The sequence below is a fragment of the Dryobates pubescens genome, chromosome 13 (genome assembly GCF_014839835.1).
Source record: "Dryobates pubescens isolate bDryPub1 chromosome 13, bDryPub1.pri, whole genome shotgun sequence".
NCBI classification, from domain to species: Eukaryota; Metazoa; Chordata; class Aves; order Piciformes; family Picidae; genus Dryobates; species Dryobates pubescens.
The window spans coordinates 26236666-26477237 of record NC_071624.1 but is presented as its reverse complement, the minus strand read 5'-3'; the positions used below and the strand labels follow the sequence as shown (position 1 = coordinate 26477237).

The 240572-nt window shown below is 47.5% G+C and overlaps 3 protein-coding genes and 2 non-coding genes across 8 annotated transcripts; 3 read left to right on the top strand and 2 right to left on the bottom strand.

Annotated features, from left to right (window-relative positions):
* Window positions 1–8002: 8002 nt before the first annotated feature.
* Window positions 8003–9299, top strand: LOC104302790 (C-C motif chemokine 3-like). The gene is made up of 3 exons (XM_009903339.2): window positions 8003–8075; window positions 8693–8804; window positions 9160–9299. The coding sequence occupies exons 1-3, from the start codon at window positions 8003–8005 to the stop codon at window positions 9245–9247; spliced, it is 273 nt and encodes a 90-aa protein (XP_009901641.1). The 3' UTR covers window positions 9248–9299.
* A 5655-nt stretch (window positions 9300–14954) lies between these two features.
* Window positions 14955–16740, bottom strand: LOC104302791 (C-C motif chemokine 5). Its single transcript, XM_009903340.2, has 3 exons — window positions 16668–16740; window positions 15740–15851; window positions 14955–15112 (listed from the first exon to the last, which is right to left on the bottom strand). The coding sequence occupies exons 1-3, from the start codon at window positions 16738–16740 to the stop codon at window positions 15025–15027; spliced, it is 273 nt and encodes a 90-aa protein (XP_009901642.2). The 3' UTR covers window positions 14955–15024.
* A 3639-nt stretch (window positions 16741–20379) lies between these two features.
* Window positions 20380–20451, top strand: TRNAE-CUC (transfer RNA glutamic acid (anticodon CUC)). Its single transcript has one exon. It is a non-coding gene; the product is annotated as a tRNA-Glu (tRNA).
* A 621-nt stretch (window positions 20452–21072) lies between these two features.
* TRNAS-UGA (transfer RNA serine (anticodon UGA)) lies at window positions 21073–21154 on the bottom strand. The gene has a single exon. It is a non-coding gene; the product is annotated as a tRNA-Ser (tRNA).
* A 47804-nt stretch (window positions 21155–68958) lies between these two features.
* On the top strand, window positions 68959–232341 carry SPNS2 (SPNS lysolipid transporter 2, sphingosine-1-phosphate). Of its 4 annotated transcripts, XM_054166680.1 has the most exons (13): window positions 68959–69381; window positions 111703–111768; window positions 144348–144484; window positions 171241–171392; window positions 175200–175266; window positions 178641–178783; window positions 179878–180030; window positions 182316–182505; window positions 188984–189049; window positions 200047–200145; window positions 213032–213192; window positions 213726–213808; window positions 232202–232246. In XM_054166680.1, exons 1-12 carry the CDS (start codon window positions 69087–69089, stop codon window positions 213790–213792), a joined length of 1596 nt encoding a protein of 531 aa, XP_054022655.1. In that variant the 5' UTR covers window positions 68959–69086; the 3' UTR covers window positions 213793–213808; window positions 232202–232246. The 4 variants fall into 4 exon arrangements, with proteins under 4 accessions (XP_054022655.1, XP_054022656.1, XP_054022658.1 ...); XM_054166681.1 differs by lacking the exon at window positions 213726–213808 and having other exon boundaries at window positions 232202–232341; XM_054166683.1 differs by lacking the exon at window positions 188984–189049.
* The last annotated feature ends 8231 nt before the right edge of the window (window positions 232342–240572 follow it).

Genomic DNA, 240572 nt, shown 5'->3' with positions numbered 1-240572 from the left:
ACTCTAATGACCAGAGACAAGAAGGAATGACCATATTGCATGGGGGAGAGCTCATAGCTCTTCAAGGGCTGGGCAAGGGCTGCCACCAGGGATGGTTCACTGGGAAGAATCCACCACAGGCCTACACACAGGGTGCCATGGAGGTCTACCAGACTGTTCTCTGTCCCTGAGGAGAAGGGGGAAGGCCTGGGAAGGAGAGGATGGATGTTCTGGGAAGAGCTGTGTGCAGTTCAGCTGCAACAGGATGTTCCTAGAAGGATTAACTCTTCTTACCAGGGAAGCAGACTCATTTCTGGTAAATGTCCCCATTTTATTATTTTCAGGACAGTGCTGAGTGCTGATGTTGTGGCAGATGATGCCTGAAGGTCAGTGGGAGGATTAGAAGCTAGAGTGGAGCAACCCAACCGCACCAGCAGCACCTCTGCACCCTCACCGCAGCGTGAGGCACTGACTCACTCTGTTTCTATTACAGGCTTCCAGCTGGGGACCCAACACCTTCTGTAGATACCCTGGTGTTTTCCACACAGGGCTCCAAGGCTGCCTGCTGTGCACAGCCCTCCACCAGCCACGGCTGATAGAATCAGCCCCTTGCGAGTTAACTTCCCTGCTCCATGCAGGACGAGAGGAAGACAACATGGCCAGGAGACTCACACAGGATCACCAAGGTTGGAAGAGACCTCAAAGATCATCAAGTCCAACCTGTCACCACAGACCTCATGACTAAACCATGGCACCAAGTGCCATGTCCAATCCCCTCTTGAACACCTCCAGGGAAGTCCCAGAGATGGGAGCCATGGTGATGTGCCTGCCCTTTGCCCTGTGTGGGGAGGACAGATTTACCCCATGGAACAAACCTGACTCTCGCCAAGATGAGCATCATCTCTTCCTGGCTACACCATGACCAGTGTGGTCCCTTCTCCATCCTTCCATTTGCTGTTCTGGAGAACAGGTCTTACAAGGAATGGGTGAAGGAGCTAGGGTTGTTTAGCCTGGAGAAAAGGAGCCTAAGGGGAGACCTTTTGGCTCCCTACAGCTCCCTGAAAGGAGGTGTGAGTGAGCAACAAGTGACAGGACAGGAGGAAATGGCCTCAAGTTGCACCAGGAGAGGTGTAGGTTGGACATTAGAAGAAAATTCTTCTCTGAAAGGATTTTCAAACCCTGGAACAATCTGCTCAGGGAGACAGTTGAGTCTCCATCACTGGAGGTGCTTGAAAGAGCCAGTGGTGGGCTGAGGGACCTGGTTTAGCACCAGACTTGGTAGAATTCGAGAATGGTTGGACTCTGTGATCCGAAGGTCAGTTCCAACTGAAATGATTCTATGGTGTTTTTAGAGAGAGGCACTTCACAGACTCAGACATCAGTTCAGCCCTCGCTTTCCACCCCAATTCCCAGCTAGCTTGTCCCCCAGATATCCCAGGAAGATGAGGAGGGAGCCTGCCTCCACAGAGAGGGTATGCAGCCAGGCGGGAGGTGGGAGCCCGGTGCGCAGCCGGACGCCAGCTGGAGCAGAGCTCGTCTCTGAGCAAGCACTGCTGGCTTGGCTCCTCTGCCTGCTGCTTCAGGGAATACAACTTGGAGATGTACGTAAGAGCGTGGTTTGCCTCTGAGCTGTTCCCTCTGATTGCACCTTCAAGCATTCATAGGGTCATGTCTTGGGTTCTGCCACCTACGGCCGTCTGGTCCTGCCTTGCTCCCAAGGCAGAGGGTGGGGGTAGGGCAGGCAGGAGCAATGCCATTTATGGTGCAGAAATGTTCTGATCAAATCCCAGTTCCCTGAGAACAGGAGAATGGCTTGGAAACCTGCACTGATTAGCCAAACCTTTTCAGGGAGGCTGCTTCAGGCAGCTGAAAACCTCCATCCCTTCATCCTTTCACCAGCCAGCAGGTGCCAAGTTCTGTTGGGCTGCCAGAGACCAGCTTTTAGTTAATCATTAGGGGGGAAAAAAAATGCCTTAATTTTGCTGAGTCAGCTTAGCCCAGCTAATGAGTTGCAGGGGCTGGGGAAGGGCTGAACCTTTTCTGCTTCTCGTGCTGCTGAAAGCCAGCACGACCTCAGGACCAGTGTGCTGGCTTCCTAAGGGACTGTTTGTTTTTTTCCTTAGAAATGTGACAAATCCAGCTCCTTGCAGGCTGAGCAGAGCTTGGGGGCTATGCTCACATCAGTGGTGAGCTGGGGTGTGTTGCAACACGTTCCTAAGAAAGTTTTGTTTACTCACCCCGCTGTGTCCCACTCATGATGAGACAAGAGAGCTCTTCCCCCTTGCAGAAAGAGGAGAAGCTCTGTGCCATCCAAGGTCCATCTCATCCAACAGGTGCTCTGAGATGGACAGATGGCCATGGGAGGGTGGCCAAAGTAGGCTGCAGCTTCTCAGGAGAGAATGAGGTAACTTCCTGAAAGGAGGTTGGAGTGAGGTGGGTGTTGGTGTCTTTTCCCTAGTAACAAGTGATAGGATGAGAGGAAATGGCCTCAAGTTGCCCCAGGGGAGAGTTAGAATCATAGAATAAGAGAATTGTTAGGGTTGGAAGGGACCTCAAGGATCAGCCAGTTCCAACCCCCCCTGCCATGGGCAGGGACACCTCAGACTAGAGCAGGTTGAGACATTAGAAGAAACTTGGGTTGGACATTAGAAGGAACTTCTTCACTGAGAGGGTTCTCAAACGCTGGAACAGGCCCCCCGAGGAGGTGGTTGAATCTCCATCCATGGGGGTGTTAAAAAGAGGCAGAGATGTGGTTCTGAGGGCCATGATTTAGCACCAGCCTTGCTAGAGTTAGAGAATGGCTGGATTTGATCACTTCAAGGTCTTTTCCAACCAAAAGGATTCTGTGATTCTAGCAGGGGATGGTGTGAGCTGGAAGGGCTCCCACTGTGGCCCCATGTGGTTTCAGGATTCATGACCCAGCCTGCTGTCTACCCTTGTCCTCACCACCATGTTTGCAGTCAGCAGGGCCATCTGCAGCAGTCTGGCTGATGTTGCACCCATTTGCATGGAGGGATATGACAGAGGTCTCCTGCAAGCCCCCAGAAAATCCCGGGAGAAAGTGCCAAGTAAGGCAAACACCCAAAATAAACTTCGTGCCAGCAGAAATGGGGAACTTCTTGGTGCTGAATGAAAGGGGAACCCTGACTTAATGGAGAGTCTGGCTGATGTCAGTTGCTATTTCTGGCAGCTTTTCAGCAAGTCAGGACTTGCTCAGAAAAGGAAGCACTCACAAATGTCCTGGGTTCAGAAACCGCCTCTAGGTCAAGCTCCGCTTCCGCCCGCGGCGCTCTCCATCCTGTCCTGCTCAGAGGTCAGGCACTGCTGACTTTCCCTCAGTGGCCAGAAGTGTCACCCCCCACCAAGCTTTCCATTTCTGGAGAAATGTTGGAATCTTGGAAATGATGTCACACTCCAGAACTGGCTCTGGAGGGAATCTGTGCCTTTGGGAATGGCTGGTCCAGAGAAGGGCAACAAAGCTGGGGAGGGGTTTGGAGCACAGCCCTGTGAGGAGAGGCTGAGGGAGCTGGGGTTGCTTAGCCTGGAGAAGAGGAGGCTCAGGGGAGACCTCATTGCCCTCTACAACTACCTGAAGGGAGGTTGTAGACAGGTGGGGGTTGGTCTCTTCTTCCAGGCAACCAGCACCAGAACAAGAGGACACAGTCTCAAGCTGTGCCAGGGGAGGTTTAGGGTGGATGTTAGGAAGAAGTTCTTTACAGAAAGAGAGATTGGCCATTGGAATGTGCTGCCCAGGGAGGTGGTAGAGTCACCATCCCTGGAGGTGTTTAGGAAGAGACTGGATGGGGTGCTTGGTTGCATGATTTAGTTGATTAGATGGTGTTGGGTGATAGGTTGGACTTGATGATCTCAAAGGCCTCTTCCAACCTGGTTAATTCTGTTCTATTCTATTCTATTCTATCCTATTCCATTCCATTCCATTCTATCCTATCCTATCCTATCCTATCCTATCCTATCCTATCCTATCCTATCCTATCCTATCCTATCCTATCCTATCCGATCCCATCCTATCCTGTCCTATCCTATCGTATTCCATTCTTATTGGGTGACTCCTCTGCCCATGGAGAGGGCTGAAGGTTAACCTTTAAACTTGGGTCAGAGCTGTTGCCACAACTGGGGGTCTTGGACCTGCTTGAAGTCTCTGTGTCCACTGGCACCAGCTGGGTCCCTGTCTTTGCAGCGTGCTGGTGGTGCCTGCACTAACAGGGGGTAGGAAACCCCCCGGGGTGTTGTGAACCCCACTCCCACAGCGAGGTGAGACCTTTCCAGTTGCAGTGGTGATGGGTGGATGTTTACCAGCCTCACCATTTGTTTTGTTCTCACTTCAGGGCTGCAAACCACTTCCCATGTGTGGGGCCTGCTGATAGGTTAGGATGCTCTGTGGTGTCTCTCTGAGGCACAGGTCCCATCCTGCTCCCTCTGATGCTCGGTCTTTTGCCACCCCAGATGGGTTTTGCCCTTCAAAGGGGCCATTGTCTGGCTGCCCCTGCCAGCACGGGTTGTGCCTGGCACCAGTATCTGCTGGGGTGAGGGGAGGCTCGGGCAGCTCTGGCACCATTCGCAGGCGTGCCGTGGCTCTGCAGCCTCCCCATGTGGCCTCCTGCATCCCTCAGGGATGATGCAGAGAGGTGCAGCTTCAGGAGGCACTTGCTGGGAACAGTTTGTGAGTGGAGTGGAGAGTGTGGAGGGGAGCTGGACTTGCTCAGGGATCACCTTTGCCGCAATTAGAGGGACAAGGCTGTGACCCCCTGAAGCACTACTTGTCTGCCCCAGGTGAAACCACCAGCAGCTCCCAAATGGAGCACCCCATACCCTAGAGCTTGCAGGACCAAATGGCTGGCAGGAGTGACAAGGACAGGATAGTATCCTCATGTGCTCCAATGTCTTCCTGATGGTGCTAAGGTGGCAGGGCTGGGATGGTGCAGCCCCCATGGATGAGTTGTACCCCTTAGATAATGCTTCCCCATCAGCTTGAGGACAGCCCTCACCATCACTCCTGGGCAAAGTTCCCTGCATCCCTCTGCCCTGGGGGTGTGTGTGCTCTGTCACCTGAGGATCTTGACAAGGGCAGGATTTCAGGAGGGTTTCAAGGAGTCCCAAAGCCTCTGGGCTAATCATTGTCACTATCTATCCCAGGGGACGAAGACTCAGCACCCACTAGCTCATCCTTCCCTGCAGCCTTCCTCTCTGATTAATTTTAGCTTTTTTCTTACCCTGCCTGCACCCAAATAAAACTCATGCCCCAGTCTGGGTGAGGATTAAATGGTAAAGATGTCTCATTTCCAGCAATAATAAAGGAAGTTGAAGAGAGGCCAGCTTAGAGCTGCAGGAACTGTGACCGCAGAGGGCTCTGGGGGTTGACAGAGATGAAAAAGCAGTGGAGAGCAACAGAAAACCAAATCCAGAAGCTGGGCTCAGGGGCCAGCAAGAGTGAGCTGCTGTGGGATCAGCCTGGCTGGAGCCTGTGGTGGGGCTGAGCTGCAGCCAGGGACTTGGAGCTGGAGCCTTGTAGGGAGGGAGAGGTTCCCCCCTTCCAGGAGGCTGCTCAGCGCTGCGGGAGACACAAGCTCCCAGCTGACAAAAGGCAGTTTTGTAGATGCTGGTGGCTTCATGGTGATGACACAACCAAGCAACTGCAGCTGCAGCAGCTCTTTGCAGACTCTCCTCCTCCAGCTCTGTCCAATTCATTAGCAGTAAGTGATAGCTGCTTTCCTCCCACTGACCATCTTGGGACTTCCAGCTGGAGGGGATGGAGCTGCCTGATGCAGATGACATCACAGCCCATCATAACTCCCCATCATAACTCCCTATCACAACTCCCCATGGTAACTCCACCTCTGGGTGCTCTGTGCAGCAAGGGAGATGGCACTGGCTGCACCACCAGCCCTGTGGCTTGCTCCTTGCGGGCAGCAGGCTGGGGAGCAGAAGCTGTGAAGTTTCCATGAGCAAAGGTCTCCCTGGCTGGTGGCAGCCACAGAGCTGCCTTTCTGCAGCCACAGGCTTCCTCTGCCCGGTGCTGGAGGGCTGGCAGCTGTCATTTCCCTGTGCACATGCCAGGGTGTGAGCTGCAAGCACAGAGGAAGGTGAAAACTCCCACTGCTGCTTTCAGCATGAGTGATTTCCATGGCAAAAAGCCAGAGCTTGGGTTTCACTCCACAGCAATTCAACCCAAAGCTGGAGCCACTTCTCCCTCTGCCAGGCACCTCTGGCTGCAGCTTCTCAGACTTAAAGAAAGCAGAGCTGGTACTGCCAGGGATGGATGTGAATCCAGCAAACCCCAATTCCCTCCCTGATACCCACATCAGGACTTACAGAACCTTTGGTCCCAGTCAAACCACATCCTGGGCCACTCTTGGGGTTGGACCTAGATGATCTTTAAGGTCCCTTCCAACCCAAACCATTCTATGATTCTGTGAGTCTCTGGTCACATCAGTGTCCTGGGCTGTAAGGCAGGGTAAGATGACACAGAGAAGCTGGAGTGCAAAAGAGGTCCTCCCCAGGTGGGTCAGTGTGTGTGGATGAGGAGATCATCACCTATCTCAGGAGCTTTGCACCTTCTTTCTGTCAGACTGTAGTTTTGGAGTCTCTGATTGTGGAGCTGGCACTCCTGGAGATAGCCCAAGCCCATCTGGACATGGTCCTGGGCAGCCTTCCTAGGTGACTTTGCACCTTAGAACACTGAGGTGCTCCAAGTGGGTTCAAAGAAGAGGAACTAAGCTGGTGAAGGACCTTATGAGGAGCAGCTGAGGGAACTGGGGTTGTTTAGTCTTCAGAAGAGGAGGCTGAGGGAAAACCTCATTGCCTTCTACAACTACAAAGGAGATTGGAGCCAGGTAAGGGTCCAAGAGCAAAGAGCCTCAAGCTGTGCCAGGTGAGCTCAGCTTGGATATTAGAAAGAAATTCTTCACATAAAGGGTTGCCAAGCATTGGAAGAGGCTGCCCAGGGAGGTGGTGGAGCCACCATTCCTGGAGGTATTTGAAAGACACCTGGGTGTGGTGCTTAGGGGCATGGGTTAGAGGCAGCAGCTCAGCAGTGATTGTGGGATTATGAGCTCTGGGTGAGCAGTTGGACTTGATGAGCTCAAAGGTCCTGTCCAACCTCAACAGTTCAATGATTCTGTGTTCCTGCTTTAAGCAGGAGCTCGGATGGAGGATCTCCAGGGGATTCCTCCAGCCTCACCAACTTGTTGGTCATAGAATCAATAAGGTTGGAAAAGACCTCAAAGATCATCAAGTCCAACCTGTCACCCAACACCTCATGACTACTAAACTGTGGCACCAAGTGCCACATCCATTCCCCTCTTGAACACCTCCAGGGATGGTGACTCCACCACCTCCCTGGGCAGCACATTCCAACGGCCAACAACTCTCTCTGGGAAGAACTCTCCCCTCATTAAACCAAGCACTGTGGGCTGGGTATGGGCAGCACAGAGCCCACAGTTTGGCCACCTCTCAGCTCCACGTGCTGCAGCTTAGTGTCCATTGTTACACACCCAGCACTCAGTGCCAGGAGCTGCTTTGGAGCCTGCCAGGGTTCTCTAGTTTCTCTCTTTTTTCTGTCCAGACTTGTGCAATCTCAGGCAAATCTTGTGCCTTCTTCTAGACAGCCAGAGAGGGAAAACCCCTCCTGTAGCTCGGATAAACTGTTCTCCTCTTTGTGGTCATGCCACTTGGCACATTTTGCTTTCCATTTGCTTTGCTGAACTGGAAAGTGGGTGCTGAGTCAGAGCTCCACACGCCTGGCTCCAGCACGAGCCTTGTCCCATTCTTTCTGACTGCTTTCTTTTTTTCTCTCTTCTTCTGAATTCCTTTTGGTTATTTCATTTTCATGTCATCCTCTGTCATCATTCTGGAATTTCCACTTCCAGGATTCTCCCAGCTGCCTCCAGGACTCTTTATTAAGAGGGAGCTGAGTCCAGCTGCTGCAGTCTGAGCCGCCTCTGCCAGAGCTTCTGACTCTCTCCGATTGCCCTCATCCAAGGGGAAGATCACAGAATCAGAGAACATGAAGGTCTCTGCAGCCCTTTTTGCTCTTCTCCTCATTGCAGTCTCCTGCTCCCAGACTTTCGCTGCTCCAGGTGAGTCCTACTTTTTCCTTTGTGCAAGAAGAGCTGAGCCTTCATTGCCTTTTCTCCATCGAGCTCTGGGAATTTGTTAGCCTCTGTACCACTCTCCACTCTGCACTGAGATCAGCTACATGTAGGAACCCCAGAATTAGAATATGATCCCTTCATTATCCATCCACCCATCCACCCACCCATCCACCCATCCATCCACCCATCCACCCATCCATCCACCCATCCACCCATCCATCCATCCATCCACCCATCCATCCATCCACCCATCCATCCACCCATCCATCCACCCATCCATCCACCCATCCATCCATCCATCCATCCATCCATCCATCCATCCATCCAGTCAGCCATCCTGGGCTCAGAGGTTAAGGTTTAGGGACTTCACTCTTTGTCAGGATCTGAAGGAGGTGGGGAAACAAATCTCTGATCTTCATTCCTGGCTGGGAATTTCCTCCAGATCCTGACAACAGTGTTCCTGGCATTGGACCAGCAGATCCCCAAGGTCCATTTTAACCTTCATTATTCTCTACTTCCACACGAGCACAGCTCCCTGAACTGATGGCCTGGCTGCTCCCTACTCAGCAGATGCTCACACTGTCTCTCCTTGCCTCTTCCAGCTGGACCTGACTCCTCAGCCTGCTGCTTCTCTTACACACACCAGAAGCTCCCCAAGAAGCTCATTGAGCTTTACTACCGCACCAGCGACAGCTGCGCGCTGCCGGCCGTCGTGTGAGTACCAGCACTGCCTGGGACGGCTGCTGGGGAGCGTGCTGGGAGCGGGGCAGGGGGACTGACCGGCTCTGCAGGGTGGCTGTGGGCACAGGGGTTTGTAGGAACAGAGCAGGGCAAGGAGAACTCCAAGGGAAAAGGTCTTGCACAGGGATGCTCTTGTGGGGATGTTCCGGCAGGAGTCGAGGGGACAGGGTGGGAAAAGGGATGAGAGTGGAGGTAAACCAAAGCTGGCTGCTGGCTTCAGCATCAGCTTAGGGCACAGGGGAGAACTTATTGCAGTGCCCCAGAGCTGGGATCCAGGCTCTGCTGGGATGTGAGCAGGGAGCTAATAGGTCTCATCCCCGTGCCACAGGTTCATCACAAAGAAAGGTCGCCAGGTCTGTGCCAACCCCAAGGACAGCTGGGTTCAGAACTACCTGCAGAACCTGAAGCAGGACTGAGCAAAGCGAGATGACAAGTGTGGCTGCTGCCAGACACGAGTCCTGTCATCCTGAGCTCCTGCAGGGAGCAGGACACTGGGGCAAGAGGAGCTGCATGAGCCCACAGCCATCTGCAGGCAGCGCCGTGGGGCCGCTGGAAGGGCACCATGAGGCACCTCGTGTTGAGGGGGCTGCCGCTCGCCCTCGGCTTGCACGGACCAGGCTGCAGCCTCATCCCTCTGCCCTGACACCTCCACCTGTGGCCTGGGAAGGTCCATGGCTCTGCACCTCTGTGGTTCTTATGGCAATTTAAATTATTTTTAATATTATTGCATAAACTAGGCAGTGCTGCCTGCTGTGGGTGCTATTTATGGGAGGGTGGCTCAGAGCCCCAGCTCTGGGTGGCCCTGAGCCCCAGCTCTGGGTGGCCCTGGCTTCCTTGTGTGAAATCATCATTCTGGAGAATAAAGAATGTGGTGAAAACCTCTGCTTTTTCCCCCTGTTTTTTTGGTGTGTGTGGCTCTGTCTGGTGTTCACCAGCACTGAGGCAGAACCTCACCCTGAGCCTGTCTGCACCCTCTGGTTGGCACCTGCTGATGGGCATACGGTTGAGGCAAACCCATCAAGTTTCCACACTGCAGACACAGGAACATCCTCCACCACCTCATTCCTCCCACCACACACCCCCTCAGCTCCCACATCCTCTACAGAATTAGCCATGTCTGTGGCTATTATGGGCTGCACATAAGGGCCTTTTGCATGCATGAACATACTCTTCATGTGTGGAATCTATTTGGTTGGAAAAGACCTCCGAGTTCACACCCCCCAGGCACATCCCATGTGCTTGCTTCTCCCAGCCCCACCTGCTGCACTCCAAGCTGCTCCCTGGCCGTGCAGTGGGGTGGTAAAAGGACACCTTGCTGTCTGGGGTAAAGTCCTGTAGGGGTTGGAATAGGGACTGGATGGGAGGAAGCACAGGGCATGGAGTTGCCGTGGCGCTGGGGCTGCTCTGTGAGCTGGCAGGTAACCAGGGCTTATGAGCTGCTCCTCCACCCTTGTGCTGAGGTTGCTGAGGAGCAGGACCAGCTCCCTGCCCACACCCAGCCCTGCAAGCCATTTCTGCCAGCTAAGCAGCAGCATTTCCCAGCACAGAGCCCACAGGCACCCACATGCACGTTGGCAGCAGCCCCACAGCATCTCTCTTCACCATATCTGCCCCTTCAAGACATCACCACACCTCTGCCATCAGCCCCCACATGCAGCTGGGTCCTGCCAAGCCTGGCAGCCCTACCCAGGGAGGGGCAGGGACCTCAGCTTGCTTTCTGACCACCCCAGTGGGGGTTGTTCCTCATTTTCCCGCCTGTAGAACGAAGGGGAGGGTTCAGCTGTGCTGCAAGGGCAGAACAGCCTCCAGTAGCCCTGCTGCAGGGTGCATGAGGGGAAGGGACGAGGTCCCAAGGGCAGAAGCACAGTGGTGGGCATTGCAGTGTGGCCACTGCACTTCTGCTCAGAACTCTGCTTCTGCATGCTCAGAAGAAGCATCCCCAACAGCATGGCCACCCAGAGCTGGCCTGGCTTTGTGGCTCTCCTGTTCCAGCTGGGATTCATTCTTCCTGCAAAACCCCCTTGCTGTGATTGTTTGGGTTATTTTTTTGTTTCATTTCCCTCCCCCTGCAGCTATAGATCAGAGTTGGCAAGCCCAGGGCTGGGAAAGCACCTTCTCATGGTCTTGTGATTTCCTTCTAGTCCTGTGTTTTCTAGGCTGGGATGCTGGCTGCAGGCAGGAGTGCTCGTGGGGCACCTAAGGAGCAGCATCCCAGTGAAGGGCAGACCCAGCCCAAGCACCATGTTGAGTCCTAGGAGATGGTGCTGATGCTGGTGGACCATGTGGAGGACTCCCCTCCAGCTTCATGGGGATGGCTCCTGACTGCTCTGCTAGGAGAATGATTTGGCACAGGCTCTCACTCAACCCCAGCAGGGTCCCCATGCTCCCCTGGCACAGCAGGGTCCTAGATGAGAGGGCCAGGGCTAAGCAGAGAAAAGGGGGGTCAAAAATCTTGTCCCACTCTAAGGTTTATCATCATCAGGGAGAGATAAAAGCCTGCAGAGGTGCAGGGCTTCCACACAGTGCTGTGAAACATTGGAAACAGAGAGAGGCCAACAGGAGCACAGGAAGGGAATGCTAGAGGTCTACCCTGAGGCCATCCCAACTCCCCCACATCTGCTGCACACTTTTGTGTTGAGAAGGTGAGTTTGGTGCATCAGAGGAACTTCAGAAACTGAAAGTAGTCCTGGTCTGGGGCTTTGCACACTGTGAGGGCATGGATGAAGGATGCAGTGAGAGAGGGGAGACTGTGGGATTTGCCCCAGGGCCAGGGTACAGAGGACAAGCAGGAGGACCCAGCACTGCAGCTGGCTGTTCTCTGGACAGTCCCTGGCCAGGAGCCCAGGCACTTGTGGGAATTTCCCTCTCCAGCCTTTTCTGTTCTCAGTTTCCTTAGTGAAGCTCCAGCAGCAGCAGCAGCAGCCAAGCCATTTCTGCTCCAGGAGCCTTGCTCCCCCCTACCCCTGACCCATCTTCCCTGGCATGAGCCAGGCACTGTAGGGGCAGGGGGGCAGTGGCAGCATAGCCTGGCTGTCAAGGTGGGCTCGTGGGGCTGGCAGAATGCACCCAGAAGGTCAGAAGACCCTCAGGGGGCCATGGGCAAAGCACCTGGTACAGCCCAGTTCTCTCTGGTGTTTTAGGGCTCATGAACCATGTGGCTGCCCCCTTTGGTTGGTTTGGACTTGGCCTCATGGCTCAGCCTCTTTCAGCTCTGTCTGACTTATGCTGGCCATGGTCTGGCAGCTTCACAGCACTCAAGAAGCCTTTCTGCTAAACACACCCCTGTCTACATCCCATCACTGGTGCTTCCCTGTGGGAAGTGGGGGCTGGATGGAGCAGTGCTAAGCACAGACATGGTCTGTGTGTCTGCTTAGCTCCTGATGGGAGCATGAAGGTCTCTCTGGTTCAGCCTTGTTGCTACTCTCTGCTCCCAGTCCTGCCCTGCTCCAGGTGAATCTGCCTCTGGGTTGTGTTTTTCATTGCCTTGAGGAGGAAAAGCTCCTGATGGTGACTTGTAATGCCTGAGGAACAGGCATGACCTGCTCTGACTCCTTGGTCTGCAGTGGGACCTACTAGGAGTGCTTATTCTCCACTTGTACACATCCATATTGTGTCCTCTCCTGGTCATATGGATTCAGTCCTGCCCCTTAAATGTCTTCCAGATGTCCCTGGCACAGCTGTGGGCTGCTCTTGGGAGAAGCTTTCCAAGAAGCACGTGAAGGACTGCTTCTACACCACCAGCAGCTGCCAGCAGCCAGACATTGTGTGGACACAGGCTCTGGCCCACACAGGAAGCCTTTGGTTCAAGCCCACAAATCTCTCTCCCTCTTGGAACCAAGACTTGGACTTGTTGGGGCATTATCTGGGATTGGCCATCATCCAGTCCTGGCAAAGAGAGATGCTTTCCAGTTGCAAGGGTGGCTGAGAAGGACCTGCCCATGCTGACACTGGGATCAGTCCAGCAGAGACAGGATGAGAGGTTGCTCCTGGTGTGCTGTGGGGTGCAACATGCAGTTTCCCCACCTGTGAGGGACAGCAACACTCCAAAGCTTCCTGTGAGATGCTCAAGGAGCCCTGTGTGAAAGCAAGAGCACTTCAGTCTGAGGCACCAGGCATCTTGAAGCTCCCTCCACTGCCTGCTCTCACTGGGAGGATGCTCAGCGTGGCAGAGTGGGAGCCCTCAAAGCTGCCTCATTCTGGTTGCTGAGAGCCTCCCTTGTGCCCTTGGGCCCTGGGAGGTTTCTGCACCCATTCCCTGCTCTGCTGCAGGCAAACTCACACTCAGGCCATGAAGAGCCCCAGGACTGGTGAGTGAGAGCTGTGGCCTTGACCTCTACCAGAAACAGAGATTTTGATGCAGTTCATAAGGAACTGCAATAGGAAATGCTGGTTAATAAACAGGGAGACCTGTGGAGAGATGATGATGAGCAAGGGGAGGCCAGGAGGCAACCTGAGCATTTGCAGAGCACTGTGGCACCCAAGGGCTTGGAGTGCTTTATGGACACTGCAGAAATGTGGGTTTCACAATCACACTGGCTTGCTTGCTCCTAATTATGAGGGATCATTTGTTGCCAGCAATGAAGGGGGCTTAGAAATTACTCCCAAGGGTAATGAGTAGCTCATTTAGTGAGGCAAAAGGTCCTGGGAGGTGAAGCTTTGACATGTACAAGCTGTCAGGTGGGGCTAATCTTGTCCAAGGGGTGATACAGGAGCTTCTGAGCCTTTGCTTCAGCCAGCTCTGGTGGTGGCAGCCAGGAGAGCAAAGGTCCTGTCCTGCTCTGCAGAGCTTCAGGAACAGGGAGGTCAGACCCAGCAGTTTCATTCTCTACCCACGGAATCAGCAGCTGCTCTGAAGTGCAGACCACAGGCTGCTGAAGTGCTTCTGCTGGGTTTTCTTGCTGCAAAGATCTCTTGGGCTTTGTTTATAGCAAATTCAGGCTTCCTTCTCACAGCAGCTGCAGAACAGCAGAGAACTGCTGCTGGTCTTTAGCAGCAAAGCACTAACAGAGGGTCCCCAGAGCCAAGCACAGCTCAGGCTGATGCCCCACAGGAGCCTTTGCTGGGGATGTGGTCCTGGCTGGCCAGCCCCTGAGCCACTCTCCTTTGAGCTCCCTGCTGGGACACTGCTGCACCCCCAGCCTGTGACTTCCAGGCACAGAATCACAGCATGGTTTGGGTTGGAAGGGACCTTTAAAGGTCATTTAGCCCAACCCCCTGCAGTATACAGGATCATCCCCAACTGGAGCAGGGTGCTCAGAGCCCCATCAATCCTGACCTCCACTGTCTCCAGGGATGGCATCTCTCTGTCAAATCTGCTGTGACAAATCCAGTGGGACCAGCTCCACCAACTCCTGGCCTTGGCTACTGATATGATGGGAGGAAAGGGCTAGGGAGGGGTCTGGCTTCCAGGGAAGAGGTCTGGCTTCCAGGGAAGAGGTCAGGGATTTGCTGGATTTGTGGTGGGGCTGCAGCTGCAGTGCTGGAAGCTTGGAGACATTGCAGAAGGGAAGGGTTTAAGGGCTAAGGAGGCTGAGGCATTTCCAGCTGGGGAGTTTGAGCTCTTCCCCTGGTTGCAGTGGGGTTCTATCAGCCCTGTTTCTCCAGGTAGGAGGACAACAACCTTTTCCAGAGCTGGCACACAGAGAGAGAGAAAAAAAAAACCCACAATCTTTATTCTTTGGCATCAGCAAGAGATAGCATTTTGAGAACAAGGTGAAGAATGTGGTTCCACAATGAGCAGCCTGTAAGTAACCAGCAAACCACTTCCTCTGCTGCGGAGACAGATCTTACACCATTACTGTCCCGTGGCAGAGCTCAGCAGCTGACTTAGAAGTCAGCCTGGGTTTACATAAAAGCTCTCATACCTCATTTGCAAAGACCACTGGGGATAAAATTCCCCTCCCATTCCAGCAGTGAAGGCACAAGGAGATGGCAGTCTAGCCACAGGGCACACAGCAGGCTACGCTGAGACACAGCTATGAGACCAGGAGGTGCCCAGCACCACAGCTGCCCGTAAGGGTGGCTCAAAGATCACGGAGAAATGGCACCATTGCAACACAAAAGGAGCTTCAGGGGTCCTGAGGCGACTCAGCAGGTCCTGGGGCTCAGCAGCAGGGTTCCTAGGTCTGTGCCCAGACTCTGTTTTGTGACCTTGCAGGACTCTCCAGCGCAGAGCCCTCTGAGCTCCCAGCGCTCACTGGAGCTCCAGGGCATTCACATATTCCTTCACCCACCTGGCAGTGGGGTTGGCACACACCTCTCGGTGCTTCCTGGTGATGAACCTGGCAAGTCAAGCAGGGAAAGGTTGCAGCCTCAGAGGAGGAAAGGGGCAGGAGGGCTGCAGGAGGGCTTCTGGGCACATGCTGACCTGCCCTGAGATCAAGGCTGGCTTCCAAGGGGGTAACCTACCCTCCATGCTCCCCTTCCACAAACCCCCAAGCATCAGGGTGCTGCAGAGCCTGCTGAAACCCCAAGGGAAGGGAGAGATTAAGGTCCCCTGGGAGAACCACCCTATGCTGAGATGTTCCTGGCCAAGTTCAGCGTGGTGAGGAGCCTGGAAGCAGCATGTGGGCAGCTGGCATATCAGGGGCAAGTCTTGGGACATCATGTGCATTGGGCTCATCCTCACTAGGAGGTCCTGCTGGCTACATGGGCATCTCCTTTCCCACACCTTATTCCCAGCACCAGGATGGTCCAAGGAGACCAAGGAGGCCACTTATTTCTCAGCTGAGGAGGATGAGTGTTCACATGCTGTGCAGGGCAGCTGCTCCCATGGTGGCTGCTCTCATCCCTTACTCCAGGTGTGGTTCCTCACACCATCATGCAATTTGTCCAGCTGGACATGAAACAAAGATTCCAAAGGCTGGCAGAGCCTTTCCCCAGAACCCTGAGCAGGAGCTGGTACTTACACAACTGCTGGCTCTGAGCACTTGCTGCTGGTGTAGAAATAATCCTTCACATGACTCTGGGGCAGCTTCTGTGTGATGTAGCCAAAGCAGCACACACTCATGTCAGGCCCAGCTGGAAGAGATTAGGAAAGCCAGCAGCATGAGTGTCACTCAATAACCTGCACATCCCCCAGCCAAGAGCATGGGCAACCATCCCCTTAATCCCCTGTGGAGCCCTCTGTTCTTCATGGCTCTCCAGAACCTCTCTACAACTACCTGAAGGGAGGTTGTAGCCAGGAGGAGCTTGGGCTCTTCTCCCAGGCAAAAAGCACCAGAACAAGAGGACACAGTCTCAAGCTGTGCCAGGGGAGGTTTAGGCTGGAGGTGAGGAGAAAGTTCTTCCCAGAGAAAGTTGTTAGCCTTTGGAATGTGCTGCCCAGGGAGGTGGTGGAATCCCCATCCCTGGAGGTGTTCAAGAGGGAATTGGACGTGGCACTTGGTGCCATGGGTTAGTAGTCATGAGGGGCTGGGTGACAGGTTGGACTTGATGATCTCTGGGGTCTTTTCCAACCTTATTGATTCTGTGATTCTATGAAAGTCAGCAAGAACTTGCTGTGAACACCCAGGATCAGTTACTTTGGGCTGCTTTGTGCAACGTTTTGTGGTCACTTCCAATGATGAAAATTCCCTCTGGTCACCCTGGGACCACTCCTAAAGCCCAGCAATAAAATCAGGGGAGCTGAAACCTGAAAACTTTGATACTGATCAGTAAAATTCATCCCTAAGATGAAGGGATGCTAGAAAGCAAGATCAGCCCTAAGAAAGCAGGAGAAGCTATTCACAAAAGTTTCCAACCTTTGCAGCTAACTTCTTCCAGTTCTGCTCCAGAATTGCTTCTAGGCAGAGCAAAAGTCCACCCTGAGAGAGCAGAGAGAGATGCTGTACTCACCTGGAGCAGGGGAGGTCAGAGGAAAGAGGGCAGCAATGAAGATGACAGAGAGGCACACTGCAGAGACCTTCATGGTGGGCAGAGATGAGCTGCAAGGGCAGAGGCAGGAGCAGATTCCTCCTGTGTCTGAAGGGAGGTGCTGCCTCAAGCCCTTTTATAGGGTGGGTGGTCAGCCCTGCCAGTCAGATTTCAAAGCAAATGCTTGGAGTTTCCAAAACCTAACAGAGCTGACATCATGGCACCTCTGCCTCAGAGATGCTGAAGCAAAAAAGGAAGCAGCAGGCCTAGGAGAGACCAGAACAGCCTTGGTGTGAGGTGAGGCAAGGCTGAGCAAATCAGCACGGGCAGGAGCACTGTGCTGACCAAGACAGGATATGAAGCCACCCTTGAGCAGCATGTTCACACTTAGATTCACTGCCATGACTGCAGTAGTCATCAAACTCATCTCAGCATCCTCACTGAAGGACCAGGAGGGCCTCAGCTCAGCCTCCTTTTCACAGACCCAAGCCTTGAGGACAAAGGTGCTCAGACCCTCAAAACAGCTTGGAGGCAGCGCAGGTCCAGCCAGGTGGTCCTTGATCCCATGGCAGGGTGCAGGAGGTCAGTGTGGGCAGTGTGGGCAATAGGCACACACTGAGCAAGGATGGTTGGCACCCTGGAGACTAGTTATGGATTTGGGCTGGCAGCCTTGGCACCATAAGCCACAGAACCCTCAATGTTGTGCTGCCAGTATGGAGCTCCAAATCCCTCCTAACACAGCCCAGCATCAGGCAGTGAGGTGCTTGCCTGGGGTGCCCAGCTCAGTGGTCTGACTCTACAGATGCCCTCCTCTCCTAGACACAGAGGGGGCACACAGGTGCCAACGTGGGCTGTGTACAAGATAGGCTGCAGAAGGTGGAGCAGAGGGTTCCCCTGGTGTGGGCAGTGGAGAAGGAGCAGCTCTCATGCAAATCCTCTTGTGCACACTCATTGTCATGGGGCTCATGGTGCAGTCCCACTTAGAGCTCCCTGGCACTGCCCTTGCCTTGAGGTGATGGGCTCTCCAGGGTGCCCCAGGGAGCATTTCCCTTTTCCACCTCCCTCTTCTCAGCAGCAGGCACCAACTTTGCCAGCTCACAGCTTGTGGTTTCTTTGGGTATTTTCATGCCCAGCTCCCACTCACGAGGCAGCATGAGCTCAACTCCCTGGGATTTCCTCTCTGCCCCATGGCTCCAGTAATGCAGTGAGGACCACAGGGCAGTGCTGCTCTGCTCCCACTCTCCTTCCTCACCTCCTCCTTGTGCCTGGGTGTATTTGGGCTGCCTCCCCACAATGTCCTTTCACTGTAATGTCCACATTGACGGGACCAGTGGTGCAGGAGGATCCTCATGGGCTGTGCCAGGGACCCTGCTGGGATAGGTAAGAGTTCATGGCCTCCCCAACTCTTCCTGCCAGGAGCCATGTTCATGGAACTGGGGATTCTGGTGTCCTGGTGTGCTGGGAAGGAGCTGGAGATCACAGAATCACCAAGGTTGGAAGAGACCTCAAAGATCATCAAGTCCAACCTGGCACCACAGACCTCATGACTAAACCATGGCACCATGAACCAAGCGACTGACACCACGAGGTCACAAGCACACAGTGGTGGCATTTTGGAGCAGCACAGCAAGGTGCTAGCTGGTACTCAGGGCTTGCAAGGGACAAAAACCTCATCTGGAATTTGGCAAGGGGTATCCCACTCTCTTGGGGATGGGGAGAGGCATCGTCTATTGCTGGTCCCATGTTGTGTGCATTCCAGCACGGCAGGTAGCCTCCTGCTCTGGCTGATTTCTGTGTCTGTTGCTGGTGCCCCAGATCCACCAAGGTGATGTCTCAGCCCTGTCTCCTTTCTCCAGCACCAACTACATTTTGTACCAAGCCTTGATGAGCCCCTGCTGCCCCAGGGCTGTTCCTGGGACTGGGACTTCTCTTTTGAAGGAGCACTGGCTGTAGAAAGTGAGTTTTTACATCCCCCTCACTTGCTCACCACAAGGATCCTCACACTCCCAGGCTCCAACAGGCTCCAGCACTGTTTCCCTGTGATCTTTGGTGGGGTGGCAGTGACTCAAGTCCCCTTCCTCTGCCATCCCAGATAGAGACTGCACTGCCCTGCGCTGAGACCTGCGCAGCTGAAGCTGTTTTGGGGTGCTCCAGAACTACTGGCAGAGGAAGGAACTGTCTGTGACAAAACATCTGATCGGTGCAGAGATCTAAGAAACCACAGGGAGATGGCACTGCCCCGACCGCAAGGCTGCTGGGGCTCACGCTCTGCTGGAGCTCGTAGAGGCAACCGAAACCATGACATCTGCGTTTCCTTCCGAGAGCAGGGGGTGGCTGTGCCTCAGCCCAGCACGGCTCCCCCTGCCCCCAGCCCAAGGGATGACCATAATCCCCCGTGGCCGTTGCACGGCGCAGCCCTTGCTCCTCGCTCGGTGGGCTTGGCTCGGTGCAGAGGTTCGGAGGTCTGTTCTGCAGCCCTGAGCGTCACAGCAGAGGTGTCAGAGAGTTGGAAAGATGCCAGACCGTTCCTCATGGCCCCATCCTTGCTCCAGGCTGGCTCTGCTCACCTCCTCATCCTACTCTGCACTCCTACAGAGCTACTCACTGCCTGCCTTTGCCTGCTCACTGCAGCTCATCAGGGAAGGGAAGTGGCAAAGGCAGGGAAACCTGGGAAGACATTGATCCATCACAGGGACAGGGACAGGGACAGGGGAGCTGGATGCCAGATGTCCCACTGCGACCCCAGAACATCAGAAGGGCTGCAGGGGGAAGCATGGAGACCATGCTGGAGCTTGGCTTCAGATCACAGAATGGTTTGGGTTGGAAGGGACCTTTAAAGGTCATCTAGTCCTACCCCCTGCAGTCAGCAGGAACACCTTGAACTCAGAGCCCCAAACAACCTGAGCTGGAATGTTTCCAGGGATGGGGCATCTACCACTTCTCTGGGCTATGTGGGCCAGCATCTCACCACCCTCAGTGTCAAACATTTCTTCCTTCTCTCCAGCCTAAACCTCCTCTCCCTTATTTTAAAGCCACCTTGCCCTGTCACAACAGACCTTGCTAAAAAGATTGCCCCCAACTTTCTTATAGCTTACTTTTAAGTACTGGAAGGCTGCAACAAGTTCTGCCCCTGGAGCCTTCTCTTCTCCAGGCTGAACAACCCCGAATGAGCTGCAGTGACCCCTTTAGGGAGCCACTTGAGGCAAGACGAAGAGGTGTCCCCAGCCTCTGACCCTGCAAGTCAGAGAGTTTTTCTCTCTGCCCGTTTAGATCTCCTTCCAACCACACATGAGCATCCAAAGGAGCACTGAGACCTCTGCTGTCTTCTGTGGGAAGTGTTCCTGGAGCCCTTTCATTCATTCATCTCCCTCTCAGTCACAACTCATCCATCTGCTGAGGAGCCCAGCAGCACTTCCTGCTCAGCTGCATGGGTGTCTCTGCTCATGCACTGGTCAGCCCCTGGGTATCATCCTCTGTGTCACTGGTAGGGATGGGATGGGGTCTCTCTTGCTCAGAAGGTCTTCCCAATGGCACAGCTTTCAGAAAGGAGGAGGCATCCCTTGCAAAGTCCCCCAGAAAGGCTGTGGCATCCATCCCATCTGATCCTCTCCTTGGGCTGTGGGTGCCCAGTGCTCCTGTCCCTTCAGGACTTGGTTGATGGCCACCAAACAGGTCCATCACCCCTACCACCTCATCCCTGGTGGTCTAGTGGTTAGGATTTGGCACTCTCACTGCCACGGCCTGGGTTCGATTCCCAGCCAGGGAAGGGGGTTCTGTAGTCACTGCAGGTCTCAGACTTTTACTGGGTGGTTGCAGTGCCCCTGAGCAGCTTGGGTTCAGGAGCTCCCATCCCCAGTGCATGGGCTGGGGCCAGGCGCGGATGAATTTTGTTGCCTGGTAGCAGCCTCTTGTCCCTCCACTACCATCAGCCTGCACCTCTCAGCAGAAAAGTACCCCAGGTGGAGGGCACCCAGGAGGAGCCTGTGGTGGGATGCAGGGAGTAGGGTGAGCCAGTTGTGTGGGGTGGAGATGCTGTGTGGGGTGGCCATGCTGTGTAGAGTGGAGATGATGTGTGGAATGGAGATGCTGTATGGAGTGAAGATGCTGTGTGGAGTGGAGATGCTGTGTGGGGTGTCCGTGCTGTATAGAGTGGAGATGCTGCATGGAGTGGAGATGCTGTGGCAGGATTTCTTCTGGTGGTAAGAGAGGTGCAGGGTTGCAATGGAGAGGTGCAGGGCTGCAATGGAGAGGTGCAGGGTTGCTGCCCTGGACATTGCCTTGTCCCTCTCCTAAAGGTAAGGAGGCCATGGGTGGGAATGCAGGGTGCCCTGCTGAGGCACGAGAGGGCTCTGGGGACAGCAGGACAGGGGCTGCCAACAAAAGCTCCCGCTGTGAGCAGGACTTGAACCTGCGCGGGGAAACCCCATTGGATTTCAAGTCCAACGCCTTCACCGCTCGGCCATCACAGCAGCTGCTGCAGAGCCTCTGCACATCAGGCATCAGTGACGGCCGCGGGAGAGGTGCACGCGGCGGGAGGCCTATGTCCCACCTCACCTCCTTCTGTCCAATGGGAAACTTGTCCTTGGGTGGCCATCCTCAGCCTCCTTTCCTCGTCTGGAAACATCTCAGGCTCCCCCATCGCCATCTCCTGCAGCATGCACAGCTCTGCCTTGGAAACAGGCCCAGACTCCTCCAGCTGCGGCAGGCTGGACCCACCAGCCTTGTGTCCTTCAGCTGGCAGGCTGAGGCTGCAGACTCGTGTGGTCTTCACCAGGTTGTTGCCTGCCTTTTGGGTTTTGGAAGGGGAGGTTTGGAGAGAAGAAGGAAAGGTGACAGTCTGGAGGAGACCCTTGCAGAGCAAGGTGGTGACTTTGGCCTCTCCTTGGAGCACATTCTTGGCTCTTCCACCTTCGTGTGCTGCCCACCCTTAATGTGAGAAATGAGTTCCTCAGCTTCTAGCACACAGCCTGCCTCCTGACTGGAGCCTGGGACCATATCTTGATTTATTTCCTTGCTGGCTTTGTTTTGGACCAGGAGATGGCAACATTCCCCACCCAATACTCGGAACTCAAAGCTCACCTTCCCTTTCTGCCACCAAGGTGCTGCCTGAAGTGCCAGCTCCAGCCCCCAAGTCTCAGCGGGGCTTGCATCCAACGTGCATCAACCATAAATACCTGGAGTATTGTGCCCAGTTCTGGGCTTCCCATTTCAAGAGAGACAGGGAACTACTGGAGAGTCCAAAGGAGGGTCACCAAGATGCTGAGGGGACTGGAGAATCCCTGAGGAGGAAAGGCTGAGAGTCTGGGGTTGTTTAGCCTGAAGAAGAGCAGGCTGAGAGGGGATCAGCTGCAGATTGCAGTTTGAGAGGTTCTGTGTTGGACATGGGGTGGAACTTCCTGAGGGGGCAGCTTTGGCACAGGTGCCCACAGAGGTGGAGAATCTGCATCCTTGGTAGCTTCCAGCCCTCAGCTGGATAAAGGTATGGCCACCCTGGTCTCTGGTGATGGCCCCTACTGTGAGACTGCTTTGTGTGGAGCAGCAGTGAAGGCAGAGGCTGCTGGAAGCCCTGAGGGCCACGGGAAGGCAGCAGGGACCCTGATAGGCAAGCCTGGAAATCATAGAAGACAGAGCTGCTTGCCTGATGTGTGAAATGAGGGGACACTGCAATCCTGGTTTTAGAAACTGCTATCACTAGGCAGCAGCTGGGAGCACCTCCAACCTATTCACCTGCTCCCACTGTGGGGTCTGATCCTCCTCTAGCAGCAGGTGATTTAAAGTGATTGATCACCAGCATCACCTGTGCTAAGCACAGGCACGTGGGGGACGGTTGGTAGCAAAGCAGGTGCAGGCAGTTTGATATCAGCTGCTCCCTCCTGTGAGCCTCATTTGTGTCCTTAAACGCTGTGGTGGTGGTTTGGGGGTGTCTGTGTCTCTTCATGTGGGGTGATGATCGATGTTCTTCACTGCATTCTACCTGAGGATCATCAAAGTGCTGCTGGAGAAGGTGAGACTGGCAGAAACCACGGGCTCACAGCATGGGTAGGAAAGCTGGGGACAGAGTGCTTAGCAGGACCTGCTGTGGCAGGACAAGGGGTGATGGCTGGGAATGAAAAGGGGCAGATTCAGATCAGAGAGAAGGAAGAGCTTTTTCACACTGAGGGTGGTGAGACCCTGGCTCAGGCTGCCCAGAGAGGTGGTAGATGCCCCATCCCTGGAAACTTTCCAGCTCAGGTTGTCTGGGGCTTTGAGCAACCTGCTCAAGTTGAAGGTGCTCACTTGCAGGGGCCTGGATTGCATGTCCTTGAAGAGTCCTTTCCAACCCAAACTGTTCTGTTGTTCTGGGATGCTGCAACATCAGCAGCTCCAAAGAAGTCAGATATCCGTGTAGAACATTTTCATGCTCACTGGGGTTTGTCTGGACTTGTCAGCTTCATTAAGGAAACTCTGTCTTTCCTCTCTCCTAAAGGACAAGGTGTGGGAGGAAAGGGAAAATATTTATGGCTGCTGATGTTCCAGAAATAGAAAATATTTAACCAGAAAATAGTTTAAGTGAAGAAGGAGATCTAGTGGGGAGCTTGTGAGCGCCTTGATGTCCAGGTTTCAGCTGAATCAGCTAGGAGAAGTGGGCAGAGGATGGGTCTGCCACAAGTGATTGGCTTTTTTTTCTGGTGATCCCAGCAGTTCCAAAGCAAACTTCTGAGCTACAAGTAAGTACCTCTGGCTTCTGGAGTATTGCAAACTTGCCTTAAACCCAAGCCAACTTCCCCCTCTAAGGTGCCTGTTGTACACCCTGATGTGAGAAATGTCTGCCCTCTGGTGATGCTGCACTGATGCCTCCTCCTCCCAGCCTTCAGACTTCATTTCTCATGGCTCTGGAAAGCCAATGTTAAAGCTCATTTGTCTGAGGCAGCTTGCAACAGAGGGGCTGTAATAGCTGATTTCCAACGAGTTCCTGCATGTGTCAAACATGTCGTACATGCTGAAGGCAATGGAGATTGCCAGAGCTGGTTGTGTTTTCTTCCCAGTAAGGCTTTGCTCCTTCTTATCCCTCGCTAGCCAAAGGCCATAGCAAGGCTTAAGGAGGGAGAGGATGAGGGCTAATGGATTTAAACTGAAAGAGGGTAGATTTAGATTAGCTTTTAAGAAGAAATTCTTTACTGTGAGGGTGGTGAGACACTGGAGCAGGCTGCCTAGAAGTCAGCTGTGTCCTGGGCTGATCCCCAGCAGCGTAGGCAGCAGGTGCAGAGAGGGATTCTGCCCCTCTGCTCTGCTGAGACCCCACCTGCTGTGCTCTGGCCAGCTCTAGAGTTCTCAGCACAGCAGAGACAGGGACCTGTTGAAGCAGGGGCAGAGGAGGACACAGCAGTGATAGGAGGTCTGGAAGCCCCCTGCTGAGAGCATTGGGGTTTTTCAGCCTGGAGAAGAGAAGGCTCCAGGGGGACCTTATGGCAGCTTTCCAGTACTTAAAGAAGAGCTACAGCAAAGAAGGAGAGGTTCTTTATCAGGGGAGTACAGTGATAGGATGAGGGGTAAAGGTTTTAAGCTGAAAGAGCAGTGTGGGAAGAAGTGAGCAGTAATGGGAACAAACATGAGGAGCAGTAGGGAATGAGACATGTCCTCGGTGGTGCTCTGATCCCCAGCATCCCATTCAGCAAGTGTGACATTAGGATTTCAGAGAAATTTTGTCCCTTCAAGAGATTAATTTTAATTCTTTATTAAAGCAGCAGATATATGTACATTTCCCCTTCTAGCCCACTGTTTTAATAGGATTACCTTTGGCATCACCCCACGGGCTCTTTAATTCTTCATTCCAAATCCTCTGTGTGAAGTCGCTTCAGCAGATCCAATCAGGTCTAGTTCATTGCCCAACAGTAGAGAGGAAATGAATTTTTCTGGTTAGGGAAAAGCAGAGTGAATAGCTTGATCCTCCTCCCCAACACCATCTGCAATCAGTTGTGTGCTGTGAAAGAAGTCGATGTTTCCCTGGGTCAGAGGTGGCTAATTATTCAGAGCGCTTTCATTTCCAGCACCAGAGGCAGCATATCTCTGCCAATCATCATGCTGCTCGGGGTTTGGTTTGCTTTTCCGTTTGCAAGTCCAGCTGCTATCCAAACTTGGACTGTTCTTCTCCTGGGTTAGTGCCAGTAGCTCTCCCAGCTTCTGAAGAGACTGAGAAGAGGACTTTGGCACCAGTGTTGTAGCTTGCTTCCATCTTAAGAGATCATATCTGTTAATAATAGAACCAAACAGGAAGGAGGGAAGAACTTAACGCTCAGTTCACTTGGAACTAGCCAAAATCCCCACAACTGAGTAGTATTTTACTAAGATGGATCAGTGTCATTTGGTGTTGTTGTTGTTATTGCTTTGGGTTGTTTAAATGGCAATAAAAGGCCCAGAGAAGTTTATTAGCCAAGGTACAGCTGTGGTTTGAACTTGACTGTCTTAATCCTAAGGCTGGTATAGACACAACCTGACATTTTTCTGCTGTCATGGCTCTGGTCCCTATTCTGGAGTCATACCAGAATCATAGAATCAATAAGGTTGGAAAAAGACCTCAAAGATCATCAAGTCCAACCTGTCACCCAACACCTCATGACTACCAAACCATGGCTCCAAGTGCCACGTCCAATCCCCTCTTGAACACCCCCAGGGATGATGACTCCACCACCTCCCTGGGCAGCCCATTCCAATGGCTAACAACTCTCTCTGTGAAGGGCTTTCTCCTCACCTCGAGCCTAAACTTGCCCTGGCACAGTTTGTGTCCTCTTGTTCTGGTGCTGGTTGCCTGGGAGAAGAGACCAACCCCCTCCTGGCTACAACCTCCCTTCAGGTAGTTGTAGAGAGCAATAAGGTCTGCCCTGAGCCTCCTCTTCTCCAGGCTAAGCAACCCCAGCTCCCTCAGCCTCTCCTCGTGGGGTTTGTGCTCCAAACCTCTCCCCAGCCTTGTGTTCCTTCATGTACTTAGTGCTTCCTTCTGATGAGTGTCCAGAGCTCAGGCTGTTACAGCAACCACAGATGGGTTCACAGTGTCCTTTAGGCTTGTCCCTTGCAGTTTTGCCTGTGGATTTACAGAACCATTCCCATATTGTATTAGAAGAGTGGCTGAGCCTTACTGCCCATTCACTGCAGCAAACGAGCTGATGCCCTGGTAGGGATGGAAACCCAAAGAAACTCTGCCCAAGCCTTGCATTTTCATGTAGTAGCGAGGTGCTCTGTGCACAGATCTGTTCAGAAAGATTTGAAGGGGACTCCAATGTAGATGCTGATAATTAAAATGCTAATGAGAAATGTTCCCAGTGGTATTCAATGATAGTGTTGCCAGTGCAGGTGAGATTTCAATAGGCTGGCTGTTCTTTTTAGAACTGGAAAAATGTCCTGCAATAAGTTGGACTTCCCAAGCCATGGCTATTTCATAGCATTTAAGTGCTGACTTTCATAGAATTGTATTGGCTGGAAAAGTCACAGAATCACCAAGGTTGGAAGAGACCTCAAAGATCATCAAGTCCAACCTGTCACCACAGACCTCGTGACTAAACCATGGCACCAAGTGCCACATCCAGTCCCCTCTTGAACACCTCCAGGGATGGTGACTCTACCACCACTTTTCTCTGGATTTCTTCAGTTTCTCTTTTTCATTATTACTATTTTTTCCCCTTTCTGGAGGAAAGGAGGCTGGAGGGAGACCATAGTGCTCTTTATAACTCCCTGACAGGAGATTGTAGTGAGGCGAGGGTTGGTCTCTTCTTGCACGTAACAAGCAACAGGACATGAGGAAATGGCCTCAAGGTGTGCCAGGGGAGGTTTGGATTGCACATTAGGACAAACTTCATTACTGAAAGAGTGGTCAGGCATTGGAACAGGCTGCCCAGGCCACTATTCCTGGAGGTGTTAAAATCTGTAGGCATGGTACTTGGGGACGTGGTTTAGTGGCCATGGTGGGGTAAGGTCTGTGGCTGGACTTGATCTTGGAGGGTTTTTCCAACCCTGATGTTTCTAGCCTATAATTAATTATGCAAATTGCAATCTTTGCTGCTGCCAGATTGGTGCCTATAATCTTTTTTCCCTTCAGTGTCATGTCTGCTTGTAGCTTTTAATTATCTTAGCTAAGTGTATCTGCAGCTTTAGTAAACAGCCTTGTGGATTTCACCATAAGTTTATTCTCTTCCCAATACTCATCCCTCTCGTGTTTCAATGTTGTCACACAACTCCTATGTGTCAGCCTAAATATTTCCACATATACCTTTCAAACCCTTTGAGCTCTCCCTTGATAACCAATCCCTCCAGTCCTTTTAATTACACTTACAGTTTGTGTGTTTAATTTGTCTGTGCTGCTGCAGAGCTGTCAAGAGTTTCCCGTGGCAATCGTCCTTGGACTGCAGCGAGCAGTACAACGTGCCAGCTTCCCATCTGCTGGGGAGCTTTCCTGTCATATGGAGATCACTTTCAATAGGCTGTGTTCAAGAATAAGGCTGCTGCCCCAAATCCTTCTTTGGCTGGCAAGCCCCCTTTCTGTGGCGTCGTGATGGGTTAATGCCCATCCTGGAAGCAGGGGGGAAGGGCTTGTGAGAGCACTGCCCTCCCTGCAGGGGGTTTTCCCCCTGGGAAACAGAGTTTAGTCTGTTTCACTCCCCCTCCCTGTCCAGCAAGCCTGTAAAAAGGAAGACATTAGAGCCATTAGGTCTCATGGGCCCTGCCTTTGCTTGGGTGAGGACTGCTGGTGGCTCCCTGCCTCTCTGCAATGTGGTCAGGCCTGATCCTTGTCCCTGCTACCTCCACACCTCTTCAAAGACACTGGCTTTGTATTCTTATTTTTTCTCCCATCCATCCTTGTTCCTTACCCTTGTGAACCCTACCTGTTATTGTTACCTTTATATATATAGTTCACAGAAAATTCTTTACCTCTCTACTTCCAAGCTGACTCCAAATTATTTCTGGGTGGATTTGCTCTTTCCCTTTCTTTTTCCTCTCTATTGGGAAAGAGAAGGGGGAAGCAGGGGAGAGATTCTCAGCCTTGCCCCCATCTGAGCTCTTTGGTCCCAGTTAAGGCTCAAACCACCACAAGCATCTTGTTTAACTCTGTGCTGTAAGTGACTTAAGCTAAGTGAGAGTGCATGGTGCAGCCGAGAGCTTTGCACACAGCATCTGCTGCAGCCTTTGTTTAACTCTGCCCAAAGTGCTTTTCTGATAACTGATTTGGGAATCTATTCTCATGGAGAAAACTCTCTATTTCCCTACCAAATGACTTACCAGAGCTTTGCTCTGAGCATCATTTTCTGTAGCAAAGCCTCTGAGTCACCATGTGGTGTTGAGGGACGTGGTTTAGCGCTGCACTGGGTGGAGCTAGGTAATGGTTGGACTCAATGGCCTTGAAGGTCTCTTCCAAACACAAACAGTTCTGTGGCAGCAAGGGTCCTTGGAGGTCAGGTAATGAACCAGGTGACAGAAGAAGAATTTTAGAATTGTAGATTTAAAGGAAAAAAGCCAAATCCAAGGCAGGACTGAACCCCACTGCTGTTGCCAGGTGCTGTTCCACTGCAGGCAGGTGATGCAAAGCCTACAGGCTCCATTGCCAACTTTGTCACCACACCAGTGATCATCTTGCTTGTTTCTAGCAATGATCCCTGCAATGAATGCCCATCAGGATGATCTGGAAGATCCCCTTCAGCACTCCTGTAGCTTTTACAACTCCCAAGCCTCTAATCATGCCTTGCTGAGATAGGTTGTTAGTGCTCTGAATCCTGCCAGGAGAGCACTGAGGTGTTTCCGTAGCAGATAAAGGTGCCTGAGGCAGATGTAGGTAGGACCATTCCCCAGTCATGTTTTTAATTGTTTTGCCCTGGATCCAGCTTAATTTTGATTCGTCTCAAAGTGTCATAAATTTGGCATTGGAGAGCTAAATGCTTCCAGGGGAAGTTTAGACTCGAGGTGAGGAGAAAGTTCTTCACAGAGAGTTGTTAGCCATTGGAATGTGCTGCCCAGGGAGGTGGTAGAGTCGCTGTCTGGGGAGGTGTTCAAGAGGGGACTGGACATGGCACTTGGTGCCATGGTCTAGTAGTCATGAGGTGTTGGGTGACAGGTTGGACTTGATGATCTTTGAGGTTATTTCCAACCTTTTTGATTCGATGATTCTGTGCAGCAGCTCCCTGCTGGTCACATTTGCACTGGTTGCAACACCAGGACAAAGCAAGCACAGCTCTCTGTGAGGCTCTTGAGATGAGTTGGGCAGCCTCTCCTGACTGAAGGCTGTGATTTTGGGTTGGGGTGAAGGCTGCTGCTCCCTATCTTGCTAAGTTTGTGCCATGCAAAGCATGTTCTGATGGAACTGTCAGTGTGTAGGCTGCTTCTTATTCATCAGACTTTTCATTGAAGTCCCTGAACCATTTGAAACAAGCTGTGAGAGCAGCAGTGAGCAATCTTGGATGAGTCTGGATGTGCTCTACCTGTTGTATCTGCAAAGAGGTAAGGCCACAGTGAAAGTGCTCCCTGGGGTGTGTTGTTTACTCATCTTTCTCTATTATTTGCTAAAAATTCACTGCTGCTGTCAGACCCCTGGCTGGCAAAGGAATAGAATAGCATAAACCAGGTTGGAAGAGACCTTCGAGATCATCGCGTCCAACCTATCATCCAACACCACCTAATCAACTAAACCATGGCACCAAGCACCCTCTCAAGTCTCCTCCTAAACACCTCCAGTGATGGTGACTCCACCACCTCCCTGGGCAGCACATTCCAATGGGCAATCACTCTCTCTGTGTAGAATTTCCTCCTAACTTCCAGCCTAAACCTCCTCTGGTGCAGCTTGAGACTGTGTCCTCTTGTTCTGGTGCTGGTTGCCTGGGAGAAGAGACCAGCCCCCACCTGGCTACAACCTCCCTTCAGGAAGCTGTAGAGAGCAAGAAGGTCTCCCCTGAGCCTCCTCTTGTCCAGGCTAAGCAACCCCAGCTCCCTCAGCCTTTCCTCATAGGGCTTGTGTTTCAAACCCCTCACTAACTTTGTTGCCCTTCTCTGGACACGTTTCTTGTTGTGATCCCCAGCACACAGGAAGGTAACTGAAGGCCTGTCTCATGGTGAAGCAGGGGTTATTTGGAGAAGCAGAGGACTAGCAGCCTTCTGTATAGGAGTGTACCCAGTACCTGGCACTGAAGAACAGCTAACCCAAGTCGGTGCCTCAGGATATGACTGGTGAAAGGGAGTTCCAAACTGGAACAGTTAATTTTGCAGTCTTCCTCTAATCTTGGACTGATCTCTGAAAAGAGAAAATAAGAATTGCATTTGCATTCCAGATGTTGGTTAAAAAGGGAAGAGACTGCTCCATGTCATGCACAAGCTTTTGTTGGCACACAGTGCAAATGAGAATTGGATTCATCTCTCCATTTAACTTTGTGGTAATCGTATCATCTCTTCAAGTTCACTGTGCAGCTTCCTTTTTCTTATTTTAATTGACTTGTTCTCTCTGCAGCAGCCTCTCTTGACTCACTCAGTTGTGCTGCTGCAGGATGGGACCAACTGCAGTGCTTACAAAGGTTTTGTTGATCAGAGAAATGAGCTCACATCAAAGAGATCACTGATTACTGGCCTCGGCTCTCCTCTCGTGCCTCTTGCTGCTCCATGAGGCTGCTGCCTTGGGGGCAATGGTTTGGAGCAGAATAGATTTAGATTGGACATCAGGAAGAAGTTCCTTACTATGAGGGTGGTGAGACAGTGGAACATGTTGCCCAGAGAGGTGGTGGAGGCCCCATTTCTGGAGACATTCAAGGTCAGACTTGATGGGGTCCTGAGCAGCCTGATCTGGTTAAAGATGTCTCTGCTCACTGGAGGGGGGTTGAACAAGGTGACCTTTGAGGATCCCTTCCAACCTGATGCAATCTGTGAACCTGTGATAATATTTTTCTGTGATTCTATGCCTATCTAATAATTGCCTTCTGCAGGTTTTCATCTGTTCAGCATGAGGACTTCATTAGCTTATAGATCTGACCTATTTTGCTATTTACAAGCCTTCTGGTACCTGCTCCCTGTATTCTCACAGGAAGGTGTAGTTATGTTATCAAGAGTGCAGCAGATGCATTTGGCATCAGTGTTATGAAGATGTTCTTTCCATTACCCTAAATATGTGCCAGGTATTTTCAGCAGTGTGGCATATGGAATACTGAGCTCTCTGGAAAATGACCTTTAAAGCAGCTCTAGCTGCAAGCCCTCGGTGATGGGTTTGGAGGATGGGATATTTTTCCTTAGCACCCTTGGAAAATGTGAGACTTGTGGAAGTATTAGCCTAGAGGTGCTGTTGATTTGTCATGCTAACAGAGAGCATTGACTTTAGTATCAAAGAAAAGGGACATGAGGTGAGGCAGTCTCCATCCTGGAGGTGTTTAAAAAACCCCATGGAACTCTGGGACATGGTTTAGTGGGCATGGTGGCACTGGGTTGACGGTTGGACTTGGTGATATCAGAGGTCTTTTCTAACCTTAATGATTGAATGATCCTCTCACACATAGCATTGAGGGTCTCTTCCAACCTGGTTTGGTCTATTCTATTCTGTTTCCTCTGATCTGTATGAGTCCCAGTGTTCTGGAGCATCAAGATACTCCTGAGTTTTCCCCCTGCTACTGTTAAATTTCTGCCTTCCTCTGATTCTGTGGTTGTGAGCCTTGGGGATTTGCATGAGACTTTGTTATTGAACGCCAGGACGCTTCTCCAGCCAAGTTCCTCTCTTTGGATGCTTCTTGCTCCCCAGCAGATGGTACTTGTTGGCTTGCACTGTTGGATTTAAGCCTCTACCCAGCACTTGTGCAGGTTGCTTTTGGGGGAGTGAGACAGAGTGCTGTCCTGAAGGGGACAGGATCAAACAGAACTGAAGCAGATAGCACAGCAGGAAGCAGGCTGAAAGCTCAAGATGTTCCAGGGTGCTCTGGAGGGCTGCCTGCTGACTACTGAACAGCCAGTCTAGTCATAGGAGGGAGGGATGCTCTCCCCTTCTTGGAGCACTGGCTATTTACATCTGCTTCAAACACATTTAAAGAACAAAGTGAGATGGAAACACCTCCTGTTCCTTTCTGACAGTGCTTCTCTGAGCCTGCCTCTGCTCTCCTCTCCATGGGGAAGGCTGCACTGTCAGCGCTGCGCCACGGATGTGAACTCACTTTACATCACACTGTCAGCCAGGAAACACAACCAGTCTGTGCTGTGTGCCTCTGTCACACACCTTGCCTTGCAAAGAGTGGAAAGATGTGGCTTGGTGCAAGTTAAATGCACTCTCATAGAATTGTTAGGCTTGGAAGGGACCTCAAGGATCATTTAGTTCCAACCCCCTGCCATGATAGAAATGCGTAGAGTCAGATTGGATGTTAGGAAGAAGTTCTTCCCCATGAGGGTGGTGAGACACTGGGACAGGTTGCCCAGGGAGGTGGTAGAAGCCCCATCCCTGGGGATTTCTAAGGCCAGGCTGGATGTGGCTCTGAGCAACCTGATCTAGTGTGAGATGTCCCTGCCCATGGCAGGGGGGTTGGAACTGGCTGATCCTTGAGGTCCCTTCCAACCCTAACAATTCTATAATTCTTGCCCTGGATTGTTGCCATTAGCTTGGATGGATTTTTCTCCTCTAATTTCCTCACTTATTTGGAGGAAGAAGTGTTGCCAAAGGAGTCAGGCTATGATTTAAACCCTGCAACGTTGATTTCACAGGCTGCTGTGTTTGGAAGGTGCTATCATGCTGAATTCAAATAAAGCTATTGCCGTTCTGGGAAACTGAGGTCAAGTGCTCAGCCCAGGTTGCAAAGAATCCCTGTGTCCTTGTCTAGACTGCCTCAAAGAGGCCATGTCTGTGCTGGATTGCTGAAGTGCATCAGCAGAGGCAGACCATGCCTTTAAATGGCTTTAATGCATGTCTTAAAATGCCCTTTTCTTTCCCTATGCTAACGTCAGTAGCCCAGCTGCCACTCTGTGCAGCCCCAGTCTAGACAAGCTAATGTCCATAGATTCATGTGCCAGAGGCAAGGGGTGAACCTTGAAAGGCTGCCATCCATGGCTGCTCCTTCACCTCAAAAAGGAGAGGTTTTTTTCATGTTCTAAGTGTGGGAGTCCTAAGCAGAGGCAGAGCCTTGGTAAGCTGGCCTGCAGCTAGCATCAGTGGGGGGCTTGTGTTTGGCTTTATCTGGTTCTGCTGAGCGCTGATCAGCCTGTGCTCTTTTCTCTGATACAAACTGGCCCAGAAATAGCAAAGGTATCTCCTTGCTCTGAAGATAATGCTAAAACATAGTCTCCACTGCTTGTCTAGACTACCCTGAAAGATGTAGTTAAAGCCCATTAGCTCAAATGACTTAATTAGAATATTATAAAGGTGAAGCAGGCAGGATGATTTGTATTCTGTGGCTGCAGCCTGAGAAGGCTGGAGTGCTTTCCGGGGATCTCAAGGCTCTGCTTCTGTGCTGGAATGGTTCTTTGTGGAGACTAAAGGACTCTAGCATCTGGACTTCACCCAAATCTCAGAGAAATCAAAGGCTACAGAATCAGCATGTGCATGTAGCCCTGACTTATGAGCACCAGTTAATGAAGTAAATAGCTTTATTCATTCCCTACCACCGCAGGTTGTTAGGTCAGCTGGCTTTTTATGGCTTTAATGGCTTGTCAGCTTGCTTGGTATGTCAGAATTGGTGGAACAGACTGTGTTTAAAATTCAAATAATCCATTTTCATGTGAAATCTGTGTGGGATTTGAGCAGTGTCCAAATTAATGCATGGCACATTTGAATCCTGACTAATTAGACTTAACAAATCAGTAAGAATTGGGCGCTGGTGAGAAAGAAACCTTTTAAAGAAGCAGGACAGCAGTTCATTAAAAATGATAGATATACATATGAAATAACATCCCTGACACTTTATGCAGTGTTTTCCACTCTCAGAGATTTGGCAATGTTGATTAACAAATGCAGTGACCTCTGGGCTCAAGCTTGGCTTTGATATGCGGAGCAGAGAGGTAAAGCCTGAGCGAGACAACAGCAGAAGTCAAGTCCTGACTGATAAAGCACAAAGCCTCCTGAGGTCCATCATTGCTGAAAGATTTGCTTTCCAGACAGTAGCAAGAGAAATTATTTCATTACTCAAATGACAGAGAGACTGTATTAATGCTGGGTTAGGCCACACCTTGAGTCCTGTGTCCAGTTCTGGGCCCCTCAGTTTAGGAAAGATGTTGACTTGCTGGAATGTGTCCAGAGAAGGGCAGCAAAGTTGGTGAGGGGTTTGGAACACAAGCCCTGTGAGGAGCGGCTGAGGGAGCTGGGGTTGCTTAGCCTGGAGAAGAGGAGGCTCAGGGGAGACCTTATTGCTGTCTACAACTACCTGAAGGGAGGTTGTAGCCAGGTGGGGGCTGGTCTCTTCTCCCAGGCAACTAGCACCAGAACAAGAGGACACAGTCTCAAGCTGTGCCAGGGAAGTTTTAGGCTGGAGGTTAGGAAGAAATTCTACACAGACAGAGTGATTGCCCATTGGAATGGGCTGCCTGGGGAGGTGGTGAAGTCACCATCACTGGAGGTGTTTAGGAGGAGACTTGATAGGGAGCTTGGTTGCATGGTTTAGTTGATTAGGTGGTGTTGGACTTGATGATCTCAAAGGTCTCTTCCCACCTGGTTTATTCTATCCCTGTATGCATGAGTCAAGACTGATTTCTTTTGCACCATTGGATTATGGTGCAAATGGACATTAAATGTACAATTCTGAATATTAGATAGATATTGAATGTGTAGGAGAATGAGAAACACCTTCCAGGAGACATTCCTGCTCAGGTTTTTTCCCCTTAGTCTTGCTTCCTGTTGCAAGGAGCTTGCTCAGGCTACACCTGGGGCTACTTAATTTCCCAGTTTGTTCAGTGGCACTGTAAATCTCAGCTATTTTCATGTGAGTTGCTCCATGGTAATGTGCTGCCTGCTGCTACAATGGCTAATAGACCCTGGATAAAACCCCCTCAGTGGCTTCAGAAATTAGCCTCATAGCTCATGCTTGTGTTTGGTAAGAGGACTCAACTGGGCAGCAGACATTTCAGCTGATGGTGAGCTTTCATCTACATCTCCACTAAAAGCCAACTTGAGTCAGCAGTGCTGAACACCAGGCCCCTTTTTTATTTATGTAATGTGGATTGTGGCTCTCAGCTCAGATGTTCAGGGACAGCAGTGCAAAGAAATAAAATACCCTTCCAAGGGGTCTAATTGGAGGTGGAGGAGTGTGACATGCCCAGGAAGGTGGTTGAGTCCTAAACCATGTCCCTTAGCCCCACATATTTGCATCCTTTAAATGCCTCCAGGGAAGGGCATCCAACCACCTCCCTGGGAGTGGTTCCAGTCTTTGAGAAGCCTTTTGGTGAAGAAGTTTCTTCTACTATCCATCTTAAACCTCCCCTGCTGCAACTTAAGGCTGTTTCCTCTCACTGTCACTTTTTACTGGGGAAAAAAGACCAACTCCTACTTTTCTTCAGCTGCCTTTTGGATAGCTGCAGTGAGATCTCCCCTCAGCCTGTGTGGGATGCAGGAGCACAACACTGTGTAGCCAAAGGGTTTGGATGGGTGGCCAGCAAACCCTTATTAAACAGGTAGAGCTGTGTTCATAGACTCAATAAGGTTGGAAAATACCTCAAAGATCAAGTCCAACCTGTCACCCAACACCTCATGACTACTAAACCATGGCTCCAAGTGCCACGTCCAATCCCCTCTTGAACATCTCCAGGGATGGTGACTCCACCACCTCCCTGGGCAGCACATTCCAGTGGCCAATTACTTGTTCTGTGAAGAACCTCCTCATCACCTCAAGCCTCAACTTCCCCTGGTGCAGTTTGAGACTGTGTCAGCACCTCAGCATAGAGGGCAATGCCCTGTGTGTGGTTTCTTCAGCCATCTCTGTGTCTAGGCACTCCTGTTGTTATCTATCAGGCTTGGCAGTCGTGCTGACAGCACCGTGAGAGGCTCTGCAATGGAGCATTGAAGAGGAGGCTCAGGGGAGACCTCATTGCTGTCTACAACTACTTGAAGGGAGGTTGTAGCCAGGAGGGGGTTGGGCTCTTCTCCCAGGCAACCAGCACCAGAACAAGAGGACACAGTCTCAAGCTGTGCCAGGGGAAGTTTAGGCTGGAGGTGAGGAGAAAGCTCTTCCCAGAGAGAGTTGTTAGCCGTTGGAATGTGCTGCCCAGGGAGGTGGTGGAGTCCCCATCCCTGGAGGTGTTCAAGAGGGGATTGGATGTGGCACTTGGTGCCATGGTTTAGTAGTCCTGAGGTGTTGGGTGACAGGTTGGACTTGATGATCCTTGAGGTCTTTTCCAACCTTATTGATTCTATGATTGCTTCCCTTCGACCCTGATTCATTCGCAGGTTTTCCTCCCCGATGACTGCAGGTTTGCAGTCTCCAGCCTGCTCCAGGGGCAGGGGTGACTCAGCACTTCCTCCAGCAAGCTGAAAGTTTGCCAGCTCAGGCAAAGTCTTTCTACAGACCTCAGCTTATTTTTCACTTTTTTGGAAATGAATCCCTTAGATTGCTGGGGACAACTAGAAGTGCACACTTCCATGTGGTGTGTAGGAGTAGTGGAGGATAATTGCAGAGAGATGAAAGATCACCACTTCCCCCTCCACTTCACTGTTTTGTTTTTAATCATTCTCACTGACTTTCATTATTTTGGTAGGCTTCTGTCTACATTTAAAATAAAAGATCAGGAAGATACTAATCCCTCTCATTCATCTGACCTTTCCCCACCCCCACCCCCCCTTCCATTTTGCTTCTTCTCTGAAGGCTTATATATTCTTACTCACCAAATTGCTTCCCTCTTGAGCACTGAGGAGCCAAGTGACTAAATCCTGCTGCATTTTCCTATCTAAGCACCACTGAAAAGTAATAAATGTGAACAGCTTTGTTCTTCCATTGCATCATGGAGGTTTCATAAACTGAACTTGAATCTGAAAGATTTGGAGACACCTTGAGAATACCTGGAATAGTGTATCCTGTTTTGGGCTCCCCAATTCAAAAGAGACAGGGATATGACAGAGAGAGAGTCCAACAGAGAGCTATCAGGATGATTAAAGGTCTTGAACATCTCTCCTATGAAGAAAGATTGAGAGAACTGAGGCTTGAAGCCATGGTTTAGTAGTCATGAGGTGTTGGGTGACAGGTTGGACTTGATGATCTTTGAGGTATCTTCCAACCTTATTGAGTCTATGATGAAGGTGCCAGGCTCTTTTTTTGTGGTGCCCAGTAACAGGACAAGGAACCAGGGGTATATGCTGGAACAGAGGAAGATCCACCTCAACATGAGGAGAAACTTCTTTACTGTGAGGGTGACAGAGCACTGGAACAGGCTGCCCAGAGAGATTGTGGAGTCTCCTTCTCTGGAGACTTTCACAACCCACCTGGATATGTTCCTGATTAGCCTGCCTTGACTGATTCTGTTCTGGCCAGGGGGGTTGGACTAGAAGATCTCTAGAGGTCCTTTCCAACTCCTAACATTGTAAGCTTCTATCCCAGTTCTGACACAGAAAAGCTGTATCTGAATCCCTCTGCTTCTGAGCTTTCTGGTGTAGTGGGCACTCCTCTGGTTCCAGCAGGAAGCTCACTTTCATGTTGGGCAGCATCAAATAACTTAGATTTCATTAGTGTCTCAAAAGCCAGAGTTGAAAAGGATGACAGTTGGCAGCAGACACTGGGTGAAATGCTGCAAGATTGGAAGGGATGGAAAAACAAACTGCAGTGTCATAAAGCTGTAGCTGTCAGTCAGAGCAGGAGGTCAAAAGATGCTGACTAAAAATGCCAAGTTATTGTCCTTGGGACTGGGCATGAGAGGAAGGACAGAGAATCTGCTCTTAGATACAGAGGGCTAACTTGGCAATCAGTGAAGCTGTGCTTGAGGCCAGCTGGATTCCTGAGGAGAAGAGGCCTGCTGAGGAGCAGCTGAGGGACCTGGGGTGGTTTATTTTGGAGAAGGCTGAGGGGAGACCTTTCTGGCTCTCTGCAACTCCCTGAGAAGATGTTGGAGCAAGGTGGGTGCTGCTCTCTTCTCCCTAGTAACAAGTGATGTAAAGGGAGGAAATGGCATCAAGTTGTGCCAGGGGTGGTTTAGGCTGGATATTAGTCAGATTTCTTTGCTGCAGGAGTGGTCAGGCACTGGAACAAGCTGCCCAGGGAGGTGGTGGAGTCACCATGCCTGGAGGTGTTCACAGAAAGATGTAGGCATGGCTCTCTAGGACATGGTCTGGTGGGCATGGAGATGTTGGGTTGGCAGTTGGACTTGAGGATCTTGGAGGTCTTTTCCAGCTTCTATGATTCTTTAGGTGCCCTATGATGCCAGAAAGGAGGCACCACTCTGGGGGAGGTCACTGAAAGGCTGTGCCCAGGGTGGCTGTGCCAGAGGGGGGAACCTGTAGAGTTGGTTCAGCCTTGCTTTGTTCTGTGCTTCCAAGTGGGGACTTAAAAGGATGCCAGTGTGACATATCATGAGCTTGTGGCTCTCAGCAGCTGCTTGTCAGGTTTGATTTAGGAAGAGCACAGGAGTGGTGAATCCCACTGGTGCTGTGTGGGGACTGAGAAGCCACAAGCCTTGGTACAAAGGCACAGGGAGCAATGGAGCACTTCAAAATTTGTACTGGCTGTCACTTACTGTGCAGTGACCTTCACCTGCTAAGAGACTCAACTGAAAACCTCCATGCAAAACTAAGTTACAGTGGTTTTGTAAGTCCCACTGCAGGGAAACCAGAGCAATGAAGGGAGTTTCAAAGTGAGAGCATGTGTGGCTCACAATGGTCCATTTAAAAGCAAAGAACTGCAAAAGATTAGAGGCTCAGAAGCAAACCTAGGACTTTAATGGGGACAGATGTGTGGAGAAACACCTAATGTGATTGGTACCTGGCAGCAGGGCACTCCTGTATCCTATTAGGATACAGCTGAGGCATGAGTTTCAGTGCTGTGAAAAAAACCCAGCCCTTATGAAGCCATTTAGGCTGCTGCAGTTCCCTGACAGAGCAGGATGAATGGAGGCAGAGATGTATTTATATCACTTGATATTTTATTTAGTGCACATGCATATTTTAGCAAACCCCTGATTAGCTCCCACAGCATCTATTCTCTAACTCTTCCTGTGCCTGTGAGTGGCACTGCTGCCACCCCTATGGCTCTGGCTGCTGCCTTTAGCCTTCAGGGCAAACTGAGTCTTCCCTTTCTTCTTCTCTGCTAACTCTGTTCTCCTCCTCTACTGCTAACCATGGGACCACAGCTAAGCTCATTACAGGGTCTAGACCTGCAGCCTGCCAGACAGCTTCTCTTCACTCTTTTATCCCTGGCAACTCAGTAAACTGAGTGGACAGACAACTGCCCAGTCCTCTTTGCTACTAGAATAACAAAACTGTCCTCATACTGTTCTGCTACTTCCTGTCCCAGAGAGGAATCTGTAGAGTCATAGAACTGTTGAAGTTGGAAGAGATCTTTGAGTTCATCAAGTCCAACTACTCACCTGGGGAATCATAGAATAGAATCACCAAGGTTGGAAAAGACCTCAAAGATCATCAAGTCCAACCTGTCACCCAAGTTTGCAATCCCCACTCCTCTTCTGGTCTCTTCCAGGCTCTTCTGCCTTCCCTCTACCCATCTAATGAAATGCCATTTGTTATACTTGCAGAATTCTCTTTCAAGATGATTAATGTGCTCTCTCTGTAACTTGTGCTACTCTATCTCAAACCTGCATCCATGTCAGTACTTAATGCTAAAGGAATCCCATTGCTGGGCAGTGGTGAGTGATAGCCAGGAGGAGGTTGGTCTCTTCTCCCAGGCAACCAGCACCAGAACAAGAGGACACAGTCTTAAGCTGTGCCAGGGGAAGTTTAGGCTGGAGGTGAGGAGAAAGTTCTCCACAGAGAGAGCTGTTAGCCCTTGGAATGTGCTGCCCAGGGAGGTGGTGGAGTCGCCATCCCTGGAGGTGTTCAAGAGGGGATTGGATGTGGCACTTGGTGCCATGGTTTAGTAGTCCTGAGGTGTTGGGTGACAGGTTGGACTTGATGATCCTTGAGGTCTTTTCCAACCTTATTGATTCTATGATTTGGAAGTCCAGGATGCTTTGGCTGTTGCTGGTAAGGTATCATTGTCACTTATAAACCAGTTGCATTCTCACCATGCTTTCCCACAAACAACTTCAGAGCTCTGCAGTACTGGCTGTGCTTTTTGGAGTCAATTGCAAGCTGTGAGTGTGTGCATTTGGCTTTGATAAGGAGCTTCTCACTGTAAGCAGAGGTGTACAAAGAAAACAACTGCCTCCAAACCCCCTCAAACTAATAATGAACAGTAAACTCTGCTCTTACTTTTCTGGATGAAGTGAAAGCTTAATGTAGTTTGAAGAGCTGTCATCTCTGTCCCTAAGTATATGAAGGTCAGCGAAACAAAATGCCATGGGAAATTGACTGTCGTGCCAGCATCCCTCTGCAGACTTTGTTCTCAGAGCAAAGCTCTCCCCTGACAGTGTTTCTATTCATCTTTAGCAAGGTGAGAACATGTACACAGACTCTTAAGTGAAGGGAAACTAGCCCTGAATTGCCATCTGGGCTGTTTTCAACCCAGGGAGGTGGTGAAGTCACCATCACTGGAGGTGTTTAGGAAGGGACTGGATGGGGTGCTTGGTGCCATGGTTTAGTTGATTAGATGGTGTTGGATGATTATAGAATCAGCAAGGTTGGAAAAGACCTCAAAGATCATCAACTCCAACCTGTCACCCAAGACCTAATGCCTACTAGACCATGGCACCAAGTGTCACGTCCAATCCCCTCTTGAACACCTCCAGGGACAGCAACTCCACCACCTCCCTGGGCAGCACATCCCAATGGCCAACAACTCTCTGTGAAGAACTTTCTCCTCACCTTCAGCCTAAACTTCCCCTGGTGCAGCCTGAGACTGTCTCAAAAGTCTCTTCCAAGCTGGTTAATTCTCTTCTATTCTATATGCAGCTATATTGTTATTTTTTCTCTCTTTTTCTTTTACTAATCAGTGTAACAGCTCCACTGACCTTCTAGCACAGGGGTCTTGTTGCAGGATGAAATTTGCCTGCTGTGGCATGATCAGCAGCTTCTTCAGAACCTAGAGTAGAATAGAATAGACCAGGTTGGAAGAGACCTTCAAGATCATCCTGTCCAACCTATCATCCAGCGCCACCTAATCAACTAAACTATTCAATCAAGCACCCTCTCAAGTCTCCTCCTGAACACCTCCAGTGATGGTGCAGCAGTGCCCCTAAGGCCTTGCTGAGGCTCTATCAGATCTGAATCCGAGGGGCATTGCTTGCTCTGGCTTGAAGTGCTCCTTCACTCTGTGAGCAGATGGAGCAGCTCGGTGCACGGTCTGCCAGCTGAGGAGCAGACACCCAGTGGGCTAGCTGTGCTCTATTAACTCTCTGGCAGTAAGATCACACACAGGAAGAAGCTTTTCCTCTGTTTATTTTTGCATTTTCTTTTGCAAAGCATTCACCCTTGGTACCTCTTCCTGGCCCTGACCTGCTGCTTTGCTGGGGGGGGCTCTTTCTTCCAGCCAGCCCAAAGACACGAGCAGCTCTTGTGGGACTCGAGCCAAAGCTGCCAAACACGCGGTGGCTGTGAGATCACCCTTGGTGACCACTGTTCCATCTGTGACTGGGATATCCCAACCATGTTTTGCTTTGTTGGTGTGGATCCAATAGCCCTGCTTCACCTCACACATTTCTTTTCTATTATACTTTTTTTTTTTTTTCTCTGCTGGGTTAGCTTGAGCTAGAGAAGTGTCTCCTTGTGGGCCCTTGTAGCCCTGCCTTCACAGCACAGAAACTCATGCCATGGAGTTATCTTCTGTCTCAAAGATAGCCTCACTGAGGTACTGCAGAAATGAAAGGCTTCTTTAGGAAAGGTTGCCCAAGCACAAGGCTGAAGGGAGCTGGGGTTGCTTAGCCTGGAGAAGGGGGAGGCTCAGGGGAGACCTTCTTGCTCTCTACAACTACCTGAATGGAGGCTGTAGCCAGGTGGGGATTGGTCTCTTCTCCCAGGCAAACACCAACAGAACGAGAGGACACAGTCTCAAGCTGTGCCAGGGGAGGTTTAGACTGATGTTAGGAAGAAGCTCTTCATAGGAAGAGAGATTGCCCATTGGAATGGACTGCCTGGGGAGGAGGTGGAATCGCTATCACTGGAGGTTGGATCTTGCCTTCCCCACAGAGTGGCAATTTCCTAGGTCTGCTGGGACACTCCTCATTCAGCAGTGTCCTCTCAGGGACCAGAGACACCTGCTGTGACCTGACCACCTCTGTGCTCTTTGATATGTGACAGCTGAAGCCTTCTTGTCATATTTTGGGCTTGCCTTGTGATGTGGGCACTGTGGATCCCTCTGGTCTGCATGTCCAGTGCGTGGGTGTCTGCCCTCATGGCAGGGGACTGGAGCCAGGCTGTCAGGCCATATGTCAGCTGCTAAACTGAGTGGCTTATAGAGTGGTGACATTTCTATCTGTCCCTCACTCAAGCCAGGGATACATAAAAAAAAACCAAACCCATATAGCACTTGCAATTATTTGGGTTAAAATCAAAGCAAAAAGTCAGACAAGAAAATAAAGCACATGAAAATCTTAGCCCTAGATGCAAGTCTTTTGTCCCTTTCAAAAGGCAGATATGGCCACAAATAGCCCTGCAAGGACAAGCCAGGGCAGGAATAAGATGGTTTTAGGAACAGTAAGTGGTTATCAAGGTTTCTACATGTGACTGGAGGGACCTTGCCTGGGGGGGGATGGAGAATGGTGGGTGTTTGGCAATTGTTGTACATCTGATTCTAAGAGTCAGAGAAAGTGAGTTACAGGATGGTCACAACCTAGAGAAGGATCTGAACAATGTCATCTGTAAATGCCTGGAAGGATCTGGCTCTTTCCACTCCTGCAGTCTTGGGCTGGGGATCAAGTTATGTGGAAGGAACTTGAATTTTTGTGAGAATAAGGTTGCTGTTACCCAGGCAGAAAAAAGCTGAACTTGGCAATCTCTTCTGGAAACACTCATGGATGAAGGCAGGCTCACATTAAAGCATCACTGTGGAATTAATAGTTTTAAGGGACCTAAAGGACAAACACACTCATGGAGAGACACACACACAACTTCCCAGAAGAGGGAGTGAGCTCTGGGAAGCCACCCCTATCCCTGCTGAGCAGGAGGGCAGAGCCTCAGACCTGCCTCTCCTGAGGCTGCATGGGTGCTAGAGGGATCTCAGACACACCAAGGGGCAAATGCCATGATGCAGGACCCAAGTGTTGATCCCATCTCTAGTGTTCAGCCATGATGTAGTCCCCTAAGATTTAAAGTTCAGGTGGAGATGAGCCAGGGCTGGTTGCACTTCACCAGCATTCAGCTTTGCTCAGCTTGGCAGGCAGGTTTGGTTGGGATGAACTGAGTAGGTGCATCCTTACTCTGCAAACCCCCCTTCACTTGCACATGCCAAGTTAGTGCTGAAAACACCCTGAGTTTGATATTTGGAGGCATCGTTCCCAGACTCATCAAGCAATGACAGCTGCCTCTCCTCAGCACTCAGCCCCAGAGAGCCAGGACCACGTTTTACCTGGCTTTGCCAGCAGGAGAAAACCCCTTGCAAAATGCTGTAGCAGCAGGCTGCTGACTCAGAGGGAACATCTTTCATCCAGGCACCTATGAAGCCTGAAACTGCTCAGTCTGCAGAGCAACACATGATCTAGATTCTCTTCTTGGAATGGAGATTGTGACAACCTGGCAGCCTCAGCAAGCATATATATCTGAAGTACGGTATGTGTGGTATACTGAGCTACGTACAGAGCTGCTGAGAGGGAGAGAGCTTTCTGGGTGTCTGGGGTGCATTAGGAAGAGAGTGGTCAGCAGGTTGGAGGAGGTTCTCCTCCCCCTCTACTCTGCCTGAGTGAGACAACAGGAACTGTGCCCAATTCTGGGCTCCCTGCTTCAAGAGACATTCCAGTGGAGGCTATAAAGATGCTGAGGAGGGCTGGAGCATCTCTGTGAGGAAGAAAGGCTGAGAGATCAGGGGATATTTAGCCTGGAGAAAAGCAGACAGAGAGGGGATCTGATCAATGCTCAGCGAAAGCTAAAGGGTGGAGGTGAAGAGGATGGGGTTGGACTTTCTTCAGCAGTGCCCAGCAACAGGCACAAAGTAGGACACGGGAGGTTCCATCTCAACATGAGGAAAAGCTTCTTGTCTTTGAGGTTTCAGAGTCCTGGACCTGACTGCCCAGAGAGGTTGTGGATTCTCCTTCTCTGGAGAATTTCCAAACCTGCCTGGACATTGTGATCCTGGAGAAGAGGAGGCTCAGAGGAGACCTCATTGCTCTCTACAACTACCTGAAGGAAGGTTGTAGCCAGGTGGGGGTATGTCTCTTCTCCTAGGCAACCAGAACAAGAGGACACAGTCTCAAGTTGTGCCAGGGGAGGTTTAGGCTGGATGTTAGGAAGAAGTTCTTCATGGAAAGAGAGATTGGTCATTGGAATGTGCTGCCCAGGGAGGTGGTGGAGTCACCATCACTGGAGGTGTTTAGGAAGAGACTGGATGGGGTGCTTGGTGCCATGGTTTAGTTGATTAGATGGTGTTGGGTGATAGGTTGGCCTTGATGATCTCAAAGATCTATTCTATTCTATCTTAATATTTTAGACCTCACCTGTAAAGTCTCTGAAGTTAGTCTTGCATTTGTTTTTTTTTTGGCTAAAACTCCAGGCTTGAAGCTAGGAAGGAGAGCAGGTCCTTGGAGTTAAAAATAACAGAGAAGACCTGCTTGGCCTCTTACTGAGCAATAAAACATCTTTTCAAGGCTCCTTTGCCCGCATTTCTCTTGCTTTTTACTGCATCTCCTGTACAAGGAGATTATGGAAAATCCATTTCCAAGGCAATAGCAAATTATGAAGCATTGACCACCTGCAGCCATTCCTGGTTAGAAAAAGCAGAGTCAATTTCTGCCATAATCTCTCCCATGTCCCAGTTCCTCTTGCAAAGGTTGCTTTAGCTAATGGAGCAGAGAGAGCAACGAGCAGTGGCTGCTGGTATTGGCAGAAGGGGATGGAAAACAGGAGAGGCTGGGCAAAATCACTTCTGTTTTGGGCTAAAGCACTGCTAATGGAGGCTAGGCATGCAAGTGCTTCTGTGAGGAGCAGAAAGTTACTCTCACAAGGCTGGGAACACAGTTAGGGACCTCCTAGTGCTTCAGAACAAGAGGACACAGTCTCAAACTGTGCCAGGGGAGGTTTAGGCTGGAGGTGAGGAGAAAGTTCTTCCCAGAGAGAGTTGTTAGCCATTGGAATGTGCTGCCCAGGGAGGTGGTGGAGTCCCCATCCCTGGAGGTGTTCAAGAGGGGATTGGATGTGGCACTTGGTGCCATGGTCTAGTAGTCATGAGGTCTTGGGTGACAGGTTGGACTTGATGATCCTTGAGGTCTTTTCCAACCTTATTGATCCTATGAAAGATAGCAATCTGCATTTCTCTCATTACTTTAGATTTCTCTTTCCCTGGCTCTAAAGATCTGTATGCCTCTGCTGCAGCTAGAGGGGGGCACTGCTGCTCAGGCAGGTCTCAATAGCTATGAGAAAGCACAGACACAGAACTGCTTGTTGGACTGAGCCTGGCTTCCAGATCTGCTCCTACTGCTGCTTCTAGATGCTTCTGCTTGCTCTGCCTGATCCCTTGAGAGAGTTGGGAACACACTGATGCGAAACAACCGAAGTGTAACTGTTGGTCCTCAGCAGAAGGAGGGCTGGGAGATGCTGCCTTAAATACTCTACCCTTATTATAGCTCAATGTGATATGCTAAGGCAAATTAATTGGTGTGCAGCATGCTGCTCCTTCGTGTGACTCTCGAGTAGAACCACCCTCCTGCTGCGCACACCAAGAATACCCTGCTGCTTCCAAATGCACTTTTGCCTCTTAAAAAAGGCTTTTCTTTTGTTTTACTCATTTGTTTTATTATCTAATTGAATTTTAGTTGCATTATTGCAATTTAGTTTGGTTTGTTTTTACCACTTAGTTTTTATTAATGTCATTTCTTTGGGGTTTCTTTTTACCATTTAGTTTTCATTAATTTCATTTCTTTTGGGTTTCTTTCATTTGTTTAGTTTTTGTTAATTTAACTTTGGTCACTTTGAGCAGTTATTTATTTTTTTTTGTTCTTTTCTTTTAATTTCATTGAATTGATTTATTTAATTTTTTTTTATTCTTTTAATTCATTTTGGTTCTCTTTTTAGTTAATTTGCTTTGTGGTCTTTTCTTTTGGCTTTTTTCAGTTTTCCTTTTTGTGCTTTTGGTTTGGTTTTATTTTACTCTATTGAATTCACTTCTTATTCTTTATTTTGGTTTCTTTTACTATTGAAGTCAGTTTTTATTCTTTTAATTTATTTGAGTTTCTTTTATCCAGTTTAAAATTTTATTCTTTTATTTTGGCTTCTTTTATCGAATTTTTTTTTTTATTCTGTGGTTTTGGTTTGGTTTATTTTATTATTTTATTTAATTTAGTTTTCTAATTTCTTTTGGTTTCTTTTATTATTTAATTTGATTTTTGTTCTATTATTATTTGAATTTCTCTGAGCTTCTTTTATTTAGTTTAAATATTGTTCTTTTATTTTGGCCTCTTTAACCTTTGTTTTTCTTCCATTTTGACTTCTTTAAATTTTTTTTCCCCCTTCTATTTTGGCTTCTTTAATTTTTTTTTCCCCCCCTTCTATTTTGGCTTCTTTAATTTTTTTTTTCCCCCCTTCTATTTTGGCTTCTTTAATTTTTTTTTCCCCCCTTCTATTTGTGTTTATTTTACTTTATTTAATTTAGTTTTATAATTTCTTTTGGTTTCTTTTATTATTTAGCTTTTATTCTGTTATTATTTTAATTTGGTTTCTTCTATTTAGCTTAAAGATTGTTCTTTTATTTTGGTTTGTTTTACTTTATTTTATTATTTTAATATAGTTTTTATAATTTTTTTTGTTTCCTTTTATTTAATTTATCTTCTTTTATTTTCATTTATTTTACTTTATTATTTGTTTTGTCTTATTGTAATTAATTTTGGTTGATTATATTATTTAATGTAGTTTTCTTTCTTATATTTTTTTTACTTTATTATTTATTTTTACTTTTTTCTTTATTTCTTTTTAAATTTTTTTTACTTTATTATTTATTTTTTACTTTTTTTTACTTTATTCTTTTTTACTTTATTATTTATTTTTTTACTTTTTTTTTTTACTTTATTTACTTTATTTTTTTACCTTCTTTTTTAACCATTATTTAACCATTTAGCTTAGTGTAATTTTTCTTCTTCTTCTTTTTTAAATGGTTTTATTTTATTTATTATTTCTTTTGCTTAACTTGTACTTAGTTATTGATTCCTTTTGGGCAAGAAAACACTTTTCATTTCAAAGCTAAGCCCAGTGCAGAAATTTCCTTAGACTTGACAAGCTTTTTTTAATGTGTTGTACTGAACTTTGGGGTGGGTTTCATTTTCTGCTGGCAAGCAGAAAAGCTTCAAAGTCTGGGTTGTCTCTAAAGCAATTTGGTTTGGGTTCTGTTAATTAAAAGAGAAGGAAGCCATTGATAACCCAGCAGCCTTTTCATCTGGCACTAGCCGACAGAGAAGGTGGAGCTCAGGGCTTGGGGTAGGTGAATGGAAGCTTGTCCACGTACAAAGCAGCTCCAAAACAACAGAGTCTGCCTTTGTCCATCTAAATGACCACAGCAGGCATGGAGGAAGCACTCCCAAGGGAAACAGCACTTACCAGTGGGTACAGCAGAAGCTATAAAGCACTCACCCTCCTCCAATTAGAAGAGGATAAGTGTCCTCCTTGTTCTTTACCCTGAAATAAGGCTGCCAAGGAAGACAGATAGGAAATGGGCTATTTGCTCAAAGGCACAGCACTTGTGGTGGGTTGAAGTTTCCCATTCACATTAACTAAGCATAACCTAAAACTGCCACAGCACTTCAGGACCCAAAGCAGGTCTCTGGACCACTAGTCCCCTGTTGTGGCAGGGACCATCTAGCATGAATTCTAAGGCAGCATCACCAAGTGGGAGCAATTCCAATCCAGTATTCCTGTAAAGCCTGCTGTGTGAGATGCTCCCCTGCTCCTCGCAGCACAGGCTGTCAAGGTCAGCTGCTGGGCTGAGGTGCAGCTACTTAACAGCCCCATGAGGTCCTTCATCATCAAGGAGTGAAACACACAGAGACAGCAGAAGGAAAATCCAATTTGTAAACATGTTCAGTGTTAATTATTTATCATATAGGGCTAGGCAGGCATTGGGTCCCTTACAGAGCAGTAGCAGCCACTTCATGGCTGGCTTAGGTTGGAAGGGACCTTAGAGAGAGAATTAACCAGGTTGGAAAAGACCTTTGAGATCATCAAGTCCAACCTATCACCCAGCACCATCTAATCTACTAAACCATGGCACCAAGCACCCCATCCAGTCTCTGGAGGTGTTCAAAAAGGGATTGGATGTGGCACTTGAAGCCATGGTTTAGTAGTCATGAGGTGTTGGGTGATAGGTTGGACTTGATAATCTTTGAGGTCTTTTCCAACTTATTGATTCTATGACCTCAGAGCCTTCACAAGGGGTGGATTAACTCATTAAAGAACCTGCATATAGAGCATGTTCTAGTTCTAGTCTTACTTCTTCAGAGGTTCCAGACTTCATAAAGTATCCTACACACTTTGTGCACCTATGGTAACCTCCACTCAAAGCTCAACCCCAGAGCATGGTGTGTGTGTATCCATTTACCCACGCAAGGATGTTTTCTAGGCAATCACAACTGGGTTATAAGAACCAGGTTGGTTTAACTAAGTTGACTGTCCCCTGTCCTGATGTCCCTGTGTGATCTGGGTTTCTAGGCACCTCCTGAATTCTTCTCCCTCCCATGTTTAGTCTGCAAGAGGAACAGACTAATTCCTTACAAACCTGCACATATTTAAACTTAGGAAGAGCTAAGCCAAGGTTAATATTTCCTCTGAAAACCTTCTTTGCTCTCTGCAGGCTTATAAATAGCAAAAGCAAACCAGGCTCATCTAGTTCAAACTGCAAGTTCCAAATGTCATGTGGAGGCTGCTAGGGTTCAGTTTCTGTTTGCACACTTGATTTCATTGGAGGAAGACCGCATTTCACTGAGCCAAAGCCAGCACAATCACGTTTCACTTCAGCTTAGTCACTCCTCTACTTTGGACAAAGCCTAAATCACTAGAGGTCAGGGGAGGAATGGACAGGGACACCTTGAAAAAGGGAGGGGAGGGTAAAATTAGGCAGGGAAGGTATTTTCTCAGTGTTTGCATCCTCCAGCTGAATTTTGATAGCCTTGATTTTTAGGTAGTCCCCTGGGGGGGGGCGTTACTGCCATTTGACATCTTCATTCATCCCTTTGTTTGCTACAGACCTGCAGAGGGACCTTTAGCAGTCCACCTAATTGCTCCCTGCTACAGACCCCCACCTGTCATATGAGGCTTTCTGCTGCAGGTTGTTTCCTCAGCTCACAAGGAGCACGGTGTGGCAGTGAGAGTTTTTCACTGTATGTGGAAGGGGTGGTATGGGGGAAAGGAATTGGGCCCCATCATCCACTGGGGTTGACTGAAATGCAGACAACTCACCACCTCTCTTATCTCCAAGCATTCCTACTTGCAAACTAACCTGGCCTGAGGTTCAGCTGCAGGGTGAAGGTTCTCTGACCTAGATGAAAGACATCTGCTAGGTGCTCTCTACTGTTTTATTTTCCCACTTTTGCTTTTCATCCGGAGCACGTTGGTCACAGGCACAGAAGTCGGTCTGTGCTTTGTGCTTGCTGAAGGCAGGGATCTGGGAATCCTGGTCCTCATGCGGTCCGCAGGCGAGCTGAAGGTGGCAGGTTGCCATCCACCAGAAGAGGGAGCCGCCTGCCCTCCGAAGGAGCAAGGATCCCGAGGTGCTTACAGGGGAATGCAGGACCTGGGCAATCCCCTGTCCCACCCCTCCCTGCAAGAGGACACTTTGTCACCTGCACCTGCTGCTTCAAAGGCTGGAAGGAGGCCAGGGAGGAAGGGAAGCGGAGAATATAAACAGATCTCGGAGTGGCCTTTTCCAAGGCTGAGATAGGTGTTTATTCCCACCATTGTCCCTCCAGCCTAACAATGAGGCTCGGATGCTAGTGACTGCTGTTCTGCTTGTCTGCCTGGCTGGGATGGCCAGCACAAGACCAATAGGAACAGGACACTGCACAGTACTGCCTTTGGGAACCCTGTCCACACGGGGGAAGGAATGCCAGTGTACCCCAGGACACGTGCTGGAGTGCTGTGACTGCTGGTGGAACTGCAGTCTGCACTACACCAATCTTTTCTAACTGCTTTCAGTATTTCCTCCCCCTTTCAATTTGTTCTGTCCTTATTTCTTTACAAGAAAGCTGGGCTAATCCAGGAATTCCTTATTCCTGCTCCAGGTAGAGCTCAGCCACGCAGGGCAGTGTGTGCTTGACCCAGGGAAACAGTCCCATGAGGGTAGGTTCTGCACCTGCTGCTGACCTCCCAGGGTGAGCAAACTCCAGCTCTGGCTCACTGCCTGCTAGGGGCTGTGAAATGAAATCTGAGGCAGTATCAGGGGGGATTTTAAGGTGAGTTTTGTGCTAGGATTTGCAGTTTGTAATGCATCTGGTTGCTCGTGGCGTGCTGCAAGAGACAGAGTATTTCCTTGTTCCCACAAGGCTGTTTGATTACAATACTCAAAGCCTTCTTCCCCCACTTCCCCCTGCTTCATGCTAATAGGATTGTGACCTGTCCCCTGGGGGTGTGGAGGAAAATACTTCACATATTTTTCCTCATCACTGCTCCTTTACTGCGACTCTCAGCCCTGGTTTCTTACAGCTCGTGGCAGCAACCAGCCCCTTCCTGACCTGTGAATTGTTACCTTCTGGGTTGCTTTGGGAGGGAAGGACTCTGGCTGTTGTAGTACCCATGGTAAGCACACTTTGCCATGCTGACAGAAGTGATTGCCACTCAGAGGAGTATTAGGCATGTGTGAATGATTGCACCCACAGGTTCAGTGTTAGTGCTGCTCATTCTCCATCTGCTTCAAGGAAGAGCTAGGAAAGCTGCCAGGAAAATAAAGTAGTAAATAATGTTTCTGTTGCACCTGCCATCAGAGGCTTGCAAAGTGGTTTTCAAGCTATGCCCAGGTCCTGCTGCCACTAGGAAATGGGAAGATGTTCTTGTGCTTTCTGGTAACTGGCAGGTGTGAGGAGTAGGCTTATTCCTGGGCAGCATGGACCTGGTGGAGTCTGTCTATGTTTCCAGGTGTGTTCATAGAACTCAGTTACAGGAGGAGCATAGAAATGAGATGGATGCCTCAACATGGCAATGCCAAGAAACTGGAGTGCTGCCATTGGAATGCGCTGCCCAGGGAGGTGGTGGAGTCCCCGTCCCTGGAGGTGTTCAAGAGGGGATTGGACATGGCACTTGGAGCCATGGTTTAGTAGTCATGAGGTGTTGGGTGACAGGTTGGACTTGATGATCTTTGAGGTCTTTTCCAACCTTGCTGATTCTGTGATTCTAAGATTGTTTTTTCACCTCAGAGAGGTAAAAGCCCTGCAATGACAGAGATGTCTGCACTCCTGGGCTTGCTGTACCTTTAACACACGGTGGCCTTAGGTTGACAGTTGGATTAGATCTTAGAGGTCTTTTCCAACTGAAACAAGTCTGTGATTCAACACCCAGTGGGCAGGATGCAGCCCTTTCCTCAGCACACCATGGCCATACCCTTATAAGAGCTAGTGTGGTTCATTTCTAAGGTTACTGCTTCATCCCAAACTTTGAGACACTTCAGCATTTCTTTCATCAAACATCTTCTGTTCAAATAGTTTACCTAAAACTTCTGGCCACTTCCCTGCTCCTGTAGGCAATCTGCAGCTGTGAAATGCTTTGTCCTTGCAACAATTACCATGGAAGCAGCCTGCTCTGACTCACTTGTGGTGCCTTCAAACACCAGGCTCCCCACAGAGCAGACTGTGGCATCTTAGTGGGGCAGGAAGTATGCTGCACCCAAAGGGGAAGGATTCAGAACCTCTCCACTGCACAGAGCCTGCTCCTCCCCTCACACAGAAATGATCCTTTTCAGGAGAAACTGAAAATTAAAGATGTGGATGAGAAACTCCTTGATTAAAGAACTGTTGCACCCAAAGGTAGAAAGAGCGTGGGCTAGGGGCTGCAGGAGGCCCAGATGTTGTGTGCTCATGCCACAACAGAAGGAGTAGTCAGACCTTGGAATGGGCTGCCCAGGGAAGTGGTTGATTCACCAACCCTGGATGTGTTTAAAGGTTGTTTAGATGTGGTGCTTGGGGATATGGTTTAGGGGTGAACTTGGTAGGGTAGGGTTAATGGCTGGACTTGATGATCCTAAGGGTCATTTCCAACCAGAATGACTCTGTGCCCAAAGCACACCTCTCTGGTGAGCTGGTTAGGTGGAGCAGGGCACTCTTATGGCCTGGAGTCAGCTCAGCAGCTTGGGTTTTGCCTCCTATAAAACTAGTTTTTCTCCCCCTCTCAGTGATAACCGACAAAAAGCAAATCAGCTCCTACCTGCGTGTTCCAAACAAGCTGTAAATCAACTCTCCCGTGTTTGTGTGGGAGGGAGGATGTTTCCAAGCACTAGGAAGGAAAGCTGCCTTTAAAGAAGTCAGTTACTTAATGGTGTTTTTATGGCCCACTTCTCCGGGGGCTGGATGTGGGGGAGGGCAGGGCAGGGCAGGGCTATTCCCGTGGTGCTCAGACGTGAGGCAGCGCTTGCTGTTTCACCAGCCAGTCCTCAAGGAAAACCCAAAGGCTGAAAACGCTTCCATGGAAAACAAAAGCCACAGTACATTCATGTGGTATCAAGGGCCGGCTACTTCGTGGTGGTGAAAGTGCTGTGGCTTGTGTATTGTGAAGGACTTTGCCGCTCAGTGAGTTGTGGTTAGTTCAGAGAAGATCTGGCAGCTTGCTTTTTAACCAGTCATATTTCCAAGGGTTTGCCCTCTGTAAAGCAAAAAAAAAAAGAGCTGAAGGTTTGGATTCAAGAGTATCACTGGGCCTGGGTTTTTTCCTAGTGTTTTGTGGATGAGAACAGCAGTGATAATCAAATGAGCCTTTCACAGCTATTACCTTCGAGCCGGTGCCTGGCTGCGGCGCGGTCTAACGCTGGTGCAAACACAGCTAATGGCAGGCACCGAGTCGTTTGTCGGTGGGTTGTTTTTTTTTGTTTCCAGCACAAAAGGTTGAGTTTATGGTGCCGTTTCAGACTTCTCCATCTTCCCTGCAACCCGGGTGCTGAGGAAATTACACCTCGGAAATCCACCTGCAGGATCCAGAAAATTCCAAGCATGGCAACTGCTCTGCCCTAATGACAAGACAGGCTGAGAAGGAAGCAGAAGGGGACAGCATGGATAAAAGGCTCTGCCAGGTTGGTGCTAGAAGGCTTCTGTCTTTTATTAGAATCATATCTGCATAAAAATCTCTGTAGTGTTATTATTATAGAGCCTTATATTACTGGCAACTAGCATACAAAGACAAGCCTCCCAGATAATGGACTGGAAAGCAAATACTGTGAAATGCAAGGTCAGATAATCCTGGATAGAATATCTAATAGAGAGATTATTTTTTTTTTCCCCCTCATCAAAATGTGCCTGAATCAACAGGAGATGATAAGACTTCAAATATGATTATTGCCAGTGTTAAGGATATGATAAAGAAGTTGCTGAAAAAAAAAAACCCATCACATCATCTCAGCTTGGGTGATCATAAATTGAGTCCATTTAAATCAAATGGAAGGACAAATAAAAGCAGGCTTGCAATTCAGGTTTGCTGTTTCAGAGGGAAAATTGGTTAGGGAAAACAGCATATGGAAAAGATCTGGAATTTCTCTGCCAGCTGTTGTACAAATATTACCAGGATGCCTCCTGAGTACAGGAGTCACCGCTCCAGCATGCTGAAAGAACTGGAATGTAGCAGCAGGAAGTGTTGGAATGAATCTGCTCTTTGAAGAACAGGATCACACAGGTGGAGAAGAGGGGACAAAAGCAGCCAGCATTGACAAGAGATGAGGGTAGTGAAGGAGGGCTTTCCTGACAATATGTGATCTTATTCCCTGTTTGGATCAGTTTACATCAATGGAGAATTTTAAAATGTAATGGAGTTGACATGGGCAAAATTCAGCTAGACAAAAAGTGTGTTTGTGAACCTACAGACCAACAAGGCTTTCTGCTGCACACAGCCTCTAGGAATAGAAAAGAATTAACCAGGTTGGAAAAGACCTTTGAGATCATTGAGTCCAACCTATCATCCAACACCATCTAATCAACTAAACCATGGCACCAAGTACCCCATCCAGTCTCTTCCTAAACACCTCCAGTGATGGTGATGCCACCACTTCCCTGGGCAGCACATTCCAATGGCCAGCCTCTCTTTCTGTGAAGAACTTCTTCCTAACATCCAGCTTAAACCTGCCCTGGCACAGCTTGAGACTGTGTCCTCTTGTTCTGGTGCTGGTTGCCTGGCAGAAGAGACCAACCCCCACCTGGCTACAATCTCCCTTCAGGTAGCTGTAGACAGCAATAAGGTCTCCTCTGAGCCTCCTCTTCTCTAGACTAAGAAAGCCCAGCTCCCTCAGCCTCTCCTCATAGGGCTGTGCTCCAAACCCCTCCCCAGCTTTGTTGCCCTACTCTGGACACCTTCCAGCAAGTCAACATCTTTCCTAAACTGAGGGGCCCAGAACTGGACACAGTACAATCAGCTGAGGGAGAAAGAGAGATGTGAGGATCAGCCAGAGGCTGGATCTGACTTGAGGGATGGGAAAAATGCACTTGCAGAGCTAGTAATTGGGAAATGGTAAGGAGGTATCAATGCATTGTACAAAGCAGGAATGAAATCTTACCTAGAGTTTTGCATCAGTTTCTTAGCACTGAAACAAGTGCAGAAAAAGGTCACCCATTTCCCAGTCATCCTGGGAACCCATTTTATGAGAGAAGGAAAGAGCTGACCTCGTGGGGGGAAAGATTCCATCTATAAATATGCTACAGGAATGAACAACAGGAAGAGAAACATTTAAAGCAGAGGATAGCATTAGTCAAAGAGCAGAAGGGTGTGACAGGGCCTGGAATGAACCTAGTCTGGAAACAAGGAGAAAAATAATAATATTCAAAACAGGGGAGGCTTTAAAAGAGTCTCCAAATTGGAGCTATGGGGAGAAGAAATGGAAAATGGAGCTCTGGAAGGCTTTTCCAGGCCCATATTTTATGGAGATAGTAATGCAGGTGCAACTGAAGTCGCTGATGTTAAAAGCACCTGCATGTTATCAGGAGATAATTTCTTTTCTAGGTACTTGGAAATTGAACTGTTTGGGGTTTTTTTTAGGAGCTGCATCAAGGTGGAGTCTGGTGGTCTCCATGAGTGGTTACCAAACACCACACACCTCTGAATTTTGGGGGGGGAGGGTGTGCTAAATGGGCAACTTTCTGACCCATACACGTTTTGCTGCAATGCTTTCAGATCTGCCTGTAAATCAATGTTGAATGTGTGCATACTCAAAGTCCATGTGCCACCCTCTCCCTTTACATTCTCTTCCCCTCAGAGCAGAAAACACATTTCCTGATTCTACAACCAGGCTCTAATTCAATTAAAGGAACTGCTGGTGGCAGTTTGGGGAGCTGATGAATGGCAGGAAAATGTGAGTTACAGTTGCATTCCTCCAGGTCTGCACTGCAAGGCATGGAGCTCACTTGCAAAGGTTTTCTTTCTGATGTTCTTTGCAGTGATACTGGTGAAACGTGTGGAATCCATAAAATAAGGCATAGGATACATCTGTGTGGACACTGCTGCTTGAGTCACTTGAGGAAATGACGCAGGTTGGAGACCTTGTAATATTCTTCCTGCTGGAGAGGGTTTTTCCAACGTGCTGCCCAACCCTCTTTACGTTGAAGAGGTCTGCCAAGGAATGCTCAGTGCTGGGGCTGAGCAAACAAATGAAATAAAAAAGCCCCAAAAGAAAACCCAAACCAAACCAAACCCACCCCCCAAGCAAACAGATGAAAAAAAATCAAACCAAACAAAAAAACCCCAAACAGACATGAGCAAAACCTAACCTGAACCAAAACCCAAACAGAAATGAGCAAAACCTAACCTGAACCAAAACCCAAACAGAAATGAGCAAAACCCAACCCAAATAAACCAAAGCAAAACCCAAACACAAAGGAGCAAAACCTAAACCCAAATGAACTGAACCAGAACCCAAACAGAAATGAGCAAACCCAAACCCAACCCAAATAAACTCAACCAAACACAAAGGAGCAAAACCTAACCTGAACCAAAACCCAAACAGAAATGAGCAAACCCAAACAAACTGAACCAAAACCCAAACACAAAGGAGCAAAACCTAAACCCAAATAAACTGAACCAAAACCCAAACAGAAATGAGCAAAACCTAAACCAAACCCACACACAAAGGAGCACAACCAAACCCACACACAAAGGAGCAAAACCTAAGCCAAACCCAAATAAACCAAAGCAAAACCCAAACACAAAGGAGCAAAACCCAACCCAAATAAACCAAAGCAAAACCCAAACAGAAATGAGCAAAACCTAAACCAAACCCAAACACAAAGGAGTACAACCAAACCCAAACCCAAAGGAGCAAAACCTAAGCCAAACCCAAATAAACCAAACCAAAACCCAAACCCAAAGGAGCAAAACCCAACCCAAATAAACCAAACCAAAACCGAACCAAACCCAAAGGAGCAAAACCTAAACCAAACCAAACCCAAAGGAGCAAAACCTAAACCAAACCAAACCCCAAACCCAAAGGAGCAAAACCAAACAGCTCCCAAAACTCAAACAATGCATGCACACAAAAACAAGCCCAGTGAGAGGGGCTCTGTCTACATGCAAAGTTTTCTAGGAGAACATGTAGCAAGAATTGAGCTGTTGGTGGCTTTACCTTCTGGGTGTCAGGATCTGGTGCTCTGAAGGGAAGTAGAAATCTGTTGTAGGTGTCCAGGCAGATATCCCTGAACAGCAGGAGAGTGACAGTTTTCAATGAGGTCTTGGGTGACAGGTTGGGCTTGATGATCTTTGAGGTCTTTTCCCACCTTATTGATTCTATGAACCTTTAGACATAACACCAGCTTGTTCCTTCTGCCTTGGCTCTGTTCTGGTAGGGGGGCTGGACTCAATGAACTTCAGAGGTCCCTTCCAACCCCTGTGGTTGTGGGATTAGAGGTCAGAGCTGCACATTGCTCCTGCTGCAGGTTACATTTCAGATGAGGCTGGAAATCATCAGCTCTGGCAGCTCAAACGAGCTGGAGTTATTCTGCTGGATGTATCTTAGAAGAAGTAGCTGCTAAAAAGAGCTAGGTGGAAACAGCAGTCCCAAGAAGCCTGCTGTATTCTTGAGAATTTAACACTTAAGCAATGCCCTCTAGCTTTGTTCTGACTTGGTAATTCTCTGTAATTTAGCAAAGCTTATAAAACTTGCCCTCTTGCCATATATCAATGGTGGTTCATTACGTGCTACAGCAACGAGCATAGAAACAGACAAGTGATAAGAGCAGCTGTCATTTAGGTGCTTTGCAGCACCAACTGCCACTGTAGTTAAAACTTCTTTTTGCTTTTTCTTTTTGGTTTCTCCCTTTGCACTTGCTCAGAGAAGGAGCTAAAAAAGGGCATTTGAACAAGCAAATGCTTGCCTTAAGTTGTATTCTTCTTTTTATCATAGAAGCAGTCAGGGTTGGAAGGGACCACAAGGATCACCTAATTCCAACCCCCCTGCCATGGGAGGGGACACCTCAGCCTGGCCAGAGCCTCATCCAGCCTGGTCTTAAACACCTCCAGGGATGGGGTCTCAACCACCTCCCTGGACAACCCATTCCAGGGCTTCACCACTCTCATGGGGAAGAACTTCCTCCTCATGTCCAGCCTGAATCTCCCCACCTCCAGCTTCATTCCATTCCCCCTAGTCCTATCACTACCTTATATCCTGAGAAGTCCTTTCCCAGCCTTCTTGTAGCCCCCTTCAGATACTGGAAGGCCACAATAAGGTCACCTCAGAGCCTTCTCTTCTGCATACTGAACAGCCCCAACTCTTTCAGTCTGTCCTCATAGCAGAGCAGCTCCAGCCCTCTGCTCATCCTTGTGGCCCTTCTCTGGATACCTTCCAGCACCTCCATGTTCCTCTTGTAATAGGGGCTCCAGAACTGGAGGTAGTATTCTATGTGGGGTCTCAGCAGAGCTGAGTAGAGGGGGAGAATCACCTCCCTTGAGCTGCTGGCCACACTTCTCTTGCTGCAGCCCAGGATCTGATTGGCCTTCTGGGCTGCAAGTGCACACTGAGAGCTCCTGTTGAGCTTCTCCTCCACCAGCAGCCCCAAGTCTCTCTCCTTAGGGCTGCTTTCCAGCCAGTCACTGCCCAGCCTGGATTTGTGCCTGGGATTGCCTCGACCCAGATGCAGGACCCTGCCCTTGGTCTTGTTGAACCTCATGAGGTTGGCTTGTGCCCACCTCTCCAGCCTGTCCAGGTCCCTTTGGATGGCATCCCTTCCCTCCAGCCTGTCTGCCGCACCACACAGCTTGGTGTCATCAGCAAACTTGCTGAGGGTGCACTCAATGCCACTGTCCATGGCACTGACAAAGTGTGTTTGTACCTGTGTGTGTATATGTACAGGTTTATGCATATGTGTAGATACATTTGAGTGGCTATAAACCAAGATTCTCAGAGCAGATGAGCCCTTTTCTGGCTATTTACTCAGCCTGCATGTTACAGCTGTAGACCTCTGGAAGCTATTTCCTGTTTGAACTACACAGGTTTTATAAAGACCTAACTTGGGCTTTTTGGTGAAGTAGAACTGCTCCAACTGCTGGGGAAGTGGTCCAGCTAATTATCCTCATTATTAATAAACACACATCTTGTTTGTATCTATGCAGCTTCACTCTCTAGCTGGAAAGGCTTTATTTTTATCCTGATTTTTTTTTTTTTTACAGCTTTGTCACACTGAGTCTCTGACAATTGGAATTAGTTTTCCAATGTATGTGCACAAAAGCCTGTGCAAATGAGCCCTTGGCCCAAAAATCTGAACCCGTTTGTGCTTGAATCTGTTGTTATAAAACATCATTCCCAACCCCTTCATCTTTCTTGCAGCTGTTTCCTGAGTGCTCTTCTGTTTATCAATAGCTTTCTGGAGTGCCAGTCAACAAAACAAACTCTCTGCTTGCTGTGTCAGGAGTAGATGTGACACCACAACTGAAAGGTGATAGCTCTTGCTTCCTACTCCAGGTTCCTGTGGTGGTCATAGCTCCTCTGCCTGCAGCACTGCCCTGGGAACTCAGGCTGAATTGAATTTTCACTGTCAGCCTGGTTCCTTTCCAAAGTGACAGCTTTCCAGAGTAAAATCCTTTGTCCTGGAAGACCTGCACTCTGTTCACACACATTACAAGGTCTTACTCCAACTTGATAAGCAACCCAGATCATTCCAGCAGTGAGCTCTGCTGTCTTTATTTACCAAATGCCATAACACTGGAACTTGGCTGTTGGTTGCTTTCTTCCTTGTCACTAACAGTGCATTAAACCAAACAGAGCTAAAGTTCCTGAGGGACTCCTTCAGAAGTATGCTCAGTAAGAAATCCTCCCTTATGATTGTATTTTGTAACTTGTTATATAGCCAGATTTACCTTAATTCATGTGTCAGGGTAAGTCTGAGCTGTCATGGATCCCTAACCATGTAATACCAAGGTGAATGCTGTGCAAAAGTCCACTATGGTGCCACTGCTACCTATTAGCAGGCAAGGAAACTTTTGATCCCACTGAAACAAACAAATTAGTTTGGCCAGACCTACCTTTTAATAAACTTTTGTTCACTGGCACTAATTATACAGTCCCTCTGTTTCTCTACTAATCAGATCCCATGTCTGCCCTGACATTATCTTGCTCAGGACTGATGCCAGGCTGGCAGGCCTGTGTTTATGTTTATTAAACACTGGCACAACACGTGCATCCCTCCAGGCTCCTGGAAGTTCTCTCTGTGAGCAGTTATCAGCAGCCCTCAGCCTGCTCTTTTAACATTCTCTGAAGTTCTGACTTGAAGTGTCCAAGCCTTAGCAGCTTCAGACTGCAGCAGCCTGTTGTTGACAGCCCTGCCCCTTTGTCTAATGATAGGTAGTGCGCTGTCAACACCACTCTTCTGCTGAAATCGACTTGAAAACACTGCTTACAGACTCTTCTGTGTTTTGCTCCTATCAATTTGCTCTGTTTCTTGACTCCACTTTATCAGAATTTGTCCTTTTTTTATGGTAATGGCATCTTTTCCAGAGCCTGTTTCTTGGTAAATGAGCAGCTTCCTCGAGAGTTATCATCCTTTAACGTTTCTCTTGGCTAATTTGTTTGTTTCAGCTTTGTGAAAAGGGCCCTGTTAAAACACCAGGCACTATACTCCGGTCAGGCAACTACTTGCTGGCTGTGACCTGTTTGCACATACAGGAAAGCTGATCCATGTGCCTGCATGAATCACAGCTAACATTTTGGTTATGTGATCAGTTCCTTTTCGTGATGAAAATTAAGCCTCATTTAAAAGTTTCTCTGATTAGGACAGGAGATTGCTTGAACACAGCAGTTGCTAATAATTTGCAGAGCTGCAGTTAACTGGTGGCACATGTCCCTGTACTCTGCAGCTGTCTCATGGGTTATTTTGTTCCTCCCCTTTAGCTCTCCATTCCATGAAAGATCAGCTTAAGTCCAAATCGACCTACTCCCCTCCTCCATACTACTTTACCTAGACAGTGGGTTGAGAACCTCCTTCTTCCTCTTTCTATTTAAGACATGAATGATCTCAGAACAATCTGGATGCTCTTCAAATTGCTGTTAAATTTCCTCATCTTGACTACCTTCAAACTGTCATTGCTTCAAAGAATCTCATTAGCAGCTGTAACCATCCTTACCTTGGGTAGAAACTCAGCTCAGCTTTCTGATTTTGGAGTAGTGCTTTGGCTTGGGAAGAATTACTGTGGCTTGGAAGAATGACTTTGTGGGTTTTTTTAATGCTCATGGTATAGGATATGCTGTGATACACAAAGAGCTCTTTGGCCAGTGTTCTTGTTTTCTTTATGAACTGAGCAGGACAATCCACTAGTGAAGCAAACTCTGCATGTTGTTTTGTTTTATCAAGTGGATCAGTCACCAGTGTGGACTGCAGAGCTTGGAACTGCTTAAAGATTAGAATAGAATTAACAAGGTTGGAAAAGACCTTCAAGATCATCGTGTCCAACCTATCATCCAACACCATCTGATCAACTAAACCATGGCACCAAGCGCCCCACTGTTGAACCATTAAGAGTAACAGCTGGTTTCTTCCACCCTGTATACCCAGGGAGGTGGTGGAGTCACCACCACTGGAAGTGTTTAAGAAGAGACTGGATGAGGCCCTTCCCCTCTCCTTCCTTCCCCTCTCCTTCCTTCCCCTCTCCTTCCTTCCCCTCTCCTTCCTTCCCCTCTCCTTCCTTCCCCTCTCCTTCCTTCCCCTCTCCTTCCTTCCCCTCTCCTTCCTTCCCCTCTCCTTCCTTCCCCTCTCCTTCCTTCCCCTCTCCTTCCTTCCCCTCTCCTTCCTTCCCCTCTCCTTCCTTCCCCTCTCCTTCCTTCCCCTCTCCTTCCTTCCCCTCTCCTTCCTTCCCCTCTCCTTCCTTCCCCTCTCCTTCCTTCCCCTCTCCTTCCTTCCCCTCTCCTTCCTTCCCCTCTCCTTCCTTCCCCTCTCCTTCCTTCCCCTCTCCTTCCTTCCCCTCTCCTTCCTTCCCCTCTCCTTCCTTCCCCTCTCCTTCCTTCCCCTCTCCTTCCTTCCCCTCTCCTTCCTTCCCCTCTCCTTCCTTCCCCTCTCCTTCCTTCCCCTCTCCTTCCTTCCCCTCTCCTTCCTTCCCCTCTCCTTCCTTCCCCTCTCCTTCCTTCCCCTCTCCTTCCTTCCCCTCTCCTTCCTTCCCCTCTCCTTCCTTCCCCTCTCCTTCCTTCCCCTCTCCTTCCTTCCCCTCTCCTTCCTTCCCCTCTCCTTCCTTCCCCTCTCCTTCCTTCCCCTCTCCTTCCTTCCCCTCTCCTTCCTTCCCCTCTCCTTCCTTCCCCTCTCCTTCCTTCCCCTCTCCTTCCTTCCCCTCTCCTTCCTTCCCCTCTCCTTCCTTCCCCTCTCCTTCCTTCCCCTCTCCTTCCTTCCCCTCTCCTTCCTTCCCCTCTCCTTCCTTCCCCTCTCCTTCCTTCCCCTCTCCTTCCTTCCCCTCTCCTTCCTTCCCCTCTCCTTCCTTCCCCTCTCCTTCCTTCCCCTCTCCTTCCTTCCCCTCTCCTTCCTTCCCCTCTCCTTCCTTCCCCTCTCCTTCCTTCCCCTCTCCTTCCTTCCCCTCTCCTTCCTTCCCCTCTCCTTCCTTCCCCTCTCCTTCCTTCCCCTCTCCTTCCTTCCCCTCTCCTTCCTTCCCCTCTCCTTCCTTCCCCTCTCCTTCCCCATATAATTGTAGGCAGTCCTTTGGTCCAAAGATGGCATAGCTGCTGGTCCACAAACATTGTAAACCATATAGTTTCACTGTGAACACTGAAAAGGCATGAAAATGCCTAAATGTGAAATGCACTAACCCCCCTTCTGTGAGCCCAGATTGGCCCTTCAGGAGCCGAGGCTGTAGATGGTGCTTCAGCCCACTTGGAATGCTATAAATTTAGGTGACCCTGATGATGGATTAAAATAAATCACATCAGGCTGGGAATTGTAATTTTGGGGGGGCAATGTCTGGGACAGTGGATGCTGAGCCCTAATTACAGCTGCTAGCATTAAGCTGGAACTTTCAAAGTTGCTCGAGGAAATTTGGTCTTGAAATGAGTTAAGACAACTTGCCCGAGCAAAGCAGGCAGTCAGAGTTGTACCGTTCCAGCCTTTTCCACTTTGTGTGACCTCCTCTTTTATCTGTCCTCATGTGGGCAAAAACAAACAGTGGGTCTGTTTCTGTCAGTGTTGTTTTTGTAAGGATCCCCCTTCTCATGGCCTGAGCCCTTTTGCAAGATGCCAGGAAGCCGTTCATAAATTGGTAACTGCTGGGTCTGTCCTTATTGTTTTGGGATTCCTTTGCTCCCGCACGGAGCTGGCAGTCCCTTCCTAAAATGCTGGGGTAGTGCAGGAATGCTATTTCTGTAACTATCCATGCCACACTGGATCCTTAAGTGCTAGTTAATCAGACCTCAAGTATTTAGCTGTTCTGAGAAGTGGGATGCTAAGGGCAAGCATGCATGTTACCATCTGCAGAATCTGACTCCTCTAGTGGGAGGAGGCAGTAGCTCAGGCTCAATGTCCTTCATTCAAACAGGGGACAAAACTTGCCAAAAATGTGGCATCCTAGTAATTGTAGTCCCTGCTGGGACCTGAGGTGAGACCACAAACTCCATTTCTTTGGAGCACTGAGACTCCTCTGACTATAATGAAGGTCAGGGTTTCTGGAGAGGGATCACTACACTCAACAGCCCTGAAGATCAAAGGTCCCTCATGAAGAAATCACAAAGGACAGCAGTGACATTTGCCTGCTCTATCAACTGGGATTCTGGGCAGCCTGCTCTGCTTGGAGATTCTTGGTTTGGGGTTTTCTTCTTGAGTGTGGGGAAGGTAGGGTGTTTCAGGGATGCTTGGAGGGGTTTCTTTGGTTGGTTTTCTGTTAGTTTTGGTTGGCATGAGATATTACATCAGGCAGGCTGGAGCACTAGAAAAATGTTGCAACTGAGAAAGTCACAAGAAATATTCAGGCTGGAAATGATGGAGATATGTTTCTTCATTCAATCTCATCAAGATGTCTGCAAGCAGCTTTCAGCAGAGCATGGTTTCACGTGGTCTCAACCAGACAGTATATCTGTGTTGGAGGCCACTGGGACAAGACAGCAATGGGGTATGGGCTGAGATGCTTTTAGAGGGTGTGTTACTTCTCTGCACAAAGGCTGCTGATTCTCTCATCCCTGGCTGATACCTGTTAGCTGGAATCTCCAGAAACAGACCAGAGCTGATTCTGGAGCAGATGTGACATGTATAACCAAGAGAAAAAGACAGCAGAAGGATGAACTAGCTAAGCTCAGCCTTGCTTGGAATTGTATCTCCACACCTCCTGGTAGTGTTCCCAGTGTGAGGGAGCTTGTAGACAGAACACAGAATCACCAGTTTTCAGAAAGATGCTGTCCAGCTTCTTCACCAGGGCTAGGAGAATGCAATCAGCCTTTCAAAGTTAGGTTGGTGCAATGTGCTTTCCTAGGGGCTATGCTCAGATCAATCCGGCAACTGAAGTGGGTGCAGAAAATGTGTGCTCAGGACTTGTATCTTCAGGGTTGGGACTTGAAGCCATCTAGCCTGACCTCCTATATCACTAAATTGCCACCAGTTCTCTGCATGGAGTGCAACCACTCATGTTTGAGCTCAGTAATGCACTTTCTAGAAAGGCAATCAACTTGGATCTGAGGACAAAAGGGGATGGAGAATGCATCCCTTCTTCAGCATTTTGTTCCACAGTGTAATTGCTCTGTAACAAATGTGAACCAGATGATTCATTAGGATTTTTCTAACTCCAGCTCTCAGCCACTATTCTGGTTCTTGCTTTGCCTTTTCTCACTTGATTAGAGCTCTCAGAACTGGCATTTTTCTCCCCACGACAGAACTTGCACACTGTAATCAAATTGCCTCTCAACAACCTGTAGCAGCAAACCCCAGCAGTCTCCAAGCTAGAATCTACTCTGTTCCTCTTAAGAGGTAGCAACCACTGATTTTAGCATTCAGTCTCATGAATCACCCTGCCAGTAAAGCCAATTCACATTTTTTCCAGTTCTCTCTGCTTTTCCTTTACATAAATCCCATGACATGGGTGCACTGGCATCTGCTCCCCCTGAGTTTCCATGTACAGCTGAAGGTGTTAGAGTTGGCTGTAAGATCCTGAGCGTTCGTGTAACTAACTGCCTAACCAGTGCCTCTTCCTGCAATATCTGTAGGTGTCTCTGAGCTCAAACTCCTCTGTGGCAGGAACAGAAGGATGCTCTTGGTTTCTCAGCTTGGTCCTGCGATTGCTCTGTGTTCCCTGGCAGTCAGAAGCCTGCCTGAACATTGGAGCATATATATTGACTTTTAATAGTCAGTTGGTATTTGGGCTGGTTTCTCTTTTCTTGGGGATTTGCTGGATCAAGGGGATTTGGAGCAGTCAGCCCCCAGCCTTTTCAGGCAGTTATTTTAACGTGCAGTAAGCCACCTTGGCCTCAGTGTCAGCTGTGTTTGCATGCTTGATATTGGTTACAAATGAAAAGAAAGAAATGAAATTAAACTTTCATTTCTTAAGAAAGCTGCTCGCTCTTAGGTGCTTTCAGGGGAAACATTTGATCTGCAAGACTAAGGTCTTTAATTTTCCATTACCTTTTTAATCTCATTAACATCTTCTGAACATTATTTTCCGTGTGTGAAGCCCAGGGGTAGCCCAAGCAATGAAAATAAAGAGTGGAATAGATATTTTTTTGGAACAGAGCATGCACATTTGAAGACTCCTGGATGCTGTGGCTAGCCTCTGTGGAGCTCCTTGAGCTGTGTTTAATGCCTGATGTGTCTAACTTAAAGAACACAGGAGTTTTGCCTCCACTGCTAGCAGACTGTGTGGTCTTAGTGAAGCCATTTCACTCTTTTCCTTTCCCACCCCCTCTTTTTCCTCTTTCATTTTTCCTTTTGGGCTATATAATGCCCTGGGTAGGAACTGTCACTTGACCACATTATGTACACCCCTCAAACTCTGAAATTAGTGGGAATGTGAAGAAGCAGTTTTGTTAGCACAACCTTTCCCATATGCTCCATCACATCTGAACTGCAGATGCTGCTGGGGGGGGTAAAAAAAATGATCCCCTAAGCTTTTGACAAGTCAGCCAGAACATTATCCTGTGTTAATCCAGCTATGCTGTTTCTGTAGCATTACAAACATCTGGACAGACCTACTCCCAACACACAAATGTCACTGCTGGGGAGGGTGGTGTGTCACCAGCAACGGTGCTTGCTCCTTTGCTCAGCAGTGTTGCTCAAGCAGCACCGACTCCCATGCTGACTCACCAGATCCACCAGCGGCATCCCGAGGGTTCCTTCCAGAGAATCTCAGCAGATTACTGGCATAGCCCGGTGTCATGGGTGCGGGCTCTGTGGAAAGGGTGTGACCAAGACAGGTATGCTGAGCGCAAACACACAGCGCGTTTCTGCTGTGAGCAACACTGCTTTCCTCGGAGGTAGGTGACAGGAGTTTTGTTTCAGTGTGTAACCCGGAGACAAAGGCTTTAATCATGATGCAGTTTCGTAGGCATGATCAGCAACCTGAGAAAAATCTGAAAGCATAACTTTGTTCTTGGACAAGCGCACGTTAGCTCTCTAGCAGGCACTTTATTTCTCTGCTTTCAGCTAGCTTTTGTAGTTTTACTACAGGTACGACAGGCTGGAGCCGCTCTGGTTGGGAAACGCTTTTATCTCTTTGAAGGCTTCTCCTTTTGAAATCAAATTTCTCTTGGCCCTTCTTAGCTCAGAGGTGGAACTTTGTAGGGAATGGGATGAAGCTGTTTGCAGGAGGGAGAACTTTGGAGCAATTTTACTTCCTTTGATGATGCACGGTTGCTCCTGAAGCAACTTTTGTGCAATAGGAAAATCGTCTGGGAGCAAGCAGGAAGCTGGGAGGCCGGTAGCGTATTGCAGCGCGTCCTCAGCTTCCTGACAACATCGCTCCTTCCCTGACAGCAGTCAGAGAGTTGTTTGGCTCAGGAGAGACTTTTAAGATCATCCAGTCCAATCATTACGTAACGTACCAAGGCTGGGGCTAAGCCATGTCCCTGTGGATGGTTCTGAACGCTGGAAGTAGGCAAGATTTTTGTAATGATTTGAGGTGATTGTTAAATTTTATTTTCTTTTATTCTGAAATGTGATTTTATTTTTTTATTTTGCTTTACAAAAGTTATTTTTTTATTTTCTTTTTAGATTTTATTTTATTTTTACAGTTTATTTTATTTTAAAATTTTACCCTTTTATTTTATTTTTTCCATGTTACTTTTTAAATTTTATTTTTTATTTTACTTGTTAAATTTTGGTTTTATTTCACTTTTTAACTTTTACTTTTATTTTACTTTTGAAATTTTATTTTTTTACTTTAAAATTTTTGTTATTTTACTTAATTTTAAAAATTATTTTTATTTTACTTTTACATTTTTTATTTTACTTTTAAAATTTTATTATTTTTAATTTTAATAGTAAAATTTTCTTATTTATTTTTATCTTACTTTTGAAATGTTATTTTTATTTTACTTTTGAAATTTTACTTTTATTTTACTTTTGAAATTTTACTTTTTATTTTACTTTTGAAATTTTGCTTTTTAAATTTTGTGGTTTTTTATTTTGCTTTTTAAATTATATTTTTATTTTACTTTTTCAATGTTGTTATTTTTTATTTTCCTTTGGAAATGTAATTATTTTTATTTTACTTTTAAATTTTTATTGTTTTTATTTTAATTTTTAATTTTTAATTTTACTTTTTAAAATTTAATTTTTATTTTAATTTTTTAATTTTTAATTTTACTTTTTAAAATTTAATTTTTATTTTAAATTTTGTTTCTCTTTTAAAATTTTGTTTTCAATTTTATTTTTAAATGTTATTATTTTTTGTTTACTTCAAATTTTTTAATTTTACTTTTTAAATTTTATTTTTTATTTTACTTTTACATTTTTAAAAAACTTTTTTAGTTTTTATTTTTTACTTTTAAAATTTTATTTGTTTATTTTTACTTTTTACACATTGTATTTTTTATTTTACTTTTTGGAGGTTGTATTTTTTTATTTTACTTTTTCAATGTTATTGTATTTTTAATTTTTTTAACTATTGTATATTATTCTTTTCTTTTGGCTGTTGTATGGCTTCTTAAAACCAAGCCCGAGGATGGTGGGCTTGTGACCCATGGGGAGTTCACTGCTGGATGCAGAACAATATTGCCTTTTTTTTTTCACAGCTAACTCCACAGTTCTGCCAATTGCTGTGTTCTGATCTTTCAGATAATAAAAGACTGATGCAGGAAGGTGAGTCCCCAGTTGCACTGTGCAGGTACCACCCTGCAAGTTGCACCCTGGGAGGTTTAGGTTGGATATTAGAAGAATTATTCTAATAATTAGAATTTATTTCTGATTTCCAGCCTGGGGAGGTGGTGGAGTCGCCATCACTTGACGGGGTGCTTGGTGCCATGGTTTAGTTGATTAGATAGTGTTGGATGATAGGTTGGACATGGTGATCTCGAAGGTCTCTTCCAACCTGGTCTGGTCTATTCTATTCTATTCCTATTCTTGTTCTATTCTTATTCTATTCACATGTAATCATTAACCTTGATTCTCCCTTCCTCAGGCTTTGATCCGTTCCCCTTCAGCCTATCACTACAAGCCCTTGTAAAAAGTCCTTCCTTGGCTTTCTTGTAGGCTGCCTTCAGGAACTGGAATGTCAGATGTCACTACAGAAAAGACATTGAGGTGCTGGAGCATGTCCAGGGAAGGGCAACAAAGTTGGTGCAGGGTCCAGAGAAGTCTTACAAGGAGGGGCTTGAGAGAACTGGGTTTGTTGAGTCAAGAAGAGGAGGTTGAGGGGAGACCTCATGGCCCTCTACAACTCCCTGAAAGGAGAGGTTGGATGAGGTGTGGGTCGGCCTCTTTAGTATCAAGTGATAGAATGAGAGGAAATCATCTGAAATTGTGCCGGGGAGGTTTAGTAGGAAATTTTTCTTTATGGGTAGAGTGGTCAGGCTTTGGAACAGGCTCCCCAGGGAGGTAGTGAAGTCACCATCCCTGGAGGTGTTCAGCAATGTGTGGCCATGGCACTCTGGGATGTGGTTCATTGTGCATGGGGATATTGGGTCGATGGTTGGACTCAATGCTCTTGGAGGTCGTTTGCAACCAAAATAGATCTATGTCTCTGCGGTGGTCGGACAAGATGACCTTTAATGGTCTCTTCCAAGCTACTGCATTCAGTGGCTCTCTGCGAGCCATGGTTTAGCACCATGCTTTGTAGAGTTAGGTCACGGTTGGACTCGAGGATCTTGAAGACCTTTCACAACCTAAAGGATTCTGCCACCAGCCCCTTCCGTTTCAGCACGGGCGGCCTGAGCTAGGCAGAGTACCGCCGCCTACGACAGGGAACGCGCGGCGGCCGTTGGGGCGGGGCCCGCTCAGGGGTGCGCGCATCCGCTGGAGGAGCGCACGGGGGCGCGCACGGGGGGGGGGGTGTGGGGGAGGCGGATCTTGCGTTCGGCTCCGCCCCGCCCGGGGCAGCTGTCAGAGGAGGCGGCGGCGGCGGGTCCCGCAGGCAGCGGCTGGAGCGGGATGCGGCGCTGAACGCTCTTACCGGCGGTCACTCCGCACCCGGTTCTTTGCACACTGCGGTTGCCTCCCCATTAGTACATGATGTGCCTGGAAAGCGACGGTTCCTCCGGCAGTAGCCCGGGTTGTGGCGGGCGGCTCCGTGCCGGTGACGAAGAGGAGGAGGAGGACGGTGAACGGGGTTGCTGCGGACGGGGAACGGAAGGAGAGGTGCAAACCTTGTCGGGCAGAATGAACCCGCCGGCAACCGGCAAACATTCGGAGCGCCCGGGTGCTCGCCCTAAAGCACCGGGTCTCGGCCGCGCCCGGGTGGCAGCCGCCGGTATTCTCAGCGTGGGCAACGTGCTCAACTACCTGGACCGGTACACGGTGGCAGGTGAGGGATTGGGATCAAACCTTTGCCCCGGGCACGGTTCTCCCCGCTGCCTCCCGCCTCCGGGACGGCGGCGGCGGGAGGCAGCGGGAGGAACCGTGCCCGGGTTGGAGTTACAAGCGGTGGAAAAAGGGATGTGGTGTGGTCCATTGTGCAGACCCTCGGGTATTGTTCTGTTTGTCCCATTTTGATTGCAAGTCAGAGATGTCCTTTGTTTGTCACGGCTTTGATGGTGGAGTAAATGTGTGGTGGTGTCTGTTAGAGGGGATTGATGCTGGGGGTTACTCTATGGGGGGTTGTGGGCTGATGGCAGAAGCCTTATTGAGCTGAACAGCCTAGTGTAGGTGACAGGTGTAGGTGCTGCTGTGAACTGGAGTCACCGTCCCTGGAAGTGTTCCAAAAACGTGTGGGCATGGCACTTCAGGACATGGTTTAATGGCCACGGTGGTGTTAGGTTGATGGTTGGACTCGATGATCTTAGAAATCTTTTCCATTTCATAGAATTCTGTGATTCTGTGAATTGAGGGAAACGGAGACACTGCCATCCATCCCTTTGGTAAAAATCACACTGAAGCAAATCACCTTTGCATTGTCTCTGCTGAATCCCTCCAACCTGAAAAGCCAGGTTGTCCTTCCGTCCTTTGCCAAGGAGGGTCCCTTCCCTGCAGAACTCACAAGTAGGTGACAGCAAGCTGCCTGCTAGCTTGTGCGGGCTGGCGGTGGGGCGATGCGCAGAGGAGCAGCCAGGCAGCTGCATTGCACTTTGCCGAGCGTCTGGCTTCTGGAGGTAAAGCTTTTAAAATCATGCACTCCCTGACGGGTGTGTTTTACCAGCTGTACCGGGTGAAAGCCTCTAGCTGCCTCAGTCACTACTACTACGAAGCTCTGCCCCGGAACAAATGTGTTTTTAGGATGTTTACTGTGCAGTCCCTAGAGGGGACTCCTCATTTATTCTTGTCAGGCAATAACAGCAGGCAGGAAGATGATTACTGAACTTTTTTCTAATTAGAAATGAAGCAGGCTTGTTAGTATTCAACTGTCTTATGTAATTAGAATATAATACATATTCGGTGTTTGGCAATACCGATAATTTTATCTTCCGAGCTTATAAAGGGAGGTCTGTGCATGTATAAATCTTGCCCCATGCATATACATGTTTTAATCACTGGAGCTCAATGTGCTGTTAAGCAAATCAGGTATTTGTTTATACTGCATTAAAATAATGTATGTTTGTAGGGCAGTAACAGAGTGCAAGGGACGTAAATCCTGTCACTGCTGTCAGAATAAACCGGGCAGGTTTGCTTTGTTTTGTCTGAGGCAGGGAGATGGGGAGGATTAGAGCTAAAATTTAGCTGATGCTTTGGTGGCTGCTTTATTATTATTATTCTTTTTAGACAGGGTTTACTCCTTCAGGAAATGTAAAGGCCAGTACTGGAAAGTGTTGAGGACTTGGTTGGTAGTCAGTGTGCTGCAGGAAGAAGCTTGGAAGATACGTGGTTGATCTGTTGTTATGGAAGGAAATTGTAGTTTGCTTCCTCACCCTCAAATCGGAATCCCTTTAATAAAAGCACCATTTTCCTTTAATGCATGGAAAGTTTCCTTTGCAGGGAGCTATTACCCCCCACCCCATGCACACATCCAGCCTCCCCCTTCCTCTTTCTCTGTTTAAAATCACTATTTTGTTCCTGCATTTGCTGTAGTACTTTCAGCCAGACCTTTGTCATCTGACTTTTCTGCCTGCAAGAACAGAATGTATGGGGTGCTCTGGCAAAGGAAGCAAGAAGCATCTTTATTTCTGGGGAAGGCTGGGAAGTGCCTGGCCAAAGAGAGGATAAAAATGCCTGCCTCCTGTGATACAGAACTGCCAATCCTGTGATTGCCAGGATTTTTTTAGGATAATCTCTGGTTTTATGGTGCTCGATAACTACCCTGTAGAACTTCTCTGTTAGCATTCAGTTTGCTGTCAGAAGTTTAAGATCTCAGACATCAGACTTTCCTTTGGGGGCAGAAGCGAATTCTGCATGCTGGTTTTGTCCTCTGTCACTTAGTGTTTAGTTTTCAAGCTGATGTTTTGTAAACCACTAATCCATAACAAGGCAGAATTAAAATCCAGTGGAAGAGAAGAGTCATGGCAATCACAATGATGTGTTTTGAGCTCAGAACTGATTTATTATGAAGTCTTGTCTAAAAGCCATCTTATACTTTGTGTCTTAGTGCATACCACATGTTTATGTGACGTGCACTTGCATATGAATCAAGCAAGCACTTTGCATATTCAGCTCATGTCTCAAGACAGGTAATAATTAGTGAACACAACTCTTCAGACCTTCAAAGTGCATTTCAAATAGGAATTGTTGCAGCAACGTAATAAGGGAGTTTTACACTAGCCACATTATGACAGGGGAAGTAGCATCAGAAGTTATGATTTACCTAAGGCCAGTGAACTGTTGTGAGAACTGGAATTAATTCCTGGTTCCAGCTGTGTTTGAAACAAGTGTTAGGAGAGCAGCAATGCCGATGGAAACTGGTTCCTGAGGATTTTTGTCTTTAGGGTGATCCCTCCTGTGGGCTCTCTGACGTCAAATGAGACTTGACCTTTGTCATTAACCTCTCTCTTTTTGTCTTATAAGAGCCTAGCCAACCATTTATTTATTTATTTATTCTCCTAATGAAAGTGTTGGGAGCTTTGGGACTTCTTCCTGCTGTCAAATCTAGCCAAAAGCAGGTCAGTGAACTCGAGAGCGATTAGCAGGCAGCTGACAGAGGGACACAAGCAAACAGAGAATCCTGTTTGTATGGGCATGATACTACTAGTACATCTCCTAGCTGGCTTGAAAGCTTGCTTGCAATCCTTTTGGTCTTGCTGGTCACAAATGGAAGTATATAAAAAAAGCAAGCATATATTTAGTGTGTGTGTGCGCATATATAATAAGTATATATTTAGCTTCTAGGGAAAAAAAATGTAATTCCCTGGGTATCTTCCACTGCTTTCCAACTTAATCACACAGAAGCTAGGTAATATGCATCCAGCCAATGCAAGGGGATCTTATGTAATAGAAAGGACCAGGCTGGCCTCTCCTACAGCACATCTTCAGTCTGGAGAAAAGAAGGCTCTGAGGTGACCTTTATTGTGGCTTTCCAGTATCTGAAGGGGGTCTACAAGAAGGCTGGGGAGGGACTTCTCAGGATCTCAGGTAGTGATAGGACTAGGGGGAATGGAATGGAGCTGGAGGTGGGGAGATTCAGGCTGGATGTGAGGAGGAAGTTCTTCACTGTGAGGGTGGTGAAGCCCTGGAATGGGTTGTCCAGGGAGGTGGTTGAGGCCCCATCTCTGGAGGTGTTTAAGCCCAGGCTGGATGAGGCTCTGGCCAGCCTGATCTAGTGTGAGGCGTCCCTGCCTATGGCAGGGGGTTTGGAACTAGATGATCCTTGTGGTCCCTTCCAACCCTGATTGATTCTATGATCTTGCTCGTAGAAGTAAATTCTTATGCATTGCTAAAAAGTAAACAGCAAATGTGGTGTTTCTTGGTGTTTACACTCAGGATACAAAAGCTGTGCTTAATGTGTTGTCCTAGGGTAATTTTCAGGTGCAACAAACAAGGAAGTAGCTGCCTGTTTGCTTAGTTTTGGTTTAATGACTTACCAGCATGGACTGAATGAATTTAGGATGGGATGTGCCTTTTGGTAGCTGGGACATTCCAGGACACAAGTTGAGTGTAGTTTTGGAGATACAGGACTTGCACAGCTTCACACCTGACACGAAGTTGAAGCTGTTTTGGGAAGACACAATGGGACTGGGCCTCCACTAGGGACTGCTCTGCTTCATACAGTTTAAGAATAGTGTTGGTTTTTCCCCCCCCAACACTTTAAAAATGAAAAGCCTGCACAGTAGTAGTGGACGTGTCAATAAAGTCATTAAGTTTACCCAGAGCAGGAAATTTCCAGTGTGTATGGGGAAAGTTAAATATCCTTTTGTTTGGGAGAAGCTGTCCCAGCCAAAAATAGTGGGAGTGCCTCTCCTGTGGCTCTGCTAAAGAAAAGCTTGAAAACTCTGTGCTGGATGTTACTGACTTGAAGGAAAATGATCCTCTGCAATTTTCTTAATAGGTCTTTGATCATACTGAAAACAGTTGCCTGTGGAAAAAGCATTCTTTCAAGAGCTGTGTGTTTTGCTGCTGTTAGGAAAGCAAGGAGCTGGGAAAAGGGAAAACAAGCAGTAGCGCAACCATTGCAGATTACCTGTGAAACGACAGCCTTTCAGCCATCTGGTGATACTGGGACTTACCTGCTTCCTTTAATGAAGTTTTGGGAAAAGTCTTCTTGCCTTCAGAAGCTTGGAATGTGGTTTCACAATTATGCCATGGATGACCTTCTACTATGCCTGGCTGTTGACGATGAAAATAGTCTTGCTTCATTAGAGTGTCACCTCTACCCTCTAATTCAAACACTGCTTCCTGGCGTTTCTGTAGCGCCTTTAACTTAAAGGTAATGATTTAATTAAGATGGAGAGCTACCCAGCAAAGTAAATGAGTCTTACTGTCCCACTCCAGGAGGGGAAACAGAGCTGTAGAGTGTTGGCAATGTGCCAGCGGTAACGTAGTTACTGGCAGTCTTGGCTGTTGTTAGCTCATCCTTGAGGTTCTCCATCCCTGTGACGCAGTATGCCAAAGGCTTTGGTCTGCTGTTTTTGTCCTGTAACTTGCTAATGACTACATTTGTGTTAATTAGCTTCTCATTACAACACATAGTTGCAAATCAAATCTCATTCTTTGAAGATACGCACATGCAAATGGTTATGGAAAGCTGAAAGTCAAGTTTAAAACTTCATAGTGCAAGCTGCATCTGAAGGGTTAGGAAAGGTTCAACACTAACTCTCAAGTGCAAAGACACTCAAGAGGTTAAGAGCCCAAACTGCTTATTTTCACTTGTGAGCTCACATTTGGGATAGTAATGCTTCCTGGTGAATGATCTTCACGCTGTCTGAGGTCCCATGTGTGCAACGGGGTAAAGGGAGGCCCTGCTCCCCATTGTAACAAGGCTATGCTCAGTAGTTACAAAGAGGAAACCATTAAGTGGCAGTGCAAGCTCTTCATATCTTTTGTCCCTTGTTGGGCTAATCCCAACCTAGGGCTCAGCTGTGGAAGGAGAGTAATGTTAGGAAAATAATAGGCAATCATATTGGCAGAACCTACTTGAGCCAGCAGTGCCACCAGCTCACGCTTGTGAGGGGTGCCAAGAGGATGACAGTGTTTTGCTTGGACAATAGGTGCCTGTTGCTGGCACACAATGCAAGAAGCACTTCACTGTGAGCAGAAGCTAGAAGCACTGAACCTCATTCACTTCCAAAGCAGGTGTTAGAAAGCATTCTGCAGCATGGGGGTGGGGGCTGTGTAGTAGCACCTAGCTCTCCAACGTGGTGTTTTCCTTGAGTGATGGCTTTATTGCATAGTCAGCTGCTTCCTGGTTGCTGCTTCTTAGGCCAGTTGGTGGGATTTGTTCCAGAGTATTTTACATTTCAAGTGAGGACTTATTATGTTTAATCATAGCATTTTTCTTCCTTGTGATGTAGGTTTGCCAGATAGTTACTATCTTTGTTATTATGTGCAGATTTTCCTGTTTGACTCCGAGATCCTCTTTCATGCATGTTGATTAATTTTATCCCCAAAGCATCCAAGTCATCCCAGTCAGTGAATGTGGCCTTTATTACGTGGAGTTAAGATCCTCATAAATATTGAGTGTGTTCTTAGAGAATAATATGATGATCTTACTAGTCCCTTGATCTCTCAGACTGTCAATATCAGACGCTTCTCTGGTCAGAAGTGTGGGAATTCTGTAGTAATTCCTTTAGGACTTTCCTAATACCATAGCAAGCTGTAATAGGGCCAGATTCCATCAGTCAGCTTGGGTTGAGTTGTTCCCATTTATCATTCTTTATTCCCTCTGGTACGCTGTACATCAGAAGCAAACAAGCTGCTGATTAGGTCATGTGGTAGGCTGCTAAGTTCAGCAGCTGCTGCTAAGAGCTGGTGACTTTTCCCCCAAATATGGAATCCCATAGCTCTTGTTTGGGCTTCCAGGTGCTGAAGATCTTGTGGCTGAAAGATGTTCTCATGTGTCACCTGAATCAAACAAAGCTTTTAAAGCTTTGAGGCTCCTGACCATTAAGAAAGCTTCATGGTATCTATTCAGGAGATTCAATGGGAAAGCATAGTTTTGTTTTATAGATAGAAATGAAGACATTCAGAGATGAGAACTCTTGCTGAGTAGCTTGTTTGCACCATCATTGCTTTATGCCTATTCTAGACCAGGACATCATTGTGCAGCTTCTTCTGCTGCACCAGGTGGTGCTTACAGCCCTTGTTTATCAAGACTTATCAGAGATCTATCTGCTGTGGGTGGGAGAGTCTGAAGGAAATAAGAGAAAGTGTTGGTTACTGTAAGGAGCCCTAGGAGCTCAGCACTTAGGACTTGTTTGGGGGCAGCCTAGCCAAAGAGCAGGGAGGGATTCGAGGGAAGGCAATGGTAGCTTGCAGCAAACGTTTGCAGACAACATCTACCAAACCTGATGAGCATTCCAGAAGAAAGCATGAAGTTGTCTTTTGGAAATGGATGATGGAGGATGATGTCCATCTGCTGGTAGAGAGCTTTCTGGAAACTGTCACTAGGAATGTAGGGTGATGAGTGTTCTAGAAAAAATGATGTGTGTTCAAAAGGAGTTCTACAAAGGGCCTGTGAAATGCTTATGGAGCCGTGGAACTCAACGGGAGTTGAGCAAAATGGGCTTAGGCTCAGAGGCCAGAGAGGTATAAGTGAGGTGAACAACTCCTGGTGGCTTCCAGAGAAGTTTGGTTACAGAATTTGGCACGGCCCTTTCTTGAAAACTGCTTTTTTGATTCACCAGCCTGAAAGCCAAGAAGCAAATGTGAAACATGCACAGGCAGAAACCCAAACCAAAACCAAACTGGAAGCTAAAAAAAGCTCAGCCAAAAAAAAAAAACACCCAAGCACAAGCCCACAGTTCTGAGATCCTAACTACTAGAACCTCCTTTTGAGTTTGGCACTATTAAAATAGTCACCACTCTATTCATAGCCTGGATGAGTGCTTTAGTTAGAACTGACATGCACAATGAGCATCTCATACACATTGCTCCCCCCTTTTTATTTGGACACATCTGTTTTCATTGTTGTTTTGTGGGTGTTTCTGCCTTATGTAACCCAGCTATTTCTGTAGGGTTGCAGGGAAAGGAAGTGAAAGGGAGGGAACACTCATTTCCATCCTTCTGGTTCTACAACAGTTTAAGTAATCAGGAAGGAGAGAATGTGAGGGATCCTGCGTGGCTGAGAGGATGCAGAACCCTCCGCTTTTGAGGTCATTTCTGTGGACACGTTGCCAGTTTCTTTTGGAAGGGTCTTGTAGATCCAGGACTCTCTGGTGGTCTCTTTTCAGTCTTAATGTTGCTGTGTGCTTCATGCTGGCCTCCACACAAGACATGGCTGGCAATTACTGCGTTATCTCTCAAAATATAAACTGCCAGAGTAAGCCAGAGAGGTTCTTCTGCCAGGCTGATCCTTCTAGACAGCAATGGGAGCAACGTAGCTGCTCCCACCTATTCTATACTTCTGGTTTTGAGGGGGATAAATACCAATCATCCTTCACCAGAACTGTTGATCTTCTACCACAGCTGAAATCATAGAGCAATTCTAGCTGAAATTAAAAAAGAGAAATCCAGAACAAAAATTCACCTTTATACTTTGCCAGACCTAAATTCAGGCTTTATCAACATGAACACACCAAGGTTGTGTTGCTGGTGAACAACATTGCCTCCCACAAGCTTTTAAGGAACTTTTCCCTCTCTTTCTCTTGGTGGCCAGCAGCTGCAGTGGCTGAGCAGAACAGCAAGAGGGAAAAGATTTGGGTGTATCTGGAGAATAGCTGCAGTAGCAGCTTGGAGCTTGGCTGGCAGAATGAGAGAACCTCATGCTGGAATGAAAATCCTTTCAGACCTTGGCATGTGATGATGGTTTTGTGGGTTGTTGTTTTTTTTGTGTTGGTTTTTGTTTTGTGCTTTATTTATTTATTTATTTTAAGGCTGCATTGAACCAAAAGTGCAGTAATCCATTCTGCTCCTTGTTCAGGCTGCTGCCAATAATTATGTAAATTACAGAACACAGCTAATTGTTTGTTTCATAACTTCCCATTCTCTTCAGTTGTGCTCGAAACATGTCATTATTGCCTCAGAACGTGAGCCCTGTGTTCTTGGCAACACAGAAGACAACAGGAGTGGGTGAACTGACAGAGCTGACAGGACTCCTATCTGTGTGGAGCCTGCAGGGCTTGAATTAAGCCTAGCCCAAGGTTAACTTTGGTTCCATATGGCTGTCCTGTGATCTGCACTCTGCATATTCTCATTGCAGAGAAGTGATCCTTTGGGAGAGCACACCAACAGAGCAGTACAAATCTGATAGGGCTGGGGGGTTGGAGGGGTGGGTCTTGCCTTGTTTTTGGTGTGCAATTTTCCTATCTCACTGTCTGTCACCTCTCTGTTTCATGATTTGTGCCTGGGTGGTAGCAATGACCTTGGACATCTTGCATTTCTGCTGGCATATATAGCTGCTTTAGCACATTCTTCTACCAGGTGTGCAGTGTGGGAGGTGCAGCTTTTCATTTGAATATGTGAGACTGTGACAGGATTGTTTTTTTCCTATAAGGTGGAATGATAGAATGCATTGGGTTGGAAAGGACCTCTAAAGGTCATCTAATCTATTTCCCCTGCAGGAAGCAGGGACATACCTGTGGCCCTGGGCAGCCTGATCTAGTTGGAGGTGTCCCTGCTTACTGCAGGTCGGTTGGACAAGATGACCTTTGAGGCTCTCTTCCAACACCATGCAACCTGTGAATCACCAACAGGTTGCTCAGAGCTGCATCAAGCCTTGCCTTGAAATATCTCCACGGATGGGGGACTCCACCACCTCCCTGGGCAGCCTGTTCCACCGCTCTCATAGTAGAGAATGTCCTGCTAGGGTCCAAGGAATGTTCAAGACACTGGATTCTCATTTAAACTTGGCCTTTAGCGTTGAGCACTTTCCCCAACAGGCTTGTACATGTAACCTTTCTCCCAGCTAGACCCACTGTGGCTTGGCTGTCCCAAGCAGCACAAGTTCAAGTGCATGATGTGACCTCAGCTGGCCAAGTTACATTGCTGCCCAGGCTTTAGTGACTGAGCAGGTTGGTGTGGGAAATGTTTGTTGGTTATGGGACACACTCCGGGCTGCTTAGGCACAAGGACTCATTTTGTACAGTTCTGGACATCCTCTGAGTGCTAAATAATAATTAATATGGAATTGCAACACTATTAATAAATGCTGACTGAGGTAGGAAACAAACTATGCAACGAGGGAACCTGATTTCTAAAGCAGCAGTGTGGTTCATAAAGAGTGGTCATGGCATGTGTGTATGTGTGTGTGTTAAGCTATTAGAACTGAAATCCTGCTGCTGCTCTACTAATGTTAAGGCATTTATAATAGTCTTGTTATTTCCAGCTAGCAGCCAGAGATGCTGACTAACTTTCAGGATAGCAATCTTTTATATATTCAGGAAACAAAATACCCAAGGGCCAGCAGTGACTGACAGCTACAGAGCTGTGATTAAAACTGACAGCTCCTGATCAGCTCTGTCTCTGTTGTGTTAGTTCCTCCTCTGACAGGGAAGAGAAAGGGGAAAGACAAAAAATGATGTGTTAGGAAAGGAGGCTTTTTATTTACTTGGCAGTTGTGGAGGAATTTGTAACTCTGAAGTACCAAACAAGGTACCTGAGTAATAGGGCTTGGGAGGGCAAACATTGATTTCTCCATCATGACTCTCCTGTAACAAGATATGGGAAATACTGAGGTGGTGGTTTTTAGTCATTGATTTTTTTTTTGACTGCAACATCAATGGGCTGAAATTCCTGAGCTTCTGTTGATCAGTTAAGCTGTGATGTTTGGGGCACTAAAAAGTGTGTGTGTGTGTTTTATTCCTGACTAATTTTAAGACAAGGGAGATGATGATGATGATTGTTATTATTATTTTCTCTCTCTAAAGAAGAGGAATCCAGTGGAGTCACTATCACTGGAGGTGTTCGGGAGGAGACTTGATGGGGTGCTTGGTTGCATGGTTTAGTTGATTAGGTGGTGTTGGATGATGGGTTGGACACGATGATCTTGAAGGTCTCTTCCAACCTGGTTATTCTATTCTATTCGATTCTATTCGATTCGATTCGATTCTGTTCTATTCTATTCTATTCTATTCTATTCTATTCTATTCTATTCTTATTCTTATTCTATTCTATTCTAATTCTATTCTATTCTAATTCTATTCTATTCTATTCTAATTCTATTCTATTTTATTCTATTCTAATTCTATTCTATTTTATTCTATTTTATTCTATTTTATTCTATTTTATTCTATTTTATTCTATTTTATTCTATTTTATTCTATCTTATTCTATTCTTATTCTATTCTATTCTATTCTATTCTATTCTATTCTATTCTATTCTATTCTATTCGTCCTGCATAAGCAATTACACAATCCCTAATGAAAAACCCTGAGTCACTGGACAGAAGGTGAGGTGGTTGGGTGCTAGTTCTGCCCAAAGCTTAGCCCCTCACCCACTAGAACTTCAAACACAGAGGATGTATCTTCTGCCCTTTCCTTGCCTCTTCTCCTCAGCAGCATTTATTAGTTGTTGAGGGAATAAGCACAGTTTATTTCATTTACCTCTCTGTTAATTTAATCTGCTTTTTATAGGATGCAGGTGCTGGATGCTCACGAGCACTTTGCAGCTCTTCCCTAGCCGCTGCGTGCTTGCTGGCTCAAGTGGTGCACTGTGAACTGTGCAGAAGTGCTGAAAAGGCAATAAAATTAATGAGTTTCCTCTGCTTGCCTATTTCATTACAGCAGGGCCTTGGTAGAACTGCTAAAATTGAGGGTCACTTGCTGTTTCCTTTGTAAAACATGTATTTTTTAGGTGGTGGCAATTTGTACCGCTTACATGTTGGCAAATTCCAGCTTGGCATAAATGGATATTGCTTCCAATTCTGTTCTAAGCTTGGATCTTTGACCAGTTATGTGTGACCAGGTTTGGAAGCTAGTGCAGCATTTCATTTGTGCTTTAACACCCATGAAATTGGGTAGGACTTTCACTACTGAAATGAGTTTTGGGTCATGCCCTGCAGTCGAGAGGGTTGTAGGCACTGGAGTAGTGACCCAGGATGTCCCAGAAGATACAGATGTGATGCAGGGAGAACTGCTGCACTGCTTGGAGCTTATTTCTAGTGAGAACATGTTTGAGTGGCTGCTCAGTGCCCTTTCCAGAGATTCTTTGCCTCTCATGTCATGCTTCAGTAAAGTTCTTCGCAGCTAAACCATTTTTCCAAGTAGGGTTAAAATTACCTCTGTGCTTAAAGGTGTGCTAAGGTGCATCTGATATTAAGGCACAGTTTTGGCAGCTGCTCAAGGTGCTGTGGGTGTACTTTAGGTTCTTCCAAAGCTACCAAAATTAACAGGTTTTGGGGTTGTGGATCAAGAAGGATTGCATCAGTAACTGAAGGAGAGAGGTAAATCACTTTTACTTCACATTTCATTGTTCTTGTTAAACTTCCTTTCCCTCATCTGGAAGTGTCTCAAAATTAGCAATGCTTCTGTAGTCCTCTTATGTTCAGAAATATAGAATGGTATAAATGTCAAACTCTACATCATTGCAAGCTTACATTTGCCTCACAAGTGTCCATTTAAATCACTTGCATTGCTGAGAGCCACTTAACAAGAATAAATTAGCAGTGGAGATGAAGTTAGAATAAAAACACAAGCGATGTGAGTGGCTGGCTGGAGGTTTCTGGCTGTAAGCACATGCAGTATAACTTGAATCAGGTTTTAACATCTTGATTTAAACATTTAGTCAAGCTCTATTATGCCATCCCCTTACACGTTTTCAGTGGGAATAGGAGCAATGTTCATCACCATTTAGGAATTACTGGGCTTTGTAACCTGAAGACATTTGATTTTATTCACTCCAAGACTTGTGCAACTGAAGCAGGCATGGCTTCAAGTCCTGAGTGGGGGAGGTTGCCTACACTGTTGCTATGTGTAGCCAGAGGCTCAGGGGAGACCTCATTGCTGCCTGAAGGGAGGTTGTAGCCAGGAGGGAGTTGGTCTCTTCTCCCAGGCAACTAGCACCAGAACAAGAGGACACAGTCTCAAGCTGCACCAGGGGAGGTTTGGGCTGGAGGTGAGGAGAAAGTTCTTCACAGAGAGAGTTGTTGGCCATTGGAATGTGCTACCCAGGGAGGTGGTGGAGTCACCATCCCTGGAGGTGTTCACGAGGGGATTGGACGTGGCACTTGATGCCATGGTTTAGTCATGAGGTGTTGGGTGACAGGTTGGACTTGATGATCTTTGAGGTCTCTTCCAACCTTGGTGATTCTGTGAAGAGGTTTGTGTGTATAGAACAAAAGCAGGAGTGGGAGAGTTTGATTTATCTGGGTAGTTATGGACTTTCAGCCTCTGCTCTGTGCAGAGACTGGCAGAAGACAGCAGGCAGGATCAGTCATGGTGCAGACATCACCAGTTAGTAGATTTAAATCACTGCTTAAGATACTGGTAAATATCACCAACCATACTCTGGGCTGGCAAACCCAATACTATCCAGCACTTCAGGGGACATCCAAACAAATACCTAAAACCCTTTGCTTGCACAAGTTTGCCTCTAGTGAAGGAAGCTGTTAAGAAGAAAAATTCAGCAGCACAGTTTTCTCACTGATTTCAGGGGTTCTTTTGTTCTGCAGGAGGATAGTTTGCCTTTTCCCTTTTCTTTCTTAATGCCATTGACATAATATAGAAGATCACTGTCTGCAGCTCCCACTCCAACATGTGGATTCCAGTTGCCTTTGCTAGTAGTGGGGGACTGAAGACAGGAGGCCTACAGTCCTGCAGAAAGCTTCTGCTTTAAAAGCCAGGTTTCTGCAAGCATGATGTTTGTATGATATGTCTGCCCCTTTACAATTACACACTTTAGATATTAATACATGTCATTTTGAAAGTGTGATTTTTGACTCTGGTAGGTAGTGTCATGACAATTTTAAGGTAGGTTCAAAAAAAACCTCCACACCTAAATGCCTCAACAAGAACAATTTTCTTTAGTGATATTCTGGGGCTTAATCTGGACAACCTGATCCTGGCCTCTGGTGTATATTTTGTTTGTTGTTGTGGGTTCCCCGCCCCCCTTTTAACCTAAAATGTAATAGAAACTGAATTGTTTGGTCCTTTAAAGAAGCAGTCTCAGGAAGCTTCTGCAAGATTTCAGGGCTAGAGGGAAGTGAGAGCACACTTTGGGTGCTTTAAGGTTGCAAGGTATGGTTAGAGGAGAGTCTTTGGGCAGCTCCTAGAAAGCAAGGTACTAAAAGCCTTGGTTGGAAGCTGAAGGTGTGCAGCACCTGCACATGTTGTGGACAAAGCATCATTCTGTGTGTGGTGGTGATATGCTGATTCTGGCCTCCTCTGCTCTGTGATGTATTTCTCCTAACAGATTTGTTTCCCTTTAAATCTGGGATAGCATCTTTCCAGTCAAAATTGCTATGCAGCATGTGGTTAGCTGAGGGCAAAGCAAGGCATTTTTTGTCTGCTGAAGGATCATGCCATGTCAGCTGTTTGATTCCCTGTAATTTTGCCATGGACCACTGCTCAGTACCCTGGCTGCTGAGCCTGCAGCTGCATGTGCCCTTTAAGTTCAGCATGGGTGCTTAGAAGGGTCCTCACTCTTCCTTTTTCTTTCCTTCTGTCCCTCCCCCAAGGCTTGTGTGTAACCAAATAAAACAGTGGCACCAGCCCCAGAGGAGAAGAGCTCCTCTGTTCCAAAGCTGTCCCTCTAGAAGCTGCACACTGCTTTCATCACTTGCACCTGCCATTGCTGGCTGCTGAGATGACCTTGTGTGCCAACAGCCTCTGCTGATAAGTGTTCCCTGTTCCTTCTATCTTGCTTTGGAGTTTTCAGGACACTTAATTCCTTTGCCAGTCTTCTGAAGCTTGTCTTTGTCCATAAATTCCCTGCTTTATATTTTCACAGGGTCCAGTTGAGGAGTGCTTTCAGAGTACATAATGGAAGCTAGAAAGGGCAGTGTTACTGAGATTTCTGTTAAATGCATAAAGAAAGGCAGCAACCCAAATCACCCCCAACTGGTGTCGAGCAATAGCTGTGCAAGGCTGCTGAGTCATGCAAGACAGTAGCAGTCACTTGTGGAGCACTGCAGACTTCTCTTTGAAACCCATTGTAGGTTGGCAAAGCCTCTCTTGCCTCTATTTAGATTTTTCTGGGCATTGTGCCTTCTCTGGGGCAGAGGGCTGCTGCCTTTTCCCCATTCAGGACCCGATGTGCCAGACACACCTGCCTCAGCAGCTGCGCTGTGCTGAGCAGGAGGGAAGCGCTGCAGCACACGAGTGTGAAATGGCCATCAGGCTGTGAGACTTGCCAGGTCAGCTGGGGTTGCTTAGCCTGGAGAAGAGGAGGCTCAGGAGAGACCTTATTTCTCTCTACAACTACCTGAGGGAAGGTTGTAGCCAGGTGGGGGTTGGTCTTTTCTACCAGGCAACCAGCACCAGAACAAGAGGACACAGTCTCAAGCTGTGCCAGAGGGGATTTAAGCTGGATGTTAGGAAGAAGTTCTTCACAGAAAGAGAGATTGGCCATTGGGATGTGCTGCCCAGGGAGGTGGTGGAGTCACCATCACTGGAGGTGTTTAGGAAGAGATTGGATGGGGTGTTTGGTGCCACGGTTTAGCTGATTAGATAGTGTTGGGTGGTAGGCTGGACTCGATGATCTCAAAGGTCTTTTCCAGTCTGGTCTATTCTAGTCTAGTCTATTCTAAGTTCTTCCACCATGCTTTTCACTCTCTGATGAACACCTTGGAGTCAAACCAACACTTTTTCAGTGTGGAAAATTGAACCCACTGCCTCCATCACTACCTGTGGGGTGTTTCCTTGTCTCACAAAGCCATCTCACTTAAATGTTTCACAGCTCAAAGCATTCACCTGTTTCAATCCAGAATTCTTTGGTTCCACGCAGGCTTTGTATCCTCTCACTGTCTGTCATTGAAAATCACTGAGACAACACTGTGCAGTGGAGCTTCCTAAAAGCCCTGCCCAGACTAAGCAGCAAACCATGGCATTTGGGTTCTTTTGGGGTTTGTTGCTGCAGCCCCCTCATTGTGGATAGGTTCCATGTGAAGTTTTCATGTGGGCAGTGGCTGTTGCATACCTCACTTGTGGGTGTCAATAGAGGTAACTGTACCCATGGAAGGGTGGATCTCTGTGTCAGAATTAGGGAGCACTGGTGGAACTGAACCAGGGTATCACAGTATCACTAAGGTTGGAAGAGACCTCAAAGATCATGGAGTCCAACCTGTCACCGCAGACCTCATGACTAGACCAACCTTCTCGCTTCTCCTCTTGCAGCCCTATAAGCATTAATCTTTTTAGCTGCTAAAGATCTCCCATTGATGACTGCTAAATGTGGCTACTTCTGTCCAAGCAGGCTCAAACAATAGAAAAATATATGAAATATGAAGCCTTTCTTTGTGCTTGTGTGGGAACATTCATCTTGCTGGGGTGAGGAGTGTTCACCTCACGTTTCCGAACATTGTGTTCAGCAGATGAGCTGTTTCCTCCCTCTCCTTCAGGTTTTGGTTTCTCCTTTGGAGAAGGGGGCTGAGAGGCCATGCTTAGACTGGACTGCTAGAGTAATTATCAAGACAAACAGGCTTGGTTTGAAAGATGCTGTTGTGTGATTTTTATTGTGATTGAGTGGAAGGGGGATGGGGGGTGTGAAAATTAGCTTGGTTGTTTTGGTTTTCCAAGTTTCAGTCTCTTGGCATGTAGATGAGGAAGAGTCACATTGGGAAAGAGCTGCCTTTTCCTCAGCTGGAGAGAGAGAATAGAATAGACTAGACTAGACTAGACTAGAATAGAATTAACCAGGTTGGAAAAGACCTTTGAGATCATCAAGTCCAACCTATCACCCAACACCATCTAATCAACTAAACCATGGCACCAAGCACCCCATCCAGGCTCTTCCTAAACCCCTCCAGTGATGGTGACTCCACCACCTCCCTGGGCAGCCCATTCCAATGGCCAATCTCTCTTTTGATGAAGAACTTCTCCAGCCTAAGCCACCCCTGGCACACAGCTTGAGACTGTGTCCTCTTGTTCTGGTGCTGGCTGCCTGGGAGAGGAGACCAACCCCCACCTGGCTACAAACTCCCTGCATGTAGTTGTAGAGAGCAACAAGGTCTCCCCTGAGCCTTCTCTTCTGCAGGCTAAGCAACCCCAGCTCCCTCACAGGGCTGTGCTCCAAACCCCTCCCCAGCTTTGTTGCTCTTCTCTGGACAGCTTCCAGCATCACAACATCTTTCCTAAACTGAGAGGCCCAGAACTAGATACAGTAGAATGCAAGGGAAACCCTCAAATAAAATCCTACACCTGACAGCCTCCTGTCAAGCAGCATATTTGCAAAGAGTAGGAAAATTTTCCTGTTGCTGCTGAGTTTCATCCTGCTGGGTGTCTCAGTCAAGCTGTTAAAGAGTTGAGAGAAACTTCCTCGTACAGGGGCACGGGCATCATTTCGCACATCCTAAGGTAATAAGAGGAAATGACGGGGGAAACATCATTGCTAAACAGTTCCTCTCAACCTGATTTCATGGAAACTTTAACAACAAAACAAAACCTTAAAAAAAAAAAAGGGGGGGGGGGGGAAAGGAGAGGGGGAGGGAAAGAAAAAGGAGCACCCTTAAAAATAGAGATGAGGTTAAAAGGAGACTGTGTCTAATTTTGTTAGCATTGTGGTCCTAATTTATCGCTTCTGGTGACTTGAATTCCTCACAAATTGCTGGTGTGTCTGCAGATCTGTAATTCCCACATGCTGTAATTTTGCCCTTAGAAATGTTGGCCACTGGCAGCCCTCTCTTTCTGAGCTGGAATTTTGAATGTTTTAAACTCCTTTTTTTTCTGCTTAACCTAGGTTAGGGGACTCTTGCCTCTCAGGGAGGACTGAAATTGCTATGGGAAATCCAAGGACCTCCCAAATAATGTGCTCTGCTTTTTGATTCCTGTCAGCTAGTAGGAGGATCAGAGAATCATAGAATCAATAGGGTTGGAAAAGACCTCAAAGCTCATCAAGTCCAACCTGTCACCCAACACCTCATGACTACTAGACCATGACACCAAGTGCCACGTCCAGTCGCCTCCAGGGATGGGGACTCCACCACCTCCCTGGGCAGCACATTCCAATGGCCAACAACTCTCTCTGGGAAGAACTTTCTCCTCACCTCCAGCCTAAACTTCCCCTGGCACAGCTTGAGACTGTGTCCACTTGTTCTGGTGCTGGTTGCCTGGGAGAAGAGACCAACCCCCTCCTGGCTACAACTTCCCTTCAGGTAGTTGTAGAGAGCAATGAGGTCTCTCCTGAGCCTCCTCTTCTCCAGGCTAAACAACCCCAGCTCCCTCAGTCTCTCCTCATAAGGCTTGTGCTCAAGGCCTCTCCCCAGCCTCATTGACCTTCTCTGGACACATTCAAGAGTCTCAATGTCCTCCTTAAATTGAGGGGCCCAGAACTGGACACAGTATTCAAGGTTCAGATGCTGCTGTGAGCCTTTGGCCTGACTGAAAGCATTACCTGCATGCTTTGAGTTTCAGCTATCACCTTGCCTCTCATTTTAGGCTGTTTAATTGTTATGTCATAAAGTGAAAGATTATACCATTTATTAAGGAGTCTGAACACTTTAAATGCCAGGATGAAAGGAGAGATGGGTCTGAGCTATGCTTTCATCTGGTTTTCATAATTTCAATCATCTTGGTGGTGTTTGGTTGTTGGGTTTGTTAAGGAGCCCTGAGAAATGAAACCTTCGAGTTTGTTGTTTGTTTTTTACGTCAATTTGGTCTTCTGGGCATCCCCTGGTGGTGGTGTTGTAACTGTTGCCACACTCATAGCCTTAGTATGGATTCCTCCAGTAAGAGGGCATGACAACTAAATGCAATTAGCCCAACTATTCAGGTCTTGAAGGGCTCATGATGTAACCTAACCTGTGGATGGAGACCGACACAAAGAACGCTTTAAGCTCCAGATACTGTTTTCTTTTCTGCTTCAGCAGGGTTTTGATGCTTACTAAAGCAGTCATGGATGATACTTAGACAAATCTGAAATGCCTGGGGAAGTGCAGGATGTGCACTAATGATGTATTATTTCCACTTACAGTTAGGAATTGCAATTAAAGCCGGCGTCGTGCTGTGCTCTGCACAGCCGAGTGACAACAGCGGCTGTCGGGAGAACGGAGCTCTGCTTAGCGCAGACATCCCCTGCACCATACCTCTATGCACCAATTCCTTCCCTGGCCCTTCCTGGTCTGTAACGGGCATCTCTCTGCTGTTGGCAGCCTTCAGCAGTTCTCTGCTCCTGAACAAATTAATGGGGGTTCTGTGTTGTTTCATACGAAGCAGGAGGCTGGCTCTAGGCAGCTTGCAGGATGCACGCGTGGTGCATCTTTGCTGCTTCGAAGCAAAGATGCCTCAAAAGAGGGCAAATGTGGGCTAGGTATGAGGAAGAAAGTCTTTACAGTGAGGGTGATGAGACACTGGAACAGGTTGCCCAGGGAAGTCTTGCAGCCCCCTCCCTGGAGGTGCTCAAGGCCAGGTTAGATGAGGTCTTGAGCAACCTGAGCCTAGTGGAAGATGTCCCTGCCCATGGCAGGGGGCTTGGAACTAGATATTCTTTAAGGTCCCTTCAACCCCAAACTATAAATCTATAAATCTCTGCAGGCCTCAGTACAGACCCTGGGACATCAAGGAGGCAAACCACATTCTGTCATTTTATGAAGGAAAACTGTGTAATTTAAGCAAAGTGCTTTGCTTGATAGGCTGCAACCATTTCTCTTTCAAACATGCTGTGAAACCTTAGCAGTGAGTTTGTATGAGAATGTTTGATTGTGAAGGGGGAATGCTTACTTAGGGTTGAAAAGTTTCAGAAGGGGAATGATACCCCTGTCTTGATTGAAGTTGAGTAATGTGAAGTTTACAGGGGAAAGCACTGGGCTGGAGTCTCTTTTAGTGTGAATACAGGGGGTTTGCAAAGTGTTTGTACTGTACAACTGAGATCAAGATTTTAGTGCTCTTATTGTCCTGTGTTAGAAAGGGTAAATGGAAGAAGGAGCAGAAGACTCAAGTTAGGGTTTGGACATTGGTGTTTATATCACTGCACAGTCCAAAGGTCCACAAGAGTGGCTCCTCTTGCAGAAGTCCCTGTGCTCTGTAACCCTGCTGCAGCCTTGTGTGTGGTGCTGGAAACAGGACAGGACAGAGAATGGGGAAGGAGAAGGATGCTCAGTCATGTCAGGGGACTTGAGCAGGAGTGCATGAGAAACGCAGACAGCTCACGTTCCAGAGTGTCCATCCTGCAGAGCTGTGTGCTCTGGGGTGCCTCTGTAGCTCTGCTTTCCCACCTAGCACAGCAAGGCTGTCTGGCACATAAGAACTCCTCACAAATAATCAATACTCACAGTGGTCCTGTGGCTTAGTTATTATTACTATCACAGTGTCGGTGGTGATGCAGATACCTGCCTTGTGTTTGGAGACTGACAACAGCAACTAGAAGAGGTCTATCCTGAAATGACTTCTCAGAGAAACAAAGGTGTCTTTTCATCTACCTGCTCCAGTTGTTTTCCAGCTGCCAGAGAATCATTGGTGCTCCCCTAGCTGCTTCTTGTTTGGGAAGTGCTTTCTGATGTGGCAAAGCACCGTGCTCCTGCAAATGAACAGGCAGTTAATTTGTGAATGAGTTGACTTGCATGCCCAATTTCCTTTCACACCTCTGCTTTGCAGCTGATGTTAGTGTGTATAAAGCCATGAATCTTTCCCCGTGCTGGGAGGAAGAGCACAAAGAGCATGTGTGCTTGAAAGGGAGAAGGAAGGTAATGGCTTTTAAGTAAAAAGTGTAATGATGGGTGGCTTAAAATATCTGCACATTGACAGAAATTGATGACACAATTCAGAGCATAGCAGTTAGCATGAAGGACTTTAACAGGAAATTGGTGCAACTCAAAACGCTTTAGGAGGCTCTGGAGCTAGTCTGTATCTAGCTGGAGCAGTGGAGACAAAGATTCCTTCTCCTGGAATAACTTGCTTGGTCATTTCTGAAGGCTGCCTTGGATATTTGCAGGCGGTAGCATTGTTAAGTTTGTCTTGAAAGGCAAATTAGTCACTGTGCTCTGCAGGGAAGAGCAAGTAAAGCAAAGCTACAGGCTCCCCTTCCCCTCCCCCTTCCTTTCCAGGTGCTTTTGCTCCTCTCTAACTGTGGCCATGGCCACACAAGTAGTTGCTTTGGCAGGTGACTTGGGGAGAAGCAGCAAGCAGGGCAGGGCAGGTAGCTGATAAGCAAAGGTACTGAAACACAGCTGATCAGATAAGAGAGATAAAGCAGTTACATTTTTGTGGGGGTAAAATCCCAGACAAATGATTTGTCCTTTAACAGGTCAGATGGGCCACAGCAGTACTTTAGTAGCAAAGCAAAAGTCAGAGGATTTTATTTCCTTCTAGCTTTACAGGTGCAGGGCTTGTTTCATGGAAAAGAGGGTCCTCAACAGAGTCATGGAACCCTTTAGGCTGGAAAAGACCTTTGAGATCAAGTCCAGCTGTTAACATAGCCAAGTCCACCACATCCCTCAGCGCCACATCTACAAGTCCCTTAAATACCTCCAGGGATGATCACTTACCACTTCCTAGGCAGCCTTTTCCAGGGCTTGACAACCCTGTTGGGGAAGAAACCGTTCCTCATATCCAATCTAAACCTCCCCTGGCACAGCTTGAGGCCATTTGCTCTCATCCTATCAGGATACCTGTCAGAGGGACAGAAACAATGTGGCGTGTCCTTGTGTTCTCTCATTTGTCTCTCTACTCACCTGTGTCCTTACAGTCTTATGCCTGAGAAAGCTTTTTGTGTTGGGAATCATCACTGCTCTGCAATAAAAAGGAGGTGGTGGTGTCTGGGGGAAACTTGCACCTTATGGATGTGAATTGCCACAATCATGAGCAAGCCTTTGGAGTTTGCAAGGAAACTTCATGGGCGTGATGGAGTTGTGTGTTGAATTTGGAGCCTGGTTTCCTCCTGGTTGGGGGGTTTTCTGCATAGACATGTGGTTTAGAAGACTTAAGTCTTAAAAGCATTTGGGAACTGCAGTAGCAGCTGTTTTTCAGGAGAGTGCCAACTATCACAAGGGTAAACAAGCACAGCTCCTACTTCTTAAAGAGTCAAATGGGTTCTGTTTCATTCTAAAGCTACAGCGTGAGGCAGGCTGTGTGCTGCTGTCAGATGGGAAGCTAAAGCAAGAGATTTGTCTACTGGTGACTATAAAAGGATTTGCCTTCTGTGGAGCTTTTCCTTGCCTTGCCAAAGTGGGGAGAATCATAGGAAGGTTTGGGTTGGAAGGGATCTCTGAAGGTCATCTAGCCCAGCCACCTGCAGCAGCAGCATATCTTCACCTAGATCAGGTTGCTCAGAGCCCCAAACAACCTGAGCTGGAATGTTTCCAGGGATAGGGCATCGACCACCTCTTTGGGTTAACTTGTTCCAGTGTCTCACCAACCTCATAAAAATGCCTTCCTTCTATCTAGTCTAAACCTCCTCTCTCTTCATTTAAAAGCATCAGCCTGTCACAACAGGCATTGCTAACAAGCTGTCCCCATCTTTCTGAAGCATCAGCTTTGAAGGAGAAGGCTTTTCAGGACTCCATTTACCTTCATTAACCTCCTTCCTTCAGTCCTGCCCTGCTCGCTGCAGGGGCTGTGGACTAGATGACCTTTGGATGTCCCTTCCAACCCAAACCAGTCTATGATTTCATGATCATAATCTTTACCCTGAAAGGGACCATTTCCCTTTAAGCTTTGAGTAAAAAGATAAGCACTTAAAAACCGTAGAAGCACAAAATTCATTGAAGAGCATGGAATCAAGAAATCTTTTGCCTGAGATGTTTAAGTAGCTCTTCCAGCCTGAGTGCCATTAAGTTCAGACTGTTTTGTTGCTGCTGTTGCCCCACCACAGCAGAAATCTCCCTCCAGCTGCCTATGTGAAGGGTGTAAATACCAGAACTAGCAATTTTCTTCAAGCATTTCCTTTGCATTTGAATGGAGAACAAACCCCAAGCAAAAAGAAGACATCTGATCTGACAAGCAAACCTGATGATGGCAGTAGGAAAACTCTTTTTTAGTTTGTTTGTTTTCAAAGCAATTTTTGCAGCTCTTCTCCACTTCTCTGTTGCACTATTTAGCTGACTGGAGATGCATTATGCCTCCAGCACACAGCAGGATCCCTCTCCCTAGAGGTGTTTTATGCAGTCTTTTCTTTTTTTGCAGTATCCTAAGGCCATGTGCCTGAGGCATTTTCTTTCTTCTCACCCCCCAAAAGTGGTATTAAGGACAACACAAGACTGGGAAATTACATACACACACACAAAATCCCTCCAGAACCCAAAGGTAGGCAGAGGATGGAGTATGCCTGCATTTGACAAACATCTTTGTCATTTCTGACACCTGCATCCCTGAAGTTCTGCATCCCTCCTCTGGGCCCTTACAGAATCACCAAGGTTGGAAGAGACCTCAAAGATCATCAGCCTTAAAAAAACCTCCAGGGATGAGGCTTCCACTACCTCCCTGGGCTTCCTGTTCCAGTCTCTCACCACCCTCATGGTGAAGAATTTCTTCCTAACATCCAATCTGCATCTACCCACTTCTAGTTTTGCTCCTTTCCCCCTAGTCCTATCCCCTGACATCCTAAGGTCCCTCCCTAGCTTTCTTGTAGCCCTCTTCAGATATTGGAAGGCCACAATCATAGTAGTATAGTATAGTATCAGTCAGGGCTGGAAGGGACCACAAGGATCATCTAGTTCCAACCCCCCTGCCATGGGCAGGGACACCCCACACTAGATCAGGCTGGCCAGAGCTTCACCCAGCCTGGTCTTAAGCACCTCCAGGGATGGAGCCTCAACCACCTTCCTGGACAACCCATTCCAGGGCTTCACTACTCTCATGGTGAAGAACTTCCTCCTCAATAAGGTGGTCTCAGAGCCTTTTCCTTTCCAGACTGAAAAGCCCCAACTCTCTCAGTCTGTCCACACAGGAGAGGTGCCCCACTTGTGTTAGGTCCTCCTCACTTCCCTTTGCTCTTCAGTGCCAAAGGAGGCTGAGCACAGCGAGTGCACAGACTGCAGTCGTGCAGGAATCTCTTTCAGCTTTGCCACAGTGAGAGGAAGAAATTGGACAAGATAGATGGAATTCTCTTTTGTTTGATTTCCTTCCTCTCATTGCTGCTGTCATGAGCACGTGAAAATTACCTCTAGCAAAACACTTAAGCTGAGATACAATCTGCCAAGGGAATTTGGGCATACAGTACCTGCTTAAAATAACAATAAATTAGGCAGTTGGATGCCATATTCTCAGTGCAGCTTTGAAACTCGCTGGCTTGAAGCATAATTACAAATAAGATTTAAACAATGCCATTTATTTACACAAGCTTGCTATGAGTCATGGATTGCATCCTCCTAAATTAATGAAAAGATTAATTTTCCTCTTGTTTTCATTTCCACCATTCCTCAGTACCTCGAGGGGAAACAGCTTAAGAGGGTAAACGACTTCTGGGACCCCAGCTGAAAACCATCCCACTGCGGAGGTTGGGGAGGAATGCTGCAGCTCCCTGGGTAAAGTGTGTGCCTCCTGGGAACACCTGGTGTGCCTGTTCAGACCTGCACAGAGCTATCTGCTGGAGTTTGGGTGGCATTCATGTCTGCTTCTTGGACTGACTTGAAAGTGCCCTCGCTAGCTTGGCGTTTGCCTGGTGGAAAACAAAGTTTCTTGCCATGGTAGGTCTCATATCTATCCTGTCAGGCTCTTGTGGATCCACCTACCACCTGTAAGTGCTAAACCACGTTCAGTAGTGAGCTGTATCGGTACTAAGGTGTGCTCTGCACTTCTATCCAGACCAAACTTCTCTTGGCTCAGCCCTGAGGGATTGACATAAGCAGCAGATAGCCCTGCTCTACAGCCTGGCTTTCCAGCAAGGATCTGGCACACCATGTGGGGACTTGGAGGCAGGCAGGATTCCAGCCAGTGCCATGAGCAGAAGGAATAAAAGCTTTGGGCATGGCATGCTTGTGCAAGATCTCAAATCTGCTCTCCACCTACAATGGGTATAGCCTCCCCAGCAGAATGCTTGACAAGGAGTTTCTTAGATTATCTGAGAGTCACTTTATCTGAGAGCAGCAGTTTTGGTGCTCAGAGTTTGCAGTGCTTCCTGAATCCTCCTTTACTTTAAATACACTGACTGCAGGGGCACTTTGCAATACTTCTCTGAGTTACTCTCCATAATCTGAAAGCATTGAGGGTTGGGGTTGTTTTTTTTTTCCCCCCTTTGTCTTAGACCAACACTGTTTTATTTATTTCACCCCTTCTATATTATGCAGCATTCTGATGGGCACACAATTAAGGTGTTTCATTGTCTGTTCAACATCTAAGTCAAGAATAAATGATCAAAAGGATTGGCATGTTCTCAAAGGACTGTGTTTAATACAGGTCCTGAAGTGCAGGGCCAAAGAGTGTGGATTACTGTTCAGGTAGAGAACTGGGTTGCCTTTTGCTTTTGAAATGGATCTTTCCCTTTTCTTCTCTATTCAGTCTGAAAGCATATTCACAGGACTCCAACAGGTTGTTCCTTCCATGGGAGCTTTGCTTTCTTGTTGTTCTGTACAAGTTCAGTGGTTAAGCATTTTCTTCCTGACCCCAGCTCTCTGGCTGTTTAGGTTCTTCTGTGCAAAAGTAGGATGTGGGCAGGGAAGGAAAGATAAATACTGTTTGCTTTCCACAGGGGTAGTCCTTTCTGTGCAGCACCCATGGCCAATCCTGATTATCTCTGAAGATCTAACAGTTTTCTGCTTCACACACAAAACCATCCTAAGCTCAGGAATGGGAGTCAGGGACTGTCCCTTCTAAAAGCCCTGTTTTATTGGCCAGCTATGAAACTTCAGGTTATTAAACATCAGTGCAAGAAATTTTGCTGGGGCTCTTTTCTTTTCCACCACAGCTGTGTGGTGTTTTGTATCTTGCTAAAAGACTGACAGCCTTGATGAACAGGAAGTTGCATCTGATGTGGGATAATGCACATGTTTCTGAGTTTAAAGGGACAGTGGAGTAATCCTGCTGATTTGCTTCTTTACAGGGGGGTCCAGAGCAACTTTCTGAGGAGGAGAGGCTGAGAGACCTTAGGCTTTTTAGCCTTGAGAAGACTGAGAGGGGATCTTATCAATGCTTACAAATATCTAAAGGGTGGGGGCCGAGAGGATGTGGCTGGGCTCTTTTCAGGGCTGCCCAGAGATTAGACAAGGAGCACACTGGAACCCAGGAGGTTCCACTTAAACATAAGGGGGGAAAAAACATCTTCGCTGCTGCAGCTGGAGCAGGCTGCCCAGAGGGGTTGTGGACTCTCCTCCTCCTTAGAGATTCCAAACCCACCTGGACATAGTCCTGTGCAATTTGCTCTTGATGACCCTGCTTTTAGCATGGGGGGCATAGACTAGATGGCCTCCAGAGGTCCCTTCCAACCCCTAGCAGTCTGTGATTCTGTCTAAAGCCACTGGCAGGCTTCAGATCTGTAAGGCACAGCCAGTCTGAAACAGGAAACTCACTCTGGACTGGCCAAACTAAAACCTCCAGCAATTCCAGTAAAGGCAGACATGAAGTGCAGTGGAAGCAGTTTCTTTTCAACAGAGGGTATCTTCTGAGTCAGTCTCTCTCCAGGTTAGACTTCCTTTCCCTCAGCCCTTACTTCTTTGGCTGCACTTGAGGAAGGAAGACTTCTCAAAGATAGTTTTGCTAGAGGTTTCATAGAAACTTGGAGCCAGGGAAATGAGGGAATCCCTGTAACATGAGCTTAATGTTTATTAGATGTGAAACAAACCACAAAGGCAAAAGATTTTGAACATCTGCCACCTCTGAAAAAGCCTGGGGAATGCTGCCTCAAGATGCAAAGCCATAGGGAAAGAGGGATGATTACTTCTGCTCTTAGGAAATGACTTTTTTCTTGCTATCAACTCACTGTGAACTGACTTGTGGGACCTTCCCAAGCCTTTCCTTGAAAAAGATGAGGGCTCCTCTGAGCTCTGCACTGTGGTTAACTCTTGATCTTGTGATTAGCTGTCCTGACTCTGAGGTGCACCTGTCATTAAGGAATTAATGCACATTTCATGAGCAGAAGATTAAGAAATTAGAGCCTTTCACTGTTTATAGTTAAGGGGGGAAACCCAAGCTCCTTAGAATAGAACAGAATAAACCAGGTTGGAAAAGACCTTCAAGATCATTGAGTCCAACCCATCATCCAACACCATCTAATCAACTCAACCATGGCACCAAGCACCCCATCCAGTCTCTTCCCAAACACCTCCAGTGATGGTGACTCCACCACCTCCCTGGACAGCACATTCCAATGGCCAATCTCTCTTTCTGTGAAGAACTTCTTCCTAACATCCAACCTAAACTTCCCCTGGTGCAGCTCGAGACTGTGTCCTCTTGTTCTGGTGCTGTTTGCCTGGGAGAAGAGACCAAACCCCCACCTGGCTACAACCTCCCTTCAGGTAGTTGTAGACAGCAACAAGGTCTCCTCTGAGCCTTCTCTTCTCCAGGCTAAGCAACCCCAGCTCCCTCAGTCTCTCCTCACAGGGCTGTGCTCCAAACCCCAAATGGAGAGCTTGAGTCTCTTTCTAGGCTGTTGTGACCAATTAGGCAGGAGCTCAGATGTATCTACATCTCTCACTCTGTCCCTTCCCCCACGTTTAAACAACTCTGCCCTCAATGATAACTGCCTAAATGATAACTGCTCAGTGCTTCCTGGGTGAAAAGCATGGTAGAAAAGATGCTTTTGCTTTGCTCAAGCCTTGTTAAGTTCCCAAGTGCTCATTGATCTCTTTTCATCGCCACGTTTCTCACTAGTGACCTTACTCCCTCTGGTGTGTTTACCCACAGGAAATGTTTCCTTTTCCTCAATCCCACTCTTACCTTCTGAGTGGCAGCAAATGTTTGATTCCTGGGTTCTGCCTTGTCACAGTTGAAAGCCAGGCAGGCCTGCCAGTTTGTCGCATCCCAGACGCCAGTCACGGTGGGATCAAACCTTTGATCAAAGGCCCTTGATGTTTGCAGTATCAGAGGCTCAGCAGCTTTTATCACCTGCCCACAATCTACAAATAAAGTTTGAACATGGAAGGTGGTTGAAATGGGCCTGCTTTACCAACAGAGAAATAAAAGCTGCCCTAAATCAGAGTCTCTCTCTCACTCTCTCCCTCCCCTAATAACAGCAACAACCAAAATGCTCCTGTCTGTTGTTTTTTATTTGGGAGGCACATGTCATGTAATTAATCTTCCTTCTCCTAATTTCCCTTTCATCTGGGGCTCTTCTAAGCACTTCACAAGAGCATAATAACCAAGCCCTACTGTATCTGTGACACACATGATTATTGTTATTATCTTCATTAGGCTAATGCAGACTCTGAAAGTTTGCATGATCAAATAACGTAGGCAAGGTTAATAGTGATGCAGTGTCAGGACTGGGAACAGAGCAGCCCTGTCTTTCAATCCTGGGTTGAATTCAGGTCTTGCTAACCTGGGTGTGTCATTCAGGGTGTGTGTCACTGTCCTGTACCATAGCCCTTCTCAGGGAGGTCCTGTGGCAGTGCAGCTAGGGAAAAACCCCAAACCACGGCTGGGGAGGGTGTTCCAGCTTCAGGAACTGCCACAAGTGGCTCGGAATAAAACACTCCAGAAATAAGCCAGGACGAACTCTGTTGGTGCCATGAAGATTTCCTGGTATCACTGCAGTCACATGGCTACACCAGTGACCCCTTCCAATTACACAGGAGCCCAAGCTGGCAGGCTTCTTTTAGTGCTCTCTGTTCTTACCTCTCTGCCCACACCCTCATGCAGGTAAAAGGTTTTATCCACAGATTTTACTGCAGTGTCAGCCATGGAGCAATTGTAGAACACAGCAAATGCTTTCACAGGTCTCATTTGAGAAACTAGAGTGATTCATTTAAATATCTCCTGTGATAACTCCAAAGCTGGTTTCTTTTCTCTTTTCCCTAACACTGCTGTGGGTAAGCCCTGGGTTCCTTCACAAGCTTTTTGTGCCCCACACAGATCTTCTCTGACTGCCTCTGTGCCTAACTTATTAGCTGTAGAAAGCCACCTGCCTTGTCAGCTGGAGAAACTTAAAGACACCTTGCTTAGAATGAATAATGCAGTCATTGACAGCTGGGCACCGTGCTTGGATCATTTCCTAGCACAGCTTGACCAGGACCCAAGATGAACTAGAAATGCTTAATGCACTTGTGTGGGTGCGTGTATGCGTGCAGAGGAGGAGCGTCGCGTTGTGTTGGGCTTGGTGAAAGATATTCCAACCAGTGGGAGATGTTGGAGTGGGCAAATGACAGAAGGGAATTCCCACCCATACACAGATTAAAAAATGCCCATGATTAGAGGACTTCAGAGGCTGCTTTAAATAGTCATGGAAGAAAACACCAGAGAGTTGGAGGAGGCTCGGTTGACAGCTTCATCTGCAGGAAAAATGGCTCTCTGGGGTCACATAAGGCTATGAGAAAAGCTCCTCCAAACAGGACCTCTTGATTTATTTACATCATGCATGTAGTAAGATTCAGGGATAGATGAGAGAGTTCCTCAAGTGGCTACAAGAATTGGGGGGGGGGAGGAAGGGAATGTACACTGGGTTCTGAGGTCATAATGCCCTCCAGATCGGGAGACCTAGAAAGTCCTGGTTATGATGCTCCAGCTAGAACAGGGAAAACAGGTGGCAAAAGGGAGCAGCATGCAAGTGTGGCCTTAGAGTTATCCTCTTTTCTTTATGCAGGATGACAGACTCAGAAAGTGACTTGCCATGTTCAGCAGCAGTGCCTCAGAGAAGTTTAAGGTGTATATTTAACAGTGAAGGCCATTCAGGGATTCCTAAAGTTAGAGCAGGTATTTTTATCTGCAGCCAACAGCTCTTTCATCTGGAAGTTAAAACAAGATTTAGGTGGCTACTTGAAATAGTAGAGCCTTTGAGGTTGTTTGTTTTTTTTTTTCTACAGATTTCCTGTAGTCTTAGAAGTGAGCTTGTAGCACCAAGTTTGCATCAGTTTTGGAATAGAATAAACCAGGTTGGAAAAGACCTTCGAGATCATTGAGTCCAACCTAACACCCAACACCATCTAATCAACTCAACCATGGCACCAAGCACCCCATCCAGTCTCTTCCCAAACACCTCCAGTGATGGTGACTCCACCACCTCCCTGGGCAGCACATTCCAATGGCCAATCTCTCTTTCTATGAAGAACTTCTTCCTAACATCCAGCCTAAGCCTCCCCTGGTGCAGTTTGAGACTGTGTCCTCTTGTTCTGGTGCTGCTTGCCTGGGAAAAGAGACCAGTCACCTGGCTACAACCTCCCTTCAGGTAGTTGTAGACAGCAATAAGGTCTCCCTTGAGCCTCCTCTTCTCCAGGCTAAGCAACCCCAGCTCCCTCAGCCTCTCCTCACAGGGCTGTGCTCCAGACCCCTCCCCAGCTTTGTTGCCCTTCTCTGGACACCTTCCAGCATCTCAACATCTTTCCTAAACTGTGGACCCAGAACTGGACACAGGACTCAAGGTGTGACCTGACCAGTGCTGAGTACAGGGCAGAATGATCTCCCTGCTCCTGCTGGCCACACTGCTCCTGATGCAGGCCAGGATGCCATTGGCCTTCTTGGCCACCTGGGCACACTGCTGGCTCTTGGTGCCGTGGGTTAGATGTTTGGATGGTGTTGGATTGGTTGATGGGTTGGACACGATGATCTTGAAGGTCTCTTCCAACCTGGTTTATTCTATGTATTCTCATGTTCAGCCTACTATCAACCAGTACCCCCAGGTGCCTTTCTGCCTGGCCACCCTCTTTTCTCCAAGTTTTAATCTGGAGCATACTCTATAGGCAATTCCATCTTTTCCTGCTTTTGCACTTAAAGCCTGATGATCCTCTCCAGATCTAGGTTGCAGTGGGAGATTTGTGCAGTGGGCATGAACTAACATTGCAGAGTTGCTCTTTCAAATCAGTATGCAGCTTGGCAGGGGCACTGGGGCTGTGCTTGCACAGCCCTTTGCTGCCATGAAGCTGATTACCAGAACCTTTTCTTAGCCCAGGAGCATGAGAAGCTCTTTTGGCTAGACAAAAAGGAAGAAGCTCTTCATAATAAGAGCGATTGCCCATTGGAATGTGCTGCCCAGGGAGGTGGTGGAGTCACCATCACTGGAGGTGTTTAGGAAGAGACTGGATGGGGTGCTTGGTGCCATGGTTTAGTTGGTTAGATGGTGTTGGGTGATAGGTTGGACTAGATGATCTCAAAGGTCTCTTCCAACCTGATTAATTCTAATTCTAAGTGTCATGCTTTGAGAAACTGGGAGGTCTGTGCAGCAGAAGCCTGCCTGGAATGTACTTGATGTTCCCTGCCAGGCTGCTTTATCACCTGGCTGCTGTTCTTCCCCAGTCCACTCAGTACAGGGTGCCTCTGCACCTGGCATCTCCCTTGCATTTTATAAAGCAGCCTTTGTAGTAGGAAAGAATGGAAAGCTCTTTAGAATTACCCAGGAATATGCCAACGTGCCCTGGGCAGCTCCAGAATAGCTTCGAGGCATCGCTAAGGAGAAGCGAAATGCAAATGAGAATTGAGATGCAGTCACTTGGAAGTATGTCCAGCCTACAGATTTGATGGGATTCTTCTTAACTGGAGAAATTAGCTGTCATCTGCTGTAAATCATCAGTCACTAATTACCCCAGTTGTTCACTCACATCTCAAATCTCGTGCGTTGTCACCCGAGTGTGTGTGGCTCAGGGAAGGCGGCGAGGGAGGGAGTGAAAAATCCTCATCCTTAGGGTCTGGTGATATGAAAGAACACAGAGGCTTCCTTCTGCTGGCCTTTACAACCTTGAAAGCTGCATTTTTCTTTTAGTTTGGCTTTCTGAGTCATATTTTATTACAGGGAAATGTGATGTATTTATAGCCCTGGAGACACAGCTGCTTGTGCACAGAAGGTACACCTGAGAGCACCTGAGGGCTTTTTGGTGGGCTTCACGTTCCCATCCTGCCTGAAGGTTGTGAGTCCAAGAGAGGCTATGCCAGAAGATGAGACTGCAAGTTCTCATTGTCTGCATGAATGAGGCAGGCAGCAAAGTGACCAGCTAGAGGTTATGCTTGCACAGAATTAGGCTGAGAGTGGTTAGCCTCATGACATGCATGCCTTTAGCTCTCAGTTGAACTGTTTGCAGAGAGGTGGTGGAGTCACCATCCCTGGAGGTGTTCAAGAGGGGATTGGATGTAGTACTTGATGCCATGGTTTAGTAGTCATGAGGTGTTGGGTGACAGGTTGGACTTGATGATCTTTGAGGTCTCTTCCAACCTTATTGATTCTATGACATTGGCTACTCCCAAGTGAGTAACATGTGCCTGTTCACTAGGTAAGGTGTTATGGAGCATTCCATAGGATCACAGAATTGTCAGGGTTGGAAGGGACCTCAAGGATCATCCAGGTCCAACCCCCGTGCCAGGGACACCTCACACTACATCAGGCTGCTCAGAACCACATCCAGCCTGGCTGCAAAAACATCCAGGGATGAGGCTTCCTCCACCTCCCTGGGCAACCTGCTCCAGTGTCTCACCACCCTCATGGGGAAGAACTTCTTCCTGATGTCTAATCTATTCCCCCAGTCCCATCACTACTCAACACCCTAAAAAGTCCCTCCCCAGCTTTCTTGTAGCCCCCTTCAGATATTGGAAGGCCACAATAAGGTCTCCTCAAAGTCTTCTTTTTCTCCAAGCTGAACAATCCCAACTCTGTCAGCCTGTCCTCATAGGAAAGGTGCTCCAGCCCTCTGATCATCCCCTTGGCCCTTCTCTGGACATGTTCCAGCATATGGCAGTATGCTTTTGGCCATTAGAATGGGCTGCCCAGGGAGGTGGTGGAGTCACCATCACTGGAGGTGTTTAGGAAGAGCCTGGATGGGGTGCTTGGTGCCATGGTTTAGTTGATCAGATGGTGTTGGGTGATAGGTTGGACTCTATGATCTCAAAGGTCTTTTCCAACCTGGTTAATTCTATTCTATTCCATAAAGTTAAATAGATATAAATGGTTAAATTAGAAGCAAGAAGATGTGGAAGTCAAAGTATCAAATTGATTCTGCTGAGCACAAGAACCAAATCACTATGTGTTGTCTCTGGAAGAACTTGCAAGTGACTCTTTCCTTAGTTGATTTTTGTCTAGCCAGAAAACCAGGAGAGCAGAGCTGTGAAGTCCACAGCCACATCCCTACAAAGCCAGCAAAGGTCTCCAAAAAAGAGATCTTGTAGATGCTGATTTTAATTTCCTTGCAGCTTGTGGCTCATGCCAGTTTCCTGACTCATTGTCACTCTGGGTCTGGGGATGTGCCAAGTTTTCCAATAAGGAAAAGCAGGGAGTGGTGAGTCACTGGCTGCATTCATATGCACTTGATTTGCTCTATCATTATCTAAACTGGTTTGATTTATTTTAATGAGTTCATATATGAAGTCTCTGAGATATGTTTCCTTGCATGAATGAGCTAGACTTGTTAGTCTTCTGCAAAGGTGAGAAAGCCAGAAGACAACCAGAGCTTTTGGTGGCAAGCCCATGGTTTTTCTGCCAGCCCATGTGTGAAGAGAGGACAAGGGGGGAGAGGCTCTGAGTTTTCTAAGATCTGAATGAGTATGACAATAATGTCCTTGGTTTTTTGAGGCTCTGCTCTTTGGTCTGAAAATCTTTTGGGGCTGCTGATTAGATCTGACATGTCCCAAGAGGAGCTTTTTGCCTTGGTTGTGTTTCGTTCTGTGTGGGAGCAGAGAATGTGTCCAGAGAAGGGCAACAAAGCTGGAGAGGGGTTTGGAGCACAGCCCTGGGAGGGGAGGCTGAGGGAGCTGGGGTTGTTTAGCCTGGAGAAGAGGAGGCTCAGGGGAGACCTTATTTCTCTGTACAGCTACCTGAAGGGAGGTTGTAGCCAGGTGGGGGTTGGTCTCTTCTCCCAGGCAACCATCAACAGAACAAGAGGACACAGTCTCAAGCTGCACCAGGGAGGTTTAGGATGGATGTTAGGAAGAAGTTCTTCCCAGAAAGAGACACTGGCCATTGGAATGTGCTGCCCAGGGAGGTGGTGGAGTCACCATCACTGGAGGTGTTTAGGAGGAGACTTGATGGGGTGCTTGATGCCATGGTTTAGTTGATTAGATGGTGTTGGGTGATAGGTTGGACTCAATGATCTCGAAGGTCTTTTCCAACCTGGTCTGGTCTGGTTCTGTTCTGTTCTGTTCTGTTCTGTTCTGTTCTGTTCTGTTCTGTTCTGTTCTATTCTATTCTATTCTATTCTATTCTATTCTATTCTATTCTATTCTATTCTATTCTATTCTATTCTATTCTATTCTATTCTATTCTATTCTATTCTATTCTATTCTATTCTATTCCTATGCAAAGCAAAGCCCTGCTGAAATTGGGTCTGAACCAAGTCCTGAGGCCGAGGTGCTGGGTATGGGACAAGGGTCTGTCCATCTTCTTCTGAAAGCTGTTGGTGATTCCTGCCATTTCAGAGAACCTCATATTTTGGTTTGTTGTTTGAAGTTGTCACAGCTTCTGCTATTTACCATTACCAGGGATCTTTCCAAGTCTCAATGAATGAGCTGGGTTTTTAAGTTCAAGTCCATGTGCCAATTCATTTTAGCCTGTCCTTTTAGCCATGTAATTTATCTTTAATTGAAGTCTTTCCTTGGCTTGTGGGAATTGCAAGGCTGATTAAGATAGGCTGAGGCAGGAGTGAAATTAAGGCCATCATTGTAAGGAGCTGCGTGGTGGGGGTGGAAAGCAGAGCAAAGCAGCGTGGTGAGCTTCGTGTCAGACTTGACCTGTTGAGATTCTGCAGCTTTGCTGATGAAAGCTCTTGTTGCATTGGGTAACAAATGGAAAATCTCCCATGTTTTGGAATTTATTTAAGCTCTTGGGCTCCTGTTGGCCAAGTATCCACTGTTCCCCATATGAAAAGGGCTTCCTTCCCAGCCATAGTCCTGGGAACAGGCCTACACTGTAATTAGGGAGATGAAGTATTTGATTAGGGTGTGGTTTTGCTGGTGAGGCACCCAGCATTTGGCAGCCATGGCTGCATTCAAATTCCTATTTGTTTTGATTATCTTTTTTTTTTTTGTAATCCAAGCAGGACTTGTTGTCCAGTGCTCCCTTCCCTAGAGGCCCTGGCCCTCTGTTAATGATGCCTTCTGTTAATTGATTCTACACCTGATGAACTTTTTTTTAATCTCCTCCCACTCTTGTATGCATTTGAATACAACATTACAGTGGAGCTGGAGCAATGTTAGAGGAGCCATCATTTATTGCTACCTAGCCTCTGCCAGAGCCAGAGAGGGAGAAGTTGGGGTTTAAGACATTTTCTTCCCCAAGCCCTTGGTTAATTGCATTCCTTATTATTATTATTTTTTTCCTAATGCTAATTGCTTGTTACATGCCATGCAGGTAAGCCAACAGCCTTTGGGAATGAAGGAATGAATGAATGGCTTAGATACTCCCCCCCTGATGTGATAATAATGATACAAACATGGACTGGAATAAGTGGGTGTGACAGGCAGTGCCAGTCTCTGAGGGTAGGATAGGATAGGGTAGGGTAGGATAGGATAGGATAGGATAGGATAGGATAGGATAGGATAGGGTAGGGTAGGGTAGGGTAGGGTAGGGTAGGGTAGACCAGTTTGGAAGAGACCTTCAAGATCACCATGTCCAACCCATCATCCACTCCATCTGATCAACTAAACCATGGAACCAAGCACTCCATCAAGTGTCCTCCTAAACACCTCCAGTGATGGTGACTCCACCACCTCCCTAGGCAGCCCATTCCAATGGCCAATCTCTCTTTCTGTGAAGAACTTCTTCCTAACATCCAGCCCAAACCTCCCCTGGTGCAGCTTGAGACTGTGTCCTCTTGTTCTGGTGCTGGTTGCCTGGGAGAAGAGACCAACCCCCACCTGGCTGCAACCTCCCTTCAGGTAGTTGTAGGGAGAAGTAAGGTCTGAGGATGACTTTGGTTTTGGATTCAGGATAGGACTGTCCCTAGAAAACAGAAATTGGTCATTTCCCAAGCAGCAGTGGGCTAGGCAGAGTGTACAACTCCTGTCCTAAAAAGAAAGCCCACTGGAAATGCTCCTCAGGGTACAGAGCAGGTCCTCCTCTGTGTCAGAGCTCCAGGGCTACACCCTTAGGGGTTTGCTCTCCATTTCAGATAAGCTGGGATGAGCCTTCACCCTGCCCCCTTTCTGCATGTGCAGGTGGTGGGAGGCTCTAGCATCTGTGAAGGATTTGAACCATCACACTTACCTGCTCTGGGGTTTTGTTAGCAGGTTCTTAAGCAGCTGTTTCATGGCCAGTGAATGATGCAGTGCTGGGCACCGAGACCCTGGCTCGCTCTGACTGCTGTGCTGGATTTTTTTCCCTTCACAGTGCTCTGCTTTATTCCTCAGAGGAACCTCTTTCTCAACATGCCCCTGTGGGTGCTGGCAGCTTCCTTTCAGTGCTTTCTAGGTCACAGGTTTCTTGTATGCCAGCGTGAGCAGGTCTTAGGAAACCCTTGTTTGGATTTGCCTGGTTGCTGGGTTGGATTTGTTTGTTTCTTTTTAATCCTGCCACGCTGGTTCAAAACCAGAGAGTGTTTCACCAATGCATGCTGTCATGTCATACAACAGGGGCAATTAGTTTTGCAGAATAGAGAGCCAGTGTGTGTCTGTGTCCTAAGGAAGCTCCTGACAATGTTCTCAAGCAAGGTGTCAGCACTCATTTGCCAATACTTAAAGAGCAAGCCTGCATCTTTGGGCTTGCAAGGCAGGGAAGGCACTCATGGCAATCCACAGAAGGTGGTACTGTGGCTCAGCTCCACACTTGCTAGCTCTGGTAGCAGCAGGGATTTTATCTCGAGGTACAAATATCAGCAGGGCTACCATGGTGGTTTCTGCAGCTGGGCATTTAAATAGGGTCCAAATTGTGAAGCTGATATCTAATAGCTAGTGGGTGGCTGAGCTGAAGCCAGCTCGTTTGAAGCTTAGGGATCTGTGTGTGTACTGCAGTCACACCTTGGGGTTGCAGTGAAGATACAATCAGGGAGACCTCAGAATAAACTCCTCTCCACCTAATCTTTTCACATGTCTCTGAACAGACAGGTGTGTACACCACTCCTATGCATCCTTAATGCATTGTTTGAAGCAGGTTGAATATGGCTGCAGGCATGAGGAAGAGCCTGGTGGTAGGAAGGTGGCTTGTGCCTTTAATGGCTAGGAGGGCAGGCTTGGCTATCCCTGCTTAGTTACCTTCACCTGTAGGAGGTGGCCCTGGAAGAACCAGGGAGCGCAGCTTGGGAAGGAGAATGTCTTCATAAGGAGAGGTATGTAACAATAAGCAATGGAGGAAGCAAGTTTTCAGTACAGAGTCTGCTCTGGCTCTTTGGCAGCCAAAAGAGTGTGAGTCTGGGTTCTCCTCTACTCTTTTGAGGCTTCCCTAAAGAGTGGTGCAAGCCCAGGGCTGCAGCAGGGCAGGAGAGAGGGTGCTGGGGACCCCCTGGATTGCTGTCAGTGCTTGCCTTGCATTGGGTGGAAAGTTGTGGGTTTCCCCATTAAAAGGTACCTTTAAAAGTGCTTTTTAAAAGCAGTTGGGTTGGCTAAATGGTATTGCAGCACAGCATGTGCAGTGCTTAGAGACTGTGCATTGGCATTACTGATGCAAGGTTTGGTGAGCCCAAAAACCTCTGGCTTGGTTTCTGTGCACAAGCTAACTCTGCATGGTTTGCACCTGCCTTGGGAGCAGTTTGAAATCAAATCATGGTGTTTTGTTTTGGTGAGTGGAAAATGGGAGTCTGGCAGAGAAGCTCTAATGTCTTCATGTATTTATTTTCCCTTTCAAATTGTGATTTGATTGTAGCTTAGCTTTTGAATGCTCTTTCTCAGCATGGCCAGGTTTTATGCAGAGAGCCAGGTAGCAGTGGTTACATGAAGTGCCCACATTCCTTTATATTTCAAAGGATAACCAAAGCACTCTGCACACTAGAGCTCCTGTGTAGTTCTGTAAATGGTGGCTACCATGAAAGACAGCTGTACTGAAACCATAGAATCAACCAGGTTGGAAGAGACCTCCAAGATCATCCAGTCCAACCTATCACCCAGCCCTATCCGATCAACTAGACCATGGGCAGCACATTATGATGGCAAATCATAATGGCAAAATGTGAAGTATTTCTTCCTAACATCCAGCCTAAACCTCCCCTGGCACAGCTTGAGACTGTGTCCTCTTGTTCTGGTGCTGGTTGCCTGGGAGAAGAGACCAACCCCCAAGAGATGACCTTCTCTGCAGAGCATCATTTAACCCCATATCAAATGACCTTCCAGTCTTGCAGCTTTTGGCTGTAGCCCTGGTCAGGAACACAAAGCTTCTTTAGGCAGACAGCTTTGCCTCCTGCATGATCTGACCACCTGCCTCCCTGTTTGAAGCCTGAGCTCTGCGCTTGCAGGGTAATTTGGCTTTCTCAGAGGGTTTCCCCTAAACCAGAGGTAATTTAGGCCATTAAATGTTAGGCCTGCATTCTGAAAGCCTCAGAATCGAGTGTCTTATATTCAGTGTTTGTTAAATGGCCATTAAGGAATAGGAGGGAAGTCTATGCTGGATCCTGGACTAGATCCTGTAAACCCTCTGACACTCTGGGTGGGTGAGGTCAGCCACATTCTTCTTCCCCATTTACTGACATTCTCTCCCTATCTAACACTCCACACCCAAAGACCTTTCATCCTCCAAATTGCTCTTAAAATCCCTTTTCAAGCCCAGTGCCCACAAAAATCCCTTAAGTGCCTTAGTGTCTTCGTTGGGTAGACATCAGTGCCTCTAGGAAAGTAACCTAGATAGGACTGAAGTAACTTGTCCTTCTGCTGTCTGCCTGTCCCCAGTGAGTCTTGTCTCTGTGCCCATCCTGATCAGCATTCCTGGCTAGGTGCTGCCCTGTGTTTCATCTCTTTGAGTTCCAAGCCTTACATCAGCATGAACAATGCCTGGTTCAGGTGGTAAGATACTTTGGAAGGTTGGCATTGTGTTTCCCATTTGTTTGTTCAGTCCTAAAACTGCCAAATGTGCTTAAGAAAGAAAAAGTGATAGCCCTGATGTGTGCCATGTAGTCATAAAAACATCTCAAATGGCCTCCAACCCTGCTGAGAGGCTGTCTTGGGAAGAGTGGTGCCTGTTAGCTGCTCATGGCTGTTTTGAGATCCTCCTGGGACACAGATCTGAGCTTTAATCCAAGAAAGGCCTTGTAAACCACACGTGGCAGCTTCCCTTTCTTGGATTGCATCAGGTGTTTGGAGGCACCTGGGAGCACATCTCTCCAAGCAACATGATCATTGTCTGGAGCCTGGCACCGGCTATCTCTGCTTTCCCACCATTAAAAAACAGAAGGGAAAGTCAAAAGCTCTGTCATTTTCCTCTACTCTCCCCTGGTCTATCATTGCTTAATTGTATCCCAAAATCTTATTAAAGTTTGGGGTGAGTCATTGCCATGGTGAGATGAAAACAGAGCTGAGCAAATGTAAGAGAGGAGTGTCTTTCCATGTCAGCAGGCTGAGCAGGGAAGCTCCCACAGCTCCCTATCACTTCATACATGGATTGCATCATCTTCTTGCTGCTGCCTTTAATTTGATCCTCTAAATCCCATATCAAAACACTTTATGTCCAAAGAGAATGTAAAATAGGCTTGGAGTGGGAAATTCCTGCCAATTAGACATGCAGATCTCTCCTAAGCATCTGAGACCTTCTTCCAGGCTCAGACAGGACTTATAATTATGGTTCTGTACTGTCCTATTGCTTTGACTAGCTACAGAACCCAGTTCCCTCTCCACTACCAGAATGAAATTGTAGGCTTAATCCAAGGTGGCTGCACTTCAGTGTCCTAAATGAATTTCATTTGTGGCTACAGTAGGTAAGGCTTGTAGAGCACATCATGGTCTCTTGTGGGGAAAAAAAGCACTGTGGAACTGTAAAGCCATTGTCACTGGACAGGTAATTTCTTTGTAATGAACTGGAAGACCTCCTCTGCTTTCCAGTGCAGGCACCTTGGTAATTCTGTGCCCTTGCTGTTCTGGTTTCCAAAAAAATAGAACAGAATAGAGTTAACCAGGTTGGAAGAGACCTTTGAGATCATGGAGTCCAACCTATCATCCAACACCACCTAATCAACTAAACCATGGCAGCAAGCACCCCATCCAGGCTCTTCCTAAACACCTCCAGTGATGGTGACTCCACCACCTCCCTGGGCAGCACATCCCAAAGGCCAGTCTCTCTTTCTGTGAAGAACTTCTTCCTAACATCCAGCCTAAACCTTCCCTGGCACAGCTTGAGACTGTGTGCTCTTGTTCTGGTGCTGCTTGCCTGGGAGAAGAGACCAGCCCCCACCTGGCTACAACCTCCTTTCAGGTAGCTGTAGACAGCAATAAGGTCTCCCCTGAGCCTCCTCTTCTCCAGGCTAAACAACCCCAGCTCCCTCAGCCTCTCCTCACAGGGCTGTGCTCCAGACCCCTCCTCAGCTTTGTTGCTCTTCTCCTAGCATGGCTAGGAGTATGTTGCTGTAGGCAGCTCAGGCACCTTTTAGAGCTCTGGATGTGGACATGCATCACGGGATTCGGAGCACAGAATTGGAGGTGTTGAGAGCTGCTTAAGCTAAGTAAGGTTTCTAGGCTGGGTTGCAAGAGAACCACTCTCTGCAAAATATTGGGACATCAAGGGGAGTAAGTCAGTCAGCTAAACCACAGAGGGGTTTGCTAAGGCAAAGGCAAACATTTCTTCAGCTCATCAGATATTGCCTGGATAATGATATCCTAGTTATTAGTGGAGCAAGTGAGGCAAGGACAGGCGAGAAATGCCAGGGCACTTTGAAAAGGGAGGTAAATCTGCCAACCAAGAGGAAATTAAGAAGTGCCTGTTGAAATTAGAGTAGACAGCAATGCTCCAATGGCAAAGACAGGCTGGGGAAAACTGTGTCAGGGTGGATGTAATCAGACACTTAATACTTGAGAAAATTACAGACACAGCATAATGGAGGTTGGAAGCAATCTCTGGAGATCACCTAGTCCAAGCTCTTTGCTAAAAGCAGGGTCAGCTAGAGCAGGCTGCTCAGGTCTGTGTCCCTTTTGGGCATTGAATAGCTCCAGGGATGGGGAATTCACAGCCTTTCCAGGGTTAGGCTGCTTTCACAGCCTAAAAAGATTTTTTTCTTCATGTTTAAAGGGAATCTTTGATGTTTCAGTTTGTGCCCTTTGCCTCTTTTGACTCAACACCAGTGTGAAGAGCCTGGCTCTGTGTTCTTTACCCACTCTCATCATCAGGTATTGATACTCATTGATAAGATTCACACCCTTCTCCACTCCAAGCCTTCTCTGCTGGTGGCTGAAGAGTCTGATAGAGAGTATGGGATGGGGCATTGCTGTAGGAGGTTGCACTGGTGTTATTGGTCAGATGCTGGTGGTCTAAAAGCCAGCCTGTGTGCTGCCCTGAGTAGATGATGATGTACAGGTAAGGAGGAGTAGGACAAACTAGCTTTCTTGCTTTTCCCCTTCCTTCTCTGTATCTTTTTCTTTTCCCATAGTACTTTCAATTTATGTCTGTTTTCTTGGCATTGTTCCACATGTCTTCTGGGAATAGTTAGCTCTGGGTCTTTTATCTCATTGTGCTTGTCATTTAGTGTGATCCTGGCAGTCCCAGAAGCTAAGATGTATGGTGAGTGAGTTCAGGTCAAATGCTTTGTTGATTCCTGAGACCTGCAGTGATGAGCAGAATCACTTTGGACCAAGCCTGGGTTCAAGTTTTGAGCTGGTGGTGAACTTTTATAGCTATTCAGTGTAGTTGGAGAGTGGTGTTTCTCATGTTGGAAAAACTTGCATATCCCCATTTTTGGAGGAGTAAAGAAGTCCCAGATATTAAAAGAGCAACTGTCTCTGTTCCACACCCAAGAAGAGTGCAGTTTTAGACCACAGACAAATGTGGTCTGATGGGTCTGGTGTCTTTATCTGACACAACTGGATCTGTGTCCTCCAAGATGAGCTACAAAAGCTCTCTTGTGGGTTTTCCCTGTTGCCTAGTGGGTTACTGAAGTGTGTCTGTTGAGGTGTACCTGACATTGCATGCATTAATATGTTTCATGCCCAGCTAGCTGAATGTGTAAATGCCACCAAACCCCATTAGTTTTACTTGCATCAATTAATATCTCTGGTCTCAGGAAAGAGAGGAGGTTGGGCTTGGTTCTGCTTTTAGAATCATAGAATCAATAAGGTTGGAAAAGACCTCAGAGATCATCAAGTCCAACCTGTCACCCAACATCTCATGGCTACTAAGCCATGGCTTCCAGTGCCATGTCCATTCCCTTTTTGAACACCTCCAGGGATGGTGACTCCACCACCTCCCTGGGCAGCACATTCCAATGGCCAATCTCTCTTTCTGTGAAGAACCTTCTCCTCACCTCGAGCCTAAACTTCCCCTGGCGCAGTTTGAGACTGTGTCCTCTTGTTCTGGTGTTGGTTGCCTGGGAGAAGATGCTTTAAAACTGAAGGTTTGCGCACTCACTTCTACTAAAATATTGTGATTTTATTTGCTATATTTGTTTTGGAGATGAGAAACCCCTCCCCAGAAGCAGTTTAATGCAGAAACTTCCATCATCACTCCTATGGGGGTGTGACATCTTCTCTCAACAGAGACAGTGTGCTAAAACTCATCCTGGATTCAATTTGTCTCTCTTGTCAAAACATTTGAAACATCTGTGGTGCAGAATCAGTTTCCTTGCACTTCTGTAAAACAACTCAAGGAAGAGATCTGGATTCTGCAGAAAACAAAACAGAAAACCCTGGTCTTATTCAAGTAGAAGGGAAAGACCAGCTCCTCATGCATGAGGATTTCATTCCCATAGTCTTTGCATGATGCTCTATCTGCCTTACCTCTGCTCTTACAGCAGTAGCCCCAAGTTATTGAGTGTGCACCTACAGAAAAGAAGCCCAAGTGCAAACTTTAGAAGTTGGGTGTCTAAACTACTGGAATTTGAAGCTTTGCTGATGCTTCACAGGTTTGAATGGTGTGCTTTTCAGCGACTGAAGGCACTCAGTTTGTTCTCTGTTTTCCTTGCAGGTGTGTTACTAGACATCCAGCAGCACTTTGGAGTCAAAGACAGTGGGGCTGGCTTACTACAGACAGGTAACAGCATTTGTTTGCTCACTGGTTTCTGTCACCTTCCCCTTCTCAGTGCTTTCAGATCTCTTCAGTTACAGCCCTTGGGCACGCTGGCTGTGAAATGTTATTCTTACTAGCAGGATGAATGAATGTGGGGATTTTATTTGAGGTTTGATTTGCTGATGGGCAGATCAGGGCTCAGAATGACTTGAGTGCAGAATGGACTAAAAGCAAACCTAATGATGTTATTTATGACAAGTAAATTCTAAGAGGAGACAGCTACCTTCCCTAAACCAGAAAACTCATGATCCACCAACCAGCAGGATCCTGTTGTTCTCACTTCTCTTAACTCTCTTTCAGCTCCCTTTGACTCCCATCTTCCTGTCATTAGCTTATGGTGACAGCCTATACTGCTCTAGCATGCCTTTATTCACACTGAGACCACTTCCTCTGGCTGCTAAGCTTGAACAGATGTATATTACATGAGCTGCAGGTGCCACATGTTTCATTTGTGCCATCTGCTTCTACCTGAACAGACCCTGTCCTGCTTCTCATCTATGCGACACATATCCGAACCAAATCTTCCTCTTTCACTTCCCGCTGCACCTGCTTGACTGTGCTTGCTAGAACACCAACCAGCAGGATCCTGTTGCTCTCACTTCTCTTAACTCTCTGTATGTTGATATGTGGGGTGTAATGTCCTTCATGTGCCCTACAGAGAACCTGCTGAATGCACAGAATTTGGCAGTACAGTGTGGCATGCAAAACGTAATCCTCACCGGAGCAAGCACCTGGGGGTGAGAACTGCAGGAAAGGCTAACAGCCATTGACTCCTTGATACCTCCTGGATTAACAACATCCCTGTGATTTCAGTGCTGTTAGCTTCAGAAGCTTCTCCTCCTTGTGTTTAAAGAAGGATTGTTGCAATTGTGATGTCCTTTTAATGTGGCAGATGTTTTAATGCTGCAGACGGAGCTGTGCAACCCCAGCACAAGCTCAGCTTTTCTGGCCTCTGGTCTAGAGGTGCTTTACAGGAGTGCCTTTCTCAATGGGCTGGATTGGCACTGAGTAGCAGTCTCATGTAATTATGACATCACTTTTTGATCTTTATGGGGAGTTGCAAGGAGCAGCCAGAGAGCTTGGAGTCATATTTTAAGCAGAGAAACAATCCCGTTTGGAAACTTCCTATGGAATTATTAGTTGGAATCACAGATTTGTGGTGCTGTGGTTGGCTTGTCACTGTCATCTGCCTGAGGGAACCACACTGGAAATGTTATGTTTCTGGAAAAATAAGTAAGGCTTCTATTAGGATTAGAAATAGTGTGCCAGAAAGACATTTTTCTCCATACTTTTATTTGTTTTCTCCTCTATGCTATCCCCAGTTGCTGCCGGGAGCTTGCCTGTGAAACTGTTAGCCACCAATATGTTGTATAAAATCCTTCATCCTGTATGAGCACACTAGAGGTGACTGTTCTGGAGATCTGCCATTTGGCCTTTTATTTAGACTAGACTAGACTAACTAGACTAGACTAGACTAGACTAGAATAGACCAGGTTGGAAGAGACCAAGATCATCGCATCCAACCCATCACCCAACACCATCTAATCAACTAAACCATGGCACCAAGCACCCCATCAAGTCTCCTCCTAAACACCTTCAATGATGGTGACTCCACCACCTCCCTGGGCAGCACATTCCAATGGGCAATCACTCTCTGTGTAGAACTTCTTCCTAACATCCAGTCTGAACTTCCCCTGGAGCAGCTTGAGACTGTGTCCTCTTGTTCTGGTGCTGGTTGCCTGGGAGAAGAGACCAGTCCTTGCCTGTCTACAACCTCCCTTCAGGTAGTTATAGACAGCATTAAGGTCTCCCCTGAGCCTCCTTCTCTCCAGGCTAAGCAACCCCAGCTCCCTCAGCCTCTCTTCATAGAGCTTGTGTTCCAAACCCCTCCACAGCTTTGTTGCCCTTCTCTGGATACCTTCCAGCATCTCAACATCTTTCTCTAATGGAGGGGCCCAGAACTGAACACAGGACTCCAGGTGTGGCCTAACCAGTGCAGTGTACAGGGGCAGAATGACCTCCCTGCTCCTGCTGGCCAGGATGCCATTGGCCTAATTGGCCACCTGGGCACACTGCAGGCTCATGTTCAGCCTACCATCGACCAGTACCCCCATTTCAAACTGTGTGAACCACTGCAACATCTCCTTTTCATTTCCTGCAGCCCATGGCACAGAAGGGTCCTCAAGAAGGCTGGGGAGGGTCTTCTTAGGATATAAGGTAGTGATAGGACTAGGGGCAATGGAATGAAGCTGGAGGTGGGGAGATTCAGACTGGATGTGAGGAAGAAGTTCTTCACCATGAGAGTGGTGAAGCCCTAGAATGGGTTGTCCAGGGAGGTGGTTGAGGCCCCATCCCTGGAGGTGTTTAAGACCAAGCTGGATGAGGCTCTGGCCAGCCTGATCTAGTGTGAGGTGTCCCTGCCCATGGCAGAGGGGTTGGAACTAGATGATCCTTGTGGTCCCTTCCAACCCTGATTCTATGATCTGCAGTTGCAGCTTCTCTGGGCAACATTGCCACATCAAACAGCTGATCCCAGTTTGCATTAAGGCTTTAGAAATGCTCTCCTTGTGGGACAGCAGGGTTCAGCTGAGCTGGTGTGCACAGCACACATCCAGAACAGAAAGCCTGAGGTTTACAAGTGCTGCTGATTGTAAGTAGCATCAATCAGTTCTGCCCAGAGCGGCACTGCTTGTCCGTCAGGCTCTTTTTCCACAGCAATTATTTGTATTTATTTATTGCACTCAGAGGAGCAGGTTTGCAGGGTGTCATTAGGCACAAAGTGCCTTCAAGAAAATATTCTGGTGGGAAATGACACTTGCCAAAGCATGTATTTCATCTTCATCCCCCCTCAGTGGGTGAAATCCTTCTGCAGATGATTTACTGCCAGCGAATAAGAGCTCAGCTCCAGCGGGGCTTTTCATTTGTTAATTGCAAGAACTGTTATTTATTTCTCTAGCATCTGAAAACAGAGTCACTGAGATATTGCAAGATTGCTGCTGTGTCAAGAGTTTTGTAACTGATAGCTCTTTCCCTGAGAAAAGCAATGTTTTCTGTTTTGGTTTTTGGTTGGCTGGCTTTGGGTTTGTTGTTTTTTTCTGATCTGAAAACTAAGGGCTTGACTTTGCCCCTGCACCATCCATAATAATGTATTGCTCACAGTGCCATCACAGGGAGGGAGTGCTCCCAAAATAAACCACTCTTTCACCTCAGGAAAGGGTAGGGGCACGTAACTGAAAACTTGTTAAATGTATTCCTTCAGCTTAGCAAGTTGGTGTGTTGGCAGCTGGCCCACAGCCCACGTCCCCTTAACCCTGGTGAAATAAAGCACACTGCCCTAAACCACCATAAACACTGCTCTTAATCTTTTGTCTGTTCTCTGTCTGACCTCTCTACATGTGCAAATTGGATAAAGTGGATGCAGAGTGCAAAAGCATTTGACCAAGGTCGCAGAGGAAGCCTACAGTAGAGCTGGGACCAGGACTGATCTCTCCCAGGCCTCTGCCTTAACCTTGAGCAGTTCCTTTGCAAGCAGAGGCAGAAACATCATTTGATTCCCAAGAGATGGTCCTGCTCCCTAATTGAGTGATGTGAGACGAAAGGCTGCTCATCCCCAGTATGTCCTCTGCATAAAGAGTGGATTAATCCTCAGGTTGTTAATCCTGCATCTAAATGAGTCCTAAATTAATTTACAATGTTAATGAGGGGGAGTGAAATGTAGCATTCCCTGGCAGTTGATATCACTCATCAAACAGGCTTTTAAAAAAAAAAATGATAATAATCAAGAAAAGCCTTTTAACTGAGGGGGAAAAAGGCTGCAAACAGTTTTAGGAAGGGGGAAAGGAATCCACCAAGGGCAATGTATTGTATTGACCCTGCGTTCACACCATGACCCTTTCTTTGCAGGCACAGCCAATCTCCCAGCGCTCTCACACCAAACATTCAAAAGCCAATTCATACCCTCTCAGCTCCTGCTGCCCTCTGGGAAGCAAAGGTGGCTGATTTCTGAGGAGGTGCAAAGGCAGAATTTGAATTTTGGTCTCCTTTTATGTTCATCCCAAGAGCCAAGCTGCTCTTTGCCTAGGAGATGCTGTGAAAACTGGGCAGAGGGGCACTGTAACTCCTGTACAGAAAAATCACAGGGACACTCCAGCCTCATCCATAATGGAAAGGGACAGAATGTGGCAGTATCTGCAGCAAGGATCTTGTGACAGCAGAGGACACACTGACAGATGGATCACAACTCCTGCTTGCCCAGCAGCACTGTAGAGCAATAGGCATGTAACTGTGTTGATTCCAGAGCCTCAGTTATCTCTTGATGATGCTGTGATTCTGTGCTGATCTTCCTTTATAAAGCCCTAAATACACAGATAGAGTTAATTCCCTTAACTATCCTCCTGGTCTGCATTCAAGCTTTCTTGTGCTTTGCATTCCTTACCTGCTGCTTTTCCCAGCTGGAGAAAGGATAATCCTGGCTGATCTCAAAAGGTGACAGAGCATCCCCTTGTCTACTTGATCTCTCCAGCTGCAGTCAGTCAATACAGTCAATAAGCCAAACCATACAAATGGCTTTCCCATGTGTGGAGTTAAGTAGGAGCAGCAATTTGGATTCACCAAAACTACAGACCTCTAAAAACCAAAGGCTGAGAAGATGGATAGCTGCCTTTGTAGAACTGCTTCCAAACACTATTATCCTTCCATGTATACTTAGAGCACAGAAGCAGTGCTCCAGTGCTGTACTCTGGTTTTCACTAGATTTTCTTTCCCCTTCTTTCTCCAATTGTTGTGCTCTCTTGCTCTCTCTGCTTTCCTTGGATTCACTTTGCTTTTGTGTCTCTTGCCAGTGCCTTTTTAGCACACCTGAGCTCTAATAATAACAGTGCCTGGCTCTCAATGCAGTTAGACCTCAGGATGTTTTATCCAGAGAGGGATAATGAGGCTCTCCTTTTTCCACAGATGGGGAAACCAAGAAAGCCAGGTGGGAGAAATGAGCTGCCCAAAGTCACACAGCAGGGCTGAGGTACAGCCAGAGTGAGAGCTGGGGTCCAGTTCCTGAACACACAGCATTCAGCTGGGTTAAATGGTTAGACCCAGAGATTTGGTGCTTGTTAATGGGCACCTTAATCTTCTAGCCTGGGCTCAGGGGAGGGCACACAAACCAGTGAGGATTTCTTGCAGGTGAAAACTGTGAGGCATCAAATGGAGGGGATGGCAAGGATTCCATTGAAATGCAGAGGGGAAAAGGTTCTGTCATCAGAAAGAGCATAGGGATGTCATTAGAGGAAATCCTGGTAACTAGCAGTTGATAGCATAAGGTCAGAAGCAAGGAAATGAAAAAAGAAGGCAGAGATCTGGAAGGACTCATTAGAGGTGAACAATCACAGATAGCTGGGGCTCTGAAATAACTTGTCTCTGCTCATGTGGAGAGAGATGGGCATTCTCCCAAATGCCTTTCAGCCCCTGCATCCCAGGAAGCTTAGCACTGCCAGGTACTTCCTTAAGTCTTCTCACGGGCTCACTTTTCCCTGGAAGGGTCAATTCTAACTAAAGCCTCTGTTTGAAAAGTGAATCTTGACCTACCTGCCTCTTGAGCCAACCTAGTGCAACCTTGTGTTAGATTGCAACCTTGCAATGTTAGCAGCTCTGGTGTGCTGTGATTGTACCAACCAAGCAGTAAGCATGGGAAGTAAATAGGAGACTTGAGATAATGGAGTGCAGTGATGGGATAAATCAGGCTTGCTAAATTGAAGGGTTTTCTTTCAGCTCCCTTTGACTCCCATCTTCCTGTCATTAGCTTATGGTGACAGCCTATACTGCTCTAACATGTCTTTATTCACACTGAGACCACCTCCTCTGGCTGCTAAGTTTGAATAGATGTATATTACATGAGCTGCAGGTGCCACATGTTTCATTTGTGCCATCTGCTTCTACCTGAATAGACCCTGTCCTGCTTCTCATCTATGCCATGCATATCTGAATCAAATCTTCCTCTTTCACTTCCTGCTGCACCTGCTTAGCTGTGCTTGCTAGAACACAGGTACTCATATTCTGCATGCTTTCCTGTTTTCTATTTAAATTTCATGAGGTTTACTTTTGAGTGAAGGAATTCTTACACCAGAGTACCTCCCAAGTACCTCAGTGCCCAATCCACAAGGCGAGACAGAATGCTTTGTAATTACTCTCATTCACTGTTGACTGCAAAGGGTTTGGACAACCATGTCCTACTCAGAACAGGTCATGCCACTGTCATCCTCTCTCCTAAAAAATGCTAAGCATTCTTAAATCCAGTTTACTCCTCTGGCAATCTGGGCCTCTGGATGCCAGACAAGATGGAGCTCTCTTTCTGCCAGATTCTGTAAGTCCTATCAACGATAAGTAAAACCTTTTTCCTCATTTCCCTCTCCATTCCTGACTTTGGATCATTTTTTTTCTCAACTTCTCCAGCCTTCTGTAGCATGCCACTGATTAAACAGTTTGTAAAGGGCAGCTCCAGTTTAAGCAATGAAGAAGAAAAACCAGGGCTTTGCGTTCAGTGAGCCTCGATTAATGTTGTGCCAAGGGCAGGTCTTGTTGCTTATCAAGGTAAAGTGAGTTCAGATAGTCCAGGGCCTGATTATTTCCCACATAAATCCTTTACATGTTCCAACAGTCCTTTTCTTCCTGTGTGCTGGAATGGTATCTGCTGGGCTAAGAAGTCATGGCAGTCAGAGGGTCTGATTCATGGAAGCAGCTAAGCATATTTGGAAATCTCCCTGCAGTCAAGTATTTTCTCCACTCGGTGAGCAGGTTACAGGAAAATGGTTTTGTGCCCTAGCCCAGCCACTCTACACCCAGAACCAGACCATAGAGGTGCTGGTTACAGTGTGCACCCTCACTGGGCAGCCCTAGATTGCAAAATAAATAATCCTTGATGGGGCAGAAGGGGCAGGGAAGGGAGAGGAAAGTGTCCTTGCCTCCTGCTGATAACAGGTAAATGCTTGAGCCACTGCTGTGCTTGATCTCCTTAATGTACATGTCAGCAAGTGAGTGCAGGCTACTGGAACAGGGGAACTCTCCAGCCTGGCTTGTCTGCATTAATATCTTGATTTTATGATACTGCATGGCCACTAACACAACATAACAATTAATTTTCCCATCCTATCTTCCTACTTCACAGAAGGAAGGTTTGTCCTCACTCTTGCCCTTTCAGACAGGGCAGGTGTTTGGGCTGGTAGTTGCAAGGGAAATACGTGCTTGCGCTGCCTCTGGCATGTCTGTTCTATAAGCAGACACTGGCCTGCTTTTTCCCTCAGGCTCTAGTTCAATCACCTCTTGCCAAGGCTGTGCTGGCTTCTGTAATTTATTATAATAATGAGGGGAAAGATTTCCCACAGATTTGAGAAGAGTTACCATTCCACCCAGTGTCCTAACAGTTCATAACCCAGCCTGTCCATCTCCTCCTACGCATCCTCCTCAAACCTCAGAGTTGCACTCAGGCTCTTTATAGTGGAAGGATGGGGTTGTTGGTGGCATTGTGTAATTCTCCTAAACACCAACTTCCTCCTAACACCAGCTATGCAATCTCATGGAGCAGGCAGCTGCACTCTATGGTGTGTTTCATGCAGACATAGTTCAGGAGGGCTAGTCTTGCAGCCTTTGCCTTTTGTCATTAACACCATATTTGGAATGTTGCCAGGAGCAGATGAATGTTGGAATTACATTAAGAGTTCTTTTAGTGCTGTTCTTGGACATCTAACAGCTACCAGTTACTGGAAGACCAGGGTGTGCTTCATTCAGTGCCTCACGAGGAGCTTACCTTCTCCTTCCCCCCTCTGCTGTAGCGCTAAGAGCTTTTGGTAACACTTGGAGAATCTTCTTAGATTTAGTTCTTGCTTTTCATTCAGCTTGTAAGTTTAGTTTGAAAGTATGGTTTTGCAAGAGGAGTGTTTGTGTCCAGAGAAGGGCAATGAGGCTGGGGAGTGGCCTCGAGCACAAGCCCTATGAGGAGAGGCTGAGGGAGCTGGGATTGTTTAGCCTGGAGAAGAGAAGGCTCAGGGGAGACCTTATTGCTCTCTACAACTACCTGAAGGGAGGTTGTAGCCAGGTGGGGGTTGGTCTCTTGTCCCAGACAACCAGAACAAGAGGACACAGTCTCAAACTGTACTGGAGAGGTTTAGGCTCGAAGTGAGGAGGAAGTTCTTCCCAGAGAGAGTTGTTAGCCATTGGAATGTGCTGCCCAGGGAGGTGGTGGAGTCCCCATCCCTGGAGGTGTTCAAGAAGGGAATTGGATGTGGCACTTGGTGCCATGGTTTAGTAGTCATGAGGTGTTGGGTGACAGGTTGGACTTGATGATCTTTGAGGTCTCTTCCAACCTTATTGATCCTCTGATTGTTTATGGTCTGAATCAGAAGCAGTCCTGTATTTCTTCTCTGTGTCTACAATCGCTACTCACACCTGTTGGACCCATTTTAATGGTGGTAGCTCAGAGGGGAAGCTACTTTTTTTTTTACCTTGATTTTAAAGGAAGTTGGGTCAGGGTCTTCTACAACCTGGGAGTGAGAAAATAGAGCTAATTTTATGTCTTTTGTATATTTAATATGCTTCATCCCAGGGAAGCTGTAAGTGTTCCCTCTTAAAAGAATTGCTTTAAGATTGTTTGGGTTTTGTCTTGCCTCCCACACCTGAAGAGCTCTCATTTTCTTAGAGCACAAATGCACAGCTCTGCAAGGCAGCATACTGTGCTGTGAAAAATGTAAGCAGCTACATTCATACAGGGACGTGAGACAGGTGATAAAGAGGTCAGGCTTGGTCTGTGCCTGCTGGGAGATTTCCACATTAATGCAGTATAGTTGGAGGCACTGCTGTTGGAGGAGGTGTTTAATTTGAGAGAGAGATCATTTTGGATAAACCAAATAGTTGTGACAGAGTGTGGAGCAGCACTGGAAGTACTGTCTTGCAGTAAAGCAGAGAGCACTCTGTTCTAGAGCAGGCATCTAGTGGACTTTGGAAGGATTGGGAAGTTTCATAGTGCTGGAAATGCTGAAGTCCTTGACCAGTCCATGTGATCATTTTCATAGAATCAATAAGTTTGGAAAAGACCTCAGAGATCACTAAGTCCAACCTATCACCCAACACCTCGTGACTAGCAAAATCACGGCTTCAAGTGCCACATCCAATCCCCTCTTGAACACCTCCAGTGATGGTGACTCCACCACCTCCCTGGGCAGCACATTCCAATGGCCAATTACTCTTTCTGGGAAGAACTTTCTCCTCACCCCCAGCCTAAACTTCCCCTGCTGCATCTTGAGACTGTGTCCTCTTGTTCCGGTGCTGGTTGCCTGGGAAAAGAGACCAACCCCCACCTGGCTACAACCTCCCTTCAGGTAGCTGTGGAGAGCAATAAGGTCTCCTCTGAGCCTCCTCTTCTCCAGCCTAAGCAACCCCAGCTCCCTCAGCCTCTCCTCATAGGGCTTGCACCAGAGACCTCTCCCCAGCCTCATTGCCCTTCTCTGAACTCATTCAAGTGTCTCAATATCCTTCTTAAATTGAGGGGCCCAGAAATGGACTTCTCTAATGCCCTGTCTCGAGTTCCAGATAGCTTTTCTTCCAAACCAGTGCTTCTTGAACCTTTTGGGATGTGTACCAGACCACTTTGCATCCTTACAATCAATTTTTTTGTAGTGGGTTATCATCAGACCACCATAAAAGTAAATTTTCTGTATGTCTGGCTGCAAATGCTTACTGTTATGTTGTGGAACACGAGCTGGGAACCAGAGCCTTTAACTGTTCCAAGGGCCATGAGGATGAGCAGAGGGCTGGAGCACCTCTCCTGTGAGGACAGACTGAAAGAGTTGGGGCTGTTCAGTCTGGAGAAGAGAAGGCTCCAAGGTGACCTTATTGTGGCCTTCCAGTATCTGAAGGGGGTCTACAAGAAGACTGGGGAGGGACTTCTCAGGATCTCAGAATATAGGACTAGGGGGAATGAAGCTGTAGGTGGGGACATTCAGACTGGACTTGGGGAAGAAGTTATTCATCATGAGAGTGGTGAAGCTCTGGAGTGAGTTGTCCAGGGAGGTGGTTGGGGCCCCATCCCTGGAGGTGTTTAAGCCCAGGCTGGATGAGGCTGTGGCCAGCCTGATCTAGTGTGAGGTGTCCCTGCCCATGGCAGGGGGGTTGGAACTAGATGATCCTTGTGGTCCCTTCCAACCCTGACTGATACTATGATTCTACTGGAGCAGGTGGTGTGTTGCAAGCAGAAGCAGCTACATTTCGGTGCAGGCTGCGGGGAGTGCTGTGAGTAGACTCAAAGCCACTTGAGGAGGAGTGACTCATTTGTAGGCACATGTACCTGCCTTTGAAAATGAATTCCAGGGCAGCAATTACGTAAAAAGTGAACATTCCTGATGGTATTTGGTAATGTTACCAGCCTGCAGAACTGGATTCCAATTAACACCAGTAAGGCTGAGTTGCATGAATGCTCCATTGTTACACCAATCACAACAAAAATCTCCCAGTGCTGCCCATATCCCAGGATTTTCTTGTATGCTGACCTGAGGTTATAGAGCAGTGACCAATTTTCTGTTTAGATTATGCAGGGATCCTGGTTTTGGAGGGAAAGTAGCAGTGACTGTGGTCCGTTGCTCTGCCCCAATTCAAAGTCAGTTCTCACAAAATAGGTAAATGCACACAAAGATTTGTTTTGCTCAAGCTCTCACCAGTTGTTTTCAAGTGTCAGTCAAATGGCTGAGGATGGATTAGCTTTTTGAATCTTAGATGAAACCAAATTATTTGGCAGGAGGACTGGGGAGGAGGAGGGCTTCACACTCTTGTGTCCTTTGGGAGTGCAGGCTAGGAAGTGCTTTGGTTTTCAGTGGGAAAGATGTTTCAAGGGAAAGTTCAACTCCCTCACTCAATTTTGTGGCAGTTATTCCTAATTAAACATTTGGACAGTTTTAACCATTTCCTCCTTCCAAGCTTTTTGCATCCACTCATATTTAACAGAAGCAAGATTTATTTCACATACTCGGCTGCGTCTTTCCTCTTGCTCTTTGGGAATGGACTGATCTGGAGCACCAGAACGAGAGGACACAGTCTCAAGCTGGGCCAGGGGAAGCTTAGGCTGGAGGTGAGGAGAAAGTTCTTCACAGGGAGAGAGATTGGCCATTGGAATGTGCTGCCCAGGAAGGTGGTGGAGTCCCCATCCCTGGAGGTGTTCAAGAGGGGATTGAACCTGGCACTTGGTGCCCTGGTCTAGTAGTCATGAGGTGTTGGGTGACAGGTTGGACTTGATGATCTTTGAGGTCTTTTCCAACCTTGTTGATTCTATGATTCTATTCTCTTATGGGACAGTGGTATTGAAGTGAGAACATTAATGGTAATAAACCTTACCTGTGAAGAGTTGCCTTAAAGAACTATGAATACAGAATTAACCAGGCTGGAAAAGACCTTTGAGATCATCGAGTCCAACCTATCACCCAGCACCATCTAATCAACTAAACCTCAGCACTAAGTACCTCATCCAGTCTCTTTTTATACAATACAATACAATAGCAATACCTTTAACTTGCCTATTTGGAGCAACACTAATTGTAAATGAACAGCAACAATAAATTAGTATTGGGCTGGACTTGGAAGTGAATTAGGGAGGCAGTACAGGTAAAGCAGGTTGAGCTTTGATTTCTTTTCACAGTTCTGATGGCACTGGTCAAGGTGCTCTCTTCTCTGGGTCTTTTGCCTCTTCCCTTTCTTGTGCAGATCATCAGTTTGGAGAGGCAAGGCAATCATCTACCCTATAAGCCTGTGATGAAGTGCTTGTTAAAACTGACCTTGTTAATAGCTTTGGCTGAGTGCAATTTTCAGGGTAGGCTTTATTATCTCTCTGGTGTTTTGGAGGGGGTGGGGGGTGTTGGATTTGCTTTAGTTTATTTTGTTTCCCTTGAAGGTTGCTCGAAATATGCTCCAGATTCTTTGGTTTAAATTCTCCCTTAGTCACAGTTACTGGGTTTTGTCCTTGCCTTTACCCACCCTGGGATTAAAGTGGTCACCACAGCAGTTGATGGTGTTAGCTGTCAGCTCCATGCTTGTATATTCAGCATCCTGTGGATTTGGCCAGCCTTCCTGGCAATATAAATAACAATAAAATTGCCTGAGTGGCCTTGGCCACACCTTTCAAGCACTAGAAGTCATGGACAGAGTCTGACAAAGAAAGGTACTATTTCATGAGGGCTTTTGTGACTCAGTGAGTCGTGTAGGAAAGGTGGGTGAGTTAAAGAGTAACTTTGTCACCAAAAGGAAAAATAGGCAAGGTTTGGAGGTTTGTTTTTTTTTCACTTACCCTGGAATGTGCAGGATGCTTTAGAGATCCATGTGTCACTGAACTGAGTTGCATTCCATTTAAGGATATGGGCTGCTTCTAAAAGCAGCTTTCCACTTTAGAGGTGTAGCTCGGGATGTATAAATGTTCAGCTTACTAATTGTGCCAGCAATTCAAAGTAGTTAAGTAGAGCTAATTCCACCAGAAAAAATTGCTCCCAGGGTAAATTGCAAGCTCAAAATTAGTGATTGAGTTGAGGATCCTTTAAAAAAAAAAACACCCTAATACTAAAAATAGATATTAGTTCAGAAGGGCTGATGTAAAGAGTTTTCATGGTAAGAGCCATGCAAGTCTGTGACTAGATGAATCCACCAGAACACAAATGAAAATCATAGAATCAATAAGGTTGGAAAAGACCTCAAAGATCATCAAGTCCAACCTGTCACCCAACACCTCATGACTACTGAACGCTGGCACCAAGTGCCACGTCCAATCCCCTCTTGAACACCTCCAGGGATGGTGACTCCACCACCTCCCTGGGCAGCACATTCCAATGGCTAACAACTCTCTCTGGGAAGAACTTTCTCCTCACCTCCAGCCTAAACTTCCCCTGGCACAGCTTGAGACTGTGTCCTCTTGTTCTGGTGCTGATTGCCTGGGAGAAGAGACCAACCCCCTCCTGGCTACAACCAACCTTCAGGTAAACAGCAATGAGGTCTCCCCTGAGCCTCCTCTAAACAACCCCAGCTCCCTTAGCCTTTTTGAACACCTCCAGGGATGGTGGCTCAGTTCTTGCTGTTGTGGTCTCCCCCATTTTCTTTTCAAACTGACATCTCCCACCATCAAACTGCTGCCTATCTGATGCCCCCCAAGCTGAGGTTCACAGGAGCACTACCAGAGTGTGTAAAATTAAGGTACTACTACTACTATGTTACCACAGCTCACAAGGCTGAGAACACCATCAGCTGTGTGGTTGCTTTTGCTTAGTAATGTGAGCTCAGAAAGAGACTCTACCTCTAAGAAGGATTTTGTTGCATTTGTTGGAAAATGTGATGAGATCTTCTTATAAAGAAACTGACTTCCTCAAGCTGCTTAGCTTCCCTAGTATCTGTCACCATCTGTCAAAGCATCAGCCTTGAGAGCTGGCTGTTAAGGTACTTGGAATTTGTTGGCTACAGAGTCACTGTCAAGGGATAGAGGTTTGAGATGTGGATACAATAATAAGTGGGATCTAGCAGGCTACTGCCTTGCTTTGGCTCTTGTGCTGTCCAGTGGCCTGGGCAGTGTGCAAAACCAGGTTTGGGTATGTGAAGTGAAACAGAGTTGAGCATGCTTTGAAAACACAATCTTCAAGCTGCTCACAAGACCACTGAGATTAAATCCACAAACCTGAGGTCTTGGGGCTCCACTGCGGTGTGGGTCTGCGCAGTGCCCCATCTCCCTCAACTGGCATCACCAGCCAAGAGGTGCAGGTGGTTTCATTTGTGGTTTACTCATCCAGAGCCTCCCATTACTGTGGCCAGTTCTGGAGTCCCTATTCCAGGAAGGATCTGGAGGTGCTGGAAGGTGTCCAGAGAAGGGCCATGAGGATGGAGCTCCTCTGCTATGAGGACAGACTGAGGGAGTTGGGGCTATTCAGTCTGGAGAGGAGAAGGCTTCGAGGAGACCTAATTGTGGCCTTCCAGTATCTTAAGGGGGCTACAAGAAAGATGGGGAGGGACTTTCTAGGGTGTTAGGGAGTGATAGGACTGGGGGGGAGGGGCAAAAAACTAGAAAAGGGTAGATGCAGTTTGGATGTCAGGAAGAAGTTCTTCACCGTGAGGGTGGTGAGACACTGGAAGAGGTTGCCCAGGGAGGTGGTGGAAGCCTCATCCCTGGGGGTTTCTGAGGCCAAGCTGGATGTGGCTGTGAGCAACCTGCTGTAGTGTGAGGTGTCCCTGCCCATGGCAGGGGGTTTGGAACTGGATAATCCTTGAGGTCCTTTCCAACCACAACAATTCTATGACTACTTCCAGCTTTTTGGTGAACAGAGCAGTCATAGTAACTAGATGTAGCAATATGGCAAGTTGTCAGCAAGTGTGGTACAAAATGTGCCCTATCTGGGGGAGATGGTGGCAAGACAAAGAGAAAATATTAAAATGGCTCTGGAAAAAAGGCAAAACCAAAACCATGGAGACTTTCCTGAAGAACAAGCTGCCTTCAGTTCTCAGTGAGGATGTTTTGTGGCAGCAGAGGTAATAATATAGAATAGAACAGAACAGAATAGTATTAACCAGGTTGGAAAATACCTTAGATAATAATGCAGGATATTATACAATGGATGTTGAATTTGCACTGAGAGCTCCCCAGTGAGGCATTCCCACCAGCTGCTGATGTTATACCCACCAATGACTTGAGCAATGCAGTGTGTGACATGCTGAGCTGATGTTTGCCTTGTGTATAAGCACACTGAGCACAATGTTTGCCTTGTGCACAAAAGACATGTTAATTTCCCTTCTTTGGACTTATTGAACCTGTTCTTTATGGTTTCAGAGTTCACGAAGTAGGCTTCATTGCCTAATCACCAGACAAACTGCTGGCAATAGTCCCCCCCCACACCAAGGTTCAGGTCTCAGCTGTGTGGGACGGGTCAGCTGGCAGCCTGGGACATTGTGGTGGTTTCAGCCTTAACTGGGATTTAACAGCTCAGATGGGGGCAAGACTAAGAATCCCTCCCCCATTCCCCCCTCCTCTTGCCCAGTAGGGAGAGAGAAAAGGAAGGAGGCAAATCCCCTGAGAAATAATTTGGAGTTGGTTTGGAAGTAGAGAGGACAAAATTTTCTTTAAACAATATATATATGACAATAACAGGAAGGGTTCACAAGGGTAAGGAACAAGGATGGATGGGGGAAAATATGTATACAAAATGAGTTCTTTGAGGAGGTGTGGATGTAGCAGGGAAGAAGGACCAGGCCTGTCCACATGGCAGAGAAGCAGGAGGCCAGCAGCAACTCTCTTTCATCCCTGCCTGGCAGAAGTAAAAGAGAGCAATGGCTGCAGTGCCTTCCTTTTTATTGGCTTGCTGTACAGGGAGGGGAAGTGGAACAGACCAACTCAGTTCCCCAGGGAGAAAACACCCTCCAGGGAGAGCAAGGCTCTCACAAGCCCTACACACACACACCCCTGCTTTCAGGATGGGCATAACCCATCACAGACATGTATGATGGTGTGGTCATTAGGGAGGGGAATGGAAAAGATGCTGAACACCACCTAGCTTCAGAGGGACCCCTGCCCAGTCATCAGTCTCACTTTCTACATATTTAGGCCTGATTGAATTTATTTTCATTCTTTTTTACTATGTTAACAATCCCTGGATTCACCAAATATTGTCTTTCCTTTCTCCCCCTCCCCCCACTAATGTAATTGATGATGCATGAAGGCAAACCTTGTGCATTGCAGGGCTCAGTTCAGTCTGTTGTTTCCCAGTAGGACTCATCCTACCAGAAGGATGCTAGTCAGAAGGCATTTCAAATGAGGGATTATTTAAAGCAGGGGCCAGCCGTGCCCCATGGCTATTGAAACTGCTCTTAACCCTGAGGCTGCTTACAGAAGTCACCTTCTTGTGGCCACAGATGAAAGCTTAGCTGCAAAGCCCACTCCTGGAGCTGCAGTTCAGCTTGGATTAAAGTGTTTTTGCAAGTCAGAGACGTTGCTTTGGAAATTCCTGTGGGTGATAATCTCAGAAATAACAACTGTAAAGCAGACAAGAGACCCAATTCGTTCTCCAGTGTCATGATGATCCTTCTACAAACCCCAGTGGATTAAACACAGCACTATTCCAACAATTCCCTTAAATGAATGTATCCCTTTCTGAAGGCCACCCAGCCACTCTGAAACCCCTGCCCTTTGTCTGAGTTGTCATGTTTAACAGCAAGGGGCAAGAGCATTTCTAAACACTGCCAGGGGAAAAGCTCCCCATTAAGAGAAAAGTTCTCTCAAACAGCACCAGCCACTTAGAAACTGTGGGAGAGGCTTCCTGCCATACCTTCTGGTCCCTGCTTGATGTAGGATGAAGGCTGCTTGTCATTGCAGGTGTTTATTTGGGGCCAGCTGGCTGCTCAGCTCTCTTGTGCCATTGGTCAACATGCAATTGCAAATTGCAGTTGCTGGCAATGTTTCTCTGTATTCACTTAGGGGTACAAAAGCCTGGTGAAATGTTGCTGGCATTTGAAACAGTAAATGGTTGAGCCCGTGGCTCTCTGCGCCCTGGCAGGGAGTTGTTTGAGCATTGATGGGCACCAGGTATAGGAGGTAGGAAGTGTTTATGATCCTTATCCTGTGCTCAGACCACTGCTTCTTAAATGATGAGGAGATTCCCTCTAAAGCATGCTGGACAGAGAGCTGTGGGAGTTGAGGGCATTCTGAAAGTCATAAGATCATGCTCTTGATGCCTCTGGCTCACTTGTGGTACATGTTAGGATGGTTGGGGGTTTGGTGGTTGTCTGGAAACCTGTCCCCTGTAGTTCAGAAGCCAGTTCCTAAGTGAAGCACAGATGGGGTTACCTGATGTATTGAACAGGTAACCTCTATGGTGTGGTAAATATTGAAGGGCTGGAGCCTTGTTTTCTGCCAAAGGTAGACCTTGCTGTCTGGCACATCCAGACCCCTCCCTGACCCACACTGTACTGTTAACAAGCCCAGGTCTGTGCTTAGCATTTTATTTCCTGGCCCTTGCAGCTACTGGTGAAATGTTTTTGTCTAAGAACAGAGTCTGTGACTGTGCAAATGTAGTGACTGGGATGATAAAATAAGAATTAGTTCAGGTTACAGGGTGAGTGAGAGCACAAATGATTCCTTTCTTGCCTTTTAGAGCATTTGTGACTCATAATGAAACCAGACAGCAAGCGCAGTTACACGCACGACACTTCGGGCCAGGGTGTCCAATTCAGGCAGCCAGCCCTGGCCCTGAGCATACCCACATGCTGTCTTCACATGCACATCCCTTCCTTCTCACAGCAGCACTTTTGCAGATAACCTGTAGCACTGTGTCCAGTTCTGGGCTCCTCAATTTAAGAAGGGACATTGAGACACTTGAAGGCGTCCAGAGAAGGGCAATAAAGCTGGGGAGGAGTCTGGAACACAAGCCCCATGAGGTCTGGAACATAAGCCCTATGAGGAGAGGCTGAGGGAGCTGGGGTTGTTTAGCCTGGAGAAGAGGAGGCTCAGGGGAGACCTTGCTGTCTACAACTACCTGAAAGGAGGTTGTAGACAGATGGGGGTTGGTCTCTTCTCTCAGGCAACCAGCACCAGAACAAGAGGACACAGTCTCAAGCTGTGCCAGGGGAGGTTTAGGCAGGATGTTAGGAAGAAGTTCTTCCCAGAAAGAGTTGTTAGCCATTGGAATGTGCTGCCCAGGGAGGTGGTGGAGTCCCCATCCCTGGAGGTGTTCAAGAGGGGATTGGACGTGGCACTTGGAGCCATGGTTTAGTTGTCAGGAGGTGTTAGGTATTAGGTAATAGGTTGGACTTGATGATCTCTGAGGTCTTTTCCAGGCTGGTTGATTCTATGATTCTGTGATTCATTTGCTTGTTCTCCAAAATAAGAGGGGGGTGCTATAAAAACACCTGGAGTCACGAAGCCTCCAAAAGGCAGGGTGTGTTTTCTTTCTTTTCCTCCTAACACAGGAACAATCAGCACAGGTCACTTTGCTGGAAAGCATTCCAGAAGCTTATCAGTGAACAGTTAGCCTTGTGGAAATGAATGTCACAAGGAGCACTGTGAGGGCCAGAGCTTAAAAGACCAAATCTTTATGGGGATAACACATTGCAGCGCTTGGGAGGGCGTAAGCCAAGCTCTGAGCAATTCGGCTGCCTGCGCAGGAATTTTGTGTACTTTCCTCGGAAGGATCTGATCGCTGTCAGTGTCACAGGCAGGATGCAAGGCTACACGGTTTTCTGATCTGTTGCCATTGTTCTTGTCTTCTTCTGAAGTGGTCTCCTGAGGCTACGTGAAAGACCTTTTTATTGGGGGACTTATTATTTACTTAGTGCCGGTGCCTGAGGCAGAAAGATGGACGCCACTCCTAAGGAGAGAGCTGTGAGATTCCACTGAGAGATGCTTTTCTCTCCTTCTGTCTTGGTGCTTTGGATTGAAGCCCAGTCAAGCACTGTGGAGATTTCCTTTGTAAAATTCGTGTGGGTTTGGTCCAGCCCTTAATGGGTCGTAGCTTACAGAGCAAGAGCTGTCACTGCAGGAGACACTGTTGTATTTTACAGGTAACTCAGGAAGAAAGAGGCAACTGAGCAGCTTGCTTTGGAGTAAAAGTTTGTGTGGCCAGTGTTAAGAAATTTATGTGCTTCCTCCACAAACAACCATGAATCACTAAGATCTATGAAGCACTAAGATCCCTGGGAGGATGTGGAGGGGGGAGGTTGGAGAAACAGCTTTGAGGAAAATCAGACAGTCCAAGATCGTTGGATTAGCAAGAAAGAAAAGCAGTTCTCCACAGCTGCTTCTGCACCCATATCTTCTGTGAGTTTTAGCATATTCCCATTCCACAGACATTTCTCTTCCTAAAAATGTGAATTAGCATAAGGCTGCAGATGGCAGGATTTTGAGAGCAATAGCCCTTGTTGGTGCTGCCTGCATCTTAGAGCAAGCAAACACAAATCAGGCTCTGCTCAGCAATGCCCAGTGACAGGACAAGGGACAATGGTGGAAGCTGAGGCATAGGAACTACCTGAAGGGAGGTTGTAGCCAGGTGGGGGTTGGTCTCTTCTCCCAGGCAACCAGCACCAGAACAAGAGGACACAGTCTCAGGCTGTGCCAGGGGAAGTTTAGGCTGGAGGTGAGGAGAAAGTTCTTCCCAGAAAGAGTAATTGGCCATTGGAATGTGCTGCCCAGGGAGGTGGTGGAGTCACCATCCCTGGAGGTGTTTAGGAAGAGCCTGGATGAGGCACTTGGTCAGATGGTGTTGGATGATAGGTTGGACTTGATGACCTCTGAGGTCTTTTCCAACCTTATTGATTCTATGATTCTAAGTCCCATGGAAACAAGAGGAAAAATCTTTTCACTGTGAGGGTGACAGAACACTGGAACAGGCTGCCCAGAGGGATTGTGGAGTCTCCCTCTCTGGAGGTATTCAAAACCTGCCTGGATGCATTCCAGTGTGATCTGGTGTAGGTGATCCTGCTCTGGCAGTGGGGGTGGACTGGATGACTTTTCAAGGTCCCTTCCAACCCCTAACATTCTGTGATTCTGTGAAAAGCTCTAGGATAAGAATATGTCAGGTGAACATTTCTTTTAGCAAGCTTCTGTGAGTACAATGCCATGAGAAGCTCTTGATTCCACTCTAAAGAGAAAGGGAAGCACTCCCTGTTGTGGTGTTTTCCTTAGGAAGCTGCTGCTATTGGTAAATTCCTTGCAGCAAATTATTTATTAGCAATACCCTCTGCTTTCAGAGTTCTCTCTCCTGTTCCCTCTTGCTGCAGGAAGTGGCTTTTGAGATTGATTTCTCTTTGAGACAGTTCATTGTTTGAAGTGAAAACGTTAGCTGAGTTAGGATGCAGGATTAGTGGTGAGGTTGTAAAGAAGGATGATAAACCTCATCTTAGGATGAAAACAGTCTTCCTCCCCTATCTCAAAATGGAAACAAGGAACATTCTTTCACTTTACACCAGATACAAATGCTGCATCATTCTATTAAGAGAATAACAGATTTAAAGTATTTTATAGCTACTTAAATCTAATTCATGGTACTCAATGCAGATTTCAAGGATCAAGGGATTTGGATTACTCTGCATTATCAGCTTTAGGCTGTCATTTCTTGGCCTGTTCAAGTGCACACTATGGTTGAGAAGGGTTTGGGAGCAAAGGTGCACCAAACTGTTCCTGCCTTAAGGCCCTGTGCCTGGCCACCCTTTATACTGCTTTGCCCTGGAGCAGGGATCCTGCCAGAAAAGACTGCAGTCTTCAGCAGTCCCCTGATTTTTGCTCTCCAGATGGCCACTCAAGCTCCAGTACTGACACAAGGGAAAGTCTGACCACTTCTTTCAGAAGATCTCACCTTTGTTTCCAAAGGCTTCTGTGAATGCAGGTGTGGTGTGTGCCTGGTGTTATAATTGCAGTGGAAAAAGAAAGATCTCAAGTAGAGGAATAGAATACAATAGGATGGAATGGAATAAAATAGAATAAAATGAAGGTTCTTTGGGCTTGTGGTTGTTTAAATGCTTTTCTCGAGACACCTTTTTCTAGCCCTGGGTGCTTCATCCTCCTGGGATGTGGGAGCAGCTTTCCTCCCTGCTGGGGATTTGTGATTGAAGCTCTCAGATGGATGGCAAATGCAGAACACCCTGGAAAACTGCTCAGAAAGGGGAAAGCAAAAGTGCTTGCTCAGCTGCAGCCTTCCACGAGTGCTAGGAGTGATGGCTGTCCCTGTACCAGCAGCTAAGATTGGGTTAGGAGTTCTTCAGTCCTGGCTAGGCAAACCCTCTCTTGTAGCAGTGTCACTCATGGAGCTGCAGCACTGCAAAGCTATTGAGCAGTCTCTGCACCTCTGGGATCTCATGTCTAATGCAGGATCGACCAGAATGGATACAAATCCATCCTAATTGGCTAGCCAAGTTAATGAGGTTTCCCTGCAGCTGACTGGGCAGCGGCAAACCGACCCATGTCATGAACTGTGGGTGCACTGAGGCTGCACCCAGGGAGGGTGATGTCCTCTTTCGCTCCACTGTGCTAACCGGCAAAGCTCTCTAACAGCCAGAGCTGGTTACATCAAATGGAGGAGAAACTGCAAAAGGCCAGATCTTCTCTTAACTTGACTCAGTGCTTCATTGTTTAGTGCTTGAGTGCATGTGCAGGGACAAAGTTGCTTTTGAACAGAATTAACCAGGTTGGAAGAGAGGATGCGATACAGTTCTCCCCTTTCCCGTGCTACTCATAGCAATAGATCTCTTCTGCATCCCACATCACTTGTTCCTTTTCCTGTGTGTTTGATGTTTTACTGTAAAAAGGACCTCTTCTATCCTTTTGACAGTTCTTTTTGATGCTCTCTGTCCTTTTTTTCCAGGAATAACCTTTTCTATCACAGGGATGTAGTAAAACTTACAAGTACTACAACTTGTTTACTGGTAAAGAGGTTCTGATCTCTGCTGCTGCTGGGGATTTTTAAGCAGTTCTATCTAAACAGAAAACTCAGCTTCAAGGCCTGCTGAATCAAGTGAGGTTCCTTTCATCAGCTTTGGTCAGGGGTCTAAATCAAACCACACTAAAAGCACTTTGCAGAAAAGCCAGCTCCAAGTGGAAGTGGCTATAAAGCAAAAGTTGCCTTGAATGTTTAATCTTTCCTTTCCCAACAGCAGGAAATGCAAAAGCCAAGTTTAAGCCCTGACAGACAAGTGCCATGAGGGAGCTGGGATTGCTTAGCCTGGAGAAGAGGAGGCTCAGGGGAGACCTTCTTGCTGTCTACAACTACCTGAAGGGTGGTTGAAGCCAGGAGGGAGTTGGTCTCTTCTCTCAAGCAGCCAGCACCAGAACAAGAGGACACAGTCTCAAGCTGCACCAGGGGAAGTTTAGGCTTGAGGTGAGGAGGAAGTTCTTCCCAGAGAGAGTCTTTTGCCATTGGAATGGGCTGCCCAGGGAGGTGGTGGAGTCACCATCCCTGGAGGTGTTCAAGAGGGGATTGGATGTGGCACTTGGTGCCATGGTTTAGTCATGGGCTCTGTGGTGACAGGTTGGACTTGATGATCTTTGAGGTCTCTTCCAACCTTGGTGATTCTGTGATTCTGTGTCAGGAATCTAAAGCTGTCCTAGGCAATAGTTTGCATGCCTGTTGTGTGGCACTGCCACGGAAAGCAGACTCTCCCACAGCCTCCCATTCCTGCCCCTTCTTTTTGGCCACCATGTAATGAACCAGATGGTAGATCTGACCTAGATGTGATGATGTGATTTTTTAATTGGTGGGGAGAGGTGGTGTCTGCTCCTCCTCACATGTGCCCCTGTGTGAATTGTAACCCCCCAGCAAAACCACAGAAGAGATTCTGCTGGCAGATACAGTATTTGTTTCACTGCAAAAGATACTCATCAGGGCTGGGCTATCTGCTGGCCTCCTAGAATCAGCTCACTGCAGGATCAGGCAAGCTCCAGTTTAGGCACAAGGGAAAGCAGTGAACTGTAAGCTGGAACTGCTCCTTTGGATTGCTGCCTGCAGCGTTGCAGTGTGGAGCACACCTCCAGGAACACAGTAACTGCTTTAATTGATGTTCAGGTTGCCCAAATCCCTTTAAAACAATGGTAATGCAATCACTGTAATTCCCAAAGTGAAAAGCAGAAGGTGGGTTTGGGTTTTGCCTCTTTTCTTTCTAAATCATGTTGTCTGCGTACAGCTGCTGGCAATTCAATCTCGTAGCGAGTTAGCTCCTGCTCCAAGTCAATTGGCTGGACAGCCAGGGAGACTGAGGAGCTCAGTAAAATGCTTTTCCTCTGTCCACTGAGGGGAAAAGAATTGAAATGTAGCATGGTAGGATTGCACCTCGGTAGAGGTGGTAAATGCTTGTGCAATAGTAACTCTGACTAACCATCTTCTTAATTGCTTTAGTGATAAGCAAGATAGGAACAGCTGAAGCTTTAGAGGCAGCTTCAGTTGGCTTAATGCTGGGAAGTGATTCTTTTAAGAAGTGACAAATGGTCTTAGAGCTATGGTTTTGCTTCCACTACTGGCCAGGCAGCAGTGCTTGCAGATGGATTTGCTGAGTTGAGTATTTCATGGCTTAATTTGCATTTGAATGATTTTGTCTGTGAGCCTACTCATGCAAGGAGCTGACATGGCCTTTGGACTCTAGTCTTTGCCAGTCTGTGGGCAACAGTACTCATGTGTAAGGGTTGTTTCCCTTCTTAGCCTCCCCTTTTGCTAGAGCTATTTCTGGTAGCTGTTCTCTTGGCAGTTGGGACTGAAAAGGAATATTTCTCCATGTGTATGAAGCAATACATGGAGTGAAATGTCTCTGACATCTGTAACACCACATACCACTGTATGGATCAATGATGTACTGAGATAAATACATAGCTAGATATATGGATGGCATTTTTGACAGCAGTTACTTATAGTTGACCACAGTGGTTGTTCTTCGCCCCACACAGTTGCTCTCAAAGCTCAGGTGGCTCTAATGTGTTATTGAACTGTTTTTTCTGGCTATTCTTACCTGATCTTCTGTGTCCAAGGACTGGATTTCCCAGCAATTCCCACTGAAAACATTGTTCTCGTTGGCTAAGATGAACAAAGCAAAGCTTCAGGATATCCTTTGCTGGGAATGTAAGGGCTGAGTCTTGGAAGCCTCTCAGTTTCTGCAGTGAGGAAAAGGGGTGGAATTATCAGTACTGAACTCTTCCCAGGGCTGCATCTTGTGTATTGTTGAGTCAATCATGACTTTGCCAAGAAAGCTGAGTTCAGGCTTTGCCTGTCTTCAGTACTGTGTTTTTTGTAACCAGGTTCTGACCCTGTCACAGCACATGGAATTGAGTGGTATGGTACAGCAGCTTTCTTCTCAATGCAAATGTGTGTGTGTCAGCTGGCTGTGTATCTACCCATCCTAAACATGTTGCTTATGTTTTCTAGCAGTTTGCTCTAAGGAGGAAACTGGCACCTCCTGGTGCAACATGCTCCCTTAAGGAGAAGACAAGATTGGAGCTTGAATACTGATGAGTGGCATCTGCAGTGAGGGAAACGCAACCTAGGGTGTCCTGCCAGACAGAGAGATGCTAGGGAATGCAAACAGTGTGAGTAATTAGGTCCACACCTTTTAAAGTACTGCTTTTCTCCTCATTAATTTGCTGAGGACACAAGCACACAGGAGGGAAACATTCATGAAATTCTCCAGTTCATCTTGTGCTGTGCTCTGCTCTGGGAAAGCATTGCAGGATACATCCATACCAAATATTTGTATACTTCAGGCCAATAGATTTGGGGTGTCCTCAAGCCTTTGTTTAAATGCTTGATGATCTTGAAGGTCTTTTCCAACCTGGTTAGCTCTGTTCTGTTCTATTCTGTTCTGTTCTATTCTGTTCTGTTCTATTCTGTTCTATTCATTCCTGCTCTATTCTGTTCTATTCATTCCTGTTCTATTCTATCTCAAATCCTGTGTTTGATGCTGTCATTGTATGACAGCTTTGTGTGACACAGGGAACTGGTGGTGTGTTTCAGAGCTCCTTACCCTTGTCAGAAACTTCTGGTCTCCATGATAGCCTGGAACTCATTGATCTTGTGTTTTGCCAAGTGCAAAACACAGCAACACAATCCATCTGTTGGCTGCTGAGTTAGAAGTGAAGCAAAACAAAGTCCACACAGGGAGTGACATTGTAGCCTACCTACAGTAGAGTTTGTGATGAGGATTTAAAGGGTGCCCTTTTGTACAAGACAATTGTGATATAAGAACTCACATCCCAGGGTCTTGGATCATCCTGTGGTCAGATATCACTTTGGCCACAGCACCATGTTGTGCCTGATCTCTCAGGTTCAATAGTTAAGTAGCATGAAAGGATCTTTGCCCTTGCTTGGCTTGTGTGGTGCTGTGAGAAAAACAATATAATGTTAAAATAGCTTTTGATTGTGATTGTAGACCTTAAGAAATACCTTTAGCATAGACATGGTCCTGTAAACAGGACACTAATGAAGCTGGAAGGCCAGCATTGATTCAAGGCTTCTGTAGTTCATCCTGGGCAGGTCACTTTCCTGTGTCTTGATTTCCTTAGCCCTGAAGTAGAAGTGAACAGTGCTTAACTTCCTTTCTAAATTGCTCCAAGCCATACCGTGATTAAGAGTGCTGTGTATCTGTGTGCTGAGTGGTGGCATTGTAGCACAAAGCTCTAAGGAACATTAATAAATAAGTAGAAAGAGAGAAAGAAAGAGAGAGAGAGAGAAAGAGAGAACCTTGCTAAAGCACAAAGAGAGAGGGGTTGGTTGGGCTATGGCAGAGCCACCTCACCATTGTGGGGAGATGGCAACTGGTCCCATAAGCAGCTTGAGAAACTTGTGTGTTCACAACCCAAATGCATGGATCATTAAGGTTGGAAAAGACCTGCAAGTCCAAGTGTCAGTCCACCACCACCATGCCCACTAACGCATGTCCCAAAGTGCCATGTCTGCATGGTTTTTGAAGACCTTCATAGATGGTGACTCCACCACCTCCCTAGGCAGCCTGTTCCATTCTTTCAGGAAAGAAGTTTTTTTCCTAACAACCAACCTAAAGCTTCTCTGGTGCAACTCAAGGCCCTTTCCCCTCATCCTAAAGTAGTCCCTGACACAGGAGAGGCTCAACCAAGTCCCAGCAGGGCAGTGCCTCGTGCAGAAAGAGCAGGACTGGGCTTGTTCACACCCATAAATTACCCCATCCAGAGCAAGCTGCGTGTTTAGGTGTTCTCATTGTTTGGAAATTTGTTGTTGGGAAAATATTAACAACCTCACAGCACATAGTTCTTTGCTGTGCCTAAGTGGATTGCCAGTCCCTTGAGGCAGAGGCTGTCTGGGTTTGCCTTCCACAGAGCCAAACACATTGTCAGCACTCAATTAGAGCTGTATATATGGTTTCAAGCTGACTCAGAGCTCAAAGATAGCCACTGGTTTGGGGTTGGGTTTTTTTGTCCTTCTTGATCATCCCTGCACTGAGAGAGCAAGTTGTTTTTACCTGAACCTTTCCAGCATTATTCCTGACAAGGGAAAAAAACCAACAACCCTCTGTGCTTGAAGTAAAAACTAACAGAAGGGATCTTTTCTTGGAGGTGCCTGTGATCCTCTCAGCCTTCCAGTAACTGGAGGAATGAAGCCTCTGTGTGTGTGCCTTTGTCAGTGCCTCTCTCCCTTCTTGGCTGTGCTGTGTGGATGACCTGCTGGCAGGAGAAGCTCCTCTCTGAGACACAAAGGGTTTGTCAGTCCCCATGAGCAAAGACAAGTGATGCAGAGGCAACAGTGTCTTTGGAATCAAGGGGTCAGAGCTGTTTCAAGGAAGAGTTTCAGAGTCAAGCTGTCAAATTTTTGTTTAGAGGTAAAGAGGAGAAAGAGAAGAGCAATGAACTCTAGTTACAATAGGTAGGAGCTTTTTTGTCTACAGTTTCTCCCTCTCCCCTCATCTCCTTTGCTTCCACTGTCTAGGGGTTTACTTTGCCAGACAGCTCTTGAGAGGGGAAAGTGTGGGCTGGAGAGCAGCTTCCTGGCCATAATCCCTGAAAGATGAGTGAAACCACAGTACCTGAAGTAGGCAACAGAGACTGGGGAGGAGAGACTGCTTTCCTTCCCTGGTGGGTGTTTAGGCAGAGGAGAGGAGAGGGAGGGAAGTGTAAGATTTTTATAACCACCCCTCCTTTTTTTGTCTTTTCTTAGTGCTGCACATTTTTGCACAGGAAAGGCTGGGCAGTGCTGGCTGTGAAAGTGCTTGTGCACCTGTACAGGGTGGGACAGGCATTCAGAGGCAGAAATAGACACCAAGCCATCCTGTTTGGGCAATTATCCTCTTCCTGCCTTCTCACCACAGTCGGCATTTCGGCGGCCAAGCTGCAAAGGGAGCTGTAATGACAACTGGGATCTCCTTTTGGAAATACCTGAACTTAAAAGAACCTCCCTCCTGGGATGGCATTCATCATATGTCTGTTTATTCATCCTTTGCTCACATGATAATTTGCTCCTGCAGAAACGTATCTCAGCTCCACCCAGCGCTGGGGCTCAGCCGCTTCTGGCGCTGCTGGAGATCATGTACCCAGAGATATTCGCTGTACTGGGGGCAGAGCGGCTGGAGAGCGGCCAGGCAGAAAGGGACCTGGGGGTACTGGTTGACAGTAGGCTGAACAAGAGCCAGCAGTGTGCCCAGGTGGCCAAGAGGGCCAGTGGCCTCCTGGCCAGTGTGGCCAGCAGGAGCAGGGAGGTCATTCTGCCCTTGTACACTGCACTGGTCAGGCCACACCTTGAATCCTGTGTCCAGTTCTGGGCTCCTCAGGTTAGGAAAGATGTTGAGATGCTGGAAGGTGTCCAGAGAAGGGCAACAAAGCTGGGGAGGGGTTTGGAGCACAGCCCTGTGAGGAGAGGCTGAGGGAGCTGGGGTTGCTTAGCCTGGAGAAGAGGAGGCTCAGGGGAGACCTTCTTGCTCTCTACAGCTACCTGAAGGGAGGTTGTAGGCAGGCAGGGGCAGGTCTGTTCACCCAGGCAATCAACACCAGAACAAGAGGACACAGTCTCAAGCTGCACCAGGGGAGGTTCAGACTGGATGTTAGGAAGAAATTCTTCACAGAAAGAGAGATTGGCCATTGGAATGTGCTGCCCAGGGAGGTGCTGGAGTCACCATCATTGGAGGTGTTTAGGAGGAGACTTTATGGGGTGCTTGCTGCCATGGTTTAGTTGATTAGATGGTGTTGGGTGATGGGTTGGACTCAATGATCTTGAAGTTCCCTTCCAACCTGGTCTATCCTATCCTATCCTATCCTATCCTATCCTATCCTATCCTATCCTATCCTATACTACCCTATCCTATCCTATTCATAATGGTGAGTGACACAGTGAAACCTGCCCACAGGTGCTCCAGACCACATCACTGCCTTTGCAGTAGCTCATCCCAAGTCCCAACTGATTTCTAACTCTGCCCTGGGTTTCTCTGTACAGCTCTTCAAGAGTTGGTAACACTCTGAGGTGTCTTTGAGTGCAGATGGGAAGAAGAGCTGTTGATTGGGAAGAGGCAAAGGAGATGCCAACCTCTGTCACAGCACTCTCCCAATAGAAAAGATTTGTAGCAGTGGGTTGAGCCAAAGCTGCAGCTGCTGTGCTGTCACTTGGATATTAACTGGGGAGTGGGTGAGTGCAAGGAGCAGAAAATGCTGTGGAAGAGAGGAGAGGCGATAGGAAGAGGCTAGTGCAAGGGCCAGGCTCCTTTACTAGAGTGCATCCCTCTGCCTTTTGCTGCAGCCATCTTTCTCTACAAATGAATCTTGCTTCTGCTGCCTTTCTCTCTAGCTGAAGGTGCTGGCAGTTTTTTACCTACTGGGCAAGATCTCTCTTTTGTGGACTTTAGTTGTTGCAGCACCTCAGCTTCTGGTCTAGAGCAGCTCAGGTTTCCATCCCACCTGCTAACTTGCCCTGGCTTCATTCACCTCCAGCCTGCCAGCCCAGCCTGTTGGTCAGGAGTCTCAGCTGTCATTTGCAAGAGTAATTGCCAAAATTGATCCTGTACCAGGCAGATCCTTGTGACAGAGCACCCAGCCATCATATTCTGCATTTATTTGAGTCAATCAATGCTCTGATGCATATTTGGGTCATAAATACCCTGATAGAAATTGCATTTATTCTCATGACAGCTGTGTTCCATTCCCTTTTATTTATTAGATTCCATTGTCCTTTCACTTTGCACCTCGTGGAGCTGTCAAGTCAGCTGCTTACCGGTGACAAAGCTCACAGCTCAGTTCAGAACCTTCCAAAAATAAATCCTCCAAAGGGATTTGAGTAACAGCAGGATGGATGTGGTTGGAAAAGGCACTGGGCAATCACAGTTGGAAAGAGGAGGTTTGTGCTTCCCCCCCCCCCCCCCGGCTTCCCCCAGATTCCTTTTGCATTTATATTGCATTTATGACTTTGCATTCGCGATCCAGAGGTCACTGAAGCTAATCATCTCACTGATTAATGTGGAATTTTGGATCAGAGAATCACAGACTTTCCAGGTCCCTTCCAGCCCCTGAAAGATCATCTTGTCCAACCCCACACCCTCCGTGTCTCAAAGCTGCATTAATCAGGTTGTTTGGTATTTGAAATAGTGAGATGATGACTTGATGGTTCTGATTTATTAATATGTTTCCTCCCCCACTTAGAAGTTTTTTTAGCTTCATGTCTTTTTAGGCTGTAAAAATAGCAGAATAATCTGATTCTGAGATGAGTGAACTTCAGTGTCCTTCCAAGGGTAAAGTCAAACTGCAATGGGCACACCGCTCTGGACGAGGCAGAGTCGTTTTCTGCTTCTCATTCCCACACCCTCTGTGCCCAGGTTGCTGCAGAAGCTTTGCAAGGTGCTGAGCTTTGGTGTTAATTTAGGAAAGCATTTAATCGTGGAATTGATTACTCTGAAGTGCTTAATATAAGCATGTACTTAACTGCCTTGCTGGCCTGGGGCCAGTGCAGATGTACTCTTGGAGAGCAGAGATATGTGAGCCACTTGTGGTCTACTAGAGCCCAGCTCACTAGAGATCAATGGTTTCAGGGATGTGCTGCTTCCTGGAAGGTATCAGTTTGGGCTTCCTGAAAGATATCAGCCACTCAGACTGATGTAGGGACAGGAGTGTGGTGAGATTTGCTCTCTGGGGCAGATGTCCAGTTCTGGGCCCCTCAATTCAAGAAAGATGTTGAGTTGCTCAAATGTGTCCAGAGAAGGGCAGCAAAGCTGGGGAGGGGTCTGGAGCACAGCCCTATGAGGAGAGGCTGAGGGAGCTGGGATTGTTTAGCCTGGAGAAGAGGAGGCTCAGGGGAGACCATCTTGCTCTCTACAACTCCCTGAAGGGAGGTTGTAGACAGGTGGGGGTTGGTCTCTTCTCTCAGGCAACCAGCACCAGAACAAGAAGACACAGTCTCAAGCTGTGCCAGGGGAGGTTTAGGCTGGAGGTGAGGAGAAAGTTCTTCCCAGAGAGAGTTGTTAGCCATTGGAATGTGCTGCCTAGGGAGATGGTGGAATCACCATCAGTGGAGATGTTTAAGGAAAGCCTGGATGAGGCACTTAGTGCCACGGTCTGGTTGATTAGATAGGGTTGGGCGATCATTCGGACTTGATGGTCGTGGAGGTCTCTTCCAACCTGGCTGATTCTGTGATTTCAAAAACAAAGAGTTGCTGGGGAGATCTAATCCAGCCCATAACACTGGGCTACGGTGCTAAGCCACAACTCAGGCTGGCTGTGCAGCTTCTCTGCAGAGCCCAGGAGATGGAAGCGCTGCCTAAGTGCTCGTAGCTGTGTTCAACAGGTTTTGTCTGCACAGGGATGGGTGCAGGGGCTGCCTGTTGTCTATCAATGGGAGTTCATGTGCTAGAGATTAACAGCAGCATCACTCACGGCACTGCCGCTGAGAGCTGTGTGAGGTGACGGTGCCTGTGCTTCTTTTTGTGTCTTAACCTTTCTCTGTCCCCTCCATTTGTTTCACTCTAAATGTGAAAAGAGAAGAGAGAGTAAATTTGTCATTCCAGTCAGATCTCACTGTGCAAAAGTGATATACACACGGTCGTGCGGCTCACCAAACGTGGATGCAAATGGACATGTATTATTTATCAAGCAGCTTTGACATCTTAATATACTGAAGAAAAAAAAAAGAGGAGACATTTAGATCATTTCATAGTTCAGCATTCTGCATGGTTTTTTTGGGCTATCAGATATCATCATCCATGAAAAATTCATCGTTTGGGTCTTAACCGCTTTGTTTCAACGCATGCGTTCCAGCCGAAGGGGTTGTGTGTCCTCTCCTCATGCCTCTTTTTCTCCTGTCCCCCCACTTTCATGCAATTAAAAGTAGCTGGCTGGGGTTAGTCAGTGCCAAAAGCCCACCCTGTGACAGGGTGATAGGTTGGACTTGGTGATTTAAGAAGGACATTGAGACTCTTGAATATGTCCAGAGAAGGGCAGCCAGGCTGGGGAGAGGTCTGGAGCACAGCCCTGTGAGGAGAAGCTGAGGGAGCTGGGGTTGCTTAGCCTGGAGAAGAGGAGGCTCAGGGGAGACCTTATTGCTCTCTACAACTACCTGAAGGGAGGTTGTAGCCAGGTGGGGATCAGTCTCTTTTCCCAGGCAACCAGCACCAGAACAAGAGGACACAGTCTCAAGATGCAGCAGGGGATGTTTAGACTGGAGGTGAGGAGAAAGTTCTTCCCAAAGAGAGTTGTTAGCCATTGGAATGTGCTGCCCAGGGAGGTGGTGGAGTCCCCATCCCTGCAGGTGTTCAAGAGGGGACTGGACATGGCACTTGGTGCCATGGTTTAGTAGTCATGAGGTGTTGGGTGACAGGTTGGGTTGCACTTGATGATCTTTGAGGACTTTTCCAATCTTATTGATTCTATGATTCTATGACCTCAAAGGTCTTTTCCAACCTGGTTAATTCTGTATTCTGTCCCTGCCTTCCAAGATCTGCCCAATAATTAATGAGAGTCATAACTCTGTGACTAAGGAGGGATCTCCAGGTATTCTAGTATCCCACCCAAATCCTTCTGCCTTTGCTGAACCCAAGACAGTTGGTGAAAGTCAAAGAGTTTATACTACCTGACAGCAAAATCCAGGTCGTTGCTCTCATCCAAATCTCTAACGTGGACAGACAAAAGCCAGGTACAAATCAGCTTAAAACCTGGCAGTTTCTGCCAAGTTCCAAATTACTCATGAGTGTGCTGAGAGCCTCCTCTCAGATGTTTTCAGTGGTGTCCCTGGCCAGGTTGTTTCATGCTAGGCTGGAGGAGTGAGGAGGAGGAGGAGGTGGTGGAGTGAAGGTTTTGCAGAGGTTATCCCATCAGGAGCCTCATTCCTACACAACAGAGGGTCTGAGGTAAATGCTTTGGGGACTTTTAAGGGGGAAGCAAAGGGGAAAGATGAACTTTTGCAATGTTCCAGATGAGGACATTTCTCTTAGGGCTTTGCAGGTTAAAACTCCTTGTTTTGGTGAAACTGTTGCTCATTGATGGATTCAAATACAAGCTCAGTGCTGGTTCCAACTTTGTTGATTCTATCATTCTATGACTATAGGGCTGGTGCTAGTAGGATGATGTAGTGATGCAGTGTTTACTGGATTTCCTCACTGTTTCATGGTTGCCTTAAAATACTGCTAGAAAGGATGAAGGAAGTTGAGTTTCTGCAGCCTGTTTCTATTTGACCTCTGTTCCAAGAGCCCACAAAGAGCCCTTAACTTGCTTACTGTTTGCTTGAAATTCCTTCCAACCTTCACTTCACCTTCCCAGTGACTTTTAGGCAGAAACTCTTAATTTATTCTGTCCTGGTTCTGCCCATCCCCAGATTCTGATCTCACAGCAGGCTGTGAAGGACTGGTGCTTTCAAATGTAATATGAGTTTGCTCGTCTGAAGTTTCTTTGGGGGATGAAAAAAATATCTGTTTGATTAAGGCAACACTGACTTCTGAAAGCCTATCAGACTGCAGGAGTTTGTAAGGCAGGGCTGCAGAATGTCTAATTAAATGGAACTACTCTCGAGAGGGTTTGGCTTGCAGAAAATTAGTTTTCATGTTCTGGGCCTGATGTTTGTGAAACATTTCTCTCCTCCTTCTCTCCTTTGCAGTTTTCATCTGTAGCTTCATGGTTGCAGCACCTATCTTTGGTTACCTGGGTGACCGTTTCAACAGAAAGATCATTCTCAGCTGTGGGATCTTCTTTTGGTCAGCTGTCACTTTTTCAAGCTCCTTCATCACTGAACAGGTAAGGCCTTTCCAAGGGTGTTATGCATGCTGTCCTGAAAGGATGGACAATATGCTCCTAAACCCACTCCCAATCACAGTGTGCTCAAAGAGAACATGTCCTACACACAGCATGTTGCATTCTCTGACCTTTTGTGGGTGAAGTGTGATCTCTGACTGTGTTTTCTTAGCTATGAAAGCTGTTATTCTTTGGCCAGGAGCATATCTCAGCAGGGACTGCTTGTTGACATAAAGGCTTTGTTTTCAGGGAGATCCTAAAGAAACTTTAGAAAGCTTTAAAAAAGGCCTGGTTTAAAAAAAATCCAAACCCTCATGGTCTATGCAGTGGTGTTCTTGTCTTCTGGTGTGTAACAGAAGCATTGGAGTTGGTTGGGAAGTCAGCTGGTGGTGTGCAGAATGACCGCTGCATCCAGCAGTGGTTTTCTCTCTGTGCTTTGTTTCCCGTCCAACAAAGCAGTGAAGGTGGATGGTAGCACTGAGATTACATATGGCCTCATCTCCTTTAATGGCAGTCAATGGATGAGTCAGGGCAACTGTTGATGGAGTTGTCAGGCTCACTTAATTTTGCCAAGCTATGCACAGCATCCCTCACCTGCTTTCAGGACAGCCACAGTACCCCCGTTTGAGGACTCCTCATTGCATTCATTTTCTTGCCTGTCAGAGGCACTTGGAGGAAACAATGATCTGGCAGTTTCAGGGGGAAAATATCATCTTGTTTAAATCATATTAGAGAGGAAGTTTAATTGCTGCAGGTGGCAACATTCCTGGAGAAACAAATCACAGCTCCTGGCATCATCAGGCTGATCTCCCCAAGGGAGGCAGGGACATTCCTCATCCTTTCTGTTCAGCTGCGTTCCAGAGATTGCAGCGTTGTGGTCACGCCTAAAGAATGACAACCAGGGACTACACCTCCCCACCCTGCTCTCTCCTGCCCACCCACATGCTCTGCAGGTTCTAATAAAAGAGAATTTCCACCCAAAGTGGGCAGTGGCAGTCACATGGCTGGCTGGCTTTCACCTTGGATTGATTGTCAATGCATTTCTAAAGAAGAAGTGCAGATGGCCAAATGTAGAAGCCTTTAACTTGGTAAATTGCTCTGGTTTATAATTAGCCAGGAAGCATCTTTTCCAGAGAAAGGACATCACCCATCTAAAACAAAGAGGATTTTTTTGGGGGGGTGTTTCTTTTAAAAACCTTCTCATAACATTCCAGAAAACCACCTGGGAAGCAGTCTATACAAGAACCAATTGCCTGCTTGTAGGCAGTTTTAGGACTTTGGAATTCTAAGGTGAACTAGCTCAGAATAGAGTAGAGTAGAGTAGAATAGAATAGAATAGAATAGAAATGAAATAGAATTAACCAGGTTGGAAAAGACCTTTGACATCATCAAGTCCAACCTATCACCCAACACCATCAAATCAACTAAACCATGGCACCAAGCACCCCATCCAGTCTCTTCCTAAGCACCTCCAGTGATGGTGACTCCACCACCTCCCTGGGCAGCACATTCCAATGGCCAACCTCTCTTTCTGTGAAGAACTTCTTCCTAACATCCAGCCTAAACCTCCCCTGGCACAGTTTGAGACTGTGTCCTCTTGTTCTGGTGCTGGTTGCCTGGGAGAAGAGACCAGCTCCCACCTGGCTACAACCTCCCTTCAGGTAGTTGTAGAGAGCAAGAAGGTCTCCCCTGAGCCTCCTCTTCTCCAGGCTAAGCAACCCCAGCTCCCTCAGCCTCTCCTCACAGGGCTGTGTTCCAAACCCCTCACCATCTTTGTTGCCCTTCTCTGGACACCTTCCAGCAAGTCAATATCTTTCCTAAACTGAGGAGCCCAGAACTGGACACAGGACTCAAGGTGTGGCCTAACCAGGTGCTGAGTACAGGGGCAAGGGTTGATATATACGGTTGCCAATATGCAGGAGCTCAGAGTGGAAGTGGCATTGTTAGCCAAAGGAAGGGAGAAGGATGTTGGTAAACTTGGATCATGTTTGGAATCCAAAACCCCAACGTTTTGGAATCCACAAGAGAGACAAGATCAAAGTGTTGATTCCTCCTGGATTTGCATTGGTACTACCTCTGGTTTCAAACTACAACCTTGGACAAAATACCCCACCCCATCAGTGAGAACAATTCCCTGTCCTGGTTTTACTGTGATCCTCAGTTCTACTGGAAGAGCTTACATCTACTAAGCCAGATGTCTCATGCCCAGCTCTTGTTGCTTACTCCAGGAGATGATGGAAAATGTCACAGCTGCTGTGTGGATGTGCCTTACCCAGGGGCTGCAGCAGCTGAACAAGGTCATGAGAATAATCCCAGTTTCATGTGGTATCCCTGCCACTTTGGTAGCCTTTTTGGAGGCCTGATCTGTAATTGGGAAGACATGCCACAAAGAACAAGGTGATGACCTGAAGGGCTAATGAGAAGAATAGACTAGACTAGACTAGAATAGAATAGACCGGGTTGGAAGAGACCTTCAAGATCATCACGTCCAACCCATCAACCAATCCAACCCACCTAAGCAAGTAACCCACGGCACCAAGCATCCCATCAAGTCTCCTCCTGAAAACCTCCAATGACAGTGACTCCACCATCTCCCCAGGCAGCCCATTCCAATGGGCAATCACTCTCTCTGTATAGAACTTCTTCCTAACATCCAACCTAAACCTCCCCTGGCGCAGCCTGAGAAGAGCTGATGCAGCTTGTTTTTCTTTATGGAGTGACTAACCAGGCATTTTCCTTGATCTTTCCCTTCTAGGAGCAAAACACTGGCTCTTCTCTCAGTGTTTTGGTTCCCTTTCATTTCAGACAGTGTATGTTTGTTTGTCAGGGAGGAAGGCTAGAAGCTGGAATATGAAAAACTCTTTGCTGGCACAAATAATAGCAGCAGTAATACTACTGTGAGCAGATAAGTACCACATCCAAGTCAACATGAAAACACGGGGCTAGAAAGAACAGTTTGGCACAGGCTGAGCCCACTGAAAAACTTCTGTACAGAAATCTCCCATCTGTGGTGACAGCAAAAATAGTGAAGCAGGCAAGAAGCAAGAGCCTTTCAGTAGAAATAGCAAACTGTGCCTTCAGGGACTGCCTTTCTCTGCATTTTGACAGTGTCTTGTGGCTCATGCATGCTATCAGTGTGTGATGGAGTACACATCCAGAGAGTTCAAATGGGGAATGTAAATGGAAAGAGACAGCTTGACAAAGGCAGAGAGCAGCTACAGAGCTGCTTAGCCTGGAGAAGAGGAGGCTCAGGGGAGACCACCTTGCTCTCTGCAACTACCTGAAGGGAAGTTGTATCCAGGTGGGGATTGGTCTCTTCTCCCAGGCACCCAGCGCCAGAACAAGAGGACACAGTCTCAAGCTGCGCCAGGGGAGGTTTGGACTGGAGGTTAGGAAGAAATTCTTCACAGAAAGAGAGATTGGCCATTGGAATGTGCTGCCCAGGGAGGTGGTGGAGTCACCATCACTGGAGGTGTTTAGGAGGAGACTTGATAGGAGGCTTGGTTGCATGGTTTAGCTGATTAGGTGGTGTTGGATGATAGGCTGGAGTCAATGTTATTGAAGATCTCTTCCAACCTGGTCTATTCCATTCTATTCTATTCTATTCTATTCTATTCTATTCTATTCTATTCTATTCTATTCTATTCTATTCTATTCTATTCTATTCTATTCTATTCTATTCTATTCTATTCTATTCTATTCTATTCTATAAATAACACCACGCAGCAAGAAAAGGACCTGGAGTGAGAAACTACCTCAGACAGATGGATTTTGGTATGGGGAAAAAAAAAAGATTGGGGCACAATGAAACAGTTCATTTAAGATACTATCTAAATGCTATTTCATGCTGTTTAAAAGCAACTAAAAGCTGGCAGACAAAACAGGCAACTGGATATATGTCATGCAAACACATAGTTGTTTTGAGAGCACACTGCATTAAGGTTTGTAGCCACTTATTAAAATACCCCTGGTTATTTATTACCAAACATCTTTGTGCTGTTAGCGTGGAGTAATGACCATCAGATAAATGAAGCATGAATCTCTCATCTGCTAATAGCTACTAAATAACTGAATAATAGACTCTCACAGGGGGGAAAAAGAAAATGAGGCCAAAATTTAAGGCTAGTTCCAGAGTATACAGAAGGTGATAGCTGCAGAAAACAGCAATGCCTGAGTTCCATGCACAGCAAAATAAAAACTGGATACTTAAATGCTTGGTTACTGTTCATGAGGTCTTCTCACATTTAAAACAAATCCAAATAAGAAATCCAAGTGAGCACCACATCAGGGAGTAATTCCATCCATACACTAGGTTTCACACATTAAACAAACAAAAACCAGGCTAATGATAGAATAGAATAGACCAGACCAGTTTGGAAGAGACCTTTGAGATCATCAAGTCCAACCTATCACCCAACACCATCTAATCAACTAAACCATGGCACCAAGCACCCCATCAAGTCTCCTCCTAAATGCCTCCAGTGATGGTGACTCCACCACCTCCCTGGGCAGTCCATTCCAATGGCCAATCACTCTCTCTGTGTAGAATTTCTTCCTCACATCCAGCCTAAACCTCCCCTGGTGCAGCTTGAGACTGTGTCCTCTTGTTCTGGTGCTGGTTGCCTGGGAGAAGAGACCAATCCCCACCTGGCTACAACCTCCTTTCAGGTAGCTGTAGACAGCAATAAGGTTTGCCTTGAGCCTTCTCTTCTCCAGGCTAAGCAACCCCAGCTCCCTCAGCCTCTCCTCACAGGGCTGTGCTCCAAACCTCTCCCCAGCTTTGTTGCCCTTCTCTGGACACCTTCCAACCATCTCAAGATCGTTTCTAAACTGTGGGGCCCAGAACTGGACACAGGACTCAAGCTGTGGCCTAACCAGTGCTGAGTTCAGGGCAGAATGACCTCCCTGCTCCTGCTGGCCACACTGCTCGTGATCCAGGCCAGGATGCCCATTGGCCTTTTTGGCCACCTGGGCACACTGCAGGCTCATGTTCAGCCTACCATCAACCAGTACCCCCAGGTCCCTTTCTGCGTGGCCGCTCTCCAGCCACTCTGACCCCAGCCTGATAATTTAACTAAAGAAAAATCATCAGATTGAAATAATGTAGAAATAATGACTCTTGAAGTCACTGAGATGATATTGAAAAGGCCCCTTTTAAGTGTCCTGACCATTTGTATGGGTGCAGAATTTCTCTCCGGCAAACCAAGGAAGGAGTTCTCCTGCGCTTTGCCTCTGGCACTTGCACATTTCTGTTCCAGAACACTTCCTAAAATAAAAGTTGCATTGAAAAAATAAATAAATATATAAATCATTAACAAACTTCTTCATTAGTCTGAGATTACTTCAAATTGTTACATATTTAGACCTCTCTCTAGATTAACTCCGTTTATAGAAACTTCAGTGCCGGATGCATCTACCTCAATTTGTGTGTTGTAAGTACAAACACCTGCTTGGAAATTGCCTCCTCTCATGGACAACTTTCCAACAGTTCTGCACCTGCAGGTACACCAATTTTGGTGCTTTCACCTGCAAAAGCCTTTTGGCTTTTGGCAAGCATTTGCAGAAAGCACTCTTTGGCTGTCGGTCCGTGTTCCGTAATAAATCAGCCAGAAACAAGGGAAGCTGCAGGGCACTGTGGAGTCATAGCACAAAGAAATGCACTGGGCAGACAGTTTCTTTACCAAGATGCATTTCCATCCACACCAAAAGCTAAATACATATCTGTCTTCCTCTGTAGCAGTATAAACTCTGATTCAATTGGTGAGCATTTTTCCCTTCTAGCTCATATTTTGATGAGTGTCGTGCCTGGTTGGTTGTGTGGTGACTGATCACCACACAGGATGGAGAGGCTGAGGGAGCTGGGATTGCTTAGCCTGGAGAAGAGAAGGCTCAGGGGAGACCTTCTTGCTCTCTACAACTACCTGAAGGGAGGTTGTAGACAGGTGGGGGTTGGTCTCTTCTCCCAGGCAACCAGTGCCAGAACAAGAGGACACAGTCTCAAGCTGCACCAGGGGAAGTTTAGGCTGGATGTTAGGAAGAAATTCTTCATAGAAAGAGAGATTGGCCATTGGAATGTGCTGCCCAGGGAGGTGGTGGAGTCACCATCACTGGAGGTGTTTAGGAGGAGACTGGATGTGGGGCTTGGTGCCATGGTCTAGTTGATTAGATGATGTTGGGTGATGTGTTGGACATGATGATCTTGAAGGTCTCTTCCAACTTGTTCTGTTCTGTTCTGTTCTATTCTATTCTATTCTATTCTATCAGCTCAAGCTGGTTTGTACTCTCAGATATCAAAGGAAAGATTCTGTCCCAGCTGCACCACTTCTCTCTTTCTGAGTGATCAGGCTGTGTGCTGAGAGTTTGTTTCTGGCTGCTTGGATATGTGTCTATTAGTCATAATGATAGTTCTTACTGCTAATGACTTTGGCCAGAACTTATCTTAGCTGAAACCTTGGGTTTGGTGCTAGCCTTCCTACCCTTCTTAGCCCAAACTGCTGGGACATCAAAACCTCTCTCCCTCATGGGCAGACTGCAATATCTTGAAGCAGGAAAGAGCTTGGCGGTGGAAAGTTGCAGCCTGTTCTCCTTTCTTGTGAAATATTGCTCTGTCCCATCGAAGTATCTTGACTGAAGTGTATTTGTGTGTAACAGGGATGCCTGTTTGCAGATGAGCCAAGTATTCTGCTAAGCAGTTAGGCTCCACTAGGCTGGGAGACCAAGTGTACCTAATAATCAGCCAGACCAGGCTGTGGTGATGTGGGTTTGCTGGGAGACATCAGAGCTGCAGATGGCAGAAAGTTTGGAAATGGAAAAGTGAAGAATGAAGAAGGTAAAGCAGGGATGTGCTTCATAATCCTCTAGTTCTTGGTAAATACTTCTCTTTAGGTGTTGATATAGGTAACATGATAAAACCTTTCTGCTCCCACAGCAAGGCAACCAGGAGAAGCATTTCTGCTAGTGTCTTGTTTTCCCTCTTTTCCTCTCTTTTTGACATACCTCTGAAAGAGGAAGCCAGTAGCCCACTGTGGCATTCCAGTTAGCCTGCAGTGCTTGCTGAAGTTGTGTCTTTCAGACTTGCCAGATGGATATTTCTTTCCCAAGCTTGTCTTTCAAGGAATGCTACAAATGATGTGCTGTGTGGAAACAAATGGTTGGCTGGGTTAACTTTAACAAACACAAACGTCAACCAACCCGCCCCCTACACACGATGATTCATTCTGGGGAGAGGGGGGAAAGAAAAAGCCTTTAGCCTTCCATGCTCTGGCAGAAGTTCTGTTCTCAAACATACAGCTTCTGTTCCTTTGCTTCCACTGTGTGAGATAAATCTACAGTTCGAAAAGAAAAACAACCAGAAACAAACAGAACGAAAAGCCTCAAGCCATCGGTTTGTATGTGAGAAGAGTACTGAGAGTCATCTTTGAAGTCTCCATGAATTACTGCAGTGCTGGATCCCACTGTTCCATCCTATTATTCTGGAGCAGGACTCTCTTTTAGCAAGGAGGCAAAAGAGTCTCCCAGCAGACTCTATGAAGTCTGCTGCACACACCTTCCATCCCCTCTCTCACGTGCAATTCCTGACAGGCTGTGTGGCTGGTACAGAAACTGGTGCCGGAGCTAACACGGGGAGTTCTTGGACAAAGGCTGTTAGATGGCTCTGATGTCTTTTGCCAGCCTTAAATGTGGCACTGGCACCCTACAGAGGAGCATATGCTGTTGACATTTGGATTGCTGCGTGCTTGCCCTTTTGCTAGACTGCTCAGGGAAAATATAGTCCTCTGTGTACTCTCTTATCACAGAGCTAGAGATTAGGGTGGGTAATATACTACAGGGGTGTTGCTAATCTATCTGCCAGCAGTGTCAACACTCCCAATTACTAAGTGCTGCTGCTCTGGCCATTTGTGTAATGCTGGTGTGGTGCCTCACTGCACTACCTGGGAGCTTGAGCCCACTCCAGCTTTGCCTCTGCTCTGTTGAGATGAGACGTGGCATCTGCACGTTGGTTCTCTCCAGCCATCAGGGCTCCCTGCTCAGCACAGGAGAGCTGCTGTGCTGGGGATCAGTGGGTGCTGGGGATCAGTGGGTGCTGGGTGAAAGAGGAGGATGTGCTGGGTTTGGTTGGCTGCTGGGTGAAGGAGGAGGATGTGCTGGGTTTGGTTGGCTGCTGGGTGAAGGAGGAGGATGTGCTGGGTTTGGTTGGCTGCTGGGTGAAGGAGGAGGATGTGCTGGGTTTGGTTGGCTGCTGGGTGAAGGAGGAGGATGTGCTGCATTTAGGTGGCTCTGAAGTCCCAGAAGAGAGGGAAAGGATAAGAGTTATCATCTCCATTTTACACTGCAGAGTGAAATTCCTTGTGAGCTGATTCTACCTCACTTTCCCTGTCCCATATGGCTGAAAACAGATGCTTTGTAGGAAGATCATTCCCACAGCTCCATTTAGACCTGCTTCCCCTCTCAGCAGTCTGCTGTGCAAAAGGGTTACTTGCACTGTAATGAGCTGGTGATGGTGTTGCCCATCAGGAGAAGAAATGAACCTACCTCAAGTCTGCTTCTATGCACCTGCAGCTATATGGCTGCTGGGGGTAGAGATGAGGTCTCCAAAGCTGCAGCTCTTGGGAGGTAGGAGTTGTCAGGCTCCTGCAGCAGTTCAGCTGTGAGAAACTCCCTCTGTGTTTTCATGGCTGCTTGGAGCTAGATTATTTCCAGCTCTAGATAGGACTAAATGAAGTCATAACAAAACCCATGCTCCCTAGACAAGGAGGTATGAGAGTTCCTATGGGAATTGAAAGGCACCATTTCTTATACCCCTCTCCAGCAAGAAGGTAGCTGCTGATACTTCCCAGTGCTATTCATAGCACTCTTCCAAGTTTTACCATCTTGTATTTTCTTATATATATATTATGTGAGTTACTGCAGCAAAAACAAATAAAAGGGCTTACTCCTTCAATAATGAAGCAGCATCTGTCAAATCTGCTAAGCATCTTCAGCACAGCAGATACCAAATGGTGTGTGGGAAACTGTTTGCTTGTAAAAGAGCACAGACGAGTGTCAGGATCTGAGCTCTCGAGTCTTGGGTCCTCGTTGTTCCCTCAGGTTTTGCTGACACAGGAGAGGAGAGGTAGGAAAAGCTGTACCCAGATGAAATAGTTGCAGCTTGCTGAAATAAAGTGCAGAACTGGTGCCATGTGTTTTGTCTCCTGCCTGCTTTATATTCTTCCCTTGTCCCTTTCTACCTGCCCCTCTTCTGAGGCAGGCTATAAATGAAAAACAGGTTAGGGTGTTCTCAGAGCATTAGCCCCTAAAAGCCAATCTGTGAGAGGAGGAAGCTTTTCATAGGTGTTATCACAAATTCAAGTGCTGTATTTTCTGCTCTGAGTGTTGGATTTTCCCTCCAGTATCTGCATCTATTTATCTGTAAAGCATTTGGGAAGAGTTATTGAAAACACAGCTGGTGATGGCTGCCAGGAGAGAGACAGTGCCTAGTTCCAGAGCTCACTCAGAAAGCTTATTCATGTGATAAGAAAAATGAACCTAAAGAAACTATCATAAGGAATATCTCTGCCATACACTGGATTTGCTCTCTGGGATGGGATCTGTTCTGCTCTCCCCTCTGGGACCCAAGAGCAACCAAGATTATGCCTCAAAGACCAACCCTCCCCACGCAGGTGCTAGTCTGGCGCCACAGTCCCATCCAAACTTCTCAGATCACCCCAGTCATGTGTTGTTATGTCCAGAAGTGTACCTCCTGCCACCTTCTACCTGCTTTTTGGATCATGAATTGGTCTGAAATCGTGCAGTATCTGGCTCGGGCACTGTGGGTGGTGGAAGAGGAAGAGATGTTTCTGTGGCTGAGTGTCACAACTCACCTGAACTGACGCATGCTGCTGCAGAGGCTTCTGCTGCCAGTTCATTAAAATGAAGACAGCAATTTGCACTGAAATGTCAGAACTGCTCCTCAGAGCTCAGGCATTTTCTAGAGCAGGTGGACAGAGGTTTGTGCTGGGAGAGGATCACAAAATAGGCTTGGGGCTGAATGCTAATTTGCAGTGGGTCTCAGTGAGGACTCCCTGTAATTGCCTACCTTGTTGGCTTTTATTCTGAGCACCAGGGGTTATCTAGGTTACTGGAAGATGTTGCAATCATTATCACAGGGTTTGTGATTGTGGTTCTGATTCAGCTCCTCCTTTGGAAGTCTGTGGGAACCTTTTGTGTTTCTTTGTGGGAACTGAGTCAGACTCTACATCTTTTCAAATCAATATGCTTACATTTGATGTCGCTTGATCGGATCATGAAAATGCCTGGAGACAACAGCTGGGGACTGTGGTGCCAGCATGAGTGATCTTTACAGGCCACAGACCTTTACATCTTTGTCCCATTTTTATGCAGAAACCTGAATTTACAGTCTCTAGGTTGAAGGGGAGGAAAGTTCAGCCACTCTGTCTGTAAAAGGGTGGTTTGGAAGCAATACCTGCTCATAACCATCAGCCTGCTTGTCCTGCTTTTATTGTACCTGAGCAGGAAATCTTTCTTGGGTCAGTTATTTGCCGTGGAGGCAGAGGCAAGGAGGTGTATTTATTTCATTGCCAGGCTGTTTGTGTCTTGGAAGCATTCCTCCTTCTATTAAAATGTATATTCTGCTTGTTGCACTGCAGCAGAGGCCTAACCCCAGAGCATGCTGATGGAACACAAATAGGATGCTTCAGCCCTGTGCCATGGAAATCTCTATAATGCTTTAGCATTATGCTTCATAAATAATAATTGCATCATCTTGAGCTTAGCCCCATTCAAAACATCCTGGGAATGAAAGAAAGGGGAAATGCTCTTTAATAGAGTGAATCAGCTAGGGAAATGAAAAAAATATGATTAAACAAAAGAAAAAAGGGGGGGGGAAAGTAGTGCTGCATGTAAGGAAACCTTAATATACACAGTAAGGAGCTGGATAATTTCCTATCAGCTTAATGTGATCCTTGCAGTAGTAGTTGTGACCTGAGGAGCAAATGCCATTCCTGGCACAGTGCTCCACTGCTGCACCTGGGGAAGTGTGGCTTGGTCAGATGACTTCAGAAGGCCAAGCAAGCCACTACTGCAGGGTCCAGATGGCTCCCTGGGATGCTCTCGTGGAAATAAGCTTCCCAGGTGATTGTGTATGGAGAGCAGCAAGAAGGTGCCAAGCTGGTGGTGTAGAACATGTCCCTTTGTGCTTCACTGGGATCTTCAAACCTGGGTCTGGAGAAATGTTGCTGCTCGTAAGCTGCTGTGTACTTAGCACGGGTGTGAATGAGGCAGCTTATGGTTTGTGTTCTTGAGACTTATGTCTTGGAAAGAAGCATGATGCTGCTGGAGACTTGGGCAAATGATGCCTCACAGACAAAGAAAACAATCAATTTAGCCCAGGTTTAGGCTCATTAGGAGGCCTGGAAACAAATCTCAGCTTTGTGTTAACAGGCTGTGCATATCATCCTGAAAAACAGGATGCAGGAGAGAGGGAAAGTGTGGTTCAGCCTCTGGCATGTGTTCAGGTGCAGAAGCATGGATGTGAGCCTCTCTTTGGTTGAGCTTCTGGTTGCCTGCTGATCCAAAAGTCATGCTGTAGGAAGTGTGAGTGCTTCTTCAATGGCACGTACAGTCTGTGGCCTCCTGGGCCACGCATAAGGGCTGAAAAAAAGGACCATTGTCTTCTGAGGGCTGTGCCAAAAAAAGTGTGAAGATAGGGAAGGTCTCAGAGTACCAGGTGCTAAATTAGGGCTTTCTGAAGTGTTGACATTTCTTTCAAAAGCATAAAGTTCATCATGCCACACAAAACCCCCAGCATCTGCAATTCAGATAAGATTGAATTAGAGGCCCTAATCTCAAAGCCATGTAATAGAATTTGAGCTGGAAATCCCTGGGAATGGTGCTGATCATCCTGTCTGAAGGCATGATTGACGAAGTCTCCTGAGAAGATGCAAATGCCTTTGATATAGTTAAACAGGATTGTCACTCTGTCAAACAGGCTGCATTTAACAGAATGAAGTGAAGCTGCAGCATGACAAAGCCTTGCCAATTAATAATGCTTCAACTGGCAATGTAATAACTTAAAAAAACCCACTCATGAATAAGAAGCAGCCTCTAGGTAGAAGGAATTGATAGATGCAACAGTTACTCTCTGGATATCTGGTGCTAAGCATGAGACACATCAAGCTCTACCAGGAGAGGCAGAGGGAGCTGGGGTTGTTTAGCCTGGAGAAGAGGAGGCTCAGGGGAGACCTTATGGCTGTCTACAACTACCTGAAGGGAGGCTGTAGCCAGGAGGGGGTTGGTCTCTTCTCCCAGGCAACCAGCACCAGAACAAGAGGACACAGTCTCAAGCTGCACCAGGGGAAGTTTAGGCTGGATGTTAGGAAGAAGTTCTTCCCAGAAAGAGACCATTAGAATGTGCTGCCCAGGGAGGTGGTGGAGTCCCCATCCCTGGAAGTGTTCAAGAGGGGATTGGACGTGGCACTTGATGCCATGGTTTAGTAGTCATGAGGTGTTGGGTGACAGGTTGAACTTGATGATCTTTGAGGTCTTTTCCAACCTTATTGATTCTATGATTGTGTGATTCTATCTCAGATGTAGGGCAAACATAATGCAGGGTCAACCTTTCCCACAGTTCTTGGCTGCTTTCTGGCTCTCGATCGAGTCAGCAAGCCAGAGAAGTGTGAAAACAGAAAGCAAGAACAAAGTGTCAAGAGTTTGGAGTGGTGCAGATAGCTTTTCAGCAAAGTTGCCTAAAAGGTGTGTGACCTGCTGGTGTACTCCCAGTTTGGGCTTATACAAAAGAAATTCTGCCAAGGATCAGCAGAACCAAGGGGCGAGGTAAAGCAACTTTGGTTGTGGTCGTTTCATGTAAACCCTGAGGCATTCTATTAAAGAGCATCCTTCACAAACTCTCAAAACTTCTTCTGCTCTTAAAAATGCAGAGAGTGAGGGCAGAACATTCCCACCTGGATATCTCAGTCAGTTGGCTGCTGGTTTGTTTAAAGGCTGATGAGAAATCAGAGCTTCTGCATCTGTTTTAGGGATAGAAACATGGGGCTCTGCTCCCTCTGAACCAGACCTGTCTGTTGGATTTGACTAAGTATTGCTTTGAGTATTGTTCCAAACCAGAGAGTGTTTGAGTCAAGACAGCCCATCAGGTTGATGTGCTTATGTTGGTGTGGTTAGATCACTGAAGGTGGAGATGTTTGCTCATGTTGTGTGTCAATGCCTGTAACTGTTTGTTTTGAAGAACCTGGTACCTGTTTATAGCTGGGTTGCTTGGATTCACTCTTTGCTTGTGATTCACCTGAGGCTGTAACACAGCAGCCTGTTACTGCCTGGGAATATTACAGAATCATAGAATTGTCAGGGCTGGAAGGGACTTTGAGAATCATCCAGTTCCAGCCCCACTGCCATGGGCAGGGACATCTCACACTCCATCAGGTTGCTCACAGCCATGTCCAGCCTGGCCTTAAAAACCTCCAGGGATGATACTTCCACCACCTCCCTGGGCAACCTGCTCCAGTGTCTCACCACCCTCATGGTGAAAATTGGTTAGTTAGGGTCTTCTAGGATCTGGAGTGCAGCAGACACCTCCAGGAGATAACAACCTGTGCCAGTGTCTCACCACCCTCGTGGGGAAGAACTTCTTCCTAACATCCAATCTGAATCTACCCACTTCTATGGTTTTTTTGCATTCCCCCCAGTCCTACCATTACCTGACACCCTAATATCCTTCAGTTCTGTGCTGGGACATGGTTTAATGGCCATGGTGGTGTAAGGTCAGTGTTTGGACTTGGTGATCTTAGAGGTCTTTTCCAGCCACAACAGCTCTGTGATTCTTTGATCCTGTGATGCACAGCTGCACAAATCCATTCTAGATCTCCCCGTCCCTGTTGTAGTGGTTATGTTATGGTTGTCTTTGCACTTCCCAGGAAGGGAATGGTCTTAGTGCCAAATAGAATAGAATTAACCAGGTTGGGAAAGACCTTTGAGATCATCAGGTCCAACCTATCACCCAACATGATCTAATCAACTAAACCATGGCACCAAGCACCCCATCCAGTCTCTTCCTAAACACCTCCAGTGATGGTGACTCCAGGACCTCCCTGAGCAGCACATTCCAATGGCCAACCTCTCTTTCTGTGAAGAGCTTCTTCCTAACATCCAGCCTAAACCTTCCCTGGCACCACTTGAGACTGTGTCCTCTTGTTCTGGTGGTGATCAGTTGCAAGTTTGTCCCACCCCTTGGATCTAGAACAAAACCCAGCAGTTTGCTTCTGACCCATGACTGTGAAGGTTCTCAGGGGAACAGTTTGGGAAGATACATCCTGGCCAAGCTGCAGGTAATGGTTTTGTTAACAGAGATAGATGAGCACTATTTCAGCCCCGGGAAATGCTGTGGTCTCCTCTGTGTCTCACACCAGAGCCACGGGGCTGGAAAGAAGTGCTTTAACTCGGTGTTCCAGCAGGCACTGGAGACATGGAGCTCTTTATGATCCCTGTGATTTATTTGGAAACAGCAGCCTTTGGCTTTGAGGTCTGTTTTCAGCGTGGCTATGCAGGTAGCACTGTGCTGGGTGGTGTTCTGGTGAAGAAGCAAACTAATCCCTTACAATTCCTTCCAATTACATTTCAGCCCCCTGTCATTAATGCCATATTAATGGCCAAGAGACTAACTGGAGAAGAAGGTAAATCCCCCTGTTTGAGTGTCATGTCAGATTTTTACCACAGGCAGGTCAATCAGATGAAAAGCCCTTCAATTAGGAAGCTGAAATGCTGCTTTGTCTCAGCTGAGCCAATTGGCAGGACCTGCTGGTGCTGCTTCATCACCCAGGGTCTTGTAATTACCTTGCCTAATTGAATGGAGAATCGGAATAGGGCTTGCTCTCCCCCCCAGCCCCCCCTTTTTTCCCTCTTCCTTTTCTTTAATTTCTTTTTTCCCCCTTTCCCTGCTCTCTTCCCCCCTTTTCCTCCCCCCCCTTTTCCTCCCCCCCTTTTCCTCCCCCCCTTTTCCTCCCCCCCTTTTCCTCCCCCCCTTTTCCTCCCCCCCCTTTTACTCCCCCCCCTTTTCCTCCCCCCCCCTTTTCCTCCCCCCCCTTTTCCTCCCCCCCCTTTTCCTCCCCCCCCTTTTCCTCCCCCCTTTCCCCCCCCCCCTCTCCCCCACCCCCTTCTCCCCCCCCCCCTTCTTCCGCCCCCCCTTTTCCCCCCCCCCCTTCTCCCCCCCTCCCTTCCCCCCCCCTTCTCCCCCACTCCCTTCTCCCCCCTCCCTTCTCCCCCTTTCCCCCCTCCCCTCCCCCCCATTTGTTCCCCCTTTCCACTTTTTTTTCTTCTTACTTTCCTCCTCCCGCTATTTTTCTCCCCCCCCCCCCCCCCCCCCCCCTTTCTTGTGCTCCCCCAAAATGACTGAGAAGTGGCAGGAGAACCTCTCATGACTTCCCCACGTTTGAAGGCAGGGCAGTGATGGGAATTTGGATTTCAGCTGCTGCAGTTTTAATGCCATAAGGGAGTTTTACATTCAGAGTTTGCACACAGCAAAGAGAATCTTGGCCCCGATTTTCGTACCCGTGAAGCACAGGGCAGCTCCCTGCTGACTCTGGGAAGAGCTGTGGGAGGCTTGCTGCTGCCAGGGTGGTTTTGTTTTTGTTGGTTGTGTGGGGGTTTTTTTTTTAACCTCCAGAGCACTTAATTAGGTGCTTCACTTTAGAGCCTGTCTGTAGGTATCCAGTCATTAAACACTTCAGCTGCTGATTGAAGGGTGTGATGAGTGAAAACAGGAGCATCTTGCAGTCTTTCTGGGTTACCCTTACATACCAAATAATCATATCAATATCCTAAAAGAAGGCCACTTTAATCAGCCAGAATGTTGAGTAGCTTGCCAAATCAAACTTTCCACGTTCAGTGAAGTGTGCCTGAGCAGGTCACCTGGGAGGGCTAAAGCCATTAACAAATTCTGAAGACAATCAAAGGAAAGGTGAGTGGACTTTGCTTCATCTCCCCTGCTCATTTCTATATTTAAATATGTATTTTTGTTCTCTTGCTGCTTGCTGTAATCTCCCTTTTCCCCGTGGGGCTCTGAGTGCCAGATGAGTTTTCCCAGAAGGGAACTGTTCAAAGGTGAGGTGCTTAGAGCTGAGAACTAGTGGGATGCTTACTGCATCCAAATGAGCTGAAGTTTGACAGAGTGCAAATGGATGCTGCAGAAGAACCAGACCTGCTTCAGAAGCTTCTCTGTAAGCCCATCCCAACTGCAAATGGTTTGTAGAATCATAGAATTGTCAGGGCTGGAAGGGACCTCAAGGATCGTTTAGTTCCAACCCCCCTGCCATGGGCAGGGACACCTCACACTACAGCAGGTTGCTCACAGCCACATCCAGCCTGGCCTTCAAAACCTCCAGGGATGAGGCTTCCCCCACCTCTTTGGGCAACCTTATCCAGTGTCTTACCACCCTCATGGTGAAAATTGGTCATTTAGAGTCTTCTTCTAGGATCTGGAGTGCAGCAGACACCTCCAGGAGATAAGAACCTGTGCCAGTGTCTCGCCACCCTCATGGGGAAGAACTTCTTCCTAACATCTAATCTGAATCTACCCATCTCTGGTTTTGCTCTGTTCTATATTGACCCTTGAGCAAATGATTAATCAAATGTGCTAAGGTTTCAGCAGTTCAGCAGCTTGCTATTAAGCTTTGGTGTGGTGTAGTGGTCTCATCTGTAAGATGTTTCTAACCTCTAGACAGGATTGAAGAAGTGTGTGTGAAGAAAACAAATGTGAATAAAACATGTGAACACTGTGAGGAAGGCCCAGGGCATTTTCACTTCAGTGCTAGTGACCTGCCTGTGAGAGTTCAGGGGAAGATCTTTGGCTAAGAGAAGCCTTCTTTATTGAACACCAAAAGTTGTTTGCTTCTAATGCCCAAGCAGGCTTCAGGGAAGTCAAGTGGAGAAAAACCTGTTTAGAGTGAATGCAGCAGAGACACAATAGATGGGATGGTGCCTGCCCTCTGCAGTTAATTGAGGTGTTGAATGATTTACATTTGCTGAAGTGTTGCCTTCATTTTAGAACTCTGCTACTATCCCTACAGAGCTTGGAATGTTGCTTCACTGTGTATCAGTACCCTGATAGAAGGCAGTAAAGATGGAGCTAGACTCCTCTCAGTGGTGCCCAGTGGGAAGATAGAATAGAATAGAATTAACCAGGTTGGAAAAGACCTTGGAGATCTTCGAGTCGAACCTATCACCCAGCACCATCTAATCAACTAAACCATGGCACCAAGCACCCCATCCAGTCTCTTCCTAAACACCTCCAGTGATGGTGACCCCAGCACCTCCCTGGGCAGCACATTCCAATGGCCAGTCTCTCTTTCTATGAAGAACTTCTTCCTAACATCCAGCCTAAACCTCCCCTGGCACAGCTTGAGACTGTGTCCTCTTGTTCTGGTGCTGGTTGCCTGGGAGAAGAGACCAACCCCCACCTGGATACAACTTCCCTTCAGGTAGTTGTAGAGAGCAATAAGGTCTCCCCTGAGCCTCCTCTTCTCCAGGCTAAGCAACCCCAGCTCCCTCAGCCTCTCCTCGCAGGGCTGTGCTCCAGACCCCTCCCCAGCTTTGTTGCCCTTCTTTGGACACCTTCCAGCAACTCAACATCTTTCTGAGGCAACAGGCACCAATTCAAATACAGAAGATTACATTTAAATGTAAGAAGAAACTGGTTTATTCTATGCATTCTATTCTATGTATTCTATGTTCACTGCGAGAGTGGTCAAACTCAGGAGGAGGTTGTCCAGTGACACTGTGGTTTCTCCATCTCCAGAGATATTAAAACTCAGTATCATAGTATCAGTCAGGGTTGGAAGGGACCACAAGGATCAGCTAGTTCCAACCCCCCTGCCATGGGCAGGGACACCCCACACTAGATCAGGCTGGCCAAACTTCAACTGGATGTGATCTTGAGCAACCTGTGGTTGCTGATGGGGGTCTTGGACTAGATGATCTCCAGAGGTCCCTTCCAATCTCAGCTCTTCTTTGGTTCTGTGATGTGTGAGCAAAGCAGAAGAGCAGTTTGGAAAGGGTGGTGAAAGATGGGCTTGGCATCACGAGTTCAGTCTGAAGGGAGGGAGCCGCAGAGCTCCGATGCAGCGCTGATAGAAGTTACTGGAAATGCTGTGTGCAGGAGTGGCTTAAAAGACAGCTGGGGTTGTAGGGAAGTGGGAAGTGGTTATGGGCAAGTGATGACACACACAAGAGAAAAGAAAAGAAGAGTAAACCAAATCATGGCTCTGCAGTGGCAAAAAAACCACCAACAACCCAGCAACTGCAGTGAATCTCCCCCAGGCTACCCTGCCAGCATGACTCACCTCTGATAAGGGACACATATCTTGTTGGAGGTGAGAAGGGTAGTTTATAGTTGCATTTATCAGGCAGGTAACTGTAGCTTGAACCTTGTAGCTCTACAGGAAACAGATAAAATACAGATAGCCCCCAGCATTGCATCAGAGGTGGTAACTCATCAATCCATCACCAACCAGATTCCACACAAGCGTATTAAGGGGCCTAGAGGAAAGCTGGGGAGGGACTTTTTAAGGTATTGGATAGTGATAGGGCTGGGGGGAATGGAGCAAAACTAGAAATGGGTAGATTCAGATTGGGTGTTAGGAAAAAGTTCTTCCCCATGAGGGTGGTGAGACACTGGCACAGGTTGCCCAGGGAGCTGATAGAAGCCTCATCCCTGGAAGTTTCTAAGGCCAGGCTGGATGTGGCTGTGAGCAACCTGCTGTAGTGTGAGATGTCCCTGCCCATGGCAGGGGGGTTGGAACTGGCTGATTCTTGAAGTCCCTTCCAACCCTGACAATTCTGTGATTCTATATACCCTGGCTGGTCACCATGTGTGCCACCCAGAGATTAAACACAATCAGCTCCTTTTGGTTGTAGGAAAGGCTGAAAACAATGCTTACCCAAGCTGTTAATGGGGAAGAGAAGTACTGACCACCCAAACATCAGAGGGAACAGTTCTGCCCCTGTTATTTCGTGCTTGGGTATGCCTGCTGGCAATCCCCATGAGGGATTAGTTGAGATTACTTGTAGATAAAAGCAGATACTCATCTTTCTTTGTTCCTGCACAAAGGTCTCCCAGAGAGTGAGACACCAAACAGCCCAAATTTGGCAGGAATATTCAATTCCTTAAAAGCATGGGCTGTACTTCACAGGAAGGCATGTCCTTCAGGAGCAGCATGGAACAGTTCACTAGTATTGCATCTGTAACATCTGTCTAGCTCTTTACAGTACTTATTCTGCTTTTATTAAGGGAGAGCTTGAACCCCTCACATCTGAGAAGGTAGGATGTGTGATTTTGTGATCCATAGCTAGATCTGACACACACTCTCCTATCAAGTGTGTGGACCCAGGACTTGTATCAACCAGTGGAAACCAGCTGCCTTGGTTCTGTGCATTCAAAAGCTGTAAAGCTTTAGTGGTGCACAGAGGTGGATGATTTATTTAGGCTCCTCTGTTCTGCTGGAGCCTTTGTCACCCACCCAGACAGAGAGTGGAATTTCAAACATGTCATCTTGTCTTTCACCTTATGGCAGCGTCCCTGTTCGACTTGGAAACTTCCAGGTCGTTAGAGGTGATCCCATCATTTCTAGGAGGGGGAAGAGAAATGGAGTGTTCAGTGCTGAAGCAAATATGTCACCTGCCTTTGTAATGTCATTCCATTGCTCAGCTCTTCCAGAGACTCTCAGCTAATGAGCTGGAATTTAAACTGTGAGTTGAGAGGAGCCAGTGCTCTTAGTCACCACACCGATACTCACAAGCATGTTCCTGGTTTGGTTTGCATCATGGTTCGTGGTACATCTTGGCTGTACCTGCACTGTAGGGTGTGGTGTGTCATCTCTCTAACCACTTAGATCCCTGAAAAGTACTGACATGGTTGGGAAAACTTAACAGGCTGCAAGAGGAAGCCACGTTTGCTTGGGCAGAACATGAGAGCTCTGCTCAGGAAAAGCAAATGCCTGCACACAAGCGTGGCTGTCAGAAGGGACCAGTGTTGTGCAGCCCTTCAGTATCCACTTGAGCCTCGTGGTTTTACTTTTGGTCAGCTGCGCTACTTCGGGTTTCTCCATCCCCAGCTGATCTAACAGATCTCTCGTGACTGCTGTGGTACCCTGGGCGGTGCCAGCGCAAGGCTCTGCCAGCTGCAGAAACACAAGAGCCTACCTGCAGCACGTTCCAACTGAGTTTGCTCTCCCTGGAGACTCAGGGAAATTAAATCAATCCCAGTGCTTTCTCCTCAGATCACTGTCACTCCACACACAGGTGTTTTAGGCTTTGTGTGGCAGCCCTGGTGGCATGGATGGGTTTCCTTAAGGATGTTGGCTTTCCAGACTCTGGTTGCATATCCCTGTTTGCTGCATAATGTTTGTGCAGCAAAAGGAAGGAAATATGGCAAACCTCAGCAATTCAAACATGGAATTTCATGGTGCTGAGTCCTCTTTAACAGCAACTAAATGTAGAGACTGTAGGAGGTTAATTCCATCTTCTCATAGCGGAATGGGTGCAGGTGCTGTAGCTGCATAAAGAGAAGGCTGAGAGGGGATTTAATTAATGTTTATAAGTATCTGAGGGCTGGGTGACAGGAGGGAGGGGACAGGCTCTGCTCAGCTGCACCCTGGGGTAGCACAAGGGGCAATGGATATAAACCACAGCACAGGAGGTTCCACCTCAACATGAGTAGGAACTTCTTCCCTGCGAGGGTCACAGAGCTCTGGAACAGGCTGCCCAGAGAGGTTGGGGAGTCTCCTCTGGAGACTTTCAAGCCCCCTCTGGATGCATTCCTGCGTGACCTGTGCTGGATTCTCTGGTCCTGCTCTGGCAGGGGGGGTTGGACTCGATGATCTCAGGAGGTCCCTTCCAACCCTTAACATCCTGTGAGAAAAGATCCTTCTGCAAGAGCAGCAACAATCATCTCAAACCGGGCTTGCGCCGGTGCTGTTCCTCCACGCTGGCAATTGTCCTTCGGTTAGCTGTGTCTGGGTGATCTCGTGGGGCCATGTGCCCCTCATCTGACAGAAGCATGTATTCAGCTTGTTTATGAAACCCTCAGGAGCCACCCCACATTCAAATGCAAATGCTTAATAACCCGAGCTTTGAGGATCATGTGTTCCTTCAGACAGTAAATCTGGAGGCTCAGAGTTGTACACGTACTGGGCAGATTATGGGTTTATCACTGGCAGCTAATCTGTTCAAGAGCTGTGGCTTAATTCCTTTTGTTAACTCATTAAAAACAAAAAAAAACAGGAAGAAGAAAGAAAAGGAGAGAGAAGTTAAAGCTGTAATTAGACCTATTAAAACAGGCATTACTCACTCAATGGTCTATACAAGGAGGATAAATGCATAATTAGGAGGTTTGTCCAAACATGATTAGAGCTAGTCACGTGTCCCAGGCCATCAAACATTTGTGTGTGCATGAGATTGAGAGGAAAGCAGCACAGAAATGCCATAAGCTCTGCCATACTTGCTAGAGAAAACACAGGAACCATTTATTTTCTTGGCATATTATAAACAGTGAAATCATGGAAGCCTTTTTTTGTTCCCCAGATGAATATTCTGGAAGAGTTGGGGCACACCTATAGCTCCCAGTGGGTAGCATCACCGGTGACAGCCATCACAACAGGTCCACCTGACCCCATGATGTGTCAAGTGTTGTTGCCTACAGGTTGCTGGCAGCTTAAAATGAGATGTTTGTAGGTAGAGTATTCCCAGTAGTGATCTGCAAATGCCCTGAGGCATAAGAAAGATGTTGAGTTGCTGGAAAGTGTCCAGAGAAGGGCAACAAAGCTGGGGAGGGGTTTGGAGCACAGCCCTGTGAGGAGAGGCTGAAGGAGCTGGGGTTGCTTAGCCTGGAGAAGAGGAGGCTCCAAGACAAAACTCTTATGAAGTTAAGAGCCATAAAGCCACTTGACCCTGAAAGATGTTTTCCTGTCATCCCTTCACTGTGCCAGGGGAAGTTTAGGCTTGAGGTGAGGATTAAGTTCTTCCCAGAGAGAGTTGTTAGCCATTGGAATGTGCTGCCCAGGGAGGTGGTGGAGTCACCGTCCCTGGAGGTGTTCAAGAGGGGATTGGATGTGGCACTTGGTGCCATGGTCTAGTAGTCAGGAGGTGTTGGACTTGATGATCCTTGAAGTCTTTTCCAGCCTTACTGATCCTATGATTCTATAGGGAAAAGCACTTGAGGGAGGAAATCTACTGCACAGGAGATGGTAGAAGTGTCCTGCTACAAGTGGTGAGAAGAACGGTGCTTTCTCTGTGTGGGTGATATCTGACTTTCCCACTTGTTTGTGTTGGTTGTGTCTCAGAGAGAAAGGAGTGGATATGAGGGTATGTGGCTATAAATGCACACACACAAAATAGCAGCTGCCTGCATTGCACACACAGTGGGTTTGGGCCCAGTTTCTAAGTGGGTTCATGGTATGCCTGTGGTCCAAATGAGTAGCAGCATAAGAATTTTGGAGTTGTTTTGTTGTCTGTATTTTCTTTCTTGCTTCCTATAGGGAAAGTGAACAGATAGGTCACTCAGGGTTTTTTTTTTTGTGTTGAGGATCTACCCAGTCCCTGTTCAGAGCTGCCAAACACCTAAGTTTTGACTGACTGTGATTAGAGATGGAAGATTGGGGGTTCCAGCTTAACTCTAACAAATTACTGCATCATTTTATTGTGTAGGTTCCAATAGAATGTGTGCTCACCAAACATCCAGAGGAGATCTTTCAGCAGGATAAGAAGTGGCATTAGCTGTTTAATCCCAGATGCAGAGCTCTAAAGGCACAGCACTCAACCTGATTATAAAGAATTGCCTAATATTGTTCTGGGCTGCTGTATGTTTTGCTTAGGTGTTGCACCTGAAGAGCTGCATTGCCCAGAGTCTGGAATAGATCATCTCAGATGGGCAATAAAGACCACTCACGCCTGGTGTAGGTTGTGCTTTTAAGATGACTGCTTTTATTGTCAACTGAAGTCAGAATCTCATGACTTAAATCTGGGTGCTGCTGCTTTAGGGAACACAGCTTAAATATTAAACAGCTATTTGGAGTGTGTGAGCAAGGGATAAGCCAGGAAAAGAAGATTGAAGGAGGAACTGGGGGAGAAGAATGAACGTGCTCCTCGGTGCAGATGATTTCATTGTATTGGGACTCTGATTCAGTGGTATTGATGGAACTGAGTCACTCTTCACCACAACAGGAAAACTTTGTAGTTTTCCTACTTTATGTTGCAAGAGGAACAGAATTATTTGGAGGAAATTCCTGTCCAGTGCACTCACTGGGAGTGATGCTGGCTGGTGAGCAAACACTTGGGTCATTTTTCATAGACTCACAGAATACCAGGTTGGAAGGGACCTCAAGGATCATCAGGTCCAACCTTTCAGGGTAAGAACATAGTTTTAAATTGAGAAGGTCCAGCACCCTGTCAAGCTGGGCCTTGAAACTGTGTAATGTAGGAGAATTCACCAGCTCTCTTGGGAGTTTATTCCAATGCTTAGCAGTCTGAATGGCTCTGTAGGTATTTCAAATTTGAGGAACATCCAGTTCCTGTCATTCTACAGGTGTAACTGGCACTGTCTCTGTACTCATTCCAGGTCAGGCAGATGGCCTTTGTGCCTGTCACCCTCTCTGTGATCCAGATAGAATAGAATAAACCAGGTTAGAAGAGACCTTAGAGATCATCAAGTCCAACCTATCATCCAACACCATCTAACCAACTAAACCATAGCACCAAGCACCTCATCAAGTCTCCTCCTAAACACCTCCAGTGATGGTGACTCCACCACCTCCCTGGGCAGCCCATTCCAATGGGCAATCACTCTGTGTAGAACTTCTTTTTAACATCCAGCCTAAACCTCCCCTGGCGCAGCTTGAGACTGTGTCCTCTTGTTCTGGTGCTGGGTGCCTGGGAGAAGAGACCCGCCCCTGCCTGTCTACAACCTTCCTTCAGGTAGTTGTAGAGAGCAGTAAGGTCTCCTCTGAGCCTCCTCTTCTCCAGGCTAAGTAACCCCAGCTCCCTCAGCCTCTCCTCACAGGGCTGTGTTCCAAACCCCTCACCATCTTTGTTGCCCTTCTCTGGACACTTTCCAGCAGGTCAACATCCTTCCTAAACTGAGGGGTCCAGAACTGGACACAGTACTCAAGCCTAACCAGTGCTGTGTACAGGGGCAGAATGACCTCCCTGCTCCTGCTGGCCACACTGTTCCTGATACAAAGATCTGAACCTTTGAGAACCCCAAATCAGTTCCCCTGCTTTCTAATTCTGCATGACTCAGTCACTGAGCGTGTTATGTATACCCTTGCTCATTCCAGATGCATTGGGTACCTGTGCACCAATCATTGTCAGCATATTTCTGCAGTGGGGTGGTTTGGCATTGGGTAATTAGCATAAATTAACATTGCTTGAGTCAGAGTATTGCCCTTTTTGCATACACCCACCTGTTTCTGTTACGTATGTGCAGCTTAGGAGAGATCCATGAATGATAGCAGCCTTGCCAACGGCCCTGCCAGCAATCCTGGAGCTTGCATACACTCAGGAAACAGAGTACTGGTGCAGAACTCAAAGTAAGAGGAAATGAAGAGTGTGCAAAAGTGTTTGGTTTGTGTCACTATAGGGATCATGAAGAAAGTCTTTTCAAGCAGGAGACTGCAAGGACAAAAACAATGAGAGCATGTCAGCAGTGGAGTGTTCTCTGCTGATGGCTGTAGTTGTGGGTGAGGCGCATGGCTTGATGTCTGCAGGAGAGCCCTGCTGCTCCAGCTCAGCCTGGCACAAAGTCAGCCACCTCCCACTATGCTTCCTCCCATCTGAAGAAGGAGGATCGGTAAGCACCTAAACACCTCTGTGTTTAAGGACACATCATGATCCCTGCTGTTCTTCTCACAAACGAGCTGTGGGATGATTACAGTGAATGGAGGATCTGTAGAGGTTAGATTTGTAGCAATAGATTTACCCTGTGCTTACAGTTTTCTGCTACTGACAGTTTAATTTCTGCACCTGCAATTACTTCTGGGTGTAGCTCAGGCTGCTCAGATGCTTTGACAGCTTGATTGTCCTCATGCATCAGGTATTTAGGCACCAAGGTATGATGCCTCATGCTTTCACACAGCAGCACCCAGGAAACTGCAAGGGTAGTGAAAGAGACTGGCTAGAAAATGAGGTCCTTGCAGTGTACAGAAGCATTGCCTGAAACAGGGAAAGAGGCCAGGAGGAAAATTCTGTTAGATGAACAATTCCTTTTCATCCCAGTTAGGCTGTGTGGCCTCCTTGGGCTGGGTTGAATGTGAAGTCCATCCCTCTTTGTGCTGGATTGCCCTTTACTCAGGAAGGCTTAGTGCCTTTTTGCAGCCTCTGGTGCTGCTCTGATGTGTTCACCTGGTGGGACTGCTGGGCACCCTGGGGTTCCTATGGCTCACAGGAAAGCTCCAGGCTTCTCTCTTTGTGCATCTCAGCTCAGATCACAACATGACCTTTGTCAGAGCTGCTCAGTGTTGGCTTATTCTGATTTCCTGCTGTGAGGAGCAGGTTTATGCTTTTTTTTCCAAGGCCAGGGGAGTGAGATAGGTGCTTAACACCTTTGAACATATCCTCTTACTCTGTAGCTTTCCTTTACTAGTAAAGGAAAAAATACTGAGTTTGAGGGGTTTCAGGTTCAACCCTTCTGCAGCATTGAAGAGCCTTTGGGATTTCACCAGTCTTAACTCATGCCTTGGCATGCTGGGGAGGCTGAGATAGCATAGCATAGCATAGCATAGAACAGAACAGAATAGAATGAACCAGGTTGGAGGAGACCTTAGAGATCATCAAGTCCAACTTATCACCCAACACCATCTAATCAACTAAACCATGGCACCAAGCACCCCATCCAGTCTCTTCCTAAACACCTCCAGTGATGGTGACTCCATCACCTCCCTGGGCAGCACATTCCAATGGCCAATCTCTCTTTCTGTGAAGAACTTCTTCCTAACATCCAGCCTGAACCTCCCCTGCTGCAGCTTGAGACTGTGTCCTCTTGCTCTGGTGCTGGTTGCCTGGGAGAAGAGACCAATCCCCACCTGGCTACAACCTCCTTTCAGGTAGCTGTAGACTGCAATAAGGTCTCTCCTGAGCTTCCTCTTCTCCAGGCTAAGCAACCCCAGCTCCCTCAGCCTCTCCTCATAGGGCTTGTGCTCCAAATCCCTCACCAACCTTGTTGCCCTTCTCTAGACACATTCCAGCAATTCAACATCCTTCCTAAACTGAGGGGCCCAGAACTAGACACAGGACTCAAGGTGTGGCCTAACCAGTCCTGAGTACTGGGATTGTGCTTGGCAGGTCTTTTATTTCTGGAGCAAGGTTTGTCCCACCCATCCTCCTTCCCAGACCTCCCTCTGTCCACACAGTGCTGCTGGCACTTGGCGTAACCAGAGCAGGCTGCACCCTGAGAATAAACTCTGAGGGTCTTCTGCCTGTGTCAGGATAAAGGCTGGACTGTAACTGAGCAAAGATGTATTACTGTTGCTTTTCTTTCCTACCTACACATCTGCACCAAAAACTGTGGCACCTACTCATCTTCACCAGAAACTGTAGGCCCTTCAGTCCTGGCCAGAGACAAACCGAAGTGAAGCAAGGGGATCACTTTGCAGTCTCATGGGTTTGGATTGCCCTGTTTGTGTGGGCTCAAGGTTGTCCATCTTGAACTAAAACAAAAAACCCACAAGAGGAGGCCTGCTAATGTGTTTTCTTTCTTTCCTCAGTATTTCTGGCTTCTTGTGCTCTCAAGAGGTTTGGTTGGCATCGGTGAAGCAAGTTACTCCACTATTGCCCCAACCATCATAGGAGACCTTTTCACCAAAAACACCAGGACCCTTATGCTGTCTGTTTTCTACTTTGCAATTCCTCTTGGCAGGTAAGTGGGAAAAAAAAAAAAATATTGCTGCTTTCATCTGGTTTTGGCTTTTCTCTTAGCAGCACAGAATCATTTTGGTTAGAAAAGACCTTGAAGATCGATTCCCACTGTTAACCCAGCACTGCCAGGTCACCACTAAACCATGTGCCTCCTTGCTGGAGTGTGTCCAGAGAAGGGCAACAAAGCTGAGGAGGGGTTTGGAACACAAGACCTATGAGGAGAGGCTGAGGGAGCTGGGGTTGCTTAGCCTGGAGAAGAGGAGGCTCAGGGGAGACCTTATTGCTGTCTACAGCTACATGAAGGGAGGTTGTAGCCAGGTGGGGGTTGGTCTCTTCTCCCAGGCAACCAGCACCAGAACAGAGGGCACAGTCTCAAGCTGCACCAGGGGAGCTTTAGGCTGGGAGTTAGGAAGAACTTCTACACAGAGAGAGTGAGTGGCCATTGGAATGGGCTGCCTGGGGAGGTGGTGGGGTCACCATCATTGGAGGTGTTTAGGAGGAGAATTGATAGGGTGCTTGGTGCCATGGTTTAGTTGATTAGGTGGTGTTGGATGATAGGTTGGACACGGTGATCTTCAAAGATCTTTTCCAACCTGTTCTATTCCATTCCATTCCCATTCCCATTTCCATTTCCATTCCATTTCCATTCCATTCCATTCCATTCCACCACTGCCCTGGGCAGCCTGTTCCATGGTTTGACAACCCTTCTGGGGAAGAAATTGTTCCTGATGTCCTAAACCTGCCCTGGCACAACTTGAGGCTGTTTCCTATTGTCCCATCTCACAGTAAGCTCACAAATCTTAAGCTGCTGCTGCTAGTTCTGCCTTTGGTTGGAATGGCTTGGACAGGAAAATACTGTGAGCAGTGACTAATTAGTTGCAGGAACTGGCTTCTTTTTCTAGCCCTGTTACTGGTTCATGTGTCATTTTGGGGAAGAAATTGTTGTGGGGTTCTTTTTTTGGTGTTGTTTGGTTTGGTTATTTTTACAACAATGAAGTAGAAATTGAATCAAAATATTGTAGCTGGCTTCTTTTTGTTTTAATAGAATCATAGAGTGGCCAATGTGTAGAACCCAGCATTTAGCTGTGTTCAATCTCATGCTCTTGGACTCTGCCCATCTGTCCAGCCTGTCAAGGTTCCCTTTGCAGAGCTCTCCTACTCTCTAACAGATCAACTCCTGCCCCCAGCTTGGTGTTGTCTGCAAACTTACTGATGATGAACTCAATGCCCTCATCCAGATCATTGATAAAGATATTAAAGAGCATGGGGCCCAGAAACAAACCCATGGCATCACTTCTGCACAGGATGCTGTCCAGCTCTGCGAATCGGTAGGCAAGCTATGCAAACCCACCCTGCCTACCACCTCACAACAGCAGGTCAACTATGATTTGGAAAAGATAAAAGGAAAACATTTAAAGCCAAAACACCATCACAGATTCCCCTCCTGTCCCAGCTCTCAGATGCTGTGTTGGGCTGATGAGGGAACTCAACTGAAAGAAAGAGCCAGAGGAAATAACTGCTCCAGATCTGTCTCTTGGCTTTCATCAAGCATCTCTGGGCTGAGCTGTCCTCCACTGCTCTGCCTTGAGTGTGAACTGTTGTGACAGACTCACTCTTCAGCCTTGCTGGCTACACTAGGCTTCACAGTTTCCCCAGTTGTTATTTCAGTGGCACTAAAAGGGACTGGCTACTGCTATGGTGCCCACCAAGCCATCTAAGACTGGCTTAGTTGTGTTGTGCTAGTTTAGGTTGGACAAATTCAAAGTTGGGCAGAATTTGGGCACAAGCCCTGTGAGGGGAGACTGAGGGAGCTGAGATTGCTTAGCCTGGAGAAGAGGAGGCTCTATAAAAAAAAAGAGTAGCCAGGTAGGGGTTGGTCTCTTCTTCCAGGCAACCAGCACCAGAACAAGAGGACACAGTCTCAAGCTGCACCAGGGGAGGTTTAGGCTGGAGGTGAAGAAATTCTTCATAGAAAGAGAGATTGGCCATTGGAATGTGCTGCCCAGGGAGGTGGTGGAGTCACCACCACTGGAGGTGGTTAGGAAGAGACTGGATGGGGTGCTTGGTGCCATGGTTTAGTTGATTAGATGGTGTTGGACTCGATCTCGAAGGTCTTTTCCAACCTGGTTAATTCTATTCTATTCTATTCTATTCTATTCTATTCTATTCTATTCTATTCTATTCTATTCTATTCTATTCTATTCTATTCTATTCTATTCTATTCTATTCTATTCTATCCTATCCTATCCTATCCTATCCTATCCTATCCTATCCTATCCTATCCTATCCTATAACTCAGGGTAAAACTTCTGGTTTCTGATGGTGCATTTTAGAAGTTAGAGCACTCACCCTGAGATCAAACTCACACACATCCCTCTTGAGAAAAAAAAGAGATAGCAAAGTCCTTAACTGGTGAGCAGAATCTGTTCCCAAGAGGGGCAAGGATGCCAGTTGCTTACAATGAGAATTCAGTGAACTGTGGCTAGCAAGGAATGACAAACATTAATCCTGTTTGGCCTGGAAGGGAAAGCTGAGGGGAGACCTTATTGCTCTCTACAACTACCTAAAAGGAGATTGGAATGAGATGTGGGTTTCTGTTTCTTTTCCCACATAACTAACAATAGGACAAGGAGAAATAGCCTCAGCTTGTGCCCAAAGGAGGTTTAGCTTGGATATTAGGAAAACTTTCTTCACTACAAGAGTGGTCAGGCTTTGGAAGAGGTTGTCCAGGGAGAGAGTGGACTCACCATTCCTGGAGGTGTTCAAAAACCATGCAGATATGGCACTCTGGGACATGGTTTAATGACCATGGTGGTGGTGGGTTGATGATTGGACTCAATGACCTGAAAGGTCTCTTCCAGCCATAACAGTTGTATGATTCTGGGACTTCATTATCTCAACATCCAACAGATATGTGAATCCATGGTTTGATGTGGGGGCTTGCCTGTGTAAGGATCCCCCAGATTTGGGGTGACTGTAGATGACAACCTGCAAAACATAGCCATCTGTGCACTAAAAGCCTGTGATGGCTGGCAGCTGCCCCACAGCCATCCTGGCAGCTTTTAACCACGGCAATCTCAGCCACAAATGCAGCAGTTCTGAGAAAGGGATTTTCACTCCCTTCTGTTCACTTGGAGAGACTCTTGGCCATGTTCACCTCTACCCAGCAGCCTGTGAGCCACCTTTTGTCACCACTGTGCAATTCTTAGCACGTGGCTGAAGTTCCTGTTGTAACTTTTCTCTCTCAGAAGGCACTTCCAAGAGTCAGGTCTGATGTTCTCCCAGCAGACTTGTCATCTTCTTCTTGGTTTTTTTCTGACAAGCTTATGGAAAACTGTTTCTTCCTGGGTAATTAGAACTAAGTACTATTAAATTGCAAGGCCCAAAAAGAAATGTAGTGATGGAATGTGGTCTGTCCTTGAAGGGCACTTCTTCACTGAGAGCTTGAATGTGAAGTTGTTAAGTATTCCTATTAGTGCACAGAAAGGTCTGATGTGGAATTCAAATTGGGAGATAAATTCTCGTTGAGGCTCTGTTTCCATCCACTGTAAATTGAAAGGTCAACCATAAATTTGAGATCAGTTCCCAAATTTCCCTCCCATTTGAGCATTTTTAGACCAACAGTGCTGGGAAGAGTTATGCATTAGCCACCATCTGCTTCACCTTCAGGCCCTGCGTTTCTTCCTGCTGCAGAAGAGAGCCTAGGACACAAAATTGATTGTGTCTCTTTTTACGCTGCTTTAAGAGCAGCCTGGCTGTGGTAGTCTGCTAAAGCTCTGACTGACTCTCATCTTTGTATTTCTTGCAGTGGCTTGGGATACATCACTGGGTCAAGTGTGAAGCAGGTTGCTGGAGACTGGCACTGGGCGTTGCGGGTAAGCCACTCCTAATAACACCTTAATGTGAGCTGCAAGGGTGGATCAGTGATGGGGACAGTTCTGTCACACAGCACCTCAACCTGTTGTTAGACCTAGAAGCTAAGAGGATTGGAAGTCACATCTAGGAATATTAAGTGCATGGCAGATGCACTCTCTAAGCAAACAGGAGCAGTATGTGGGTTTGGCTGCTCGTGCTTTGGTTTCTCCCTGCCTGGGAGCAAGATTTTTTCCAATCAGTTCATTATCAGCCCGTCCACGATTTCTTGATGAGGATGGGAAGACGAGCCATTGGCCTTAAATCAACTCCACAGTGCCCTGCTGTCAAGAAACTCCGAGAATGGCTTCCTGCTTTGAGGAAAAAACACTTTGTTCCAGTTTCCGCTTGTTTTTCTGCCCTGAGACAGTCGGTTTCCTTCTATTTTAACCTCTTGGGACCCTGATAAATGTGTTGAAAAGATAATACACTCCAATCACATAGGCACAAACAGATCCTGCACACAAAGATGTCTTGAAAGAGCGGAGAGGAAGTGGCCCAGCAGAACTGTTGTCTGACCTTTGGCAGGCTGGGTGGCACGAGCCCCCATGAGGTGCATTCTCTGGCTCTGGCACTTCGTGAAGACAACAATTCTCATGGAGCTCAGGCCAACACCATTTTTAACAGCAGGTGATGAAATGCATGGATTCCCATCTCAAGCCAATGCACCCCTCTGTGACCCAGGCCATTCCCTCCCTGTCCACCAAGGGTAAGCCAAGCCAGGAAAATCGCCGCGAGCAGGTCATCTGCAGCTGGGAGGGTGGAGAGGCTTTTCCAGCTGTGGAGAGGCTTTTCCAGCTGTGGAGAGGCTTTTCCAGCTGTGAACCAGAAATGAAAAGTTGATTAGTCTACATCTTCACACCAAGAGGATGGTCACCTCATTCAGTAGCAGAAGTACTCCAAGGGCAAAATTAACTTTTGAGTGGAGACCAGCGTAAGGAATGTGAAACCCCAAAGCTGCTCCTCGCCCTGATCAATGGGCTTTAAAGCAGGTTGATTCATTGGAGCACTCTTGTGTTTCTCTCTGTAAAACCCAAATGATTAATGTGTGCAAAGAGTTCCTCACCAGCATCTTTCTCTTCAGATGAAGTGTCCATAGTTATCCCGAGAAATCCAGGCTGTTGCATGCCTGTACCTCTTATGGGATCATGATGTCCACTGTGGCAGAGTGCTCCATGACTCCCTGATTGTGCAGGATCATAGAATCAATAAGGTTGGAAAAGACCTCAAAGGTCATCAAGTCTAACCTGTCACCCAACACCTCATGACTACTAAACCATGGCACCAAGTGCCACGTCCAATCCCCTCTTGAACACCTCCAGGGATGGGGACTCCACCACCTCCCTGGGCAGCACATTCCAATGGCTAACAACTCTCTCTGGGAAGAACTTTCTCCTCACCTCCAGCCTAAACTTCCCCTGACTCAGCTTGAGATTGTGTCCTCTTGGTGTTGGTTGCCTGGGAGAAGAGACCAACCCCCTCCTGGCTACAACCCCCCTTCAGGGAGTTGTAGATAGAGAGGAATCTGACAAGCTGCACATCTCTGTGGTGGTTGCTTTGGACAGCATTGCTTAACTTTTGCAGTCCAACAGCAAGGATGCTTCCAGACATCAGCATAAAGCAGCTTCTGTCCCTGTGGCAATCATTGTGCTCTTGAAAGATGTAGAAGGTTTCCCCAGGTGATGCTTCCCTCTGTGGTCTCCAAATCTTCAGTGGGCTGAAGAAGCCAAAAGGGCACTTTGGCAAGTGGCAGCTTTGTCTCTGGATCTCACAGCAATGTCAGTGTTTCCCTGGAGCACTGCTGAGTATCAGTGGGTATTGTCCTGTTGGGGGGAGAGGGTTAAGCCTTCAGATAAAAATCAGAGAGGCTTCAATTATATGGCCCTTGAAAAAATCTCAGCATTTCCATTTTTTTCCCCCAAACCAGTGCTGTGTCTTGTGTTCAAATGTGCTAAGGACACAGTGACAGGCTGCCTCTGTCCCTGGATGAAGGATTTTCCTGACTTTCCAGTTCTGAACTATTTTTGTCTTGCTTTCCCTAGTAGAATTCTGAGTTTGTCATCTTTGGTCATGAAACACTGCTCTCTGTGGAAAGGCCATGCTCAGGTTATTATTGGAAGCACAAGGGGTGTTTGGGAGCAGGAATTTATGTTTAAAATAGCCTGCATAGAAGAGATGATAGTTCAGTGACAAAAAAAAATGTTCCTATCTTCCTAACACAGCTATTTTCCATCCTGACAATGATGGAATTCCTGTGTCAAAACAGGAATCCTCTTTGTAGCTTACAAAACTCTCTGGGATCTTTGGATTTCTATCTAGTGATTGGGAGAAAAGATTGGCCCCTCAGTTTAAGAAGGATATTGAGAGACTTGAACATGTCCAGAGAAGGGCAACGAGGCTGGGGAGAGGTCTGGAGCACAGCCCTGTGGGGAGAGGCTGAGGGAGCTGGGGTTGCTTAGCCTGGAGAAGGGCAGACCTTCTTGCTCTCTACAACTACCTGAAGGGAGGCTGTAGACAGATGGGGGCTGGTTTCTTCTCTCAGGCAAGCAGCACCAGAACAAGAGGACACAGTCTCAAGCTGTGCCAGGGGAGGTTTAGGCTGGATGTTAGGAAGAAGTTCTTTACAGAAAGAGTGATTGGCCATTGGAATGTGCTGCCCAGGGAGGTGGTGGAGTTACCATCCCTGGAGGTGTTCAAGGGGGGATTGGACGTGGCACTTGGTGCCATGGTTTAGTCATGAGGTCTGTGGTGACAGGTTGGACTTGATGATCCTTGAGGTCTCTTCCAACCTTGGTGATTCTGTGAAACTGGGAAATCTAACCCTTGAATGCATCTTCCAGCCTCAATTTTCAATATTTCTTGGTCTGCTGTCCACTGAAAATGGCAAGCTGTTTTGGGTTAGGTGAAAGAGGGATGCATGTCAAGCAAGGATTTTCCAAGCCATCATGCTCCCAAGGTCCAGAAATCTTTCCCCTGGCCTCACTGCCTTTAAAAGGCTTCTACATGCTTCCAGAAACTAGCTGGTCTCTCAGCCCAGCTGGGAATTGGTTTCCAAAGAGTTAAATGTCACTGAAGAACCAAATTTAGATGAATCTTGGAACTTTAGTAGGACTGCTTCAGTCAGAGTATTCTCAAAGCTGCGTGCTTCCAGAGTGAGATAAGAGTCCAGGGAATGACAGGGAGGAAGGAAGGAGCAGATGCCTCAGTGTGCTTACAGATTCTGCCTAACTGTAAAGAATCAAGCTGCTGAAACTAAATAAATGTAATCTCCTCCTTCCTGACTGGTGACAGCAAGCCCTGCTGACTCCTGTGCTAATTCCCTGCTCCTTTCTTGCAGGTATCTCCACTCCTGGGAATGATAACAGGGACACTCATCTTGATATTTGTACCTGCTGCTAAAAGAGGAAATGCTGAACAACTCGGGGCCCAGCTGAAGGCTCAGACCTCATGGCTAAGAGACATGAAAGCACTGATTAGAAAGTAAGAGCACTTCAGCCCAAAGCATTCCCCATCCCTAATGGTGAACTGGAACATCCAGTGGCCTGTGCTCTTAGCACTGGGGGACTGGAAAGTGGCACCATGAGGGGAGCTGGGGGAAGCTTAGTCTGTGCACCTATGTTTTCATGAGGTATAGTGATGATGATGGCTTCCCACTTCTGCTCTAACACTTCCAAGACTGAGATCTAAGAGATCCCAATGCTTTGTTTGGCTCATGCTTCAGACAAATCAAGGCTTTTGAAGTGTAGAAAATGCTGTATTCCTGTATTAATTGTTGTGCCACTCTTGTTCAGACACTTAGACCCTTTTTCTTCCATGAGGGAGCTACTCTGCTGAGGGGAGAGTTAAATGGCAGAGCGACAGAAGAGTGAGAAATACACAAAAGCTTGCACTATAAGGCAGATTTCAATGTGTCTGCATAAGACAGCCAGGTGTGACTGAATGCCCAAGCACTGAATGTGCTCATGTGTGGAAAAATGTGGAGCTGTGCAGAAAAGTTTGTGTGCTCACCAGTGTTCAAGCAGCTCTGCTTGCTTCCAGAGCGCTGGCTGTGAACATGCAAACACCTGTGAATTCAGTGTTCTACTGGAATTCTGATGGGAAACTTCTGGTGTCCCTCATTTTTGGAACTGCTGGCTAGAATTGTCTCCCTCCTATTGCCATCCAGTGTCAAAGGGCTATGAAAACTGATGGTGGCTTATAGACAGGAGCATTTATCAACGTTTCTGCATTGCTTATGTAGGTAGTTTATCCAAATAGTAATAGTGGGGAGAAGTGAAAGTGGTCATGCAGGTAAAGAGGTGATGTAGTCTTAGTGGCTAAGTAGTGACAAAGGTCCCAAGAAAAATGGTCTCTGTGAGGCAAATCTGAAGAGCTAAGTAAGTTACTATCAACAGAGCATCACATATGAAGAACTATTCCATGCCTCTTATCCTCCATTGCTTTGTTTCTGTCCCTTGGCAAAGGGAGGTGGCTAGTCTGGGAGAACACTGTGTTTTGTCACTGAAGCACTGCCTGCTGTCTGGGGCTTCTGCTTCCTCACTTTTACCACTAAACCTCCTCTTGCATCTCCGCAGCCGCAGCTATGTGTTCTCATCGTTGGCCACCTCAGCCGTCTCGTTTGCCACAGGGGCACTGGGCATGTGGATCCCTCTCTACCTTCACAGAGCACAGGTGGTGCAGAAGACAGCAGAAACCTGCAGCTCACAGCCCTGTGGCACCAAAGACAGGTGAGATTCAGACTCAGCTGCTTTAAAGATGGGGAGAAGAGAGTGTTGGGCTTATTTACCAGAGGAAACAGGCAGGTCCCAGAGGGTCAAGTTACTAGAATGTCAGTAATTTCCTCTAGGCCTTTACAACAATGGTAGGAAATGCTGGGGTCTGTAAACGAGGCTTTATTTCTCTTCTTCATTGCATGAAGTCAAACCAAGGGAGAAGTGGTGACCTCAGCTCTGTCTTGGTTCCCAGACTGTGGTGCAGAAGTTGAAAAGAGACTTTTGTCTGTGCCTCAGAGGGTGTTTGGAGAGCTGAGAACTTGGGTTTTGAAGCCCCATACTTAAGCTGTGATAGCAGCAGAGGAAGCTGGCAGGTTGGGCAGCCACAGTGGTGGTTGTAATTCAGAGGTTGGACTGCTTCCCCTGAAGGCTACAGAGACTAACCATGAAGACTTCTGCTTCTACATGAGGGAGCAGTGTGCTTCAGTGTTCTGTATGCTGCTGTGTGTGCCGAGTTTGGCTGAAGGATGGTGCAGAGATGTGGGTCTGGAGTGCTCAGTGTTATGCAGTGGTTTGGGGTTTTTTTTTCCAGTCCCAGTTATATAACATCACTTGCAGCCCAGAAGCTGGGAAAAGTCATCCATTGTTTCGTGCTTTACCTTGGTGGCACAAGCCATGAAATGCTAAAAAAGCATTTCTCCAGGTGAATAAAAGAGACACAAAACTGCTGCTGCTTTTTCTTTTTTCGTCATTCTTTCTTCTTCTTTTTTCTTCTTCTTTCTTCTTCTTCTTTCTTCTTCTTTTTTCTTCTTCTTCTTCCTTCTTTTTTGTTCTTCCTTCTTTTTTCTTCTTCCTTCTTTTTTCTTCTTCCTTCTTTTTTCTTCTTCCTTCTTTTTTTCTTCTTCCTTTTTTTCTTCTTCCTTCTTTTTTCTTCTTCCTTCTTTTTTCTTCTTCCTTCTTTTTTCTTCTTCCTTCTTTTTTCTTCTTCCTTCTTTTTACTTCTTCCTTCTTTTTTTCTTCTTCCTTCTTTTTTTCTTCTTCCTTCTTTTTTCTTCTTCCTTCTTTCTTCTTCTTTTTTTATCTTCTTTTTTTATCTTCCTTTTTCTCTTCCTTTTTATCTTTTTTTTATTTTCTTTTTTCTTTTCTCTTTTAGCTTTTCTCTTTTTTTTCATTTTTCTTTCTTCTTTCATCTTTTTTTCTTTTTCTCTTTCTTCTTTCTTCCTTTTTCCTTTTCTTTTTTCTTTCTCTTGTCTCTCTTTTTTTTTTTTTTTTTTTTTTTCCCTGTCAGCTCTTCTGCTTTTTTAGCCTGGGGGCGGGGTGGGGAAATAACATCGGGAAAACCTTCTCGTTGGAGCTGACACAATCCCATCTCAAGTAAAGCACTTAGTGGTTTGGAAGGCCATCAACCAGAGCGCCCAGCGGGCAGTCTCAGGCTGTCCTGCAGAAATGCAGCGAGCAGAAAAATACAGCTCCACTCTGACTGCCCATCTGCTGTTTACCAAGAGAACTTTTCCACTCCTTGATGACACCTACATTTCGAGCTGCCCTGGAGCTACTGTAATGGAGCTGCCAAAGATTCTGTAACCCAAGTCCTGAACCTCTGCAATATGGAGAATCATAGGCAGCTCCTGGCCCTTTAAATTGGAAGGAGCACATTTCAAAGGTATAACCTGACAGCAAAAGAAAGCTTCCTTGAAGTGGTCTGAAAGGGGTTAGGAAGTCAGAGTGTGTTGGAAGTCTCTTAAGTATGGGGCTTCAAAACCTAAATTCTCAGCTCTCCAAACACCCTCTAAGGCATAGACGAAAGTCTCTTTTCTACTTCTGCACCACAGTTTTGTTAGGCTTCCTTCCCCTCCAGCTTCGTAGTGTTCTGTCTGTGACTTTCCCCTTACCTGATCAACGTGAAGCTATTACTTAGCTGTGTGCATACACAAGCAGCTGTACAATGCACCTTGTAGGAAGCTCAGCCCCACCCGAAGCAGCAGCATGAGACCTTTGCACCCCTTTGCATTTTGATCAGTGCCTGTGTGCAAGGCTGAATTTCCTACCCTGTTTTTCCTAACTGCAGGGGATGAGTGCTAAAATCACAAGCCCTCAGCAGGGGAGCTCCTTTGTTTTCTTTTGAATCTGGAAAGCCAATGTTCAGGTTTCCAGTAGCCAGTTTCCCCTAGTAATTTGTTCAAAGATTAAGTCCATTTGGGGGGGAGGGAGGAGGGCAAGGGGAGGGGGGGGGAGTGACCTCCAATAAATAAACCTGTCTCTCTTTTTGTTTGTTTGTTGGGTTTTGTCCTTTTTACTAGCTTGATCTTTGGAGCAATCACCTGCTTCACTGGTTTCCTGGGTGTGATCACCGGGGCAGGGGCAACCAAATGGTGCCGGTCAAAAACCCAGCGAGCTGATCCCCTTGTCTGTGCCGTTGGCATGCTGGGATCAGCCATCTTCATCTGTCTGATCTTCGTTGCTGCCAAGAGCAGCATTGTGGGAGCCTATGTAAGTATAATCCTTTGCATATGCCAGTCTCACTCTTACTCTCCCTGCTAAACTCCTTAGAACACTCCCTGTGTCGTTGCCTGCAGGAAGCTTGAGACGTTGGGTTTGCTTCTCCCTTTCTGAATGCCCTTCATTGTGGCACACTCTAGATGTGCCTGGAAGGGATAATGATGTCTCAGCTGCTTAACCCCACCTAGTAAACTGTCCTCAGAACTCAGAGCTGGGGATATAGTGCATGCATGGAAAGCCACAGCTCCCTGCCTTCCAAGTGCTCTCTCTGTACCTCTATCCATACCTCTATTCTCTTGCCTAATTCTTTGGTGTTGGAAAATCGGCCACTCCCCATGCAATAAGGGTATTGGAGCTGCAGTGATACCAAATGATAATTGCACAATCACTTGTCTGTGGGCATGCTTTTGCCTACCTGTAAGTACCATTCATTTCCATACATGGGGAGCTTGCTGCAGAGCAGTATTAATGTAATTATCAGGTCATTTCAATTTGTTGTTATCTGTATTGCCATAGCACCCAAAATCCCAGTCACAGCCCAGGAACCCACAGTACTTGTGCTGCTCAAATGGAGATTGAAAGATGGCCCCTCCCTGAGTGTTTGTAATCAAGGCATCAGATAGATCCAAACAAAAAGACTGAAGGGAAAACTCAGGTATAATAATCCAGCCTCAGGCTAGAATCTTGCTTCCAGCAGAGAGCAAAGATCAAGTACACTGAAGAGGCCCCAGGTTCCCTTTCAGTGTACTGGAGAGAAGCCTAGGACCTGGGAGAAGGTCCTAGGGAAAGCATGAGATGGTTGGAGATGGATCACCTAGATAGGATGGACTCAAAAGCTGGGGAAAGTACAGTAAGATTTCTGGGTGTCTTTTCTCATTTCTGATAGCTTCCTTGATGGTTGTGCCCTGGCTGTCATCCTGAAACAGCATCCTTGAGTTCTGTATGACTGTGAGAGGCAAGAGCAATGCTCTGCCCTGTGCCCCAGTGCGGTGGCTCTTGCACACCTCCTCTACTGTCACTGTTCTTAGACTTCTGTCATTGATCACACCATGCTAAAATGGAAGGGTTAGTGGTTCTGGATCACCCACTGGCTCAAAGCTCTAAAATTATCTCTTCTAGGCATTTAGATGAGTCCCCATAAGATGATATTCTCTCGCCATTGAGCTGTGATGGCCACCAGATCACTGTCTTCCTCCCTGATCTAGTCAGCAGTCAGGAGATTTTAATGCCAACTTATACTGGCGTCAGCTTAAATGAAGTGTTCAGCACTCCAGCAAGGTTCAGCAGAGCCTTTGCTTTTTAATTTCTTGGCTTTTGGGGATTTGCATTTTTTCCTGGAGAAGACCTGCATTTCCATTAGCATGATCACCTGTCCCTCACAGGCTGTCAGCTCTCTGCTCTCTTCCTCCCCTGAACGCACATACATTTTCTCTCCTGCTCAGTCCTGTCTTGCAGATGGATTTGGTCCCTGAGGGCAGCTGCTGTTCCAGTTCTGTAGCAGCCACTCCTACCTGGAGCAGGTAGAGAGAGTTCTTTTTTTCCATCCAATCTGTTCATGCTAATCCAGTATATGATTGCCAGTGGTAGAAGTGGCTGGAAAAGTGGAATATAGCAGCATTCCTATCACCTAGCTGCCCAGACACTTGGGTGTTTATCTTCTGCTCTCTCAACTGGCTCTATAGCCCAGGTAGTTCTTGTTCTGTTTCCCTTGCAGCCTGTGGATTTGTGTGCCCTGGTCCAGCTCCTTAAAACAGCAATCTACATATCTTTAGGTCCCATTCTGCCTGAAATATTTCCTCTTTGAAATGTTGGGTTTCAAACCTGTCTCTTGAAACCCATTGGCATCATCACGTTGCTCTGCTCAGACACTGCAGCAGCAGATTTTACACTGGTTTCAAGCTCCAAATGACTGGAGAGAGATGCTTTGCTTTGCCTTCCTTTTTGACACTGTTCCAAGTTCCTGTTGTACCTCAATTTCAACATCTCTATCAATTCCTCCAAGACGTTTTATGGTCTTGCAGAGACAGCAAGTCCCAGGGTGAAACCTTGCCACAGAGCTTCTACAGCATCTCTGTCTCAGCCCCAGGGACCTTTTGCTGACATGGTGGTGGTGATTTACCTCTTTCTGAGGCATCAGCGTTGCCCAGCACTGACATGGAGTTAAACTTGCTTCAAATTCAAGAGTACTGTGGGAGCCTTACCCAGCATTTCAGAGAGGAATGCAAATAATGAAGATGCAGACAGATGTCAGGCATTGGAACAGGCTGCCCAGGGAGGTGGTGGAGTCACTGTCCCCGGAGGTGCTCAAGCCACGTGTGGACATGGCTCTTGGGGACATGGTTTAATGGCCATGGTGGTGTTAGGTCAATGGTTGGACTCAATCTTAGAGGTCTTTCCTGTCTTAAACAATGATATGCACTTTGCAGAGAGCCAAGGAAGTGGTTTATACTCTGCTTAGATTTTACAGTGAGAGCTGCTGGTGTGACCATTCTGAAACCTCCTCTGTTTATCATTTTGACAATGCTGACAGATCCCATAAACACAAACACTTGGGGTGTGGACAAAGCTTCTATTGGCTCATCACAGATGAGCAACTGAACAGCAAGTGAAGATGATGGGATGCCACACAGCACAGCTGGTTTCTGGAGAGGGTAGATGTCTAGAGCTGAAATCCCAGTGTGAAATGGGGCTTCAAGAAGTGTGTGAGGAGTCAAAACGGTGCCAGTTTCAGGAGCTATCAGTCTGTTCCAGAGGTTGCCCTATTTGCAGTGAGCATCCCTAGAGTCTCTCTCCAGCAAAAATGCCACCTATCCTCGTCTGCCCTTTGCAGTGGATGAACTGATTTCCATAAATCCCCATCAGCAGCTGAGGGACTGACTCTTTTTTGTTTTTTTTTTTTCATGCCACTCTCTTTTGTCCTACTTTTTGATCTTCCTCTTGTTCCTCTTTTACCAGTACCCAGATGCTACAACAAGTGTTTCATGGAAACATGTCAGGTGAAACACACGCTGAGCAATTCCAGACTGGAGCACTCTGCAGCCTGTAGCATGTCAGTGATTAATTCACAGGACTTGTGCTGAATGCCTGCAGAAAGGGGCAAGGCTTGCTTGCTGTGTGTAGCAATTCATATGCTACATGTACATCATTCATACAACCTTAAGGCAAGCAGTTTCCTGTCTCAGTACTGTGTGAGCAGGCAGGGCATGTTGGTGCTGCATTCAGAAGAGCTGAGTACATCTTTCCCAAGCTCAGTCTAATCTGTCCAGCCACAGAATCCCAGTAACAGCATCTGCAAAGCTGTAGTAGGACAGATTTCAGAGCAGATCCCATGAGCCCAGCTGTGGCTCCACCATGCCCATGCTACATAGAACAGAATCATAGAATCAACAAGGTTGGAAAAGACCTCAAAGATCACCAAGTCCAACCTGTCACCCAACACCTCATGACTACTAGACCATGGCACCAAGTGCCACATCCAATCCACTCCTGAACACCTCCAGGGATGGTGACTCCACCACCTCCCTGGGCAGCACATTCCAATGGCTAACAACTCTCTCTGGGAAGAACTTTCTCCTCACCTCCAGCCTAAACTTCCCCTGGCACAGCTTGAGACTGTGTCCTCTTGTTCTGGTGCTGGTTGCCTGGGAGAATGACACATGGCTTCAGACTGTCAGCACCTTAGTTTATTGAGTTTGTGTTTCTGAGCTTGGCAGCTGAGATTTCCAGAGCTGGGATTGTTTAGTCTGGAGAAGAGGAGGCTGATTGGAGGCATCACTGCTCTCTACAAGTACCTGAAAGGAGGCTGGAGTGAGGTGGTGGTTGGTCTCTTCTCCCAATAATAAGGGACAGAAGAAGAGGAAATAGCCTCAGGTTGTGCCAGGGGAGGTTTAGGTTGGATATTAGAAAAAAATGTCTTTCCTGCAAGAGTGGTCAGGCATTGGAACAGGCTGCCCAGGGAGATGGTGACTCCACCATCCCTGGAGGTGTCTTATCGACATGGCACTGTGGCACGTGGTTTAATGGCCATGGTCGATGGTTGGACTTGGTGATCTTAGAGGTCTTTGCCAAGCAAACAATTCTATGTCCAGACCAGTGGACAGTGAGGAATGGGAAAGAGGAGATTTGCTAGGTGACCAGCTGGGCTGCAGGGACTGGCTCAGGCAGCATCACAGAAGAAGCAGATCCAGTCACAAAAAGGAGGAATAGGGAGGGAGAATGTGGGGGAAACAAAGACAAATTTAGAAACAAATAGAGGAAGCTTTCTGTAGGTCAGTGTGTAAGACTTGCTAAATAAAGCAAAACTATTCCTGGCAGGGATAGATGGTCTGGGGGGTTTAGGCAGTCCCAACTGGTGTGTGGGGAAGACAGTGGTGGTGGTCACCATCATGCCCCAGCTATCGATGTGCAGTGCCACCTCCCGCCCTAGACCACCTGTGCAAGCACCGAGGACCAGGCAGCTATTGTGGCTGTCAGAATGACAAAGCTCATGAGCCCATCACAAAAGGACATCCCTCTGAATGTTTCCTCCGAGCCAAGTGTACCTTGTCTTTCTTACCAGCTTTGTTTTAATCATGAATTGCAGCCTATTAAACACAACAAAACCTGAACATAGGGCAATTAAAAGGGGAAGCTTCAATTACCAGGACCCAAATCTCCATGGCTGTTATCCCCAACTACCAAGAGGGATTCCAGGAGTAATGTGTTCTCTTTAGATGCCACAAAAAGAAATGGGTTAGCTGGGCAAAAAGCAGCCTTTTGGGGGAGATGAAATGAGTTTTGCTTGGCTCCTTACTGGTGGAGAATGGGGGGAGCTGGTTTTTACAAGCCTGGTTATGTAGCATTTCATCTGTGCTCTGCTCTTCCATAACACACAGAGGAAGAGAGAAATGCATGTGGGAGATGTTCCATCCTTGGGGTTTTTTTTAATCCCATTTCACCTATGTTTCTCTGCAGTGTAAAAGCAAAAGGTTCCCAACTGAAATGTGAGTGAAAAGCTTTTTGATGGAGGCAGTGTCACTCCTGAAGCTGTGTCACCTGCTCCATCTGACTCAGATCAATGAACATTTAATGATGAGGCCAGGTTAAAGCTCTTAATCCTCTTGATCATTTCCAGGCCTTCAACTGCTGTAACTGTGGAACCATGTGGTGAACTGCACCAGAGAACTGATTTGGGTTAAAGGATAAGCAAAACCAGCCCCTCTTTCCCTTGCTTCTCCTCAACAAAAGATTCCCTGCCCCATCTCACTTTCCAGCTCTGAATCCCTGCTTGGCCCCATTGGTACCAGCACAGCTGAGAAGGCTGTATGAGATTCAGACTCAGTGTGGTCCTGGGCAGCCTGATCTAGTTGGAGGTGTTCTGGCTTACTGCAAGGGAGTTGGACAAGATGACCTCTCAGGGTCCCAATCTGTGAATGTGTGAGATGGGAGTAAGGAAGGAGGGAGCACTGGAGGCAGAAAGGATTTGTGGTGGCTGTTCATACCACACTACCACAAAAAGCAGCTCTCATCCCACTACATACAGAGGGCTTTTAAGCTGCATTTCAGTGTTGCAAATCTCATGCTTAAGCCCTGTCTTGGCTATCCACAGCTAGCACCAGCACCGTGCTTGAGCTGACACAGTGCCTGTGTCCCACTCACAGCACTGTGCTGCCAGGGGAGGGAAGGGATCTTGCACACAATGGGCAGAGAACCTGGAGAAGAGGAGGCTCAGGAGAGACCTCATTGCTGTCTACAACTACCTGAAGGGAGGTTGTAGCCAGGTGGGGGTTGGTCTCTTCTCCCAGGCAACCAGCACCAGAACAAGAGGACACAGTCTCAGGCTGCACCAGGGGAGGTTCAGGCTGGATGTTAGGAAGAAGTTCTTCACAGAAAGAGAGATTGCCCATTGGAATGTGCTGCCCAGGGAGGTGATGGAGTCACCATCACTGGAGGGGTTTAGGAAGAGACTGGATGGGGTGCTTGGTGCCATGGTTTAGTTGATTAGATGGTGTTGGGTGATAGGTTGGCCTCGATGATCTCAAAGGTCTTTTCCAACCTGGTTAATTCCATATTCTAGTCTATATTCATTTGACTTACTACAGAGCAAGCTTTACACCTAACTTGATTGCTAGTGCTGAAAATGAGTGTGTTTGGGGGATTTGTGGCTGCCTCACCTTTCCCAGCTGGCTTTTCGCAGCGGACTGATGCAAGCACGGTAGCCTAGGGCTGTCTCTTCTTGCTGCCTTCTCCTATTCTTCTGTAACCAAAAGTGCCAGCCTTTTATTTATCAGCTCTGTAGATCATCAACAGTTCACACTAACAAAGTCACAGGCCAACCCTCTAGAGCTCTGACAAAAAGCCTCTCGCTTTCCAACGTTCAGGATGAATCACAGCAGTTAACGCAAGAAAAGTTTGTGGCAGGTTCTTTTCCCTTTGAATGTCAAGTGAATAAATCTTCTCCTTTTGTTTTGTGTGTGTTTTGTCACGACAGATTTGCATTTTTATCGGAGAAACTCTTCTGTTTTCAAACTGGGCTATCACAGCAGACATACTAATGGTGAGTGGACTTTGGAACAGCATCTTTCTCTTCTGGTGGCCAGAGCAGTCTCTCAGCTTGCAAAACCAACCTAAGTTCACCATTTCTTCCAAATCCCTAGCCCCTGCTTCAGCCTATTCCTTTTTTTGGGTGTTTGGTTTTTTTTTTTTGCTGGCAGTTTGTTTTGCTTTTTTTGTTTGGTTGTTTGGTTGATTATTTTTTTTTTTTTTACTTGCAAAGGGGAATAGAGAGGAAGGGAAAAAAAAAAAAAAAGATTCTTTACGTCCTCTGTTCCGAGCACAAGGGAGAGGAGATGTCCAGAAAGGATGGCAGTGCTGAATTCAAATAGCTTTGCATGTAAAATTAGAACAGCATTCAGATGTGGGGGCACAAAAAGGGCACAAGCAGAGAAATCAGGCAGCGTTTCCCAACAGTCAGCACTTCAGTGGGTTTCGTTATCAGTATCTTGGCTTTGTTCTGCACTAGGAAATCCTTCCCTCCCTCCCTACTCTGGCCACAAAGGCAGCCATCCACCTCTCTCTTTGGCTCAACTCCAGCAAAGCTACCATTCAACACATACACAATAGAAACCACCTCTGGGAGAGGAGAGAGGAAAAGAAAGTACAAAGAATTTTTGGAATGTGTCCACCTTGTCCAAGAGGAAACTGTTAGGGACTTTTCACCTCCTGTCCTTCGCTTGCCAGTCTTTTTTTCCACCACAGTCTTTAAAATCGGCAAGGTGACCTCAGCAGCCAACTTTTCATGTCAAACAGTGTGGAGGTTTCACAGAATCACAGAGTTTCAGGGGCTGGAAGGGACCTTGAAAGCTCATCCAGTCCAACCCCCGCCTGCCAGAGCAGGGTCACCTATACCAGATCACACAGGAAGGCATCCAGGCGAGTTTTGAGCATCTCTAGAGAGGGAGACTCCACAACCTCCCTGGGCAGCCTGCTCCAGGGCTCTGTCACCCTCACAGTGAAAAAAAAGTTTTCCTCATGTTTACATGAAACTAGATGCTTCCACCAGAGCCTTTCAAACTCACTGCATCTTGAAATCCCATTGTGGGGGACGTTACTTGTTGCTTATTGTATGAAACTAGGGCACAGAACCATCACAGGGCTTGCCCTCGGTCTTTTGGCAGCTTGTTGACAGCACTAAAAATACAGAATCAAGTCTGGCATCAATAGAGAACTCCCTTGTCTTGTATTTGTTGCCTGTGCAAACATCAACAAGAACACAATCCAGCTCAGTACTCCTAGATGGGAAGATAATGGTGTTGATGGATTGATTGAGTAAAGAGCTTCAAGCTTCTGCTTCAGTTCTGTTTATGGTTGCAGCTCAAGGAGGTGTTTATGTTTTAAGGCAGCATACTGTAGGTGCCATAATTGCCTTGCTTGATGAACTTTGCATCTTTAAGTCATTTGTAGAGAGAACACTTTGGGAGGTTGGGGGGTGGTTAACTCTGCTCCTCTCAGATGTGACTGAAGCCCAGAGAAACAAAGGTTAGCAGTGTACCTGAGTAGCATTAGATAGCTTTTAATTACCCAGGTTCATTCCTCCTACCAGTTTAGCTTTAGTGTGGTAGAGCTCTGCCTGGGCTGCACAGGTGGCTCCTCTGTACTTAGAGGGGGGTGGCAGCTTCTGCTGAGTTCAAGGCTGCTGTGGCCATTCATTAAGTGGTATCTCAGCACTTAGATGTGTTGAGGAAGGAATTAGACTCCTGTACTTGCAGCTGCTCGTTACTGCCTCCTGCCAGAGATCTCTTCACATCTGACTTTGGCTGTGATGTTCTCAGGAGTGCTCCCAACTCTCTGGTCAGAATTAGCTGACTGAAATAGCAAATCTTTTATATCTTCACTAGCATTGGCTGGAATGAGCATGGGCTTGGCCATGGAGCACATCTGCAGCCCTCCAACAGTGAGTCTCAAAGAGCAGGTGAGGTAGCCAGTGCTGCTGCCAACACAGCACAGCTGCACACAGGGGACCTGTCAGACATAGAAGCATAGAATCAATAAGGTTGGAAGAGACCTCAAAGATCATCAAGTCCAACCTGTCACCCAACACCTCATGACTACTAAACCAAGTGCCACATCCAATCCCCGCTTGAACACCTCCAGGGATGGTGACTCCACCACCTCCCTGGGCAGCACATTCCAATGGCTAACAACTCTCTCTGTGAGGAAATTTCTCCTCATCTCCAGCCTATTCTTGATGCAGGCCAGGATGCCATTGGCCTTCTTGGCCACCTGGGCACACTGCTGGCTCATGTTCAGCCTACTGTCAATCAGTAACCCCAGGTCCCTTTCTGGCTGGCTGCTCTCCAGCCACCCTGACCCCAGCCTGTAGCACTGCCTGGGGTTGTTGTGGCCAAAGTGCAGCACCCAGCACTTGGACTTGTTGAATGCCATCCTGTTGGACTCTGCCCATCTGTCCAGCTGGTCGAGGTCCCTCTGCAGAGCCCTTCCACCCTCTGACAGATCAACACCTGCTCCCAACTTGGTGTCATCTGCAAATTTACTGATGATGGACTCAATCCCTTCATTCAGATCATCGATAAAGATGTTGAACATGTTCAAGGTCCTCCAGAAAATCTGTGCAAGAGAGAGAGCTGAGGCTTGACCTGCATTATCTCATGCTAACCCTGAAAGACCTTTTTAAACCAAGTACTTTGTTATATCAAGTGCACTAAGGATGCCATCATTGCCCCATTTTAATTCCTGGGATGGTTTTGGTGTTGATTTCAAGGTGACCTCAGTATCTTGTCGCTTTTTAACAGTTTTTGTAGGGTTTGCCATCTGTCTTACAGCACCCTCTAGACAGCTGCAGTTTGTAGGGAAGCATTTGCAGTTATTTATGCTGCTTTAGTGCAGAAGAACTCCAACAGAAATGATTGGAAACCATTCCTGAGTTCCAGTTTCCAAAAGATGGTGCTTGGGGAATATGGTTTAGGGGTGGACCTTGTAGAGTAGGGTTATCAGTGACCCTGAGGGGGTTTTTCCAACCTGACTCTTGCTCTGTGTGTGATGTAGTAAAGAAATTAAAGCCATGTTTAAAGCTGCCTTTTGGCAATGGATGCCAACTCCTAAGCTAGCTCTTTTCTTGTGTGCTTAGAAAAAATTCACTGAGTGTCATCTCTGATGCCCAGCTTAATGCATTACCAGCACCAGCAGCCCTGTAAAAGTGCTCTCCCAATAAATGTAAACATCCACTCAGATCAATGCAAGCCTGCAAACAGATGGTCTGAAGTGCATTTGTATTACACAAGAGGCTTGAGAGGATGTTTAGCCAGACAAAAGGTGAGAGCCAGGGCTATAACCGTGTTTGACAGACAGCTTTGCAGAGCAGCCCTAGCCAGAGGAAGGCGTGGATGTGCTTCAGCCAGACACACTTCAGATGTTTGGCAAATTAATTTCTCCTGATTACTATTTATTTGGTGTAATCAGAAGTGTGTCTGTTGTTGCCTGAGGCTGGCGAGGAGTTTCAAGGCATTATTAGTCTAAGCTTAACAACACTTGCATCATATACATAAATATTATCCTGTTTTCATGGATAAAAAGCTCTCAATAGTAGCCTGAACACTTCCCACTGATTTCATTATGCCAGAAGTGAGGCTTTTTCTGGGGAAGTGCATCCCAAATGATTTGTTGTAGCCCTCCCAAGGTTCAGACATCTCATGACTGCTTAAGAACCCCAACGGGCAAGTTGGTAAAGCATCTTCAGAGGGTTTTGCAAGTTTAATGGCCTTGGCAAGCCAAGGATGTTTGCTTATCATCTTCAAACTTAATTGTTGGCTCTTCCTAGCTTCGTGCTGCCACTGCATCTCCTGTCCTTGCCAGGCTCACGAGTGGCGTGCAGCTCCTCAAAGTGTCTGCAGTGAGAGGTGCTGAGAGCTGGGTCTGATAAAGTGTCAGCACTGCAGAAACGCAGGGCCCTGCCTGAGACTTTTTAACAGGCTGATATTTGTTCCAAATGCAAATTTGTACAAAGCAGGCCTTATTCTCCTGAGCACAACTCTCCAAATCTCCTCCCAGGCACATGCTCAGATGGTGCTCTAGGGAAGGGGGGGAGGGAGGGAGGGATGTTGCTTACGGAGCATGCTAATTACCAAACAGATTTTTATCAACCATCTTTGCAAATTGGCCTCAAAATTAAAAGAAGCCCAAAGCAGCATTAAAACTGCCTTGTAGCAGCAAGAATGAATGAGCAAGCAGGCAAGTGTGCTTGGGACTTGGTAGAACCCGGTCTTAATAGTGGGGTTCCTCCTCCATAGCACGTCTCCAAAATCAAGATGAAGGGCAGAGGCTTGGTGGCACTGCTGTGTAAGAGCCAGCAGGCAATTTCAAGAGCCTCAGCTGGTGCAGCCACAATCCCTTCAGATGTTTGCTGAGAAAAGCCATCCTCCAGTTGATGCAAAGTCCTGACTCTCATGCAAAAAAAAAACCCCAAAACACCCTGTTCTGCACCTTTCTTTTTCCTTTGAAAGCATTAGGTTCTTTTAAATGGTCATGAGCTGCCAGGGAGGAGGAGCTGCTTTCATGTTTTGCTGTAGAGTCAAAGTCTTCCTTTTGGCTTGGAATAGAATAGAATAGACCAGACCAGACCAGACCGGGTTAGAAGAGACCTTCAAGATCATCGAGTCCAACCTATCACCCAACACCATCTAATCAACTAAACCATGGCACCAAGCACCCCATCCAGTCTCTTCCTAAACACCTCCAGTGATGGTGACTCCACCACCTCCCTGGGCAGCACATTCCAATGGGCAATCTCTCTTTCTGTGAAGAACTTCTTCCTAACATCCAGCCTGAACCTCCCCTGGCACAGCCTGAGACTGTGTCCTCTTGTTCTGGTGCTGGTTGCCTGGGAGAAGAGACCAACCCCCACCTGGCTACAGCCTCCCTTCAGGTAGTTGTGGAGAGCAACAAGGTCTTCTCTGAGCCTCCTCTTCTCCAGGCTAAGCAACCCCAGCTCCCTCAGCCTCTCCTCATAGGGCTGTGCTCCAAACCTCTCCCCAGCTTTGTTGCCCTTCTCTGGACACATTACAGAATCTCAACATCTTTCCTAAACTGAGGGGCCCAGAACTGGACACAGTACTCAAGGTGTGGCCTAACCAGTGCCGTGTACAGGGGCAGAATGACCTCCCTGCTCCTGCTGGCCACACTGTTCTTGATACAGGCCAGGATGAAATTGGCCTTCTTGGCCACCTGGGCACACTGCTGGCCCATGTTCAGTCTACTGTCAACCAGTACCCCCAGGTCCCTTTCTGCCTGACTGCTCTCCAGCCACTCTGACCCCAGCCTGTAGCTCTGCATGGGGTTGTTGTGGCCAATGTGCAGAACCCGGCACTTGGATGTGTTCAATCTCATACCCTTGGACTCTGCCCATCTGTCCAGCCTGTCCAGGTCCCTCTGCAGAGCTCCCCTCTAACAGATCAACTCCTGCCCCCACTTTGGTATTGTCTGCAAACTTACTGCTGATGGACTCAATGCCCTCATCCAGATCATCGATAAAGACATTAAAGAGCATGGGGCCCAGCAGGCATAAGCTGATGCTCAGCTGTGCTGTAGGCATGGTGCAATGTTGCTTTTGTCCTCCCTATAGCTAAACCCTGATTATTTATGTAGTCTAAACCACTGCCCTGTTTCTCCAGCTGAAGATAAAGAGCATTTCCAGAAGTTCTCATTGTTGCTTCCCTTAGTGTGCCCTGCACACATCAGTGATCTGAGTGCTGTGGTGTGGATTTTAAGGCAGGGTGAGGAGTGCCTTTGAATGAAGGTACACAGCCCACTTCAAACACTGGAGCACAGCTCTGGCCAAGAAGGCTGGGGCCAAGGGGCAGCTCTGCATTTCTTCCATGCTTTAAGTGTTGCAGATGGATGTGTACTGCTCCAGGGTGTGCTGTGATTTGGAGACCAGGGTGTAGAATCACAGAATGGTTTGAGCTGGAAGGGACCTTTAAAGGTCATCTAGTCCAAGCCTGCTGCAGTGAACAGGGACATCTTCAACTAGAACTGGTTACTCAGAGCCCCAGGCAACCTGACCTGGAATGTTTTCAGGGCTGGGGCATCTACCACCTCTCTGGGCAACCTTGGGCCAATGTTTAACCACCCTCAGTGTAAAAATTCTCTTTCTTCTCTCCAGTCTAAATCTCCCTCTTGGTTTAAAACCATCACCTGCCTTCTTCAACTCCATTGAAAAACATTGGTTTAGGCAGTATCTGCCTAGCTGGAGTGAAGAGTCTCTCCTAGGCTGCTTTCTCTGGGTTGCAGCCCTTGCCCTTTAACAGCAGTAGTTGCAATAGGGACACCTGGACTATTTCCCAGGCTCCGTCAGTGTTTGGAACGGTGTTAGCCTGTCTTCTCCTTGCCTTTGGTGCTGAAAGAGGCTAGTGTGAACTGTCCTGAAGATTATTGCCTGACCCAGAAAGGGTAGCAAAGTGGTTTAGAGAGCAGAGTTTCTATCAAAGCTTAGACATAAGCATCAGAACTTACCTCTGGCACATGGCCTTTTACTGGGAGAAGGATGATCTCTCCTTGGCTTTCCTGGTTGACTTTTTTTCAGACCATCAACTCATTCTGTTGGTTTCAGTACAGGAAGGGGATGTCAGCAGTAAACCATGGCCCTTCTGGGCCTCTATTTAAAGAGCAGAGGTTTGCCAAAGTTGCTTGGTCAGCCTCCCTGCCCATCCTCTGTGCTGCCTGCCTCTGAACCTGGAGTGGGAGACGAGCCAGGACGATCCCACGGCCTTCCGCCTCGGCTGCTGTGGCTCTTCCACCTCCAGCCTCTGTGGGATGGGCAAACCAGGCCATGTATGGTTTGAATTTAGGTCTATTTTAGTAGCAAAAATGCCCATTTAGATCTGTAATTTACTGCTGCCTTCCTAGAACAGTAGATACTGTTTGCTACCAACTACTTCCTCTCTGCCAGAAGGAAATGTTTTGTAAGCAGGGACAGGGTGGAGCACTTCTTGGTGTTTTGAAGATGCTGCTTTCAACCTTTTATACCTTTTATATGGGTTGGGTTGTCCAGGGAGGTGGTTGAGGCCCCATCCCTGGAGGTGTTTAAGACCAGGCTGGATGAGGCTCTGGCCAGCCTGATCTAGTGTGAGGTGTCCCTGCCCATGGCAGGGGGGTTGGAACTAGATGTTCCTTGTGGTCCCTTCCAACCCTGACTGATTCTATGATTCTATATATTATTTATTTATGTCCTTTCCAATACCTTTTTGGTAGAGAAGGAAAACTCTCCTGTTTGTTTGCTTGTCACATGATGGGGTTTGGAGTTTGGATTGGGGCTGGGGGGAAGAAAGTTGTTGTCACTTGAATTCCAGACTAAATTTATTAGGTTATGGTGGTTGAATCCATGGTTTCAGCCCTCAATAAATTCTTTAAGTAGGCAAACTGCAAACTTGCTGGAAATAGGATTGCTGGAAACAGGATTGCCTCTTGCAAAACTGTGTGCATGCATGAGAGAGCTCTGCATGCAGAATGATGTCTGACATGTGTGTGTGTCTGCTATATAGCACACACACATATGGCAAAGGTATCATTCCCATTTCTTTCTCTAAGTGGCACCAGTTCATTGCCACTCTCTGAGAATGCTGAGTTCTAACTAATCTGCCTGTCATTTGTCATGTTTATTGCTGTCTACAACTACCTGAAGGGAGGTTGTAGCCAGGAAGGGGTTAGTCTCTTCTCCCAGGCAACCAGCACCAGAACAAGAGGACACAGTCTCAAGCTGCACCAGAGGAGGTTTAGGCTGGAGATTAGGAGAAAGTTCTTCCCAGAGAGAGTTGTTAGCTATTGGAATGTGCTGCCCAGGGAGGTGGTGGAGTCCCCATCCCTGGAGGTGTTCAAGAGGGGATTGGACGTGGCACTTGGTGCCATGGCTTAGTCATGAGGTCTGTGGGTGACAGGTTGGACTCAATGATCTTTGAGGTCTCTTCCAACCTTGGGGATTCTGTGATTTAGTGAGGCTTTGGAGCAGGCTGCCCAGCAAAGGGGTGGAGCCACCATCTCCAGAGGTATTCCCTAAATGAGTAGATGTGATGCTTCAGGATGTGGTTTAATGGGTGTGGAAATGTTAGGCAGGAGATTGGACTTGATGATCTTAGAGGTCTTTTCCAACCTCAATGGTTCTATGATTCCATGACTTTTGCTGAGGAAATGGACAGAGAATAGAGCCAGGCAGGATTTCTTCTCCAGAGTTGTTAGCACAAACTTCAAAGACAGACAAATCTTTCAACCTAAGTGTAAAATTCCCCATTTCACAGATGGGCACAACTCTGACCTCTTGAGTTAAGTGGGAGTTCATTTTGTCTCTCCTCAGATGCCCTTTCCCAAACAGCTGCTGCAGGATGCTTCTCCATTGCATAACTCTTGCTTTCTTTTCCCCTCTGTCTAATCTGTCCAGGTCACACCCATTACCCAGCATCTTTGGGGAATGGCAATGAATTGTGTAGCTCTCCTGCTGTTCCACAGTGTGACCTTCAGTACCTTTCTGTCTCTCTAATGAAGTCTAGACCTTATTTTCCTCTGGGGATTTCCATGAGCCTTCAAGTCTGTTTGGATGGCAAAGGAGGAGAGTGTCTAACACCTGCAGTCAGGTGGCTGCTGGGGAATCTCATCATCTTTTGCCCTTCTGTGGCACAACAGGACTTTAAGAGGGTACCCAGCTAATGTGTGGCATCAAAGTGCATTAGCAGTGTGCACTTGCAGCCCTGTCAAAGCAGCAATGAAAGCCCTGGCAGGTCATCCTGAGAGCACTTGGTTAAAACCCTGAGGAAAAGCATTTAATCTAATTTTACTCATAGCTCCTAAGTGTCTCTGCTTGGGAGGAGATGATCATTCCAAATAGCTATCAGTTGTCTTCTGGTGTGGATTTGTCTTCTGGTGTGGATTTTCTCAGTGCTGTTTATTTTCTCTCCTTTTGTGTTGTTTATGTCTCTTTCCACTGCAGACAGGGCAACTCCACTCACATAAGTGTTAAAGCACTGAAGCAGTGCTTCATATCCTGTGCCCCAAGCCATGGCCCTTCTGAGCAGTGATCTCTGTGTACCTCTCTCTGGGGACATGCCAGTCCTGAAGTGTCACATTTAATTAATGACTGACTGCAGGAAAGGATTGCAAGAAGGAGTTGAGGTCTGGGGGAGGCATGCCTTCTAAAGAAAGGACTGAGGGCAGCCCATCAGAGGGAAAGAGGACAAGTGAATGGGATGGTGATCTACCAACAGCTGAACAAAGAATCACTTCTGGCAGGGTTGATAGCTCAGCAGAGCAGCAGAAAAAACCCAGCAGAAGCAGATTCAGTGCCTAGATGGGGAAACAAAGCTCCCTTGGATTTAGAGACCTAGTGAATTCTTCATTACTCACAGTCTTTAAATCAAGAAAGGATCAATTTATAAACCAGGATATGTGGACTTGGTGCAGATGTTTCTTAGCCAGCTTCCTCCACAAGTTTTACACAGGAGACAATTCCCTTTTTCTGCTCCTTAATGTGTGGTGTCAATTTAAAGTCATTCCCCAGGAGAGGGGTTGGGTGGTTTGGTGGTGGTGGGTTTGGGTTTTGTTGTGGTTGGGTTTGTTTTCTTTTTTTAATCATAGATCCCTTCCCATGGTTGGGGCTCTGTTTTCTGTGAGCTCTGGTCCCTCAATGGGGAAGTAGTTTGTGTTTTCCACTGAGCCAGTGTAGACAAGACTGATTCTACATGACGTGGCTGAGGTTGTCAGGGCCTATTAGAGGAGAAGAGACCAAACTCAAGAAGGATATTAGACACTTGAACGTGCCCAGAGAAGGGCAACAAGGCTGGGGAGAGGCCTTGAGCACAGCCCTGTGAGGAGAGGCTGAGGGAGCTGGGGTTGTTTAGCCTGGAGAAGAGGAGGATCAGGGGAGAGCTTATTGCTCTCTACAACTACCTGAAGGGAGGTTGTAGACAGGTTGGGGGTTGGTCTCTTCTCCCAGGCAACCAGCACCAGAACAAGAGGACACAGTCTCAAGCTGCACCACGGGAAGTTTAGGCTGGAGGTGAGGAGAAAGTTCTTCCCAGAGAGAGTTGTTAGGCATTGGGATGTGCTGCCCAGGGAGGTGGTGGAGTCACTTGCAGCCATGGTTTAGTTAGTCATGAGGTGCTGGGTGACAGGTTGGACTTGATGATCTCTGAGGTCTTTTCCAACCTTGTTGTTTCTATGATTCTGTGAAACTGCAGTATCTTGGCTGTGGAAGATTTTGTGGATGTGTCTTTGTCACTTTTCACAAGTGGAACTGAGGATCTTGAGAAAAAGACAAAATGGCTACAGATGGAGTGGGTGGGGAGGATGTGAGACCTTTCCTACTGATGTGAGGTTTTGTTAGGGAACCAACAGATACCTTTATTATGGAAAAAATAACCCACAACATCCCAGGTTCCAGCAAAGTCCTCCCTGGGAATGCTGCTGGTGCTGAGCACATTACACACTGCAAACAACCTCAACCCCCTGTCCTTGTCAGCCAAGGGAAGTATCAAGTGAGGAGCAATAGCAAAGGGTCTTGTGGTTAAAGTTTGTAGTCAGTCTCATACATTCACTGGTGCTGAAAGGAATTCACAGAATCACAAGATTAACCAGGCTGGAAAAGACCTTTGAGATCATCAAGTCCAACCTATTAGCTAACACCATCTAATCAACTAAACCATGGCACTAAATGCTACATCCAGTCTTTCAGAACTCAGGCTGGACAGAGCTCCCTTCCCTCAAAGCCTGCTATCAGGAGGAGGAGTTAGAAAAGCAGTAGAAAAGCTGAGCTCCCTGATTTCTTGAGCCATCCATGTACTGGACACTGGCTCCATATACTGACCACTGCCTCCATGTACTGGATATTGGCTCCCTGTACTGGGCGCTGCCATCTGCAGGGGCTGGTTTCCTTTATCGTGCCCTGGGTATGAGGTGAGCACTACAAGACATCTGGACAGGTTCTTGCTTCAATTTCCTGATGTCTTTTCCCTTCCCCCTCCCCCCTCCCCTCTCTTTCCCCCTTCCTCTTTGCAGTACGTGGTCATTCCAACACGCCGAGCAACCGCAGTGGCCTTGCAGAGCTTCACTTCACACCTCCTGGGAGATGCTGGCAGTCCTTATCTGATTGGATTTGTAAGTGCTCACAGCAGGTTTTGGCAGGGCTGCTGCCCATGTTTGGTTTTGTTTACTAACTGCTTGTCCAAAATGCCAAGTCAAGCCACGCTGGGGAAGGGAGGCCGGTGCTCACCAGCAGAATGGGATGTGGCACAGTGATGCAACTTCTTGAGGGGCTGCAATTCAAACCTGGAAGGACCACTTGGGCACAAGAAGTGGGCTTCTGAATCTTTTCAGCCTGGGGCATTTATAAAGCTTAGAGAGAGCTCTGTAAAGGCAGAGCAGTTGCTTCTGTGCAGCGGACACAGGTCCATTAGAACTGAGATTGGAACAGAGCCCTGTGTGTTTAACTGCTCATCTGCTCTCACCAGCCAGAGAGCTGTTTGTGGGCAGCAAGATGCAGCTGCTCTGACCTGCTGATATTTTGAACCCATTTTGTATGATAACAAGTGGTGGTGTAAGGTCCATGGCAGGATGGCTGTGATTGTTTGGGGGCTTTTTATTAGCATTCCTCTCTGGTGTGTGTGCTTTGGGTTTTTATTAGTAATATTCCTTCCTATTAGTGCTGCTTGGTCTGCCTGGAGGTCTCCCTTATTATGCCACCATTAGCCTAGTGCAGAGCAAAACAAAAGGCAATCAGAGAACATTCACAGTTAACAAAATAAGGCCTGGGATGAAGATATAAGGCCTGGGAAATTTAATGAGGGAGACAGTTCTAGCTGTCCTGGGGTCATTTCTTTCCCCTGCACCCTTCTGTGCAGTTTGATGCACTGAGGCTCAGAGAACACACAGCATCATTTATGAAGTGCAACAGCTTCCATCTAAACCCTGTGTAGCACTGCTCATCCTGTGTTGAGGGTGTGACAGTTCTCCAGTGAGGTGACTGGGATCTTCAGTAGTCCCCCTCACCTTTGATGGGAGAGAGACCTTTGATGTGCTCTTCCAGCTCAGCACTGCTGTGTGCTGTCCACCTTTATTTTAAAAACAAACCAGAAGCCCAAAGCATCATTGCACAGAATCACAGAATGGTAGGAGTTGGAAGGGACCTCTGGAGATCATCTACTCAAGTCCTGCTGCCAGAGCAGGTTCACCCTAGAGCAGCTTGCACAGCACAGTGTCCAGGACAGCTTTGAGACTCTACCACCTCTCTCTCATAGAATCAATAAGGTTGAAAAACACCTCAGAGATCATCAAGTCCAACCTGTCACCCAACACCTCATGACTACTAAACCATAGCTCCAAGTGCCACATCCAATCCCCTCTTGAACACCTCCAGGGATGGGGACTCCACCACCTCCCTGGGCAGCACATTCCAATGGCCAATTACTCTTTCTGGGAAGAACTTTCTCCTCACCTCCAGCCTAAACTTCCCCTGGCACAGGTGAGACTGTGTCCTCTTGTTCTGGTGCTGGTTGCCTGGGAGAAGAGACCAACCCCCACCTGGCTGCAACCTCCCTTCAGGTAGTTGTAGAGGGCAATAAGGTCTCCCCTGAGCCTCCACTTCTCCAGGGAAGGTGTGTGTGTGTTTAGCTGATGTGTCTGCACTGCAGGTGGGTTCTCTGTGCTGAAGTGATGGCAAAACAAAGTTTTTTTCTGGATATATCCTGTATTGTGTAAAAATGTGGCATGAGTATCACATGGTGAGTTGTAGAGAGCAAGGTGGTCTCCCCTGAGCCTCCTCTTCTCCAGGCTAAACAATCCCAGCTCCCTTAGCTGCCTGTTCCACCCCTTCACCACCCCCAAGATGATCTTTGTGGTCCCCTCCAACCCTGACTGATTCTATGATTCTAACATAAAGAAGTTGCTCCTGGAACTTCAGATGGACTATTCCACCCATTCTCATCTATTCATCCCCTAGGCACTGGGCTGTGTATCTATACACATATATTTATATCCTAGTTAATGATGTGTGTGTGTATTTAAACAGATATAAATACTCACTCTGGAATCCCAGCTCCCAAAAATGCTGTGGTTGCTCAGTAGCCCCCTGAAGTATACATGAAAAGACAGCTCCAGATGAGGCTGAACAGACCAAAGAATGAGAAACCTCTCCAGAGAACAAATATGTACAGTTTGGCTTACTCTGGATTTGCTGCAATGTTCTGAGCACCAAGGGAGAAGTGATCTTATTTTAGAAACGATTTGAAAGTGGCAAGAACAAAGGAATGACTGGAAGAGAGTGCCCTGTGCAGGGCAGGCAGCATGGGGGATGGCAAGGAGGGGAAGGAAATAAGCAGGGCAATGTGCTTTGAAGGCAGGAGCCAACGATGAGGCAGGGGCTGAAGCGCCACTGAGGCTCTCTCAGGCGACTGCTGCGTGCTCATTCTCTTTTCTTATGCAAGAAGGATGTCCAGGAGGAATGGTGAGGACCCTGAATGATGGCAATTCATCTTGAAGGTTGCCTAGGGCTCTTGAGTGTCACAGATGAAGCAACAAAAGCTCAACAAGCCAGACAATAAATAGGACTTTAGAAAATAATGTGCCTTGTCCTGCTGGTATTCAGAGATCAGCAGAACAAGAGGACACAGTCTCAAGCTGTGCCAGGGGAAGTTTAGGCTGGAGGTGAGGAGAAAGTTCTTTCACAGAGAGAGTTGTTTGCTGTTGGAATGTGCTGCCCAGGGAGGTGGTGGAGTCCCCATTCCTGGAGGTGTTCAAGAGGGGATTGGACGTGGCACTTGGTGCCATGGTTTAGTAGCCATTAGGTGTTGGGTGACAGGTTGGACTTGGTGATCTTTGAGGTCTTTTCCAACCTTATTGATTCTATGATTCTATAAGTTGTGAGTTACTTCAGGATGCCTGCCTTGGAACATGGTGGAACCCCAATTTGACAGCTGCCATAGGCCTTCTGTGGGCTGGGAAAATATTCATTATGAGCTGGAATTACTCTTTCCTAATGCTTGTACTTGTTGAGCAGTCTTTGTTTGGGAGGAGACTACTCAAGTACAAAGCTCTGTGGCAGGAGAGCAGGAAGCTCTCATGTCTCAGGAGGCAGCAGCATCCATTTCTGTAGCCTCTGGACTGGCTTGGCTGATTCATGCTCCCTGTGCTACAATGGCTGAAAGGTCAACTGCAGCTTTAACACAAGGCAGGAAAACAAATACCATTTAATACCATTTAAAGAGCCAACTTCTCCACCAGACCTAAGGCAAGCAAGCAACTTGATCACTAAATGCTGCAGGTGTTTGTCATTGGGATTGTCCAGCTGTGTTGTAGGATGGAGACCTTCATGCAGGACTGAAATCTCACCTGGGCAGGTGACAGAAGTGGCTTGGGTTATGACTCAGATTTTCACAGCAGTCTACAGGAGCTAAGCAACCTACTGCTGTTGGCTTTAAAGGGAATTGGGCAACTCAATTCCCATAGTCCTTCTGGGAATGCCCAGCTTTGAGGGCATCAGTTCACACTGCTGCTGTTCCAGAGTCACCATGAAAGCAGACCAAGAGCAGGGTGTAGGTCTTGCAAGAGAGAGAGGCAGAAGGCAGGATAAATCAAAGGAGCTGCAGTAACAGGCATGCTCAGAATTAGTGACAGCCAAATCAGATCAGCCTCCTGATCACTCAGGCTTCATCTGAGATGCTGAAGATCTCATTTCTTCTGACTGCTTACAAAAATCTGCCTGAAGCTCCCTCATGAGTAATGTTTTGATCAAACATGGCTGGAACTCTGGTGAGTTCATGGTGAGATTCCCTCTAGCAGTCCTCTTAATAAAGAATCAGGTACCCGTGTCCTTGAAGGACTAAGCTGTCTCAGGCAGTTGTCTCTGCTGGGTGCCAATAAATGTTGTATTGATCTTATAATCCTCATGTGGAACATAGAAAGTACTTAACAGCTGCTGCCTCGTGTGTGTGGCTGTTCCCTTGCCCTGTGGTGTGAGTTGAAGGTCAGACTCAGATTTTTTTCCCCCCCCCTGCTCTCCCCCAGTTCCAAATCTTGCAGAGCAGCTCCTTGCACCCAGAGCACCACATTACGTGCTGGTGTTTAAGAGCACGTGTGCATGGCTGGTTTTCATGTCTCTTTAAATACTGGTAACTTTTGCTGTGGTAAAAAGGCTTAAGACTGACTTACAAAGCAGTTATGCAAATGCACTTTTAGGGTGGAGGCTGTAATTTGGGTAAGGTTTTCCTGCCTGCCAGACACTGAGATCACTTACTACAAATCAGCCTGGCCTCTTCCCTCACAAACAGGACTCCCTGCACTGCTGCAGTATTTCACAGGATGAGGCAGTTTTCATTCCTAGATAACTGTATCTTTTCCAGGACCTTTGTGATAGCCTGCAGAGTTTAAAGCATCTCTGTTTAACCACTCTGCTTTGTTCGTGAGGTAGTCAGGGAGAAAGGTCACCTGCTCAGTGCATCTCACCCAAACCTCTCTGGTACTTACAGAATCATAGAATCAATATGGTTGGAAGAGACCTCAGAGATCATCAAGTCCAACCTGTCACCCAACACCTCATGACTACTAAACCATGGCACCAAGTGCCATGTCCAATCCCCTCTTGAACACCTCCAGGGATGGGGACTCCACCACCTCCCTGGGCAGCACATTCCAATGGCTAACAACTCTCTCTGTAAGAACTTTCTCCTCACCTCCAGCCTAAACCTCCCCTGGCACAGCTTGAGACTGTGTCCTCTTGTTCTGGTGCTGGTTGCCTGGAAGAAGAGATCAACCCCCTCCTGGCTACAACCTCCCTTCAGGCAGTTGTAGAGAGCAATAACGTCTGCCCTGAGCCTCCTCTTCTCCAGGCTAAGCAACCCCAGTTCCCTCAGCCTCTCCTCACAGGGCTGTGCTCAAGGCTTCTCCCCAGCCTCGTTGCCCTTCTCTAGACACATTCAAGAGTCTCAATGTCCTTCTTAAATTGAGGAGCCCAGAACTGGACACAGGACTCAAGGTGTGGCCTAACCAGTGCTGAGTACAGGGCACAATGACCTCCCTGCTCCTGCTGGCCACACTATTCTTGATGCAGGCTAGGATGCCATTGGCCTTCTTGGTCACCTGGGCACATTGCTGGCTCATGTTCAGCCAGCTGTCAATCAGCACTCACAGGTCCCTTTCTGTTTGGCAGCTCTCTGGTACTTCTCTGTCTTTGGAGAATCCCTCTATGCAGACATGGGTGCACATGTCAGAGAAACACCTCAAACCTCACCACTCATGCTGGGCATTAGCTAAAGGTCTTCTAACTGCTCTTCCTGTGCCCTAATAGCTCCCAGCATTTCAGACCCAGAAGAGCTGAGTGGATGGAGCCAGCAGCAGAATGTGAACAGTGAGCTGTCAACTCTCCTCAGGCTGCATTAGAGCTCCAGCTCTTTGTGTCATTAATTCTGGTTATGCCTTTGTTGCCATTTAAACATTCAGTCATTTTGAGAAGTGCCAGGGAGCCTGTGCTTCCATGTTCAGCTGTGCACATGCATGCATGAACCTGTCCTCCCTACTCAGGGTTTACATCATGCTTCACCCAGACACTGCTCTCCCTCCACGAGCGTTCTTCCTTCAGGAAAACCAAGTACAGACAGTGAGTTTGTAACTTGATGCTGTGCCTTTGTGCCTTGGCTTCTTTTTTTGCTTTCCTGCTTTCAAGTCTGTTGTTTGCTTCCTACCTGAGCACAGCCTGAGCAGAGCTTTCCTCCCCTGTCCTTGCCTCGCTTCTAGCCCTGGCTGTGATGAGAAATGGGCACCCACGGCAGGCTTGGCTCTCCCTAAGTGTGTCAGGCAAATGGCTGTTGTGGGCACGCAGTGTCCTTGCTGCTCTGGTGCTGCTGGCTCTCCTGTTAGCTTCCTGCTTTATTAAATTCTTTCTCATCTCCCCTGTGCAACCATCCATCAGGTCTAGGGATTGAAACCTGTCTGCTTGTCACTTGGCAACATCGATGCATGAGGAGGGTGTTCTGAAGTGCCAGAGATCAGCTCACCTCCACCAGCACCTTTTGACAGGCTAAGTACAGGCTGTACTCCACTGGTGGTGGTTCCCACCTGTCCTGACCTCCTTAACTGCTGCTTCTTCAGTTTTCCCTGAGGCACACAACCTCCAGCCACTCCAGCCAAGTAGTGTCTGGACAGTGCCACAGGATCTGGCCACTAGGGTCTGGGGCTACCTGCTCAATCCCCTGTGTGCTGAGGGTCACAAGAAAGCTCTCCCCATCTGTCCATCTCTAGTGATGCAAATGGAGCATCTGAATTGCTGTCTCTCTGATAGCCTCCTCTTGGCAAACACTCTCTCTCCCTGACTGAGGGGCTGGGTGGGTTGGCAGTGCCCAGGCTGGTTCACCTGGCAGCAGAGACCACAAATGTCTGCACAGGCAACTCCTCTCTTTCATAAAGAGGTCTGAGAGTGGCTGACTCTGGTTATTTATCACAAGCAAATCTGAGCTGTTCTGTTTTGAAGGGGGTTGTGCCACTCCTGAATAGGTTGCCCAGGGGGGTGGTGGAGCCCCCATCCCCAGAGACATTCAAAGTCAGCCTGAACAGGGCTCTGAGCAACCTGCCCTAGTTGAAGATGTCCCTGCTCACTGCAGCAGGGTTGGACTAGATGACCTTTAAAGGTCCTTTCCAACCCAAAGCAGTCCAGGATTCTGTGACTACCTGCAAAGACTTTAAGCAGCAGCCTATCATGTGTCACCCTTCACTTTTTCTCCCTTCCCCAACTTTCTTGTATGAGTAGGTTAATAAACTAGATCTAATGAGCTACTTAAACAGCAAGAATGCTAATGACCTTCCTTTAGCAGGCAGTTAGCAGAACAGTGTTAATTATCACTGGTGCAGAGTGTCAGGGAAGGCAGAGCAGCCTCTGATTAGGGGCAGCTCAAGGCAAACTGGAGGATGTGCAGTAATTCAGATACTTCTTTAAGGAAAGTTATAGCTGTATAGCTGGAGGTGTCAATTTTGCAGCCCCCCCCCCCCCCCCCCCTTTGTCCCACTTTGAGACAGCCTTTGTGTTGATTTGGTTTCCAAGGTGTTTACCCCCCCAGGTAAATAGATGTGCCTAGGAAGGTGTTCTGTATGTCCAGACTTGTCTGCCTGAGGAAGTGGAATTTATCTATTCTGGCTTAAAAATCCTATTTTATCATTTAAAGTGCCATGATTGCTCCAGAGTCAAGCTGTGGACATACTTACTCTGGAATAACATTTTTAGTGTGCTAGATAAAACCAGGCCACAGCCTGTTGGGGCTCAAATCCGCTGCTGCCTGAATTAAGAGCAAGGCAGTGGTGTGAAGTGGATCTTTGTGATGTGATGCTGCAGTCTGGGTCTTTTGTCCCTGTCTGACCTGTGCAGCTATTTCTCAAGTGTGGCCCATGAAGTGCTTGCTGGTGATTACACAGCCCTGTCCCTTCTGCCAAAGCAGGGTGTGAGATGAGCTGGAGTTCAAAGAGGCAAACACACTCTGTAACAAAGATGTGCAAGTCATTCCCTACCATCACTCTCAGTTTTATGGAGCAGCAGGAGATATTCTGCTGCTGTTGTGGGATTAGGGATAGGATAGGGTAGGATAGGATGGGATGGGATGGGATGGGATAGGATAGGATAGGATAGGAGAGGATGGGATTGAATTGAATTGACCAGGTTGGAAAAGAGCTTTGAGATCATCGAGTCCAGCCCTATCACCCAGCACCATCTAATCAACTAAACCATGGCACCCAGTGCATCATCCAGTATGCTCTTAAACACCTCCAGTGCTGGTGACTTCACCACCTCCCTGGGCAGCACATTCCAATGGCCAAAATGGAATAAAAGTCTCTGTCTTACAGAACCACAGAATTGTTAGGGTTGGAAGGGACCTCAAGGATCAGCCAGTTCCAGCCCCCCTGCCATGGGCAGGGACACCTCACACTACATCAGATTGCTCAGAGCCACATCCAGCCTGGCCTTAAAAACCTCCAGGGTTGAGATGTTGGATTTGGCAATGAGACAGAGGAGATGAAATGATGATTTCAAAGATGTTGTTGCCATTACATTGTCCAATTAGTAAATCAGTTTCATTGAATGGCTCACGCTGTTCAGGAGGGACAGCAGCAGAGAAGCAAACCACCTTTCTCTAGCCCTTCAGTCCACCTGAAAACCTCAGCAGGTGCTTCCCAAGAAAGGTAATAAAGTTTCCCCCTTTTTCCTTCATTGTCTCCTGCACTCAAATTGAGACAGAATCTGAGGCTTGGGGGCTGTGGAGCATGCTGCAGTGTTTGTTCTGCAGGGCGCAGGCGTTCTCTCTAGCTGGACTCCATCCAGCTGGCTGCCACCAGCTGAACCCTTGCCATTTGTATCCTGTTGTAAAAATGCCACCAGCTGAGGTTTATTTAGCCAAGTCATTCCTCTTAGTCTGTGTTGCAGTGAGGGAAAAGCAGATGTGAACTTCCCTAGCTGGGATGTTACCAGGGACTTCTGATTATACTGCAGAGCAGCAGCAGGACTTCCTGACTGATTCCTCCACCCCCACGTGTTGGGGAAATGTTTTGAAGGGTTTGGGGTCTTTTTTTCCACCTACCAATTGGGTGAACAAAGAAAGGAATCCCACACATGACTCCATGCTGAAGAGCTGGCACTGACTGTGCATGCAGCCCCCACTTTCTGTTACTCATGACGGAGAGAAGACACCAAATGTGATGCTGGCTTGGGTCTGGCCAGGTCCCAGCTCGACGACTCAGGATGCTGCCATCGCAAGGAGTCTGGGAAGCCAGGACTTGGCAATACAGAGCAGAGCATTTGGCAAACACTGAGCCATCCTTGGAGCCCAAGGTTGTAATTATGTCCTGTGTCCACTTGAGAGGAGGTGCCAAGGTTCCAGTCTTAGCAGGTGGCTTGTGACTGAGTGGGATAAACCAAAAGGGAAAAGTGGCTCCTAAAAGCAGGAACATGGATGTGGGCCCTGCTAGAGCTCTAGAGTGAAGAGAGGTAAATATGAGTGAGGGGACTGTATGAAACCTAGAGGAGGAAGCCCAGCTGGCTTGGGGGGAAGAACTGGTCTCTTCTCCCAGGTATCCAGCACCAGAACAAGAGGACACAGTCTCAAGCTGCACCAGGGGAGGTTCAGACTGGATGTTAGGAAGAAATTCTACACAGAGAGAGATTGCCCATGGGAATGTGCTGCCTGGGGAGGTGGTGGAGTCACCATCATTGGAGGTGTTTAGGAGGAGACTTGATAGGGTGCTTGGTTGCATGGTTTAGTTGATTGGGTGGTGTTGGATGATAGGCTGGATGTGGTGATCTCGAAGGTCTCTTCCAACCTGGACTATTCTATTCTGTTCTGTTCTGTTCTGTTCTGTTCTGTTCTGTTCTATTCTATTCTATTCTATTCTATTCTATTCTATTCTATTCTATTCTATTCTATTCTATTCTATTCTAAGAAAACACTGCTCCTTCTGAAATGTGCACTCAGAGAATAGCTGGGCTGAAAATGAAAGAGGCAGCAGATTCAGTATCAACAGGATCTGTTGGTATAAAAGGTCAACAGGATGGCTTGGAAGGGAAGGTGTGGGGCAAACTGCACTGGGGATTTAAAATGTTAGAGAGTTCAGGTTTCCAAAGCTGGTTTTAGCCTAGAATGCCTTGTCAGCCACAAGAGAAAGCAATCAGGAGTGCATGCCTGGGCTTTTCATCCTCCACTGCTGATTTATCATGTCAATTTGTTGAGTGATTTATTGCCTGGTCCCTCTGGAGGATAATTGTATCCATTCCCCCAAATGAAAAGTGCTGCTGGATTTCTAAGCTCCTGGTTTGGAACAGCCTCAGTTCTGGCTGGTGCACACGCAGGGGCTGGTGCAATGCCCAGTTCTGCTTCATAATGAAGAGTAAGGGAAGTGCTGGGAATTAAGGTGTCTGGGTACCAGAGGGAATAAATTACCCAGCTGATGTTGCGTCTTCTGGGTGTGCTGTGTGCTCTGCTGGCTTCCTGGGGGTGCATTCTTTTCACATTTGAGTCTTGCTGCTGTTTGTTACACAAGTCTCTCAGACAACAGCCACTGTTATTTGCCTTCAGTCTAAGGACTTCTTTAACCATCATTGCTCACATGAGACTAGTTCAGAACACTCTTGATTTTCCTCATGTGTGAACAAAGCTCTCTTTGAGAGGACAGGAACACTTCCTTAGCTGTATCCCAAGCTCTGAAATGTTCTCCTCCTTGTTTCTAGGAGAGGGAAGGAACCACAGAAGTCTGGCTAAAAGCCTTTCATTCTTTCTGTAGATAGACTCTTCCAGCATTTATTCACTGCTCTCTACTTGAGAATGCTCCCTCCTCAAAGAGTCTTCTGCTCTTTTGTGTGATTTCTTCTCCAGCATCAGGCTAGCTGCTCCTCCTTCCCTTCACTCTAGCAGGGGCCAGGCTGAGCTGTAAGTCAGATTTTAAGGCAGTGAGACCACCAATGCTCCAGAGTCTCCCTGCTACAGCACACTCTGCTACCTGTCCATTTGAGTCCCCACCACTGCCATCTTTCTGTGACCTTCTGTTGTGTTTGGCCTCTGCTGAGGCATCTCCTCACACATATTCTGCCCCCCTCAATTTAAGACTGATAGTGAGACACTTGAACATGTCCAGAGAAGGGCAAGGAGGCTGGGGAGAGGTCTTGAGCACAAGCCCTGTGAGGAGAGGCTGAGGGAGATGATCCTTGAGGTCCCTTCCAACCCTGACAATGGTTTGATTCTATGATTCTATGATTTACCCTGGAGAAGAGGAGGCTCAGGGGAGACCTTCTTGCTCTCTACAACTACCTGAAAGGAGGTCGTAGCCAGGAAGGGGTTGGTCTCTTCTCCCAGGCAACCAGCACCAGAACAAGAGGACACAGTCTCACCTGTGCCAGGGGAGGTTTAGGCTGGAGGTGAGAAGAAAGTTCTTCACTGAGAGAGTCATTAGCCATTGGAATGTGCTGCCCAGGGAGGTGGTGGAGTCCCCATCCCTGGAGGTGTTCAAGAGGGGATTGGATGTGGCACTTGGTGCCATGGTTTAGTTAATCATGAGGTGTTGGGTGACAGGTTGGACTTGATGATCTCTGAGGTCTTTTCCAACCTGGTTGATTCTGTGGTTCACCTTCCAGGTTGCTAGCTGGCTGCACAGCTGTGAACTGCTGATTTCTTCTGCATGTGTCATTTACCTCCCTTGATTGTCAATACTTAAGGCCTGGATGTCAGATTTTGCATGGAGCTTGTGTCTGATGCCTCCTTTTCATTAGCAGCAATGTAGCAGCTCAGGAGCTGCTGCACAAGCCTGGACTGTTTCTGGAGCCAACGTGCATGTGTGCACAGCAGTAGGATTTGTATGTTGTAAATTCCCTGCAGCCTTGTGGTATACACTAGGATTTCTGCATCCACAAAAAAGTCACAGATTAAACCAGAGCTGCCCATTTAAATACCCAATGCCTTGAGACTCAGCCCTGCTGCTGCTTACAGCTCTGTTGGATTTATGGAGAGTGAAGTTGTAAAGGGGGAAGGGCTGGAGCACCTCTCCTGTGGAGACAGGCTGAGAGAGTTGGAGCTGTTCAGTCTGGAGAGGAGAAGGCTCTGAGGAGACCTTATTGTGGCCTTCCAGGATCTTAAAGGCACCTACAAGAAATTTGGGGAGGAACTTTGTGGGCTGTCAGGTAGTGATAGGTCTGGGAGCAAAGCTAGAAGTGGGTAGATGCAGATTGGATGTTAGGAAGAAGTTCTTCTCCATGAGGGTGGTGAGACACTGGCACAGGTTGCCCAGGGAGGTAATGGAAGCCTCATCCCTGGAGGTTTTAAGGCCAGGCTGGATGTGGCTGTGAGCAACCTGCTGTAGTGTGAGGTGTCCCTGGCCATGGCAGTGGGGTTGGAACTGGCTGAGCCTTGAGGTCCCTTCCAACCCTGACAATGGTTTGATTCTATGATTCCATGTTTGCTGGACAGTAAATTCTAGACTGTGACTGTTCTAGCTACAGACAGTTATTAAATAACTGAGCTTTACCAAAAGCTTCTCAGAATGAACTAAAACCTGCTGTTGCATCTCCCTGCTCCTTTGTGGAAGCTCAAGCCTGTGTTCACTTTGGTATCATTCCTCCCTTGAGCCAGGTCAGGGGCGCTGAGCAGCCTGCTCTAGTTGAAGATGTCCCTGCTGAATGCAGGGGGTATGACTAGGTGACCTTCAGAGGTCCCTTCCAACCCAACCCAGTCTATGAGTCTGTGATAATCACACTCTCTGGCTGGTGGAAGATGCAGGCCGTATTAGCACCTGAGCTTGGTGCTGTGCATGGGTCTTTGGTGTGAGCACAGCCCCTCTCTGTGCCTGCGGGACAGAGGCACATCTTGCACACAATTACACTTCAGAGTGTAGAAGTGGAGGTTAGAAGGGGGGATGAGGCTCATACCCCAGACATAGGGATGAGAAAAGCCCACCCATGTGGAGTTCTGTTTCTGAGAATCAGATGGGATCTCTGGGGTTGGTTTTTTTATTGCATGAAAAATATTTCCCCCCTCCCCCTTCGTCCACAGAAATGGAATGGAATCCCTCCCTCTGCTGAAAGGTAGGCAAGCTGTAGGAGTCTGCAGGCCTTGATAGCAATTGCAGAAGATTGATCACTCCCTGACTCACAGAGCAGCGCTCCCGAGCAGCCCCAGGAGGCTTGGTCAGTACAGCAAGGCAAGACACCCACGGAGGCAGGCGCTGAAGCAGGCAGGCACTGAAGCAGGCAGGCAGAAGGTGGAGAGGGCTGTGGGAAGAATCCTAGATCAGGCCAGAAGAACGACAGGCAGAGGAGGAGCTGCCAAGCTGCTGCCAGCACAAGCTGCCCAGGCTGCAGAGCGGCATGTGGAAGGCTGAAGCGTGCAAGGGACATTCAGCTTCTCCTGAACACTCTGTTCCATCCTAAACCTCCTGCACATGTTCAGTGGGTGGCTGGCTGGGCAGTGGCGTTCCCATTACCCTGCCTCTCTTTCAGCTGAGTGACTCTTTGTTTGCCTGTCTCTCCTAGATCTCAGACCTGATCCGGCAAAGCACAAAGGAGTCTCCGGTCTGGGAGTTCCTCAGCCTGGGCTACGCGCTCATGCTCTGCCCCTTTGTCGTCGTCCTCGGAGGGATGTTCTTCCTGGCCACAGCCCTCTTCTTCCTCAGTGACCGAGCCAAAGCTGAACAGTGAGTAACCTGGGGAGGTACCACAGCCTGCTTTCTCTCTTGAACTTTATGCTTGTTCTTTCCCTGGCCTCGGGCCTTCCAGGTAAAGGCTGTTGGGCTAATCACCTCAGCTCAGCAGAGTGCATGAGGCTGCACGGAGCACAGGGGCTTGGGTCATGCTGGCTGGGCATCCCTTACATGCTTCTGCTCTGGTGGATCTCAACTGTTGTCCACATGGCCTGGAGGGGAGCACAGTATTTGAGGTCACAGGCCCCTTGTCCCCTCACATGAGCATGCCACAGCCCAGGCCATCAGTGGTGAGGGGCTGCTGTGTGGTGGAGCTCAGGGGCTGCTAGGTGAAGTGCAAGAGATACTTTACAGAGCTTGGTAGTCGATGTCGTCCCATCTCAGCTCCCCGCGCCCTGCTCGCTGCCTCCCAACACACAGGAGGATGAGGCAGGGAGGAGGAAAGCTGTGTGTAGGGACAGAGGTGCTGAAGGGTGGCTGTAGCAGATGCTCTTCCCCAGTCCCTCACTGCAGCTGCTGTTTTTCAGTAAAGAAACCGATTCGGATCACCTCACGGTTGGCAACTACAGTAATTCAGAAGAGGCTTCCACATGACATACAAACTTCTGGGGTTAGTCTCTTTCTCCTAATTGTCAAAAAATAAGAGTATCTCTGTATAATGTCATGCTGAGTATGTGAGCAGGTGACTCACCTGCTGCTGACTCTAAGTTGCCTTTGCCTTTCATAAAGTCATAGAATTGTGAGGGTTGGAAGGGACCTCAAGGATCAGCCAGTTCCAACCCCACTGCCATGGCCAGGGACACCTCACACTACAGCAGGTTGCTCACAGCCACATCCAGCCTGGCCTTCAAAACCTCCAGGGATGAGGCTCCCTGGGCAAACCTGTTCCAGCATCTCACCACCCTCATGGGGAAGAACTTCTTCCTAACATCCAATCTGACTCTACCCATTTCTAGTTTTGTTCTATTCCCCCTAGAATGGTTTGGGTTGGAAGGGGCCTTAAAGATCATCTAATTCCAACCACCCTGCCATGGGCAGTGGGAGAATGGGGGATGTGCAGATGTCAGCAGTGCAGGTGTTAGCAGCCTGTCTAGGGCTGCAGGCAAGGAGGACAGAGCATGCCTGTAGCTTAAGGAGAAGGACCCTGTGGCATGTCACTGTCACTTGGCACCATTAGAAGGAAAAGAAGGTGTTTGGAGGTTGACATGAGTGCATGAACAGTTTGGGTGATACCTTCTGGCTCACACTATCACATCAGATGGATGCAAGAGATGTGGAAGTGGTGCCCCAGATGGTGCTGTGGCCCTGTAAGAGCAGTTCCACCTTCCTTTTGCTACCATGCAGCACAGATGCCAGAGAAAGGAAGTTTCTCTGCCTCCTGGTGCCTTCAGATATACACATCCCCACTATGAGGAAATGAACAAACAAGACCTCATCACATGTCTCATAAGGAGGTTAAGTCCTGCACAGCTGAATTTCAGTGTGGCTTTGGGGGATGTGACATGACTGATGTGTCCCTGCTTTGTGATCTGCTTACAAGGGCTTTAAATTGCAAGGAGTGAAATTGGAGATCAGATGATGGTAAAACTTCCTGGGAGGGGAAAACAAAAAGAGAGGTAAATGCTGCAGCAGATTGTTTGGAGGAGAGGTGAAAGCTGTCTTGTGTTTCTGAAGGCCTCCCTGGCTTGGTGTTGAGGCAGGAAGATGGGAACTGGTCTGTGGCTGCCATCCAGTTCTTTGTGCAAAGGTACCTGCAGGTGTAAGCAGTGATCACCTGGGGACAAGATGAACATAAGCTGCCAGGTGCCCAAGGTTGGCTGTGTTTGGGGATTTTTGGCTGCAGGGAGCCCTAAGTTCTCTTTGGCAGGGCAGGGCTGCAGAGCAGCAGATGAAATCCCCCCCTGCAGCCTTTGTTCAGGCCTCCCCGTTTCTAGGAAAGCTTCAGTGTTTCTCTTCACTGTGTTCAGAGGGGACACTGCTCACTCCTTACCCAGAATGAGGGTGGAGAGATGTGTCCCTCAGCACCACCCATGTTGCCAGCATAGCATGACAGCACCTCAGGTGGTGAAGGATTTCAGTACTCAAGCTCTGATGAATTCTGGGTCACTTCCATCTTTTATCAGCATGTCTGGTCCCAGCTGGACCTTTATGCTGGGCAAGGCATTGTGATACCCAGCAGGACTCACAGCTCCAGTGGAGCTCTCATGGAAGAGGGCTTGCTCAGGAGGCACTGCAGGTCACAGGCTGGTTGCTAACTGCTTGACTCTGCTTGAGTGCCAGTGCTGGTGTGTTTAAACATGCACCAAAGCACCAGCTTTGCAGTGGTGTTACTGTGGGAGGGATATCACCTCCCACAGCTCTGCTTCCTCAGTCTTTAATTCAGTCTGCTGCTGACTAGCCTGAGCAGGTTTTGTTGTGCTCTGTTCACATCCCAATCCACCTTTGAAAGAAGCATATTCAGGCTTCAGACCTGCTTCTGTGGTTCTCTTTCTCTTTGAGCATCCTTTCCTTTCCCCTCTGTCTGATTCAGGTTTGTTTATGAATTTTACCTTCTTCAGCCATGGTTCTCTGACATTGCAAACCAGTGCAGATATAGAGGGAGAACAGCTGTCAGAACTAATAGTTAGCTAAATAATTTCTCTCAAGTGAGCACGGGAGCTCATCCCCAAGTTCAAAATACCCTGGAGAGCCCAGCTTAACTCCAGTTCCTGACACATTAGAATCATAGAATGGTCCAGGCAGGTAGAGACCTCCAAAGGTGATCCAGTCCAACCTCCTTGCAGTCAGCAGGGACAGCCCCAACTAGAATCACAGAATCAACAAGGTTGGAAAAGACCTCAGAGATCCTCAAGTGCAACCTGTCACCCAATACCTCGTGACTAAACCATGGCACTAGATCAAATTGCCCAGGGCCTCCTCGAGCCTCACCTCCAGTGAAGAGGTCTCAACTACCTCCCTGGGCAACCTGTTCCAGTGTTCCACCACCCTCATAGTGAAGAACTTCTTCCTGATATCCAACCCAAATCTGCCTCCTGAGCAGTCAGACAGTGTCTGCAGTAAGGCTGGCGTAAGGCAGCTCTCCCTGCCGCGAGCGGTGGTGTCTGTGCCCTCGCCTGGGTCCGTCTGCCCTTGCTGACAGGTTCAGTGGTCTCCTTCAGAAGAATTGATGGGGGAGGATTTGCTTTTAGCTGTGAGAGGAAAGACAGCAGGGCATTATGCTATTAGCAGTTTAAAACTCCATGCTACATCCAGCTCCCACCTATCTGACCTGCCATCTGCACTTGGCACTGCGCACCTTTGGCAGGGGTAGCCTTCTGCCTGCCCAGTCCTCCCTTCCACCCTACTTGCTGGGGACAGGAGAATCTCTTTTGGGTTTGTTTTTTTTCCCAAGCTGCCTTGTTTTTCCTCTGCAGTCAGTCATGCTGCTCAGACAACAGGACTTGGAAATGTGCTTTGCCAGAAGAAATCAATTAACCTGCAGGGATCGCAGACGCTGGTGTCACACGCCAGAGATTAAAGCCATTCATCTCCAGGAGGGTCAGGGCACCCAGGGCAGATGTCACAGACCCCTCTAATGAACTAATAGGCCAGCAACAAAAGTATAACTCTGCAGCTCTGCCCGTGGATATTAAGCTTTCCCTGCTGTAATTAGGAAAGATGTTGACTTGCTGGAAGGTGTCCAGAGAAGGGCAACAAAGCTGGGGAGGGGTTTGGAGCACAGCCCTGTGAGGAGAGGCTGAGGGAGCTGGGGTTGCTTAGCTTGGAGGAGGCTCAGGGGAAACCTTCTTGCTGTCTACAGCTACCTGAAAGGAGGTTGTAGCCAGGAGGGGGCTGGTCTCTTCTCCCAGGCAAGCAGCACCAGAACAAGAGGACACAATCTCAAGCTGTGCCAGGGGATGTTTAGGCTGGATGTTAGGAAGTTCTTCATAGAAAGAGAGATTGGCCGTTGGAATGTGCTGCCCAGGGAGGTGGTGGAGTCACCATCACTGGAGTTGTTTAGGAAGAGACTGGATGGGGTGCTTGGTGCCATGGTTTAGTTGATTAGATGGTGTTGGGTGATAGGTTGGACTTGATGATGTCAAAGGTCTTTTCCAACCTGGTCTATTCCATTCCATTCCAATTCTAGTCTTATTCTATTCTAATCTTATTCTAGTCTTATTCTATTCTATTCTATTCCTATTCTTATTCCATTCTATTCTTATTCCATTCCATTCCATTCCAATTCTATTCTATTTTCATTTCCATGCTTCTGTCAAACAGTAGTTCAGGGGTTTATGGCTAGGATTTAGTTGGTTGTTTCTTCCTGTGTGTCATGGTCTCTGGGTTTTTGCTTACAGATAATTACTTCTCCCAGGCAGGGCTGGGCAGGGTATCAGGATGGCAACCTCTGTTTTCCTGTAAAGCTTCCTCCAGTTTCCACCACACTTCCTTTCCAAAACAGAGTTTCCAAGCTTTTCAGGGCTGCATGACTGTGTGCTTGGGGTTTGGTTGTTTGTTTTGTTTCACAACTACTTTTATCCTTTCCACAATCCCTGGCCTATTTTGATGATGGCTTTTTTAGCACAGGAATTCCAGTCACCAAGGCTTTCACAAAAACACTCAGGAGGAACAAAAAAAACCAAGTCTTCACAGAGCAACTCTTTCTTTATTTCTCTCTTTGAAAATCACAAGTCTTTTATAACTGTGTCCATGCTGCTTCAGAAGGCTGACAGCTTAAAGAGGCTTTTAGTAAACTCAGGCCTAGCAGAGGACACAATACAGTACAGCCCTCTGTAACATAATCCAATCTCTTTTGGTGCCATTTGTATGACACCAATTTAATCCTGCCCCTTCCAGAGTGCTACGAGAGAGAAAATGCTTAAGAATGGTTTCTGCAAGAGCTCCCAGGCAGTAGTGATAAATAGAATCATAGAAGTGACCAGCTTGGAAAAGACCTCAGAGATCATCAACTCCAACCTATTACCTAGTACCTCCTGATAACTAAACCATAGCTCCAAGCACCCCATCCAGTCTCTTCCTAAACACCTCCAGGGATGGTGCCTCCACCACCTCCCTGGGCAGCACATTCCAATGGCTAACAACTCTCTCTGGGAAGAACTTTCTCCTCACCTCCAGTCTAAACCTCCCCTGGCACAGCTTGAGACTGTGTCCTCTTGTTCTGGTGCTGGTTGCCTGGGAGAAGAGACCAACCCCCTCCTGGCTACAACCTCCCTTCAGGTAGTTGTAGACAGTAATAAGGTCTCCCCTGAGCCTCCTCTTCTCCAGGCTAAGCAACCCCAGCTCCCTCAGCCTCTCCTCACAGGGCTGTGCTCAAGACCTCTCCCCAGCCCTGCTGCCCTTCTCTGGACACATTCAAGTATCTCAGTGTCCTTAAATTGAGGAGCCCAGAACTGGGCACAGTACTCAAGTTCTTTTTTAAACCACTCAACTATGGATTCACCATCACTGGAGGTGTTTAGGAAGAGACTGGTTGGGGTGCTTGGTGCCATGGTTTAGTTGATTAGATGGTGTTGGATGATAGGTTGGACTTGATGATCTCAAAGGTCTTTTCCAACCTGGTTCATTCTATTCTAATTCTATCCCCTGCTGTGCTTTCACTTGACTATAGTGGAGTTCCTTTCCTGTTCTGTACTACTGCAGTGGAGGCTTAAAGCAGTCTCACTTTATTTCCCACTGTACTTTCTCTTACCTGCTTAATGAAGATTTGTGAGACCCAAGCTGTACTTTGATATCCTCTGGAAGGTGATACCTCAACATACAGTCCTGCCATGGCAGAGTCCTACAGAAACAGCTCAGAAATCTGATGACCTTACTTTTATTCCCTACCTCACCACTGACACCTGTGCAGCCTTGACAGGTATCACCCAGAAGGCAACTTCCAGAGGTCAGGAGTATTTCAGGCACTCCACACACTGGAAGTAAAAGCTCAGCACTGCTGAGAATTGCATCTGTGGCCCGTCTGTGTCCTTTTCCTGGCTTGTAATGCAGATAACCTGAAAAAAAATCAAAGCTTCACCCTAGGGAGCTGCAGAAGAAATGCCTACATTATTAGAAGCAATGGCTTCACCAATAATTGGGCAGAATGTGCTATTTTTATTATGAAAGGGGGGGGGGAAATAGTCCTTTCCCCAATCTGTGGCAACTTTTGGGTGCCAGAGCACATAAATCACTGTAATGTACTCGGCACGTAGCACAATTCTCTCCTGGGCAGTCAGCATCTGGAGCTTTGCTGAGCGCTGCTCCTGCCTCTGCAGTGCACAGACCTCTGACAGTCTCTGACAGTGTCTCTGACAGTGGCCACTCCCAGGTGTTGCTGAGGGGAAAACCCAAACTCCCCTAGATTCCTCCTGCCAACCCCCACCCCGTGCAGGTGTAGCATTGTTTGCCTCTCAAAGGCTTTCACTTCTTTTAATCTGGTTTTATTTAACCCCTAGTTTTATCCCTGGAAACAAGAGGTTTTTCCTGTTTACCCCAGAGGTGTACAGAAAGATGCTGTGGATGACAGATCCAAGCTCTCCACCTGTCAGCCCCTCTCTGCATCCTGCATGCTGAATGCCTTTGCCAAAGATACAGCAATGCAGATCAGGCAGCAGGATGCAGCTGCAGTGAGTTGAGGCTCCCTGGTGCAGACACAACAGCAGCAAATAGCTGCACTGATGCAGCTGGTCAGAACAAAAGGCTTTGCCTATTTAACTGAGCACCACTCAGCACTGCAGAGAGACCTGCAAGCCTAAAGATGGGGCTCTTGGTTGATTAGATGGTGTTGGGTTGGACTCAAAGGTCTTTTCCAACCTGGTTAATTCTGTACTCTAGTCTATTTCTAGCCTAAATGCTTCACCCATTTGTTTACATGACAAGAATCAGGTTACTTAAAACAGCTCTAGCAGCTTTTTCTTCTCTCCTACAATTAAACACTGAGTTAAGAAGAGAAACAAAAAGAAGTATACTCTTTACACCTTTGATCAGGTGTGGAAACTCCTCCTGACAGCAGTGCTGATTACCCTTTCATTTTCCCAAGTGCTGGGTACAAACACTAGAGAGAAAAATCCTCCTTACAGGCTTAGATAAGTGCAAGCCACCAAAAGAACAGTCCCTGGCCCATGCACATTTGCTGCTGTCTTAGACATGGCACATCTGCAAATTACATTACAGGCAAAAATGAGAACAATCCATTTTCAGGCTCTGTGTCTTCTGCCTCACATCAGGCTTATTTTTAGCCTTTTCTAGAAGCAGATATCAAATGATCTCCTGGTTCTCTGTGGCAGCAATTTCAAAGTGTCTGACCTTATTTTGGCTTTGCAGATTCCATTATGTGGGGCAGGGGAAGGGACTCACTGAATTGTCAACCCTCTTTTTTCTCTTCTCTCTGATGTTGTGTTTTTTTATATGGCAGCAGTCAGGGACAGAAAAGAGCTATCAGATGGCTTCCTGATGTCAGCCAAGGATGGAGTCCCCTCCAGTAACAGTGGCACATGCTGGACTGACACAGAGCAAGCTGCATCCTGGTAGCTTGTGGTGGAGTCCCCATCCCTGGAGGTGCTCAAGAGGGGACTGGACATGGCACTTGGCACCATGGTTTAGTAATGAGGTCTGTGGTGACAGGTTGGTCTTGATGACCTTTGAGGTCTCTTCCAACCTTGGTGATTCTCTCTACAACTACCTGAAGGGAGGTTGTAGCCAGGTAGGGGTTGGTCTCTTCTCCCAGGCAACCAGCACCAGAACAAGAGGACACAGTCTCAAGCTGTGCCAGGGGAGGTTCAGACTGGATGTTAGGAAGAAATTCTACACAGAGAGAGTGATTGCCCATTGGAATGGGCTGCCTGGGGAGGTGGTGGAGTCACCATCATTGGAGGTGTTTAGGAGGAGACTTGATGGGGTGCTAGGTGCCATGGTTTAGTTGATTAGATGGTGATAGATGACAGGTTGGACTCGATGATCTTGAAGGTCTCTTCTAACCTGGTCTATTCTATTCTATTCTATTCTATTCTATTCTATTCTATTCTATTCTATTCTATTCTATTCTATTCTACTTCTAATTCCATTCCATTCCATTCCATTCCATTCCATTCCATTCCATTCCATTCCATTCCATTCCATTCCATTCCATTCCATTCCATTCCATTCCATTCCATTCCATGATTCTGAGTATTTCTTTGATGTAATACTTTATGCTGTGTTTGGTTTGGTTTTTTTTAAGAGGCTGGGAACTTCCTTTAGAGAGGTATTTCAGTGCTGCATTGAAGCAGAGTTTGGATTTGAGGATTTCAGGGCCAGCAAGTGAATTTTAACAACCCTCATGAAGGGATATTGGAGGAACAGCTCACTCACGCCTGATGTTCAGCTGCTTAGGGGGAGTAATCTGCTTGCTTTGTTTGTTTAGGGATGTTTTTTTGCTTTACAAAAGAAAAGCAATAATTAAACATGCCCTACAGTGATATAAGCTCACAATGCCTGTTTAGCCCAGGTAGGCTGTCCTTGGCCTTGGAAGGCATCTGAATTTGCAGCAAACCCCCAGATTAGGATGCAGAGGATCTGTGCTGGTGGGAGAGGCAAGGAGTGTGTTCTGAATATCTGAGACACAAGACTACACAGACTGCAGATGGAATAAGATTTGACTATTAGATGGTTTATATGGAATCAAAGGCTTGAGAGCAGGAAGGCAAGAGGTGGTAGAAAATGCAAGCAGTTTTATTATTGGTGGGGAAAGCCTACTTGCAGAGCTGGGGTTTGTGTTCTCCTGCTTTTTAGCCACGTTTGGAACTCCATGAAGAGAGCCAGCAGCTACCAAGAATGGGACTGGCAGAATTTTACGTGCTGGTTTGCTGCTTCAGCTGGGAGCTGCTGGTTTCATGCAGATGGAAAATATGGTCTCACCCAGGTAAAACACTGATTTGTTCTGCCCATTGGAATGGGCTGCCCAGGGAGGTGGTGGAGTCACCATCACTGGAGGTGTTTAGGAAGAGGCTGGATGGGGTGCTTGGTGCCATGGTTTAGTTGATTAGATGGTGTTGGGTGATAGGCTGGACTTGATGATCTCAAAGGTCTTTTCCAACCTGCTCTGCTCTGCTCTGCTCTGCTCTTCTCTTCTCTTCTCTGCTCTTCTCTGCTCTTCTCTGCTCTTCTCTTCTCTTCTTTTTTTTTTTTCTTTTCTTTTCTTTTTTCTTTTTTTTCCTTTTCTTTCCTTTCCTTTTCCCTTTTCTTTTTCTTTTCCCTTTTCTTTTCTTTTCCCTTTTCTTTTCCCTTTTCTTTTCCCTTTTCTTTTCCCTTTTCTTTTCCCTTTTCTTTTCCCTTTTCTTTTCCCTTTTCTTTTCCTTTTTTTCCTTTTCTCTTTTATTTTCTTTTTCTTTTCTTTTCTCTTTTCTTTTCTTTTCTTTTCCCTCTTTTCTTTTCCCTTTCCTTTTCTCTTTTCTTTTTTCTCTTTTCTTTTCCCTTTCCTTTCCTTTATTTTCCCTTTCCTTTCCTTTCTTTTCCCTTTCCCTTTCCTTTCCTTTTCTATTCTAATTCTATTCTATTCTAATCTGTTGTATTCTATTCTACTCTATTCTGATCCTATCCTATCCTATCCTATCCTATCCTATCCTATCCTATCCTATCCTATCCTATCCTATCCTTATCAAGCTGGGGATTTCCTGCAGCTTAGGTAGGAAGGTGTCAAAGGTCAGCCTGGTTGTTCACAGACGTGTTGAGCTCACTCGTGGTCCATGCACAAAATGTTCATGGCATTTGAAATATGCTATTCAAGTTAATTGTTGGCAGCAGGAGCTTTTCTTAAGTACAGGCAGAAGGATTGAGCCAGCTGGTGCTGGCAGGGCTCTTGCTAGCTTCAAGCTGAGGAAGAGGCTGCAGGCAGAACTTATTGTTCTCTGAGCCCATCAATTCCCCACATACAGTGACCATTTGAGGTTAATCTCCTGTGCCATGGAGAAAGGAAAACAGTATTCCTTGACTCTTCCTAGCTACTTAAGTGCTGTTCTACAGCAAGAACAGAATTTCTCTATGTGCCTGAAGACACAGGAAGGCAAAGCTTCCTTGTCCGAGCACCAGATGAAGAACTACTTGGAGCCCTACTGCTGTCTTGGCTCTCGGCTGCGACCTTCAAGAAGTCAGAGGCTGTCCCTAAAGTGCTCATCAGCTGTTAAAAACAGGATTGCAAAGCACTCCCCCACAAGGTACAAGAGGCACTTCTATCATGTGCTTACCATGCATTCAATATGTCAATGTGCACTGTCATTGCAAAGGACAGTTCTTGGCACGCAGGGACTCGATCATGCAGGAGGATATTTTACACTCTAAGTTTCTTTGCTAAGGCTGCTCTGGCACAGATAGGAAATCTGATCAGATTCCAGGCAGTTTAGGAAAGACTTGCTGGAACATGTCCAGAGAAGGACAACAAAGCTGGGGAGAGTTTTGGAGCACAAACCCTATGAAGAGAGGCTGAGGGAGCTGGGGTTGCTTAGCCTGGAGAAGCGGAGGCTCAGGGCAGACCTTATTGCTGTCTGCAACTACCTGAAGGGAGGTTGTAGCCAGGTAGGGGTTGGTCTCTTCTCCCAGGCAACCAGCACCAGAACAAGAGGACACAGACTCAAGCTGCACCAGGGGAGGTTTAGGCTGGATGTGAGGAAGAAGTTCTTCCCAGAGAGACTGGCCATTGGAATGTGCTGCCCAGGGAGGTAGTGAAGTCACTGTCACTGGAGGTGTTTAGGAAGAGACTGGATGGGGTGCTTGGTGCCATGGTTTAGTTGATTAGATGGTGTTGGGTGATAGGTTGGACTTGATGATCTCAAAAGTCTCTTCCAACCTGGTCTGGTCTGGTCTGGTCTATCCTATCCTATCCTATCCTATCCTATCCTATCCTATCCTATCCTATCCTATCCTATCCTATCCTATCCTATCCTACCCTAACCTATCCTACCCTATCCTATCCTAACCTATCCTATCCTACCCTGCCCTGCTCTGCTCTGCTCTGCTCTACTCTATTCTACTCTACTGTACTCTACTCTACATCTGCTTTTTAGGTCATGTTTTATCCTTTTCCTCATTCAATCATGCCAACAAAAAAGCTAAACCCTCCACTTGCTCTTTTCTCCATTGTTTCAGTGGACATAAGAGTATAATGTTACCCACATTTTCTGTGGCACTTAAAATCCCACCCCCTTCATTCTGAGCCCACCAGTATCTGTCAGAATGATGCATACAGGGCCAGACTAGAGCATGAAGGTTTGAGACAGACTCAGGCACGAAGTTTTGAGGGCTTCTTCACTGACTTCAGTAGTAGTTTACCCCCACAGAGCAGTCAGGCAGACTTATCACTGGAATTTATTTCCATCCAAGTCATCCTGAGTGCTGTTAACCACTCTACCTTCACATCTGTTGCAGCTGCCTGCAAAAAGAGAAGGAAAGGTTATTGATTTTTTCCCCCCTTCATGCCAGTTTTCTCCTCTGTCAAGATCTGTGAAAGAGGAAAAACAGAAGCTGACCTGGGCTTCTTCCTCTGGAGGCAGATATTGCTCAGCACCTAGATCAAATGAACAGATGGAAAACACTGACATAGGCTGTGCAGCTCTAAGGGGCTGTACCAAACAGAGAACAAAAAAACCCACCCTGTATTTGCTGCACATGATTATCATATTCCATTTGCTAAAGCCACTGACATGCAGGAAGAAAAGGGGACTGAAGCCAATTCATTTCTTTAGTGCAGCTGGCAGGGCACCTGTCATCACCAGCACGAAGCTCCCATCAGGCTGTCTCCTCCAGAGAGCTGCTGCTCAGTGCAGCCTGAGCCCCCATCTCCAGAGGGGAGGGCAACTCTATGCCAGTGGCTGCCAGGAGGGCTGCACACAACGGAGTCCTGTTGGAGCCTTTGCTTTGGAGTGCTTTAGATTTACACAAGCCCCAGGCTTCCTCTCTGGGTGGAAATGAGTGGGCACAAGCAGGCAGCAGAGATAAATTAAGCAATGGGTTCCTACTCCAACGGAAGCTATGCCTGTGCCTGATTCTTTGTTAAATTCTGTTAGTGTTCTGCTCAGTGTCCTTTTCCTTTAGCAAACTGACCTCAGCTTCATCAAACAGATCCTGTTCCTGGGAGGCTGTCATGATGCATCAGGAAGCTCAGTGTGTAGACTATTTTTAGCCATGCCAGTCCTATCCCTGTAGCACTCACTGGGTTGATGTATTATTACTGCTCACTTTTCAAGCATCTTCACTTTCAGTCACTGTTTCTAGCTGCAGCATACCAGCAGCCTTTTAAACCAGAGCAGGAGGTGTCTGCAGCAGTGCATGTTGGTAATGGTGAGTGACTTGGCCCAAAGCTGCTGACTTAGCTATCAAAATAGCTCAGGTTCAGCTAAACCAGGACATGTTCTCTGGAAGCAATCCTTGATTTGGCTGTTCTCACACCCTGCTCAGAAGATTGTGCTGAGGTGTTATGGTCTGCAGCCACGTTTTAGGAAAGAGATGGAGGCACAAGTGCACCCAGCAGCTTGTTCAGCATCCTGGGAGAGCCCTGTTGTAGAGCAGGGAACCAAAGCCATCTCCTTCCAACTACAGGTAAAAATAACAACTACAGCTACTGTCACTGGAGGACAGCAGTGGCTTACAGATTTGCAGTCTGTGCTGCTTAAAACCTTTCTGTAAAGAAGGGCATAAAAGGTACACACTTGAACTGGAGTCTCCCTCCAGCTTGCTGGGTTTGCTCTTTGTGAAGTGTCTGGCAAGAAAGGTGATGCTTTGTTGGGACCAGTGTGTTACACTCACCAGTGTGGCACAGAGCCAAGCTGAAAGAGAGCTCTGCAGTAACTAAGACCATTTGGTTTGGCTTCTGCAGTGAGCAAAACAATAACAGAAAGCAGAGCAGCCATGGAATTCTTTGGTAAACTACAGGGACAAAAGTCTTTGCATGCACTCAGTGCCCACCCACGGGGCCCTGCTGGCCCTGTGTGTTATTAGATGACACTTGATGCATTTCATAGACTCATAGAACCAATAAGGTTGGAAGAGACCTCAAAGATCATCAAGTCCAACCTGGCACTCAAGACCTCAGGACTACTAAACCATGGCACCAAGTGCCACATCCAGTCCCCTCTTGAACATCTCCAGGGATGGGGACTCCACCACCTCCCTGGGCAGCACATTCCAATGGTGATTGACTCTCTGTGAAGAACTTTCTCCTCACCTCCAGCCTAAACTTCCCCTGGTGCAACTTGAGACTGTGTCCTCTTGTTCTGGTGCTGGTTGCCTGGGGGAAGAGACCAAGCCCCATCTGGCTGCAACCTCGCTTCAGGTAGTTGTAGAGAGCAAGAAGGTCTGCCCTGAGCCTCCTCCAGGCTAAGCAACCCCAGCTCCCTCAGCCTCTCCTCACAGGGCTGTGCTTGAGGCCTCTCCCCAACCTCGTTGCCCTTCCCTGAACACATTCAAGAGTCTCAATGTCCTTCTTAAATTGAGGAGCCCAGAACTGGGCATAGTGCTCAAGGTGTGGCCTAACCAGTGCTGAGTACAGGGCACAATGACTTCCCTGCTCCTGCTGGCCACACTAATGCATCCCTCAAGGGAAATGTGCCAACATCTCAGTGAAATGCAGCTATGTGGTGAAATCCTGGTGGGACAAAGCAGTAGGGTCTGTGGAGGGGATGAACAAGTGTGACAATGTATGAGGGGTGGTTGGTTGTGGTTTTAAGGTGTTTATCTGGTTCTTTGTTACCTGTTTGTTTTGCTGGCAGGGCAACTGCAATAAGCTTTATCTCCTCCTGGAGCTGACTCTTGATGAGGGTGTTGACAGTAGGCAGTCAGTGGTAGAAACTCTGAGTGGGATGGTCTCTAAACTTGTGTCCATTTCCCTTCTTTGTTTACTAAAATGTTAATGTGCTTTGGCAGTTGGCTTCAGCAAGGGTTTACTTAAGGTATTTGATCCCTGCAGTATCAAGGTGGTGGAACACAGACTTCCCTGACATGTCTGAAGCACAGTTGGTAAATTAGGAGGTGGTTATTGTGCAGAGAGAGGACTTTGCCTGTGCCTGACCCCACTTTATGCTCCTCTGCCTTGGTGATCTTTATCTGCCTTCCAGCTGCAACTATACTTGTCCTCTTAGGTCAGGGAGAGCACAGTGAGAGCACTACATCTACCCTAGGATTTTAACTCACCTGATGGACTGAGTTTGTGTGCATCTGGAGATCAAGAAACCCAACGTGGAAGGCTGCCCCAGCTCTCCTACTCCATACCTGTGTTGTTAGTTGCCTGCAGGAATAATAACAGTAGCATGAGCTAACCCTGTGTGCAAGAAACTTCTGTGTTCTTTTATCAGCTGATCAAATTCCCTCTTACATCTGAAAGTCATACAGGTGTGGAGCTATAAATGGTAATCCTTAGCCTCTTTTTCTTGTCCAGGTTCAGACAGCAATGTTAGAGCTGGCTGCTACTGCTGAGTTCAGTAGCTGGCACTGCAGAATGCTGCACCTGGCTGGGCTGCTCATGATCACTGATACAGGTCAAGTGTGTCACTGGCTCCAACACTTTGATGCCAAAATAATCCCTTTAACTACCTGTAATGGAAGGAGACTTGCTTTTTCCTCCCCAAAGATTTAAGGCCATCATCATGTCTCTTTGGACATCTGACCATGTAAACATTTCTTCATGCAAAAGTTCTGATTTGGGTGGGTTCAGGAGGCCTTTTTTGAGCTGTTTAACTCCCTTCCCCCAGCAACATCTAAGGAAGCTCAGACAGGGAGGAGGAATCTGCTGAAGGGTGCCATTAGGGACTGTTATGCTGGTTGCTCCTCCTAAAGCATTGCTTCCAACAGGCACTTTATAGCACATTGCACAGCGCTTCCAACTTCTCTCCAGTGAAATGAAGGAGAAGGGTCTTTAATCACAAGCAGGAGCTGCTGCTAAAGCCAGTGATCTAGCTGCCCCTGTAGCCCAAACAGTCATCTGCTGAACGAGCTCCTGCTAGTCAAAACATGAGTTATTTGCAGGCTAGAAGGACCCCACTGAAGCATTTTATTGGTGGTTGTAAAAGTTAAGTGATGTTAAGTACAGCAGGCTGTAAAAATTAGGACATTATTTCCTAATATGCTTCTCAGTTACAAAAGCCAGAGCCTGGGTTGTTTAGATAGCAAGCAAATAGGCTGCTGGAAAGCTGTAGGATACTGAACTCTCTGTGTGGTTTATTTATGAAACTTAACATTCAGTGGTGTAGGCAGCAGGCACAAAAACTGTATGCAAGCACAGCCTTTCTCTGAGAGCCTTGTGCAGGATGGTGTTGCTCACACTGAAGAGTGTTCTTCCTTGACATCCTGACTTTGAGCTCATGACACATGCATGGGGCTCAAACATTCAGTGACCTTTAGGCTAAGGAAAGTCAGAGGGGCAGATCACTTCCCACTGCTGCTCACAACCTCCACCCTCGGTCGTTGGGGCAGATGGAGCTGCAGGGGAGAAAGGAGATTCTTGCTTGCACAAGGTGGAGCAGAGTGTTCTTGGATTGGAGGTGGGGAGCAAAACGTCTTTCAAAGGCCTCCCAGGATTGTGCTGGGAGCTGTAGAGCAGTGCTGGCTGCATTACAACCTGTAATCTCTGTTATCTGCTGGCTTGCTGACCAGCTGGACTGAAAGGGACAGAGCATCTGGGGAAGAATGTCTGCCCAGCTCCTGAAAGAGGGTACAGCTGACCTGTAAAGGATGCTGGCCACTCATCTGTTATCTTAAAGTTGCCTTCTTTTCCCTGTGCTGTCCTCTAACTAGCTGAGGTGCTGTGAAATTAGATCAATTTTACATAGCATAAATATTTAACAGCTCCAGAGCATGTAGTTTAATATTAAACAGACAGTCTTATAAATACTTCAGAATTATAGATGCTGTCACACTACATGGAAAGGGTTTGATAGGAGCTAGAAGAAATATTTAGGTTTGACAGGAGAGGAAATGATGGGGTTGGAAGGAGCCAGCCATGTTTTTAACTGCTGGAAGAGCCCATTGAAAAAAAATCCCCAACCTAAATATAAGAAGTTGCACAGCTTCTGCTCTTAAAAGGCAACTCAAGGAAGTTTCCTACCCCTCAGGAAACAACAGAGTGGTTCCCACCCCGCTCTCTCCAAGGAATGAAAACATTCACAAGCTTGAGAAAACACTGCAGGGAGAATAGAACAATTCAGGGAGCAAGGCTGAGGCAGCAGATAGCACCAAATAGGAAGCGACAATCCAGTCCGCGTGGGATCAGCGTTACTAGAAAGGCAAAGGGGGACCTCAGCTGGGGTTCAGCTGCTCTTGAGCCTTGTTAGCTCAAGTCCATGCACCACATCTGACCCCACAAGAGAAGCTAAGTTTTATTAGCAGTGGTTTTGCTTGAAAAAAAGGAAAGTAAACAGAGCTTGAGCTTCTGCCACCTGTAAGCTGAGCCTCGGTGAAACTGGGCTGTGCTTCAGGCAGTGACCACTCTCTTCAGCACTGTGCTTCAGAGAGAGTGAAGGCTGCTGTCTGAAAGCTGGGAGACTTTTAGCTCTCTCTGCTGCCCACTGGCTTCCTGGGTGATCTCTGAAAGTCACTTTTGTCCCCAGCAGGTTCTCAAAGTCCTGTGGGGTCTAATTTCCCGTGACATCTTCCAAATGCATTTCAGGATTAGCCCCTCTAGGCCTCTGTTCCCATCTGTAAAAGAGAGAAAGTTGAAAGAAATGGGTTAAAATGCAAAGAACAACTCTCATGACTTGGGGACAACAGAAGTACTTATGCAGGGCCCCACAGGAGGCTGAACTGATAGGATAGGATAGGATAGGATAGGATAGGATAGGATAGGATAGGATAGGATAGGATAGGATAGGATAGGATAGGACAGGACAGGATAAACCAGGTTGGAAAAGAGCTTCGAGATCGTCAAGTCCAAGCTATCACCCAACACCATCTAATCAACTAAACCATGGCACCAAGCACCCCATCCAGTCTCCTCCTAAAAACTTCCAGTGATGGTGTCTCCATCACCTTCCTGGGGCCCACATTCCAATGACCAATCTCTCTTTCTGGGAAGAACTTCCTAACATCCAGCCCAAACCTCCTCTTGCTCTGTTGGTGGTTGCCTGGGAGAAGAGACCAGCCCCCACCTGGCTCCAACCTCCCTTCAGGTAGTTGCAGAGAGCAATAAGGTCTCCCCTGAGCCTCCTCTTCTCCAGGGAAGTTGTGTGTGTGTTTAGCTGCTGTGTCTGCAGTGCAGGTGGCTTCTCTCTGTGCTGGAGTGATGGCAAAGCAAACTCTTTTTTTTCTGGCTATATTCTGTGTTTTGTAAAACTGTGTGATGAGCCTCACATGGTGAGGGACATGACTGTCAACCACTTTAGCACCTTCCTTTGTTTCATGGCTTCATGGCATATAAATTTACTTCCTGCTTCTCTGGGTTCTCTCTCTGATGTGTTCTGATAGTTCCTGTTCCGTCTTGAGTACGATGCACTGCCCAGAAGGGTAACCCAGATTGGTAGCTCTACAATCTTGGGTCAGCTCCTGCATCAAAAGGAGTTTGGTTTATAGCCTGGAAAGGCAGAAAAGGCACAGAGGCTTCTATGCATCTTGGAGATAGGTTTTCTGTGAGGTTGATGTGAGGTTAAGAGCTGTAGGCTGAACTGTGCCAGTTTCTGATGCAGAGATCTCTTGGAAGGTGTCCCCTCAGCACTGCTTCATTTTTAGCCTGGAATGTGTGTCTGAACCCAGCATCATCCCTCTCCAGTGACAAGGGTCAGCTGTGAAGTCTGGTGAAGAGCCACAGAGGAGTTTTAATGCATCAGCATTTTCCAAAGGAAAATGCTGCTTCCCTGAGAAGTTCTTATCTGGCAGGACCTCAGGTGGTGATGGTTTCTGTCCTCTTCCCTGCAAATCTGCCCACATTTTTCACAGATTCAGAAAAACAGTTGTGCTTTGGCATGTCTGTGATGGCAAAGTCCTGCTGCAGACCTTTAAGGTATAAAATCCTGCTCTTTCAGTGTATTTGCTGGTTTAAGTTAGCACTGCCCCATGGTATAAGCAGATTCCTCCATAGTGACTCAGATTTCTTCTCCTACTGACCAAGCACAGCTGGAGTGCATTTGGGTCAAGACACTCAAACGTGGCAGCACCAAGCCAGGTCCTTAGGGGAGGTAGGGGCTGTTATTGTTAGAATCCAGGAGTTTCCTCATGAGGTTAGTAAGAATCCAGGACAGAAGGCAAGTCCCAAAGGCCTCAGAGTCTGAGGGTGACTTAACAGCCACGCAGGAGCCCCACTGTGTTTAACACTGCCAGAGGAGCCTGTCCCAAAGTAACCATGAACTGGGCAGGCAAGAGCAAGGAGAGGTGATCTGCTGCAGGGGGAGAGCTGTGGATGAGGAAGGCTGACCTGCACAGGGCACATAGTGCAGTGAGGAGCAGGTTGAAGGGATGAGCTTTGCAGAGCTGTTGCTGCCTTCTCCCTGGGTGCCCCACGGCACGAGCAGGAGCTGCTCCCCTCAGCGGCAGGAGGTGCAGGACCGGCACGTGGCGAGAACAGCTTCTGCCTGGTGACACTGCAGTCCCTGCTGGACTCCATCCATCACTTGGGAGCAGCTGCCTGGAACAGCAGCAGGTCATCAGGAGCTGAAAACCGAAAGGCAGCTCCTTTTTTTTCTCCTTAATTTAATTTTTCTCAGCAGTGCCTGTTTACAGCGACGCTGTCAGGCTGAAGGACACCGCTCCACAGCCACTGTATCAACAGCCTTGTTACTGGCTTAGGAAAACAATTGCTATGCCTGAATGCCTTTGGGACCTTCCCAAATCCTTGTCAATTAGTGTCAGCAACATTAATTGGCATGTTCCAGCAACTGTCAGGATTGCTATCAGCCGCCGCTGTGTGCGAGGGGTTCAGCTTCATACCTCTGTGCAGGGCAGCTGTTAATGCCCTCGGCTCTTCAGAAGCTGTTAAGCAAGAGGGACCTGGATTTAATAGGCTGGTGTGGCTTTAGGAGCCTGTTCCTCCACTAATTGTACCTCTCACATGTCACTTCTGTTTTGCTTTCATCAGGGTGAATCCACTTGTGATGCCACCAGCCTCTGTGAAAGTCTGAGACGGTGAGTGACCCAAACCAGCAACGGGTTTCAAGCTCCACGCCTGCACCAAACCCCCTGCCAGCCCCTTTCTCCCCTTATAAACTGGAAAGAAGTCAACCTTAGACAGCCACAGCCTGCACCTTTACCACCCTCAACCCAAACAGCAGCAAATGAAGAACAGGGAAACCAAGGATCAACCCAGGTGTCCCTTACTGTAGTGAGCTGCTTCCAGAAGCTGGGTGCTCCCTTCTTTGAGCAGCCAGGACCCTGCCATCCCTTGACCAGCAGCAGATATGACTGAGGCCACAACTTAGCACATGGCTTGTGTTCATAAAGCCTGCAGCTGCCTTGCTCTTGCTCCAACATCTGCTCACTATCCAATGACCATTTCCTAGCACAGTCCAAACTCCCTGCAGCAAAAATGTTTTCTGGCAAGGGGAGGAGCTTGCTGGGACTGTCCCCACTGTGACCCCTGCTCCAGGGTGACAGAGCTGAGGCCTCAGCAGTGTGCCAGAGGGAGTCCCACTCCCACTGCCCTTTCTTCTCCCTGGTGCTGCTCTTATCACTCAGCAGCAGTCACAGCACCACAGCTCTGAGCTGCAGTGATTGATAAACACTTCCCAGCACTTTTCCTTGTAGCCAAAAGTAATTAAAGCCCTTTTTATTTTGGGGGGGAGGGGAGGAAGAGATTTTTCTTTCTCCCAAATGAAATGCATTGAAAGACTAATCATAAAATCAGAACACACTTAAAAATGGCCTTTTGGGGGGGGGAAAGTAGATTTAATGCAATCTCTAGAAGAGCAGATGGGTTATTGCCACAGAGGGGAATGGATTCTGGTACAGGCTGAGGATATGCTCAGCCTGCCTGCACCTCACCCAGTCCCTGGGCTGGATGTGAGCTCCCCCCACACCATTATTTATCAGCAGCTTTTAGACAAAGAGGGTCTTAACAAAAAGAATCCTCAAAAACATTCTGGAAGGGAGTTATCAGGTGGTGGTGCTGCAGCTTGCCTTGCAAAGCACTGAACCCTTTGGGTGCTGTGCACACACTCAGGTTTTCACTGTGTTATTTCTCTTTGGGTCCAGTTTTAGCCAGGTTGAGAGAACCCAGCTTTACAGGAGGTTTCTCCACAACCCAGCAGTTACCCTGATCTTAATGGCCAAGGGCAATTTCCTGCCTGATGTGCAGCACAGAACCTCTCACAGGAGATCCTGCAGCAAGAGAAGTGGGTATCCTGCCCACTTAAAAGAGCTGCTGGGCTGCTTAGATACACCACAGCAAGCTCAAGTGGCATCTCACCAGTTAATAGATGTGCTGATGTTGCTCTTTCAAGCAAGTGTATGCCACCAGCACGCTGGAAGGAAGCCAGTGTCTGCTCTACCTTGTTAACAGCAAGACTGACAACTGAGCTCTCCTCTTGGGGATGTGCCTGCTGGACTGCCTGAGCTGAGCTCTCCAAAGGACAGAGGTTCTGAAGGTGCCAGTTGAAGGCAAGAAGCAGTCCCTGTTTTCTTTAGTAAACTGATGAGGTTAAAACCAGTCTAGCTATCTGCTCATCTGCTGAGCTGTTCCAACCCACATCACAAGCAGCTGGACCTACACAACTGATACAAACAAGATGTGCTCAATGCCCTTGAGTACTACAGAGAGCCTAAACCTGCTGCTAGAGCAAACTGTGCCTGGATCACAGTGTGTTTGAGTTGCCCATTCCAAAAGCCTGCAGTACATCCCAGAATGGTCTCCACACTGCTCAAGCCTTGCTAGCCTCCAACCCCCATGGAGGCAAGGGGTCTTCCAGCTGGCCCCTGCCACAGAGCTGGGGTGAATCATTCATTGCTCCACTCCTGTGACTACTCCATTAACCACCTTCTTTCTCTTCCCTGTTTGCAGCTGCCAGTGAAGTAAACAACGTGTGGACTCCTGCCCCCTGCCTCACCAGACCAGTCCCAGGCTCAATGCCCTTCCATACTGGAAACCAGTGGATCCCTCAGCTCCACACTACCCTGGAAGGGTCATCCAGCACCAAATCACCCTCACCACTCCAGCCTGCGGGGCCAGGCACCAGGAGATGAGCAGGGCAGCCTGGAACACAGGAGCTCCTTGAGCATAAGGACCTTCAAGAGGCTCCCTCTGAGCACCAAAAGCAGCTGCCCACTGGACCCAACCCCTGCTACCCAAGTGAGTGACTGTAGATTGTGAATATGGTTTTAGCTGTAGCCAACAAAGTCCACAATGTTTATAGGGCCACTTCAAGTCCTACTGAATGCTGCTGTCCTGTCAGCACTCCCACACCCACAGACTGCACTAGTTGGGGACCTACTCTGTACATCACCTTTTCTTTTGACACTGAAGGCTTGATTCAGGTTATTATTGTTTATTTAAGTATGTTGTTAAGATGGCTTTATCTCTGCTGAAGACATTAGATGACAGATATATAGGGAGATTATATATATATATATAGAGAGAGAGAGATAGATATCTATTTAGATAACCAGGTTTTTATTTAAACATGGCAAATCTGGAGCTGGCTGTGCAACCACAGCAGACATCAATAACATCCACAACTCTCCTCCTCTCAGTGCCCTGCTAGCAGGCCCTGCAAGGGCCACCTTAGGGAGACTCCCAGGAGGGTGACTGACTGCCTGCCTTGTCACCTGAGGCTGAGCAAGGGGACAGAGGAGAGAGTTTCACTGCACTGGGTATGCTGGTGGTTGTTACAGAAAGGCCCAGAACTTTGGCCAGGAATCCCTAGGGGCTCTAGAGTTTGCTCAATATGCTACATTCAGCCTTGCCTGGGAGGTTCACAGGTTTTACAAATGCCAAAATCCACCTGGCTTCATTGCTTTACCTAGGGGCTGGTAGTGCAATACTGCTGTGCCAGTGCCATCATGCTTTGTTTACATGCATATCACATGTGTTGTCAGTGCTGATTCTCTCCCCCTGCCAGTATTCCCAGAGCCAGTGGCTGATGCTCTGCTGTGGCTGTGTCCTTTGGAACAATGCTTAGGCTTAATGCACTCCCAATGCCATGCACAGTCCCAGACTGCTCCTGCTGGGCTGTCAGTTGGCCACTTCATGAAGATGCATAACAAGGCCAGTGCCTGAGCTGTGTTAGTCCTAAAGGCAGAAGCAGATGTCTGTCAAGCTAGGCTCTTGTTTCCTGCACTTGGCCTCCACAAGCCAAATTTACCCTGGGCCAGCTTGATGCAGCAACGGTGTGGGCAAGGCAGGTGAGCACAGGCCCTGGAAGAGGAATCAGGTTTCTAGCATAAGGGCACTGGGTTCACTGACTCCCTAGACCCTTTTTGCTGCTGTCTCACACAGTTTAGACACTCCCCTCCAGGTGACACACATCTTGAGTCAGTGAATGCACCTCACTCTTGTGCTTGTGTTTAACAAGAGGCTGCAGCTGGACTGCAAGGACTAAATCAGCAAAGGAAATCATAGAACCATAATATGGCTTGAGTTGGAAGGGGCCTTAAAGATCATTTAGTTTCCACACCCCACCCTGTCCCTGTCCCATGGGCAGGGACACCTCCCCCTAGCTCAGGTTGCTCAAAGCTTCATCCAGCCTGGTCTTACACACTTCCAGGGATGTGTCCACCACCTTTCTGGGCAGCCTGTTCCAGTGTCTCACCACCCTCATAGTAAAGATCTTCTTGCTGATGTCCAATCTAAATCTACCCTGCTCTAGTTTCAAACCTTTGCCCCTTGTCTTATCACCACAGGCCCTCTCCAGCTATCCTGTAGCCCCCTTTAGGTACTGGAAGGCTGCTAAAAGGTCTCCCTGGAGCCTTCTCCATGCCAAACTGGATGTTAAGTGTGGAAGCTGGCTATGCTGACTGTGGCCTAGGTGTGTTCAGAGGCACAGGAAGTTGCTGTTAGGAAATTTGGGTTTTATTTCCCACTCACTTCCAGGATGTGCTGGGACCTGGAGCACAGGGTGGCAGTAGCAGTGGTCAGGAATTCCAGGTAACAACAAACTGCTCACCAGAGAGCCAATCTCTGCCTGGGCAGATGGGTTCTGAGGGTGACTCCTGTACCCATGTCAGCCTTTCCTCCTCCTCAGACTCCACAGGACTCTTCTGCAAGGGCTGCTCTGTCACCTAAAAATACCTTAACAATAGCTTTAAGACTTGGCTAAACAACTGCAGCCAGAAGCTTTCCTCAAGTGCCAGGGCAGCCTCTGGAGAACAGCAAGTGGGTGCTAGAAATAATAAAGCAAAGCCAATCCCAAACAATGCTTCATTTCCCACCTCCTGCCACTATTTACATTTGGGGGGTGGAAAACACTGCCTCTGTAGTCCAGGAGCTAAGCACTTGGCTTTACAGGCACAAGAATCTCTGATTCCTATTAAGAAATTCCTTGTTAAGCTGCTTAATAAAAAGAGAAAAACAGAAACAAGAAGCAGCTCAACAATCACAGTCCTTGCAGCTGAGAGACCAAAGAAGATTAGGCCCATTTCTTACATTGCTTCTCTGGTAGAGCTCTCTCTGTTGTAGTATTTGCTGTCCACAAAATGAAGTGAAGAAGGTGAGAGATTAGGAATGGTCCTTAAGCTTAATTCTCAGAAGTCAACAATGAAAAGGCAACCTGAGTGTTAGAATAGAATAGAATAGAATAGAATAGAATAGACCAGGTTGGAAGGGAACTTTGAGATCATCAAGTCCAACCTATCACCCAACACCATCTAATCAACTAAACCCTGGCACCAAGCACCCCATCCAGTCTCTTCCTAAACATCTCCAGTGATGGTGCCTCCACCACCTCCCTGGGCAGCACATTCCAATGGCCAATCTCTCTTTCTGTAAAGAACTTCTTCCTAACATCCACCCTAAACCTCCCCTGGCACAGCTTGAGACTGTGTCCTCTTGTTCTGGTGCTGTTTGTCTGGGAGAAGAGACCAACCCCCACCTGGCTACAACCTCCCTTCAGGGAGTTGTAGATGGCAAGAAGGTCTCCCCTGAGCCTCCTCTTCTCCAGGCTAAGCAACCCCAGCTCCCTCAGCCTCTCCTCACAGGGCTGTGCTCCAAACCCCTCACCAGCTTTGTTGCCCTTCTCTGGACACATTCCAGCAACTCAACATCTTTCCTAACCTGAGGGGCCCAGAACTGGGCACAAGACTCAAGGTGTGGCCTAACCAGTGTTGAGTACAAGGCAGAATGACCTCCCTGCTCCTGCTGGCCACACTGTTGTGTAACTTCACTTGTTCTTGTTAGTGAGGAGCCTCAGCCCTTGTTAGAGAAGCACAGAGCTGTTAACAGGAGGCCAGCTTTGTCTTCTGTGCAGATGAAGGGAAATTGTTGTGGCTTCTGTTAAGGTGAGGGAACAAAGAAGGGAGCGAAAAGTGAGTCCTACCTGCGGCAGTTCCACATGGTGAGGACCCTGAGTCCCTGCTCCCACTCCTTCTAGGCTAAGAGAGGGAAGCCACAGCAGCAGCTATGACAGCTCAGAGAGGAACAGAATGGGAAGTCCATCCTTGCACCTCCTGCAGATGCTGCTGCTCCTTTACAGCTAGATGGCCAATACCTGAATGGCCAGAAGCTGAAAGGCTGCATTCCTTGCAGAGTGTTTCCTGGTGAAGAATTGTTCAGTAGGTGCTTCTGTAAAGGTTCTTGGTCACTTAGAGGGAAACCAGCTCACCTAGGTGAAGGGTCTGTAGGTGAAAGCCATGAAGCTACATCAAGTCTGGACAGTAAACATGTATTATGGACAGCAACTGGACTTATGTTGCCACTTAAACCCCTTCCCTGGATTCTAACACACTTGCTGCCTGTCCCAGGACATCAGCCCATTCCTGCCAGTATGTGGCTTGGGGAAAGCCCACAACTTAGCCTCAACCTCTTTATGTGCAAAGCTGAGATCCTCACTGCTGTTAATAGGAAAAGAGAATTAGTTTCTAATTAAGAATCCAACCTATTTTAGTCTCCATCACACCAAATGAAGCAAGGGTCCAGCCTGTCACTTAAATGAATAGTTGTTCAGGTCACTGAGGTGAGGTTTGTGGTTCTTAACTTCAACACAAACCTAACTAATCTGAAGGAGGACAGAAATGCCCTTTAAAGCCACTGATCCCTTGCACACAAAATCACTTCACATGAATGTCTGGAAAGTGGAGCACACGAACAGCAGCCCCTGCCTGCAGTGGGTAAATGCTACCAGAAGGCAGCAGGCACCACCCCACTCACAGTCCCACATCCCAGCACATGCACATCTCCTCAGGACAGGAGCCAAGCAAGGGCAAATGGCTCCAGTCTGTGGGCTGGGTCTGCTGTGTCTTGCTTCCACTCCCTGGTACCTGTTGCCTCACCCTGGTCCTCAGGGCTGCAACTGGTCCTTCCCCAGTGGGGAAGAGCTCCTGTTCCCCACTTCTGCTGAGGGGTGACTGTCTCTGGCAAGCAAGACTCAGGCTCCTACCAATCTCCCTGCACCTGCTGGGACCCACATCAGCTGCAACCTTGCTGCATTCACCAGGGTGTCCACCAGGACACCAGCCCCTTCTACTCCATTAACTCCCTCCACAGCTAACAGGCATTTGCACCATACACCCACTACAGAAGCAGTTAGGCAGCTTGTACACAGTAAGAGGAAGAGAGAGGGAACAGGAACTGCACAGAGAGGCAAGAAAACGACCCAAAAAGCAGCAAGCTGCCAACCCAAGGCCCTGTAATGCCTCTTGCTGCCTTCACTCACAGAGCTAGATCTAGGTGAACCCAAGAGCCTCTCCCCTTCTATAGACTAGCTAAAAAGAGAACCTCAGGGTGATTGAACCCTAGAGGTGAATGGCTGTACCCTGGGAAGCAGAGCTCCTCTCTGCAGCCTCCATCCTCATTGTTTGTCTTCTCCATTTGCTTTGCTCTTTGGCAACCCAGCACTTACAATCACTTTGCCTATGTGATGTACAGGAGTATCAAGGTTATTTTCTTGTTATACAAGGGAGGAGTATAAAATAGTTTTTCTGATTTCTTTCAGAAGCAAATGACTATTTTATTTTTTAAGAGCAACTGATTGTGAATCTCAGAGTATAAAAAAAGAAGAAAAGAAGGAAAAAAAAAAGATAAATAAGCCAAATATTATACCTTTATGTAAATTAAGAAATAAAAGTATTTAAAACATACCTCCTGGCTCCTTTGCTGGTGTCACCTCTTGAGTCTTGCTCTGGCTGCACGCTCCCAGGGTTGCTGTCTCGCAGGGCTGGGTCCCTGGGACAAGGCTGCTCCAAGCTCCAGCAGCCACACAGCTCCTGCCAGGAACACTTTGATGTGGATGGCAACAAACCTACCCTGGCCAGCAGCCTGGCTGGAGCTTGTTTGAGGAGTAACACCATAGAATACATAGAATAAACCAGGTTGGAAGAGACCTTCAAGATCATCACGTCCAACCCATCAACCAATCCAACACCACCCAAACAACTAACCCACAGCACCAAGCACCCCATCAAGCCTTCTCCTGAAAACCTCCAGTGATGGTGACTCCACCACCTCCCCAGGCAGCCCGTTCCAATGGGCAATCACTCTCTCTGTATAGAACTTTTTCCTAACATCCAGCCTGAACCTCCCCTGGCGCAGCCTGAGACTGTGTCCTCTTGTTCTGGTACTGGCCGCCTGGGAGAAGAGACCAACCCCCACCTGGCTGCAACCTCCCTTCAGGTAGTTGTAGAGAGCAAGAAGGTCACCCCTGAGTCTCCTCTTCCCCAGGCTAAGCAACCCCAGCTCCCTCAGCCTCTCCTTGTAGGGCTTATGTTCCAAACCCCTCACCAACTTTGTTGCTCTTCTCTGGACTCGTTCCAGCAAGTCAACCTCCTTCCTAAACTGAGGGGCCCAGAACTGGACACAGTACTCGAGGTGCGGCCTAACCAGTGCAGTGTACAGGGGCACAATGATCTCCCTGCTCCTGCTGGCCACACTGTTCCTGATGCAGGCCAGGATGCCATTGGCCTTCTTGGCCACCTGGGCACACTGCAGGCTCACGTTCAGTCTACCATCAACCAGCACCCCCAGGTCTCTCTCAGCCTGACTGCTCTCCAGCCACTCTGACCCCAGCCTGTAGCACTGCCTGGGGTTGTTGTGGCCAATGTGCAGAACCCGGCACTTGGATGTGTTCAATCTCATACCCCTGGACTCTGCCCATCTGCCCAGCCTGTCGAGGTCCCTCTGCAGAGCCTCTCTACCCTCCAGTAGATCAACTCCTGCCCCCAGCTTGGTGTCGTCAGCAAATTTACTGATGATGGACTCAATGTCCTCATCCAGATCATCAATAAAGATGTTAAAGAGCATGGGGCCCAGCACTGATCCCTGGGGCACACCACCATGAGCAGGGAAGAGCAGGGGGAGCCAGAGGGGT

Bases quoted from the DNA above. Each gene is read 5' to 3' on its own strand.
- LOC104302790 (XM_009903339.2), top strand. From the start codon at position 8,003: ATGAAGGTCTCTGCAGCCCTTTTTGCTCTTCTCCTCATTGCAGTCTCC. The intron at 8,076-8,692 runs GTGAGTCCTACT...TGCCTCTTCCAG, and splicing joins CCAGACTTTCGCTGCTCCAG to CTGGACCTGACTCCTCAGCC. The intron at 8,805-9,159 runs GTGAGTACCAGC...CCCGTGCCACAG, and splicing joins TGCGCGCTGCCGGCCGTCGT to GTTCATCACAAAGAAAGGTC.
- LOC104302791 (XM_009903340.2), bottom strand. From the start codon at position 16,740: ATGAAGGTCTCTGCAGTGTGCCTCTCTGTCATCTTCATTGCTGCCCTC. The intron at 15,852-16,667 runs GTGAGTACAGCA...AATCTCTTCCAG, and splicing joins TCTGACCTCCCCTGCTCCAG to CTGGGCCTGACATGAGTGTG. The intron at 15,113-15,739 runs GTAAGTACCAGC...TTGACTTGCCAG, and splicing joins TGCTCAGAGCCAGCAGTTGT to GTTCATCACCAGGAAGCACC.
- SPNS2 (XM_054166680.1), top strand. From the start codon at position 69,087: ATGATGTGCCTGGAAAGCGACGGTTCCTCCGGCAGTAGCCCGGGTTGT. The intron at 144,485-171,240 runs GTAAGGCCTTTC...TTCTTTCCTCAG, and splicing joins GCTCCTTCATCACTGAACAG to TATTTCTGGCTTCTTGTGCT. The intron at 180,031-182,315 runs GTGAGATTCAGA...CCTTTTTACTAG, and splicing joins CCCTGTGGCACCAAAGACAG to CTTGATCTTTGGAGCAATCA.